At 33.3% G+C, this 220,000-nt stretch overlaps 11 protein-coding genes and 2 long non-coding RNA genes across 13 annotated transcripts in view; 6 read left to right on the top strand and 7 right to left on the bottom strand.

The window, feature by feature from the left end:
• Window positions 1-10,182, bottom strand: part of LOC133181666 (cAMP-dependent protein kinase type II regulatory subunit-like) — a 29,493-nt gene extending 19,311 nt beyond the window's left edge. The window contains exon 1 of the mRNA XM_061316222.1: window positions 10,104-10,182. The gene's annotated coding sequence lies outside the window, so the exon portion shown is untranslated. The remainder of the gene's footprint in view (window positions 1-10,103) is intronic.
• Window positions 10,183-20,730: 10,548 nt separating this feature from the next.
• LOC133181494 (uncharacterized) lies at window positions 20,731-25,200 on the top strand. Its single transcript, XM_061315985.1, has 6 exons — window positions 20,731-20,874; window positions 21,116-21,394; window positions 21,473-21,727; window positions 23,160-23,456; window positions 23,997-24,275; window positions 25,181-25,200. The coding sequence occupies exons 1-6, from the start codon at window positions 20,733-20,735 to the stop codon at window positions 25,198-25,200; spliced, it is 1,272 nt and encodes a 423-aa protein (XP_061171969.1). The 5' UTR covers window positions 20,731-20,732.
• Window positions 25,201-33,644: 8,444 nt separating this feature from the next.
• LOC133181668 (uncharacterized) lies at window positions 33,645-58,567 on the top strand. The gene is made up of 24 exons (XM_061316226.1): window positions 33,645-33,830; window positions 36,524-36,633; window positions 36,733-36,790; window positions 36,890-36,948; window positions 37,051-37,118; window positions 37,300-37,343; window positions 37,433-37,541; window positions 39,820-39,952; window positions 40,070-40,227; window positions 40,319-40,496; window positions 40,698-40,799; window positions 40,885-40,950; window positions 41,286-41,489; window positions 48,967-49,023; window positions 49,123-49,219; window positions 51,210-51,334; window positions 51,803-51,988; window positions 52,444-52,572; window positions 53,173-53,269; window positions 53,914-54,002; window positions 55,777-55,877; window positions 57,724-57,820; window positions 57,938-58,147; window positions 58,357-58,567. The coding sequence occupies exons 1-24, from the start codon at window positions 33,782-33,784 to the stop codon at window positions 58,489-58,491; spliced, it is 2,661 nt and encodes an 886-aa protein (XP_061172210.1). The 5' UTR covers window positions 33,645-33,781; the 3' UTR covers window positions 58,492-58,567.
• Window positions 58,568-63,917: 5,350 nt separating this feature from the next.
• LOC133181495 (protein PFC0760c-like) lies at window positions 63,918-68,909 on the bottom strand. The gene has a single exon (XM_061315986.1). The coding sequence runs from the start codon at window positions 68,907-68,909 to the stop codon at window positions 63,918-63,920; it is 4,992 nt and encodes a 1,663-aa protein (XP_061171970.1).
• A 10,526-nt stretch (window positions 68,910-79,435) lies between these two features.
• On the top strand, window positions 79,436-102,766 carry LOC133181669 (uncharacterized). Its single transcript, XM_061316227.1, has 3 exons — window positions 79,436-80,401; window positions 101,438-101,620; window positions 102,166-102,766. The coding sequence occupies exons 1-3, from the start codon at window positions 80,143-80,145 to the stop codon at window positions 102,627-102,629; spliced, it is 906 nt and encodes a 301-aa protein (XP_061172211.1). The 5' UTR covers window positions 79,436-80,142; the 3' UTR covers window positions 102,630-102,766.
• A 7,527-nt stretch (window positions 102,767-110,293) lies between these two features.
• LOC133181670 (ATP-binding cassette sub-family B member 10, mitochondrial-like) lies at window positions 110,294-116,634 on the bottom strand. The gene is made up of 12 exons (XM_061316228.1): window positions 116,194-116,634; window positions 115,387-115,584; window positions 114,938-115,140; window positions 113,827-113,961; window positions 113,507-113,653; window positions 112,796-112,931; window positions 112,550-112,645; window positions 111,961-112,167; window positions 111,540-111,800; window positions 111,354-111,397; window positions 111,209-111,243; window positions 110,294-110,627 (listed from the first exon to the last, which is right to left on the bottom strand). Exons 1-12 carry the CDS (start codon window positions 116,537-116,539, stop codon window positions 110,399-110,401), a joined length of 2,037 nt encoding a protein of 678 aa, XP_061172212.1. The 5' UTR covers window positions 116,540-116,634; the 3' UTR covers window positions 110,294-110,398.
• A 2,427-nt stretch (window positions 116,635-119,061) lies between these two features.
• On the top strand, window positions 119,062-158,047 carry LOC133183199 (kynurenine 3-monooxygenase-like). Its single transcript, XM_061318147.1, has 14 exons — window positions 119,062-119,100; window positions 119,991-120,060; window positions 123,671-123,861; window positions 123,978-124,026; window positions 124,282-124,369; window positions 124,454-124,619; window positions 124,890-125,083; window positions 125,195-125,252; window positions 125,528-125,617; window positions 154,814-154,871; window positions 156,052-156,134; window positions 156,771-156,872; window positions 157,194-157,253; window positions 157,801-158,047. The coding sequence occupies exons 1-14, from the start codon at window positions 119,062-119,064 to the stop codon at window positions 157,906-157,908; spliced, it is 1,356 nt and encodes a 451-aa protein (XP_061174131.1). The 3' UTR covers window positions 157,909-158,047.
• Window positions 132,493-135,744, bottom strand: LOC133183198 (uncharacterized). Its single transcript, XR_009720606.1, has 3 exons — window positions 135,618-135,744; window positions 135,420-135,522; window positions 132,493-133,255 (listed from the first exon to the last, which is right to left on the bottom strand). It is a non-coding gene; the product is annotated as an uncharacterized LOC133183198 (long non-coding RNA).
• An 8,264-nt stretch (window positions 158,048-166,311) lies between the features above and the next one.
• LOC133183201 (15-hydroxyprostaglandin dehydrogenase [NAD(+)]-like) lies at window positions 166,312-170,087 on the top strand. The gene is made up of 7 exons (XM_061318149.1): window positions 166,312-166,445; window positions 167,587-167,710; window positions 167,891-167,997; window positions 168,954-169,050; window positions 169,202-169,278; window positions 169,510-169,655; window positions 169,783-170,087. Exons 1-7 carry the CDS (start codon window positions 166,356-166,358, stop codon window positions 169,901-169,903), a joined length of 762 nt encoding a protein of 253 aa, XP_061174133.1. The 5' UTR covers window positions 166,312-166,355; the 3' UTR covers window positions 169,904-170,087.
• Window positions 170,088-170,748: 661 nt separating this feature from the next.
• On the top strand, window positions 170,749-176,657 carry LOC133183200 (glycoprotein 3-alpha-L-fucosyltransferase A-like). The gene is made up of 2 exons (XM_061318148.1): window positions 170,749-171,839; window positions 176,234-176,657. The coding sequence occupies exons 1-2, from the start codon at window positions 170,755-170,757 to the stop codon at window positions 176,571-176,573; spliced, it is 1,425 nt and encodes a 474-aa protein (XP_061174132.1). The 5' UTR covers window positions 170,749-170,754; the 3' UTR covers window positions 176,574-176,657.
• Window positions 176,658-176,698: 41 nt separating this feature from the next.
• On the bottom strand, window positions 176,699-181,265 carry LOC133183202 (uncharacterized). The gene is made up of 2 exons (XR_009720607.1): window positions 180,971-181,265; window positions 176,699-177,156 (listed from the first exon to the last, which is right to left on the bottom strand). It is a non-coding gene; the product is annotated as an uncharacterized LOC133183202 (long non-coding RNA).
• Window positions 181,266-184,952: 3,687 nt separating this feature from the next.
• LOC133183203 (uncharacterized) lies at window positions 184,953-194,375 on the bottom strand. Its single transcript, XM_061318150.1, has 12 exons — window positions 194,228-194,375; window positions 193,666-193,707; window positions 193,361-193,444; window positions 192,184-192,246; window positions 191,488-191,556; window positions 191,256-191,369; window positions 190,033-190,140; window positions 189,074-189,341; window positions 188,499-188,582; window positions 188,056-188,168; window positions 187,322-187,363; window positions 184,953-185,964 (listed from the first exon to the last, which is right to left on the bottom strand). The coding sequence occupies exons 1-12, from the start codon at window positions 194,349-194,351 to the stop codon at window positions 185,822-185,824; spliced, it is 1,254 nt and encodes a 417-aa protein (XP_061174134.1). The 5' UTR covers window positions 194,352-194,375; the 3' UTR covers window positions 184,953-185,821.
• Window positions 194,376-194,462: 87 nt separating this feature from the next.
• Window positions 194,463-216,532, bottom strand: LOC133181496 (uncharacterized). Its single transcript, XM_061315987.1, has 8 exons — window positions 216,457-216,532; window positions 208,212-208,298; window positions 204,919-205,044; window positions 196,654-196,710; window positions 196,245-196,532; window positions 195,406-195,452; window positions 195,146-195,289; window positions 194,463-194,619 (listed from the first exon to the last, which is right to left on the bottom strand). The coding sequence occupies exons 1-8, from the start codon at window positions 216,517-216,519 to the stop codon at window positions 194,463-194,465; spliced, it is 969 nt and encodes a 322-aa protein (XP_061171971.1). The 5' UTR covers window positions 216,520-216,532.
• Window positions 216,533-220,000: the final 3,468 nt, after the last annotated feature.

Raw genomic sequence — 220,000 nt, forward strand, 5'->3', positions numbered from 1 at the left:
TTGTATTGTATTCAAGGATTGTTTTTTTTTTCGTTACTGCGGATTTGATTGATCAAGTTTTAGTCCTTATTTGTATGCGATAATTTTTGAAGTCGGGGAAGTTTCATTCTAGAGCCATGGTTCCCTGCAGTTAGACCTGCTCTATTATTTCCCCCTTCATTTAGTCTTGCTTTTACAAGTACTACAATCATTTATTGGAGAATTTTTAATTAGACTTTACAGTAGTGCATTAATTGATTTTGAATGAATAATTCAAAAGGAAAGAATAGAATAACCATAGGCAATAAAGCCATTTTCTGAATTCCATTTTTATGTCTTCCTTAGTTTTAAAAGAAAGATTTTTACCTGTGCTCACACATTTTTGTGTATTCAAAAGCATCGACCCTGTTATTTTGACCCATATATAAAAAGTTGATATTATACCTATATCTTTACAAGTTAGATTTTTAAAATTCCTATTCAATAAATCGACTTTAGAACCCCTCTCCCCCGGGGGTTCTCATTCTAGAGCAAGACTTGACGTGGAACATGATTCTAGCAAGGGCAGATCCAGGACACACCTTTCTTGGGGAATGGATGAAGAAAAAGAAGACACTTCCCTAAGTTAATTTTATTCAGATTCATGGCTCTCCTTACCATTTTAAGAGGGATCTGTGTTTCCCATAGGGAGATTCAAAGATCAATTTAAGAACTCTGAAAGTTCCAGGGGGGTTTCCGGACCCCTCCCCTTAAACCCCATCTATATTCGCCGATGATCTGGAGTGAGCTTTCCCGAAAGGGGATAGTATCACTCTATAGAGAATCTTCCGGGGGAATTAGGAGTAAGGCTATAGAGTGAGCTGTCCGCGGTTTCGTGGTCTTACTAGTTCGATCTCTATTGAGAGGAGGAAGTATGGCTCTAGAATGGGACATTCCCCGTGGGGGAAGGCTCACCATCTACAACACCGGCAGCCCTGTCCCTCCCCTGGGCCTAATATCATAATATGGAAAAAAATATGATTGATTGTGTGTTGTTTTACGTCCCGTTTGGGAATTTTTCACTCATATAGAGATGTCACATATACCGGTGAAGGGCTTCAAATTAGACCTTTCTTCGGCACCCAGGGCCATTGAGGAGTGAGGGTTCTTTATCGTGCCAACGCCTACCGGGGCCTAGGTTTTTTAGTTCTCATCCGAAAGACCCGCAACTTTCACTGCAAAGTGCCGAGCGCTTGGCGAAAGAACAGTTGCTACCTACTTTTATCGACTTAGGTCAGTCGCGGCCATGATTCGAACACACGACCTTCCGATCACGGAGCGACTGATCTACCGTGACAGTTATCATAATTTGATAACTTATCTTCATAATCTGCGTATGACAATATACATTAAGGAACGCCCTGAGGGAATACAATTTTTCATGGGTAAGGAAATCTTTATATCTCCCTCACTATCATGCGATATCTTTTTTAAAAAGTACTATATATAAGTAAGCATATAAGTATATGATCAGTATAATAATTACTTATTTTGACTCAGTATTCAAATAAATATTTCTTTTAATCAAGTAATTATAATCTTGTACCATGCTTTTTTGTCTGATACAATGGAGATGATCACCATTAAGGTTTTCTTTACATTTTGTATTTTGCCACCATGACCAATTTGACCTTGGAATTCAGACAATTTGAGGAGACACTCGTTTTACAATTTAAACATTTCAACAAAGGACACGACCTATAAAAGTCCGCAATGTTACGGTGTTCTGTTTACTTATACAAAGTAAGGTTAATTAATCAATATGTTTGAATTCTCTCTTTGTATGCACTGGTAAATCAGGCGGTGTTTGTTTAGCTGCCATTTTAATTAAATAAAATAAGCGGAATTACTAAAACCAGTATTTTTTTTTCACTTTCCATGTTAGTATTTGCTGAAAGGCAAACTCTTCATTAACGTTCAGACGTCAGTTGCAGATGAAGTACACATGGTGTTTACAAATGATGTCTCAAACTATGAATTAAAAGAGTTGTGTCATACGCGTGGACGTATAGTTACAGTAACATAATGTCTGCGTTACAATTACATGTAACTTAAAAACGTGTAATACTTGTAAAGTATTTACATGTATACATGTAGAATTCATAATGGTTGACATCAAATTAGGACAACTCTGCAACTTGTTCACTGCATGGGCATTAACTCCTGAAAAGACTACTGTTGAAATTGACACATACATTTTACATTAATCTTCAACAAAAACGGGGTTGCTTCTTACAAAAACATACTTTGCATATACCAATTTGAAATCATAAGTGGATTTATGTCTTTATGATTGTCACATGAATCTCAGTGCCGATGTACATTTGAATGATTGTTTATTGGATAATACTATATACTACTATAAAATACTATATGTCTCTTTCATTATTTATTGCATTTAAAATTCATTTGCCAGATCCCATCTTAATGGCTACATCTTTGCTCTATAAAAATGTCATGGTAACATGCAAACAGCATACTGATTTGAGAGAAGGTTTCCGGGGTATCTCTATCATGCACATACTGTAATATGATCGTCGTCATTAATGATCAAATGTCGGGTCATTATTACGATTCCAAGTGGGGAAACACTTAGAAAACCCATTAAAGAGAGAATTCAAAATGAAACCATTACTCTCTATTCTATTCTTCCTTGTGGTCTGTTATATCATCTTACCTAGACTACCAGTATTTAGGTTTGTGACAGTTAAAATCTGTCAATTTAAAAAGAAACTGAAATAAAACAGAATTTTCTATAATAGAGCATGAGGCTCTAGCATTGAAATGAAAGAGGCACATGAAGGGAATAACCCGTGGTTACAGCAAGGATAGGACAGCGTATATTTACCCGGATCCGAAATAAAGAAGAAATACATGTAAACACACCGACCTTTCAGGAATTTAGAACACTTCAACGAATACTAGTAATTATTTTTATGACCAGTAGCAACATTACAAAGAAGAAAGAAAAATCCTGTATGGCTAAACGCCAGTATTGATTTCTTTCTTCTTTTTTTTTTTTTAAATGTTTTCTTTACCATTGGCTCTACAATTCATCCCAATTTACTTCCGGTGCAGCTGTCAAATTTCCCCCACTTCCTTTAAAGTAAAACAGATTTTGATGTACGCTCAAAAATGAAAAAAAAATTAATACATTGTGTATTAGGTCGACAAAAAAAATGTTTGGCATGATTATTTCCTTAAAATGTAAGGTCATCTATTAGAGTTGTTACTAAAAGAAATCTCCCAACAACCAACCTGCAGCTGATTAAAAGAACGCCTGATGCCTCATGTTTTTCACGGTAACATCCGAGTTTATATTTTATGCAGTATTTGTCTACGTTTACATCAGCTGTCCCTCTGGACGAAGGTTATTATCAAAGGGCATAAGACATAAAGACCGTTATTAAATGATAATGGATTTTATAACCACAAAGACGTCGATTCCCACTCTTGTCTGCGCTTATAACTCCCTCGGTAGCAATATCCAAATGTAAGAGAGAAAGTGTAGTCTTCAGCTTAATGAGGTCTCTACTTGTAACCTAGGCAATAGGCAATTATAAGATATTTAGAGCTCGCTTCAAGGAAGCCATTAGCATCGTTACCCATCCTGAAATTGGACGCTGGGGTGGTGGTTTTATATACATTTGTTATCAGAATGGTATTGTACGTAATTAAAATCTCTCTAGGACTGTAAGAAACGTTCAGTGATTTATTAAACTATAAAGCTCTCTTTTTCCATAAGTATGGTTGTCTACTGTCATACTTCAAAAAGGTTGAACAAATAAAGTAGGTAAAAGCATGAAGTAAATGATTTCCCCATGTTTTGGTATTTTTTAACCACGTGTTTTCTATCTGCTCACCGATTGGCTAGGGAACAGGCAGTCTACAACTCGTGTCACTTAGGATAATCGATAGTCCTAACACTAAAAACTTATGGCCTAAATAACATTTAACTTCTCAGTCAAATGGCCTTGACATTATACAACCATGTATTTCCATGTATTGTTAGCTTAATACTTCATTTGTATAAAAGCCTTTGATGGGTACTAAGAGACAGCTGACTTGATGGTAACACACTGGATAGTAACACACTTGATGTTATTTTACAGGATAACAATAACATTGATGGTATTCTTCTGAGCAATAAAAATCCTGAATATTACTTTTTTCTTAAGAGACTGATAAGCTTACCACTTCGCTACACCGCTCACGACAAAAAATCGACATTTAAATCAATTTTGTGAAATGACCCTTGACTAAATGGACTTCAAATATTTCTCGGAAAGATGGGTTTTTTGTTTCATTTGTTTGTTTGTTTGTTTTTTGTTTTGTTTTTTTTTTTTTGGACCGAAATATGAATAGTTTTACGCATACTTTGTGAGATAATCTTTCAAAAACACGGAGCAAAGACCCACTCGTGTGGAAAAATTGTTATATAGCATGAAAAAATTATCATTTTTACCCTCTTTGGTGTTATATGCTACATTTCAATCTTTGTGAGATTGCTGCAAATTTTGGAAATTTTACAAAAAGGATAAGTTAATGTTAAATGAAATATCAAAATATTTTTTTTCACAATTGAGATTTAATTTTTCACTTTCTTGTTTGTCACACAATAGGCATTTTACTTGCCTTGTTCACCCAACTTCTCTATGTTAGAGATGCTTTCAGAGAAAAAAATGCTTACATGTATATTCTATACAGAAATGTTCGTAGTTAAACGTCAATTAGTAAATTGTACTCTTTTTTACACGGAGACATTAAATGACAGTTAATAAGCTCAGCAAATTAATTTCTTTGGTGCTACATGACAAATGATTAAAAAAGAAATAAATCAAGACCATTTCTTGAGCTTTTCGCGTCAAACAGTTTCTCTGATTTTGTCCGTAATTACTTTCGGTCAGGCATAATCGCGTGCTGGGGATTTATGTTGACATGAAATCCTTCTGAAGCTACAGCGGAAGAGCTTGATCTGGACGAGAAGAAAATGTATGGACAACTTAAACCTGATCCTTCTCAATGTCAAACTTCTATCTAATTATACTGACTTAAGTAAACCAATTTATTGGGATTTCAACAAATCTTCAGTTTTTTTCCTTCATATTAATTCTGGTGTGATAAACGTCAATCTTGTACATGGTCCATTGTTTCTTGGCAGTTAGCAGTATATTGTTTTTCCATGGAGCATACATAGTTTGTAGTAGAATGATTAAGAAGTGGTATATTAGAACTCTGTTAAATGAAATCTTGTTGGTTTTAGCTACTCACTAGTCAAGCCAATGCGTATATAAGAATTTCAAATTATGCCCCTGGGTTAAAGTGGGACCACCTTAGGGTGCCACAATACTACAAGTGGTACCAACGGTTCACATTCATCCTTTTCTAAAATCGAAATTGACACATCAAATAATTCATTGCGTGATATTGCCTGATATCAAACTCTTTAATTACTTACATGCACACCCATAAAATATTCCAAATTCATTTCATTTTTTTCAATCCTTTCAACATCTTGGACAAAAATTAAAGACCAAGAAAACCCTCTATTCACCTCCTTTTTTGAAGCTTTAATTACTTGTTTCCAACGTGTCTACATGCACAAACGTTAAGTTATTGAAAATTTAAAAAAAAAATATTTTTCAAGTGCTTTTCCTATTTGTTCTTACACTTATTTAAGAGTAACATATCAAGAGAAAATCGATTTGGATTTTGTTTTCTTAAATTTCCTAGTTTTTGTTGTTTACTGATAGTTGCAAAAAAAAAATTACTGGCGACAGGATAGAATCCAAACCCTTTGTTTTGTATACCCAATGATAAACTTTGACAGGAGGATGGAAATTGCGTCCAGTTTAATCCGACAGAGGAAGACTGATTACGTTTTGTTCTCGATAATTGTTTGAGAATGAGAGTCATGTATTGATTTCCTCCAACAATCACAGTGTTTTATTCTTTTTGGGCAGAAAAAAGTAACTGTGAAGATCTGACAATGAAGATTTCCCAAGCGAGACTCCGCTGTCTCTCTGTCATAAGTGGTTTTATTCGGATTACCATTAGCGTGCTTAAAAGAATCACAGATTCACAAAATGCTTTTGCGCAAATAAACATATAAACTTACGTTTCGCTTATTTCTAGACAAGATCAGTTTGTGATATAGGAAGCGTTTCGTGCTCCGAGTATAAACAAATTAAAAGCTTACATCCAAGATATAAAAACAAACACTGGTAGAAAACTGAGCATTCATCACACAAAACCGAAATTGTTTATGGCTATACGAACGATTGTGCACGGCATCATATACCTCTCTCATTAATATAAGTAAATACATAAACAAACTAGAGGTACTGTGAGCAATGAGCTTGAAAAATGATAACTCCACTCCCACATGAATTAAAAGGCAAAATCCAAGTTTTGCTTTGGGAAACCCAAAATATTTTCCAATCAGAATATAACGTAGAAGTGTAATGAAGATTCTGTGAAAGTCTCATTTAATTTTATTCAGAGGTATAGAAGGAGTTGCGAGTAAGAATTAAATGAGTACCCCCAATATTATAGAAAAAATTGCAGTGTCCATGTTTTGCTATGTGAAACCCCATGACGAGAATTGTTTAACTGTGCCTTCGTTACTGAATGGTCACTGAAAAGTCTGGAAAGGTGGCTGAAAGGCAGAGCTCTACCATTCAGTCACGTTTAGTTAACTGAATGGCATAGATTCTTCCTGTGTTTGTTTTCTATTCATACCTTAGAAATAACAAGTTAGATATACACAAGGACATTACATGTACTCTCTTTCTCGATCGGCGAAAGACTTTTTATTATACCCCCGTATCTAAGATTCGGCGGGTATATAGTTTTTGCCATGTCCGCCCGTCTGTCTGTTTGTCTGCATGTTTGTCCGCAAAAACTTTAACCTTGCCCATAACTTTTGATTGGTTGGAGCTATGGCTTTCATATTTCACAAGTGTATTCCTTGTGACAAGACCTTTCTTTGGGTACCACCATATTTGACCTTTTGACCTTGACCTTGGAGTTTGACTTAGTTTTACAAAATTTTACCCAACTTTAACTTTGGACATAACTTTTGAACGGTTGGAGCTAGGGCTTTCATACTTCACATGTGTAATCCTTGTGACAAGACCTTCCTTTGGATACCAACAACTTTGACCCTTTGACCTTGACCTTGGAGTTTGACCTATTTTTGAAAAACTTTAACCTTGGCCATAACTTTTGAACAATTGGTGCTAGGGCTTTCATACTTCACATATGTAATCCTTGTGACAAGTCCTTCCTTTGGATACCAACAACTTTGACCCTTTGACCTTGGAGTTTGACCTACTTTTGGAAAACTTTAACCTTGGCCATAACTTGTGAACCGTTGGAGCTAGGGCTTTCATTCTTTACATGTGTAATCCTTGTGACAAGACCTTCCTTTGGATACCAACAACTTTGACCCTTTGACCTTGACCTTGGAGTTTGACCTACTTGTGGAAAACATAAACCTTGGTCATAACGTTTAAACGATTGGTGCTTCAGCTTTCATATTTCACCAGTATATTTCTTGTGAGAAGGCCTTTCCTTAGGCACCATTATTTTTTACCTTTTGACCTTGACCTTGATGTTTGACTTACTTTTGAAAAACTTTAACCTTTTCCATATCTATTCAATGGTTGCTGCCAGGGCTCTCATATTTCACAGGTATATTCCTCGAGACAAGACCTTACTTTGGGTACCAACATATTTGATTTGCATTTGAGAAAGTTGCCATACGGGGGCATCAGTGTTTCACAAACACATCTTGTTTACTCAGTCTTAAACGAAAGTAGTTCAAGCTGCCTTCAACTTATCTTGAACCGCTTAACTAGCAGCTACCATATAGATTTTTGACTATGGATACAAATATCGAACTAACGGTACTGTGAGAACAGAGCTCACCAAATTATACCCCCGCTCCCATAGGAGTATAATGGCAAAGTCCATCTCCGATCAGAACATAAAATAGGAGGTGCGCAATGACACTATGAAATAAAGAATCTGCATGTAAAAGTTTCATTAAATTTTATTCAGTGGTGTAGGAGGAGTTGCAGATTAAAGACCCCAATATTTAAGAAAGAATAGCAGTGTCCATATTTTGCTCTTGGAAAATTCATATATAAACGTAACGTTTACGTTTTCGAAACGTAAAATACGATGTGCACAACGGCATTATGCAATAAAAAATCGTGAAAGTCTCATTGAATTTAATTCAGTGGTGTTGCGGATAAGGTATGGCTACCCCCAAGTGGTAAGAACAGAAGGATGTATAGACGGGTGGACGCCCCCATTATTTTTTATATCCCTCACTTTGCAAGTGGGGTATCAGAATAAAAAATTTTCGGTACAAAGGCAAAGTCAAGCGGAAATATTCATGGCCGTAGGAACCGGGGGGGGGGGGGCACGGGCGTGCCCCCCCCTCAATAATTTTGCCGATATATAGATTACTATAGAAAAGATAGATACTGTATGCTTGTGCCCCCTCAATAAAAACGTCTGATGACCTTTTTTTTTTTTTTTTTGGCAAGAAATATTTGGTAGTTGAAAGTGCCCCCTCAACTGAAAATATATGGTATGGCTGTGCCCCCCCCCCCCCCAAGTGAAATTGCTTCCTACGGGCCTGCATATACATGTTCATTTGAACAAATAGAGGGAAATATGTAGTGTAATACGTAGCGGTAACTAACCTCGCCATCTTTGATTGGGACAAAGCATCAAACATTTATGTTAGTTTTTTTTTTCTAAGCTAGCATATCGTCCAATATCATAGCTCTACATGTACGTAACTTTATAACAACAGGCACCTGAGTTATGGATAACCCCCCTCCCCCCTCCGGTACGATTCGAAGAATTTGTTTAATTGAAAAAGTCACCCGCGTGGCGCAGTGGTTAGTGCGTTTGCACCAGAGTTGCGGGGTAAGGCCGGAGATGATCCTTACGTCGCGGGTTCGAATCCCACTGCAGGACGTGGAGACCGGTCCTTCGGACAAGACCGTATAAACCGAGGTCCCGTGGCGTCTTAATATGAGTGAAAAATTCTCGAAAGGGACGTTAAATGAACAAAGAAACAAACAATTGGAAAATAACCAACAAAGTCAACAAATCGTCAACTTCCCTTACTTATGCAGCAATACACCCTTATCACTTGCATTGGGTGTATATCTCTCAGTTGATTCCATACGCAAGAATATGCTCTACGTATGAACAATTTCTAAAACGAGGAAGTTATTGACAAACAAGTTGATGAAACAAGAATATCAACAGTCTCGTTTAAGGTCATCATTTTGTAAGTTCTATGGTCGATATATTGACCTTGTCAGCAAATACAATCTATCCTAAATTCATATGCTGACTGACTTGTTCACATTAATTGTTAGGCCATTATTTACACATTGAATTGTCGGCGGATTTTTCCGTTATTATCCGATCATGACAAGGAGCACATGGCACCTGATCTCACCTCTATTTCTGGATGTCCGTGTTTGCTCTGCTCCCGATTTGTATTGTTTTAAAGGACTTTTAGCTTGAATACTGTTCGTGACCATATTTCATAACAATTTTTTTGGAGTTGCATGTGCCTTCGACCAACAAAACCGTTTTAAGGATAAATCAAGACGTTATTTTCTTGCTTCAAATTTATTCGCCATGTTGACACCGTTTCAGAGATCCTGGAGGTGATGTTTTTAGATTCCCTACAAACCTTATGTCGATGTAAGCTGCATTTGTAGTTAAGAAAACTATTTCATGCTATTTCAAGATCGAGAAAAATTATAATCTCTCCCATATAACGAATATTTCTTTAGTTTGTATAAAAACAGAAATTCGCAACAAAATAACATAGTAACAGTCATTAGGCATATTTCAAAAACAATGCCAAGCTGAATGACAATCAGAGGACACCGATGTGTCATGACTGCACTTTCTTAGGACAAACAGAGGTTCATGGTCTTCAAATATTACTCTTTCTTTTGTCTTTTTATTTACATACATAATTTGATAATAAAAAGGACTATTTTTTTAATCATTGAAAAACATATGTATAAATAAAATTTTACCATATAGTTTGCAAAGGCCTTCGATCACAGTTGAACAGTCTAGGGCTAGATGTGATATAGCCTCCGAAGATTCCGGTATCTGCTTGTCAACTATATGTCAATAAGATGATATCTGGGAAAAAAAATCTGTAAGAAGCATCGATTTTGTCTCGGACTTGTGGAGTTTTGTACGGACGCAGTTTTCCTTTAATTTCTATTTAAAATAGTGTAAATCCCTTACCTGCAACTGATCTTCGTTTTTTTTTCTCCCTGGGACACTGTAACAGCTGTTGTGGTGGGTTCGGATCTGTAAATCGATGTGTCTAGGATTAGGACCATATTACACCTTTTCCAATCCATGAACACGCTCATACGTTTCATTACAAGGTATGAACAATTGAGCGTAAACCTATTTGACCCATGTGTTGCGTTTATAAATGTAACCGTGTTTTTATACTTAATCATGTAACATACATTGCATGACTGTAATTGATTATTGAAAATGATTCAGAACTCGTTTTTTATGAACATCTTTCTGCCTGTTTTGTACTTATTTCGTTTGTGGTTTTTAAAAGGAAGGAACATTCTTAATACAAGAGCAAACCTTCCTGATGTGTATCACGCGGAAATAATACATGTATACATTTATAAGCTCCTCCTAGTCTTATTTTTAAGTCTGTCTAACCTTGTCAATGAACAAAAAATTATATTTGAATACAATCTACATTATCTGTTCAATACACTGTGTACATTTATTTAAATGCTATATATTTACTGCAGTGTATCAGTGATATGTTGCCTTTTTTTCATTTTTTTCTTTTCCTTTCTGAATTGACAAGTACATTCAAACTGATTTAAAACTGACACCTCTATTATCAATATAAATTACATTAATGTGATTTAAGTTTTACCAAATATAACTTGAGAAATACTAGAATTATTGTTACACAAATGCCATAAAATTAACAACAATGTTGTAATGGTTTTGCAATGTCAAGTGAATGAGACCTACACTTACCCCGTGTTTTCTTCCTCCCTGTAAGTTAGAAATGAGAGACACACTGGCAGAGCCCAAACGTTCGATATATTTAGTATCAAGTGTAAAATAAACGAAAGCGTTTTTACAAACAGAGTAATACTCTTCACGTCCGCAATCTAGCAATTCGTAACTCGATAGAAATTGCTGTCTAAATAGAAGTCGTTTACACAAATAAAATAAAAATCCATTCGCCAAATATGACAATGATCTTCCAAATCCAATATACTTGAAAGAGGGCACAATAACGTTTACATGCTATTTACACGGGGAATTTAATCTTGTTTGAAGTCATTTCAGTTCGGTTTCTCGCAATTTCGGCTAATGGATCATCTCGTCATACATATTTCATGTACGCGCATTCAGCGTTAGGTTTATTTTATTGTTGGTTGTTCTTCACATAATCATTTGTCGACATTTAAATCAATAAATGGCAATCTTAATGAAAGTCACATGGGGGTTCCTTTTCTTTCCAGCATAAAGAAAGTCAGAAGTTTTAATAATGTACTTACTCTTATCTGATGTAATAAAAGTTCACTAAGTTTACTCATATTTAATATACAGATATCCTGACCAAAACTTATATATAATCAACCTTTAAGATGATGTTCACACCACTGTAAAATAAACTTTGTAAGTTACTGACAGACTTCGTGCACCTGGGTACCAAGAATTGTTAAGAGTGTTCACCGCCAATAATGTTTTACAACGTAAAAAAAAATAATAATAATGTAGAATAAACATTTATTAAAAATTCATTCATTCTCGCGTTGTAATCAATGGGGGGGGGGGGTCCTGTCCACAAATACCATTGGTAGCTTGACATAGAATTTTTTCCCCTCCGATACGACGAAATAGAGAATGGTTACATTCTACTCTTCATGTTGTTTTCTTCATGGTCTACAAAATCAATGTAGCATCGGGGGTGGTAGTGTTTTTCTTCCTTAACTCAGGTGAAATCTTATCATTGGCAAAAAGCTTGTTTTGGGTAGTAGAATGTTGTTTTCATAATATATAATTTAATACAATATATGTTAAAGAAAATTATTAAAATTTACTTACATTTTGATACAGGAATTTGATAGCTGAGAATATTACAGATCAAAGATCACTTTCACTGAGAGGTGTAATTACAAAACTCTGAGAAAACTCAACACCGTACAAGGACGTTAATAGATCTACAATTACATGTTTGCTTAGCATATTAAACTTAGGTCATATCTTACCGCTGTTATTTACAATACATCAATATGGTTGCATTGTATTTACACATTTTGTTTGTTTTAAGATGGTCCTGGGTTTTCTAGAGAACTAAATGGAAGGAGTAAACTTAAAGCAGATCTTCTGTTCACGAGACACAAGTTGAACATAGAATCAACAAATGAACGACCTGTTTCTCTCAACATTGAAATCTACTCTTAATAATAACACCAGTGAGCTGACCTGTCTATGTCTGAATATTTTATTTTATCTTTCCTGCTCTTCGAGACCCCAATTTCCAGATGACATGAAATTTCTGTTAAAACCTTTTTTTTTTCTTTCACACTCTGATAAATGAAATCAAGGTTTATCTTTGACTAATGCAAAAGCGGAGATATATAGAAAAATCACAATGCTGTGATTTGCGATGCCTGAATTTACCCCCACCTCGACAAGGTTCAGTGGTCTCCCCTTACAAATATTGCTTTCATATCAATATGATGTCTGACTTGGGTTAGCGTAAATCAGTTATAAGGCTCAAATCAAGTAATGATTGTTTACTACTAACTAAAAACCGTCTTTTAATCTTGGGAAAACACAATGCTACTTACAGGCTTACTATATTGGATCGCGTTGGTGCTTTTTGAAAATGTTAATCACATTTTGGAAGTAAAAAAATGAGAACTTTCGGCAGTACCTGGTCGTGCTCTAGAAAGGAAAGGAAAATGCAGTTTCGGTGTTTTGTTTTTTTAATTTTTATTTTCGTAAAACAAATTGTTTGTTACTTTGTTGTTGGTGATGTTATTTACCCCTCTAAATGATTTGATTTGAAGCAGTTTTATGTCCTTAGTATCGAGAATTATTTTTACTTAGATAGAGAGTTCACTGTTAGTGAGATGTCAAGTTTAGACACATGCTATGGACTGAAGCCATACAAAGGTTTTGATTCTATGGTCTCACCCCTCAATTTCACTCTCTAATGTAAAGTGAACATTAAATGGTCCAAGTTTGTAACAAATGTAAAGCCTTAAAATTGACATTTTGACTGGATAATCTCTAGATGAACTGGGAGGCTAATTTCCGAATGAGAAAGATACGTTAGAAATTTTGAGCCGCCAATTTGTCTAAAAGAGTAGAGCCTGAACATCACATCGTGCTTAACCATCTTTGTGATCATTATGATCTTACTAAAGCATCAACTTTGAAACTGATATATCAATGCTGCAATTGAAATTCAATTCATACTGTGACAAAAACTATATGCGGTTGCCTGCATATTAAACCCGAAGCTCTGCTCTTAATAAAGAGGAACGAGTTCCTTAAATTAGTAAACTATGAACTACATTGAAGAAAAGGGGGATTGGTTAATTGATAAATTGTGATTTATTTTCCCACCTGTCAAATACCATTCTCTCTGTTCTTGAGGGGAAAAGATTCTAAGTTTATACATGTATATGAAATATATGGAGATAACGAACAGTAATCAAGCTCAAAAGTCCATTGAAACAATACAAATCAGGAGCAGAGTAAACACGAACCTCTGAAAGCATCAGAGGTGGTATCAGGTGCCATAGAGGAGTGAGTATCCCCTGCCGACCGGACACACCCATCATGTGCTCATTGTCATGATCGGGCAAACAGAAAAATCTGTAGACAATTCAGTGTGAAAATAATGACCTAACAATTAGCATGAAAAACGTCAATCAGCATATGTTTTAATGATAGATTGTATTTGCTGACAAGGTCATTGTATCGACCATAGAATTTGCCAAATGATAACTTTAAACAAGACTGTTGATATTCTTGTTTCTTCAACTTGTTTGTCAATAACTTGCCTCGTTGTAGAGATAGTTCTTACATGGAGCATACTCTTGCTTATAAAATCAACTGATCGATGAGAGACCTAAACCCCATATGCAGGTGATAAGGATGCACGTATATAACTACGTAAGTAAGGGAAGTTGACGCTAGAAAAGACGAAGTCATAACGTTTATCATAAAGTTTTCTTGTTAGATTATATATATATATATATATATATATATATATATATATATATATATATATATATATATATAAATACTTTTGAAAAAACAAATTTACCCCTACTCTGGCATCATCGCCTGTGGGGTTATATGCTCAATCCTCCATGGCACCGGATCCCACCTCTGATGTTTTTGGAGGTCCGTGTTTGCTCTGCTCCCGATTTGTGTGGTTTTAATGGACTTTGAGCTTGAATACTGTTCGTTATCTCCATATTTTATTTTTAACATATCTCCATCTTTTTTACATGATCGTTCATCTGAAGAAGTTTTGCAAGTTTTTTTTTTTATTTTTTTCATTACTTTTTTTTATTAGAAGACTTTTTTCTGGAGAAGTAGTGAAAAAATGTCTAATGTTTTACAGAGAAAGCTCAACAGAACCCTTCACCTCTAAACCCAATAAACTTACAAAATTTTCATTTTGTAAAACTTACAAAATTTTCGTTTTGTAATCAATCGTTTTTTCTCACATAGTTTCTTATAGAAGGCAAATTATTCTAGTTAATATCGAAATTCCGACTGAATAAGCAGTTTTTTCCATGTTTAAATTACTTCATAATGATTTATACAATAAGTACAAGAACAGTCTTATAAGTAAGCATTTTTAAAAATGTTCTCTAAAATTTTTGAAATAGAAAACTATTTACAATGTCTTTAAAACAACAAAGGTAACCAGAATAGGAGAAGGGAGAAAAGAAGAATAACTCCCACCCGGAAACTTGCTTTGGAAAAAAAATCATTCGATCTCGTAGACAAAGAACTTTGACTTTGGGACAATTACAAATGTAATAAAGGATAGGATATAGGTAAGGGTCATCAGCCCCTCCTTTGGGATGTCTTTAAGAACGATGTATTACTGATGGTCACCAAATTTTCGCGTCAACTTAATTGTGCGAGATAAATATTTGGTATTGAGAAACAGAACTCAGGTAAGTGCTGTATACATAAATCATACCAATAAAATGTACTGCATGATCCAGTTTCACGCTCATATTTCATAATTTGTATCGGTAAATAATGAAATGTTAAAATCAAATTTTGTCCAGAAAATAAGTGTCTTACCGTGATTCTTTTTACACTTCGAGTGAAAAAATCTCGAACGGGACATAAATTAACATACAATCAATCAATCTTTTTATCCTTCATGTGCTGCATACAGGGTTATGCCTCCCAACTGATTCAGTACGCAATAGCATGTTCTGAGTACGATTAATTTTTAAACCGAGGCAGGCTACTAAAAAATTGATGTTCAAGGATTTTCAAATATCTCGTTTAAATCAACATTTTGCAAATTCTATGGTCTTTTTAATGACCTTGTTTGCAGATACAAGATATTGTTGAGTACGTCGTATTATGACTGATATGTTTCCACCTATTCTTAGACCAATTTGACTATGGTTACCCGTTCACCTGATTAATACAGAGAGCGCAATGTTCACAGGGGATGCTTACTCCTTCTGACAGACTTTATCCCTCCTCTGGTGTTTCCAGGGGTCCCCTTTTAGCCCTGTTCAGGATTTGTATTCTGTAATGAATTTATGAAAAATACAATTGAGTCAAATGCTGACTGACGTTTTTCATACTAATTGTTAGGCCATTATTTATACCCTGAATTGTCGACGGATTTTTCCGTTATTTCACGATCATGACAAGGAGCACACGGCGGATGTGACCGGTCGGCAGGGGATGCTCACTCCTCCATGGCACCTGATCCCACCTCTGATGTTTTAGAGGTCCGTGTTTGCTCTGCTCCTATTTTGTATTGCTTAATGGACTTTTAAGCTTGAATACTGTTCGTTATTTCCATTTATTTCATTGACCACTGTTCGTTTATTATTAACACATTTTACATTTACACTTCTAGTGATTTTGATTAAAATGTATCATCAAGATAAGATATTAATTTTTCCCAGCAAAAATGGATCTCTAATCCATATTTTTATAGATAGGTTTTTAAGGCAATGTCGTATATTTCCTTATTTGAATATTTGAATATACTTATAAAACTAACTATTATAATAATAACATGGGTCAATTATCTAAATTCATTTATTTCCGACTATATGGGCCAATTACCTAATTTTATTTATTTACTAATTTTCCGTAAATAAGAGAGTAAAGTGAAAGTGAAATTTGATCTTATTTGAAAAATGTGAGCCTGTACAATTTATTTACTTTGATAGTTACATATGTATTGGAGAAAAAAGGAAGATGTAATACATTTATTAAATTCATGAATTCATTTTAAGTGAGAAACGTTGCATTATAAATTCAAGAATACATGAAGTTAGAATGGATCAAATAACAATAGAGAAGCTGATAACACAAATCAAATGGACATGTCTGTGATATAGTGGTAATCTAACCAAAGCAAATTACTCAAATAAAATCTGTCTGATGTATCACAATAAAAGCTGGGGATACTGTTTGTTCATGCATACTTGATAGTTGTATTTAACTGTCATTTTTAATCTATAACATATGATAATCAATGTTTACTTTCTCACACTTAAAAGTTAATTTTTGATTTGGTATATGATATAATATGGAATAAATTGTTTGATAAATCAATACGGAAACATGAATTTTCATCACTCTTCTAATCACTCCCAAAATTTAATCCCGGAAGTTGCTGTATTCATCAGTATAATAATAATTAATTCATTATAGAATATTGTTATATGCAGATAAGTGCTAAATTTTCTATTTTCCATACAATGGCCAAAACGTCTGTGAGCATAGGGATTACATCAGTGCTTTGTTTGCTTTGTGTCTTTGAAGGTGGGTTGTCATGATTATTATAACCCTTGTTTTAAGTGAAATTGAAAATCATGAGAAAATAGCTGGATTATCAATATGACGCTCTAATGTGTTTTTATGTCAAATTTTTAAAAATCAAAAGTGGACAATATTCATTCTTTGTACCCCAACATCTTAATTTCTTTGTAAAATTATCTTTTAAGTTTGTCGCTGGTTGACACTGTTTATGAAGATACGATTTTTTTCTGTTCAAATTGTTTCTATTATACATGTATTTGAAAAAAAAATGCAAAATTTCATGGTATGTTTTAATCCAAAATTCTCCATCAAGGACGATTTGAATTACAGCAATAGACAATTGAGTATATTGACACATACAGAAATTCCTCCTTTTCTGAATTTTAGTTGAAGTTCAAGGTAATAGTGTTTTATTGTTTAAAAAATGTGCTATGTATTTGTTTTGATTGCCTCCTGAAAAGGCATATATTCTGAATTCGTATTTTCCGATTAGAGAGAGAATTCTTAACAATAGCACTGGAACTTGTGTAACTATGTTGTTTTGTTCTTTTGAACAGTAACACAGTCTCTGAAGATTGAGGAGAAGTTTATAAATGGGAACATTGAAGTTTCATGGCAACAGCATGATAAGTCGTCTATACATGCTACATATGTTATGTTTACGGGAGATTCACGACGTATTCAACCTTGGATGGAAGTTAAAAATGCAACATTGTCAATCAAGGATGCTTTGAATTACAGCAGTATACAACTGAGTATATTGACAAGATACAGAAATTCCTCCTTTTCTGAATTCCAGTTAACGATCCCAGGTAAATTCCTTCTTGATTCTTTTTTATATTTGAGACAAAATAGTAAACAACTACAGTATGATTGTATGTTTGTTTGACTTCCCGTTCGAGAATTTTTCACTCATATGGAGACGTCACCATACCGGTGAAGGGCTTCAAATTTTGACCTTTACTCGGGACTTAGGACCATTGAGCAGTGCTTTAAGGTTCTTGCCAACGCCTACCGACTGAGCTATCGTGAGGTTACTGCAGTATTGACTTTGCATGATTATTCATCTCAAATGCTCATTCCACTGAACACGCAATGAAATGTTCATTACAATTGGTTGTAAATAAATTTGTTATCGAAATAGTTTGATACAATAATGCTAATTTCAGTTATAGTCGTGAAAATGAAATCAATCTGTTTTCTGAAAATAAGATAGAGTTTTATATCTGTTTTACTTCCATTAATTTTTTCTTGGCCATTTCCTGCTCTGGTTGGTACTTCAGCATCATAAGTAAATTATATTTTATTTCTAGAATAAAGATATTCCGGAGAGCAAACACTTCTAAGTCAATATTACACCAGGAACAAAAATGGCTTATACAAAATCTCTATTAATTAAGCTCATTGCGTAAAACCGTAAATGGGTACATTGTACACCCTGTTTGTCTTTTCTTTGGTATACTAGGTAGAACAACCATGAAGAAATAGACGAGAACTGTGTTTTTTTCTATCGGCGTGCGTCATTTGTCATTCGTATACTTTTTAATATTTTTAGCTTCTTCTTTTAAACCGCTGAACCAATTTCAACCAAATTTGGGATAGTGCGTCTTTGAGCAAAAGGGGGACAAAAATTATGAATTCCATGGACCCTGCCCCCCTGGGGCCTTAGAGATGGGGCCAAAGCCATCAAAATTTATGCAATTTTCAAAAATCTTCTTTACTTCTGGACATCAAGCAGTCAAACTACTGACTTGATAATAACAAGAGTCCTTTACCAAAATTGGGAAATTGATGGAGTTCTGGACTAAGGGTTGGGCTCTGTTGATCATGTAGTGAAAATTCATTAATTCTTTACAAATCTCCCCATTGTATATTAAGCAGTGCATACAATATAGTTATACATGTAATTAGCATGAGTGCCTCTGTCAAAATTGTGAAATTTGTGGCCTGAGGTTCAGGGTTTCTGGTGTTGAGGAGGTTTATTGATTATATAGTGAAAATGCATTCTTTAATAAATAAAGTATGATGGGCAAAGACGCCCCTTTCAAAATAATGAAATTCATGGCCCCTGAATCAGGGGCTCAAGTGTTAGAGTGTGATTTTTTCATTATATAGTGAACAAGGTAAATCTTTGGAAAGCTTCTTCTTTAGCCTTGCATGTTTTAATGAATAAGGATGCCTCTTCCTTAGTCATGTAATACACGGTCAGGGATATTGGTGTTATTACGGGACTCTATTGATCAGATAGTGAAAATGCAAAAATTATTTTAAAATTTTCTTATCTGCTGCTATGTATTTAGCAGACTAATTGCATATTATGTTGAACAAGGATGTTTTTCCAAAGTTATGAAATACATGATCCCTGGGTCAGGGCTTTTGGAATTAAGGCTTGATTATATGGTGAAAATGCATTATTTCTTTGAAAATATTCTTCTCTGTCCCTAAGTATTTAGCAATCATACAAAGTGCATGGTTATGAGGAGCAAGGGTGCCTATTCCAAAATTGTGAATTTCTTGGCGCCTGGATCAGGGATTCTGGTGTAAGGATGGGGCTGTATTGGATGTATAATGAAAATGCAAAAAAATTTGAAAAACTTTTTCTCTGCTCCTGGGTATTTAGCAGATAAACTAAGTGCATTATAGTTATGATGATCAAGGGTGTCTAATCCAAAATTGTGAAATTCATGGCCCCTGGATCAGGGGCTCTGGTGTTAGAGTGGGGCTCTTTTGATTATGAAGTGAATATGCATTAATGCTTTGAAAATCCCTGCTCATGAACATCGAAGAGGCACACAGAGTACAAAGTTGTAATGAGTAAAGGTATTTTTTCCAGATTTGTGAAATTCTTGACCACTCCCTCAAGTTTTCTGATGCAGGGTAGGGCTCTATTGATTTGTAATCCACTGAGAGAAGTTATTCCACTTTGCTATTCACCTATGAAAATTAATCACTGTAAATAATATAATTGAAAGGTCATTTGAATAAAGAATTATACAAAAATTTTTATCGTATAATACAAAAAGTACATTCATACTTTTTAATGGTCAGGAAGAATTGTAAATAATAGATAAATTAAAATGAGACAAAAAATACTTTATCTTAGTACATTAAATGTTCTTCAAAGACCAAGAGAGGCCAATGTGAGTGGGAATGAGAGATTTTCTTGATCCCTGATCATCCTGTTTCTCTTGTTCTTAAGCAACATATCTTCCTCTATCAGGTTATTTTGTTTTATTTATTTATTTTACATTTCTATGATTTCTTTACAGTATTGCATTATACTCAGGTAACTGTTAAGGGCCTTGGGCCTCTTTCTATTTTAAAATGATCATACTGGGTTCCTTGTTCTAATTTTTACTTTATGATACATGTATGAAAAAACATACATCCATTCGTATGTTTAACATTGAACCCATCTTCTTAAAATTTCCAAAATTTCAGTGAGAAAAGAGTTCTTTCAGGAAGGAGAAACAGGGACGATATCTTGGAATATTGCCGCATTCCCAAAGACTGGAGTGTATGCTATTTTTCATTCAGAAGTACAAATCATTGAATTGAACGTTCACCAGGAAAGTAGTGTTAAACCGGAAAAATACATGTATCTAAGTAAACCAATAAATTCAACAAACATCATATTTCAAATAAGAAATGTCACCTCTGATGATGCAGGTATCTACACAGGCGGTACGTCCAGTTCTATAGCCGAAAAGGGAAATAAGATCCATGCTATTGTCTATGGTACTTAAACCTTACTTAGCCAAAGTTATCTTTGAGATTTATCAATCAATTAATGCAATCTAGATCACTTTGGATTTATAAGTTGTTTAAATTGTGCGAGTTTCGTGCAATCTAATTTGAATCCAATTTGTTCAATTTAAAGCTTTGTTCCCCTAAAGTTATATTCAATCAAATTACTGTATCACGAAATTTGAGAAAAAAAAAACTTTATTTAGATGTTTGCATGGAAACCTTTTATCAGGTAAACCTAGAAAACCAACTATTACTGGACAAAGTGCTGTAAATTTGGGCGACTATGTAACATTGAAATGTTCCAGCAACTCAACTTCCACACCAGAGTACTACAAGCTCTTTCCCGCCATTACTTATGAGTGGTATAAGAACAGCAATTACATCAAATCAGGAAAAATATTAAGGCTAATCGTAGACGAAAACTTGTTCTTGGATGTCATCACTTGTAAAGCTAAGGAGAAACTCTATTCGGATCCAAGTGATACAATCCATATTGCGAAACCAAAATGTAAGTTTGAATAATTTTTTTCAGTTCAACAGATTATTAAAATTCGTGGTATTCATTTTTCTTTTGTAAATTGTATAGGCTCAGAAAAGAACAAAATAAATTCAAACTTCATAAATGGAACTGTCGTGTTCACATGGCCAAAGCAGACTGTGCGTGTAGAGGAGTTGATATTTGTGACTCTGAGTGGAGATCGTATGTTCCCGTGGAATCATGTTCAAGATCAGAAATATGTACTGAGAGATGGATTAAGACATTCCTCTGTTGAAGTTGATGTTAAACTTGTGTTTCAAATCAGTGGGTATGAAATTTGCCGTGGTTTGTTTAGTAACAGACGTAAGTATAAACTACAATGAAAGAAAAATAAGTTAAACTTATTGATCTTGTCGTGGAGTTAACTTTTAAAATGAAAACAACACAGAACAGTTCATGGTCCTTACACAGTTCATAACCAAGGCTGACTTTAACCAGAATATTATTCCATTTGGGGCATCTTTAAAAGTAACATACAAAATCTAGTTCCACAAATACATATCCCTTGACAGGATAGAACTTTTGCAACAGGAAAAGGTCATTTTTGATTTATTCATTTGATTCATTCATTCTTATGTCGATACGATATATCCTTGTGAACTTGAGATAAAAGATACCACAGAGTCTGACACATCTGTTTCATATTTGGATATTTTACTTGAAAAAGACGTTAATGGTAATCTAACAACCAAGCTTTATGATAAACGTGATGACTTTAACTTTTCAATCGTCAACTTCCCTTACTTATGCAGCAATATACCTTCATCACCTGCATACGGGGTATATATCTCTCAGTTGATTCGATACGCAAGAGCATGCTCTACGTATGTACAATTTCTAAAACGAGGTAAATTATTGACAAATAAGTTGATGAAACAAGAATATCAGCTGTCTCGTTTAAAGTCATCATTTCGTAAGTTCTATGGTCGATACAATGGCCTTGTCAGCAAATACAATTTATCATTGAGTCAAATGCTGACTGACGTTTTTCACACTAATTGTTAGGCCATTATTTACACACTGAATCGTCGACGGATTTTCCCGTTATTTCCCGATCATGACAAGGAGCACACGGCGGGTGTGACCGGTCGGCAGGGGATGCTCACTCCTCCATGGCACCTGATCCCACCTCTGATCTTTGGAGGTCCGTGTTTGTTCTGTATTTTGTATTGATTATGGACTTTTGAGCTTGAATACTGTTCGTTATCTCCATATATTTCATTGATATTCAAAATAGTTCTCTAAATAAAGCCACCTTTGTAATATTGGTATATTGTTTCCAACCGTATAGATGTATATGTAGTTGAGTGAAGAGAAAATGTGACTAATTTATGACCACGTACATAATAAACTTATTGTACGAGTTTTACAAATCCTTGCAGTGCACGTACACAAGAAGAGTAGTGTAGACCCAGAAAAATATAATGAATCTAAGTAAACCAATAAATTCAACACTGTTTTTCAAATTAGAAATATCACTCCCGAAGGGTAAGATTGCCCCATAAACGTTGTTATATATATTATTCAGTCTTAACCTTGATTACTTTGATTTTGCATGTTTGAAGAGTAAAATGATGGTTTCAATAATTATAATTAAAACTAAGTTTATAATAATCCATCAATGTTTTACAATATCATTGTAACCCTTAATTTTTTATGGAATATTTCTGTTTCTATTTATTACCAAAACGGTATCGACATTGTTAAGCATTGCTGTTCATGAACTTTTTTCCAGCCGATATACTGATTTCCGAAGAAGGACAAAATGCAACCCTTCGTTGGACAATTTCCCAGTTTCCTGCGTCTGGATTATACTCAGTTTTTCATGATGGTCGTTCGCTTATAAAAATAACTGATTTAGGGGCAACCAGCATTCAGAGCTCTAAATACATCTACAAAAGCAGCCCAGTAAATTCTCCCGATATCAAATTCAATATTAATAGCTTGGCTGTCACAGACGCCGGATATTATGCTGGTGGGATAAGTAGTTCCAACGCTCAAAGCACAAAAGGAATTCTGCTGGTTGTTGCAGGTAATTAATTAAGAATCGATGTATAAATTCTATTTTATATTTCTCTCTAGTTTATCGGCGTCAAAGGTGGAAGTCTTTGGACAAGGTCCTATTTCCAGTGAACTAGAGGTCGTATCTGCACAAATTTTGCATGTGTGAATTGCATCTAGGAATGAGTTATTGCAATCTTGCAATCGACCTACAATTTGCAAATGAATAAGAAGGTTTAAAAAATTCAATAGTTTTATTTCTTTTTACTTCAATTATCTCACCCAGACTCTATTTAGTAAAGTACGCAAGCCTCGACATTTTTTAGATGATCAACGAAAGGCCCATCCTCACAATGCAGGGGTTCTAAGTCCACGACCAAGAGTGGACTCGGGGCCCCATTACCAGAGGATGCAAGAGGCCTATCAGTACATCATTAACTAAAGCATATCTAAAAATATATGTTCAAGAACATTTATTTCGGATGAGACTTTCGATTTTACTTTAAAATTTCTAAGTTTCTTACAAATATATCTGGCGAATTATAGAATAATGACGTATGTATTTTTTTAGGTAAACCGTCCACACCAATGATAAAAGCAGAACACGATGCTGAATATGGCAAAACAATCACTCTGACGTGTCTCTCTTCCTCTTCCTCGGCTCCAGAATACTACAGAGACCTGCTTAGTTGGTCTTATACTTGGTACAGAAATGGATCACTGATGCGACATGGATCAACATACACGTTTACTATCAATTTAGTCAACATGTACGATGAAATTTCTTGTCGTGCTAAAGAAATTATCGAATCTAATAGCAGCAACACCTACAAAATCAGGCTTAAAAACTGTAAGTCACCTGTAAATAGCATAAAGTTGAACATTAAGATAAAGAGTCTGACACCTCTGATTCATATTTGGATATTTTACTAGAAAAAATACGTTAATGATAACACAACAACAAAACTTTATGAGAAACGTGATGACTTTAACCTTTCTATCGTCAGCTTCCTTTTCTTTTGTAGCAATATACCCTTATCATCTGCATATGGGATTTATGTCTCCCAGTTGATTCGATACGCAAGAGCATGCTCTACAAAGGAACAATTTCTAAACCGAGGAAAGCTATTGACAAACAAGTTGATTGTCCATTGTCTCATTTAAAGTGTCATTTGGCAAGTTCTTTGGTCGATACAATGACCTTATCAGCAAATACAATAATCTAATGCTGACTAGCGTTTTTCATACTAATTGTTGGGCCATTATTTACACACTGAATTGTCTACGGATTTTTTCTCGATCATTGCAAGGCGCACACGGTGAGTGTGACCGGTCGACAGGGGGTACTTACTCCTCCATGACACTTGATCCTACCTCTGAAGTTTTTAGAGGTCCACGTTTGCTCTGCTCCCGATTCGTATTGTTCAGTTGACTTTTAGCTTAATTACAGTTTGTTATCTCCATATATCATAATGCAAAACGGGAGGATCATTGGCGTTTTATTTTGTAAGCTAATATCCCCTGCTTTCAATATTCCAATATTACATGCTTTCAATATTCCTTTATTACATGCTTTCGATATTCCAATTCAATCAAAGATAATTACCATTTTTTTTCGATTTTTTTTACTGTCAGGTATTTGCCATACTGGCAAGTGATCTAATAGAGAGAAGTTATTATAGTTCTTTCAGTTCATTTACTTATGAATATTCAGTGTCATTCTTATGAGTATTCAGTGTCATATGCTTTTTACAGTTTTCTATCGATCTGAGTAGGTAAATCAAAAGGATCATATTTTCCCGATGATAAGATCATACTTAGAATACCGAACAATATTTAAGACTTTTTAGGGATCTTGTATTATTTACTTTGAACCCATAATAAGATTAACATCAGTTGTAGCTGCTTTTCTTTGACACTTCATAGATATCAATTTCGTTCTCTAGTTAAGTTCTTTGTATACTGGGTTTTAATTTCATTCTTCAAATGATACTTCACACTCATATGACTGGATACTAAATTGTATACAAGTTCAACGTGCATGAGAATCTACTCAATTTTAACAGAAATCCTAAGCTTGTCCTTTCTAAAATTGTTCTTGATAGTTTTTTTTTATTTTTCGATAATTGTCTTCATGTTTTAGAAGAAGTGACTTTCACACAATCATGTTTATTTCATCCCGTTTGAGAAATTACTAATGAACTTTGAAATACCTGGTATTATAATCGTCCTGTTTCCGATATTCTTGTTGTCTTGAGTGTCTTTCCTATTTGTATGTGTGATAGGAAGGCAGTATCTTACTGTACTATTGCTAAAATACAAAATGCAGGGGTTTGTAATATTAACAGAGGAAATGGGATTTTTTTCAGCTAGCTCTGCGTTACCAAATATCATATTGATCTCGAGGATAAATGCTAGAACACTTAAAGTATCCTGGAAGTCGGAGTATGATGGTGGGTCTGCCCAGTATTTTCTCATATACCGGCACAACAACTCACTTTGGGAGGTTGTGGCAAATATTAGCAACTCAAATTCAACAGTTCACTCCGCGGAAGTTCTGGCGGGTGATGATGGTGAGCATGATGTGGCTATAATAGCCTGTAATAAGATGGGCTGCTCCATGCCAGCTAAATTTGAAAGAGGTTTGTAAGTGTGTGTTTTAATTCTATCATTCATAATATAAATGTGTTTTCCTATAAACTTGCAGGTTAATTTTTTTTAATGTGCATAGTGTAATTGAACTAGATGTGGGAATGCGAATTTCTGTATTCCAGGATATGGAATTCAGGTTTTGAAACCTCTAATAAAGTCAAACTTCCTCGCTTACCTCAGTCAAAAGTTGAAGTAGATTTTCCTGATCAAAATTCGTTTGTCGACTGTTTGTCTCTTGTGGGGATGTGTTTGTTGTGTGCTCGTGTTTTGTTTTTATAAATGTTTTCTACTTTTACTATCAAAATTTAACCAATAGCATAAAGCTACATATAATGGGGATTCAAGTTTGATCAAACGATGAGCCATCATCTCTTCTAGCAGTGTTTATTAGAAAAAGATAAAAATTGCGTTGAATCATTTAAAAATTAGTGTTCGACCCGGATATGCTATTATGTAATATGAAATTCAAGGTCTAGTGGACCACATTAGAGCTATTACAGGCATCAGATTTGAACACAGAACGTATAGGAAGAAATATTCAATTTTTTTCAGACCAACAGGGCATTGTTTTGACGAAATTAATTTGCAAGCAAGCTAATGTATTATGTAGGATTTAAATTTGTTCAAAACAATTCTCTGGATTTTCATCTGATGATCACAGTTAATTATATTCAATAGCAGGTGTCCCCGGGGTAAGGATTTCAATTTGATCAATTTCTAGTCCGCAAAGTTAGAGTGTGACCACCTCAAGGAGTCAAAGAAACATATAATTAGGTACAAATATAAAAAATAAATATTCTTCTAAATAACAATAAAAACCCAGTCAAATTAAGATACCGGCTAACATTTGCATTTGTTTAAAGGTGAAGATTAAGATATTCTGCAATAAATTTGAGGTCATTACTGGGTTTTATGAGAAATGAATTCCTCTTCTACATAGTAGCAATGACACAATCAGTTTAACTTATACACAAATATTCCAATTCGGTATAGATTTATTAAAAACCGTCATCCGGATAGAGCCACAATAAATAAGATTTACACCGGTATCTTAAAGATAGGTACATGTATACACAACTGTGTGTATATCTGCATCCTCGCAAGCCAGAGGTCCTAAGTCAACACGTTGTCGTTGGTCCAACGGCAACGTGTTGACTCAGGACCCCTGGCTTGCGAGGATGGTATATCTGATTTTTCCTCATATTGTGATGATTTCAACTTGAACAATATCACAGCTCTTCAGGATGCGGTCGCAATGGGTGTAATAATTTTATGTTATTGGAATAGTAAAAGCTTTCTCAAAAACATCAAAGCTACAATACAAATAATATCAAGGCTATAATCTTGATATCAATCATCATTATACTGCTTAGAGGTTTAAACCTGTTGTAAACAATCATGTTATGCATAAGGTCACATATAGGGGACTTGTTCATGTATTATTAAGAAGAGAAGTGTAACTAAATGAACATTGTGTACCATTACCTTCTTTAATTTAAGGAAGCTTTGCGTTTTTTTTTTAACTCAGTATCAAAGAAATCTTTGGATGACACCAATAAAGGAATGATCGGTGTCGCCATTGGAACAGTAACCGTCATCATAATAGCTCTACTGGTCGTAGTTGGAGTACTGCATACAAAATATGGTAGGAGTTTTTGAATTTTTTTAAAAAATCATTTCAAAAAAAATGTGTTACTGTTCATGCAAAATATTGTGTTGATGAAGAAGTGCCAACGTTGCCAGTTCACATATTTCCCCTCTTTTGATAAAAGGCGCCATAACACGTTTTACCCTGAATCCTTAATTTTGATAATATCCCGTCAGTTTTTTAACCCCCCATTCAAAAGTGGGGGTATATAGTAATGTCCGCCCTTTCGTCGGTAACACTTTGGAGTACCCATCTCTTATCCGCAACACCTACTATACCACTGAATGAATTTAATGGGACTTTCACTGAATCTTTATTACATAGTGCCATTATGCACATCCTAATTTACTTTTTGATCGGAAAATATTTCGAGTTTTCCACAGCAAAGTATGGACACTGGCACTGCCATTATTTCTATATTACCCATTTTTTTATCCGCAACTCCTCTTTTTCGATACGCAAGAGCATGCTTCACTTACGTACAATTCCTAAAACGAAGCAAGCTATTGACAAACAAGTTGATGAAACAAAAATATCAACAGTCTCGTTTAAAGTTATCATTTCGCAAGATTTATGGTCGATACAATGACCTTGTCAACAAATACAATCTATCATTAAGTCGAATGCTGACTGACGTTTTTCATACTAATTGTTAGGCCATTATTCAAACACTGAATTGTCTACGGGTTTTCTGTTTGCTCGATCATGACAATGAACACACGGCGGGTGTGACCGGTCGACAGGGGATGATTACTCCTCCATAACACCTGATCCCAACTCTGAAGTTTTTATAGATCCGTGTTTGCTCTGCTCCCGATTTGTATTGTTTCAATGGACTTTCGAGCTTGATTACTTTTCGTTATTTCAATATTTCACTACTATACCACTGAATAAAATTTAATGATTCTTTCACAGAATCTTTATTACATAGAACCATGTATTGTGCACCTCCTACTTTATATTTTGACCGGACAGATATTTGGGCTTTCCCATGTCATTACACTCGTATGGGAGCTTGGTATCATTTTGTGAGTTCACTGCTCACAGTAATTCTATTTTTTTTAACCTAGATTGATCGAAGAAATAACATCTATATGTATATGTAGGTACATCAGCATAAATATTTTCAGAGATTTGAGATTTCGGCAAAACGCATTCTGTCCCTAAACCTTTTCTATAAATGTTTTGTTATAAACCTTTTACATAACTGATGAACATCAACAAATGCAAATTAAGTATAGCTTGTTAACTGCCTTACATGAGGATTAATGAACACAGATCAGGCCCGTAGCAACGGTTTCAAAAGTGGGGGAGGCAACTTCCGAAAAAAAATCTGACAAGCAAAAAAAGAAATGAAAAGAAAAAAGGTAATTTTCTGTCCAAATCCTGGAATTTCCCAGTGCTCGACTTTACGACATCAAAAAGTGTGTGTGTGTGGGGGGGGGGGGGGGGGGCAGCACCTAAAGGAAAAGGAATATATTCGGTAATGACCAATATTTTCCCCCCAAGTCAAACTTTGACGGAGAAATATATAATTATGCTCTAAAATAGGGGGATATCTGCAGACTTGAAGGCATTGAATATTTTCATCAGCCATGACGCCATATGTTAGATATGACGTCAGGAAAATGACGTAATTCCGAAATTTCCATAATTTACGGTTTATAAAGCGTAAACTTACGAAAGCCTATCAGGATCAAACTACGGTAAAAAAATTTAAAAGGTGTTATAACGCGAAAAAAGGCGTTATAACGCGGAAAAAGGCGTAATAACACAAATAAAGGCGTAATTACGCCTTTCCAAAAGACGTTTTAATGCGAAAAAAGGCGTTATTACGCCTTTCCGAAAGGCGTTATTACGATTTTCAAAAGTAGAGCGTTGACTTCTCTTAATATGCATGCAAAATGCAAACAACTGTCTGCGAGATGTGCAGGAATATAGAAAATACTATAATTTATAATATAATTTATAATATTAAAACTATAACCTAAATATGGCATAAATAAAGATGGCTTTGGTTCAATCTTTCATATATTTACTATTTTAAAATAACGCCTTTCCATTTTTGTTTGGATATGACTCCTTTTCAAACAGGCCGGTAGTACGAATGTGAGGTGGGGGGGGGGGCTCCCCCACCCCACTTTTTGGGAGAATAGTCTTGCTATAGTTTAAATATAAAAACATTTATTGATTGCTTGGTCCCTTAACATTGTGTTGCAGTATGGTTAAACTCGGGCAAGTCATTGCATTTAAAAAAAGTTTTACCGAAAAATTAGAAAAAGTTTCAGGTCAAGTTTAGGCAGTTTATTTTTTTCGGGGGGGGGGGGGGGAGGGGGGGTCTTGTTTTTTTGTTTCCTTGTCAATTTTATGGGACCCCCCCCCCCCCACTTTAAAAGCAAGGGCCTGTCAAAGACATAATAATGGCTCTTCAAAAGGCATAATAACGCCTTTTTAAAGGCGTATTAATGCCTTTTATAAAGGCGTAATAACGCCTTTTAGAAAGGCGTAATAACGCCTTTTAGAAAAGCGTAATAACGCCTTTTGGAAAGGCGTAATAACGCCTTTTGAAAAGGCGTATTAATGCCTTTTAGAAAGGCGTAATAACACCTTTTGGAAAGGCGTAATAACGCCTTTTTAAAAGACGTAATAACGCCTTTTGGAAAGGCGTAATAACGCCTTTTAGAAAGGCGTAATAACCCTTTTGGAAAGGCGTAATAACGCCTTTTTTCGCGTCATAACGCCTTTTGGAAAGGCGTAATTACGCCTTTTTCCGCTTTATAACGCCTTTTCAAAAGGCATTATTACGCCTTTTTTCGCGTTATAACGCCTTTTGAAAAGGCTTTATAACGCCTTTTAAATTTTTTTTTCCGTAGTTTGATCTTAATAGGCTTCCGTATAAACTGTCCCAACCCAGGTTATTCCAGTATAACTTTCTGAAAAATATCACAAAATTCAAATAGTGTGTGACGTCATAGAAACAGAAATTACTTCGAAACTATAATACGTTTTGTTAACTTTGATTCCTTATACTTTATATACAATTCAGCACGTTTCAAGAAATTTTCTAAATATGACTTTTGTGGGGGGCAAAATGTGCATATATCGCATACATCTCTTTACTATAGCAAAATACTATACTCAGAAAAAAGTTGGGGGGGGGGGGGGTCCCTGCGTTCTACGGGCCTGCAGATTAAAATAATTTAGACTTCAATCAAAAATATTATTAATTCCAGTTAAGTGTGTCGTTTTGCATTACGTCACAACCTATGATGACAGCTGCGCTCAAGGTAAATGTTAGACGCCTCCTAACCGCAAGCTTTATAACTGGAAGTTTCTTCTTATCCCTGATTGGTAGCTGGTGCAACAGACTATTTCCGTGTCAATATTGATAAAATGAGTTGACCAATCACGCAGCGGGGGCGTGAATTGTTTACGCTGGGTGCATCTGTCGAAAAAGATTGTGACGTAATGCGAAACGGCACACTTAACTGGAATTAATAATAAATCGAAACTCATCAAAAGCATTTTTCTTAAATATGGGCCTACGCAATGTATATTTGTATATCTATCTGACGTAGTGTTTTTCCTTCTCTAATTATAGGTATTTTGGAACGATGCAATAGATACATGTAAGAGCAGCTGCTGAAGGTTCTGTAGAAGATGTAAATTTAATGTTGGAGGATAACCCGCGGTATTCAATTTGCTGGTTAAAGACGAATGACGACAGAAGACATTAGCAAAATTTGTGAAGTTAAATTACTAATTTGTAATATATACTGGATCTTGTATATGCTTAATTAATAAGACTTTATCATTAACATTTTCGGGTACATTTTATACCTCAACAACTTGATGGACAAGTATACATGTACTATGTTTAAATGCATGACTAGTAAACATTGTAATGTAATTTTGCTGATTTGAATTGACTTGTGTTTCTCCCTATTTTAGTTCCCCGCTTTCACTGGAAAAACGGGATATCAATTTGGGTTTGTCCGGCTGTCTGTCTGTCTGTCATTCTGTCTGTGTGATACACTTTCGTTTCTGTTTTTAGTAATGAAATTTTATAGCCTGCCTATTGATTTTGAGGTCAAAAGTCAAAGGTCGAGGTCAGAAATTCTATATTGCATACATAGTTTTCAGAGGATATTTTTCTGCCCCCGTAATTGAAGATTAGGGACACACAGTTTTTGCCCTGTCCGTCTGTCTAGCTGTCTAATTGTCCGCGAAAAAAATTTAACCTTGTCCATAATTTTTGATTGTTTGGAGCTATAGCTTTCATATATCACATGTGTATTCCTTGTGACAAGACCTTTTTTAACCTTGGAGTTTGACTCATTTTTTCAAAATTTTACCAAATTTTATCATTGGCCATAACTTTTGAACGGTAGGTGCTAGGGCTTTCTTACTTCACAGGAGTACATGTATTCCTTTTGATAAGACCTTTCCTTTAGTATAAATATTTTTTTACCTGTTGACCTTGACCTTTGAGTTTGACCCATTTTGAAAAACTTTAACCATGGTTGTAACTTTTGATTGGTTGGTGATAGGACTTTAAATTCATATTTATTCATAGCGGTGTTTTTCCTCTGACAATGCCTTTGGGTACATTTTTTTTTACCTCTTGCATTGATCTTGACATTGGAATTCAGTGTTTCACAAACACATTATCTTGTTTTTATAGTTTTCTGTAAGTCTTTTGCGCCATGACTTTCTTTAACTCAAGAAAGACCCCCCCCCCCCTAAACTTTAAGGCCACAAGCTGAAAGGTCAAGGTCTTTTTATCTTTCTCCTTCTGCATTTTTTCAGGTTTTCCGTTAAGCGGGCGACACAAATTCCCTGAATTAGCTTGTATTGGTTCAATGTGTAAACAATAAATTCATTTACATGTACATATATACTTTAGCCTGAGATTAACTTTATTACCTTTATGTACATAGGTAATAAAGTTAGTCTCAGGCTAAAGTATTGTTAAAGATATGAAAAAATGCAACAAAACTTAACTAATATTCCTTATTATAATGTGGTTAAATGAGTTCCGTCACCTTGTCGAATTATATTTCATGGCGAAATGAAATTTCATTTGAGAATTTGTTTCTAGAACATTTGTCTTTCTGAAGAATTTCCCTCTTATATGACAAATAAATATCTTTGCTTGTATGAATTCAGCATGATTAGTGAGTAAAATATTATTATTTTAATTATTAATTTAATGTTATTATTTCTCACAAAGTATATTTGTACCCAACACATATTTAATTAATAATAAACAATAATAAGCCAATGATTTATTTTCATGTCAAGAGGTTCTCTGCTAGACAAAACAAGGAAATTAGACTGCATAAAAGTTAACAATATAATACATATATATTTCTCTCAGTTTACAATGTGATTGCCACCAAAGAAGTTAAGCCAGAAATGTACGTCGTTTTAGAATTATTTTTAAATAGCTGTTCAAACTTTTACTATATTTAAATATATATGCTACACATATGTCTGACAAGCATTTTTTTTTTACTGAAAAATACCCCCCCCCCCTTTCAGCTGAGTAATGAGTTCTTGTCGAAGACAACCATTGTCAAAGTATACAGGCCCTCAACAGAGTTTTTGAAAGAAGGTCCGGCAACCAAAAATGGGGGAACATTGTACATGCATGTGTCGATGTGAAAATTCAGTCCTCCCCCCCTCCTTCTATATTTGAAAATCCTGGGTCCACCTATGTTGTGTACTTTTTTTAAGTCATTGCTGCTTCCGGGATTTAATTAAATTTTCTTTTTTACAGTCACAAGTGAATCTTTCATACTGTTCCTGCCAACAAAGGCCTGCTTTTTATTACTACAAAGGGTTCTTTCTTTTAGTGTGACTTCCGCTTTGAATGTCAACACCTAAATCACATGACAGCAGTGTATTTTTAGAACATGTAGCATGACGACTTTATCAAATATTAGACGCTGTTTTTATTGCTATCAAGGCATGTGATGGTACATATCAGTTTATTTGCATTGATAACGTGAAGGTTCCATCGGATTGTCAATTGTTCTGACAAAAGCTGAAAAATGGACACCAGGCGTGTTTTACTTCTGGCAATATTTCTACAGTTTGCAGGTATATAGTGTTTCGTAGCGACTTAATAAGTTATATAATATAGATCATACTGTGTATCTTACTTCATCTACTGGTTTTGAAAAGATGGGATTAACTTTTTTAAAAAAAAAAAAAAAAAAAGAAGCTTATATAGATGTTATACAATGTACATGTTTCACTTTCTTTACTGAAACCCAGAAGATTATAACATGATCTACACTGTACAATATGTAATTTAAAATTTTATACAACTGGTATTTAAATAATGTACAAATATATAGCCTACTAGATCCCCCGTGTAGTTAAATATTCTAGTTTGTTCACAAAGGATTTAAATGTGACCTTACATGTATATATATGTGACCACTTTGTTGGTCGCAAAATATTTTTATTGTTCGTGTTTGAAATTAAAGTGAGTTTAAAGATATGACATTTCAAATCTTGAAGAGCATCTTTAATTCCATAATACTTACTATAATTAACTGAGATGTTTAAAAAAAAAAAAGCAAAGAAAAACTTTTAGTCCAACCCACCCGGAAAAAAATATTTTTCTCTGGAACTATTGAAATACGTTTAACGTCTGAAAACCTATCTATTTTTGTAATTTTAACAAATTACTTCAATTTTTCACCCTCTCCTGGCAGTAGAACAAGTAAAAGACTTTGAAAGTATAGAAACTTGTATGTAGGGTGATATATTGTGTAATTTATTGTGTCACAGAATATTAATATTCCTAACACAAATGCCCAGGATCAGACAAATAACAAGAAAATGAAGGAGCAATTGCATAACATAAAATTAATGGACCCTAACCCCCTGCCCCGAGATAATTATGAATTTTGGAGAATTCACCTCTTCTGGGAGGTTCTAATCTTCCAAAAGATTTTTCAGGTAAGTTGTCTTTCCCCCCTTATAATGCCCCCCCCCCTTTCAAAATCGATGCTACGAGGCTGAAATTTATTTTTTCTTTTTTTACATCGCACCTAAAATAGATTAAGAAATTCCAATTTAATACAACTGTTTATGTTTATTTAAACCTCACTTCTCTCGCTGCGTTTGGCTAGGACTTCAGTAAATGTAAACAAGATGACATGCTTTACTTGATGAGTTTGTATCGTTTATTCCTTGAATCATATAATAAAACGATTATTACTATTTTTACTCAATGATGTAGCAACCTTCGAAGTAAAATATTCACCGAGGCTAAATCATCGTATTTACCTCAATAACAGCAATAATTATATAATGTTACATATTATATCGATAATTTCCCTATATCTCGTGTGTACAATGCTGTCGTAAATAATGGGGAAACAGTACAAATAATTTAATCGGTCAATTTTTTTAAAAATTTACTACACAATATTAAAAAAAAATCTTTTCAATGAATTAACCTACCAGTGTGGTCGGCTGCTAGATCAAAAAGGAGGAAATTTTGTTGCAGTTCTTGATATACATATGATGTACATGTATATATGTATATGGATCGAATAAGTTTATATGAATTATATACATGTTGTCTGATGAGAAAAAAGTAATTCTGAATTACGATACTTTTCAGTTTATGGTCTATCTCCAAGAATCAAAATATTGGTAACTCATTGACGGGTACAGTTTAACTGTCTTATCTTTATACTAGGAAAATTATTTTAGAAAAAAAACCCAAACTCTTACCAAAATGTGGTTGTCTTTTAGTGCTCACCGTGTCCGTCTCTTCGTCCGTCACAGTGGCGGATCCAGGAATCTTGAGAAGAAGGGGAGACCAGTTTGGGGTCGGGGGCCCAGTGCCACACACACACACACACACACACACAAAATGATTTATTAAAACTTACGTATATTTTTGACACAAGGGGGGGGGGGGGGAGCTCTTAATCCGCCAGTGCGTCAACACTAATTTGACATCATAACTTGAGTGCCTTTTAACAACAGACCTATGTAAACTTGGATTATTATTATAGGAATTTTTGTTGGTATGGGTGTTAATTTTGTCTACAGACTGTATGTTTACTGTGTAAGTGAGACTAAAGACTGGTAGTCTTCTATAAAGAGCAAAAGCCAATTAAGATTAAAGAGTTAATGCTATTGATACACACGGATGACTGTGATGCAATATATTGGCACAATTTAATTTTGAAATTACTACAGTTCACGAATCTTTATCACGTAATATAACAGATGGCTTTTAAATAACTGAGAAAGACTTCATTGATATTAACAGAACACAATTTGCATCTTTCAAGCAAAAACCTGTTCAAAATATTATGATCCGCCACCTGGAGAAAAAGATTAAACACTATATATAGAATGTATCTACTTCTAAAATATAATTCATTTTAGTTAGGCAAAACCATTGTAATGAAGAAAAAAGACTAATCATTTTATCACAATTCGCCAGGTTCTTAAGTTTGAACATCTGACATTCACAGAAACATTCTGACTTGTTTCGATAATAAAAATGAAATGTTATTTCCTAATTTACAAATGTGTTGTTGAAATTAAAATTACATTGTTAATCAAAGTCTTTTTCATATTTGTTTAATGTTGCCTTTTTTTCTGAAAAATGAGATAAACAAATTACATAGAAAACATCTACCCACTCCTTTCCCCCTATTTTACCCGTAGCAGCCCGAGACGTGAACCTCAGCCCGAGGGCATATTGCACAAAAATAATTGCAGTAACCAGTACATACTAGTATTTGTTTTCTTTTCAGTGGCTGACTATAAACAATATCGTGAATTTATCCTAAGCCAGGCAAACAACGAAACTTTGAATAAACTCTTTGCTGAACACGTCAAAAAATTCCAAGTGGCCAAAAACCAGGTTTGTATCATTTTATAAATCCTATGAAAACAGATGCATATCTACTTTATTAGTACATTTTCTGTGAAAATATTTAATTTCTACATTTTGTTTTTTAAGCTTAAGTTACCAGAATTTCCTTGTTCAAAATACAGTCTGAAAAGGGGAGCCGCATCAGGTACTTATGTATAATAGATATACAATATTTCTTGAAATAATTTCGACATTTACTTGACCTTTTATTTTACATTAACTGAAGTGTAATTTTTTTTTTCAGTACATAATTTGGCTCCAGAAGACATTAAAGTTGTCGCTGGATTAGGCGATTCTATAACGGTTTGTCGATATTGCATTCTTTACAGTGTTACAATACGTAGTTTTAACAAATGATTTCCTGAACCTTGGTTTTAGTAACATACTTATCTTTTTCTCTCTTAGGCTGGTACAGGAATTCAAGCCCAAACAATCGTTGGACTACTTATAGAGTACAGAGGGCTCTCATGGAGGTAAAAACAACTTTCCAGGACCAGTATATACTACTTCGGGGCGCCCCTTTCCTCTCTTAGTTGCTCCCTTTTCCCAGTGCATGCTTTACTTTAAATTCTTTTTATAGAATACCATTTGCTATAATAAACATTGATATATATTTTTATATTGTAACCTTTGAGAGTGTTTTTACAAATTCAGTATCGGTGGAGACAAGGAGGTGGAAGATTACGTCACATTGGCAAGTGAGTAGCGGCGATGGGACATGTTTTTAATACAAATGGTAACTCTCCTTTGATAAATCTGTAGTTATATGATATTTTATCACATTTAGACATCCTGAAAAAGTACAATCCTGACATCAAAGGATTTTCCGTTGGACGAGGGGATGTAGACAGCGGGAACGCCCACCTTAACGTAGCTAATCCGGGGGACCAGGCAAGGTGGGCAAAAACTCTGTTGATTATCATAAACACTGCTTTTTTTATTTCCAGCATTATGCTCAAAATATCCGACACGTTTTTATACCCCCCGCAAACGAAGTTTAGGGGGGGTATATTGGAATCAGCTTGTCCGTCTGTCTGTCCGTCTGTTTGTCTGTCTGTAGACGAGATTTTGTCCGGACCATTTCTTGGAAACTGTTGCAAGGATTTGTCTGAAAATTTGTACACTTATTCTTCGCCATATGAAGGTGTGCACCTGGTATTTTCATCATGATTGGATAATTTTTTTGCATTTTACAGGTGTTTTGTTTCATTTTTATTATGTGGTTTTGTCCGGATCTGTTCCTAGAGACTATTGCATAGATTTGTATGAAAATTTTTACACTTATTATTTACCATATGAAGATGTGCACCTGGTATTTTCAACATTATTTGATAATTTTTCTGCATTTTATAGTTTTTTTTCCTTCATTTTTATTGACTTGGTCATTTCGGGTTCATGTCTAAGGTTTGAGACATAGAATCTACAACATCTGTACAAAAATGTGAACTACAGCTTAAAACTCTCATTAGAACTAAAAAAACAGTTCTTACATTACACAGCAGATAGTGTAAATCCATTTGTCCCTTGGGAGTAATGAGTGGACATGCATCCAGTTAAAGATTAATTAATGAGTTCAGAGTGGGAAGCTGTTAGGGCATCTCTGATCAAGCACTTCTTATCTATATCTCCTGGGAATTGGGCAGAAAGAAATAAAGATCTCTGTTGTCTAAGTCTCTTAATTGTAATTTATGTCTGTCAAAATACATAGTTACTGGAACCAGCCTTTTATTTTTAAAATGAGTTTGATATAAAGGTATTAAGATCAATTTAATTTTGTATAATTAATTATGGTATTTTTTTTCAACAATCAATTTGCAGAGTGTCATGTCTCACAAAAATACAGATAGTTGCAAACTATTTTTTCAATGTAATAAAAAACACTGTAATTACTAGTATTGATGTTTTATTAGGCTGCACCTTAGTTTCATTCATTAAAAAAAATATAATGAGTAATTAAATTTTCACTCTAAATGTTTAAGCAAATTGTGAACACCTTTCACATCTAGAAAACATTACTGATTTGGTACCTTCTGTGAAAAACCCAGCGGGGGGTATTTGTCCCATTTGGACAGTTCTAGTTATTTTCATTTCCGTTGTTTATTTTTTAACATCTGCTGTCCTCTGCTTTCCATGGAGAGGTAGAGGTAATTTTTTACTATTCGACAATACAGGCACATGCATTTCTTTACATCATTTGGTAACAAATTTTCAATCAAGCCCAGGATTCCGGTACTTACGTACATACCACAGGCACTTGTTTCGGTAATAAATTTTTAACCCATAGTATAATAATAACATTATTATACTATGGGTTAAAAATTTATTACCAAAACAAGTGCCTGTGGTACATACGATCGAAATTGGCTTTCGAGATATATCGGGGTTTCATTTATTTAATCTTAAAAATGATTTCAATACATAAAGTCTCTAGTTTAATTGTTTAATTTAACTCCTGGAAAATATTATTTTATAAATGCCGGATATGATAAGTGAATATACAGAAAAAGAAAAAAAAATAGAGGTACTGTGAGCACTGAGCTCACAAAATGATACCCCCGTCTCCCATATGAGTATAATGGCAAAGTCCATGTTTTGCTATAGGAGACCCGAAATAAGTGTCCGATCAAAAAGAAAAATGGGGGTGCACAATGGCACTAACAAAGATTCTGTGAAAATAATAAATTTTATTCAGTGGACTGGTATAAGAGAAGTTGCGGATAAGAGATGCGTACCCCTCAATAATATGGAAAGATTGAGATTGATCGTGTCTATGTTTTGCTACTGGAAACCTGAAATATGTGTCCGATCAAAAGTAAAATAGGCGGTGCACAATGGTACTATGTAACATTGATTCTGTGAAAGCTAGTCTCATTAAATTTTATTCAGTGGTATAAGAGGAGTTGTGGATAAGACATGTGTACCCCAAAGCGTAACGGACGGAACGGATATCCCCATATACACCCCGCTTTTAAAGGGGGGGGGGGGGGTACATGTATAATAATAATAATACATGTAATAGATTTTCAAAAATGCCGGAAATGAAATGCAGCTATCATAAATATATCGATGACTATAGTGTTTATATTCTTTGTGAATAAGCAGTTGCCAGTAGGCCAGCTCATAGAAAAAATACACTTGTCTTAGCGTCTGATTTTTCGTCATTACTGTTTGTAGAGATATACCAGCACAGGCCAATTTGTTGATAGAGCGAATGAAGAAGGAGCCTGGCGTGGATTTTGAGAATGACTGGAAGGTTATCACTTTGTTTGTCGGCGGAAATGACCTTTGTGACTATTGTGATGACAAGGTCAGAAAAATGAAAATTTTAATAATTATGTAATCAAATGTGAATTTAAAGACTTTGGCTCGTAATTACACGTAAAAAATTATATCTATATATTTGATTTTGATCTTTTGATTTTAGGAGACGTTTAGTACGGCCAACTACATCGCGCATATAACAGAAGCTTTAGATACCCTACACAAGAACGTGCCTAGAGCCTTCGTCAACGTTGTAGAGACTCTAAACATCGCGGACATCAACGTTCTTAATGAAGGCCTCATCTGCGATACAATTCATTTGTAAGATTTTATATTCTGTGGCATTTTTACCATAACTAATATAAATTATGTAGATGGAACTTTAAAGAATGTTGTTTTTCTCATTTAATAGCTTTCTATGCCGATGTGGCACCTTCCCGTCTGAAAAAGAGAGAGAGGAAATGCGAGCAGCGGTACTGGCGTACCAGAAAAGTGTTCGTGATCTCGTCGAATCCGGGAGATACGACACAAAGGACGACTTTACCGTCGTTGTTCAGCCTTTCTTTGAAGAAACAGGCATCCCAAGACTGGTACCTTGATACATTTTAAATTTTAATGCATATTCACTTTGTGTATTATTGTAGGTTGACATGTTGAAAAAAAATATGCCTCTTAATTTTTGTATCACTTCTTTCAAGGATGTGTGTAAGAACACGCCAAAGTTATCGTTAAGTTTGTCACAATTTTCACATAATAATGTAATCTCATCACGAAATTAATTTTTAAATTAGGCCAATTCCAACGAGGCTGATCTAAGTTATTTCGCCCCTGATTGTTTCCATCTTAGTGAGAAGGGACACAAGGCTGCAGCCGAGGCACTTTGGAACAACATGGTAGGACGACCTTCCTCCTTTAATATTTTGTTTTTTTCCTGTTCTTTAATATTATTTGATATTATTTGATCATCCGTAATTTCAGATCGAACCCGTGGGACAAAAGAGGTTGAAATGGACGCCGGAAGAGCCAATCGAATGCCCCACTGCCGTATGTTACTATATATAGAGAACATAACACTGCATAACCTTATCAAATTGATTTGTGAATATATATATATATATATATATATATATATATATATATATATATATATATATATATATATATATATAAAATCAAAGAATGCAAAACCTTTTTTTCAATTTAACTTTAACATTTTATTTCAATCATGAAGCTAGAATTGATAATTTAGTAAATCAAATTAATTTACATTTTTTCAGACTTAATTAATAATTAAATGATCAATCCATGCAAGGTTTTTAATTTAATTACAACGTATATTCAAATTTTTTATTATCTTTCTTTTTTGCTTATTTTGGCAGGACAATCCATTTTTCTACACTGGTAAAAATAGCCTAGTTCAGTCTAATTCAGAGTTCAATTCTGAGACTCCCGATGGCGCAGATTCCGGAAAGACAAGCTCTTCTACCTCCTCAACTGGTGCTATTATAGGGGCATGTTTAGCAGTAGTGGGTGTTATCTGTGTCGCCATCTTTATAATGAGACGCAGAAACAAAAGCAAGGGTGTTCCACTTCTTGAAGGTCATGATTTTACCTCATATACGAAGATTTAACATTCACCAGTCCTATTTATTTACATATTGTAAATATTTACAGTCAAAAGTGCTCAATGATATTATAAGGATCAATTTATATATGTATTTATGATTTCGTGGTCACGAATTCCGTACACAGCTCTTTACGTCATCATCTGACGACACTTTTCTGTACACCTGTTATTTTTTATGGTCACTAATGTTCTAAGCGTTTCTGTGATATATAAAGGCTATTTATGCCGTTGATTTTGCACATTATTGAGGGGTTTTATTTTCACCTTCATAAGTTGCAATTTGATTTTTATATAAGATAAAATAATTTAAATGAGGTGGACCTTTTCACTTGTACTTTTTGCACACGGAGATTATTTTTTGTTTTGTTTTTTTTTTAATCCTTCTAACGAATTGTTATAAATATACGTATAGATGATCAAATGCTATACTTGGAACTTACGGGATTAATATTTATCTATTTTATATTATATGACATGCACAGATTTGTAATTAGACTATTAAGAAGCTTTTGAGAGGACTTTCTTTAATCCTTTGTGTTCATGTTTCGTTTTCATGTTCATATACCAGTGCGCGTGCAATGTAAACATTACAGGTCCCATGTGGCATTATATGGTAGCATTATACTTCACATTCCCTATCCAGGAGACATACAAGTTAAATGTGCAAGCTGATTATTTAGTCAATCTGATTAAAATCAGATGCTTTGATCCGCTCACATAGATCGCTACAGCGAACTATGTGAGCGGATCAAAGGATCTGATTTTAATCAGGTTGAAAATTTAGTCAGTATTCTCTGACTTTGTTGATGATACTTCTATCAATTGTAATGTTAACGAACATTTCAGGTGATTTATTTTGTTGATACATTAAACAGTTACATTCAAATATTGACTTTCGTGTTGTGATCAGATGTACTGAGTTTTTCATAAGTAATTATGATTAAAGAATATAAATTCATAGTCGATAACCTATGGTTCTATTTATTATATTTTCTTTGATTTTCCCTTTGCCTCTAGTGCTGTCTTGTAATGTTCAGAGTCATAGGCTGTAACATCATAGTTGAGCGATTGAGACGTCATAAAAACATGGATTTCAACAAATATATTTGGAGAAACTTTTCAGGATTGTTATTTTACTCTATTTTCCAACAGTTCAGGGAGTATTTTTTGCAACATTCTTCGTGAAGGGAAGGAAAATCTCGAATTTTGCCACACTTGATATTCTTTCACACTGTGACAAAATACTATTTTGATATTCTTTCACACTCTTCCTCGCAATGCCAGGGGTCCCGAGTTAACACGTTCCCATGGCAACGTGTTGACTTATGACCCCTGGCAGTGATGAGACTACATCTTTCAAAAAAATAATTCAGTGCTTAAATTTACATTTATACAATGTAACCACTGTCTTGTCTGCAAATGTGATTTCTATATCAAGACCCCTGTAACGGGTAATTCATAATTAATGGAAAAGCCACTCCAACAGCTACTGTTATTACTTAACCTACTATATAAATTGTAGTTAATAGGCATTTTGAACTGTTTCTTGATTCATTTTAATGTTTTTGCATATCATGAAACAGTCAAAGTGTTTGGTAACAGTATACACTTATTTCACGACTATAAGGAGAACGGTCAAACTATTGTCCCGAGATAATGGGGACAATAGCATTCCCCATTACCTCGGAACAATAGTTGAATTTTAATTTTTGCTTATGTTGTTGCACTTGCACGGTGTCCAACGTCTGTGACGTCGAAATAATCATAAGGTATTTTTTTACCCCCTCGTCCGTGTTATAGTGTTTTCAATGCCAGAGCCATACTCCCTGTCGAGGTCTCATCTAGGGTTTGGTACATGTACAAACAAACTTTGGCGGAAGTTTGTGCCAGAGCTTTCCGTACGCTGTATAAGAAAAGTGCATGTGGAATGTAAGTATACACTTCTTATTTTTTTTTCACTGAAAGTGGGGGATATTCATTTGGGTCTGTCCGTCCGTCTGTCATGTAACACTTTTGTTTCCGGACGATGTCTCAAAGAGCCTCTGACCTTTTGCAATGAAAATTTATACAGCAACTTCCTATTGCCTGTAAAAGAACTATATTGATTTTGAAGTCAAAAGGTCAAGGTCAGAAATTCATACAAAAAATGGTTTCCAGAAGATAACTTTATGTCTCTTTCAGCTTTTTTCAGTTTAGTTATATCATAACTCTCAGTGTCTTAAGAAAGATCCTTTAAGGATTTTGTGGTTAGAAGGTCAAAAGTCAAGGTCAGAAATTCATACATTGCAAAATAATGGTTTCCATGCAGATGAAGTGTCTCTCAGCTGTTTCAACGAAATGTTACATCATAACTCTTAGTGACTATATGAAGACCATTATCGATTTTTAGGTCAAAAGATCAAAGGTTAAAATCAGAAATCCATACCTTGCAAAAAATGGTTTCCAGATGTTCAATCTTATATTGAAATCTTATGTTGAAATCTTGTATTATAAGTCCCAATGACTTAAAGAGGTTTCTTTTGATATTTAGGTCAAAAGTTCAAGGTGAAAAATTCATATCTTGCATAAATTGGTTTCCTGGTGATAACTCTATTTCTCTTTGAGGTTTTGCAATAAAATTTTATAGCTTTTGTTAATATGACCTTAAAAAAAATACTTCTATTAATTTTGAGGTCAAAGACCAAGGTCAAAAATTGATATCTTGCATCCATAGTTTTCAGATGATAACTTAGTACTATCCCTGTTCTCTCTATTTGCAATGAAACATAAGGTCTTGATCTCTCTAACTTAATGCTTAAGGAGGTTGGATCCTGTCATCAAAAGTAATGAGAATTTTTTATCAAGTATATTTTAAGAATCTACACACATAGCTTAATTAAAAATCAAAACAAAAAATGGGGGGGGGGGGGGTCAATGCGCTTCTTTTGATGCTACAGAGCATTTAGTTTGACCTTTTTGCACTGTAAATACTTCTTACACATAAATCAATTTTTAAAGTTTTTCCTCAAATAATTTTTATTCAAATAAATTATGGGAACAAACACAGTCTTATTTTATCTTGAATAGACACATTGAAGTTTGTCACAACAAAAAAAATTCAAATTACTTCGCATGTTCAATTATTTGACCTTTTTGCACTCAAAAATATCATTTCTCTGACATTAAAATTTTCAACAAGCAATAAAATCATTTGAAAGTAATGACATTTTACTGAATTTAAGAAGAATGGTTAAAAGTATCTTATATCGCAGGCAAGTTAAGGCTTCCCGACGAATATCACAGTGCATTCTGTGCCTTCACATCTCTGAACTACCAAAATATGACGTCATAATGGAAAATGACGTCAAGTCACTGCAAACTTGAGGTGTTATGACGGGGAGAGTGTCATGAACTTAAAACTTTATTTCAAACTGCATGTAAAATACTAGATAGCTATTGCAAAATTCAGGGGTCGTTAAAGGTTTTTTAAGTCTTATATGTCCGAATATTTTAAAAATACACCGCTTACCTACCCTTGATTGAAATTCAGCATGTTCAAAATGCTTATGAAAAATAAACTTTTGAAATGTACTCTGTTTTATACCCGTGGTTGGAGGTAGAATTTATTTTGTGTGTATAAAAGAGTCTGGCGCAGGTGATTAATGAGGGTTAATCTGAGAAATTCTGTGGAAATATGTAGGAAGAGGTTGTTCTCTAACTGAATCTTGCTTGGGAAAAATGTGTGTTGGCTTTGTTTTAATACAGATTACGATATTGTGTGGAAAATACCCTCATATTTGTAGGTAAGTTGAATTTTTCATGAAATATTTTGTATCTAAGTAATACTGTGACTTTTCCCAAGCACATTTCGGATACACAAGGATACGATGAGTTTATTTATATAACAAAATGTTAATAATTTTTGTGTAAATCAGCTGCGCCGAAGCGATTTATATGGAACACTTCAAATAATTATAAATGACCGTCACGTGATCAACAAAGTCATGTGATATCATAACAAATATGTTAATATATAGCCGAGGAAACCTCTATATAAATTGGGAGTACTTAAGTTCAATACTTATAAATTAAAACTAAAACCGACCTCGCAATGACGTATTATTTTTTGAGCGCATTTTAAAGCTTCGGGAAGCCTTAACATAGCTGCGATATTCAGAAAAGGAAATTAAAAGTAGGGGTCTGTGATGTTAATTTTTATATATTTCTAAAATAGTGCTAATTTTAAGCTTAAGTCAGGGCTATTTTTTTCTTGATTTTCGAAATATATTTCCTATATTTATCAAACATGATGATAGAATTCATAATAGTTTATTTAATATATAATTTAGGACCAGCATAAAACAGTTCACGGCACAGAATAACTTTGTGTGCAGGCTGCATGGAGAAATAGGAATCCAAACTTAACATACTTTAAATACTTCGAAAGAGAAAAAAATGATCATTTTCGAAAGAGAAAAAAATGATCATTTTCTTCTAAAAATCCATCCGCCACAAAATATAGTTCCTCACTTAATGCTTTTGGCATGGAATTCAAACATGGAGTTTTAACTGAATATCGTTTAATTGGTATTGTAAAATCCAAATTTGTTGTAAGAACTGAAACATTATGCAGATTTTTTGAAATATAGGTTAAGACAAAAATCTACTCAAACGCTCAGGAGCGGACCTCGTTAATAGACCCCTATTGACTTTAACGTCTAAAGCTGAAGGTCGACCTTTTTTGTCTTTCTCTATCAGCATTTTTTCACGTCTTCCACCCTTTTCTTTTTTTCACAAATTCTCAAAAATAGCTTGTTTTATTTATTCATTCATTTTAACTTTTGGACAATAATATTTTACAAATTAAGGTTTATATATTGAGTTTATGTTATTTATTTCCAATAGACAGTACCTGTCATATATCCCAAGTAATAAAAGACAATGAAGTATTAAGTGTACAGAAATCAATGTTGTTTACTTACACTGGGGAAAATACATGTTTGCATAGAGTGTATTTAATTATTTAATCTTACTCTAAAATGATTTTTAAAACAATCTATAATAAATTGTATCATTACTCATTAATCATCATTTACTCTCCATTTATTCGTCTTACATCTTAAAGGACAGCTTCAATGCATTGACACCCACCCAACAAATTCTATATATGTACGTATCAGGAATCTAGACATAACATCCAATTAAATGGAAAAGACGAGTGCTGAATAAAATGAACAATAAGCTAATTCAGAGAATTTATGTCCCCCATTTTAGGAAAAAAGGCAGAAGAACTGAAAAAAATATGCAGATGGAGAAAGAAACAAAGGTCCACCTTGATCTTTCATTTTTTGAGAGGAACAGATAGACCATGTTAATTTACCTATATGTCGTATATCTGTTAATCGAAAAATTGTTATCATTTTTTATGTTTATTTCATCGATTCTAAATTTTACAAACAATGAATGGAAAATGACACCATGGCAGTTTGCAACTTGTTCGGATTATATAGTGTGCCCCGAAATTATTATGAGAATTTTGAGAATATTTTGTAATACTGTCCTTTCTGACATATTTTATTTCTTAAAAAAAGTCGTCATGTTGCAGATTTTATTTAAGAAATAAAATATGTCAGAAAGGACAATACCTTTATCGAAAGCATTGGATTAATAGTTAATATAAGTTCCCATGCACTACTTTCTTATGATACATGCAATATTTATGGATAACATCTCATTTATTTTATACACTTCCTGTTTGTGTTGTTGTTCAAAATCACTGCTTTTGAAAACATAGCGTCTATATAAGATATGTATAACTAAGGGATTGTTAAACTTGGTGATACATGTACTTCTGAATCATTGAGTATTTCACTATCTACTTTGTAATGTGTGGTACAAAATATACTGAAAACAGAAGAGTAATTCAGTTAATAAGGAAAAGAGATGGTATGCCAAGTAAACTAACATTTAATGATCATAGAAGGCTGAGATATTTGCTAAATAAGAGCAACAGTAAGTGTACAAAAATGGGGTTACTTTTCTGACCCTAACTACAAGCTCTTTCCCTCTGTTGAACAGTTGTTGAATTCCTTTCCATTTTCAATATCTTGTCACATGTGAAAAAAAGTAGACAGTGGGATACTCAGTGTTTCAGACGTATCACCACTTTGGCAATTCTTTGATAATATAGATCAACATTTAATAGCTAGGTTTTCTGTTTTCAACAGCACTCATTTTGAACATTAGCAACCGACAGAAAGTATACAAAGTGAACGGTAAATTATTCATAAAAACCGCACATAACATAAGAAAATACCAATTATTGTCCTTTGATGAAAAAAAAAATTCCAACTATAATCATTCTATTTAAAAAATATTTCGTAAAAACTATCACTAATTTCGAAAACACATAGTACATTTGATATGTGATCGGGATCGACATTAAAATTTACATACATCCGGTTTCAGAGAATGGTGAGTTGCAATTTTGATTATTTTCATAGTTTCAGGAACCAAAAAGTAGGTCTTATCTTTGTTTTCATGTAAAAAATAACCATTTTTGTTAAGTAGAATTTTTGATATTTTCTATAACGATATACTTTAAGAAAGAAAACAATGGAAAGCAAGAAAACGATTTGTGGAAAGGGGGGGGGGGTTACAAAAGAAGCAAGATCAGAAAGCGATGTTTTATGAATTCATATTACAATAAAATGTATTTTTTTCCCCAAGTTTGTTTATCATTATGTGTTTTTTATTACAATTTTTTTAGTCGCAAAGAATTTGTTTCATTCCTGATTCTAGTTAGAATAATCTGTGTCTCTGTACAGGCCCTCGCCACAGTTGGAATCAGGGACCTATATATTAGTATATAGGTCCCTGTTAGTATATAGGTCCCTGGTTGGAATATTCGTATATAGATGGTCCATTCATTTTGCTGATGGCCCATTAAATATTTTAACAATATTGCCATAGTCACATTGACCTTCTCTTGGGCTTCTCAATCATATCACTGCTACTATGAAACAGACTTTTACTTTTAGCATAAAATAGGAGAATATTGTTGACGTGTTATTTTTGAATTTCAAAGATATATTCTCAATTGAATTAATGAAAATTTGGATGTCTTTGAAATTTGATCATTTTATGATTTGGATAATATGAGTGATTACATTAAAAGACCATATAAACAGTCCCCCCTTCTTCCCCAAATTCTGATTCTTGTGAGTCAGTCACTTGAGGAAAATTCATTGATCCTTTATTTACATTGCAAAGTGCATTTTTAAACAGTTATACATTTTTTTTGTTGCACTGTATCTCGTGCAATGATTTGAAAGAATATATCGTGAAAAATTTGAAACAGAGAGAAGTAGTCAAAGATGTGTCAGATTCTGTTACAATCAAAGAAAAGATAGAATTGAACAATATCACCTGCATAATATTTGATTAAATTACAGGGAAATCAGCAAGCAGGAGGTGGAGCAGGGGGTCAGGGTGAGAAAAAGGATGACAAGGTATGTGATGTAGATTAAAAGGTGTAGATATAACTAGTATCTAAAGATGAATAAATACAATTTTTTTATAATTGAACATAATGAATTGAATTTACTTAGGAAAGGAAAAAGAAGTATGAGCCGCCAGTCCCAACGAGAGTTGGCAAAAAGAAGAAGAAGATGAAGGGGCCTGACACAGCCAGTAAACTACCACAAGGTATGATGAGTAAACATAAAAAACTGATACAGCCAGTAAACTACCACAAGGTATGATGAGTAAACATAAAAAACTGACACAGCCAGTAAACTACCACAAGGTATGATGAGTAAACATAAAAAACTGACACAGCCAGTAAACTACCACAAGGTATGATGGGTAAAAATAAAAAACTGAACACAGCCAGTAAACTACCACAAGGTATGATGAGTAAACATGAAAAACTGAGACAGCCAGTAAACTACCACAAGGTATGATGGGTAAACATAAAAAAAATGACAAAGCCAGTAAACTACCACAAGGTATGATGAGTAAACATGAAAAACTGACACAGTCAGTAAACTACCTCAAGGTATGATGAGTAAACGTAAAAAACTGACACAGCCAGTAAACTACCACAAGGTATGATGGGTAAACATAAAAAACTGAGACAGCCAGTAAACTACCACAAGGTATGATGAGTAAATGTAAAAAACTGACACAGCCAGTAAACTACCACAAGGTATGATGAGTAAACATAAAAAACTGACACAGCCAGTAAACTACCACAAGGTATGATGAGTAAACATAAAAAACTGACACAGCCAGTAAACTACCACAAGGTATGATGAGTAAACATAAAAAAACTGACACAGCCAGTAAACTACCACAAGGTATGATGGGTAAACATAAAAAACTGACACAGCCAGTAAACTACCACAAGGTATGATGGATAAACATAAAAAATGGTTCAATATTAACTTTAATTTAATTACCATAAGCAAACTAGTTAGTGTCAAAAAAGGAATAATAGCAAAATTGACAATTCACTAGCAAATTTCAGGAATTATTCAATAAAGGTAAATTTAAGCTCAGGTCCAATGTAAGAACTACTTCAATCAGTACTGTTTTTTTTTTTTTCAGTACTTTAGGATGGGGGCTGACCCTCAGAATTGAGTATTTCAGTGTCAAATAGACTAATGGGCTTTTGAGAAATCCTAATCAAATTGTCAAATATAATTGTCGCTGTCTTTATATTACTTAAATAATTTTTAATAACAACTCAAAAAAAATATTTATGGTTTGAATTATGTAGTAAATATTTAATAACATCAAGCACAATAGTGATATGAATTATCTAATTTTGAAGGAAGCTAAAGTGACTGACCAAGAAAACCAGCTTAAACTTCATTGAGAAACATGCAATAAACTGATTTTGATCACACAGTAAGGATTTCTTTGGGAAAACTTCTTCTGCAATTTGGGAAAATAAAGACAAATTTCCAATTGGGACTGTGGCTGGATTCTGTCCCCAAAATGGCCCTAAATATCTGTAATTCAAATGTTTTATGCAGAAGATTATAAGATAGAAACTCAAACTTGAACTTACCAATAAAATGTGTGAGCATATATTGTATTGCACACACTAAAATAAATTTATGGTCACATTTAGCAAGTATTTCCACTTAATTTTGAACAATGGAAACCCAAAATATTTGACTATGGATTCAAATTACATGTTAAAAAATGGATATAGCATAACACTGAAAGAAATTCGTTTGAAATAATGCCTATCTATGCACTAGTCAATTGTATAAATATATTTGAATTTAGAAATGAATGAAAATAATATGTTAGAGAAAGATTTGATCATTGTGGATATAGCGTTCTTTTCACACTATATACATTTAATTTTGTTAATACAAATATATTTACAACATGTAAATCAGCATCAAAATCAAGGACACAAAACCTTTTATTTATTAAAAGAGAAAATTGTAGATAGAATGTAAATGTAATACATATCATAAGCAGTCTTTTTTATGGTCAATGCGAATGAAAATCTGGAATGAAGGCGTAATAGCTCTTAATTAAAGAGGCCCTCAATTCAGGTAGCATTGCTGTCTATTTTGACACATAATGATAATTGTTCTTTATGAAACAAACATACAGTATTAATTTTTATATATGCATTAAAGAGACCCTCAGTGTATTACTATTATATCCACAGTGACACCCCATACACGATGCAGACTTAAACTTCTGAAGTTGGAAAGGATCAAAGATTACCTTTTAATGGAGGAAGAGTTCATAAGGAACCAGGAAAGACTCAAACCGCAGGAAGAAAAACATGAGGTGACACAAAATAGCAAGAAGTAACAACTATTAATTATTGGACAATATAATCATATTTTTCCTTTGTCATTGATGTCAAGTTAGTGTCTTGAAAGATGTAAACTAATCTTTATGGATCTAATTTTACTGAGGCCATCATAATTTTTTTTTTTTGTTCATGTACTCCGACCCACATTTTTGAAGTTGGGTAGGTAGGTAGGTTTGTGTTTTTTTAAAAATATTTTCTAACATTTTGACAATATCTATTTCTGTATACAAAATCTTTTAATCTGAAAAGTATCTTAGAAAATTGATAGACCTTAACTTTTAAATCAATACAAATAATCTATTTAAGTAAAAAAAAGAATTTGAAGTACTGAAAAAAATGATTGGGTAGGGGCAATTTTAATGGGTCGGTCGGAGTACATCAAACAAATCATTTTTTTATTGTTGGCCTGAGTAGTAGACAGTTTTAATGTTATTCAACAGGAAGAGAGAACAAAGGTAGATGAACTCCGAGGATCTCCAATGTCTGTGGGTACACTCGAAGAAATCATAGATGATAACCATGCCATTGTCTCTACTTCTGTTGGAAGTGAACATTATGTCAGTATCCTGTCATTTGTAGACAAAGACCAACTAGAACCAGGCTGTTCAGTGCTCCTAAACCACAAGGTATATCTTGTAATACTGATTTATACAAAATATTAACATTTGATATGCTGATGTTTGGTTTGGTGTCAGAAAATTTGAATAGAGTGAATATCTGTCTAAGGTTGACACATGAAAATCTGCCTGGTATAGAAATTTGAAAAGCTGAAAATTACATTATGAGTATTCTTTCACTTTATGTATAGCAGCTGGAACACATATTTATGGAAATTTAAAGAAGTGTTTAAGATTTAAAAGACTTATTATTGCAGTTCATTTTGCAGTTTTCTTATTTTGCAAAGTTTTTTTTTTATTCAATGCAAACCCTTCCACATTAACAATATCCAATGTTTGGTTTTAGTTAAGCAATAAGTAAGTCTTATTGTCTAATTTTTTATCTGAAATATTTAACCGTGTCAGAATGTGTATACATTTATTTGTACATGTATCTATAAATCTATAACTCCACATTTCTGTAGGTACATGCAGTGGTGGGGGTATTAGGAGATGACACAGATCCCATGGTGACAGTAATGAAGCTGGAGAAAGCACCCCAGGAGACTTATGCAGATATTGGAGGACTAGACCAGCAGATTCAAGAAATCAAGGTGGGAACAAAACAAAATTCCTTTATCTTCAAATTTCCATTTAGTGTTTTTTTCAATTTCTAAAATGATGCTTATTGAGAAAAAAAAAAAAACAAATGATTGTCTTTTGTTGTAAACTACATGTATATCACTAACAGTTGAACACTGCTGTAGACTGTATATTAATCTTGATGTGATATTTTAATGTTGTTCTGATTAATTTTTGTATCAACTGCCCTGAAAAATCAATTATTTGTTCAGTCAATTCAGAGATTAATCTTGAAATGATTTGTAAATGCCTGTATATTATAATTTTTTTGTTTTGCTTCAGTCATGTCCTTTACTTCGCTATCAGTAAATATTGCTTTCATATTTTCATAAGTCTCTTTTGATTGGTCTTTCCGTAATGCAAATCTTCATTCCATTGAATTTTCATACTGAAACATTAATTTACAATAAAGGTAAATCTTGATGCTTTACTATTTAAGGAACAAGGAAAAATTTATTAAATTAGGTTTGTGAAAAACACTAATGCTCTAAAAAATTGATTTTGTTATTGATTAATCATAATGAAAATTACTCAATTCATGACACTAATTTCTTTTGTTTTAATTGGTATAGGAATCAGTGGAACTGCCTCTCACACATCCAGAATATTATGAGGAAATGGGCATCAAACCTCCAAAGGGAGTCATTTTATATGGACCCCCGGGAACAGGCAAGATATAAATATTATTTAAAGTAATGTTGACTGCTGGAATGTGAATGAAGCCTTTTTGATTAAAATTAGGGAAATCAAACTTTCTTCTCAGACATACCTGTAAATTGATAACAGAAAGTTATCTTTTTATGCAAGGATTAAAATAAGACCTTTTTCCATGCTTATGTGTAAAATGATTTTATTATAAAAATGAGATGTTCATACAAAGAATGATTAGGCTAAGTAAAATTTAAATTATGGTTCTCAGGCCAATTTTCTTAAAAACAGGTGAGGACGGAAGGCTTTTTTTTCTTCTTTTTATCAACAATAAATTATATGTGGGAGCAATTTATTAGTCTGGAATTTTTCTATGAAATTAACAATGAAAATCCTTCCTTCATAATTATACTGAAGTCATTCTGTAGATATATTTAACATCTCAAAAAATTACCAATTATATCATTTTTCCTGGACAAAGTATCCTGTGAATGTCCACATTTATACGAAGTGGCTATCAGAAATGAAAATCAAGTGCAAAACTACAAAAAAAAATTTCCTGGATTGGTCTCAGCATTACCAACGCTTTATTTTATTGACAATAAGAAAAAAATTGCAATGAGTGGGCCTGAGAACTTTATTTACCTTTTTTCTTTCTTTTTTAGGAAAAACTTTATTGGCCAAAGCAGTGGCTAATCAGACATCTGCGACATTTTTACGAGTTGTTGGGTCAGAATTAATTCAGAAATATTTGGTGAGTTAATTTTCATTTGAAAGATTCCACAAGAATGTTTTCAACCCAGAGAAGAAAATAGCATACAAACAATATTTTATGTACTACAATTTTTAGCTCACCTGAGCTTGTCTGATCACCCGTTGTCCGTCGTCTGTCCGTCTGTAAACTTTTCACATTTTCAACTTCTTCTCAAGAACCACTGGGCCAATTTTAACCAAACTTGGTACAAAGCATCCTTGGGTGAAGGGGAGTTTAAATTGTTAAAATGAAGGGCCAAGTCCTTTTCAAAGGGGAGATAATCAAGAAAATACAAAAATTGGGTGGGGTCATTAAAAAATCTTCTTCTCAAGAACCACTGGGCCAGAAAAGCTGAAACTTATGTGGAAGCATCCTGGGGTAGTGTAGATTCTAAATTGTTCAAATCGTGACCCCCGGGGGTAGGGCGGGGCCACAATAGGGAATCCAAGTTTTACATTGAAATATGTAGTAAAAATCTTTAAAAATCTTCTTCTCAGGAACCACTAGGCCAGAAAGGCTGAAACTTATGTGGAAGCATCCTGGGGTAGTGTAGATTCTAAATTGTTCAAATCGTGACCCCCGGGGGTAGGGCGGGGCCACAATAGGGAATCCAAGTTTTACATTGAAATATGTAGTAAAAATCTTTAAAAATCTTCTTCTCAAGAACCAGTAGGCCAGAAAGGCTGAAACTTATGTGGAAGCATCCTGGGGTAGTGTAGATTCTAAATTGTTCAAATCATGACCCCGGGGGGTAGGGCGGGGTCACAATAGGGAATCCAAGTTTTACATTGAAATATATACTAAAAATTTTTAAAAATCTTCTCAAGAACCACTGGACCAGAATAGCAGAAATTATGTGGAAGCATCCTGGGGTAGTGTAGATTCTAAATTGTTCAAATCATGACCCCCGCGGGGTAGGGCGGGACCACAATAGGGAATCCAAGTTTTACATTGAAATATGTAGTAAAAATCTTTAAAAATCTTCTTCTCAAGAACCACTGGGCCAGAAAGGCTGAAACTTATGTGGAAGCATCCTGGGGTAGTGTAGATTCTAAATTGTTCAAATCATGACCCCGGGGGGTAGGGCGGGGTCACAATAGGGAATCCAAGTTTTACATTGAAATATATACTAAAAATTTTTAAAAATCTTCTCAAGAACCACTGGACCAGAATAGCAGAAATTATGTGGAAGCATCCTGGGGTAATGTAGATTCTAAATTGTTCAAATCATGACCCCCGCGGGGTAGGGCGGGCCACACAATAGGGATTCCAAGTTTTACATTGAAATATGTAGTAAAAATTTTTTAAAAACTTCTTCTCAAGAACCACTGGGCCAGAAAGGCTGAAACTTATGTGGAAGCAATCTGGGTAGTGTAGATTCAAAATTGTTCAAATCATAACCCCCGGGGGTAGGGCGGGGCCACAATAGGGAATCCAAGTTTTACATTGAAATATGCAGAAAAAATCTTTAAAAATCTTCTTCTCAAGAACCAGTAGGCCAGAAAAGCTGAAACTTATGTGGAAGCATCCTGGGGTAGTGTAGATTCTAATTGTTTAAATCATGACTCCCGAGGGTAGGGTGGGGCCACAATAAGTACTACAAGGGTGGGGGGGATCAGGTGAAAAACAGCAAGGCCAAAGTTACTCAGGTGAGCGTTGTGGCCCATGGGCCTCTTGTTATCAGTGAGCATCCCTCTGCTGAACATGAGGAGGACTGTAATTTACAATTATTATGGTTTGCATCTAATTTTGTTCTTGTGCTTTCTTGATTTAGGGTGATGGTCCAAAATTAGTCAGAGAATTGTTCCGAGTGGCAGAGGAACATGCCCCTTCTATTGTCTTTATTGATGAAATAGATGCTGTTGGAACAAAACGGTACATTGTTTTTAAATATTTACAATTGTGTGATATTATGATGTGAAAAGTTTTATCTCGAGAATAAATATCATCAATTTATCAGCAGTCATAGGTGCTACAGAATACAACAAATCTATAAAAAGAAAATTGCAAGAGATAATCTCTTCGTATTCACATAAAGTTATGATAAATTTGTAAGTGCGTCATAATTACTCGAAACCTTTCTTTAGTGTCAGGCTATGCAGATTTATAATCTAGATTCATAGATTTTGTGTCATTAAGTACATGAGAACTTTCATCTGGCTTTGTGAAATAATTGTCACTTGTTTTTTTTTCTGTTTGAACCATTTTTCAAAAAATTTATATGCAAAGGTTTCTCTTTGATGCTTAAATTTATAAAAATAAAATTGAAGCATTATTTATCAATGAATCAGGTATAAAATAAATCATAGCTAAATACTGAATTAAAAAAAATTAGTACTACACATACATGTACAAGAATAATATATGGTAGAACCTATGTCAAATAGTCTTTGTCATAGGATTTTCAACCAATTAGCACTAGCTTGTTAAGATAATGAATATACTGCAGAATGTGCTACTTGGATTGATAAAAATACACTGCAAATAGACACTTTCAGCCATCTTTACTGGTACATGGTCACAAGAACAAGACAGAAAATAACAAAATATAATTTTTCAAATATCATCATTAACTGACTTTACGAAATAAACAATAGTCAGCAATTTTACTCCAGAATAAATTCTTCTTTTTTTTTTTTTTATAATTGACATAAAAGATTGAGCCCACATACCAACATAGGCAAATGCACTAAAATTGGTAAAGGATTTTGAGTCTATCTAGATCCTGTACATGTATTTGAAATATTTTTCAAAAGTGTCTATCTTAATTATGATGAAGAACACACCTAAATAAATATGAAAAGTGATTAATATATTTACCTTTCCTTGCAAACTAATGAAAGAAAAAGTTTGTTTTTTAAATTATTATTAAATGTACTACACTTGTTTACCTTTTTACTTTTGAAACACAAAATTCAATGATTATATGACTATTATAGGGTTACTTTCAGATTTACTACATGAACATTAATGAAATAATGTGAATTTTTATGTAAAAAATCCATGATTTTAATAGGAAAATATTTTAATATACAAACCATCAAAGATACTTGTATGTATAAATAATTAGGAAATGATTTTAGTATATGAGATAGAAAATAAATACATATCATTTCATAATGGATAGTACTGCAAACACAATCTGAAACTAATCTAAGTCTCTGATGGCAGATAATTAAGATATTGCACTATTTGATTGGTAGCTGAAGATTTCTTGGCAATTTTGCATTCCTTCAATACAGTTGTATTGAGTTCACATTATTGTGGCTTCGTTAGTATTTGCTCAGACCTAGTGAACAACTTATCTATGACGTTATATGACAGGTTCTACATTAATGGGAAAATAATGACACAAAATCTTGACATGCTCTTTCCACATACCAGATAAGACAATTCAAAATCCCCGGTAATGATAATCTCAGTGATTCCATAGGGAATCGTGAGAGATACAATTTAAAATTTGATTGGATGTAAATTTTAGATTTTATTTATAAAGATACAAATTTGCTTGAGATGAGGGAAGGATATCATCAAAGTAACATTTTTAGTATGTTTTATCACAAGATACGTAATTAAAACATTGATGTTTTTCGAAAAGGGGGGGGGGTAACTCCTCTAGTTCCTTGTAATTTTGATCTGAAGGTACTTGTTTGAAGCCTATGTACATGTGTATATGATTAATGGGGACTGGAAACTGAGTTGAGTGATGATTAATTTGTAGATATGACTCAAATTCTGGAGGTGAAAGAGAAATACAGAGAACTATGTTGGAACTTCTGAATCAGCTTGATGGATTTGATTCCAGAGGAGATGTAAAGGTGCGTTGTCACTTCTTACGGAGATCTGAATATTATAGAATATAAATCACCCATAATGGCATTGCAGTTGATGTTTTTAATTTTACTGAAGGGTATATATTATATTGCAAATTTTAGGTGGTCATGGCAACCAATAGAATTGAAACTCTTGACCCTGCTCTGATCCGTCCAGGAAGAATTGACCGCAAGATAGAATTCCCACTTCCTGATGAGAAGACCAAAAGAAGAATCTTTACCATCCATACAAACAGAATGACTTTAGCAGAAGATGTCAACATCGATGATTATGTCATGGCAAAAGATGATCTCTCAGGTGCAGATATCAAGGTATTAATTCCATGTACCTTTGCTTGTGCTCAAAGTTCATCAAAAGATATTTGGTATTCCCTTTGATTATTTATGAAATAATGATGATAAGCAAAAAATCACATGAAAATATTTACTGTGGGCAGCAGGACAGGAAAGTTTGTGTGAGTGACTTGTTTGCTATTTTGTTCACTCTATCATTTGATTCCTGCAAAATGTTCTTATTGTAGGCCATATGCACAGAGGCAGGACTTCTGGCTCTTAGAGAGCGAAGAATGAAGGTCACAAATGACGATTTTAAATCAGCTAAAGAAAATGTGTTATACAGGAAGAATGAAGGAACACCTGAGGGATTATACCTGTGAAAAAATAAACTGTTCCACAGATTGATTGAAAAGAATAATCTGTTATGTTATCAATAAATTGTGTCAAGTATTGTAATGTCAGAGTTCCCATTTCATGAAAAAAAAATCCCAAATGGCATAAAGTAGAAGTTGTTTTTAAAAATTTTAAAGAGAACATAACCTGTGACCAAAAATTTTCAAGTAGTGTAATGTAGGTAGAATTGTTGTGTATTTCAGTAAGTGTATGCAGTCATTTTTCTACCGGGTATTCATTTTTCACTTCTTTTTATGCCAATAAAAGGGTTTGCTACATACTCATTTTGCAGAGAGAAGGTATTGTTACTTGGATCAGCATTTTAGCCTTTAGGAAAAATAGTGATATTATACATTTATTGCATGATCGTGAGGGAAATATGAAAATTTATTCAGCCAAGAAAAATCATATTCCCCGAAGGCTTCGCCCAAGGGGAATATGATATTTCTTGGCTGAATAAATCTTCATATTTCCCTCACGATTATGCAATAAATTGTTTATTATACCGGAACAAGCAAAAAATTCAAAAATAAACACAAACTTTCAAATTCAGCACCACTTTTAAATTCACTGTCAGTTTAAACGTAGTGTTACTGAAATCCATCAGCAATTTTGTGACGTCAACCAGACTATTGTGACGTCTACTACTCTTGGGAGTTTTTGTTCAACAAACGATAACTATTGCGGGAAAATGCACTATAGGTCTCCGAAGAGATTGAATATGATGAAAAGCATGACGACGAAAGGGAAATATGAAGTTTTATGGCAGTGTCACGTGATTATCTAGAACCAATCAGATAACGCATTGTATAGAATAATTATAACGAGGTATAATAATAGTTAAGAAATGGAAAGCAAATTAGTGTCTCAATTCCAGAAAAGTCATTTTATATTAATGACGCATTCATATTTTGAAGCATGTCAATATAACACTGGACAAACAGGGGTGCTTGCATGTATATGGAGTGCCTTCCTCTGTAAACAGGTTTTCTGCAAGAGATTTTTTCTTTGTCGGTTGCGCTATATTTACAATAAGTTAAATATTAGTCTCCATGCAACACAAGTTTCTATTTCCAATAGAAAAAGTCTTAATTTCATAATCTACCTATTCTTTGTTGGTCAAAGGTCCACCATTTTCTTAAGTTTCATTGAAAGTAGTCTTTGAATTTGACACAGAACAAAAAAAAGGAAAGGAAGAAGATGTGGATAATTTGTGGTTTAATCTGCAGAAATCGTGGGTAGGAATCACAGGCACTTGTTTCGGTAATAAATTTTTAACCCATAGTATAATAATAACACAAGGTATCTAACTCAGAATGATACGGAGTACCCCCCTCCCCCAGAATCGCACTCATTTACACTTTCAGAGGAAATGCACTGACAGACTGTTTATACCTATGTTTTCTACGATAATTTATCTACACAACCGTATATGGCATGCTTGTCTTTATTTTCTTTAGTCTCCGTAAACAGCGTCAAAACTCTGCTCGCCGTGTGGAAAAGTCGAATTCAACCATGAAATGGTATGTGCTAATCCCGCACAGAGAACAAAATTAAAAAATGAGTGGCTTTAAAAAATTCAATTCCAGTGTTTAAATATTGCATGAGTAAATAGAACTTGTTTACGTCTGATTTTCCCTGAAAAAATTACGATGTTTATCCGATGTAATTTTAGAAACAGATTTTTAGCCAATCAAAATCTCTGTGCGGGATCAGCACATACAATTTCATGGTTGAATTCGACTTTTCCACTCGAGGAGCAGAGTTTTGACGCTGTTTACGGAGACTTAAGAAAATAAAGACAAGCATGCCATATATGGTTGTGTAGATAAATTATCGTAGAAAACATAGGTATAAACAGTTTGTCAGTGCATTTCCTCTGAAAGTGTAAATGAGTGCGATTCTGGGGGAGGGGGGTACTCAGTGTCATTCGGAGTTAGATACCTTGTGTTATTATTATACTATGGGTTAAAAATTTATTACCGAAACAAGTGCCTGTGTGTTATTATTATACTATGGGTTAAAAATTTATTACCGAAACAAGTGCCTGTGGTAGGAATGAAGTTTGAATACTGAAAAAAACTTTTTGTTCGCAAGAACTTTATTTTGCCGTTATTACGGAGACAATGTGATTCTCGTGAACAAGTTTATAAGTACAGCTTAAATAAATTCGTTATAATTGTGTGTTACTTATGTACATATCTCGCGAAAATAAAGTCCCGTGAAAATCTGGTGATTTACATTACATGTACATGTCCAAATGTCCAGTCAAGCCACAGCAGGACAGACTTCACAAAACTCGTGCACATGGGAAAATGTTACTCTACAATGAAATTACTTTCGCAAAGAATTGTAATATTTAAGCCTACTTATCTTACCAGTTACAATATAAAAGTATAATTTTACATAATAAGTAGACAGTTATGACATAGTGGATCGATTGTATGTTGTTTAACGTCCCGTTCGAGAATTTTTCACTCATATAGAGACGTCACCATATAACCGGTAAAGGGCTTCAAATTTAGACCTTTACTTGACAGTCGAGGCCATTGAGCAGTGAGGGTTCTTTATCATGCCAACGCCTACTGTGACACAGAGCCTCGGTTTTTAAAGTCTCATCCGAAAGACCCGCAACTTTCATTTCAAAGTGCCTTGCGTTTGGCGAAGGAACAGTTGCTACCTATTTTTTTTATCGACTTAGGTTAGTCACGGCCGTGATTCGAACACACGACCTTCCGATCACGGATCAAGCGCTCTACCGACTGAGCTACCGTAAAGGCTATAACATAATGGAACATACTAGTTAAGTGCAAACTTGTTGAATTTTAATGATAGGGAATCTTGAAGTGCAACACAAATTTAACTTTATCTTAAGGTTTAATAAATTAAATCAAACTGCTTTAATGGTAACCCAGCAACCAATTAAGCCTTATGATAAACGTGATGACTTCCAACTTTTCAATCGTCAACTTCCCTTACTTAAGTAGCAATATACCCTTATTACCTGCATATGGGGTTTATGTGTCTCAGTTGACTTGATACGCAACAATTTCTAAATCGAGGCAAGCTATTGACAAACAAGTTGACACAAAAATATAAGTCTCGTTTAATCATTTCGCAAGTTCAATGATCGATATAATGACATTGTCGGCAAATATAATCTATCATTAAGTCAAATGCTGACTGACGTTTTTCATACTACTTGTTAGGTCATTATTCACACACTGACTTGCCTAGGGATTTTTCCGTTTTCCTGATCACGACAAGAAGCGGGTGTGACCGGTCAGCAGAGGATGTCCATACCTCCATGCACCTGATCCTACCTCCGATATTTTTAGAGGTCCGTGTTTGCTCTGCTCCTGATTTGTATTGTTCGAAGAGACGTGCTGTTCGTTATCTCCATATTTCATTGTACCTAACAAAACTGCTGCGAATAAGCTTAGAAATGTAAAGAGAATTTTGAAGAACGGAACGTTTACAGAGCTTATAGCAATTCACTCTATTCGCTGAATCTCAGTCATTGCCACATAAATATGTATTTTTATTCCAAAAACTCTAGAATAACAAGCAAAGAAAGACGCTACAGTTTTGGATAAGTCCTGGGGAGTGTTATCTATCAGTGCCTTTTGAGAACCACGTACTGAAGAAAAATATGCTGAGGTATTCTGGTCACGGGTTCAGAGACTTCATACATTTGTAAAGGTTGACAGGGAATACATTGATAAATAATAATAAATATAAATAATTAAGCTGCTTTTCTTGTTTTTCTTATTTTTTTGATGACCTTTCGCATTACATATTCAATAGATCCTGTTCGTTATTTCCACATATTTCATTTAACGACCCTCGCAACCACTTCACCATCTGCGTAATACGCTTATATTTGATTAAAACCACTGACCTAAGAAGCATTACATTTGCATTTGTGAAGAGGGTGGGGAGTTAATATTTTATGGTGTTCTCTCCAATTTTAGTTCAACTGAGCTGGAAGCTCTCGTGAGCTTTTATGTTTACCCATTTTTCGATTTCCGGCGGTCCATAAACTTTTCACTTGTTTGACTCTTCTCTAGAATCACTGGGCCAGTTTGAAAGTTTGTACAAAGCATTCTTGGGCAAAGGGGATTCTAAATTTTCCAAGACCAAGGTCAAAGGGTAAAAATAAATGGAGTCTAAGGGAAAGTCTTGTCACAAGAAATACACCTGCGAAATATGAAAGCCCTAGCCCTAGCTATTCTAAAGTTATGGCCAAGGTTAAGGTTTTTCAAAAGTAGGTGAAGCTCAAAGAATAAAAGGTCAAAATAAATGGCACCCAAGGGAAGGTCATCACACAATGAATGAACCTGTGAAATATGAAAGCCCTAGCCTTCCAAAGTTATGGGCAAGGTTAATTTTTTTTCAAAAGTAAGTCGAACTCAAAGGTCAAGGTCTAAGGGTCAAAATTGTTGGTACCTAAGGGTAGCTCTAATCACAAGAAGTAAATATATGAAGAATGAAAACCTGAGCACCAATCATTGAAAAGTTATGGCCAAGGTTATAATGTTTGGTAAAATTTTGCAAATTGGGTCAAATTCTAAGGTCAAGAAATCAAATAAGTTGGTATTCAAAAAAAGGAACTTTACAAGGAATACATATGTCTAAAATGAAAGCAATAGCTCCAACCAATCAAAAGTTATGGACAAGATTAAAGTTTTTGCGGGCAAACAGACAGACGGATAGAGCAAAATTTCTTCGATTACGAGGGCATAAAGCGTGTCGGAAAATGTAGAAGTTTGTACCAAATGAGGTACCTAGCCATATCTAATGGCATATTAAGCAAGTCAAAACACAGAATGATGATAAAAAAAATTCTTCGTTCACAGGAACCCAGTGTATCATTTAACTGCTAAAATAACATTTGAGGCATCAATAAAATTTTAGTTCTTCAAGTACACCAAGATTGCTGCCAAATTATATCAAAGTGTCCATATTATTTATTTTAAATTGTGCAAAGAAGTTAAGATTCACTTGGACAGAGAAGTGTAAACATTAGCGATAAAATCCTCCAATATTATTGAAGCTTGAGAAATTCGGTGTTCCTTGTTTTTTTTTTAAATATCGACCATTTACCTTCAGTACTGAAATATAAAAAATCTAGAGACAAATTGAAACTTTCGAACGTATTTATTATAAATAAAGTGGCGCAGCCACATTTATATTAATAAAAAAAATTAAATAAATAAACTCTTTTTACAATAAATATCAACATGAAAGACATTTACAAATTATCCACATTGTTAAATTTCAGACAGTGTGTACACAATGGTAGGATATGGAATTCTTACAAAACATGGGACTTTGTAACAAAACACACACACAAAACTATGATTGAAAAGTCAATACTGAACTGAGAGTGGATGATAAAACATCTTCACCTCTAGTAGCTACTCCTAGTGACAAGTGGATGAACAACCACCGTGTCATCATCTATATTTTTCACATAGTCAACGACTTCATTGTGGTATGGATCATAGTCATTTTTATTGTTTCTATTATGAACCCTGCCTTGATTCACTTTAATGGATCCATTAGTACCATCTCTCTGGCTTTTTGTCAAGAAATGGGATAATCTTGATAAATCTTTTCTAATTCGGGATTCATCGTTATTAACTTTGCCAAAATAATTTCTCTTATTTCCAAAACTTATTTGCATTCTTCTGGTGCCATATCCGTTTCTTACATATTTGGGTCGTAAGTTGGATGAGTGGCTGTCATACAAATACTTTCTTCGGCCTTGTAAGTATTTCGACAATGACGATACATAGCGCTTAGGATGAAGACTGTCATAGTGAAAACTACGTATTTTGTTATATGATGAAGGAAAGAGATGAGAGGGCCTGTGGATGAAGCGTATTGACCCATAAGGTTCGTAGAGTTTGTAACTTAAGAACGGCCCTTGACCATACAACGACCCCCTTTTTCTTGGTTTTTCATACAAATTTTTCTTTAAAGTTGGTAACTTCATACGGAGATCTGAAGAATCTTTACGATGATGCATATATTTAGAATGATACTTTCTGTCTTTGGAACCATACTTTGTCTTTAACCACTGCTGCTGTAAATTAAAGAGTATTTTAAGAAGACAACTCACTCTTCCATCTTTGCTATATTTCATTGGAGTGTTGTGCTTCATTATTGAGTTGTAATCGTTATGTTCACCACTCTTTGACTTGTCGACGTCGAATAGAAACATTTCACTGATCATCCCTACAGCATTCTCAAGATCATCATCATTTCTTATTTCACCACTTTTTTCATTACTGATGTCGTCTTTATTACTGTTATCTTCCTCTTTTCTCTTATCCTTACAGTCTGATTTGTTGTTTGTGTTTTTGTCTGTTTGGTCTTTGGCTTCGTTCTCGTAGATAATTTTGTTGTCCTCCTTATGTGTATCTTCGTCATTTTTATTATCCTCACCAGAGTCTGTCATTAAAACCTCCGAAGAAAGCTCTTTGGAATTCTTATGAACAATATTATCTGTAACCTTTTCATATTCTTCTTTTGGTTCCTCTTCACTGTTTTCATAGCTATAACTTTCCTTTTCATGAATCATGATTTTATCTTTTGATTCTTCATCACTGCCGCTTTCCTTTTTCTTCCCTTCTTCGTTATTCTCTTCCTTTGATTCTTCATCAATGGTTTTACTGTTATAGGGTTTCTTTGAAAACTCATCTTCTGGTTCTTCAGTACTACCTTCCTTACTTTCAATTATGTTGTGCTGGTTTTCAAAATCTTCCTTATTTTCATAGCTATCATCTGTAGTCTCTTCTGTATTTTGTTTTGATTGCTCATCAATTTTACCATCACTACCATCCTCTTCCATTTCTAGGTTATTTTTTCTTACTTGTTCATGACTTCCCTCACTGCTTGATTCATCCTCAGAACTTTTGTATTTCACTTCCTTTTCATGACTTTCTCCATCACTACTTACTAATTCAAAGCTTTTACTAATATTTGGTGAATATTCCGTATTTTCAGTACTTTGATCTTTGTTTTCCTTCGGTTTTGACATTTCATTTTCGTCTTCATAATTTTCATTTACCTGTTCATCGTCATCATCGGAAATTTGATGACTATTTTGTCCATTCCATCTATCATGATTTTGGAAGTATTCATCAGAGTCACTATCTTCTATGTTGTTTTGAAGACCATCTCTTTTCTTGTTATCATTCTCGAAACTTTCACTGCTGCCACTAGATGTTGTGTCAGAGGTTGAAGACAAGCTTTTGTTCTCAGAAGACTGTTCTTTGCCCCCTGCCTTTTCACCTTCATTCTTTTTATAATTTTGTTCTTCCGATGACTTAAAATTCAAAATCTCCTCCGACACACTTTTTGTTATTGAACTTGTGTATTCTTCTGAACTTTTATAGTCTAACAAGTGTTCGTGTTTGTTTTGTCCCGATGTTTCTTCATTACTTTTTGAATCATCTTGATCGACTGCCTCTTCTTCACTATTATTGTTTGGTTCATCTTGAAATCCGTTCTTTAGCCTTTCTCTCTCTGTAAAATCAATTTTAACACTTGAAGATCCATATGAGTTACAATATTCTCCTTCACAAGAGGTTGAGCTATCCTCTGAACTGTCACCATTTTTACTTTCGTTGCTTGAAGAGCCTTCATCATTCTCTTTTGAGATACTTTTATCCCCTGAAGACATATCGCCTTTCACTTTTGTAAAACCTTTTATAAACTTATTTTCAGTCGATTCACTATCTTCTTCAAATGCAATATTATCTTTCTGATGTTGAATGTGACTAGAGTCTTTTGACTCGCTATCAGAATAAATTTGATTTGAAATGCTTTCTCCGCTGCTTTTCTCCTTAGTTTCTTCCCTTTCATTCAAATTGCCATCATCTTTCTCATGAATTTCACCAAATTCATCATTATCGTTACTTTCCTCATTGGAAACACTAGAACTGTGGTCCTGCAGTTCAAATTCGTTTGAGTCGCTACCAATATAATGTTGGTTTACAATGCTCTCTTCGGTGGACTTGTTATTGTCTTCATCAGTTTCTTCACTTCCACTGAAATTATTATCATTTCTTTCATAGTTTCCCCCGAGGTCGTAATTCTGGTAACTTTTCTCTTTTGAAATACTCTCGCTCTTATGTTGAATATCTCCGGAGTCTTTTGAGTTAGTGTAAATATTTTGCGAGATTGCCATGCTCTCTTCGCTTGAATCGCCATTGTCTTTCATTTTTTCTCCACTTTCATTTGAATCGCTATCGATGATCTGGTAATTCTCACCAATTTCTCCACTCTGGTTTTTTCCTTCTTTATGAATAACAGTACTGTCCTTCTGATGTTGAATGTCTTCATAATGACTACCAATGAAATGCTGGTTTGTAATGCTTTCTTCGCTGGAATCGCTACTGTCTGACTGAATTTCTCCACCATCTATGTTGTTGTCATTTTTTAGATAATGTTCACCAAGTTCATCTTTACTTTTACTATGTTTGCTTTCTTTGGATGCTTCATCAACGCGAGATTCACTTGATTTGCTACTTTTACCTTGAAGGATACTACCAGAATCTCTGTCGAAAAATATATTTTGTAAACTATTGTATGGGTTAATGTTTTCAGATTTTTCAGTACTGCTCACATCTTCCGCAGATTCACTTCGTGAATTGTCAAAACTTTTATGAGATTTATCACTTTCTTGTGTATCTACTGAATCATTGCCTCCGTTTTCAGTTGGATTTATTCCATCTGTAATAAAGTAATTTTCACCACTAACGTCATGCTGATATGTTAATTCGCCTCCTTCATTATATGACATGTTGCTTTCCACTGGAGCATTAAAAATGCCCCTAGGTTTCTTTTCATCTGGAACATTATTATTGTCATTTATACTAAATTGATGAATACTATTTTCCTCATGACTTGTAGATTTTTCGTTAGAGCGTCCATTCTCTCTTTCCAGATGTTCATCAGTATGACTTCCATATGATTTGGTTCTTTCTTCACTGGAATTTTCATCTAACTTTTTCACATCTACATTTTGTACCTCTTCCTCTCGACTGAGATCCATGGATGAAACATGTGGAATATCATACAGGGAATTCTGAGAATTGTATTTATCTCTGTCAGTAGAAGGCTTTTTCCTGCCTTTTTCATGATTATACTTATGATACGTGTCCATATCTTCTCTGCTTTCACTGATTTCACTTTCATCACTGCTTATTTTTACTTCTATTGACGGAAAAATCTTAAATGTTTCCTTTCCTGCAGTAAACGTATTATCTGAATTTGTTGCTTTGCTAATTTTTAATTCATTATTCTGTGTAGTGCTTATGGGAATCAAGGTAGAAGTTGGATAAAGTTCAACTTCGAAGTTAAGTTGCTCATTTTCGTAATCCCTAAGATGATCATCGTAATCATTGAAGAGATCATATATGATTTTCACGGCCTCTTCAGCGTTTGATTGATCTGAATTTAAAAGGTTATTTTCATAGTAATCTTGTACGTCATTAGACGGATAGGAATTTAAATGGGATAAATCTGATTTCGCATCGAATTTGTAATCATAAGAAAAGTCTTCCTCGCTACTCTTTGAAGCATCACTTTCTAAAAGATTATCTTTTTTGAGAGGTGATATATTGTCTCTTTTGTCTTCAGTTGTATAAATCGAACTTTCATTATTTTTAGTATGATGATTTTGTGTAATATCCTTATCTTGTCCTTTTTTGCTTAAAAATGTGACAGGTGCCGGTAATTCCTCACTAAGAGCATTGTATATTACTGGTTTCAGATTCAGTGTTTCTTGCAATGGTTCGCCATGAAAATAAGGTTGTTGAAATATTGAATACGGCGTCGTTGATGATTGTGTATAATAAATTTGTTTTGATTCTTTGAAATGTTCATCACTTATCTCGTCTTTCTGGTCCGGATATTTCTCTAAATTTGGCAAATGAGACAGAAAATTATTATAGTTAAGAAACATAGGTTGTGATTGGCTCTTCTCTGCATTGAAATTTTCTTGCACAGTTGGCGTTGCATAATTTGAATCAAGTTCTGTCGATGCGAAACCGGAAATACTTGAACCATGGCTTAAATTATCAATGGTTGACAAAAAGTTGTTGTTCTGTTTTGAAAGTTGTGGGTTTGTAGGTATCACAGGATTTTGCATATGCTTCTTTTCCATGTAGACTACCTTCTCAGGGGCTTTGGAATCGACACCAGGAAAAACTGTATCTAACAACTGTTTAACATCATCACTCACTTGGTTTTTTAAGATGTGTAGCTCTTGTTCTGTTTGCTTATCGTACTGAGGTGTGTTTTCCTCGCTAGACAAATCTTCTCTGCTGTTGTCAACTTTTACCTCTGAAATCTCCTGACTTTCAGAGCCACTTTCCTTGCTGTTATCCATGCTTCGGTGATTTATAGAGAAAGCTTTTGCTCTTTTGTGTTGGTGTTCAGTTTCTTTGGTGTCTTTCCTTACTTGTTTCATGGCATTCATGAAAATTAATTGTCTTTTTTCTACAGGGAGACGCTGAAGAAGATTTCCAAGTAATCGAATCTTTATAATCGTGTAAAGATTCTTCTTGGCAACTTCTTGAGCTGAAGGTAATCTCTCTCTTTCTTCTTTCCTATAAGCTGATATATTTTCTGATTGATTTGAGAAACTGATTGTGTTTTTATCACTTTCATTTTTCACAGATTCATTTTGAATTTCAAATACATTAAAAGTACTTAATTTTGTAGTTTCAAATTCAGTCGCTGTATTGTTTAAATCGTTTGATTGTTCTGCGGCGGAATTTGTAGATATTTTAGCAGGTTCTTGCGTTCTTGCGATGACAAAACAAACTCTTGTCAGTAATATCACAAAGGACACTGTTTCCTAAAAACAAAAAAACAGAAAAATCCTGAAAATTTCTAAGTGAAAAAGGCAAATATTGTAAACATAAATGTATGCAGTCTAATCTAATCCACTCCGTGTTAAAGTGAATCATGTATCTCAATTTTATAAAAATGATATCTTATATCACAGATAAATCATTTATCTTCTTTCTTCTAAAATTATTTGAATTACTTAGAACAGTTTGTATTTGCGTCGAGCATTATATTAAGCAAGAGTTTATGAATGATAAAATTAGCTACTTTTTGTTTTGAGGATGTCAATTAGATAACGATAATGTTCAATTTTAGTTCATTCAAAGGGTTGATAATGAATTTCCCGACAAAGAATTTGTGAAAAGGAACACTTACCTTCATGACTTTTTCCTCTTATAACTCACAGCAAGTAAATTTTTTAATGTTCATTTAACAAGTCTTTTATGCATTATCTTTCTTAAAATTCTCAGCTCTTTATATATATCTGGTTACACTTAATGAAGTGTGGAATTTAATTAAGTAAGATGTGTGAAAATAGACTTCGATTTGCATTTTTAAATATTTACAACAACAATTGACGATTGACAATGAGTGAATGATTGACAATCGTCGGTTTGGACAGGTAGTCGGCGGAGCAGACGAGGAACCTGAGATTTTAGAAATGTTTCCCAGGTACTAGCACTGTCTGATCAATGTTGTTATTGTGACGTCATTTTAACGATTCAATATCCGCATGTCAGCAAATTTTGACAGATTGAACCTAATAAGATAAAATTTAAGGTATGATAAACATGTTTTGCAATAAAATAAACAAATTTTTAAAAAATTTAAAAAAAAAATAACAAAAAAAAAACCACATTTTAAGAAATAAAAACAAAACCTAAAATACCCAATATTAAAATATTCATAATATTTTTAAACATATAATAATTAGGTTGTCCGATTGTTGCAATTGTTACATTTAAAAAATAAATCTTAATTCATTTTGAATATGCGCTATTTTCATTTACGATGTAAGAAAGGTGCGTTCAAAAAGTTCACATTTGGATTATGGATGAATTGATCTTTGAAGCAAATGAAACGTTCTGGAACTTAAAGGCATTTATATATTTATTCTTCTGTGTATGTAGATGATCTAAAGACAAGAGGAAAATAAAAAAATTAACTTATTGCATCGAGGAAGTTATTAAATGCAGCAAGCTTTGTAATGCAGTGTTTGCGAATACGATATGGTCGTTGGGGGTCTCTCTTGCAAAATGATAAATAGGTAAGGTGGGATATTTTTTAGTTTATCATTTAATCTATTAATAATTGTTGAATTGGTAGAGAAATCAGAAAAACTGCATGCATTTTTTTTTTATTATACGTGTATTATCTATTTTATTCGTGTCTAAAAGTATTCTTAAAAATTGATGTTTTAACTGATCATGTATGATTTTACATCTTTAAATGGCTTTACATTTTTATGCGAACAGGTTAATAACAAACAGTTATCTTGAACATTTAAAACTGACTCTGATATTTTTTGCTACATTATGGCTGCTTATATTTAGAAAAACTGAATAAATCAGCCATGGTGTCATAAGAACTTCGTCTATATTTTTTTTTATAATTGATTTTTTTTGTAAATTGAATTGACTTCCTATAATATACCACAAAGCATTACACTTACGTTCATTAACACGAGAATCATTTCGGTGATTGACACGTTTTTTTTCAATTTGTTATAGACTGTTATAGACTGCAACATACATGTATGTATCCGTCAATATCTTAAAACAATTTGTAGGGCCATGAGAAAGTTTATATGGTGTCTTAATTCTATAATCAGTCTCTTAGATGTGTTCATGTTTTTTTTTTTTTTTTTAAATACATTTTGTAATCTTTATATACTAGCAGTTTTATATAATATAGATTCTATACTGTGACTTGCATTCTCAACAGAAGTCTAAGGTCCTACATAAAATAACACAGAGACAAGGAATTTTTTAAATGGACACGTCGGCATCATTAATCAGTGTACATGTAGACATCATTAATTAGGGTACATGTAGACATCATTAATTGGTGTACATGTAGACATCATTAATTGGTGTACATATAGGCTCATTTTCGTTCATGTTTTACTTAATAATTATTAAGAAAGATTTCATCTTATGTCATCAACATCCCTCTAATCATATATAAATATTCCGTCAATAAATATAAGAAATATAAAAAAAAAAAAATACAAAAATGATGGACATTTTAAATCAATATTCCCAGAAAAAATAAATGTTCATCATATGTATTTAAAAAAGGCATCAAATTTTATTAATATCCAAAATGACAGCTCAAATTGCTTCTAATTGACAAATCTTTAATTTTTCAATAAATAGGCACCTACCAAAAGATGTAACCTTCCAGTAACCTTTCAATAAAATTCTTATTTTAGATTTAAGTATCGACTTGAAAAGCGATCTCCCTCCAGTCTATGATTAAATGCAAAAATAGGTTGAATAACATGAATATAAATCAGGTGTAGTCAGCGATGATCATAGGAAGCTCTGAAAATGATTTAGATTCACTTTTTTTTTTAGAAAGACATAAAAACATGTCTTATCTACTTTGTGACGTTTAAGACGTTACCACAAAAACGTCCATAAATACGATACATATCTCATGGTCTGCTTTTGCCTCACAATGCATCAATACATAACTACGATTTTCAACATTATTTAATACGTTTACAATATTCGTAGGGAAACACGATAAAAATATACCATTATTTTACAACATCTTGGTCGAGGAAGTAGAACAATATAAAAAGTTGATTTATACAAATGAATACATCATGCATTTCAAAATTCTTTAAATGTTTTATTCAGACATTTTTTTTTTTGAAAACAATAGAACTATTGTTTTTCTAAAAAGAAATATCTCTTTAGAATCTCTTTCCTCATGTATATTCATTTAACTTAATTTTAAGTTAATATTTCAAAAATCATTTCTTTTTTTATTTTTTTTCTCTATTCAAAAGCTATTATATTCGCCAGTCTGAAATAATTTCAAGTTTGGGAGCTGCTTAATGTGCATGACTTCTCAATTGCTTATTAAGACTTTGATTTCGGTAAGTTTAAGATCGACTCGCCATTATCAAAAGTTGTGATTATCAATCAGACTTTCATATGCTAGAACTAAAATCAATAAATGGCGATTTATTTGTAGAATTATTAAGTATCGAATGCTGACTGCCCATTATTGATAACTCTACAGAAACTTCCCCAGATATCGTTTGATATCACACACATTCAGTGCAGATTTCTGTGATCAGTTTACTTCACAGTATTTTCTCAAAACTTGTCAATTTCACGATTTAGGCTCTAATACTGATTCATGTTTTTTAAATACTTTGAATATTGTCGACGTAGAGTTTTTGACTGATTAGAAACTTTAAGTTGATTCTGTACAACGTTGAAATTTTAAGGAATATGATCGATAAATTGATTGTTAAAAACAAAATATCGTTTATGAATAGTATGTTTCTCGCTGGTACAGTTCTGTATAGTGTGTACCAGAAATTTCTATTTGTTATCACCAAGAACAGCTTGGTAGGACAATTATTATTTTTCGTAGACATTTAAATATTTCTCTCGGGAATCTTAGAAGGCAACACTATGGTAACGACTCTTCCTGGTCAGATAATGATATGATTTCAAATTTTCACAATATGATTTCAATCCACAGGGAGTTTATGACTTTCAACATCGGTGCAGTCATCAACGTACTAGCCATCATGAGAGAATAATCTAATAACTTTATTTCACCAATTACTCGTAGGGAATTTATAAGTATATCTGAAAAAGCATTTTTCATTGTCTTTCCTTCACTTTTGAAAAATAATTTCTTTATCTGATATTGAAAATTATATTAAAAATACATATAATACAATCATTAAAATTAATTAATTATAACTATGTTATCGATCAATGGCGTGGTTATGTATTTCTGAGTATCATTTATCTTCAAATGAATTGTACACAGAAAACATAAATATACAAAAAATAATATGGGATACTCAAATCCTGGAATACATGGATGATGATTAAAGTTCCCGAGGGCAACACAGAGAAATAATGATTATTCTGACATTCAACAAAACACCTTTTATTCTATTTCATTCTTTTCTTTAACAATTAAATATAAACTGTAATGTTAGGGTACTGAATTTCACATTTTAGTTTTAACATTATATACTTTATGAAAATTTATACATTACACATATTTCCTTACTAAAAAACGATTTTTGGTGTTTATTTATGAAACTTTAATGATGCAACAAAATTAATTCATATATGTCAATTTGTTCATAACACATTTAATTATATTGTTAAAATTTTGAATTTAAACCAGAAATTGACGCTCCACTCAATATTTAACAAAGAATAACTGAATATGAATTTGCAAATGGAACTCTAGAAAAGTGTAATTGGAACCGGGTTGAAAGAAATTGGACACTCAGAATAGACAATCGATTTTCAATATCAAACAATACAAATACAGTCAAAACTAAGTGACATATTGATTTGTCATCAGCTAAGCTTCAGATTTCGAAACGTTATAATCATTATCAATTTGACTAACAAAGAAGATAAAGCTAGACAAACTATGAGACTAATTTGTCACAGTTCATCTTGTTTCCAAGGTTATTTTAAAAGTCACAGAGCGCCAAAATAGGTTAACTAAAACCAGGAGCATTTGAATACTTTTCAACACTTGATACAACCATTTCTTAAGATGAAGTAAAGAAAAGGTATTTTTACATAATACACAACTTTTTTTTAATAAAAATGTAACTAGGAAATTTTCATAGGGGTATCTTGTGATTGGTCATAAAAAATACTTTGTTAAAGACCATTTTGGTTCTACACACCACACACTTAAGCAGAGTAAATATTCTGAGGTTGCTATTAAAGAGGATGCTTGAGTTCCCTTATTGATACATGTAATATCTATGTGGTCTTAGGAGACAACAATCTGTTGAAATTCATAGCCACAAGATCGATCCTTTATTAAATGAGCTAGATTTTTTAATCTTCTGAAACAGAGTTTGTTAAAAATTATAAAACCTGAGATTAAAAAAACTCTTGTGGCCTTCAATTAGACGTCTTATCATTAACAATAGGTATTTTCATTTATATATTGACTGAATATATCAAATTAAACTCGAAATGAAAGGCATCACAGAGTCTGTCATATCTATTTTATATTTGGATGTTTTACTAACTAAAGAAGTTAATGGGAAACTGACAACTTATCAAAATAAAAAAAAAACGGGATGGCTTAATCTTTTCCATCTCAGCTTTTCCCATTTATATCGATATATTCCATTATTACCTTCATAAGATGTTAATGTCTCTTAACTAAATCGGAACGCAAGAGCATGTTCTGAAAGCAATAGTTTTTTTTAAAACCGAGGCAGGCTACTAGCAAATAAGTTGATGTTACAAAGCTTTCAACATAATAAAGTCAGCATTTCAGAAATTTTATAATGACCTTGTCTGCAAATACAACCTATCTGAAATGTATCATACCCATTGTTACTCTTGGTTTTTAAAAGTAATCAATTTTGACTACGGATTGATATATTAACCTGATCAATACAAAGGGCTCATGCAGGTGTGACCGGTCTACAGGGGATGTTTACTCCTTCTAGACATCTGATTCCAGATCTAGTGTTACCGGGAGTCCGTGTTTTTGCCCTGTTCATGTTGTTTTATTATTTATGAGATTGATTACTGTTCGTTATATTCACTTTTCTTCATTATGTAAGTAATGAAACATAATACTTATGCATATGTATCTGAAAGCCGTACACAGAGTACTCAGAAGTTGAAGATCTGCCCCTGAAAATTTAATTTTTGTTTGTTATATTGCACAACATTGTTTTTTGACAATTTTTTTTTTTCATTTTAAGTAATTGTTATGCTTTAAATAACCAGATTAAATTTCTGGTTGATACCCCCCCCCCCGATTTAATCTCTGTCTATTGAATCACAAAACTCATTTTCTGACTTCATAAGCATATTGGAATTGGTACTTGAGTGTGCTTCAAATTTTAAGAAAATTGCATATAAGAAATTGAGAAAATAAAATATAACAATCTGAAATTCATAGTAAAAATACTTTGATTAAATATAGAAAAAAAACTTTGATATTTTAGTAAAGTTAACTATAGTAAACTATAGTATTTTTATTAGGGTTGGTACACAAGGCTTCTTGCTTTGGTGGTGTCATAATCCTAATATCTTGTAAAAAAAAAATATATGGAATCTAGAAATTTGAAATAACTATAACGTAACAATTGAAAAAAAATAGTTTAAAAAAATCATTGATGATAGTTTTGGACTGTAACGCGTCAGATGACGATGAGAGGTAACAGTTATAAATAAACATCGAAATTATAATAAAATTTAGAAAACGTTTTTTAATCAGTTGTCGTCATTTGAAAACAATCACTTCTTGTGAAACAATCGTATTCTATAACTGCATTCCAGTAATAGAATGATACGTATTTCGACAGGTAAATATTTCACCGGAATCGTTGCAGTATGTGGTTTTCCTGTACAATCGACACCGGATGTAAAAATATGGAGTTTTAAACGTGTACAGACTACAGATTGACTAATTATAAGAATTATGTTATTCACTGACATCATTTAACATCTTAAATATTTTCTAATAATCAATAATTTCATTGATATGCATACATAATGTCATAAAATGCCTTTTGTTAAATAACTAAAGAAATCCATTGTCAACGATTGCTTTATTTAGATTTATTAAAGCAGATTCATTTTCATGAAAGGTTGGTAAAAAATACCCCGGATATTTGAGTTTCCTTTTATGTTTCAGAGAAGATTTGGAAAAAGTGCTTTCAAATGGCATATTTCATTATTACAAAGCACGTTAGATGAAGGTACAATAGGTACACTTGTTTCGTGTCTGAGGCTGCGATTAGGGTATTGCCTGTACTTTCCTTTAAGCTCGACATCTTGATTACCTCTTTTTTTCTTCACTGATTTTCCAGACAGGCAACTTAAGGTTGGGTTTATCAAAAAATTCACTCATGTCCCAAACATTTTATCAAAATCACTTGAATTTTCTATCTTTTAAATAAAAATTACAAAAATTCTAGTAAAATAACTGTTTGGTAACATTTTCCACTGCGGAAAAAAACTCAGACGCTCTGTTATTTCCGCTCTCCTGGCCTTTCCCATTTTGATCGATCCAACGGATGATAATAATAGCAAGTGTTATTTACATACACCTATCCTTAATATTTAAAAATTTCGAGTGTTCTGACATCTTAGTATCTATAATACATTTAAATACATAAATAGATGCAGCAACACCATATTTAATAATCAAGTGATCTACACTTAACACTTGCTTGAACGAGTTTATAATTCACTAATTATTTACTTATCTCGATCAGGACAAGTAAGAAAAATATTTATTGCTCACACTTTAAAACATCCTTTAACCCTTATTAGAAGACTGACAAAACTGCATGTTGTTTGTATGTGTAATTGAGTTGGAATAAATGTGTTTATTTCAAACATCTTTGATGATCATTCCATTTTTTTTAAATTAACACCAGCGTCCAGATTCCTGGTTTTGATCACTCAGCTGCTAAAATTGTATTCAAGTGTATGGCATTATAAATAATACAACCAGAGGGGAAAACGTTGCCAATTTTTTCTTAAGTTTTATTGTTACTCAGATATTTTAACCTATGTCTATGCTTTCTCATATGGAAAGTACAGACCTTCTTTAAAGTACATTGCAGGGGCTATCGCATATTGACAGATCTTCTACCTGATTCAGATGCATTCAGAGCCACAAATATTCCTGCTCAGTTATTGCGATCTAACAACATGTGGTAAGAAACCCCAATTTACTTAAATTTAATGTATGTATTAAAATTTATTAAATTAGTTCTCTTTCAATGGATTTCAGATGCAATTTGAAAGATTTACATGTTAAATATTTTAATATACAAACAAGAAAAGGATTTTTACTCTGTTTCAATTGAGCAATGAATTCGACGACAAAGAGTTGAAAAATCATCGTGTTGATTCCAATCTATTAAAAGCTGATAGATGTTGCTTTATCCAGCTGAAAATAGCTGTCTAGAATACGTACCTTAAAGAATTGGCAATGAAACCATTATGCCCAGTAATGGTTTACATGTAATCAAAAGGTGAGATTTGTAAGTGCAAATACACACAATTAAAGCTATCAGTGACAATTTCATATATCTGTGAATGATTGAACTTGTTTGAGAAGCAATAAAACAGAATTAAGATAAACAGAACATTTTCTGCATTTAGTGCTTTTCGTGTTTATTGTATAAAAGAACATAAAAGGTGAAGATAACGAACAGTGATCTCAAAAATCTACAAAAACAAAACAAATCTGTGAACAGGGCATAAAACACATGGGATCATATGTCTATTGGAGGAGTTAGCATCCCCTATTGAACGTCACACCCGCCGTGAGCCCTATATCAGGTAGACGGAACATATTGTAGTCAAATTTAGTATTTTAAAAAAAGGGTTTAATAATTGGTATATAACACGTCAGCCAAAATACGACCAAATGATAGGTTATGTGTGTTAACAAGGTTATTATAACGACCTAGAATTAACGAAATGCTGACTTTAGATGAGATTGTTAAAATCCTTGAAACATCAACTTATCTGCCAGTAGCTTGCCTCGGTTTAAAAATTGATCGTACTCTTGAGTATTGAATAAGATGGGAGACGTGAACACCATATGCAGGTGATAGCGGAATATTACTACATAAATAAGAAGAGTTGATAATTGAAAAGCTGTAGTAATCTCGTTTGTCATACAATTTAGTTATTATTTGGCCCTTATCGTCTATAACCAGTAAAATATCAAAGCATGAAACATACGTGGCAGACTCTGTGGGGTCCCTTATTTCAAGTTTACTTGGATATATCGAGTCGACATATGAATAGAAGTAACTTTTGTGAATTGATAAAACATTGTCGATATATCTGAATGTCGAGTTCAAGGCCACAGCAAGTGTTTTCTTCTTCTTGTATAGAAGTTTTTGAATAAAACCTGCTTTATAGGAGTATAAAAACAAGTCTGCTGATAAAGGAGCACAATAAGTGCCAATCGAAATTCCAACAGTTCCAACCGGTCTACGAAGACTACATAAACGTTGGCAATGAGAAACTCCAACATCCTTTTATATACAACTTCTAAGTACCTTTGTGTAGAATCAGAGTGATTTTAACAAAGTAATTTTGTAGATAATAACAAATCGCAAGATACGAAAGTTTTTGACTTCCATTTTTATTGAAGAAGCAGTTGTCTATAATATCAAAAAGCCTAGTTTTTAATTTATCATGAGAAATGGTTGTATAAAGTGTAGAAAATTCGTACGTTTTAATGTTATTAACATATTAGAAATATATAATATTTTAAATTTTCAAAAAGTTCTTTGGAGTTTTGAGAATCCACATCTGATGTACACCACTTCTAGAATATGCTGTAGCACAGTACATCTGAAATTTCTCGTTTACAACGGTTAATGCTTTTGTTAGGAGTAAAGATAGGGGCTTGGTAGATCATTTGCTGGACATGGCAATGTATCTTTGTAAGGATTTGTATGAAGGACAGATGATACAAACAATTTTTTTCTTTGGAGGAGACTTAATATCATGTCAAAGTCTTAGAAAAGTGGATAATTTTTTGAATTTTTTCTCCTTAGACTTGGAAAATTAAATACCTTCCGTATTTCCCCACTCTGAGAAAATTGGTTTTTTTTTTATTTAAATGAAAGTAAAAAAAATCAAACTTTACTAATCTTTTAATTAAGTTGGAGTTGTCATAAGTAGCTGATAATATTTTGAATGTGTTTTCTAGGTATCATAATTAATATAATTTTATTTTTGTTTTACAACTAATGGTTAGAAAAATTACATAATTACGATTGTTGTGAGATGATATCATCCGCGTTATACAAAACAATCGACTGCTTAATAATTCAGGCCTGTATCTTATCGTTTTCCTTAGCAACAGCGTTACCATTGTGTTTCTATCCTTTCAGGTACGGCTGTTCATCAGATACGGGGGCTTCATCTTTTGTCTTTGAGGAATTGGACAACGCTGGCCTCTTCCTTTTCTTCTGTTGTTATCGGAATGACATGTGTAAATACACAGTTTATACGCGATCGAAGCAGCATTGATCGGAGTGTATATAAAGCAGCAATCTGCCACTTATAAAAAAAAAATATCTGTGCTGCTGTGCCCGACAGAACACATTAGCCTTGTCGTGTAAAGAATTAATTCATTGAAGAAGGGAAGAGAAGAAGAGCCAAAAAGCAGCATTAATTTGTGACAAGCGTAGAAAGTTAGCAACACAGAAGGAATGGACAGTGCTTCAAATGAACAAACACATCAAAGGAAACCGCTGCTTAATCTCTCTCTGATAGATTTTATACCATTAGGATTTCCACACAAATTGACGGAATTTGTCACATATAGGAAAAAGAGAGTTCGTACCTTGATAAATCAATATACTTTTGTGAAGGGAGTTGAAAATTGACAGGTATCTAATCTTCAGATCAATGTATGGTCACGGTAACAACAATGTCCATAATTTCAGACTCACAGTGACCATTTAACGATGTTGGGGAGGCACTTGGAGTAATTTTCTCACTTTTTTCACTGCCATTCTCATTTGCAAGATGCAGGCAATATACGCCGGAGGGTCCACTCCTACCCCCTCCCCGCGTGTCCACAGAAAACAATTTGGGTACGGTAGACCTGTTATGCCAGGATATTCTTTTCCACACAAACAATCTTCTCCTTTGCATCATAAGAGTACGTCTAAAGATTCTGAGGACTCTTCGTCTAAGGAGACTAACTTCCGGGACTCTATACCGGCTATGTGTACGGCAGTGGCCTTTGTGTGCTTTATATGTAACATCATCATGCCAGGATTAGGTAAGATGTTCTTAACAATTTTCTTAGAAATCGTTTCCTTTAGCCCTATTGGAAAAGTCGAGCATGGTATTATTGTAATACAAATACCTCAGGATTATGTTTCAAAAATATATAGTTACAAAAACAATCGATTTTTTCTATATTTTTTAAAATTAAATACCCCTTTTATGATCAGAATTGATTGCGTTTTTTATTGTGTTTCTTACCTGCATTAAATTGGCAAAAACTTTGATGGCATTATTTACCAAATATAAACATGTTTTAAAGTACCCATGACATTAAAGTGCTTTTTGGTTCTATCCAATTAATTTATAATTAATAGCACGGAATTTGTCAGTATTGTATAAACCAATTCTGTGCACTTTTATCAAATCGGCTTTTTATTAAAACAATAGAATTTATGGATTTAGGTTGTACATGACATTTGAAGTGTATTTATAGCTCAAATAAGACGGAAATGGCATGCTTATAAATCTAAATTATTTAAACTAAAAGTATTTTTACTAGACATGTGCCAATCACGTGACATCCCTTATAATATAATCTGTCTGCTTAGCTGACACCGTTACTTATTTTTATAGCTATATCTCTTCATATTTAACAAATTGATTAAGTACGACCAGACGACAAGTTCCAGCACTTGGGAATTAAAAGAGCAATCACCTTGACTTCCCATTGTGTGTGATTAACTACTGGAAATGATGTAGTAGGAATGGATAATCGACCTCGCTGTGCATTATTAATGGTAACTGCCGATTTCTTAAGACGCTGTATGACCTATTTAGCCGTTATGTATATCGTTACATTCTGAGGATGCTGAGTGGTTCAGAGGTCTTTATGGGATTCATCGAGTAATTTAAACAGTAATTAATTTTCCTCGGTAAACATTACCCAAGGCAGTCAATTTCTCCCACAGAATTTGTATACAGAAAAGCCAGTTCAATTCTTAAAACAAGGAGTAGAAACTAGAAACTAAAAATTAGAAAAGGAATTGATGAATTAAAGTGCTGTAATTATATAAAACCTGGAATTCAACTAAGTCACACCATTTTTTAAATTTAGAAAATTACCTCTTACATGCATGTGTATACATGTAGCTGTTATGTTTTATGAATTTTTTTTACCAGTCAATATAAAACTGCTTTATTTCAATGCTTTCAAAACAATAAAGATCGAACACATTGTGGTATTTTTCCTGCTCATCCTCATTTTATCTATCACAAGGATGGTTGCATTTGAACACTATATCCCATTCTGCCTAGTTCTATTATCAATAAATGTACGACATTTAATTTATGCTGTTTATTTTATTTGCTTCTTATTTGGTCTTCTCTAGAAAGTTCAGCTATGCAACGATTATTCTTATACACCTATATTCTTGTAAACTTTTGAATTTATAATTAACTCACTCTTGCTTCATATACCATTGTTTGAAATTGAACTTTATCTGGTCTATGAAAATTGTTGCAGTAGATATTAGCTTCATTTACTTGAGTGAAAGGTTTTGTAAGGTATATAATTTGTACATGGTAATTAATTTTGCGTCCACTTGGAGCACTCTCTTGGCTATTTCCAATGGCTATTTCCATTCTTATGTCGATACGATATATCCTTGTGAGCTTGAGATAAAAGATACCACAGAGTCTGACACATCTGTTTCATATTTGGATATTTTACTTGAAAAAGACGTTAATGGTAATCTAACAACCAAGCTTTATGATAAACGTGATGACTTTAACTTTTCAATCGTCACTTCCCTTACTTATGCAGCAATATACCTTCATCACCTGCATACGGGGTATATATCTCTCAGTTGATTCGATACGCAAGAGCATGCTCTACGTATGTACAATTTCTAAAACGAGGTAAATTATTGACAAACAAGTTGATGAAACAAGATTATCAGCTGTCTCGTTTAAAGTCATCATTTCGTAAGTTCTATGGTCGATACAATGACCTTGTCAGCAAATACAATTTATCATTGAGTCAAATGCTGACTGACGTTTTTCATACAAATTGTTAGGCCATTATTTACACACTGAATTGTCGACGGATTTTTCCGTTATTTCCCGATCATGACAAGGCTGGTGTGACCGGTCGGCAGGGGATGCTCACTCCTCCATGGCACCTGATCCCATCTCTGATGTTTGGAGGTCCGTGTTTGCTCTGCTCCTATTTTGTATTGTTTGATGGACTTTTGAGCCTGAATACTGTTCGTTATCTTCATATATTTCATTGCTAAAAGGATTTGTTCAACATTTCTCATTTTGAAGAAAAATCAAACAATTATTCACTTATATAGTTATTGATATATAACGACAATACATTGCAGTTAAACTGAATGGTTTCGACATTTTTTAAGATACCCACTCCGCCATTAATTTTCTCACCCATAGTAGAAAATGACAACTGGGAACTAAAATTGATTTCTGTTTGTAAGCTGAGTATGTAACATCTGCTATTGATGTTCCAATGTTTAATCTACCGATAGTTTCATTATAAGTTACCAATACATACCAGACTAACGCATTTAGATATCGTTTTCTGAAGGTATTCACATTTGCTTAATGGAAATAGGCATTTTTTTAATGTTGACTTTAAGAGAATACATTGTTGATTTATATAAGTATTTATTGAAACTCTTTTCTATGACAACCCCGACTCTCTCTACTAATACATGTTTGTTAGAATATTGTGAATTATTCTTTTTTTTTTTTTTGTAATACAGATCAGTGTATCTAATTTTAACTTGCAATGAGGAATGGGTCTGGTATCTATAAATGTAATAACAAATAGCGCTCACTTTCTTCAGCAAAGTTTATGCTGATTGTCTTGGAAACTAAATATCCCAACAAGAGATGATCAGGTTATTTTTGTCTCACTTCATCTGTCACTTCTTGTTTTATAATCATTTAATCAGGAGAAGGGTATGAAGAATTATCAAAAGTACACTACAGTGGTGTAATATTTCAAGCAGTCTACTCTATCTGCAAACCAAAAAATCATACAGTATTTCAGATATTTAAATGCTATCATCATGATGAATTAGAAACGGGTGGAGGGTTAGCGCAACACATATGAAATAATGAGAATTTAAAATAGTAAATTGGCCTTTATCATAAATATGCAATATTAAATATGATAGTAGGGTGCTTAACATATTGCATCCTCAGAAATACGTCAAAAACAAGGCGTCTGAAAATGGAAATTATAATAAATCTAAATACTTTATATAAGGTAATTCTGTCAGTACGACGTGCTATTCTTCCTTCTAAACTTTGTGCAAAATACAAATACCTACAGGTGTAACGAAAATGGTCAGAAGGTAAACTGACATTTGTTACATGAAAACCCAAATTCTATCTTACTGCAAGTAGATAAATCAGTATACTTATATTGTTAATACATGTATTTAAAAAGAAAACTATCTTAAGGAAGGAAATATAAGCTCTTAAGACAACAACGGCAGTATGAAGAGTCTCATGAATATTTCTTCGAAATGTTGATAGAAATGGCCATAATTTAAGGTAAATTATTCCATATACTCGTATATATACATCCGAAGAGAGTTTTTGAAAAAGATTATTCTATGTTTTGGTAAAGGAAGATTATGATTATAGTTCAATTCCTAACGAAAGGAATAGGGGTGAGTACAATAAAAAGCCAAATTCAGGGCTCATGTAAAACTTTTATACAACACAACAAGCTTACATAAGGCAACTCTAACTTTTAGACATATAATCATTCTACCTCGTCAAATAAAAGTATCTTCTCTGTCAAGGGGTTCGAATCAAAATAAAGGTCATCCTATCCTCAAGTTCTAAATATCAAGAGTTAGGTAATTGAAAATGCTCACAAAAATGTCTCTGAATTTTCAAAGTAATGTGTTTCTAACACTTCAAAGAACCTTGAATCATATTCAGATGCATGAACTGAAAACTGTTTCACGAAAATATTTCAATTTCAAACTTAATTTTAAGACGTTTTTAATTAAATCTATCCTTCCTGGCCGAGGAGTGGATATCCTTAATATTTGAAAATGTTAGATTCTTTTAATGTTACTTTTATGCACATTATTCCAAACAGCAGCGCCAAAGTTCACTGAGGACAGAAGAAGAGCTTGCTGGTTCTTTATTGAAAAAAAACTAATCTTTATGGAATGTTGATAACTTTTAAGATTTACAAACTGAATCTGTATGTCAATTATACTAAAGACTTTGATCCTTCTGAACACCTTAAAGATTTCCGACTAAAACCCGTTCGATTTTTTTTTCTTAAAAAATCTATTTAGAACTGGATGTCTTTGCTTGCTACTGTTGTGTAAATGTTGCATGTTTAGAAAGATTTGATTTAAGGGGGCCGACTGGGGTTTTATTGTGTGAAAACTACTATAGAAAAACTCTTTAATTTTATTCCATATGTACCTTACATTGACTCCAGCATACATGCCAAGTTTAGTAAAAATCTACCGTCTGGTTATTTTTTAGGGACCATCTCAAAATACAGGTACATTTACTATAGGATAATATAGAAAAATACAATTTTTTCGCACTTCGGAGCAAATTATACAGATGGTACTATAGACTTTTTGCTCAAATCCTATTATTTGATGAATAATACTATATTATAGATTTTATGCAAGAAACACAAAATTCTACCGTCTGGTTTCCAGAGGGGATATCTCAAAATGTCAAAATTCATGATATTTTCCTGTTTTTTATTGAGTACTACAAAACATGAAAGATACCACAGATTTATATAAAAAAAAAAATAATAAAAGTGATTATGAGATTCTCAATTTTCTATGCTTAAAATTTCAAGAGCATTTATTTTATACTTTTTATTTCATGGCAGAATTAATGACCCCTCTTAAGGTCAAGATCTAGTAAATGAGTTTAGACTGTCTTTTTGATGCGAGATCCATTATGACGTCATAATCAATTTAAACTTACTTTTCCCCGTATTTTACGGCTGAAATAGAATTTTGTAGAAAATGAAGCATTTTCATGGAATTCAATTTGAAATCATGTCAAAAGTAACCCCGATACCTACATTCAATTTAATATCATTTTAAAGTAGAGGTCAAGAAGATACGAAAAATCATTTTCCCAAAGACTGTGGGCAATACTGATACATTTCCTTCTTCTGAGATGTAAAAAACTCTGAATTTATACCTGTCTTTCTTCAGTTTTCATTGAAAATGACATTAAAATATGTTTTTTCGTTCAGTTTACCTAAAAATTATGTCCCGATACACCTCATTTTAACAATCTATATTTGTAAAGGATCATTAAAAGAACTCGTTTCTAAAATTTGAGATATCTTAGGCACCTTTCATTTACTAGATCTTGACCTTAAAGAACTTTGGTTATTCATAATGTCAAAAACACACCGTTACGACGTCTATGTACCCATCATTTGAAAAATCGTTTTAAAAATCAGTTATTTAAAAACGTAAATAGATTTTTTAACCTGAGATTTCCTAATTTTGTTAATTCTTATAAATCATGTAAAAATGGTTACTTTAAAAGAGTAAATTAGCTTTATTTTACTATGCTGCGCGAGGTATTACGCAATGAAAACCCCAGTCGGCCCCCCTTAAAAACATATTTTTTTTTATTTCAAATAAATAAAATTTTTAAAGATTTTTTTCTCAGTTTTATATGCATTGATATCAGATACTAGTAAATGGAAAGTTGCCGGAGGTATGTAGTTATTTGAATGATAAACGCATAAAAGAAGATAATTTATATATACAACTATAGTAGCGGGTTTAAAACGAATCCTTTGGTATCATTGATTTGATGGATAAGAAATATTGATATCCTCTGTGAATGGCCTCTGAACTATGCGAATATGAAGTGCTGGGGTGCGTCTATGAACTGCAGCTGTCATATATCTACATGTTCTTTGGCCATTTCCTTTAGTAATTCAAAAATTGTCTCTTATTTCACCTGGTCGAATAAATAGTGATGTTGGTTATTTTAAGAAGCTTAGAAAAGCGTACAATATGATGAAGCTTATTACCACTGTCATTTGAGATTTTTGTAAATCCGGCAAAAAAATCAAGAATAGATTTAATAAAAAAAATTCTGAAGCGTACAGAAAAACGCTTAGTTTGATTAGTAATCTCTGTTGAGCAGAGTATTAAATTGTTCTTTGATCATAAATCAAGCAAAGAATAGAGACTGCAACCTTTTTCCGCATAAGGGATCAATCCAATGTAAATACGCTCGAATTTTCAAAACATTACCTTTTTTTCTCAAATCTTTTACAGACTATATTTCTGCAATGCTGCTTTAATTGCTTTGCTATATCGGGCAATTAGAGTATTATTCTACATTAAATTAATGCTAATCTAAGAACGACTTGTAAAACACATTAATAATAAGCTATAGATGGTGAGTAGAAATCCAACTGGTGACAAAAAAGGACTGCACTATGCTAATCGCTTTAAAAAGGCTAGAGGTTACATTATTCATTTGATAAATTACCTTAAGATTTTACCGACTTTTGGTCCAAAATATAATTGAACATAAAATATCTAGGTTTCATGTAGAACATTCATTCATTAATGGGAAGGGGGTCAGTCGAGGTCTGTGGATTTAAAAAAGTGTGTGTGTGTGTGGGGGGGGGGGGGGGTTGTATTTCTTTATAAAATATTAAAAAAAATCCATAATTATTATTATCTTGTCATTTCTAAACCGTTTCCAAATTATCTTAAAAATAAATAAGCAATACTCCAAAAATTGCTACATTGGCAATTCAGGTTATTTTCAATAGTATTATATAAGAAACACTAGTTACTTATGATAAATTTTCGGGAAATTTTTTTATATTATTGAAGAACATGTCATCTGATCTTAAGGTGATAATGCGTAATTCAAACTATAAATTGAAAAATAACAAGAATCAGAATTCTGTAGGCCAACAACATTAGGACCCAGATTCTAGAATATTCTAAACTGAATTTTCTGTCTTGCCTTCTTCACGTTTTCAGACACATGGTGGACACCTCCTCCGTATTTTTCTATCGATTGTATTTATAGAGAAAAAACAGAATACATGACATTGAATAGCAATGATGATAAAAACTTCATTTCCATTTGTATAAATGAATGACTTTGTAAAAATATACAGTGTATCTTGTTTCTTGTTCCTTAATGCTCAGATTTGTTCTGGGATGGGGTTGAGGATGTAATTGGCAAGGATAAAAATCACTCTAGTTATAAGTCAATGCATTACTTGGCATTACTGAGATAATATAAATTAATAGAAAGCAATAGGAATTTCTTAATTGAACAAGTTATATTTCATTGTAACACTGGGAAACTATACCTACTGTATGAAATATGAAGATAACGAACATATCTCGAAAGTCCAATGAAACTATACAAATTTGGAGCAGAGCAAACACGGACCTCAAAATTTAGAGGTAGGATCAGGTAACATGGAGAAGTGAGCATCCCCTACCGACCGGTCACACCCACAGTATGCTCCTTGTCATGATCGGGAAAATAAATATTTCACTTATACTGTGAAAGGTTCAAGCAGGAGTACGACAGAAAATTTCAGCAAGTCACATTAAAGTGAAAGTACTTATCTTAACTTGCACTAGGTAGTCAGGACCGTATTTAGTTCTAATTTAGCTAAAACAATCTAAACTTTCCTCCTCGAGTTTGAGGGTTAACCTTTTCAGGTTAACACTCGTACTGATGCATTTTAATTGGTGAAATAACTAGATCAGGTGTAATCAGATTAGTAACCGTTTAGATCATGTTTCTGGTTGATGCTTTGTTCAAAGTTCAAGAAATGACACCTCTCTATTCCGCATCATAGATCTAAAATTGAGACTTAAAACCAGCTGTTAAGTGTCATCATCCATTTGCAAATTCTATGCTCGATGGTTTCAATTTTCCAATTTTTAAACTTTTTTTCTCGCATTTGTCAGGGCTTCCATTTACGGGTATTATTCACGGCTTAATAAGTTTAAGTAGCAAGGCATATTTTCACTGAAGGAAGTGATGGAATATATATGTAGTTAGATCAAAGCAATGTCTTGTGTTGGGTTTTATGACAAAATTAAAGTTCTTTTATATAGACAGAGTATTACAAATTAAATTCAGATTCATTTTTTATGGAAAATTCAGAAGGGAAACGAAATGGTATACAATAACTACGAAGGACTTATGCCTATTATTTTGTTCCAACTATATTTTTTACGAAAATCCATACCAGTATATATACCAATATATATAATGAAATATGAAGATAACGAATACCCTATTAATCGAGCTTAAAACCCCTGGAAAAATCAAAGAGGGATAAGGTGCCATTGAGGAGTTAAGATCCAATTTCAACAGGCCACACCCGCCCTCAGCCGTAGAAAATTAAGAATGAAAAATAACAGTTGGTAATAAATGCGTCAAAATTCGACGAAATGACAGATTGTAATTGCAAAAAAGTCAGTTTATCGACTATATATTTGCCAAAGGTTGATTAAAGGAAATTGTCGATACTCATGTAACAAAAACTTATTGCCATTGCCTTCCTTGGTTTTGAATTTTTTCGAACCCAAAGCATGCTTCTTGCATATGAATTCACCTGGGAGACATATAGACCCATATGCAGGTAATAAAGGTATTTTGTTACATCAATAAGTAAAGTAGACAGTAGAAAAGTTGAAGTCATTACTTTTCTCATAAAGTTAAGTTGTTCGTTTGACATCAATGTCTTTCTTTAGTAAAACATCGAAATATGAAACACATGTCTTTTTATTTCGAGTTCATTGGAAATATCAAATCAACGTACATGTATGAATAAAAATGAATATTATTAATTGATTTATTTAAATTTTGAATTGAAAGCCACATAAGAGTTTTCTCCATTGCAAGTTTTTTTTTTTAAATTCTGCTTCACATGCGTACAAGAAATGGTTCCATGACCATAAACTGAGAATAAACTTCAGTTAAAATTTCAAATCAATATATATTTTTAAATAAATATGACAATGAAACGAAATTTTCAACTGGACTATGAACTTGTGTATTATATAAACCTGCAAATTTTCATGCGTGTTAGTTAATTTAACTGAAGATATTTAAAATCAAAATTTTGATTTAAGTCTGTTCTTAGTTTATGATCTCCAGGCCTGGTCTGCTAATGAAGGGACAAGATTAGTACTCATGGAAACTCTAACATTTTGTTGGAGGACCTTGTCTCCAAAGACTTCAGATATTTTCAATAAGGAACTTGAGCATATTCTTAATATCAAACTGACATTTTGTGTAGAATCAAAATGACATAGAAAACATTGTTGAACATCTAGTACTCTTTCACTGTATAAATGACATAGAAAACATTGTTGAACATCTAGTACTCTTTCACTGTATAAATGACATAGAAAACATTGTTGAACATCTAGTACTCTTTCACTGTATAAATGACATAGAAAACATTGTTGAACATCTAGTACTCTTTCACTGTATAAATGCAATTTATTTATACTCCCCATACACCCAAATTTTACCTTAATTCACTATTGTCCCTCCAAAAGTATATTTCACTTCCATGGCATAAGATTCACCTTTGAGATATTGTGGACAGGGTTTTGGCAGATGTCAATTGTAAACATCTGCCAACAGTCAATCTGCGAGATTGTTGATGGGGTCATTTTGGTAGAACAATTTACTTAGTGTACAGAAATATTTACCAAAGTTCTTTTGAATGATCAATGGCACATTAGAATATTAATATACTAATACAGAACTGTTGAAGGGAGGAGGAGGAAACAGAGGACAGAAAGAAGGAGGCGAGAGGGGAAAAGTAAGGAGGTAGAAGGTATCCCCATATATTCCGAAGACGATTTTAGAAAAGAGTACATGCCAATTAAGAATGAGTAACCTCAACATTCTAACTGAAAATTATTATTCGCCGTCTCGATGAGGTAGTGGTATAAGTTTGTTAGTGTATTGTTACAACAATCAGTGCTACAAATTGTAGAAATATAGCAATTAACAAGAAAAAACGATGGTAATGTATTAATTGACTAATAAGCTTTTATTATGTGTGTATGTGTATGAGATGAAAACCAACATAAAGGCACATGATATTTCGTTTACCTAAGCAGTGAAGCCTATGCAAGAATTAATATCTGTTCCAATATATGTTGCCTTTTTACACACCAAATAATAGACACTTGTTACTCATTCTTACTTTGTACGTCATAGTTACTCTAACCCCATTGATACATACTAATATAAAGGTATGCATATTTCACAGAAATTTTAATTCATAAGGCAAATAGAGTAACACGGGTTTCTATCTCGGAACTAAGATTTAATTTGAGTTGTTCTTTTCATTATTTAACAAAAGAAAAATACAATAATAAACTATAGTCAACTTAAGTTTAATATAGTTTCAAAGTTTTTTTTACTGCGGTGGATAATAGTTTTTATTACATTTTCGATCAATTTTTAACAATTGCTGACTGACCTTTTTCATACTATTTGTTAGGCCATTATTTACACACTGAATTGTCGACGGATTTTTCCGCTATTTCCCGATCATGACAAGGAGCACACGGCGGGTGTGACCGGTCGGCAGGGGATGCTTACTCCTCCATGGCACCTGATCCCACATCTGATGTCTTAGAGGTCCGTGTTTGCTCTGCTCTTATTTTGTAATGTTTAATGGACTTTTGAGCTCGAATACTGTTCGTTATCTCCACATATTTCATTATTAGAATCCCGCATTCATGAAACAATTTGTTAATAATATTTACCATGAGTTGACTAAAAGTGTTTCGGTGGTATTTACAAACCTGTCTTTTAAAATTAAGGTACGTATTAGTAAGCATGGTAAGTCCCGCCTCATGAGCAGACGAGGGGTCCACCTCTGCAGCTTGTGAACATATCAATCAATTTCACTACATATTATTTAATTTGAGTTTTGTTCTAATAAACATTTTATCTATGTTTCTATGTTTACTATACGGAATCATAGGAGTTGTATTAAATATGTCTGCATATTTCATTCTGTGAAAATAATTCAGACGTCCTTTCTAAATGCCTTTTATTCAGGGGTTAAACTTCGTGACTTTGACATTGTGTATGGCATTTTTATCAAATTTAGATATGGTTTGGTTCAATTAAATATTTTTACATACTCTTTCCAAGTAGTTTTGAAATCATGATGCAGCTTCCTGAGACGTGCAGCGTATTTTGTTTTAATAAGGCCCTTGAAGATTGATTCTTTGTTTAAATCCCATTTAGAATTGTTGGGCTGAAAACATTTATGTTTTGAACATTTGCCAGGTGAAAGTCTCCAAATTTACATTTAATATATTACATTTAAATTTAGTACTCGACACTTTTGGCCATTGAGCAGTAAGGGATATTTTTCGTGCTAGCATCTACTGCGACACAAGACCTACGTTTCTACGCTCTCATTCGAAGGACCGGTCTCAACGTCCCGCATTGGGATTTGAAACTGTGACTTAGAACTAGCTCCTTACTTGGGGACTCCAAAACGAAATGTTCTAGAACCATTGCACAATTCGAGGCCCTTGAAAAAGTACATTGCATGTGTAAGCACTGGTTTGAAAAATGATACTCGGATATATCCGGTCTTTGAGTATAGATCTGAGAATCTTGTTTTTATTTATTAAAAATTCGATTTTAAAAAATTTACTCTGCATGACGTGATATATTTCACTAGTTCAACTGAATATAGTCGTTAATTAATTTAACTTAAATTTTGCTTGTAAATGGCATTTGTATGATATTCTGTTTACAAATCGATTTCTTTTGTACTTTTTCTTATTTATAAAGGTATAAGTCCATTAAATTTCAGAATGTGTTTTCAAAGCTGCTTTCAGGAAAAAAAAAAACATTCACCTACCTACCTTCCCAACTTGAGATTTTAGGGTCGGATTATGGGAAACAATGATATTTTTAATGATGGCCTAGTGAAATACTGTAATTTATTTCTTGAAGAGAAGGGATATTCTTTCATAGTGTGCAAAGATACCAAAATGATATATTGTCAAAGTGTGAAAGGAAATCAAAGTAAGTAAAAATGATGTGTGGCCTGTCATAACATAAAGATAGTAACTAAACGATCTTGATAAAGACTAAAACTGTAAATTTCCCCCAAAATATATAGCTAAAAATCCAAGTTACAATGGATTAAATTGCTAAGCTATGACGTCAAAACCGCGCAACTTTGACGTCACAGCCTATAACACTATTTTAAGAAAAGACAGAGGCAAAGAGAAATCATATCAACAGTCTTGTTTAAACTCATCATTTTGTAAGTTCTATGGTCGATACAATGACCTTGTCAGCAAATACAATTTATCATTGAGTCATGTGCTGACTGACGTTTTCATACTGATTGTTACACACTGAATTGTTGACAGATTTTCTGTTATTTCCCGATCATGACAAGGAGCACTCGACGGGTGTGACCGGTCGGCAGGGGGATGCTCTCTCCTCCTTGGCACCTGATCCCACCTCTGATGTATTTGGAGGTCCGTGTTTGCTCTGCTCCCGATTTGTATTGTTTTAATGGACTTTGAGCTTGAATACTGTTCGTTATCTCCAAATTTCATGAAAGAAAATGTAATAAACAGAAAATGCAATGTTTTGTAGTTGGATATAGAATTTATTTCACTTGTGAGACAGGAGTTTTTTTTCACTCGTACTTCGCATTCGTGAAATATCAGAAAAAATCTTGTCCCACGTTAAATTAATTCCATATACAATAACAAAACATCGAATATCCTCTATTTACTTGGTTAAAGTATTTTTTCAATGAATTTCAAACTATTATATATCATTTTTTCCAAGTCTCGGAACTGAGATTTAATTTGAGTTGTTCCTATTAATTTTTAACAAAACAAAAATACTATAATAAACTATAGTCAAATTTAATGTCTCGTCAAAGTGTGAACTACATATAGCGAATCATAGTTTTTAATATAGTTCAATCATTTTACAATGAATTTCAAACTGTCACATATCATTTTGTCCAAGCCATTCATGCAATTTTTTTTAATATAAAATGAAATAGAAGTTGTATATTTAAATGTTATTTCCAAATGTTACCTCATTGGTATAAAATTTAAAGGATATCAAAGCCCTAAATCTCAAAAAAAAAGTTCTAGAATAGAGTTTCATAGTAAATATAAGTAATAAACTATGTTTTATAGTAAACTTTAGTTAACTATAGTAAATATTTGCTTTGGGGAAAACTTGTCTTAAATAATTTACGTCATCGTGATGAATATTTTCTTACATTTGATGAATAAGGATATAATGCACATTTCAATAGGACAATAAATTAGAAGAGCAGAATATTGCAGCGGTTTCTAGTACCCGCTTCCAAACAGTTTAATTATTGAAGAGGATGCGAGAGAACGCAGAAGTATGCTAAATCGATACCTTTTTTCCTAGAAGTAAAAGTATTCCAAACATTAATTCCCCTTCCTGATTTATTGCACATTAAGCCCTGTTTATTTCGTGACAAGTGTACATACTATTTGTTTGATACAAAATCCAATATGTCAACTTCATTATTTGAATGACTTAGGAATTTTATGTTTCTGTATCTAAATGACTTTTTTTTCTTGGAGAAGAGTTTATTAATCTTCTTCTAGTCTTGGATTGTGTAAGGTCTCTTCTTAGTTAAATCTTACAAAAGATTATTTTACTGTTAAAAAACGAAATTTTTCATTTTGTTAAAAAAAATATTCTTTCTATAAATTTAATTTTGGAATTTCATAAATCCGTTTTTTCAATTAAAATGAGAATGTGTTTCCATGAAGTTAACTTTTCAAACCTATACTGAAAGGAAAAAGAAACACAGGGTAAACTTTTGAAGTGAATTAATGCTATTTTTTTCGAAAAAATTTTTTTTCAAGTATTGTTATCTAACATTTAAACTCATCTTCACTCAAGTTACCAAAATTTCATTTTAATGACTTATAGTTCATGAGTTACTGAAATCCATATGAGGGTACTCCCTAAAATGAAAATAAAAATTGTCATTATCTCCCTCACGCATCTGTCACAGCCTTGATTCTCCATTCCATGGAGTTCATCAGTGCATTTATCTTTCTCATAGGGATATTATACAACCCTTTCGTCAGGACAGTCCTCAGTTGGTCGGCAGTAGCTTGGGCATTCCGAATTCCGAAGCCTTCAAACACTACCGTCCTGTTAGTCCCACAGGTTTTTGATTGGAGAAAAAGATAAAATTTACGGAGGCCAGTTGATTTGGTAAATGTGAATGTTTGCGAGAAAGTCTTGACAAACTATGGCTACGGTTTCCTGGGGATGAACATGCTGAAAATTTAGGCATACGATGCACACTTGCGCGATTGAGATTAATACCGACGTAAAGTTGACGAGCTTACGGACCAAAATAAAGCAAGCTGTTTCTTTCAGTTTAGGGTGAATGTAATGATAATGATTGCATACTGCATTAATATTGGTTTCAATGGTAATGCCGTGGCGATTATACAGATGGCAGGATAAAAAGTCTCATCTTGATTTGGCGTTGTTACGCGTCGTCACAGTCATGGTTGATTGGAAACCATTCCAGTTCCTCTCTGACAACGGATAAAAATGTTTTATGGTGGAAAATTTAAAACAAACTGCACAACAACATGTTGTTGCCTTTTTAGGTAATTCAATTACTAGACCGAATGTAGCTTCCGTCAGCCATACCATGATTGCGAGAAAGTCATATTGACTGTTAATATGGAAAAAACGATATGTATACCTCAAGTGCATCAAGTGCATGGCACTACAAAATGCGTTATCAAACCTGTCGTCATCAAAACGTGTTTTTGCACGTGCTTTTACTACTTCCCTAAGTGACGTCATACATTTCACGGCTGAGTAATTTCGAACACTGATTTAAGTGCACAATAACCAAGATAAAACTGACCAGTTTTCATAATTTTCGGTCACACAGTCAAAAATATTTCGCACATAGTGTCACCCTGCGTTTCTTTTTCCTTTCAGTATATCAACGGATTAGGCACTGTATGCAGACTTCTTAGTTATTTTTCCTCACTTTGTCAGACTTGAAATACAAACGTCCTTTCATTATACGACATTATAAGTTTGTAAGCACCTTGTTTTTTTATTACTGCATGTTAACCATGAACAAGTATTTGATCACCTACGTTGCAATATCCTTAGAAGCCCCGAGCATAGAAAATATGGATTTCTTTATCTCCACAAACTATAGTTAAATTTTATGCTATAAAGATCACAAATTCAAAGATTTAATTCATTTGTATAAAAAAAATTATATTGCCAAAAATTAATACCTAAAGGAAAAAAGTAGTGATTTTCTGTTGAGAACCTTACCATTGGTGACGTAAAATATGTCAATACATGTTCATAAAAGCAGGAGAGGCACCGATTACTGAAAGTGTTGCCACAACTGAAGCTTTGTTGTTATGAAATTAAGAACAATATTGTCTCTGGTACATAAATAAATCACAATCATGCTCTGGGTGAAGTAAGGGCAATTAACATACCAAAGAACAGACATTCCGCCTGCTGTTTTATCCGAAACAATCATCAGATATATGTCTGTACGGTTCTGACCCCTATATTATAAATAAAAAATACCAGGCTTCTACTCCTTAGTATAGTGATTATAGATAGATAAATTTATCAGACAGGGGAAAAACATAACAAACAAGTATGCATTGTATTGGACACACGATAATTGGTAATAAAAAGAACAGATTGTATATTGATTTTTGATCGGAAAGCCAAGCCTAATGAATGATTTGGATAATTAGCTAACTCTTAGGAATAATTTCTATTTTTGCAATGTTGATCAATTCATTTTTGAGTTAAAAAAAGTCAAATTCATTTTCATTCATGTTCATTTTAAAAGACAGGGAGTTTAAAAGTTAATGAGTGTAATCAAATCGATCACATCTCTAAATGATACATTTTCAGGTCTCCAAAGAAGAATAAAAATATGCCATAATTTCAGGTTATTAAAAATACGGTTACTGAAGCAGAATGCTTCAGCAAGTCAGATGAAAGGACTGAATAATCATTGTTTGTATTATATCTCTCTATAGAACAGATATTTTATGGCACTTCAAATTCAAAAAAAAGACTGAATAATCATTGTTAGTATTATATCTCTCTCTAGAACAGATATTTTATGGCACTTCAAATTCACAATAAAAGAACTGACTATAGTTTTACGGTTGATAGACAAGGTTTATCAATTGAAAACTATAGTTTACGAAATATATACTATAGTTAACGAATTGCTAGCTACATTGTATACATGTAGATTTAATCTGTAAAATGAAATATGGAGATAATGAACAGCATTCAAGTTCAACAGTACATTCAAACAAAACAAAATCAGGAGCAGAGCAAACAAGGACCTCTAAACCATCAGATGGGATTAGATGCCATGGAGGAGTGAGCATCTCCTGCCGACCGGTCACCTGCCGTGTGCTCCTTGTCATGATCGGGAAAACGGAAAAACCCATAGACAATAAATTATTCAATGAGTAAATAATGGCCTAACAATTAGTATGACAAATAGTCAGCATTTGACTTATGATAGATTGTATTTGCTGACAAGGTCATTGTATAGACAATAGAACTTACGAAATGATGACTATAAACTAGACTGTTGATATTCTTGTTTCATCAACTTGTTTGTCAAAAGCTTGCCTCGTTTTAGAAATTGTTAGTGCGTAGAGCATGCTCTTGTGTATCGAATCAACTGAGAGACATAAATCCCATATGCAGGTGATAACCTATATTGCTACATAAGGAAAATAAGTTATTTTAACAGTGGTAAACATATTTCATGAACTAAAACACGTTTATTTGCATTCCAGTTAACGTTAATGATAAGGTTTTTAAAATAAATATAAATTTTCATTCGTAAATTATAATCAACATTCGTAATCATTATAGTTGAGATGATAATTAGGGGTTCATTAATGTGAAATTTGTTTTTATATAAACAATGTGTTACATTTTTCAATTATAGTTTGTTTGTTTTTTTTTTTTGTTTTTTTTTTTTGTCGAAATTCAGTCAACAGTAAAACTATATTATTTTATCATATAATTTATATTTTACATTGTAATTTTAATTTAGTTAACAGTACACGCATAAACTACATATACCGGTATATTTATCTGCCGTAAACCATAATTTACGGTCGTAGACTATAGTTTAAATGATCATTGCAAAGTCAAAATTGACAATCATTTGTTATCATACTGCAATTAGGATTCATCGTATCTTACGATTTACGGAATGAAGGCATTCTTTGCAATAGTCTAGAACGTAGGGGCACGAAATATAGTTTTGCAGAAATATGCACAATTTCGATACAAAATCAGATGATTGATTGATTGATTGTATGTTGTTTTACGTCCCATTCGAGAATTTTTCACTCATATAGAGACGTCACCATATACCTGTGAAGGGCTTCAAATTTTGACCTTTACTCGGCATTCAGGGCCATTGAGCAGTGAGGGATCTTTATCGTGCCAACGCCTGCCGTGACATGGGGCCTCGGTCTTTAAGGTTTCATCCGGAGAACCCGCAACTTTCACTTCAAAGTGCCGAGCGCTTGGCTAAGGAACAGTTGCTACCCATTTTTTTATCGACTCAGGTCAGTCGCAGCCGAGACTCGAACTCACGACCTTCGATTACGGAGAGAGCGCTCTACCGACTGAGCTACCGTGAACGGTTACAAAATCAGAGAGTACGTCTTTAATGAAAAAAAAAACATGTTCATCTTCTTTTGTAAATGTTATACCTGACATAGATGTAACCAAAAGTTTAAAATCGTAAATTATAATTTACAGTCGTTGAATATTGTTTACAGTTATTCAAAAATTAATGCACTTTTCTTTTTCACTGTCAAGTACACGTATAATTAAAACTTGCAAAACATATCAAGAAGTGTTTAAACTAGAGAGGAAAGTCTTCAACTAATACTGTGTGCCTTGTAAACTTTATAGTTTATAATTGATAAACCTAGTTTATCACCTGTGATTTTGTGGCGTGTAATTTTTTTAAATGTTATTTTTCAATATCTTCAGTTTGCCTGTTGCTAACGCCTCGTGATAATTTGCAAAGATTTGACTTATTTTCTGAACCAGACTTGTGCAATAAATGCAACTGAAATATAATTAGAAAGTTTTTAATAGCTTTTGGAGACACCTGTAGTAAAAATTAGACGTACTGTAAGCACTGCACTCACAAAATGAAACCCCTGCTCCCATATGAGTATAAAGGCAGAGTAGATTTTTTGCTGTAAGTAGGAGGTGTACATTGGCACAATATTGTAAAGATTCTGTGAAAGTCTCATTAAATTTTATTCATGAGTATTGAAGAAGTTGCAGATAAGAAATATGTACCCCCAATATTACAGTGTCTACGTTTTGTATGGGAAAACCAAATATTTGTCCGATTTAAACGAAAAATAGTAGGTGAACAATGGCAATATGTAATAAACATTTTGTGATAGTCTTATTAGAATTTATTCAGTGATATAGTAGGAGTTGCGTATAAGAGATGGGTTCCCTCAATTTTTTTAGAAAGAATGGCAGTGTCCATTTTTGCTGTGAGAAACTCTAAACATCTATTCGATTAAAATTTGAAATAAGAGGTGCGCAATGGCACTATGTAATAAAGATTCTGTGAAAGTCTCATTAAAGTTTATTCAGTTTTATAGAAGTTGCGGATAGAGATGGGCACACCCAAGTGTTTAAGACGGACAGAAGGACGTAAGGATCGTACGAATGTTCTGATGGATACCCCCATCACTATATACATGTAACCTGTAATTTTTCAAGCAGGGGTTTAATAACAGGAAATACAAGAAAACACAGTTTGACTTATGCATGCGTCAATCGTATCGTAATGTCAATAGAATAAAGAATCTGTCATTCTGGGGCTTCTTTGTCTTCTCTTTCACATAGACGGATCAATAACGTAAACAGAATTCTCTTTGCTGTCTGTAAGATTTTTGAAATATCCTCAACGACTCTTATTAACTTCGTTGTAATCGATTTAAAAGTTAATTTGTGTCTGAGATGTCGACACAAAACAACAGCATTAAGGACATTTTGCAAGAGAGATTCGCGTGCGATTGTATTTAGCAATGTCTTCCTTGAAATTTAATCAAATATTCTTCTACTTGGAAATTGATCGTACTGTACAAACATTTGAAACAAAAATATACACTGGGGACATTGGGCGTGTTTGTTCAATCAATGAGTGTAAACGAAAACAGCCTCTTTTTGCGCAAGGTGTCACTTTCAATTTACATTTAGTTTATCAATACCGTCCATTATATTGTGCATATTTTAAAAGCAAACAATTAAGTACCTAGGTTAAGCTGACTTTCCCTGACCCAAAGTTCTAGCCCTCCTTTAAAATTTGATAGTAATTATTGAAATCTTTTATTTAACTGGTTGGGTTCATTAATGCTGTGTTATCTGGACCTAAAGTGAAATTTCGAAAATTCTGTTGAAGGATTCTTTCTTCTTCTATCGTCTCTAAAATCTTTGCAAAAGCACCCATTGTCCTTGGTTAAAAGGTGTGTTCAAATCTCGTAGAGGAAGAAATTGTTACCACGTGTAAATGAAGTTTTTCCGTAGGAAAGTAGGTGAAATTGCTAGAAAATTAGCATGGTAACTGGTGTCAGGTAAATTAACCCACGCAGATCTTAGGGAGAACACTTAAAACATCTGGATTACGTTACATGTAACAAGGAATTGTATGTCTTCCATTCATAACTATCAGAAATATAGTGAGCTCCAAACAGACTTACTGTCTTAAATAACTTTATCGTATCCTATCTGGATATACTTTGTAATTATGTTTTTTTTATTCACAGTTTCTAAGTGTGTAAGAAAGAGAGAGATAGAGGGTTACGTAAACGATTCTTCCAATGTTCCCAAGTTTCGTCCACTGGGTTATTATTCTTATAAGTTATATACGTGTTTGTGTCTTTGAATATACATTAGTATAAAATAAATATGGAGATAACGAATAGTATTCAAGCTCAACATCCATTAAAACAATACAAATTGGGAGAAGAGCAAACAGGGACCTCCAAAAACATCAGAGTTGGGGTCAGGTGCCATGGAGGTGTGAGCATCCCCCCGCCGACAGGTCACACCCGCCGTATGCTCCTTGTCATGATCGGGAAAAAAATCGGGAAAATCTGTCTACAGTTCAGTGTGTAAAAAATTGCCAAACAATTAGTATGACATTTGACTAACTGATAGGTTGTATTTGCTGGCAAGGTCATTTTATCTTCCTCAAACAATAATTGTCAAAATTGTTCAATATAACTTGTATTAGTAATGCACATTTTCAAAGAAAGTAATCAATAGTTACAGTCTCATTTCCACAAAATGAACGACCATTCATGTATTTATCTACTTTTTTTTAATTCTATGTAAAAAAGAATTTATTGCTAGTATATTATGGTTAATTCGACACTGAAACCACTGAAGTAATGTATTTTTGGCAAATTTTAATGAGAAAGAAAAAAAATGGTCTCCCTTTCAGAATCATTGGAAAGCCGCTTCCAGCTGGCTTTAACTAGAGACTTAAAGGGCATTACTTTTCAAAGTTTCATTAAGATTTCTGGATTTATTAAGCATTAAGTATAGACCCCAATTTTTGTGTTATATGTGGTATTTAAACTTAAGACAGAGAAGCAATATTTTTATTTATATATTACTTAAATCTTGAAAATTTCAACGCTGAAAAATTAAAATAGCTTTTGGTGTTTTGATAGAACAGAAAAATTATGAAAAGTATATTTGAATTCTAGGTAGAATATCTAACAAAATTTCCCTTGATATCCTGCTATGATAAGAACTAAGAAAACGTTAACCAACTAAGTACTGACTTTAAACTGTTGGTGGACTGAATTTAAGTCTGATTTTACGAGTACTTTTCTGTTGTTGGACTGAATTAATTGAATCTTTGATTTTACAGGTACTTTTCTTTCTGGTCTCAGTGTCCTTTGTGGTTCCAGAATGAGGCTGAAGGACAACACGAAATCCAAGGTGGTGCTGGTCAACTGTTGGGTGGCCTTTCTTCAACTCTTTACTACAATCTTTCTTCTCTTGGGTTGGATATGGAGTATTGTCTGGGGGACATTATTCCTCTCCTACACAGGTATAGTTCACCATAGTGATCATTTAATTATTCACATGTTACACGACTGTCTGTATGTGGTTCCAGTTACACTCATATTAGAAAAGCGTTTATTTACTATTGGTGTGAAATGAAATCCCACCATATGATACATCAACGATGTGTTTTAATGTATCTATGAAAACGCACCCTTAAAATATCAAAAATTAAAATGAAATGTGTACATGGCAAATGATAAATAAATAAAATGAACATTTTTCTATTCAAACAAAAGGGTGCTGTAGGTGAATATTGATAAGATGCTTGTAAAATTAGATTTTTTTTCTTGGATTTTTATTGATTCGTGTTTAATGGAAAACTTGTAAACATGTACATTTTATGATTTTTTTTCCCCATAGATTAAGTTATATTAAGTTTCTTTATTCTACTTGATAAATCTAGTTCTGCAGCTATAAATGCTGGCGATGCTTAACGAATCGACATTGACCTACTTCCCGCATGTTGTTGTATATTACCTGTCATTGTCCATTACTAAATGGTGTACATATTTCTTTATCTTTCTGTAGATGAATTCTATAAGATCAAAGAAAAGGAGAAAGAAAAGAGTGACCCAGAAAAATTACAAGAGGAGCGTGTCAAACTCCCAGCTTCACCTGCAAAGCCACGTAACAACCCACAAACAAACTCATCACCCAAGCCTTCAACGAATGCGCAAGCTCAGAGAATCCCGGTGCAACAGATTCAACGTCAAATTCCCTCGACGTCATCATCTAGTGATCATCAAATCATAACTTTACAAGAACTTCCTAACATAAATAGTGAGGAGACAGTGGCTTCGGATCAACCTATAATGAATGCTAGAACTCGCCATCAAAAAATTCTTCGACGGCAAATGTCGGATCATGATTTATCTCCCTTTAATTTAACCCAAGAGCAGTTAGAGGACATTATAATCCACGCAGCCCCTGTTACCAGGGGTAATAGGATGACTATAGATGAAGCAAATGAAGTTAGTCAGGAGAAAGGATAAAAATACTGGGCTGTGGATCTTACCTTATTATGGTGCAATAACTTGAACTTTTCATGGAATGAATCGTACACATATATTTCTATTTACTGTAAATAATACGAAACAAATTATATATTAAATGCAAAACTTGTTTTGAATGCAAATTATTAAAGATTTTTTTTATGCCGCAACGGTTTCAACATTGCAGAAAAAACGAATAACCAAAGTTAGTGGTTTATGCATTTTTTTCTGCAGTGATAGCAACCATAGACAACAAGAGGCCCATGGGCCACAATGCTCACCTGAGTCAATATGGTCCTGCTGTTCTTCACCAGCAGAGTTTTTCTACTATATATTCCTATGTCCGTTCGAGAATTTTTCACTCATATTGAGATGTCACCATATACCGGTGAAGGACTTCAAATTTAGACCTTTACTCGACACTCAGGGCCATTGAGCAGTGAGGGTTCTTTAACATGCCAATGCCCACCGTGACACGGGGCCTCGGTTTTTAAGGTCTCATCCGAAGGACCCACAACTTTCACTTCAAAGTGCCGAGCGCTTGGCGAAGGAACAGTTGTTACCTATTTTTTATCGACTTAAGACAGTTGCGGCCTTGATTCGAACACACGACCTTCCGATCACGGAGCGAGCGCTCTACCGACTGAGCTACCGTGACGGCTATTCCTATGTAAGAATTTAAGAAAATTTTTAAAATATGTCACCAAATCTTCAGTAATTCTTAATTATCTCCCTTTGAAATAATAATGGCCTTTCATTTGAAGAAGATGAAAATGTGACAAGTTTTGGATAGCTACACAAATGGACGGACAGCTACACAGAAGGACGGACGATGAACAAAATATAATCAGTGAAGCTCATGAGCTTTTAGCTCAGGTGAGCTAAAAAAGGATATTTCATTATTTATATTTATTTCATTTATTTACATAAAGTCGATGAAAGAATGTATAAATATCGTATTATCGATCAGACCTGAATGGAAGAACCACGAAACATTTTACCATTAACATAAAATCATGTCAGTTTTTTTAATATACTAGTGTAATGCACATGTATCTAAAAATACACATGTCTAAACAATGATAATTTTCTTAAGAAAGTACTTTTTAACGAACCACACCCAAATGCATGTTACGTCTATACATGTGCTTTTTTCATCTTGCATCTCTAACACCAGAAAAAAATGGACCAAAGGTATTCATAAAACTTGCTTAGGATGCCATTAACCATATTGATACATCTCCATACAATTCACCATTTTTTTAGATTTCAAAGAAAAAAAAATAGAGACATATGAAAGTTATACTGGGTATGAATTATTCTTTATAATTACGTCACGATGTGTAATTGTTTTTCCTATCGGAGAACTTTACTTAAAATGGTGCAAACATTGATTAAATCGTGTTGGTATAATGATCATGCATAACTTAAACAAAATAAATAGTACATACAGTAAATCACACTTATAGTAGTAAAGTACCAGGGACGTACAATTTTGATTCGGAATGGTTTTACACGTAATTTGTTAAATCCTATGAGTTTATACGTTCTGAACTGAAGCGAATGAAAAACACTTCGATGTAAGCATAAATTCATTATAGGATTTTCGCCATGTAACCATGTTTTACTGTAGAATAAAAAAAATTGTACAATCATAAAAGGTTTTTAAAATCCTATTTCAAATCTTCAAAGATTCCGTCTACTTTAGGGAAAATGCTACCAGACAAAGCCTTGTAATTTTGAGTTTTCTGACAATCAAATTGAGACATAAATCTTATGTGCAACATCTTTATCAAAAGAATCTTTAAGTATTCGAAAATCTCGTGTATAAGGTATAAACTAGACTGTTAAATTCTCCTTTGTCAAGATCTTTCTTTTTCCATTGTTAGTCCTTCTTAATATCTTAATATTTGAAGTGTACTTAGTAATTTATAACCTTGACATTTCAAAAAGAAATGGCCAACATGTTCCTTGTGAATTTCCTCTTCGAATTCCAGTTTTCCTTTGATAAGAAATAATCTACACAAATAAGCAGCCAACTGAATTCGAATGCATGTAAAACTTGTGATGAATAACTTAAAGAGTACCTTAGAAACAATACAATGGCGCCATCCTTTTAAATTCGTGATTTATGTGTCATTTTAAAGTTGTCGTATGAAAGAATTACAAATGAGGCGATTATCCTCTTGTTACAATGTAGTTGCCACTCCCACTAGGCACATTGACATTACATAATTCCTTTTTAACCATTCTTCACAAAGACTATTACAGACAAGATAATGCAGTATGAATGAATTCTCAGCATCAGTACCTGATGATCAATTATCTTACGTAATAATTTATGATGATTTTATAAGAATGAAAATCAATTACATCAATCAGAATAAACCGGTCAAAAATGGACAAAGAAAACCTTCCATTGGTAATGTCAAACTCTGTAAAGGTCACCTAGGCGACATTGTCAGTTTTTGTTGAAGTCACAAAGAAGACATAATCAGCTTCTTTAAAGTCACCAAGGAGACATAGACAACCTCTGTAGACGTTACCATGGAGATGTAGTCAGCCTCTGTAGACGTCACAAAGGAGACATAGTCAGCCTCTGTATAAGTCACCAAGGAGACATAGTCAGCCTCTGTAGAAGTCGCAAAGAAGACATAGTCATTCTCTGTAGAAGTTACCAAGGAGACATAGTCAGCCTCTGTAGAAGTGGTCATCGTCAATCTCTACTGAGGACACGGAGGAGACATAGTCAACCTCTGCTGAGGTCGTCAAGGAGACAGTCAGTCTCTAAAGAGGTCACCATGGAAACATAGCCAGCCTCTATGGAGGTCACCAGGGAAACAAACTAAGCCTCTTTAGAGGTGGCCACCACGGACACATGGTCATCCTCTGTAGAGATCAATAGGGAGAAATAATCAGTCCATTAGAGGTGGTTATCAAGAAGACATATTCGGCCTCTGTAGAGGTCGCAAAGGAGACAAAGTTAGCCTCTTTAGAGGTGGTCACCAAGGAGACGTAGTCAGTCTCTGTAGAGGTCACCAAGGAGATAAAGTTAGCCTATGTGAAGGTGATCAAAGAGACATTTCAGTCTCTGTAGGAGTCACCATGGAGACACAGTCGTCTCTTTAGAGGTTACCCAGGAGACATAGTCAACATTTGTAGGTCATCAAGGAGACAGCATGGTCTTTGTTATTGTAAGGCAAATGCCCACCACATTGATTAAAGAATTTAAACATAATTTTCACACATGAAAAGTACTGAAATTGTTTGTAGCATACACCTTATCAATGATAATTCTAGATCTAAACTGTAAATAAATACATCAATAAAAAGTTGCATCAATTTCTTAAATCATGCAATTACAAACAGTTATACATGTATATCTCACAGGTGCTTGAGGACAGGAACCCCCCCCCCCCCGATACAGACCCCCGGGCTTGTTCGACTTTTTTCTCATAAATTATATATGGCTGAAACATCTGTGATATAATCTCTATATCGTCAATTCGGAAAATTGACTTAAACAAACATTTTATAAAAAATTACTTTCCTACCCTATACATAAAAAACAAGTTGTTTTTTATATATAGGGTAGGAAAGTAATTTTTTATAAAATGTTTGTTTAAGTCAATTTTCCGAATTGACGATATAGAGATTATATCACAGATGTGTCAGCCATTTATAATTTATGAGAAAAAAGTCGTACAAGCCCGGGGGTCTGCATCGGAGGGGGGGGGGGGTCCTGTCCTCAAGCACCTGTGGTATATCTGTAAATTTATATATACTTGCACATGTATCACAGTTTCAGTTCGTTACAAGACTATAAGTCTTAGCCAATGCCATTTACACATAGATCTCTTACCGAGTGGGTGAACGAAGAGGATGGATTAGATGACTGGCGGGGCCTAGAGATAAGATTTTTATATAAGTTGTATAAAAGTATGTAATTCTATGCCACCTGGCACTTATAATTTGATACTTTCACTACGTGGTTGCGCTTAAAGCGATGTATAGATACAAATATGGTGATTTGCACCTAGAATTAATCTAATTTCATGGTTTTTTCTCTCTGGTCAGAAGAGACGAATCATTTTATTGCCAATAAAAACAGCAGTACAGCGGTATTTAAACTACATGGGGATTCCACTGCGCTTGGTGCGAAAACAAAATACAAACATAGGTAATCAGAGATTACATAGCTGTCTTCAACGAATGTTGTCTAAGTAAGGCAAAGTCCAATACTACTTGGAAATGGACTTACCCAAAAGACTTTCAACTAGTCACTCATCCAGAAAATGTAAGTCAAATCCAGCATCTGAAGCAAGTTTGAGAGTGTTCATACCGTGATGCATCAACCATGCAAGTTCAGATCAGATAGATGGTTCAGATAGCCCTTATAGTTTCTTGCAATTGGTAATGGACCTGCTCCAAAAACTTTAACCAGGTCACTTATCTAGAAAATGTAGGTCAGTTCCAGCATCCGAAGCAAGTCCAGTAGTGTGCATCCTTAGATGTATCATTCATGCAAGTTTGGTCCTTATAGGGCAAACAGTTACTTGGATATGATACTTGCTCCAAAAACTTTAACCTGGTCACTCATCCAGAAAATGTACGTTAGATCCCACATCCGAAGCAAGCCTGGTAGTGTGCATCTTTAGATGTATCATCCATGACAGTTTGGTCAACATAGGGCTTATAATTACTTGGAAATGAGACCTGCTACAAAAACTTTAATCTAGCTGCTCCAAAACATTATCCTGGTCATTCTTCAGATGAAAATGCAGCATTGACTGGTACAATGAAACATACTACATGCAGAAGCATCCTCCAAGCATCTCTGATTAATATAGGAAATAGAAGTACATGAAAAGAAATCTTCTCCAAAAACTAACCTCGGACGCCGACACCAACGCCGAGGGTATTACGTAAGCCCCCCCCCCCCCCAACTTCATTGAGATGAGCTAAAAATGTCTTCTATGAAGTAAGCACGTGTTTGAATGAATGGTTCATCATCGTTTCTGTCACATTTTGAAACTGTCATCAGGGAGCTTTATTGGTTCAGCACACCTGATAAACAAAGTTGTGGCCAGCAAAGCCGGTGTAAAGACGAATAATGACCCCGTAGAAAAGATGACTGGGGGGTCATCGAAAAATAACCCCCTAGCCGTAGAAAAATGTAATTTTTTGTAGAAAAAGAACCCTAGGGGTCAGTTTTCTTCATAAAAAACTGACCCCTGTTGAAAAATGACCCCCATCCAAACAGAATGATACAAAGTTAAAAAGAGATCTAGATGATCGATGCGCCAAGGTTTGAGTCTCAACGGGTAATTCTCTTGCGTTTTCTGATTAACTTTAAAATTTGAATAGGTGATATCAACTTTTCGAAAAGGTGATATCTCTTATTCGAAAAGGTGATACATCACCTTTTCGAATTGATGATATCACCAATGGGAATGAATAGGGGATATCACCTATTAGAATTGTAGATATAATCTTTTTGAGTTAAATAAGTGATATCACCTATTCGAAAAGGTGAAATCTCCCGTTTGAAAAAAAAATTATATTTTTAGAAACCATGGCAACACTGCTCGGAAAAAATTAAAACCATAAATCGATATATATATATATATATATATATATATATATATATATATATATATATATATATATATATATATATATATATATATAATGTGTGTATATATATATATATATATATATATATATATATATATATATATATATATATATATATATATATATACTTAAATAAATGAAAACAGAATGCTACAGTCCAAATTAAATAAAATCTTTACTGTTAGCGCTTTCAGCCATGTTGGCTCTTCAGACAGTTATGAAAAGTTCAAAACGTTGCCAATAACGTTGCTAATGACGTCGTAAAAATCTTAGGTATTATGACGTCACAATGAAGTTTGTGGTAGCGGCTACATGAAAAACTGTACCAAGAATTTAACTTATCAACGTATATATATATATTATATATATATATATATATATATATATATATATATATATATATATATATATATATATATATATATATATATATATATATATATATATATACAAGATTACAAGATTTATTAGTCCAATTTGGGCCCCCGGAGGAGCAAAAAAGATTTACAAACATGAAACAAAGAAGGAGGAAGATCCAAATGATAGAACAAACATGATCTTAAATATAATGAGCAGTGCTTAATTGTATAATCATTGATAAATGCATCAACAAGAGATGTATACGAGTATGCATATTGTAATATAATAATAAAATATAGTCAAGTAGCTGGACAGATACATATATATGCATATCAAAGAACAGAAGAGATGATATATTGCCATTCCTACATGTATATACATCCCCAAATATATTTAAATTTTTCAGTTAAGGTAGATTATCAAGGAATCTAGCAAGAGATCTTAGGATCTCAGGGTCTTCATTAGTCATGAGCCAAAGAAATTGATTATCATATGATAGGGACTGAATATATATATATATATATATATATATATATATATATATATATATATATATATATATATATATATATATATATATATATATATATATATATATATATATATATATATATATACACGTATATATATATATATATATATATATATATATATATATATATATATATATATATATATATATTAGTGTAGTCTACTTGTGTGACAAATTATACTGAAATCAGGCCAAAATTGTGAGAGAAGTAGCATTTTGAAAGTATTTCAAAGAAATTTCTATTTTTTAGAAAACCATGGCAACACTGCTCAAAAGAAATCAAAAACAAGAGCAAAGAAATATATACATAAGTGTAGTCTACTTTGTGCCAAGTTGTATTGAAATCAGAACAAAACTGTAGGAGGAGTAGTATTTCAAAATATTTCACAGGGTCATATTTTAAATAATGTTTGCTTGCCCTCTCCCGGCACAGGGTAAAAAAATTGGTCGGTAGGTAGGTGGGAAAATCTTTTTTCCTCAGAAAATTTCAACATACATGTTGACGAATGGGAAATTTCAGGAATGAAACGAAAAAAAAAATATTGCAATTCCTAGAGGTTGAAAAAAGATTTGAGTTGGGCCATTTCGAGCCAGTCATTCGGGAGAGGGCAAACAAACAAATTTTTAAAGTTGGCCTAGAAATATCTGCAAAGAATCAACTTTAAAACGTTCAGTTAGTAAGATCTTGGAAAGAGAAAGGCATTTCACGGTTGCTGGTCTTGTGAAAGCATAGTTAAGCGGTAAAAAAGAAAACACTGACAATCAAAATTATGCTACTGGAATATTATTGTTAACAAAATGAATTTCAATTGATAGAGATACGTTTTAAATGTGCAGATATTGGACCAGACTGTGTGAAATGTATAGGGAGAATATTTTGAGAACCTCACGACGCTATATTTTTGACGTTATAATGTTGTTTAGTTTGCTCCGGGGTTATCAAACATGTTGATTTTAAAATATTTACATATTTCTTGAAAGTAATATAACGAGGATTGACATTGTCCACGAACTTTTCGAACAACCCTTGTATATTCAAAGTTGTCAACCATATCACTTAACAAAAGAATATTTTACTTCTTTGCACCATTAAATAGACAATTCAAATATAACAAACACTTTTTTGTCGTTGTTTTGAAACAATTATCTTTTATTTAAAAAAGAAATAAAATAAACTACATATATATAAATGCTTTTTTATAAATAAATAAGGTCTAAATATGGACTTGAAAGCATTCCTTCATTGAGAAATAGTCTGTCTCTCTACCAGTTTACGAAATATTCCATTAGGAATTTTTATCAGTTCTTGGTACGGACCAATCTCAGCCACAGCCCCAAGATCTAGAACTGCAATTTGATTGGCTGATCTAATTGTTGAGAGGCGATGAGCAATGGTAATAACTGTCCTATCTACCATCAGCTTCTCTAAAGCGTCCTGCACTAAAAACTCACTCTCGGCATCTAAAGCACTGAAAAAGAGTCAGGGAAAAATTGAACAAGATGTGTTTGTGAAACACTATGCCCCCAATGGTAACACAATTCTGTAGTGGGACTTAGACTACAGTGCAATAGTTATGGCCAATGTTAAAGTTTTTCAAATGTAGGTCAAAGGTCACAGTTGAGGTCACATGATCAAAAATTTCTGTACCAAAGGAAAGGTCTTGTCATAATGAACACTCATGTCAAATATTATTAAAAGCCTTACCCTTGACAGCGCAATAGTTATGGGCTAGGTTAAAGTTGACAACAGACAGACAAACAGACAGACAGAAAAAAACAATATACCCCCGGGATCTTTCGATCCTGGGGCATAAAAATTCAGGTATCTCAATGACCATGGTTATGTTGAAGTGATCTGGAAGTCCCAATTGCTTATTCCCTAAGTATTTAACCCTGGATATCTCGAACCCTCGGATATCTTGTGAATATTTTCTTGGTCCAATCAGGTTTGAGATAATGAGGTTTGACTGTAATTTCATTGCATACTTAATAATTTCAGAATATGCACATCTATTTATTATTTCTGAAATGGGTATACAAGCAGTCTTACCTTGTAGCTTCATCTAGTAAGAGAATCTTTGGGTCCTAATAAAGGAACATGTGAATTTAAAATCAATTTTAATAAAGTAAACTTTGGGCAAATAAATATAATAGATATGATCAAAACAATGTTTCAATCTTACATAATGATTTACCTTAAGAATTGCCCTTGCTATAGCTATTCTTTGCCTCTGGCCACCTGAATGAGAAGTAATGACTAGTGTCTTTTCATTCATAATTTATTAAAAAAGAACAATAATGCATTTTAAATGCATTTGTTCAGTTAATGTTTATAAAAAGTATTTACTCCACAAAATTTACTTAAAAACGTGTAAAATCACCTGAAAGCATAAGCCCCCTTTCTCCAACAATAGTTTCAAATCCATTGGGAAAAGACTTGATGAAATTGAGAGCATTTGCCTTCCTTGCAGCCCCCTCAATTTCTGCTGGGCTTACAGAGTTCATGTCTGCTGCTCCGTACATTATGTTCTCAGCAATGGTGCTAGAGAAGAGAACTGGTTCCTGGCTTACGGTGCCAATCTGGTTTCTAAGCCAGTGTGGATCCAGTGTCTTTATGTCATGGCCATCCAAAAACACACTCCCTGAAAGTCATAGCAATATGCATATTTCACTTTTGTGAAAATTTATATATTATAATACATTAAAAGTCTTACACAAATATAAAGATAAACAAAAGTCCAAGGTGATAGATATGCATTTAACATTAGACCAAAACAAATGTACTCCACAATTTAAGATTACCCTCTTGTGGATCATAGAACCGTAACAGCAGAGACCCTAGTGTGGATTTTCCTGACCCACTGGACCCAACTACAGCTGTAATTTGTCCTGGCGGGACAGTCAGACTTAGATCGTTAAAAATGAAAGACTCCGGGCGGGACGGGTAACTGAACACAATGTTACTAAACTCAATGCTACCAGCAGTGTGTGCTGAGGGAACTAATCCTCCTGAAATACATGTATTATATAGCAATTATCTTATACTTATAGATAATCTTCAATTTGATAAATGTTTGTTGTAAATATAAAAACAAATAATTTGATTCAATATTTAATATGTCAATAAAAATTATTTTGATATTGAATTTTAAGAAATACAAATCAAATGAACACGGCATAAAACAGCTAATTATGGAAATGAACACAGTGAAATAATTTATGTACAAATCAAAATATAATTCTTCACATCAGGTTAATTCAGTGGACATTTAAAATTTCATTAACTTGCATCATGAACACAGATTTTTTTTAATATAGTAGATACAATTACACTTAACACTTAAAAAGTACATTAACCACATGAATATATATTAATACACCAAATACTTACCAGTTATTGGGATTTCTGGGACTCTATCAGTCAATTCCCAAATCCTGGAGGAGGCACCAATTCCTTTCATAAGCTCACTGTAAAAGGATGTCATACCTACAATAAAGGAAACAAAATACTTCAAATAAGATTATTTATTTGCATACATGTACATGTATATTGAATATTTCAACATTTATGTCCTTTTAACACAATTCACGGCACACTTTTTGAAATACTTTCAGTATTCTTTGTAATTCATCTTACCACTTAAAGATACTGTAGCATACGCAGCATAGAGAAGAAAGGAAGATAACTCTCCCACAGTAATCATGGAGGATTGCATCATAATACCCCCACTGTAGAGTACGGAGAGGATGATTAGGTTACCAGTAAACCCAGTCTGTAAAGAGAACCAGTAAAAGCTTTTACAAGGTGTATAAGCTCTATCTCAAATGCTTAGACACGTTGTAATGTGGAAAAACTCTTGATTATTGATCTTTAAATTTCCAAACCTCTGGTAAACTTAATTTGGATATTTTTGACAATGCATGGAAATGAATACCAATCTACATAAGTCTAAATAAAATTCTTTATTCTGTAACCATAAATTTCTCCCTTTACCTCTTTATGTTTTAGATACTAGTTTTCCCCAACTCGAGTTTCTAACTTACAATGTATGTGTTTCACATTTTCAGTAGCGTGGTGATCTTCTAGAAGACTTGGTCCTTGTCAATAAAGGATCATATACTGTATGTGTACACAAACTGGCGTATTCAAAATTTAGCGCAATCACTAGGTATGGAGTTGTTGGCAAAATCATGAATTAGCACTATACATGTCCGTGCCATAAATTGTATTTATAAATGATTTCTTAGCAGTATTCATGAATTAGTGCATCGTTGCCTGTGCCAAAGCCGCTAAAATATGAAGCCCACTTTTTTTAAGTACACATACAGTACTACCTGTATTACTTACCAGTCCCCAGAACAGACCTAAAGCAGCAGCCTCTTTCTGCATGAGTTGTAAGACATGCTCTATTTTGGAATTGTAATTTTCTATCTCTTTATTTTCTTGAGCGAATGCTCGGACCGTTCTGATGTTACTGATTCTCTCCTCTGCAACCTACGTAAGAGTTTGTCTGATTAAGATTCAATGGAGTGTTTGTTTCTTCTGTTGGATAAAGTTCATGGTAAATTGTTCTATGCAGAGCAATAAGCATAGCATATACAGCTGATTAGAAGACATATTTACTGTCATCAAATATGACGTGTTACATAGAGGAATATCAAACATACCTGGGTTGCATTAGCAAGAGAGTCCTGGACATTTTTGGTGATTTTCTTTTGATAGGACCCATAATATCTGGATACCAGCATGAGAGGAGGAACAACACAGATCACTATACCAGTCAGTTTGGGAGACACATACAGCTAATTCAAAAAGATGCAAAAAGAATTTTATTTGACATATATACAATAGTACTTACAGGTACATATTATTTATCAGTATCAGAACACAGTGTGTACCATATTAATTCTTATCCAAGTAAGATTTATAAGCTTCCTGGAAATTTGTCTCTATATAATCAATACCCACCCATTTCCACATAGTACACAAATATTTTTACAGCATAAGCATACTATGTCGTAATAGTGCTTCCATTATGTCAGCACCCACACTAGGGATAAAACACATGACCCCTAGAATGTCAGTCATAATTGCTTTCAATTGTTCCATAGAAACCTTTAGTTTACACAATGTATTTCTAATACATGTATATATAAATGGAATTTCAAACATCTGACATAAAACAAGAAATATGAAAACAAATATAATTCCAAAAATAGTGTCATTGTTGACAAGAATATTAAAGAAAAAAAAATTTCATACTTATAAGTCACATATTGTCACATTAACTGGTTACACAGAGTCATGAAAACACTTTATCAAAAGCACTTGATTAAAGAATGTATTTGAAAATTATCAATAAAATTTGACATCTGCAAACATGCTTGGGGTGGGGGTAGGGGATCTAATTAAATTCCTATTTTCATACAACAGTCAGCATAATAATTACAAAAGAGTTGTGTTGTGCATGTACTAACTAGTAGTCAGGGTTCGACACATAGTGCACTTCCCTCCAATTCATGCACCATGTGGCAAGCCTGGACTACTATTACTATTTTAGGCATAGTACATGCAAAACGCAACTTTAATTATATAAAATATTTGATATGTTGAAAAAAAGGTCTTTTTAACCATTCTAATTAAAATCTAACTTCTTATGTCTACTCTGTAAAATTTGTATAATAATTAGGTCAACAGATTGGATCTGTGAAGTCTCCTTTAAGAAGAAATTACTTTTGAAAGATATGATAGAAAACTGGAAATAATTCTACACTTTACCATCATGCCCACACCACCCGCTGCCTGTGCCACTGCCCGCAAGCCATCCGAAACATTCATGGTAATAGATCTGCCCACCAGCGAAGTGTCTGTAGAGAGTCGGTTGATTAGCTCCCCTGTCCGGTTCTTGTCAAAGAATCCTACCTCCTGTCTCACAATAGACAGGAAAAGTTTTTCTCTAAGATTTTTAACAATTATATTGCCTGAAAGCAATAAAAATCAGCATATCTATATATAATTTGAAGTTGTGCAGTACATAGATAAAAATAACTTTTAATGAACATATTAAATCTGTTATAGAAATCTGAGAAATTCAGAACTTTTTAGCAAAAATATATATGCATTGTTATTAGATAATGTATGTTAAGTATGTATTTTAAATGGAAATAATAAAAAAAATCCCTTTTCTGTATGATTTATTTAAAAACTTCATTTCTTCTTTAATTTACCTGAATTATTCATGATGTATATTCTTCCCATGTTAGCAATAGCACCAATGATAAAGACACAGATCAGGATCTGACATATATTTGTTAATGTGGCAGTCATATTCTCACTGTCTGAGTAAATAGTGTCTATGACTTTACCAATACAAAATGGAATGGACATTGAAATACCACTGGATATGATCAGCAATCCCACAGCACCTACAAATGCATATTCTACAGTAACTTTTACTCACATGTGAGAAATATTTGCATGTTTCGCATCCTTTGTTAACTTGGGATTATTTCTTGCAGCAAACCAATTATATACTTGTGCATTTATGCTAAGTGTTTCCTTAGTTGCAAAAAGTAGTGGTCATGGATTGATTTCAAACTGATGAATTGTAAATAAAAGATCTGGAATAATATTTGGTTAAAGGATCTTCTCCCAAATCTTTCACCATTCATAAGCAATAATAGTCAATTGTGAACAAATCTGATGAAACATTTCTAGTTATTTCAATACACAAATGTAAACTGATGTATTTTTAGTTAACAAAGCACTGAAAGAAATTAATTCATGGCATTACTCTTATAACATGTATAAATTTTTTAAAAATCAAGAATTCAAAATATGTCTGATAGAACGTTCTATCATTAAAATGATATTGTCCTACAGACCCGGTCTGTTGAGGGCTTGTCCCGAGACACAGATTATTCTAACTAAAAATATTTATACTTTGAATTTGAGTTGAGTTAATTTCTGTGGAGCTCAGACCTACTAATTTTTAATTATCAACTCTATATTAATGTATCAAAATAGAAACTTACCTGCTAGCTTCCATTTTTCTGATTTTGCTAATGAAAGAAGTCTGTAAATTTCTTCTGAGGTTGGGACTTTCTTTTTTACATGATTCTTGTCCAAGGTCGTAGAACTTGACTTTCGTCGTGATACAAAGCTTTTGATTTTATTAAAGAGACTATTTCTGGTCGACTCCCCAGTTGATACATTTTGAGATCTGAGAATATTTGATTTGGATACCAACGAGTTACGGAACGTCCTATAGAATGTGTTACGAAATCGTCTGGGTACGACATATGGACTAGAAATTAGACACAATCTAAAAGACTGTGAATTAAGATGTGTAGTCCACTTGAAACAGAGTCTGTGTGACATCCTTTCCGGTTACCCTTTATTACAAACTAGGCGTGAAGTCCCAGAGAATCACCTTCACACCCAAATGGCACAACTTACGAAATGTTTTGCCATGGGCGCCGCCATGTTGAAATCTTGTTAAGTTATACGTTTCCTATTTCGCCTAAAGGAAACGGTCTCTTTTTGTTCTGGGATTGTTGATCAATCTATCTTATATTAAAATCTATTTAGTAATGAATGACAAACTGCTATGCGATAGTAATAGTTTTGTTTACATACACCTCTGCTATTTATGACAAAGTGTAATGGGAAAAAATCATTCAGTGCGAATAGTTGGGACCGTTAATATCGGCTGGAATTGGTGGCTTTCCCCCCCCCCCCCTTTCCATTTTTTTTCTTTTTTTTTGAATCTGGGGTCAACATACTCTTTACCTATTTTTGTATCCTAATATGCACTATATGATATCGATAATGTAGCCCTGTTGTCTCAATAAACTGTTTTTAAATATATCGTTTTTTGACCGATACATCAGTAAAAAAATCTTTTAATTTTTTTTTTATTTGTAAATAGGGCTTCCCCTCTCGCACGCGCTTTTTATCTAGAGACAATGCTATAGTAGTGGCCCTTCACTTCAATGGAAGAAGAAAAAGTATAACGATTATCTTCAGACTGTGACGACAATTTCGTCTGATAATCCTGAGACAACCACAGTTTCTTCTCCCATATTTAGGAACAATAGAATATGATAACATGTCCTCCTCCGTGTCAACTAACCATCATAGTAACTTCTCTGATTAGAAATTCTATGTGATTGATCTGCTGTGAAGATTAATTAGCATTTTTACAATATAACTTCGGAATTATTTATCTATTTAATTTTGTTTTTGATGAAAACTAAGGAAGTTATAGCCATTTCAAGTGTCAGCCAATTAAACTACAGCACACGTCCTGCGCGTGTTTTCAAGAATTTCCTATGTAACATTTTGTAGATACATGTACTTATAATATATACCTGTATTTTAAATTTCAAAGTATTTTGACCGTCACGGTAGTTCAGCCGGTAGAGCGCTCGCTCCGTGATCAGAAGGTCGTGTTCGAATCACGAACCGCGACTGACTTAAGTCGATAAAAAATAGGTAGCAACTGTTCTTTCGCCAAGCACTCGGCACATTGAAGTGAAAGCTGCGGGTCCTTCGGACGAGACCTTAAAAACCGAGGTCCCATGTCACGGTAGGCGTTGGCACGATAAAGAACCCTCACTGCTTAATGACCCTGAGTGCCGAGTAAAGGTCAAAATTTGAAGCCCTTCATCGGTATATGGTGACGTCTCTATATGAGTGAAAAGTTCTCGAACGGGACGTACAACAACATACAATCAATCACAATCAATTTGCTGGTGGGAATGGGAGAATAAGGCTACATGTACATGTATATCACCAGCAAAGTCCTGGTCTTCTACTGTTGTGAGTGTATACCCATCTGATACAATATATAAACTTTTTCACGTTAGTCTGTAAGTTGTAAGTATCTCTTGCATTCTGGGCTTTAAGTATAACTTTATGAAGCGCTCATCAATAGTTTTTATGTCAACTTCAGATGCAGAGTTGGAAACACCAGCATCGAGTTTGACATTAAAACAGGAGTCCGTCAAGGCTGTCTAGTGTCATCAACATACACTATTCATCATAGCGATTGACTGGGTCATGAAGAATACAATTTCCTTTGCAGAGCAGGCACTTTGTATTTATAATATTTACATTTCCAATGTCTTTGTTCGAGATAAAATTTCAAATAGTAAAAATACTTTATTTCTACATATATTCTACTGGTTCATCGATATAGGCGTGGTGAAAAAAAATCACGTGCGGGGCGGGATAAATAGAGACAGAAGCGGGGCTTGTAGCACGTGAATTTGCAGAATTAAGAGCATGTAAATATAAAGAATAACTGTCAGATTTTTTGGTTTCATGACGATGATCAATCGATTGGCTTGCGTGATAATTTTATGCATAAACGCCATCGGCGTTTATGCAAATTATCACGCAAGCCAATCGATTGATCACATCATGAAACCAAAAAATTAGACAGTTATTCCTTAACTATAGTTATATTACAGTAACATAACTATAGTATAAATACAAAGTGCCTGCTCTGCAAAGGAAATTTACAGGACAGTTTACATGTTATACAGCAATATCCCAGTCTACATAGGGTGATGTAAGACGGCCATACTTGGTCTGTCCATAACATTGTGTGTGCAAGGTGATTTTCCAAATTCATTATTAAAAATAAATTTGTCGTAAATTGTGTACATGTGAGTATTAATGAAAAAGATTTTGTTTTTGTAAATAAAGAGCCAATTTCTCTTGATTATGTCGCTATTATGTTAAGTGGTTCTTGGAAAATTTTACAAAGTGTACAATTCCCCATTCAGTGAACTGCATTATTACTTAAGTAGTATAATACAGTCGAGAATTGTGTTCTTTTTGTCAATTGTCATCGCTAGTCTTATGCTGCCGAGTTCTGTCAGAGAAGATAAGCAATGCACGACAAACACGTAGTCATAGTCGGTGCTGGTTTGGTGAGTAATGTGTGAAACATTAACTGAAATAATTATCTAAACAGCAAAATTGCATTGAAAAATTTGTAATATCAGAAGCCAAGAGAAATGGATACTGAGATGTTGAAATTATGTTCGAGTCATTTAACTGAATTCAGAATGTAGCACATGTTCTTGCTTTCTATGACATAAAGCTGTGAAATGATTTTGTATTAATAGTTACTCAAGATTGAGATGTTTAATTTGGATTCAGGCTGTGATTTTTAAAACCCCTCACAAGGTTGAATTCAAACATTTTTATTTGTTGTGATTTCAAAGTCTTCCTTGTCAGCCATGATTAGATGTAGAGATGTAGCATGGCCAGGAAATACAAAGAAGAAAAGGACACTTAGTCTTTACTGCCGTCATAACGAGTTCAAAATGGACTTGGAACTTAACTAACTTAAAGTATAATTTTTCTCATTCACCTATTAGAAATATATTTATTCATTTGAATGTCCCTATCTTAGGTAAACCAAGAGATAATTATAAATCGAAGACTTCAAGAAAGAAAATATAAGAAACTATCACCAGAGACAGTTGGGTTCTATTCAGGTCACCATCTCCATTACTCCAACACTAATGTCGGTACTATGGTCAGTCACAGTGACCGACCTTTCAGGAAAACAACAAGACAAGCATGCAACAAAAAACAGCTTCAGTTTTATTCAGATCAACGAGTTGGTGCTGGTCTTTACTAATATTAACTAAAAACCCTTTTCACCCATTCTTCCCCCTACGGTTCAGTTTGTTGGAGGACACAGAAGGTTTATATACATTAGGAGCACTGGGGGTCAGGTCATTCCATACATTCATGCTAATTATAATAATTACTTACTATAAATATTACAAATTCAACTTTATTTTTTCAGGTTGGTGCGTTTAATGCCATTTTATTAGCAAAACGAAATTTTAAAGTGAGCGTGTACGAGAAAAGGCAAGGTGAGATTTCTAAACAAACTTTTTCATTTAATTGAAAATCTCTGCATCATAACCCCATGAGCAATAAGGTGATTTAGTTAGCATTTGTCCATACAATGTAAATCCAATTCTTTGATTAAACAAAATGTTTATATACAATAATAGAAAATCATGTGATTAAAATTCACATTAACCACCGCATTGTAGTAGACAACAAAAGAATTACTCAGTATAAGAAAACCTCACTATTGCTATAATGTGGCATTAGTGGATGACTATGTATCTTATGGTATTTTTGTATAATATATGTGTATTTATAATGTTATTATATTTACAATTGTTATACCATTTGTGGCTGATGTGGTTATCATTTTTGTTATATCATTTGTGGCTGACGTGTTATTTTGTGTTATATCATTAATTTTGTGAATGACGTGGTTATTACCGGTATTTGTGTTACATCATTTGTGGCCGACGTGTTATTTTGTGTTATATCATTTGTGGCTGACGTAGTGAACATGACTGGATGATAAATTTGATGTCAAGTCATCCACTTACGCTTTATGCTACATTGTATTAGTTGTGGATTTTATAACATAAGTAATTTCTATACCACATGTCTTTGTCGCCAAGGAAAATTCATTAGAATCAACTTCAGAATATATAAATCCATCGATCCATCAACCTTCAATTATCTCTAATATCCTACTTTACTTTTTTGAAGTATTTAACGCATACTATTGTATCACGATGTCATTTATTCTTCATCTTTATTCTTCGCAAAATCTAGGAATGTCCAAATCATTCTGATGTTTCAATCGACTCTTTGGAAACTAAGTCGAGTTGTACTCGATTAATTGTTGCAACATTATATATACTTAACTTCGCTCCTTATTGACTGCAAGGCTCCTTTCGTTAAGATTGTGCAACCTTGCATTGAATGTATAAGTCGATGGAAGATATCTTTAATATATTGGTTCTGAAATGCGTTTTGCATTTTTACCATGAAATGTATGGAGATAACGAACAAACTCAAAAGCTCAAAAGTCCATTAAACAATACAAATTTTGGAACAGAGCAAACACGGACCTCTAAAAGATCAGAGGTGGGATCAGGTGCCATGGAGAAGTGAGCATCCCCTGCAGACCGGTCACACCCGCCGTGTGCTCCTTGTCATGATCTGGAAATAATGGAAAAATCCGTCGACAATTCAGTGTGCAAATAATGGCCTAATACTTTGTATGAAAAACGTCAGTCAGCATTTGACTTAGAGATAAATTGTATTTGCTGACAAGGTCATTGTATCGACCATAGAACTTACAAAATGACGACTTTAAACGAGACTGATGATATTCTTGTTTCATCAACTTGTTTGTCAATAACTTTCATCGTTTTAGAAATTGTTCACCATGCATCGGCCATTATTTTTTTTATAATTGTCTGTATCGCTGATTGGGGAGTATTATAACATTTCTTTTATTAAATACAATGGTGGCCAGCTGACCCCAGAGATTATCCCAGGTCATCCTTACTCTCAATATCATCTTGCACTATAAGAAAGAGAATTTGCCAGTTCTGTATTTTTTTTTTTGAAAACAGTTCACTAAGTTTAAGTTAGTTTAGTTTTTATGCCGTATATAAATAAATATTTTTAATTAATCGAGTAATGTGTTTTAGTTAATAATTGGTAAATCGAGTACTCGTTGACAACCATTGTAAAATCTAACTCAAAATGAAAGACACCAAAGAGTCTGCCATATCTTGTTTCAAATACTGACTATAGCCGATAAGGGCAAACTTTGCTAAACTGTTTGACAAACGAGATGACTTCAGCTTTTCCATCGTCAACTTTCCTCATTCATGTAGTAATATTACACAAGCACATGCATATGGTGTTAACTAGTATGTCTCCCAACTTATTCGATGCTCGAGAGCATGCTTTAAGAACGGTCAATTTTTAAATCGAGGTAGGCTACTTACATATTAGTTGGTGTTGCAAGGATTTCAACAGCCTCGTATAAAGTCAGCATTTCGTAAATTCCACGGTCGTTATAATGACCTTATAAGCAAATACAACCTATCATTGGGTCGTATTTTGACCAACATATTACATACGAATTGTTAGGTCTTTGTTTTTATACTAAATTTGACTAAAGATTACTCCGACTACCTTTATCTATATATACGGCTCATGGCAGGTATGACCGGTCGACAGGGGATACTTACTCTCAGCACCTTATCCTACCTCTGGAATTTTAAGGGCTCCGTGTTTTATGCCGTTTCACAGCTTTGTATTGTTTGTAGGTTTGTTTGTAGGTTTTTTATTTTAGATCGATCCTTGTTCTTTATCTTCAACAATTTCCTATCTTACGTTTACTTGTATAAATAAGAAACTCTTCAGGATATAATCAATGTTAATAGTGTATTGTGTATTGTTACCACCTTACCATATTGTTCCCCTTCTTGATTACTTCCTCTCTGAGGATGTATAGATTTAAAAAAAAAAGGTCAAAGTCATCATTTCATGAATGTCATTTTTGTGTTTGGATAGATAAACTGAAGAAGTGTATTATAAAATTCTCGCTGACCTGAACACTATAAATTGTTCATAAAATACACAAATTTTCTTTCCGTTTACCATTCAAGATTCTCAAAGTATACAATTATTCCCTGTTCTGTTGATATCATTACACAACAACTGCAATTGATAATCTATGTCGTGCTGTGTAATATCTTCAGTATAAGTGTTGTTATGTCTATTTTAAGAATAACGTCTTAATAATGAGCCACTTTATTTCAAATTCTATCCTAATGCTTGTTGGAAATAAATATTTGTTTCACATGATTTTATTCACTAAATCTCAAAAAAAAAGAGAAAGAAAACAATATTACGTTCAGGATGAAATTCTGTGTGAGATATTATGTATGAATCTTTTTTATATAATAAAATCTCAGTTCGATTCATCGCGGCGCTCGCTTCGTGATCGGGAGGCCGGGCTCGATTCTCGTTCGCCGCGCTGCGTCAAACTAGACGTAAACATAGATATTGACTAATCATTCGCCATGTGCTCGGCACTAGAAGTGAAAGTCACGGGTCTTTTGGATGAGACCTTAAAAACCGAGGTCCCGTGTCACGGTAGGCGTTGGCACGATAAAGAACCCTCACTGCTCAATGGCCATAAGTCCCAAGTATAGGTCTAAATTTGAAGCCCTTCACCGGCATACGGTGACCTCTCTATATGAGTGAAAAATTCTCGAATGGGACGTTAAACAACATACAATCAATCAATCGATTTCTCGTATTAATATTTCATGTATATTATGTCATATTTTCCATAGTGATGTAGCTTTGAAGGATTTAAGTTTTTCAAAGACCTGTCAGTAACGTCATTTATTACATTTTCGGCAAGCCTTTAGAGTAAAACCCACCTTTATCACGTTCGAATTCGATAAAAAGACTAGTTCGGAAAATAAATTTTTGACTTTCTTGAACTTCAAACAACAGAAAATAGACCTTGAGTATAATTATATGTACTCAAGATCAATGAAGAACATTAGCTACGGTATAACACAGTAAGGTCAGCAAATTTATGAAGCAACATTGATGATTTGACTTAGCTTTTTGAAACAGACATAAGAAGGGTACCGCCAATCAAGGGCCAGAGGACAGCAAATTTGGCCCTGTCCTGTCGTGGAATGGAGGCACTCCGCCATGTAGGGTTGGAGAGGGAGATAACCCCATACCAGGTACCTATGTTTTCTAGGATGGTTCACAAAGAAGATGGAACGTTGCACCCCCTCAATTATGGCAGGAAAGATCAGGTCAGTTAACAAAGAAATAACTCGCTGATAACATAGTGTTGTGATCAGCATTTGAGATATTTGTCTCATGCATATTACGTTAATTCATACTGACTGAATCAATTCTATTCTTTTAGTTCATTTTGTCGACACAAAGAAATAAACTGAACGAGATTCTTCTTAATGGTAAGGAAATAAGAAATTACTAGTATTGGAATAAATACGAATATATTTGAAACTTTTATATATAAATCCAACGAATAGCAATAATAGCTGAACAATTTTGAATTCATTGAGTGGCATGGAATACGAAATCATATTAACTATATAGCTAATTACGTATTTAAATTTTTTAGTAGTATAATTGTGAAATTTAAAAAAGATTGAATCTTAATCATAAAATGCATTCTTTTTTGTCGCCATCATTTATGGATGATGCAGCTGCAGAGAACCTCCCAAATGTCACGTGCTATTTTGAACACACCCTGAAAAATTGCAATTTACAGCAAGGAGACCTAGAATTCTTACAGTAGGTTTGACTTGGCATGTTTGTCGGAATGTCAATGCAATCAAATTTATAAAAATTAATTATAAAAAATTAACTTTCTTTTAGCAATGAAAAGAAGGTACATGTACATGCAGACTTGGTTTTGGGAAATGACGGGGCACATTCTACAATACGAAGGCAAATGATGGAATTCACTATGATGGATATACAGCAATTCTATGTTCCGTATGGATATATTGAATTAGAGGTGGCCAAAACTAAAGATAATAATGTGAGTTACGGTTTGGTCCATCAGTATAAAGGATACCAAAAAGTTTCTATAAAAATAAAGTTTATTTATCCTAATTTTCCTTTAATATTTCTCCACAATATCCGTGTGTTAATATAACGTCAATACATACTGCAGTTTCTATAAATCTCGATTCTTGTAAATGTTACTCAATTCTTGTAAATGTTACTTGTAAATGTTACTCGATTCTTGTAAATGTTACTCTACTGATTCGATTAAGATACAGTTAATTATTATAATTTATTTTATCAGTTTGCTATGGACCCTAAATACCTTCATTTGTGGCCACGTGAAGAGTTTCTGATGTTGTGCACAGCAAACTGGGATAGAACATTTAACATTCTGTTATTTATGACATTTGATGCTTTTGCAAATCTTCAGACAGAAACTGACGCAGTCCAGTTGTTCAATCAGCACTTTCCCGATGTTCTTCCTTTTGTTGGGGAGTAAGAGATTTTCAAATAAGTCTTTCTTAATTAATTACTGTAAAAATTGAAAAGTTAAATCATGCACAACAAACACTTGTTAATCCTTTATAATTTCTTTATTTGTTACAGAGAAAACCTGAGGAAGTCTTTTCCTTTTTGGAGGCCTTGTCCAATGATTACAATTAAGGTGCCTACTAAAGGTTATTAATATCAATCAAAAATAACTGTAAAATACAGAAAATATAAGAAATAATATCAAATCAACACCAAGTATTTTTAAATCCGTAACATTTAGAAAAGAATGTAATCAAAACGTTTAAACTTAAGTGTAAGTTGTTAAAAAAATCAATTTCAAAATTCTAAATATCAAAATGAAATGGACAGTCTTTCATTAATAACAGTTCAACAATGTATCAATTTGGTTATTTCTTTGTATATCTTCTCAATCGATAACTAATCCAGTGTTTACCCTATCATGTGGGGGACAAAGCCTTAATAATGGGAGATGCTTCCCACGCCATGCTTCCTTTCCTTGCCCAAGGAGTGAACTCGGTATGTCTTAACTTGAGCTTTATAAAAATAAAGTATGAATTTAAGATGTAGACTATATAATAATGTTGAGAAAAGAAGACTGATATGATGCAAACTAGAAATTCAGATCGACTTAAAACTTCATTTGTTTAAAACATGTAGCATTTATCTTTCACTTTTTTCTGATGTAAACTGTTTAAAAATTACTGGTAGGACTTGCTCTCAACAAGAGGTCCTTGGGCCACAACGATTAAATAGGTCACAATGGTCAAATTTTAAATCATCCATATTCCTGAGATTGCTTACAAATACATATGAATAATTATGTCCCATTAGTTCTCGAGAATCTTTTTTCTATTTATTCCTATTCCAAATAATTATACCCCTCCCCCTTCCCTGGAAGAATTGAGTCAGATCTGCTGAGTATGCTTGCATATTAATATGAGTAATCATAAACCTGGTAATCCTGAAGGGAAGTTTTCAAAGATTTTATTTCTATATTTCCATGTAAAATTTTGCTCCCCTATTGTGGCCCACTCTATTCACTGGGCCATCATTTGAACAAATATGAATTTGCACTAAAGTTAATCTGTACAAAATCATGCTTGCATGTTAAAATGGCAAATCATGGCTCACTTGCTCACTTGTTCTTGAGAAGAAGAGTTTGAAAGTTTCTTATATATATATATATATATATATATATATATATATATATATATATATATATATATATATATATATATATATATATATATATAATCCTGATTTCTGGATTAGGGGACCAATGCCATGAAATCTGGCTTAAGTAGACAAAATTTATCTTTTTCCCCTATGCTTTGAAATAAAAACCAAATGCATTTTTGTTGGTACTTGGGCTTATTGATTACCATTCTAATGCTAAATTTTACAGAAAACTTGTAGGTAAAAATATACAAAAAAATTGGTCTCCCTAATATTTTGTAACCCTTTCACGTGAGTTAAGGTGACCAGTGTATATTTTCGTAAGTACTAAATCTGGCTTAGGTGGACATTTTTTTTTCTTACAGTTGTAAGGTTATAGTGAACTAAAATTTAACAGAGAATAGTTAAATGATTCAATTTAAGAATGATGTACGGTGGAAGCACAAAAAAAAAAAAATGAAATCTTGCAAGACACGATAAACAGGAACGCCAGTTGCAACATGTACAGCTTCTTGCTGAAGTTTATCAGGCCTTTCAGAGCAGCTGCGGAGATGCTGTTCCATGCTTCTAATGCATATTCCAAAAGTGGTATCGGTATTACATGTATAAATGTAATACTAGAATACATTTAAGCTAGGAAGTCAGGATACGTAACCCTTTTAATTTACGAAAAAGTGCAATTTCTTTGGAAGCCTTTTGTTAATACTGTCAGTGTGGTTTGTCCACTCCCCAGGGTTTGAGAATGTAAGTCTAAGATGATAGTGACCAAGAGAAGGATCGATTTGCTGATTATTCAACACTAAGTGCAATTATATATTTTATCCTCATTGCTGCAAAATATTAATAATTTTAGCTTGGTAATTGGGATTAAATTTCACAAGTCGCTTTTAGCCATTCTTCATTTATAAGTCGTGATTGCTCAGGCTTTCTAAGTTCTGCACGTTTTGAAAGGTGTTTGACGCGAATATGCATCATATGCCAATATTCTAGAGGTACCCAATAGACCACCTGGTAGGTATTGTATATCAACAACGAAAAGTTGAAGTCCAATAATAGAGCCCTGGGGAACTCCAACTTCCGTCTTTCTCACTAAATATACTGAAAATTTATTTTTGATCTGTTGCGATGGATTGAAAAGATTATAAGCCAACAAGGTAAGAACTTCACCCGCAAATCTATGTTGTCTCTTGTTCTTTTAAATAAACCGCATCGAATGTCTTGCTGTTATCATAAAATGCAAAACAAGTTAATTCGAATTCTTTATTGTTTAACACAAACCATTTATTATGATAAATTTCTTTTAACTGAGTGACTGTTTAATGATTTCTTAAAAATCCGCACAGGCGCGTAGCTGCCTATACGCAAATACGCAAGTGCATACACATAATTGCAAAAAAAAAAAAAAAAAAAAATAATAATAATAAATATAATGAATGAATGAATAAATAAAATCTATGGGAGAGAGAGAGTTATTCGAAGAAAAAATCTCAGTACCATCCAACAAACATTCGGATTTCGAATTGTTTTGTGTCATACTGCTGAAGAGTGCTTTGGATTTTATATAATCATGACTATATAATAAAATTTGAAGTCCTTTATTAAATCATTGCCAAATTTAAATAAAGCATTCATGAACTTGTATTCGTTCTTTGATACATTGATAATTTTTGATATTTTTTTTAAAAGATCTTTGAGAAATAAAATTTCAGACACATCCTTGAATGTCATGATCTACTACATGTAGTATATGATTTAAAATACGATGTTTTTTGTTCATAATTAACATTAAGTATACAAGTTTTTGAACGATAGAAAAGAGTATGATACCAAATATCGATTAGATATTTAGCCTAAACTACATGTACACTAAGTTTCCGTAGAAGTATTAATTTTGCGTTAAAACAATAAATATTATGTCTTCTATTTCAAAACAAAAGATAAATGACATAATTTTTATTTTGCAAGAAAATGAATGATATACATGTATTTGGTAAAACTCAGAAACTTCTGGGCCCTCACCAGCAGGCATGTAGTATCGTGGGGGGAAGGGGGGGGGGAGGAGGAGGGTTCCCTGCCTACACTTTTCCAAACCTAACTTTTGACTATTGAAAACGTTCACTGAAAGGGTGGTTGCCCCCTTCCACTTTTTGTTGTAGCATAGTTAAAACATGCTAATTTGTTAATATTTTTAATATAGTTTCGATTTGTGAAAACTGGAAATAAACCCCAACCCACCCCCGTCGTCCTCTTCGTATACTTCACTTTTATTTGGCTACGCTCCTGCCATAATGTAGTTTGTATAACAATTCACAAATGTATTTGAACCTTACTCTTTCAAGATTTTTCCTATGCAGCATAATAAGGATACCGGTATGTAATTAACTTAATGAATTTGTTTTAAAGACAGAAATCACATGAGTATGTTTCCAAACACCAGGGAATTGTCCGATACGCAAAAATGTTTCAAATAAATTTTTTAGCAAAACTGCAATTTTATTTCTAGTTATGGCTGAATATGTCGAGAAAAGGCTTTTTGGGATCTAAAATTTTAATTTCAATAGTTTGATACACACAAATAACACTTTAAAATCGTGGAGCGATGACCTACAGAAGCAAATATAGTAGAAAAACGTGTGTAAATAAAATTTTGTAACAAATTCAAGGTAAATTTTAGTAAAACAACACACAATATCTAGAAAAATTTTCATTTTCCTGCTGAATCTAATTCAAAAGCGCTATTGGTCTTTATAATTTTGAAATGGATAATATATAATAATGGGTATTTTTATAGGTACACAATTATTTAAAAGTTGCAAATAGTAGTTTCACATGCGCTCGTTTACTTACAGGCGTAAACTTTTCATGTATGGATGGAGAATTTACTCTTATTTTTGCGATGGGTGCACGTGCACTCTCAAACTGTTTTTTCAATTTTTGTAGTATTATCACGGACAGAGACATTTGTAAATACATCAGTATGATCATGAAATTTGCTTTTTCGAAGTACTTTGTAAATATACTTGTTAGGACTTTCCAGTTTTTTCAATGAAATCAATTGATGCTGTATTTTTTAGACAATTGCAATATTTTCTATTCTTATCTAAATTTTGTTATGCGTTCAGATGACTGAAAATACATAAGGAGTAAATTTACTCGTATGTAAAATTTTATTTGAATCTAGTCTGACTAGATGTAAATGTTGCACTAGGAGTAAAAATACTCGCGTACAAAACTTGCTTATCCCCCCCCCCCGTTTGCATTCGCTAAAATACATCAAGGTGCAAATTTTGCATGTATGTAAAATTTGCTCCCTGTCTGTAAATATACGCATGTGAAGGGGGTTTATAAATTTGGACATGAGTAAAATTCATGTAAAAAGAACACGTTTCTGTTTCCGGTTGCCTTCTACTTCTCAGCTCTTTAAAATCAAACAAATGTGAATTATCACCAGATAGAACTCCACGTGTTCATTATCATGGAAAGGGCGTGTCCCTGTTTTGTAGTGGAATCCCGTCAGTTCTTTGGCATGTTTTTTTTTTAAATGATACGCGTTCTATTTCCTTTTTTTTTGTGTGTGTGTTTTTCACATAAATTAATAATTTTAATTATATTCATTTTACAAACAAATTACCATACAATTGCAAGTAATTATAATAAGTTTTAATTTTTTGTGTACATTTCATTTAACATTCGGTCTCTAATGCCGCAATTCATTGTCAATGTTAATACGTCATTAAAAAAATAGTGGATGTTGCTTTTATATTTTTGTCATTGGGATGGGGGTGTTATGTAAGGGAGAAGTCAAATTCTATAGACTGAAAAACAGAACAGGTACCCTTTCAACTCACGGAAAAACCTGCTCGTAAAGGTATGATTGTTGTATTATTCACCTACTTACATTATTTGTTTCTTGCAAGAATCGTATTCTGGACTCTATTTAAAAAAAATGTTTGTGTAAATGTATACATACGAGTCATTTTATATATTTATATGTAATTGAAAATAATGTCGGATAAATAACTTTTTCAGCAACCCCTTGGCCACTTTCTCGCAGGCGATTTTCCATGATGTCTACAAGTTTTTAGTTTAAATCACTGAAAATTTCCTTGGCTGGCGAAGAATGTAGCTTGATAATAATGAATAGTACTAAGTTTATTTTGTCTCCTACATCTCAAAGAACACAATTCTCCCAAGGAACGTATATTTAGTGAGTTGAACAAAAAAAAAAAATAATACAAAGCTGATAGCTTTCGTATGTATTTAAAAAAAGACACTTATTACTACATGTAGTACATGTATGTAACATGGCTGATCTATAGGATGCAGTTACAGTAAGGAAATGGGGCGCAACTGAACAAAAATCAAGTCTACAAACTTTATTTATGAGGGGTATAACCGTAGTTTTGATACTTTTGATCTAATTATATTGTGTAGTATATAACGGCAAAATTAAAAGGAAGGGGGGGGGGGGGGGACTGGTCTCCATGTCTCCCCCAGTTCTTACGAGCCTGATATGCAATTATTTTTCGACGACTTGAACTGAGAGACCGTTCGGTAGCGATCAAGCGGTGGAAGGTGTCGAAGTAGTCCAGCCCGCCCCCTATTTTTATTAAATTACAAGTATGTAATATAGTTAGCAAAGATGTGCAATGATTAATTCCCCTATTTTTATTAAATTACAAGTATGTTATATAGTTAGCAAAGATGTGCAATGATTAATTCAATTAACTTCTATAATTTCTTTTTCTACCTTTGAAGTAATATGAAATATGATGCTTTGGGGAAAGAATAATCCACATATCGTATAAGGTAAACAAAAAAAAATGTTCAACAGACAGACCCAACATCCACGTTCCAATGTCGTAACGGTCATCCTGAATTTTACAATGTAAGGCCCTTGGCCCACAACGCTCACCTTGAGTCACTTGGCCCTGCTGTTTCCCCCATATAGATGTATTCTTAAGTAAAGTTTGCTAAATTTCATCTTTCCTGATGTAGTGATTCTGGAGATTTTTTTTTATATATAAATGTATATTTCAATGTAAAACTTTGACCCCCTATTGTAGCCTTATCCTACCCCAGGGAAATGATTTAAACAACTTGACATCTACACTACCTTAGCAAGCTTTCACGTAAGTTTCAGCTTTTCTGGTCCAGTGGTTCTTGAGATTATTTACCCTGTTTGACCCCACCCTGTTTCTGCCTTTTCTTGATTATTCCTCTTTGGAGGTATAAGGCTTGGCTCTTCGTTTTAAAAATTTAAAATTCCCTTTACCCAGGGATGCTTTGTAGCTACTTTGGTTAAAAATGGCCTAGCGGATCCTGAGAAGTCGAATGTGAAAAGTTTACAGACAAGTGGATAGTCAGATGGGCAGACACTGGACAAAGCTCACTTGAACTCATAAAATTTTTTTAAAAAGAAAAATGCCACTGTCATCACAAAATCTGGGGCACAAATTTTGATTTTACTCTACAACTTTGCAATTTCTAAGGTCAACTTCAGACCATATGGTCAGCTGTATAATGTACATGTATATAATTACAAAATTCTCTTGGTCCTTTCCAACATACATCAATCTATATTAGTTGATAAACCATTTGAAATTTGCATTCACATGTTGATTAAAATAGACTATTAGATGTCTCTAGCAGGCGCGTAGAATGGGGGGGGGGATGCTGGATACGCACCCCCCCCCTTTTTTTGATGTTGTAAGGCACTGGCAAATTCCAGGATTTGGACAGTAAATCACCTTTTCTTTTTTGCTTGTCAGTTAATTTCGGGAAATCCCCCCCCCCCACTTTTGGTCAGTTTGGGTTTTTTTCTTTTGAAACTGTTGCTACAGGCCTGCTCTAGATAACTCATGAAAACAAAGAGTCAAATAATAGTTTTTAACCTTTATTCCTTTGATCTAAAATTGACAGGTTAACGAAATAAAAATATAGTACATGTACCAAAATTGAAAAATATTAAAGATTTTTTTTTCTTGCCTTTTGCCACCACAGTACTTTTAAGGTCATATGCAATGTACATGCACTTTACAGTGAACCTTCCAACTGATAATTTTCAGAGAAAATATAATTTAAAATCATGATACCATTAGATGTTCTTTGACAAAAAATCAGCATACATTACAGGTACATGTATCAGGAGTTTTGAAAAAAATATTAAATGACGAAAACCCTTGCATTTTTTAAAAGAAAAAATCCCCCCCCCCCCCAAAAAAAGTTTTATGTGGTACTTCCTCAAAATTTGATTCAGATAAGGTGTGCAAGCATTACCAGGTATCATAAAATTGCACAAAGATCTTTCAATTACTGGATTTCTTAAATTATAGAGATAATCAGGAAGTCTGTGAGCCAATGCTCACTAGTAATACCCCCGCTCTGATGTGAATATTCACTCATGAATCCCACAATATGGCATGCCTATTCATAGAGTGTTAAAATTTCAAGCATCTTTGATGATTAGTTGTTGAGAAAACTGCAACGAAAAATTGTTACGGACAGACACACAGACAGACACACAAGGGTAAAACAGTATACCCCCTCTCCTTCAGAGTCGGGGGTATAATTATAACAAGTGTCACTTACTACTGCAAATGATCAATAAAAGATCTCTCATTACAAATTTTACCTGTTATTAATCTACAAAAACTTTCTTGATAAATATCCTTGGTAAATAATAATTTTTATATAATTTAACATCTACATCCCTACTGATAAAAATGCTTCCAGATATTGAAAGTTGCTATTCAAATTTATAATAAAGTTGTTGAATAAAATCCACATATGCCTGGTACTTGACAACAGATAGCTTGAAATGGACAAAGTCTTTTTCACATCCTCTGTTTCTCAAATGCTTTTCCAAATTAAATAAATAACTTTTACTTTATAATTTTTATAGAGTACTGTAACTGAATGTCTTGAATTTAAACACTCTTTTTTGAAGTGTTTCTCTCAAAGGTTGGCAGCCTTGATCTGTAAAAAAGAAAAAAGAAAAGAAAAATCTCTATTAATCTCTAAAAATTAGAACAAACATAATTGAAAAATTTACTTTGCTATAAAATAATTACAAAATAACTTACGCACATGTATAAAAAACAAATCCCCCTAAATGACACATTTCTTAACCGACATAAAATCTTAAATGAATGGAATCTTTGATAATGATGTTCAACACACTCAGTTGTCGAAGCTAAATTAAGCATCTAAGTTAAAAAAAACATAGGTAATCAAAGATTACAAAGCTCACCTCGACGAATGTTATCTATAAGTAAGGCAAATTTCACATCATATTTTTTTCTAGTTAGGGTACATCCCAAGATCAATATCCATGCAAGTTTGGTTTAATTATAGACCTGCTCAAAAAACTTTTGACCTGTTTAGTAATCAAGAAGATTTTGGTCAGTTCCAACATCCAAAGCAAGTCTGGAAGTTTTCATCCTTAGATGCACCATCTATGCAAGTTTAATCATAATAGGCCAAATATTATATAGCTACTCCAAAAAAATTACCCTGGTCACTCATCTGGAAAATGTACGCCAGATTCAGAATCCAAAGCAGGTCTGGAATTGTCCATCCCTAAATACATCATCCATGCTAATTTGGTTAAAATATGGCTAAAATTCACTCATGTTGAAAATCTAGGTCAGATCCAGCATCCAAAGCAGGTTGGTTAGTGTACATCCCTAGATGCATCATCCATGAAAGTTTGGTCCAGGTAGGGCTTATAGTTACTTGGGAACAGGACTACTCCTAAATCTAAACCTGGTCTCACATGTGGAAAATCTAGGTCAGATCCAGCATCCGAAGCAAGTGTGGTAGTGTCCATCCCTAGATGCATCATCCATGCAAGTTTGGTCCAGGTAGGGCTTATAGTTACTTGGGAATGGACCTGCTCTTAAAACTTTAACCTGGTCACTCATCCGGAAAATACAGGTCAGATGCAGCATCCGAAGCAAGTGTGGTAGTGTCCATCCCAAGATGCATCATCCATGCAAGTTTGGTCCAAGTAGAGCTTATAGTTACTTGGGAATGGACCTGCTTCAAAAACTTTAACCTGGTCACTCATCCGGAAAATACAGGTCAGATCCAGCATCCGAAGCAAGTGCGGTAGTGTCCATCCCTAGATGCATCATCCATGCAAGTTTGGTCCAGGTAGGGCTTATAGTTACTTGGGAATGGACCTGCTCCTTAAACTTTAACCTGGTCACTCATCCGGAAAATACAGGTCAGATCCAGCATCCAAAGCAAGTGCGGTAGTGTCCATCCCTAGATGCATCATCCATGCAAGTTTGGTCAAGGTAGGGCTTATGGTTAATTGGGAATGGACCTGCTCCTAAAACTTTAACCTGGTCACTCATCTGGAAAATCTAGGTCAGATCCAGCATCCGAAGCAAGTGTGGTAGTGTCCATCCCTAGATGCATCATCCATGCAAGTTTGATTCAGGTAGGGCTTATAGTTATTGGGAATGGACCTGCTCCTAAAACTTTAACCTGGTCACTCATCTGGAAAATCTAGGTCAGATCCAGCATCCGAAGCAAGTTTGGTAGTGTCCATCCCTAGATGCATCGTCCATGCAAGTTTGGTCCAGGTAGGGCTTATAGTTACTTGGGAATGGGACTTGCTCCTAAAACTTTAACCGGGACGCCGACGCTAACGCCGACGCCGGGGTATAGCATAAGCTCATCTCGACTTCGTCGACGTGAGCTAAAAAATAAAGGCTTAAATAGTACATGCAGGATCATATGATCCTGTCCACAAGTTTCGATGAACTAATTAAAGTAGATGTTTACATTCAGTTGAAGTTACCCCAACATATGTACACATTTTTTTAAATCAAGAACACAGTCAATGTCAGCTATTTAACATAGAGAAATAAAATTGTTTATCTAGATGCACCCTCTTTCTTCTCTTATGCAGATTTTCCTTATATATATGCATACAAGTTATTAATCCTAAAACACTTTTTGACCCGAGAACAGCTGCAAGATAATTTTCAATAGGTTGCTTCCCCTTATGTGCATGTGCTCCTTTTCATGAAGTTTCTTTACTTAAATTTCTCAAGATTTTTCAGATTAATTTTTTGGTTAACAAATAGTACTGTGTCATACAAAACTCACAACTCCTCTCATATTTTACCTTATCTTCCTTTTGTTAACAAAATCCACTTTTCCAACATCTCTCTCTACAGTGAGTCTATCATTTAGTCATTAACTTGTCTTGCTCCAATACAAAAGTTTTCCTACACAACAGGTATATAAAAAAATAACAATCATCAATGTAAGTTGATATGATAATATTAAATGTACATAATTTATTGAAAAAAATGATTCTAACCTGGACAACTTTTAGCTTGGTTGGTTTTGTTATCATCTCTGTTGGCATAATGTAATCTGAACTTTCTAATTTACTCTTCTATCAAGTGGCTATAGTTGCTTGACACATACATATTTTTTATCCATTTCCTGAAAAAATAAAATTCTAATTTACTATGTGTATTAAAATGTTATTCCTTTTAAAAAGAAACTTACACTAGTGATTCAGGGGACCTAGGTTCAAATCCTGGTTTGGTCCATCCCATATTTATTTGGTGCCATTGATCACCCCTTGACTTGCAGGTAAAAGGCTTGCCAGGGGTAAGAAGAACTTGAGTTGTGTCTTCAAGGGCAAATACAATTTAAGGAGGGAGGAACATGGCGATCACGCAGGCTTGATCACCATTGCCAGATCACTCAGTTAATAAACATGCTAAAGCACCTGATTAGTGATTCAGAGGGCTGGGTTCAAATCCTGTTCTTGCTTATTGCATTTTCCTATTACACACCTAATGTCAATGGCAGAGAAATTCAAGAACTTTCCTGTCATTTATAAACAAATATTTTGGTGACTACTTGTTGAGTTCAGCTATATGGTACATGTTAAATTTAACTTTTTACCTCAAAAGCTAAGAACATACAAATTACAGTTTTCTAAGAGACTGTAGGCAATCTGGATACATTTCCTTTGTCCGACATGGAAATAAACTCCCATATTCATGACAGGTTTTCTTAATTTTTCATTGAAAATAACAGCCTAAAATATGATTTTTTTAATCTTGTTTACCTGAGAGTTATGCTCCAATACACCTTATTTGACCAAGTTATAGTCATTAAAGGAATCTATTTCTCAAATTAAAGAAATTGTAGGCTCCTTTCATTTACTAATTCTTGACTTTAATTAAGAAAAAACTGCAACAAATATGTTTCAAAAATTGACAGAAAAAGCGACATCGGCCATACGTATGGAACAGCGTCCAATCATAAAATTATGTATTATCTAAAATATGGTTGAAACGATGTCAGAGACAAACTAATTATTCAAACATCTAAAAATTATTAGAATATATTTAGGTCATTGAGTTGAAATTGGTATATAATATATGATTTTTCAAAGGAGAGTACAATTTCAAAGACAGTACAAAAAATGGAAAACTACTGTTACTGTTATTTGATGAAAATAGCATAGCTCTATTCATGACATGATTGTATGATAGTGTTGTACTTTGCATGCACTATGCCTATATACACTACGGTCAACGCGGATCCCGTATTTTCCCGCGCCCCCGCGATGGTGTTTTAATCCTTTCCGCGATACACCGTCGCGGTTTTATCATCGCGGTGATCGCGGGGACACGAGATTACCGTGACGGTGTGCTCTACCGTATTTTACTCAATGTGAAGTCGATAATCCTTAATGTCAAAGTAAGGATATTAAATTGTGAATATATAAGATCGTTTTTTTAAAAATGTGACTTAAACTTGTTAAAGTCATAGATGGCATATTTTTGACAAGTTCTGGTTTACTAAAATTAAAAAGGTCTTTCTATTTGTTTTATTACCTTATATAAAGATAGGACTTTTCTGTAAATTACACAATTTAAATCAATCGCGTTTTATAGATATTAGAAATTTAAAACAATAACTGATTTATTTTATACCGACTCCACATTTAAATATCAGACACAGTTTAAAGTCAATTTTACTATAGAAGCATGGGGTTATTCAAGTTCAAAATCGGCGAAAATTTTAATTTGAACGTAAATAACAAATATCATGTTCATCTACACTCAATCACGTATTTTTATTTTTTAAGTCAGATACGCCATATATAGCTTTAAAATTCTAGAAATAATTTATAAAATCTTTTTTTTTTCAGTCTAAAGGGTGATATTTGAATGATACTTGGCATTTATTCTATCAAAATATTATCATTGTTCTAGTTTCTAATGAGTAATAACCTGAATGATATTGTGGAGATCTATAACTCAACATAATTTTTTTTTATTGTAGTATATATCGATTCGATTTATGTTACGCCCTTTTTTCATCATAACAGTTTTTTCATTCAGTATTACGACAGTGGTTTTTTTTTCGAATTGAAAATTGCAATTTATATATAACTGGAAAAAAAAATTAAAACACATATTTTCACGCCAAAATACCTCTTCCAACATATATTCAAATATTATTTACATTAATCCCGAATATTTGAATTAACGATATTGATCACCACCTCATTTGTTAGACTTGTGGGCCTGAATGAAAAAATGGATAACAGCTCTGTTCATCATTCTAAATGAAGTCGACAATAGTCATTTTTATAAAGCTAAAAGAATTAAATGGTTGCGTTCTCAGCTGATAATTAAGCAGAGAAGTCATGAACTAAATAAGCTGAAACTGACCAAACACGTGTACATGTATTACACAATCACAGCGTGTGCAGTGGGGCGTAGCTAATCCTATCGGTCGCCCACAATAAGACTATGGGTTCTCGGAAAATTCACGGGATGATCAAGCCCTTTTACGATAACCGTGTTTTCAAGCCGTAAAAACTGCATGTATTACATGACCATATTTCAGTAGCCGGTCTTGACACCTTGATCACCCATCATACATGTACTGTAGGTTATATCAACTGATCAAACGCAATCCTGAAATCACAAAAATATCGTTATACCCTTATCATGCTTATAAAGAATTTTAAAAAAATAACAATAAATGTCTTCTTTTTTATAGGTCGGCGATTTTGAAAAACTTGGGACTGTTAGAGTAATTATTGAAACCAAAGAGAAAGGTTTCACAAAACAGAAACTTTAAAATCATTTAAGGGAGTGGGTGTTAAATTACACACTGTAATTTTGGGTAGAGAAACATGAGGATTAGTTTGTGTGTGTGTGTGTGGGGGGGGGGGGTTAAGAATAAAAATATAAAATAAACGGCGAGGGACATTTCAGGAAACTTGTCTGTATGTATATGTTTACACTACACTGTATATATTTATTTAATCAACACACTTGATGAATGCCCAAAATATACATAGCATATCTTTATAAAATAATCAATAAATATGAACAGTACGTCTCATTAACCCCCCCCCCCCCCCCCCGCTTTTGACCTTATACGAAGCAGATTCCTATTCAATATGAATGCAAAATTTTGCATGTCCAGGTATACAATACAGGTAAATCACAACTTTAAGAGATCTAATCTATTGTTGTGGAGACGTATGTGTATATCTATTACATAACACTTCCTGTCTGTGTCAGTGCCAAGGTTCTGACTGTGCGTACTACAAACTCGAACCTAGCCCGGGGACACATAGAACCTTCTATTCCAATTGTATTTTATCAGTGTAAAGTAAATTAAATTTCAAAATCGAATGTTGCATATTTGCGTATTTGCACATGCTGTAACATCCTCTGAGCTATTAATAACGTTTTTTGCCTGTAATTGAAGGTAAATAAATTAAAAAAAAAAAACAACGTAAATTCAGGAAGGGGTATCACATGCATGAAGATGAGTGATGCCCAGAGCATGGGAAGTCAGTCACTAGGTTAACCGTCATTAGAAAACAATCAACGAATGAAAAACTAACTTTGAATCAGTTTTCAACTTTTGAATTATCAGTTGATTATGGACCGAAAATTAATCCAATTTTTAAATCAAAATAGGGTGAAGCTTGCTATTTACGAATAAACATGTATCTAAAGTTAAAGTTTGAATGATAATATCTATAGACAGGATATATATATTTTTTTAAATCATATTTTACGCCCGAATCATATTTTGTTTGTAATACCTGGATAAATACCATACAAAGCACACTAGATTGGAAGTCATGAAAAAGAGTCTAGTATTATAAAACATGTTGTACGTTCATGCGTACTTCCTCAAGTTTAAAATTTTCAAGGAAACTTGAATTATTAATAAGGAATACAGAAAAAAATATCTATTCCTTTGAAGATTTTATTCTGAGCGCCTTTTTTTTTAAATATTGCGACTATTTTACTTATTTAAAATGGTTAAATGACGGAAAAGTTGTTTTCAATTGACAATTAAATCATTGAGTTATCGGATGATCAATAACTGTGATCTACAAAATTAATGCATATGTATAATTACGAATAAGTTAAGAACAATAAATGAACACACTATATATATCTAGTTGTTTCCATATCATGCATTCTTTTTTTCCTTTTCTTTTCTTTCTTTTTTTTCATTTTTGAAAGAGGTGTGAAATATCAAGTAAAAAGATAAATTAATCAAATATAAAAAGGGAGACCTAAATAACTGCTAAGACTAGTTTTATCCTTTTAATTTTTTTTTTACTTCTATTCATTCTTCTTCTGTTGTGTTTTTTCCGTCGGGGGAGGTAACTCGCGTTCATGAAGAGAATAATTTTTTACCTGAGACGGATAACACAAACCGCGATGGTGTGGATTAGTTGAGGACCCGTACCGCGAGAACACGCGGTTTTACCTGAGTTACCTGTGTTAAACCGCGATCAATTTCACACCGCGAGGACTCGCGGTAAATACGGAAACCGCGTTGACTGTAGTGTAGTAGTCAGGCATAGTGCATGCAAGGTACAACACTACTGTTATTATTATGCTGACTGTTGTATAAAAATGACAATATTATCTCCATTTCCAATGTTTCATCACCTCTTACATTCATATTAGTACACCCCTATTATGATGTCACGTTGTGCTACATGTACATCATAATCTTTTTTCTTTAATTTTGAATGTTCCATGTACAGATACATGTAGTTTCAGAGAATTTTAGTTGAGTGAAGGGGAAAAAATTGCAAGAAACTATTTTAGAAAATTATTTTATTTTTTTTAAGTGTAAAATATTTGAAACTAAGTTTATATAAATTATAATACAGTGCTTTAGATAATGGCGTCTGTGGTGTAATCGGTAGCGAGTCAGACTGACGATTTCGGGTTTGTGAGTTCGATCCACGGCGTGGGCGCTGTTGGATTTTTTTTCAGAAAAAGAAGCCATGCACTAGCTATTTTGGCATAGTATGCTTACGATATATAATTCCTTAGAACACTATGCGAAAATAGTTGGGTATTGATTACACAGAGACAAACTGACAGGAAGCATAATATGTAATAAATAAAACGCAACATCAGACTTGGCTCTGCAGCTATATACAGGAAGTGTGCATACTGATGACACTCTTAAATTATCATTTATTGAATTTTAAAAAATTACTCCATTATGGTCTATATGTAAATATCACACACACACTAGCAGTGTGGCTAAACCAAGAAAAAATTGTGTGTGCACCACAAATACTTGATAATCAAAGGTAATAAGAGATAACAGAGCTCACCTCAACGAATGTTGTCTTTAAGAAAGGCAAAGTCCCACACTAAACTAATAATCTAGTAGTCTGCATCCCTAGATGTAACATTTATGCAATTTTAGTCTTAGGGCTTGCAGTTACTTGGGAATGGGCTTACCTAAAAAATTTAAACTAGTCACTCATCCAGAAAATGTAAGTCAAATCCACCATCTGAAGCAAGTTTGAGAGTGTTTATCCCATGATGCATCATCATGCAAGTTTGGTTCAGATAGCCCTTATAATTTCTTGGTAATGGACCTGCTAAAAATCTTTAAACCTGGTCACTTATCTGGAAAATGTACGTCAGATCCAGCATCTGAAGCAAGTCCAGTAGTGTGCATCCTTAGATACATCATCCATGCAAGTTTGGTTAATACCAGGCTTATAGTTACTATGAAATGAAATCTGCTCCAAAAACTTTTAACCTGGGATGCGGACGCCTGCACTGATGGTATTACATAAACTCCCCACCTTCATTGAGGTGAGCTAAAAATTCAAAATCCATATTCTTGACGTTATCATGAAACTAACTTAATGTCATACTGGGCTGTGCAGCTTGTATATACAATCTATTCACACCTATAATTTTTGTAAAATAGTGTATACTGTTTAATTTTTATATATTTACTAAATCATGGTCTATATCAAAATTATGTTGTATACACTTGGCAGTGTGGTCAATATCAAGAAAATTATGGCATTTGTCTAAAAACTTTCTGGACAACCCTCATACAAGTACTCTTTTAACTCAAAAATCTTTATTAAGGTCATGAAATACTGAATTTTCATCTAGAATGTCACATTGATCTGCAAAACTCAAAGGAAAAAATTTGGTGGAACAATTTGTTGAATGAAAATTTATCAAACAAAAATCTAGCATAAACCCATTATTAAGGTGACCAGAGATATATGTATGATCCTTGAAATTTAAAATCTTTATTAAGGTGACCAGGTATTCAGGGTTGTCCATAAGAACTGAAATAGAAAGAGGACATTTTAAAAGTGGAAGGTTATCTTGGATTCCTCTGCTAGTGAGGGTTGAGGGGGCAATGCCAGAATAACTGGGGGATTATGTCAATACAAGCGGCGAATTTACCTGGCCCCTGAATCTTGAGCACAACCGTGGGTATTCTGCATTTAAGCAACATGTTTCCTCACTATTCCTTAACATTGAAAAATAAAACATCCTTATAAATAAAAAATCTAGCTTACATGCATTAACCCATCATTAAGGGGACCAGAGATATATGCATGATTCTTGAACTTTAAAATCTTTATTAAGGTGACCAGGTATTCAGGGTTGTCCATAAGAACTGAAATAGGAAGTGGACATTTTAAAAGTAGAAGGGTGTCTTGGATTCCTCCTCTAGTGGGGTTTGAGGAAGAAATGCCAGAATGACAGTGGGATTAAGTCATTACAGACAGGGAATTTCCCTGGCCCCCGCATCTTGAGCACAACCTTGGATATTCTACATTTAAGCATGTAAAACATTAATCAATTACATTTAAGCAACGTTTCCTCACATTTTCTTAAAACTGATGAATAAATTAATCCTATAAATCAAAAATCTAGCTTACATGCATGAAACTATCATTAAAGCTGACATGAATTCTTAAAAGCGCAACATTTGCATCAATGTACGACTTGTTTCATACCAACTAGCCATATTCTGCCATATTTCTTTCAGATACCTTGTCTTATTGTAACAATGTATACCCCAATGCCCTCGTTACACTTGAGTTTTTGGTTTGGCTATCGACGCGTGCACATCTCCGATAGTAAAGTATCTTGGAACACATGAATTGATGAAAACATTTCAAGACCATAGCAGATAAAAACAGTCATAAAGATATTTATAAGTATCGTTTTGAATAATATAAATGCAAGTTTGGAAGAAAAAAACATAGTTGTGCATGTTCTTTAAAAGCATGCCAATATACAGATATATAGCATAATTGACTTGGAATAATTCACAGTAAAACTTGTACAAACAATCTGCAATTATCTATTGTAAGAATGGAACAAACAACCAGCGTATTTGATATGCATGTCCATATGCAAATATAATGATGCATACCGAGAGAACGTGTCGAACGCTGTAAACTTATTCATACCTCCAAAATAGACCACTGTACTCGTTCGAAGATGTGCACATGCCGAGTGATTTACATCTTGTATTTCATTGAAATATGCAACACAGAAAAGTAATAAACTCTATAAATAGTCAACAGTAAACACGTTGTCATGTCATCATATAGCCTACCACTTTACCTGAAAAATCTTTGACAAGCTAAAAAAATGCTCTGGAAAAATGGTAGGAGGCAACCCCAATCCACGCGTTCTACAGGCCTGTCTTTTATGGTTAATTTTGTAACTAAAGGATTTTTTTAAAGAATGGCTGGCTCTCCCCACTCTCATCCAACGATACTGTATTGTATACTCAAATATTTTTCTTCCAAAAATGATAGTATGAATGGAATCTGTCCTCCCCCTGACTACGGATATTTTTCAATCCCTGTTTTCCTTCTTCATTTTTTCCATAAGTATTTTGGTATTTTTCTGCATCCCTCTCAATTTTTAAATGCCTAAAGTTTTTTTTAGTTTTTTTTTTTGGCTTATCAATCATTTTACTGCCCCCCGCTCCCCATCATATATACACATTTTGAGAAATGGTGCTACGTGCCTGTTTTATATGTATGTATAGGAAGCCTTTCCAGGTTGAAAATTTTCCCTAGATAATATAAAATTTGATACCTATACAATTTCTTGTATTTTAAGAGAATCTGTAAGGATTACTTGAAACCCTAACTGCAAAATTGTGGATAAATATTTTTTTGCATTTTCATACAAGTATACACACACACACTCTCTCTCTCTCTCTCGTGAAAGCATACGTAAGAGCAATAAAGCGTACAAAATCTGATGAACTACAAGCAAGTTAAAATCATTGGAAATGCTTTACAAGGGCAGATCAAGGAATTTTTCCGGAGGTGGGTGGATCAAACCTGCTGAAAAAAAATGTCTCATTTTTTGACAAGCCAAAAAATAAATAAACAAAAATAAAACAAAAAACAAACAACACACCTAAACACCCAAAAGGGGAACTAAACAATTGTGAAAACTATATTTCACGGAAATGGAAACTGTGCACCATTCTCACGAACTTTCCAGAAGGAACGAAGTCATTTTTTTGTTATTTTATACCTATCATAAAAATTTTTAGACAAGAAGAAAACAATAAACAATATTAAAATTTAAAAAAAAAAAAAACTTTGGGGGGAGGGGGCACTCTCAGAGGCACATTACTTTCATATAATTATATACTAAAAGTGTAATACATGTACTTACTCAGCTTCAATTTAAACAAAAACATGTACTGTAGATTATTTTATATACACATAATTATGTCTGTTCTTGTTGGTAATTGTATCAATCATGCTTGTCATTTGTGATGCCTGAAAGGGCCCCGATTTGAAAATAATCTATGTACAGAAACAAATTGTTCAGTGTGTGTAAATTTATGATATATTAGTTTTAGTTTTATATCTAAAACAGTTGAAGCCAGTTCATTGTACGTATTTAAATATCTTTGATCAAGGAAAATCCGAATTTTTTCCAACGTTTGTTTAAAATATATTGAAGAATGTATTATACATATTCCACCCCCATCCCCCTCCTTTCATTTTCTTTAAAAGATGTAAGATCCGTAACAAGAATGTATGTAATGAATTGACGCTTAGAGCAAAGTGATTTTTATTCCCTGTGACTTTAAAATATATTGTAAACTTAATGGATATAAAGAATTACACTTATAATGAAGCAAAATTCTCCATCCCTGGCACTTCGTTATAAGCATGTTTTACTGTAATTCTTACAAAATTTTGTGATAAAATATCAGGAAAAAGATGACTTTTGGTCACAAAACTCACCTGAATGGGATTGCATGCATAATTTTATTTTAAATTTCTTCAACACTAAATATTCTAATGGTTAAATTTCATCAAACAAACAGCCCTAGGAATCAACACTTTAAATTACCTCAATTAAACACCAAATCATCCTTCCATTCTCATAGTTGCACAACACTTCTTCTTCATGTAAGTCCTTTCTTGTCAGCATGTATATGCAACTGTTTTCTTTTACCAAAACTTTTAATTCGATCCATTGATTGATTTGTTTCATTTTCATTGTTGACATCTGTAGGGAAATAAAAGTTTCATAATTACATGTATTTTAATCAAACTCAAAAGTACCTCTCTTAACAGATTATTAATCACTCTAAACTCTAAATGTTTTCTTTCACATGAAAATAAGTCATAACAAACACATTTTTAAAATATTTTAATCTGTAATCTACTGTAGTAGAAAAGGAATGTATAAAGAAAATAAAAGGTTGGAATCAAACTAAGGACACCTGTTTCACAAGTCAATTGTTCTAACCACTGAACTATCAAGGCTGATTCATATAGTCTAAACTACTATTTTGTTCACTCCTTCAACAGTCTTTGATCTCAAAGACACGTAACAAGTTCACCTATCTGGAATTAATCACAAGCCCCCACCCCCACCCCCCATCTGATCACACCTTTGTTCGAATTAAAGGAAGCTTTAAACACTGCTCACTGAAGAGTTCTACATTTAGTATAGGTATCTCTCAATACCTCAAAGTATGCAGGACTGCAATCATGTGTTGTGGGTTTGTGTTCAGTAAAGTGTGCAGAGTTATGCCTAGGTCACATTTAAGCCGATGGTCAGGCAAATCAAATTTTTGTCGTATCGTCGGCTTAAAAACATGATCAGCCGACAGTAGTATCGAGCGACGTGGAGCAGTCACATTAATTCCTAAGAACACTGATAATTTTCAAATATTAGATAATTCTAAGTTGGCCATCAGTCGCCCAATCATCGTTCACTAAGCCACAAGTTGATTTTCACCATCAGCCAACATTTACAAAAACCCAATTCCAATAATGTTGACCCATCGACGACCGACTTTAAGAACTGTCTACCAATGTTCGGATGATGATTGAAGGTTGGTCGACAGACTATTGCACGACTGCTTCAATTCAAGGAATCGGCCACCAACGCAGAGAAAATTATAACATGGCCCAACAGACACAAAATTGGTAGGCTGACAAAAAAAGAGGTCAAAATCGGGCAAGACAATGGCAGATGAACAGATGACTGTTGCCTGAAGAAGGTATTTTTGCCTCAAAAACTGTCGCCCGTTGATCTTTTTTGGAAAGTGACTGGGGTTTTTGAAAACATGTAAACATTAAAACATAGACACTTCGAGGTATTGAGAGTAAATAACAACAAATTATGCATATCAAGTCTGCATTTTGACTTACAGGGATCATGGATTTCTGAATCAGGAGACTGAGAGTTCAAGAGATCAAACGTAAATTTGCTTAGTTATATAAGTAAAAATATCTTTGTAGTCACCTTTTTATCACCTGAAAAATTGGAATTTCCCTGTTAATTAACTACCATTTTGCTTTCTTCTTTGTTTCGTTCAAAATTCATTTAATTTTCCCTTTTTTCTCACCATTTTTGCAATGAGGTCAGTCATATTTGTTAAAGGATTTTGTCTCTAATACAAGGAGTAACTCTATATCTGTATCTACATAACCACAATTCAGATCATAATAGAATTTGGCATACATATTACATTTAAATCTTTACATTTTGCTGCATGTTTATGACATCATGGTATGAAAATGAAGTCAATATATTGATGACTTGTGTCAAAACCAGAAGTCTCTGATGAGACTGTAGCTCTTCTGGTTTGTACTTAAACAATTTTTTTTTAAAATAAATAATTTTTAATTAGACAATTTCAATATATTTATGTGTGTGTTAATTAATTTAACATGTTATAATGAATATTGGACCATAATCTGTCGTTGTAAGCTGGCAACACAGAGAAGAGTAATTTGAAATGCAAGTCATGTACACTAAACAAAAGTAGGCTCCTGAATAAGTCCCGTGCATCTCGTTATATCCGGAGTCCACTGTACTGGGTTTCTGGTCTTTGTTATCAACTAAATTCTTGTTTTGTAATACAGAGGAATATGAATAGCAAGTTTAGTTATTACAGATCCATTGGACCAACCATATTTTCATTAATTTTGGGGATAAATGACTATTGGGAAAATTAACACATTCAATTGGGAAGAAAGGTACCTCTTTTGAATTAGGAATGGGGCCCTTGAATGGCCCTAATTATAGACAATCGAGAGCCCTAAGGCATCCAGGTGTGGTTCCCCGACAGCTTGGCGAAACAAATTGAATAACTATCCTACTTTTCCCCCCCTTGGGATCCCTAATTCTAAATGTTATATGCAAAGCCAGCTGTTATAATACTGCTAATTTCTTTTCCAAAACTGGTTGTTTTACCATTACTTTCATCACCATGTCTCAAAGAAAAATCCAAAAAATTTCAAGAGTGAGAAAAATAAAAATTCTTTCCGATGGTCATGAACATACACCTGCCTACCAATACATAGCTATAAACATGTGGTAAGCACTTTTTATGGCTGTAATGTATTACCAAACATTTTCTAATGTAGTAGGTTATCATTACAGAAAAAAGTTAAAATCTGCAGTTTTTAACACACTGAAATTGGATTCCACGTAAAAATACTAATTACAGTTTGTGTACACAATGTGGCATGATTATCTCATGCAGAAAGACAATGGGATTAGTTAGATACGCTTCATTGCATATGATACCTGTGAAATTGATTTGAAACTGCACTTCTTTGTCAACTTATTTAGTACATACTTGTCTTGTTTAAGGTAGTTCTATACTCAGCCCTAAATGGGCTCAATATTGAAAAATCTGCTTTTATAAGATAGACATATATCCCAGCAATGGAAAAGCATAAGAAAAATTATATGTCAACATGTTTATTTTTCTGCTATGGCCTCTCAGACTATATACCCCGAAATGTAGAATACTGAAAATGTACCTATCCACGATTTTGTCTATATATCAGAAATAAAATCTAAACAGTCAACTTAAATACACAGAATAGAATAGAAAAATTTTAAGGAACCATATTTAATCATTGTTTTGCGTGAATTATTTTAAATATGTGCACTTTGTTAGGCTAACGTATCAAAATTTAGTACGAGAAAATATGCTTCACAGGTCAGTCTCCGTCTTTTTAAAATATTTTTATGGACTCAATCTTCAAAAATTTGCTTTCTTTTTACTAAATAACATCTAAGAAAAAGAATAAGCTAAAAAAAATTATATGTTGACACATTATTTCATGATATGGGCTCTGAACTAAAGGTACCCCAATGAAATTTCTCTTCCAAAAAAAAGATATTGCCACATTTTACTATAATACAGTTAAAGTTTGAGTGTACATTTGTATTTACAAAGTTGTACATATTTAAAACAATAATAATACACACCAATATCTATTGTCCCTAAAATTTATCTTGTTTTACAAAACACTTGTCAGTGAATTAGAGACAATGAATCAGAACGTGATTGATGATCTGGTTAAAGAAGTAAGTGTGCTGCAAGTGAATCAACTATTTTCTTATACTAGTATTCTAAAGATAATTTTGATTTTTGTGATTAAATGTGATGGGTTTGCAGGGGGGGGGGGGGGGGGTATGCGTCTTATGTAATAAGTATTATTCAAGATAAATTTGCAATGTTTGAAATAATAAAACTTGTCACTGTCAAATCATAGCAACTCCTTTTCTTGCGAACTATCAGTGTTACGGTAGCTTCAACTTGTCCGCTGACAATAGTCTGTCTGTCGCATTGATTTGATATTTGTAGCATACTCGTCCATGTTATCGGCATATTCTCTTCTACAGAAAAGTCATTTATATTATATCTTTATTACCTTATCGTCTTTCTGTCAACCGACCAAAAGTATTTTCCAGCCTTCCCTTTTTTTTTTTTAATTAATTTCTCCTTAAACAGAAACTGTATAAGCAATGTTTGTAAGTTTGTTGACGCGACCAACTCAGAACAAAATTGTTACCGGATATTTAAAACGCCAAGTAAAAGTCAAACCAATATAGTTAAAAAATCACACCTCGGAAATAAGAAGTGTGGTTCCAGTTTTACTATTCGTTAGTGACGTAGTGCGAGTATTGGTCTACTTTAATGACATTGTTACATAATTTAGCTAATAAAAAAGAAATATCACCTCTTTACTTGACTACTGACGACATATTTATTATTTATTTGGTACATTATCAGGTCTGGACGATTTCCAAATATGGAAGTCAAGAACGATAACTGAAAGTTGCCATAAATATACATCATATACATGTAAATATTTTTCTGCCCAATCAGAACACAGCATTTTTACACATCCCAAAACATATTTCAAAGGGGTTAAAGTTAAAACTGAATATGTATCCAATAATCCACCATCTGAGCTCACCCAACGGCGATACTGTTAACATACAGGGGTTTTTCTAGGTCTTTAAATCAAGAGCCTGGGCTTTTCTATTTGGAAAAAATAGCAAAATTTGGTCGTAATTAGCAGCAGGGACCTATATACTGTTAGTAAATAGGTCCCTGTTAGCAGATTAGAGAAAATATCATATTTAACATTTTTTTCTAAATGAAATTTAGTTTTTCTTCATTTGCAAAGTATTCATTGACTTATTTTACATTCAGTTAATCAGTTTATGGAGCATGCCTTTTAAATTTTTTTTAGCATCATTCCTGTTACATGTATTCATGTTGAGGGCTAGACAAATAGCATTGCCCGACACCCGGGACAACCAATTTCGTTTGGCGGGCAAGTTATTTGATAACTGGTACCTGCCTGTGGACAAGTGTTTTTCCAGTTAACAAAAAATCCTATACTCAAGTGTTGTTTTTTTTTTACCGCTGTTAAAATATAATGAATCATAGCAGAACATCTGTTTTCGATGCAGTTGACCGCTACATCGAACACTCAGTAGGAACTCCTCTAGAATTGCCCATTCATGTTTTGATAAAATATGCATGAGAAGTAGAACACGGCAGGTATCAATGTCATGTCAAAAAAGTTGAAGAGGGTTTTGGACCTTTCTTTTGTCAAAATGTAGAATTCATGCCGTGAATACACGATACAAACAAATGTGGCTGTTATTAAATTGGAGGTGTTGACTGGCGAACACACACAGTCATGAAGTTGAACCCTTAATTGACATTCAGGAGTGTTTTTCATAACACAATAATGTAGGTACCGGTGTATTATTTTCATTTAAAAAATTCAGAGAAATGTATAAGTACATGTTTATGTATATACATTGACATGTACATGTATTTAAAATTTTAAGTTTAATAATCATTGCACAGCGCAGACGCGAGGAAGTCTCCCTAGAATTAGAAATTTCCCCTTAATTTCTCCATGGGAGATTTGTGATTTTGGGTCAAGGTTGGTCCTAAATGTTAATGATAATATTTTATTTTTGTGTTATTTAAGGAAAAGGTGGGACAAGCATATTTTTGGTAGGACAAGTAATTTTACGATGGTAACCTGTCCGAGGGCAAGTACTGACAAATTCTATTTGTCTACCCCTGATGTTACTGAGTTCGACGGACATTATTTTAACCATACTTGTTTGTTTCGATTGTCTTGTGTGAGTTCTTACGTCCACTGTTCTTGGCAACTTAGCCAATCTTCCCGTTTCTGACCACTCCATATTGACTTCGGTACAAATTATGAGAGCAATGAATTCCTAGTAACTTACCCAAATCTTTGCATTTAGGCGCCATATTGAGGACATAAAGAATTTCGAACCCGATCTAAATTCAACGGATTTCTCTAAAATCCATATCTTCTAAGTAATTTTTAATAAAATTTTAAACTCCTTCAAATTTTCATTAATCATATAAATCACATTTTCCCCATTATTTTAAGTACAACTGGAAGTACATGTTTCTCATTTATTCCTTGTAAATAAAATTTCACATCAAATATTTATCTTTCAAATTGTTTAACTTTGTGTTGCTGGAATTCAGTTGAACCTGACTATCCTAAGAGCAGACTATTATCCCCTCTTAGGGTAGCAGTACAGTAGAATAGAGGGCCATAGGAACAGAGAAGTGGTAATGGTGGGGAATGTTGGACGCAAGCCCCCCCCCCCCCCCCTTGAAGAAACACTCAAAAATATTTTTGAAACAGAGTAAATCATTATTCATTTGTTTAAAGTAACACTGCCAGATTTTCTTTATTTTATATGTGAAAAATGACTTCAAGGATGCACCAGAACCCACCAAAATGTATATTCATTTATTAATGATTTTAATTTAAGGATTGCACAGGATTGAGTCCTGGAAAAATCGTGTGGGTGGCATATGCCCCCCCCCCCCCCCCAAAAGGTATAAGTAACACAGGCATTTGATTCGATAAAAAAAATTAACCCATAGTATAATAATATTGCGTTATTACTATACTATGGGTTAAAAAATTTATTACTGAAACAAGTGCCTGTGATAAGTAATTAGTAAGTAAAAATACTAATAAAAGTACTTCATAACATACTAATTGGTACAGTTTCCCCCAAAGAGGCAAATTAAGTAAGAAGTAAGTACAAGTAAACCCAATTTTATTAATACACCAATTAGCACAGTTATCATACATGTAAGTACATGCATCATACAACAAAAATATGTATGTATACTTATCCTGAAGCTTTTTTGACATTTAAATCTTCTATTTAGAATTTTATTGATTTTTTTTTTTAAATTGGGCAGTTGTGGTACACTACCCCCATTTTATATCCTTTTTCTTTTGCTAATAAATACATTTTATCATTTCATATAAAGACTTCAAAATTATCTTTGGTAGACCCAGGATTTTTTTTAAAGGGGGTTCAACAGGCTAATAATGGGGTCTGAGCCAGTGAGGGCAACCTTGTGGCCCAGTGGGTAAAGGACAAAAGCCCCTTTAAGCTCCCAGGATTTGGGTCCTTTTTAAATCATTTTTGTGAGTTGTGTTATGTATATTTTATGTATAATAAAAGCAATTTCTAGCAAAAAAAAAAAATAATGATTATTTCACCTTTACTTAATTTTGGCACACATGAGGGGGAAGGGGTATATAGAAACTGTTTTAAGAACAGTTTTTTACGGTAATAGAAATTTCATATTCTCCAGGATTTTGGTTTCAAAATACGAATAATAGATTTACCTCCTAAAATTATGTTTCTGGGGAACATAACAAATTTTATTTTAATGCTTTTTAGGCAGTGAAAAGGAATTATACACTTAAAGACCTTGAAGACTCAGATTCATATTTGAGTTGTTATTTATATAATTATGATATTTGCTGATAAAACAGATTATGACATAATATTAAAAAATCATTTATACCTAAAAATTATCAAATGTAGTACCTCAGAAAATTACATGTATTAATAGTCAAATTATTGTTACTACAAAATAACATATCTTAACTTATAATATCTAAAATTATAGACAGAAACTGTTTACATCATTGAAAACTGCAGAATAGAGTAAAAACCTCTGCAATACCTTAAATTCTTGAACATGTAATTGTAGAAGTAGTCTTTGACAATATATGACATTGTAAGTCTTGTTCAAATCTTAAACCAAATTTTACTCATTGTTCAAAAATTGAAGAGTGTCATAAAAGGAAGGAGGTGGCTTGTGTTGCATTAATTTTTGTAGAATCGTTTGTTATTGTATCTCAAAACACAAGTCCCAGATTCTCGTACACAAGAAACAACCCCCCCCCCCCCCCCCGCGCTTACTATCAGCTTCTTTAAATAATGCGTCAATCATATCCATGTTTCAAATGTCAAACCATGAGCATCCACAAACTTAATAATTAATTAAAATAAATATTTGATGATTTTAAAAAAGATGTATCATTATGAATGAAAAGAAATTAAAAATGTGTACATGTATTCAGAATTTCCTCGACGTTCGCAGTTAGTCAATATTGACGCTATGCAAGCGCGTCGTATAAAAAAGGGGAAAATAATATACAAAAGACGTATAAAACATAAAAAAAACAGCTGCAAATGATAGTAAGTAACAGATTTATACTTACGAAAAAGGATCCAAAGCACTTCGAGGCGTCTGCCATCGTCTTCTTTTCTGGTTCTCCAGGTCGACCGGAAACCAGGCAACTTATTGCCAGACAAACATGAGTCATTTGTAGACCATGAATTTTCGAAATTTTAAATACTGAACTCACGAATGAATGAAAGGTAAGAAAATATAGGAAATGAGTAAACTAAATGGGATATTAATTAAAACTATTCATATATAGCTGATTTTGTTTAATATTGCACTTTTTCTCTGGGCGACTTAATAGATATATATATTCCTATGAAAATATATGCCGGGTTATAAATAATTTAATTATTTCTCGCTATGCGAATAAAAAATGCAGAAATTATAATTGCATTGAAAAATATAATTACGAAAGAGTCTTATTTCAGGACATCAGTCATCTTACCACAAAGAACACTGCCTTAATGATCAGTTAAAATATTAGGGAGACCGGAAAAAGTCTGCTTAATCCATCGGGGTCCTAGACCGATATATAAATGCTTAACTGGGTTCCCTAACCAAGAAGTCCGGATTATATATATATATATATTCCCATGAAAAAAACTAAGATCCCTTATTGGGACACAATCATACCCCCGGGGGCTATTATTTAAATATCATCGGTACTATCCATGAATACTTGCATGAAATGAGAAGATAAGGAATAGTGATCATTCTCAAGAGTCCGTTTCAACAATACGAAATTAGCAGAGCCAACACAGGCATTTGAAAAAAGATGTGAGATCAGGTGCCATGGAGAAGTAGGCAGCCCCTGTTGACCGGTCACACCCACCGTGTGCTTTTTATCATGATTGGGTATATGGGAATTAGCAGAGCCAACACAGGCATTTGAAAACAGACGTAAGATCAGGTGCCATGAAGATGTAAGCATCCGTTGTCAACGGGTCACACCCACCGTGGGCTTTTATTATGATTGGGTATACGGAAGGTTCCGTACACATTTCAGTGTGAAAATAATGGCCTTACCTCTTGTGCGAAAGGCGTCAGTAAACATTCGACTGACCGACTGTATTTGCAAAAAGGTCATTGTAACCATAGAATTTGCAAATTGTTGACTTTAAACAAGATTTGTCATTAGCCTGGCTGTTTCAGAAATTGTTCGAATCAAGCCATCACGTTTGTCATCAACTTTACTCGTCAGTTTGCTTTCAATGTTTTTTTCCCTAGTAAAACATCCAAATATGAAACAGATGTGTCAGACTCTGTGATGTCTTTAATTTCAAGTTCAATTTGATATAACCAATCAACGTGAGAAGGGAAACTGAATTTTGTTAATTGATGAAACGTCATCGAAATATCTAGGTCACAGTAAGAGGTAACTTCTTCTTTCCTTGTATAAGTTTTTGAATAAATTTTGTTTCATATGAATACAAAAGTAGGTGTGCTTGTAACAAGGCACAAATTACCCCTGGGGCTTTCCAACAGATTGTTGGAATATCAATATTATAAATCATGACCCTGCTATTCTTCAGAAGAATTCAATTTATTTCCTTTTATTTTCCTAGATAAAACTTTTGATCCGTTATTGTAGTTCCATTCTACCCCTGGGTCCATGATTGAAACAACCTTGATTATGCACAGACATTGGGTTCATGTTATCATTATTTTTCACTGTTGTAGTTGAGAAGAATGAAAAATACTTGAACATAAAGTCGAAAATGTAAAAATTTTAACCGACAAAAACACGACAGACAGACGGACAACGGAATTCTTTGATCAGAATAGGTCACTTGAACCTTTTGCTCAGGTGAGCTAATAAAATCATTATTATTGCAGGGTTTTGAGGACTGCATGATTCTCAACGATATTTTAGATCAACACAGTGATGACTTTGGTAATTTACTTAGTATTTCTTTTGGGTTACCTGTGTCATATAGTGTCATATAGTAAACCTTCCCCCTTGTAAAATATCCCCCTCCCCCCGGACGATCCTTATCAATATATTATAGGGATGTGAACGAGTACCCAGTTAATGCGTTTTTCCGGAAAATTGTTAAAAATCCATGCATTTTAGTACATAAGAAACAAACTTCAGTATACCCAATCCTTTCACAACTGCATCAGCTTAGGGAGACTGATGGCCATGGTCCCCAAATTGATACCATTTTGGCCATAATTTCATTCTTAAATACGGCGAACAAAGGTACATTATTTTTACTTTTTTTCTTTTCTTTTCTTTTTTTTTTTTTTGACTCAAAATTTTGTTCATTCAAGATGTTAATTTTGATTGTCGTCAATTGAAGATGTAAAATTTATTGAGTTCCGAATTATGGGTAATTACCCGGAATTGCGAAGGAACGTTTACTATATACATGTCGCAAAATATCCAGGGAGATGATTTCCTATGCATGGGGGAATGTTTGCTATATAGTGTACTTTCCCCAAGGGAAAATTTGTTATTATTATTATTTAATTTATTGTTTATTCCGGAAATAAACATTGCTCTTTAGTAATTATTTCGAGGGGGATCTTTACTATATATATGTAGTAAACATTCCGGGGAAGGTTTGCTATGCGGAAGGTTTACGATGCGACACCGGCAAAAGATGGTATCAACAATCTAACACTGTTCCTTTGTTGAATTTATATGTTTAATGCTTTTTCATCAGACGGCAGTTATTAAAGTTGAAGAAACGAAGGCTTTTTTTTCTGCCAAGAGAATCGTTGTCATATCATAACATCTCGAAAGGTTTTTTAGAAATTTTAATCATTTTGTTTTTCAATTACATAATTTTGGTGGTTATTAACTCAATAAAATGTTGTATGAATTCAGTATTTCATTTACTTCCTTTTTTTCCCTATAATTATTTACCGAAAAAGGAGGGCCGATAACAATATTTTCTACAAAATAATTGAACAAGAACGTTTGTGAATACAAAATGGCATTGCAAGTCTGTTTCATCCTAATGTCTTTACTAAATATGGGACCCTTTGAGATGGTCACATCTGCATTGTAGTTTTGATTTAATATGTCTGAATATCCTCCTCATTTACTGATGTGGTATATTAAACAGCGACTGCTCTACCAGAGTACACCAAAAGAAGACATAAGGACGCCCACGCTGTGTGTGACCTGACTATGTATAACTTCTTAGAGGTCAGATTCACAGTTTTTATATTCTTTCAGAATAAATAAATAAATAAATAAATATATATATAATATATATATATATATATATATATATATATATATATATATATATATATATATATATATATATATATATATATATATATATTATAAAAGTGCCACTGTTTAAGGACAGACGATACGTTCCTCAATAATATATAATTTTTTCTAAGAATTTGTCATTGAAGTATTGCTACTTCAACATGTTTACTTGCAAAAAATTGAGGTACCTTACCAGGCATTTGTGCAAGATACCAGAGGATGTTGTTTCCTATAAAATTCTTTTGGAAAAAAACTTGATTTGCCAATATCACATTTTTTTAGTGTTTCAATTTTTTAAAGACAATTTGAAACAAGTTTAGAAATCAGAAGGTAATTAAAATTTGGAATAGTTTCCATACAATACGAAGATATGCTAAACAGATATTTGAGGAATGTATCGTCTGACCTTAAGAGGTATATAAACATTTCTATTAACAAATATTTATTCCAGCAAAACTATATAATATACATTTTTTTTAAAATCATCAATCATATCGTGTGTTAAATAAGAACGCTCTGCAGAAGCCTTTGTTTCTCCCATATACGTATTTTATATTTCAGATGAGAAGTCTGGTGAACAAAAGAAGCTTCCTTATAAGAAAAAAACTCGACAATTTTATGCATGGAATTCTACCGAATACATGGACCCCATTATATTCAATGGTTTGTAAAGCTTTAAATGCTGTTTATGTATCTATTTATGATTTGCAGGAAATAATATCTAGGATTTATTTTTATTCTCCATTCTCCAGGGGTTATTTTTATCTTTTCATATTTGGTGTGGCAGAAACAGAAAACGATGATAGATCCTAATCGACACAAGTGTCAAACTAAATTTTCCTTGTACTCATATAGTGTTTTAAAATTTAAGTTACGCTCTATGAGATGAGACTAGTTTCAAATTGCAGGATGGTCAACATGATAGTAAACAATCGTTAAGAAATAAAAATGCTTGAAAGGTTAACAAACGTGTTTATTTTGCAGGTCGCTTTCACAAATACCGGGTATCACGTATGTTATGAGAGGAAAAAGCAACAAGACTGGGTACTGTTTCCAGTCTGAGAGTACTTTACATTTGCTAACATATCATTATATAGCTTTAATTCCTAATTATCTCAGCGCCTTTAGCCTTGGAAAATTAATTTTAAAAATCCGTAATGTATTTTTTATTCACATTATCATGCCTCTCTCTCTCTCTCTCTCTCTGAGTAGTATATTGCTTCACGTCTGTCTGTCTTTTTGTTAACCAAAGGTTTGTAACCAACACATTGAAATAACATTGGCTTCAAAATCAGCATACTTGTTAGAGTATCATGAGTATGACTGGTATAAACAGATGAATGATTCTGGTAAGGATGGTAGACAGGTTTTCCATTTTTTCTCAATAACTTTTATTTGCAGTAAGCAAGTCGTTAACATTATTTTCATTTTGATTGTTTTATTCCATTGTTGTGTACACTCATATATACTGCTACAATATGGATAAAGATTTATCGCTCCAAATTAGCTTATTTGGCAAATATATATCAATGCAACCTTTACCCCCCTCCCCCTTTTGAAGTCTTAAAACGTTACTTTTCGTTTATTACAGATTCTAAGTTGTATCTTGTTTTTCTGCACGGCACTGCTTCTTGGACTTTTTATTTTGATGGCATACCATTTTTTTGTGGCAGTGAACAGTGCTAGCTGTGGAAATTGATTGGCTGTTTCTAGCATTCAATGGAGACATGTTTCGGAAAGGAGAGTTATAAAGAGCATCAGATGGACCCTGCCTTTCTTTATCTTGTTTGAATCATACCAGTGAGGTCGTATTTGTATAAAATTGTTTTAACTTTCAATGTGTTGATATTAGCACAAGGAAAAAAATGAAATTGCTACAAAGATTTGTGAGAGATGAGATCGTAGATATCATTGCCCGGCTTATTAAACAATTAATTCTTCCTCTACACATTTTTCGTTAAATATATTTTACCATAAAAATAGCACTGATCATTAGAAGATGTGATTTGAATATAATGACTCTTACAAATGTAAGGTTTTAAATATCTGGTAGTCATTTACTAGTACAATAAAGCTCAAAAATTTTTAAATAAGATATTTGGTGGGGTGATTTTTTCAGCTAAACAAGTATGGTAAAAGGTCAATGACATTAAAATCAATTGGGAGAAAATGTTCTTAACTTGGTAACTTATTCTTTTCTTACATCAAGGCAAAATCTTTTCTAAGTAATAAAAAAGTGTGGATTTTTCTATTTTCATTCCTTTACATATACCCTTCATCTATATGTCCTATACATTTGTACTCATACATTAATAATAAATTTTGCAAATAAACGCCGAAACGCCTGCTCCATAGTTCTTACTTACTACTATGATATTACATAAGGTATGAGATGATGTCCTTAAACTTAATTTAGATTTCACTGGAATAGTAATTATCGTAAATTTAATTAAAAGTCCACGTTCGTTTTCGTAAACGGCCGTTAAATAAAGAGAGAGAGAGAGAGAGAGTAATGTGGTGGTTTTGGTTGGCGGATCTATATTACTTGCAAATTCAATAAAACTGACAAGCACTTAATTATTTTTTTAAATCAGTAACATCAAGACGTTCGATTTTTCTACACTTTATACAACCATTACTGATCATAAATTAAAATCTAGGTTTTTAATGTATTAGACAAATCCTTCTTCAATAAAAATGGAACTCGGAAATATTCTTATGTGATTGGTCACCAACAAATTTACTTTGTGAAATATCACTCTGATTCTACACAAAAGTACTCTGAAGTTGATATTAAAAAGATGCTTGAGTTCCTCATTGACAACATTTATGTAGTCTTCGAAGACCAGGTATTCCAACAAACTGTTGGAATTCTGATGGGAAATAATTGTACTTCTTTAGTAGCCCACCTGTTTTTATATTCCTATGAAGCAGAATTTATTTTTTTAAAAATTCTACATGAAAAGAAGAAAACACTTGTTGTGGCCTTCAATTCGACATTCAGATATATCGACGACGTTTTATCACTTCCATCCATATGTCGACTCGATATATCCCAGTGAACTTGAAATAAAGACACCACAGAGTCCGCCACATCTGATTCTTACTTGGAAATTATATTACATAAATATATACAATAAGGGCTGGTCTTATTCGATACTCAAGAGTATGTTCTGCATGAGTACGATTACTTTTTAAACCGAGGCAGGCTAATGACAGATAAGTTGATGTTACAGGATTTCAAAATCTAGTTTAAAGTCAGAACTTCGTTAATTCTCTTGTTGTTTTAATGACCTTACTCACAAATATCTATACTTATAAATTAATAAATTTTGCAAATAAACTCCGAAACGGGTGCACCAGAGTTCTTACTTACTCCTCTAACAATACACTAGATACAAGATGATGTCCGTAAACTATATTTAGATTTCACTCGCATAGTTAGTATCGTACATTAAATTAAAAGTCTACCCTCATTTTCTATAAACAGCCATGAAATAGCAAAAACATGAGTATTGTGGCGTTTCCGGTTGGCGGATCTAAGTTACTGGCAATTTTTAAAGACACTGACCCAAGCAATCGTTTATTTATTTCATAAAACGTCATCACTGAATTATTCAATCAAAACTTGATTTAAGTGATATAAAAGAAATAAGTTGTGATACCGATTAAAAAGGGAAATGTGCAAATTATTTTCGTCATTCACCGATCTTAATATTGACAGAAGCTTCTAGAACGTCATACAGCATTGAGTACGATGTTTAAAAAGAACGAGGCTATTATGCTACATTAACATAAAAAAAGCTTTTGTGTGAATGGTCATTGAAATAATGGTAAATCATTGATAACACTCTAAGTTTTGAATAAATTTATATATTGAAAGACTATTACATATATGTAGTAGATTAATAAATTTATCGGTAAAATCCTCACTGAAAGCATCGTGGCAACGAACCCGAAGTACAATTTATACTTCGTAATAAACTTGCTTACATGAAAAGAGAAAATTAATGAGTAAGGTATTGTTCAAATATAATCAAAGCTGTAAAATTTTGTGCTTTAATTACATTTCAGTTATTTTTCTGAATACAGTCCTTTGTATCAAATACTCGGCCTATTCATAGGGCGTTAAAAGCTAATTTTTACACAGGTACTTAAGTCTTGGTTTATAAATACGTATGTACCTTTTTGTTACATGTATGTAAAAAAAGAGTAAAGCACATTTTTTACATATCGATAAGGTACATACATATTTATAAAGCAAGACCAAAGTACCAGTGAATTTTTACACCCCCCCCCCCCCTCCCAAATCAATTTATCAGTAAAATGTGCATATTCGCTGCTTTTATCCTTGAGGGAAATGAAATAAGAGCATCTGAAGTTCAATATCCATAACATAGTGTAACAGGTTTCACAATAAACGCCAATTAATGAAATTGTTATTTTTTTCAAATTTTCACAAATTCGGGAGGGGGTTGGGGGTTGGAAAGGTACATGTACTTCATGCAGGATTTTGAACAAACTGCTACTGCTATAAGCCTGTAGGCTGTCAGTAGAAACTACAATATATTTTCTGTCGATAGTAGTATAAATTCAATTCCCCGCGCTTGCGCGGGATTTCATCTAGTAACCTATAATGGGTCATGTTTTATCTGACGTGTTTCATACCAAGTGTTATTAGGTCTTTTTTTACACTAAATTTGATCATGGAATGTTTCTTCTACCTGATCCATTCATAGGGCTCACGGTCAACAGGGGACGCTTACTCCTCCTAGATTAAAGATCCTAATTCTGGAATTTCTGGGGGTCCATGTTTTATGTCTTGTTCACAAATTTGTATTGTTTGGGCCATCTTTAAAAAATTGTTTGGTTGCCCTCTCCCGACCCACTGGCTAAAAATGGCCCGACTCAAAACTTTTTTCTAACCTCCAGTAAGCAATTTTTTTTATGCATTATGGTTTTATGATTGATTGATTCTTTGTTGTTTAACGTCCCTCTCGAGAATTTTTCACTCATATGGAGACGCCACCAATTGCCGGTGGAGGGCTACAAATTTTTGACCTATGCTCGGTACTTACGGCCATTGAGCAGTGAGGGATCTTTTTCGTGCCAGCTCCTACAGCGACACGGGACCTCGGTTTATACGGTCTCATCCGAAGGACCGGTCTCCACGTCCCACAGTGGGATTCGAACCCGCGACGTAAGGATCAACTCCTTACTCCGCGACTCTAGAGTAGACGCTCTAACCACTGCATTATGGAAAATATATTTTGAAAATTCAGCATTGATGTTGAAATTTTCTACGAAAAAAAATTTCCACCTAGCTACCGACCCAACTTTTTCATCCTGGGTCGGGAGTGGGCAAGCAAACATTATTTTAAAGGTGGCCTTGTAGATTATTTTGTAATCGATCACTGTTTGTTATGATCCTTTTTCGTTGATAAAACGTCATTTGTGAACTTTTCGATCAAAACCTGATTTATGTGATATAGAAGAAATAAGTTGTGATTACTGATTGAAAAAAAGAAAAAAGAAACAAAATGTGCAAGTTATTTTCGTCAAATAGACTAGAACATCATATGGCATCGAACCCGATGTTTAAAAGAAAAATGAGACGATTAATTGTTACATACTACATGAATAATTTTTTTTTTAAAAATACTTCGAAGTGAATGGACATGAAAATAATAGTTATGCAATTTATAACACTATAGTTAGTGAATATATTTATGTATCGAAAGACAAATCAGTAGGTTGTGGTAAGCTTTTAAAATTTGTCCTTTAATGAATACTTTTCATTGCTCCCTCCCCACCCCCACCCCCAGAATACAATATTTACCGTTTGTATTTAGTATTAGGCTTATACATACGGAGTGAAAAGCATTTTTTTTAATTAAAGGAATGCTTATAAATTGTGCTTCTTTTACCCTTCACAGAAAAGAGAACAGACCACCCAAAGATCGATATGTATAGATACTCGTATGTATGTATGTATGTATGTATGTATGTATAAACAATATGTTGGCAGGGGATGCTCACTCCTCCATGGTACCTGATCCCACCTCTGACGATGAGGTCCGTGTTTGCTCTGCTCCCGATTTGTATTGTTTTAATGGACTTTGAGCTTGAATACTGTTCGTTATCTCCATATTTCATATACAACAGGTATCTGAAATAAATTTTCTGATTAAAAAAAGTAAAGAGAAAATCTCAATTAATGAAATTGGTATTTCAAGTTCTTACGAAAACCAAAGAAATGAAACAAAACAAAAACAGATGGGTGAGCGATATATATCTACTTCTGCATCTGCAGTAATTGTCGGATTTGAACTAGAGGTTTTCTTCCTGATATAAGACTCTCAGTAGAAAATATCAGATCACAGAGGTAAAATTCAGTGCTCAGCGCTTGTGCGGGATTTCATATAGTTTACTATAAGTATAGCCCTTTGAGATGGTCACCATGTCAATGATGTCTAATTATAACAATATCTTGTTTAAAAAATCAGCTGTAGGTAAATGTAATCAAAAACGCATAAAATATACATGTCTTATTTTCTTCCATTTAATATACATTTGACTAGGTTCGAGGGCAACATGCATGTTGTCGGACCCAAGAACCAAACTGTTTGCCTGAGGCTGTTATTTAATTTACTCCTGATGTATTTTAAGCCATGTGAATTTGAGTGTGCAAATTTTGAATTTGTCCATAAAACATTAAATAATTACCTTAGAAATGGCATCATGTCCCAAAATAAAAAAAGCAGGAATTCCTGCCTTGTCAACATTTGAGTGACAATTAAACAAGAAAGGGCGAGAAGATGTACTGCTTGGACGGATGAGGGAAATCGTGTTCTTCTCAGTACATGGGAAGACTATGGTGTTGAGGAACGGGCAGAAAACCTCAAAACAAGTAATATACGTGTTTTACTGAATGACTGCTTATAAAATGGACGGAATAGGTTTTAGGATACAAAAGAATACAAGATCAGTGAAAGTCTTTATGCTGACACTTTAGCGCAGCTACAGATAAAAAAAAGTAACATTAAAATGAGTGGAAAGGGGAAACAGGCAATTTCTTTGAACAGCTAGATGCCATTTTAGAAGCAAAACAGGAAATAAATTGTACTTGAAAAGGCAAAATTGAAGTTAGATGAAGGCCAAAAACGCGGGGAACGTGAACATCAGTTCATTGTTTTGAAAATGATTATGAGTACGATCGGACAGTAGATCCTCCTACATCATATCCACCGCAGTATCCAGGACTGAAGGCTTATGCTCCAATACCTATTGCACCAACAGATCAAGCGTGATTGAAGATATCAATAATAATTCTGAATCCCCGTATTATAACCTCTAGAGGTAATCAGTTTGTTTAATAAGAACAGGGTTTTATATTTTTCGCTGCATGTAATGTAGTTGCTTATTTGATAAGTTTAATCACTTTAAGATATAACTTCTTTTAGTTTGAATTTTGAAAATAGCTTCTTTTGCAATATTGCAATTGACTAGCAACAATGTGTTTAAACCACTTCATTAAATGTTCGTGTTAAAAGTGATACCGGATCATACAGAATTGCGCCCCGTTATTAGCAAACCTATTTTTGTATTCATTTGAAGCAGAATTTGTTCAAAATTTTATACGTGAACAGAGGAAAACACTTGCTGTGGCCTTCAACACGACATTTAGATATATCGACGACGTATTGTCAATTAACAATGGTTATTTCCATTCTTATGTCGATACGATATACGTGTATCCCAGTGAGCCTAAAATAAAAATAATACAGAGTCTGATACATCTGTTTCATATTTGGTTATTTTACTAGAAGAAGACGTTAATGGTAATCTAACAACAAAGCTTCATGATAAACGTGATGATATTAACTTTCCAATCGTCAACTTCCCTTACTTATGTAGCAATATACCTTCATCACCTACATACGGCGTTAATGTCTCTCAGTTGATTCGATAAGCAAGAGTATGCTCTACGTATGACCATTTTCGAAAACGAGATAGGTTATTGACAAACAAGTTGATGAAATATCGTCAGTCTCGTTTAAAGTCATCATTTCGTAAGTACTACGATCGATACAATGACATTGTCAGCAAATACAATCTATCATTAAGTCAAATGACGTTTTTCATACTAATTGGTAAGCCATTATTTACACACTGAATTTCGGCGGATTTTTCCGTTATTTCCCGATTATGACAAAGAGCACACGGCGGGTGTGACCGTTCGGCAGAGGATACTCACTCCTCCATGGCACCTTATCCCACCTCTGATATTTTAGAGGTTCTTGTTTGCTCTGCTCCTGATTTGTATTGTTTAATGGACCTTTGAGCTTGAATACTGTTCTTTATTGCCATATATTTCATGCTTAGTATGAAGTAAATAACTTTGATATGCTTTGATTAAAATGGTAGCATACATATAAAATTATATATTTTGTCTATTATTTAATAATTATGGTAACTTAGTTTTTTAAATTATGAAAATAAATACGAACTTCCAAAGCTTTAGTTAATGTAGTGACTATTAAAGTCTAACAATTATGGAAATAGTATTGCATTAAAACACATCATTCTCAAAGCATAGAACAAAATTACTTCATTTGCTTTTGCACATAAATGGAATTCTATAGCTCCCTCATAATCTGGTCCTTCTCCGTTGTAACAAAAAATACACATGCGAAATAGGAAAGCCCTAGCTCCAACGATTATAAAGTTATGGCCAAGGTTAAAGTTTTCCAAAAGTAGTTCAAACTCCCAGGTCAAGGTCAAAGGATCAAAGTTGTTGGTATCCAAAGGAAGATATTGTCACAAGAATTATACATTTGAAGTATGAATGTCCTGGCACTAACCGTTCAAAAGTTATGGCTAAGGTGAAAGTTTTCAAAAAGTAGGACATACTCCTAGGTCAAGGTCAAAGGGTCAAAGTTCTTGGAATCCAAGGAAAGGTCTTGTCACTAGGGTTACATAATATGAAGTATGAAAACCCTAGCTCCAACCGTTCAAAAGTTATGGCCAAGGTCAAAGTTTTTCAAAAGTAAGTCAAACTTCAAGGTCAAGGTCAAAAGGTCAAAGCTGTTGGTATCCAATGGAAGGTCTTCTCACAAGGATGATACATGTGAAGTATGAAAGCCCTATCACCAATTGTTCAAAAGTTATGGCCAAGGTTAAAGTCGGTTTAAGTTTTGCAAAGCTGGGTCAAACATTAAGGTCAAGGTCAAAAAGGTCAAATATGATGGTACCCAAAGAAAGGTCTTGTCACAAGGAATACAGAGGTGAAATATGAAAGTCATAGCCAACCAGTCAAAAGTTATGGGCAATGTTAAAGTTTTTGCGGACAGACAGACGGACGGACTGGGCAAAAACTATATACCCTCGAATCTTCGATTACGGGGGCATACAAAAATATCTCATCATCTCATCGTAAAGTTTGAAATCCTCCTGCACCCGCACACACACACAATGGGAGTTTCGAGTTTGGACAATTTTTTGTTTTTCTTTGCTTATCATTGCCCTCTTTGGAAATTTCTGGAACAGCCAAGTGCTGCTTTTTACACAGGGATATTTGATAAGGTATACCTGGTTGAAAGTGTTAGGTCAAATTTTAAAAGTGATATGCATTGTTTTCCTGCTTTTTTTCTAGCCTCATTACCCTAACCCTAAATCTAGTCCTATCCCTAAATCTAGACCTAACCCTAAATCTAACCCTAACCCTAGCCCATAGTCTAACCTTAACCCTAATACTAACTCTCTAATCCTACGTATTTATTTATGGGATACTGTGGGATATACCGCCGAAATATGGCTGAAATAGTTATACTGCCGACTCAGCGTTAAACAACAATCAGGAATCCCCATTTTCCCCTTAAAGTTGTAGTTTGACTGCAAAAGTTTTCCTCGTCGGCTGTAGTTTCTTTAAAAAATTTCAGCAGAGCCTATATGGCAATAATATTTGGCTTGCAACTAGACTAAGCTGCTTGACGGGGCTTGTTAACGTTTCGCTCAGATCGAAGCGCTATGTCGGGTCAACATACACACAACCTTAGTCAATATTATGAATATAAGATATTTATTTTTAAATGCCTCGCCCCTTTATAATCTTGAACGACCACCTGATCCCGATCAAAATTTAGGATGTTTACAGGTAAAGTAGCACTAATTACAGGTGCGGCTCAGGGTCTGGGAAAATCGTTTGCTTCAGCACTGTTACAGAAACAGTGCAAGGTAAGAGTATTTTAAGTAAGCTGCAAAGTTTACTCTATAATTAACAATTTTTTTTCTAAAACATCTTCTTGAGATATATTTACCACCAATTGGAATGGGTCGGACTAATAAGGCATATGGACAATGAGCTGTAGCATATGCAGAGGCATCGTCCCCCGGTGCCCTCTGTATTCAAGCCACACTATATACATGTATTAGCATACTGCTATTATTGTCAATTTCTTTATCTTCCTTCAGTTTTCTTCCTACTCAATATTTTTGATCCAGTTTCAGACTATTGTGATTATGTTTTCTAAATCTTGCATTTTCATGAGTATCCTACTCGTGGTATTGTACATCTTTCATCTGTACCCTCATAATAGATATGATTTAAATTCTTTCTTATTACAATATACTTTAATACTATTTATATGTAATCATTCTGAAATAATTGTATATGCCCCCTGAGGGCCCTTGATTGGTGAATAAACATTCATGATATAGAAAATATATGATTCTCTGCCAGGATTTCAATTGCAGTTTTAAGATTTAGGTTAATATGCAATTATAATTTACATCCTTCAAATTGCAAAGTTTAAAAAGACTTTTTATGACATTTTATGCGATAAAATTGGAAAGAGAAATTGTAAGAATCCGTGCGTTCTTGCACGTGTATTCATTAGGTAAATCCATGTAATTAAGAACACGACATTAGATGTCCTTCAATATGGTAGAATGTAAGGATGCAACTTAAGGATGTATTCTGCTGAGATAACTTGCATTTAACTTTTAAATGTTGACAATGACATGTAAATAAATTAGATGTATTCATTATTTGAAACAAAATGAAAAATTAAAGAAAAAACTTTTTGAGATATAAGGCACTGAAAATATGGCGGGAAACCAGACTTCTTGGGATTTTTCATAGACAATGAATGAAAAATTTCTTTCTCTGAAACATATGATCTGGAATTAAACTTTCTTGTTATTTTTGAGAAGACTGTTAAAACAACAAAAATTAAGTCGAAATGTGAATAGGTAATGGGGTTTGTGGGTACAAACACTGCAATTATTTTGTTAGATAAAACCAAAGGGGTTCCATAAAAAATGACTGACACCTCAGCATAATCAACACATTCAATATATCCTTAATATGAAATAGGTTTGTGTTGCTGACATCAATGAAGAAAAATTGCAAGCAACTGTCAGAGAATTCCAGGATATCTATGGAGAAAATTACGTAGTGTCTGCCAAGTGTGACGTCACGAAGGAACTTGATTTTGAAGGTATATAGATATCCAACAATAAATTTTAATATATATATATATATATATATATATATATATATATATATATATATATATATATATATATATATATATATATATATATATATATATATATATATAATGAGTATCTGTACTATAAAGAGATGTAAACAATTATTTAGATTCTTTGTCATTTAGAAACTTTCAAGCGAGCGAAAGCAGTCTTTAATCAGATAGACATTGTGGTGAACAATGCCGGAGTGGTTGATGAGCGGAACTGGGAGAGATGCTTAGATATCAACCTGGTAAAGAAAACTTTAAATATGTATAGGTTAATGTCAGAGTATATATTCCTTAATTTAAGTAATGAAACCGAGACCCCGAAAGGACCGAAGTACACAACTTTTAAGAAATATACAGACATGAGGATATTGACCTACTTAAAATTCACTGCTTTAAATTTTCGTTTTAATTATTTTTGTCTATATATGATACAGACTGTTAGAAAGGTTTTAATTAGATAAATATACATGAATAATTTGTTATATATTTCGATGTCGGTCGGTCTTGGTAGCTTGGTGTGGAGAGTACCGTACCGTCTTACGTGGTAAGGGTACCGAATTCGGCATCCAGCTTTGCCACACTTTTTTTTCTTATCAAAATATAACATTAAACTTTCCATGGTTTCAATGACGACGGCATCCTTAATGATCTTACATAAAACACTTGGGCTTGTGTGTGCCCAGATATTTTTGTTTACTTTATACTGGGTGTGTTCGATTTGCTTACACTGCAAACATCACTGAACATGTATTCCTACCTCCTCTCTGCAATGTATGTCTGTACATTTAAGAGGCCAAAGTTATTGACAATGATATAAGTTTTGCTTTTTTTTTGTATTTTTATTCTGACTCTCCTTGATTATACATGTAGTTTTAATACCACATACATTTTACACCAGTGTTCTTTAAAATTTAGATTAATTTATAGATCTGTAGCTTGCTAGTCTGAAAAATATTTGGATCTATGACTGGGCGTCTATCCCAAATATTTTTTTTTTAAAATCAGTGAGCTACACATCTACAGCTAATTAAAAAAAAACAACAATCAAATATACTGAGCAACATGCTTGAAATTTCAAAACTAATTTTGAGTATTAATAAACTACCAATATACTTGTTTCAGATCAGCAAATTTTGAATACTTCTAATTTGTATTTGAAGTAAATTCTTTAATTTCAATAATTTGTGCACTTGTTCAGGCTGGGGTCATCAGAGGAACTCTTCTTGGCCTTAGATATATGAGGAAAGATCTAGGCGGTACTGGGGGCACGATAGTCAATGTTTCGTCGATGGCAGGTAGATCGAACTGAAGAAAATAATTATTAGTACTCTGTGAAGGTATATTACTGATGAAATTATGATTACTTAATAGCATGTAGATTCAGGCTATATTTATCATTGGTGTGTAGGACTTAACGGAAGTGACGTTTTTCTCTGTTGATTGTAGGTATTTACCCAGCAGAGTTCTCCCCCGTCTATTGTGCCAGTAAACATGGTGTGGTTGGATACACAAGAAGCTGGGCGGTATGATGGATGCCCCTATCCACTTTTTTTTTTAGAATATCTAAATTTACTAGATTCTAATCAAAATGATATCATTTCCCATATGTAAATTTTAAAATACGATTAGAGGATATTACCTACTAGTACCTTGTAGAATAAGGGGAAAAAAGGCAAAATTATTCTTCAAACCTTATTTTTAGTTTTACTGATTATGACACCATATAAACACAATATTCATTCTTTTTACATAAGATTCATCCAGAAGTTGAAAAGAATGGTGTTCGCCTTCTCTGTCTATGTCCCTCATTTGCTAAAACGGACATCCTGGATTACCAGCCCGAGTCGTCGAAGGACCTGGAACTGGTTCAGAAGTCCATGAAGACTATTGGTATGATGAGGTAAGATTACGTATTATTATTTAAGGATATTTCACATACACGTACATCAGTACAGATGTAACTTTTTCTGATACTGAGATTGTACAAGGAATTTTTACAATATACATGACACTTTGTTCTTTTTTAGGGTGGAAGAAGTATCGGATGCTTTCATAAAACTTTTAGAAGATTCAGACAATAACGGAAGTGTCATGTCAGTTACAAAGCAGGGCACAAGGTACTGGAAAATGCCAGCTCCGAAATTTTAAATTCACATACATATGTACTGTAAATGGCGTAGTGAATATTGTATTTCGAGCACAGTGTACTTTCAAATGTCCAATAAATGATTACTAATTTTTTAATAGTGTGTAATCTAAATTGTAAAATAAATAATCATCTTTTCATTTATGTTAATGGCATGGTATCAAAATACTTACAAAATAGTATATATAGTGGTCAAATTTCTAAACGTGTAAATTTGCGTTATATACATGTAATGAATAACTTTGATAATAATATGTAAAAAAGATATGTTGAATAAAAGTTTATAAGAAAAGATAATCTGTTTGACAGTTTTTAATTTTTTTTTCTTTCAGTATGAACTAAGAATTCACAAAACTGAAAAATGGAATTTATCATTGTTTATACCCTAAAACTAGAGCTGCATGCATGTTGTCACTTCATTGTGATTATGATGAAACAAATAAATATAAAATGTTATCCATGTATGTACAAAAAGCCACAATCTGAATATCAATCTATTAATAAAATATTTATTTACAGATTGTTTCTTTGTTTTATCGACAACAATTTGGGAGAATCAATATTGTTTTAACTTTAAATATCAAAAATAATTACCCGACTTTGCATCAAAGTAAATACACGATTTGGAGAGTAGACAACTGTAAATATTTATATATTTAAAAAGCTTATCTTCTCAGTGTTGAATGCTGTGTCATAAAATACATCAAAATAGACACATCCTTACCGGAGGCACATTGCTGTGTTAATCAGGTAGATTTTTGCCCCGAGGCCCCGGGTTTAAAACGACCAGGAAGTGATGATGGACCAGAAGAACACTTCTCTCGATCTTAATTTCATAATAAACAAACCAGCTATGGGCTGTGTATCAAAGAGGAATATCATCTTGATTGCACTGTTCATCACAGTTTGTAAAGTGGTTTTGTTGTATAAAGCTTTGGTTTATCTGGAGAACTCGAATTATAAAGGTGATGAAGTTTCTGTGCAATCATCAAGAGATTCTATTGGATTCGGAGAATTCCGGAATGGTAAATTCATCATAACAGAGATAAATTCGGTTGCATCTTTAGATCATGTTGAAAAAAGCAGAAAGATTGTCACAGATCACGTGATTTATTTTAGAAATGAAATGTACAACAGCCGAAATTTTACAAGGGAAAAAAGAATGTTACGACAGAGTACTTTGAATTTTTCACCAAAAATAATTAAAACATCTACAATCGAAAAACTTTTACCAAATATTGATGATCCTGTCAATGATAGGATTTTTGAGCAGATGAGTCATATTCCCATTCAATATTCAAACAGAAGTGCCTTTAAAACAATCTACATGTTTGGGGGTAAAAGGGGATGGGGTCATCCCGAGGGTCAAAGTTCATTTCTAATGGAAGAGTGTTTAGTAAATCGATGTCACTTTACGTATGACAAGAAAATGGCGAGTTCGGCTGATGCCGTAGTGTTCGGAAATCCGAATCAAATTCGTACTCGTCCCCCTTTTCGTAAGGCCTCCCCAAATCAGATATGGATTGTGTCTGCCATAGAGTCTCCTCCAAATACAGGACGCCTTCAGAACTATCATGGACTTGTCAATTGGACCATGACATATCGAACGGATTCCGTCATCGTTACTCCTTATTTCAAATATAAAGTTTTTCCAGAAAAAGTTTCTTTGACAAGAAAAAATTACGCTGAAGGTAAACAGAAGAAGGTAGTGTGGTTTGTCAGTAATTGTAATAGAGAGAGTAGCGGCCGAATGAAGTACGCCAGGGAAGTACAGAAGTATATATCTGTAGACATATATGGTCGTTGTGGTGAGTTGAAGTGTCCTAAAAGTAAACCATGGTGTACAACAATGGTGAAGACGGATTATAAATTCTACTTGGCATTTGAAAATACGAAATGCAAAGACTACATGACTGAGAAAATTATGACTGCTTATACGTAAGTTAAATTTATTTTCTAAATATGTCCTGAATTATTTTATCCATTTTAAGTATCTTTAGCAGAGGCATTAATAATGTTATTTATTTCTCTGGTATTTAGAAAGTCAAAAGGAAAGTCTAAAGTGTTTGCAATTCATCATTTACTTAACAATATGCGAATTTTCAAGCATCCAGTACTTAATTTATTATTTTAGTTTTGGTGTTGCTCATATAACAGTGACGTTAGCTAACACATAAGTTAACCTAGCTGTAGAACATTAGATAATTTTTGAAATAACTAAACGGAGAGCTTGAATTAATGGTTCGACAAATCGGGTCAAAAAACCGAGGATTTTTAGTGTTAATAAATTGAGTAAGATTTAAACTAGACTTAAAATGATGAGTTTGAGATTTATCCGACATTTTTTATGTTTTATCAAGCCTTTTCAGAATTCCTATTTATCCCAAGTACACACGGAATAGAATTCTTAGTGATTTTTCAAAACTTTCTTGATATCGGCTCGGTTAAAATAACATATAAAACATTTATTTCTATATGTAGATATATCGGTTTGCAAGATAAAAAACCCTTTTTTATTTGATGTAGCGTATATTTTAGGCCTCAGCAACAAGGAAGTAATCCTTTAGCAAAAATTTCAACTTTATTTTTTCCTGATTTTAATTCTTCACTCATTTCACATTTGCACAAAATACATGATATATGGACATAATCAGTTCCCTCCATTTAGTGTTCTTTTCTCAAAATTGATTAGTCTTATAATGCAATTGTTCATTCAAATGTTTTATTTCTTTTTCTTAATCCGTTTATATACCTAGGAATATCTCGATCTTTTTGGTAAAAAAAAAAAGCGGTAAAATACCTTCCGAAGGCGCACAATAAACGCAAAACACAATAAAGTCTGATATGATACCGCATGACAGAACATGATAGAATTGTCAACAATAACGTGTGTAGGTACTTTATTTACAAACAAAGCACTGGATGTGCATGGAGTCTTATCATGGTTCTCACTCTGTATGCAATATTCGCGTACATCAAATTACCAATGAAATATTAGACAAATTTCCAGGAAAAAGAAAAGTAACGTACTAGTATCATGTTCGCTATAACGACGATGGATTTATCTTTCATGGAAATGAGAAATAGATCCATTATCTTTTGGCTAAGACCAATGCTCATCACTCATTACTTAATTAGATTCACATATGAATGTCCCAGAAAAGTTTACATTTCCTAGATAATGACTACGGTATACGAACATGAATCGAATCCTTGATTTTTAAACCTACATTAAACCCACCAATTAAAGCTTTCCAATATTTGGATCTTAGTAGTGCTCATATTCCTTCAGTTTTTAAATGATTTAAATGAATTTCAATTGAATCTCATAAGGAGGGGTTATAGTAAAAATGAAAAAAAAATTCAAAATATACAAGAAATCCTTGATAATTTCTAAAGGGACACAGCTTTTACAGTGAAAAAAAAAATTACTAATTTGTAAACGCAATAAGAATCTATAGGTGATATCCTCACCTCCTCGCTAATTAAACCTGTACAAAAGATGTGAAAATAGGCTCCTTCATTATACTGATGACGGCGGATTTGCAGCTAATCAACAAACTATTTTTTTTAAAAATCATAAACCTCGTATCCCACCGCCGAAACATTAAATTTTTAGTGTCGAGTCAAGTGATTTTAAGTTCGTGGCTGATGGGAACCATTTTCTTTGAAACGATTTTTAGAAAGTATAAAATGACATCCCCCTTTCAGAAATTTCTGGATCCGGGTGTATCTGCTAAGAACAACGGATGTCAATTTACTCGGGCAGATTAGTCGAATAGTCGGACGTTTAAGTCGAACGATAGTCGAGTACTCGTTGAATTTTTTTTCGTGTATTTTTTACAGACTGCTTATACAATATTTAATCTACGCTATCATCATTATACAACGTATTATCCATTTACGCAGTGACAATGTATGTATCTTATGTATTTGATTTCAAACATATTAATTACTGCACATTTTTTCATCTAAATACACGATACCAAACGCTTGTATTTGTCATTTCTTTTCATGACATATACATGTACCTGTTTTAATCCATCACCTGAGGCCATTTGCAGCTACATGCAAGTCAGTGACCCGTGACTGGTAAACAGTTAAAGCGTATCTCTTACATAAACAAGATGTGTTTGTGAAACACCGATGCCCCCGTATGGGAACGTATAGCAAAGGTTAAACTTTCTTAAATGCAAATCAATTATGTTGGTACCCAAAGTAAGGTCTTGTCTCGAGAAATATACCTGTGAAATATGAAAGCCCTAGCAGCTATCATTGAATAGATATGGAAAAAGTTAAAGTTTTGCAAAAGTAAGTCAAACATCAAGGTCAAGGTCAAATGGTCAAAATTAATGGTGCCCAAGAAAAGGCCTTCTAACAAGAAATACACATGAGAAATATGAAAACTGTAGCACCAATCGTTCAAAAGTCATGGCCAAGGTTAAAGTTTTTCAAAAGTACGTCAAACCCCAAGGTCAAGGTCAATGGATTTTAATTGTTGGTATCCAAAAGAAGGATTTCTCACAGTAAGTAAAAAGTAGGTCAATCTCCAAAGTCAAAGGGTCAAAGTTGTTGGTATCCAAAGGAAGGTCTTGTCACAAGTATTACATATGTGAAGTATGAAAGCCATAGCACCAGTTGTTCAAAAGTTATGGCCAAGGTTAAAGTTCCGTAAAAATTTGCAAAACTGGATCAAACTCCAAGGTCAAAGTCAAATATGATGGTACCCAAAGAAAGGTCTTGTCATAAGAATACACATGTGAAGTATGAAAGCCCTAGCACCAATTGTTCAAAAGTTACGACAAAGGTTAAAGTTGGGTAAAATTTTGCAAAACTGGGTTAATATCCAAAAAAGAACACAAATTATTTCTGTATAACCTGGTTTGGTATGGGGACACCCCCCCCCCCCCCTGACAACCAGCTGAATCATCTGTATCCATACAATCCTCTCATTTCCAGTCCTCGGGATTCATGGAAAATTCCAGATTTAATAAATGTAAATTTAACTTCAAATAATAATTCGATCTTACCACGTGTAAACAAACAACAAGGCTGCTAGGCCTATGTATCAGTTTTTACCTCCCCTCGCTTCCCATCACTTCCGTTACTACGGTTGTATTATTGAGCGGCAAATTTGAACTAATAAAAAGCAATGAAATTTTACACCCATAGTTATTTAATGATTTTAAAATTAAATTATAAGGAATGACTCTAATTCTTGGCTAAATTATTCGAGTATAACCTGGTTTGGGTCAGTTTACGTTGTTTTATAATCCGCTTCGCGGATTGTAAAGCGTAAACTGACCCAAACCAGGTCATACTCGAATAATTTGGCCAAGAATTAGAGTCATTCCTAAAATAAATAGGTTCACTATTTTTTTTCTTTCAAAACTACTTCTAGCATTTCCTATTTTCAGGCTTCATTATCAGATATTTTGAGATTAATTCTGTTCCGTTCATTTCTGAGAATTCCCTTCTATAATGATTTGTACAGCTTATATAATGTGATCATTTCTATTGTACTTTCCACTCACTCATTATTTTATAATATGTGCACATTTGTGAACAATTTTTGATATCCTGATGAGTTGCACAACAGTAAAGAATTGAATTGTAAAGGTTGTAAAAAAAAAAATTCAGATTTCATGTACAGGAAGGGAACTACCAAAGTTATAGGACCTTGTGTCCAATCCTCTTCATATATTGTCAATAAAATATGTTCAAAACAACTGAAAAAGAGATATTATGTCATAAACTTAGTTTTCCTTGACAAAAATATTTTTCAAAGTTTCGTTGCATAATAGAAACATGTCGGAAACGTTTTGCAGCGTTTCGATCTATCCAAATCAGAAAACGTTTACTGTTTACAGAAGAATATTGTAGTGGGATATTTCTTTAGAAGGTTTAGTCTGAAAAAAATATATTTCGTTCATTTCCAATGTATGTTAATAGTTGGTTTTATTAGAATCATTTAAAAAGTATTCTACAATATATATTAAAATATTAATTAGAGAATTTTTTTAATTGTTAACTTTATTTTTAATTTAATAACGTGAGCATTCTTAGTCACCTTTTGTTAAATTGTAAATGGTTTATTGCAAAATGATTTTAAGTTCTTATTATTTTTCTAAAAACCTTATCAAACCACAATTTGTCATTTGGGCGAATTGTTACAAACTTCAGATTTTGGGGGAATAAAATGATAGAAACCTATTCGTGAAATTTCCACACGAAAGGTGCCGAAACCAAATCTGGAGCAATAAAAGAAATAAGCTATGTAATTTATCCCCTACAATATATGTTATTCTTCACATGTTTATATCTTTATACAGAAATGACGTCATTCCCGTAGTTCTCGGTGCTGCTCCCTCGGAATACAAAAGTGCACTGCCAGCTCATTCCTACATTGATGTGGAGGACTTTGAAACACCTAAAGATTTAGCTGAATATCTTCTAAAACTTGATAAAAATGATGACTTGTACAATGAGTATTTTCGATGGAAATCTTATGGTGATTTCGTGGCATCCAAACCCTGGTGTCGTGTGTGTTCTTTGTTACACGAACAAGCACTTCCCTCTATTTGGTACGATGATATAGACGCATGGTGGCGCTCGGATGGTTCATGTGTAAATAAGAATATATCATGGTGGAGCAATGTACTTGACAAATAGACATTTTTTTTATTTATTCGTTTTTTATATGTAATCTGAGATTTGATGTCAGTGTCTATTTTTTAATTAAGAAGTGCCAAAGATTATTTATTTTTCTTATTTTTCACCAATAAATACAACAAGAAGACCATATTTCAATTTTATAGATTAATTGCAGTTAAGAACGTTGTGTTATATTTGACATGAATTTGCGTAGGAAGAATGTACAAGCGAATATTAAAAGGAAAGTGAAATTTGCATAACCTTTTTTTAAACACATTTTTATACTTCGCTACTGCACATTGTGCAGCACCCAGAGTTTGTTAATCTAGATCGTGCACAACAAAGGCAATAATATCCCCGCCCTCTGATTCTTCTCTGGTAATAATCTGATCTTTTGTTTGTGTACACGTCACCATTGTCTTCCTCGTATTTACAAATCTCGCAGTATTCTCGTTTGTGCGTGAACAGACACAGCATACAGGGGTTCTGGGCGTACGACGGAGCATAGCTTGGTGAGTCGTCAAAGTATACAGCGTATGTCATGGACACTAGAACCACAAATATCAGAATCTGTAAGCTCCTCCACATAGTCAGCAGAAATCTGGAAAGTAACACAATTTGGACATAATTTTAGATGTAAATCTCGGTCATATTGATTGTGTATATAAAGGGATACTCCCGGGAAATTTTCCCTTCCAAGCTGTCAGAAACTTTAATGCGAATTGATTGTTGAGCAAATTGTTAACAGTAGCTAGCACCTTCAGTATCGTTTGGCCAATGAATTTGTCGTGTGATTGCACCTCGCATCTCTGTCTTCATTCCGCCTGTAATTAGCCACTTTGTTGAAATTTCATCCCCAAGTCTATGATTTTTAAGTATCGAACATTTGATGTCAAAGCAGTTACTGTGATACATGCAATTTTGGAGGTTAAATTTCCAAGGGCTGTTATTTTACAAAATAGCTTTTTAAAATGTTCTACTGAAGCAGAGAACAGTTACTATTTGATTAATTTTTCATTTGTTTTGAACGTAATAATGATTACAATCTTGTAACTTCAAGCATAATTTTAAAAGCACTTTATATCCTAATACCGAGTATCCAAAATCTATAAGAACAGGTAAAAGCTTGTAATTAAACCGGGGCAACTTCAACGAGAAGAATTATTCAAAATATTCCTTTCAAATAAAAAAGCGCCACGAAGTAACCTAGTGTTATAAAGGGACATTTCCTGCACAAACGATTAAAATACTATACAATGTGTAACTCGGTAAAATTTAACACCCCATTTGTGTTCTTTTCCTTGCCACGGGGCCTGGAATTAAAGAAACAGGAATCTCCTCTGCTTTAGGGCACTTGTCCTTGAATTCGACAATGTTTGTTGTTCATATGTAGCAGGGTTTTAAAGAGGTTTCATATATATATATAGAGAGAGAGAGAGTAAAACATTAAGCCCTTTCTGTGGGGAATGATATGTTGTTCATGCTGATACTGGCATGATAACAAGCATACAATCTGTAAACATGAAACATGCCATGCCACCCAAAGTCAGATCATCCTTTATCTAATGTATCCAAGATGTAATTTATCCTATATCTAATGTATCCTAACTCTAATGTATCCTATATCTAAAGTGTCCTCTAGCCACTGATAAATTATTCCTTTATTACCCTCACCTTTCGTTTTCATGATAAATTGAGCAGCTGTCCCGCTACAAAAGTTTTAAAATTCATGTCTTCCGGGTCCAAGGATAAGGACCTAGGGGGAGACAATTTAATTTTCAATAAAAACTTCCTACAAAAAGGTTTGATCTAGATAAAAAAAAAATTAAGACGGTGATCTATCCTTGTCAGTTTTAATCTCAATCCTTATGGGGCGGTGATCTAACTGCCCTGTCTTTATTCTTATGATTTTTTCCCCATTTTTAAATGAACTACCAAATATGTACTGCTTAAAACCCATTTTCAAAATGATAGAGCTGCATACGCAAGAAAACTGGCAACCGCATTGAACGAGGAAGATTTTTCAATACCATTGGAAATTCCCTTCGCGTAATAATTTGAATAGACACTGTCGATTATTAATACAGAAAATGAATCGGGTACTTCAAATATATAGGATAGGTCAGTCGTCCAGAGTCTCCATTAATAATTGACAATTGAGATCAGACAAGAGTAGCCTGAGGAGACAGTGGCTAATTAAGAACCCTAATCGCTATATCCCTCTAAGTGCACTGCAATTCTTCACAACGTTATTGAGGACATGGCAATACAATATATATATACACTTCGATCTTTGGTTCGTCCAGGGGATTCAATTAGTTTCCATTCATACTTGTCTGACTGTTCATGTTTCTACTGTCTGATTGTAATAAAAATTAAATGCTCTTACTGACGGCAAGAGAGGTTTAAATTACATACACTTCATTTTGGTCACGTGTTACATGTAAATGCTTAAGATGAGGGGGGGGGGGGGGTTACATATTCATTTACTTCATCACATGAATCACGAAGCAAAGTGCAACTGAATATGCTACTCGGAGCTTTTCAGAGTTCCTTAGAAGGAGGACATTTTAATATTTAGAGCGCTAGAACTTGGTTGATGGTATTTATCCTCTTTAGTTCAAATTAACATTTAAATGTGAACGATTCTAATGGTTTTTAGACTATTATAGGTAAAAATCGCCTATTCAACAGTAAAACGTTAAGTTTCACAGGCTTTCCACAGTATTAGTTCTAATTTTGTTTGTATACCAAGTAGGCCTACATCATTAAAATCTTCAGTAATTTCGCTTTAACTTAACCTAGGTTGTGGTAAACAAAAATAAATTTTCCGATTATAAAATAAAGTAAATAGCTCTATATTTACATGCTTGAAATCCTGCTTTATTTGCATCGTTTGTGTAGTATACAAGTTATGGGAAGGTACAAATAACTTTATTTGATGTTGGCGTTCGATACCGTATCACCTTAATGGAACCGACCCTCTGATATAAGAGAAATATCTTTTCATGTAAAAAAAAAAAATAATCCTAATACTATTCATATCTAATACCAGAGTTTGATAATGAAAACTTTTGATTAGTCAATGCAATCAAATCCGACATTATGATAGAATCACTGACTTCTATTCCTTTTGCCTATATTTTTTCAAATTGTTTTATTATCTTTGACATAAAACTTTTTTTGCATACAATTTTAAAACCCTTACAAATTGAATAAGTGTTATATTTCTTTTCATGAACCATTTTATAAATGCTTTAATGCATCATGTAACCATATAAAGAATTTTTATTAGTATTACTTATCTATGGAAAAGAAGTATTTTTTAGAAAGATAACTCTTATTAATGGATATATATTCTTTTTTTTCTTTTCTTTTTTTTTTTTACAAGTACCTATTACATTGTGATATGTTGACGTAGGAAGTAAGGCTTTATTAAGTTTTCTAATATAAATTTAATGGGTATGACTCTAAATATTATTTTCAAATACACCTCATATTTTCTTGTTGTGATTATAAATTATCACTCTTCCTATTCTCTGTGTTAAAATAAGCTCTCAAGACTAATTAAAATTGCTCTCTCTTTTTGCTTTGAAGAAAAAGTATCATATAAAGCTGTATATTTTAAAAATCATTTCAACGTAGGTTACCTGCCACATTTCTCTAGGAAAATGTACAAAGACAATGAAGCATTAGTAAGCAGAAATAACTGTTTTCTTCTTCCCTTGGGAAAATACAGGTACATGTATATGAATAACGTTTGAACAAGTTTATCTTGGTGTAATAAATGTTAAGGTTGGTTAAATCTCTTTCAAATTGTGTCAGTTACTGTAGAATTTTACATCAAAGGGCAAATCACTCTAACTGAATAAAATAGAACTCTTCAGTGAGCAGTGTCTAGACCTTCCTTAAGTTTAGCCAAAGTTACAGTTTAATCAGGTTATTTTGCTGGCATTAAAGGTTACGACAAGCCACGAACTTGTAGACAAGATATATAAATTTTGATACTGTATTTACTATCACATTGAGTTATTTCACGATGGGCATCTTACCCCGATTGATTCAAAGTCTCATCATTGGCGATTCTTTATCGATTTGTATGATTGTTACAAATTCACAAAACTCAAACACATAGTTGATTTGATGAAAAAAATGCTTAGGAATATATTCACTTGTATTCCATCTGAACTATTTTGTCTTCAGAATTAGTTCAAAATGTCTGATCTGGGAAACATTAAAAAGAGAACATTTTCTCTGTTTAAATTATATTTTGGAATAACTCTGACAATTTTGAATTTATTAATTAAATTTATCAAGTAAATTCAAACCTTATAATAAGAGGAAGGTATATTATTTCAACGTGATAGTTAAAAAAAAAGGTAAAATTCTTATTTAAACAAAAAAAGTCAGCTTACCGGCTTCAAAGTGTATCCTCTCAAGTATATTCCTTGTTAAGGTTTTGTCACAATGAATCATTGGAGTATTATTATACTGTCATCGACCAATCAGAATGTCCGATCATCTCCATCGGCCGCTGAGGTGACCCATCAGACGACACGCATATTCAACGACTGTCAGTGAGGTCAGAAATTACGAATATCGGCGCGAGTACATAATGTGAACAGCCATTAGGGACTGTCCCTCGTGCTACTTTGGGGGGAAAACATCGATAGATTAATCACAACAGAAACCAGACACTTGGTGCAAGGATTGAATACCCAGCAATCCATTAGTGGCCATACTAACTGAACAGTATTGAGGGGGTGGTATCATTATCAATGTGGCAATTACTTCTATTTCAAATTCAATACATTTGATGTATAAACTGTTTTTCAAAGGTTTGAATTGACTCTTAAAAATATATCTGTAGAAACAGCGTGCGAAATGGGGAAATTCGAGAAAGACCAGTGAAAATTGTACAATTCACATTCCGATTTTGAGATGATGGGCTGATAGAACAGTTGACGTAATGCATTTCCTAGGATAAATGCACTTTAAATGAATACTTGATGTTAAGGAAGCTCTAAACACTACTCACTGAAGAGTTCTAATTCCACGGTAGTTTAATGCAGCTAGAGTGACCTGACTTTTACGTAAAATGTTAAACGGAAATTTATCTACAATAAATGACACAATTTGGAACAGATTAAAGTATTCTTAGCATTATATATGACCAACCAAATTTAAAAGTAATGAAAAAACATTTTTTTTTTCTTTCTTAATATAAGTAAATAACAGTGATTTTTGTTCACCAGTACTTCATTGTCTTTGAACATTTTAACTGCAGAAATATGGCATGTACATGTGTTAAAAATGAACCAGATAAACTCTGCAAGTACATATTTATATGATACAATTTTCTCAAATTAAAAAAACAAAAACATTTTTTCTTTGTTGTTTACAGCTTCCTTAATTGATTCAAAAGTTCAGATGACAAAGAATAATTCCATCAAGTTACTTGCATTTATTCTGTTATTGACTTCTGTTTAAACTTCACAGAGAATGTACAATGATAGGAGAGTGTTGGTTTGACATCATGGATATTCTTAACAAGGTTTAAAATTTTTATAACAATTTAAGAGTACCTGTAAAAGGAATAGACATCCTTGCTTGTCATAACCATGCTCTTCATTTGTTTGAATAATACCCAGGGGCAGAGAAGATCTTCAAAGAATTATTGCATTATCACTATATAATCCATAGAGCCCCGCCCTAACACCAGAACCCCTGACCCAGATGCAATGAAATTCACAATTTCTGCAGAGACATCCTTGCTCATCATAACTATGTACTTAGTTAGTTTGTTTAATACCAAGGCGCAGAGAAGATTTTGAAAGAAATATTGCACTTTCACTATATGATTTATATACTTGTAGCCCCGTCCTAGCACCGGAACCCATGACTGAGGTCATGAATTTCACAATTTTGGTAGAGGGCTCAATGCTTTTTACAATCATGCCAATAGTTTGACTGCTTGATGTCCAGGAGTAAAGAAGATGTTTTAAGATTGCACTGATTAATTTTATTGGTTTTAGCCCCCTCCCTTAGGCCCCCCGGGGGGGGGGGGCAGGAACCATGAAATTCATAATTTTTGTTCCCATCACCCATAGATGCTATATGCCAAAATTGGTTGAAATTGGTTCAGCGGTTTCAGAGAAGAGGCTGAAAATGCACGACGACGGACAAAAACAGATAGCAATTAGTCACCAGAGTGACTCAGATGACCTAAAAAGCTACAGGACTTCTTTAATATTTCCAAAACTTATCAGGTCTGTAAACATTCTTATTATTAAAGAAAAAATCGTAAAAATAACAAAATTAATGTCTCATATTTGTTAGAAATTTCCTGATTATATGCAACATCCATACAGATTTCGAAATCTCTAAATTAATTATATATCTCATTTGTTGATGATGGCATGGGGACGGAACAAAGAATTGAAGGGTAAGAGCTAATTATTCACCTCTCTAGCAATAATAATTCTATACACCCTGCCTCGTACATTGAACGTCCACATCGGTTGGAAACTCTGAAGGTATATGCTGTGCTCGGTGTCCACGCTGTGGTTCTTGACCGTTTGAAGTAGTGGTATTTAACCGAATTGTTTAAAGTTAATTCTTGATCTTTTTATCCATTTTTGTGTCCTTGCATTAAGGATCGGCATTACAGAGCCATCTATCCACTTATATGCTTAGATCTGTTATAAACTATCTTTTTCCAAGATCCATTTTTTCTTGTTAATTTGAGCATTACTGACCGCAGTGCTCCAAGTACGATATGTATATACATGTATGCCTGTTAATATTGTATATGAAAGAAAAATCAGAAGGCTATCGGGCCTTATTTTATCTACTACCTATATCATTGCAGGTTCCTTGGAAGCAATTTAAAACGGGACGGGGGCACAAACTACCAGAAATTCTTGACAGAAAAAACATCAAATAAAAATACAACAAACAAACAAATATTTGCATGTATAATTTTGTAAGTCATAATTCGTTTTTGATGGACTTTGTTTTCTATTGAAATAGTAAATACTGGCAAATTTATGCCCCCTTCCCCTCCGTAGATGTCCATAAGAGCTGCAATTTTTAAATTTTGGATTAAGTATGCTTACTTCAAAACACAGCTAATATCTATTTTTAAATTCATTGTATTTTTCTAATTTTCTATTCTCAAGCTGTTGTAAATTCAAAAGGTCTTGAATCTAACTACATACTAGGGTACTGAACATAGCAGATTATCACCAGAACCGTAGAAGGAAATAAACCTTAATGGACGTAAACTTCAGACATTATACCAGCATGCAAAGGGTAAATAGATCTCAATTAGCTTCTGCCAAAGAAAACATGTCCAAGTCAGTATCCTTTTCGTGCTGACAAATTCTATCACGCCATGTCCAAATGCATAACCTAACCGGGGATGGTTATTTGGGCAATAATAGTAATTATCTGTCTTGATTTTCTAAGTAAGAATCTAGAAAATGTTCGATATTGTCACATGGTGCACTTGAAAATATTTGCATGAAAATTCATTATGGAACAAGCGTCAGAATGCACCAAAGAGACTCGATTAACTGGTTAGTTATGACGTATTCTGTCTAAACATTAGATAAAGTTTCAGAATATGAGAATCTCAATGGGCAGTCTTTATTTTAGCTTAATTGTTATGACAGGAAAGTTTTTCACATTCAACGTTTTATCATAGCAAAACAATAATAAATATTCAGTCACTGAGGGTTTATCGTTTGTTTATTGGATTAAATGGGGGCATATTTGTCGTGTGCAAAAACCTCTTGTGTATCAAAAAACAGCAATACCTCCGATACTTTAAAATTGTTTAATCATAAAAATAGACATGCTGTATCTTTGGTATTGAACGATGCAAAATAAAAACATTGACTTATAATTTTTCTGCCTTCTGTCGCAGATATACTTGTTTCCGGAGACCAGAAAGTTCATCTGCAAAATTGTAGTGTTCGTCTTCCCAGAGTATGCTCCAAGGCAATATACAGTATATATTATATACATGTTTACATAAAAGTCCTTAAAAATACGCACATTTGATTAAAATGTATGCTCATTTAATGATATGACAAATAATAATTTCTACAGCTGCTAGTTTTGCATACAATATGACAACACTCTTCAAAGTTTTACAATAGAATTACCGTTATTTAACATAAAACATATGTATTATGCAAGGAAGAACTTCATAATACTAATTTTGGAGAACATTTATTTCAGCCATTCACAAAGTAAGCAGCTAATCTAATTTGTAATTAAACGAATAAATTAAAACGTCCTTCTTGTATATATATATATATATATATATATATATATATATATATATATATATATATATATATATATATATATATATGTCGGGGGGGGGGGTGAAGGGGGGGGGTGTATCCATGCAACCATGGATGAGAAATCTCCTTCATAACAATTCTGTAAATGTAATTGTAGAAATACAGACACTAATACTCCATTATTTAAAATCAACTGTAATGCTTACTTAACAAAACAATCAAAGAGGTATAACGGTTAATATATGTCGTATCACAGTCTTAAACTATATACTGGGAATCTGATTATCTACTGATAAATGATGAGGTAAGGTTACATAAACATGAACTTTTCTCACATGTACCTGCAAGCTAACACATAAACACACGCACATACCAACATATAAAACATGAAGTATATAAACATTTTAAAAGTACTCTCTACATATAAAACAAAATTTAAATCGCAAGAAGAATAATTCAAAAATATGTTGTCAAAAATATGTTAATATATATACAATATATATTTTTATATTTAAGTACTTGAGCATTTACAACAAACAGTAACAAAACACTTAACAGAGGTTTAAACTGATCAATAAAACAACCGATTCAAGGCCGGCGGAATGGGGGAAGGGGGTTGCGTTGAGTGCGATCGCACCATCCTCAGAAAAAAAAATTTGAAAATATAATTTTGAAAAAAAAAAAAACATTGATCTGTTTAAAGTAAGGCTGCTGGATTTTGTTACCTTATATTTTGAAAAAAAAACTCTAGAATGTTCAAGAACCCACCAAAATGGTACCCATCTAAAAAAAATCCGATTTAGGGGATAAGTACCCCTCCAAACCCTTCCCTGGACCCGTTCCAGAAACCTAGTGACTGTCCTAGAATTGTTATAAACATGGCGTAGTTTATTACTAGTGGGTGGAATAGAAACTGTTTATATTCAATATCAATCAAGCCTATCACAGCTTTTATTCCTGCAGTTCCTCATACATTTGCTCCTCTTCCTCGGTCATTGGCTTTATTTCCGGGACTTTAGGAGCGCCCTGTGGGCCCACTGGGCGGCCGATCTGTTCCTCTAGTTTTCGAATGAATGAAGACTTTCGCGGTATTCCTTAAACAAAGTTATAAAATATTGTAAAGAATCTCTAGAGTATACAATAAACATTTTTTCTGTTATAAAGCTTTTCAAGTATTTTTGTTCCATGATAATGAGATCAGAACTATTGTATATGCATTTAGAAATATTAAATAGTAAGAAATGAAGAAATATGGTAACTTTGCGTATTTCGACCGAGAACAAAAAAGTAATATTTTCATTCTTTACTTGAAGCCATGGAGATCATTAAAAAGCACAAAATCTGTCATATTTTGTTTTGTGACTAAATATAGAATTACGTTGCATTTAATCATAAATTAGAAATCGATATGTAGCATCCAATTAGATCTAAACAGCATCATATCTGAACATTCGAGGTTTTTGACACTTAAGAAATATGTCTTCAATTTACATGTATGTATATAATTTTCTTCAGATAGTACCTAAATCAAACACCAAACAGTCAAATATACACAAAATTGCAAACCATATCACTAGCGTTTTAAAAAAATAATATGGTGCAAATATTCACAATCAAACAAAATTACATTTCAATCATACTAAAAACTAAATCTGAATATTATAAGTTATGTGAGTGTACAGTGACGTCATTGTACTTTGTTCTAGTTTTTTTTGTAAATGTGCTTTTCTTTAAGGATTTTCCATATCTAGAAAAAAGGATGAGCTTCTTAAAAGTCAGTGTGAGATATACTAGTACATATTAATTTAATAAAATTACTGGTTAATACGTCATAACGTGTCATAATTAAAAGAAAAGGATATACAATTTTTCGTACATATTGTATTAAATAGTTTGAATCTATGTGCAATCTAGTTTAGAAATCATCAAGCTGCTGCAAATTCTCAAACCACCGTATGACTACTTCTTAACTACCTTTCTCCACAATGCTCGTGTTTACATATTCTGGAAAGTTCAAAGTGACACCTGACATGAAACTTTGATATCCGAATAAGTATAGAAGCTTTAAGCAAAAATGTAAGTAAAATATTCGTTCTCTACACGCCCAGCTTAATCAGTGAAATTTTATCAAAATTTTCTTTTTTAAAAATGTGAGTTTTGCTTTATAATTACAAGACATAAGCATTTTTTAAAAGAGGGATAGCAACATGGTTATTAATGTGATATACTTGTATTTTCTGGAGATAATACAAACTTTTAATTCGTACGTTTTGTGGAATTAAACACGCGTTTGACTGTTAGCACACCCAAGGATGGATATTTTTATACACATTTATGACATACCCCGAAAATGACCAGGGACAATTGCTGGCTCACTTAAAGAACGATTTTCTGAAAGCATAATGTATAAAGAATCAGCCACACATTACTATATAGAAACAGCTTCCTTACCAACGGAAATTGCGTCATGATAGTTTTCCTCCTCGTCTTCATCTGAAGTATCAAATGTGTCACTCAAATTACTATATTCCAGTGATGTAATGTGCAAGACAGGAGCACTATGCCGTGAAGGTGGCATTTTACGATTGTTAGAAATGCGACGACGATATTCACTGTTAGTATTTCTGATTTCTTGACTTGCATGAACTGAAGAATGTGATATAGAGAAAGACGAAGAAGAAAGGCGTTTGTTGTCTATGAAAAGAGATACAGAATAACAAATATGGTGTAAAATATGAGATATAAAATAATGCACATGTAACCTAACATTTTTGGTCTGTGAAAAACTGTTTAAGTTATAGCATAAATAATAATCCTAGATTTGTATGAATTTCGTTTGTATATAGCATTCATTGCGTTTTCTTTTATTGGCTTATGATTCCATGAATCTGAACTCTTCACATAAATTTATTACTTCATTTGAAGAAAAGAAATTCTAGTGAAAAGCTAGTCCGAAATATCTGACGTTTTCCAGGTGTTTTTCACGATTTTGATATTTTGACTTGCCAGACACGCCAAGTAACAAAATCGGAAAAAAAAAAAAAAAAAAAAAAAAAAAAATGGAAAACGTCAGATATTTCGGACTAGTGAAAAGCAAATCAAATTTTGACTCAAAATCTATAATATTTAAAATAATTTGTAAATTTCCCTACATTATTCAGAACGTCCGCCTGCATCCCACCTACCTTTGCGTGCTTGATACCCTGTGGGTTTCTGCGCAGTAGGAGGCGGGGTTTTCTTTTCAAACCTCTGACGAATGTCCTTGACCGACTGCGCATCCTCATATTCTTTTGTTGCTCTATAAACAGACCAAAAAAAACCTCGTGGGTATCATCAGTACACGTGATTATAACATACATGTATATATTATATTTATGAGAGAAACAGATAATAGGAATTAAAAGAAACATATGGAGATAACGAACAGTATTCAAGCTCAAAAGTCAAAAGAAATGATTTTAAAATATTAAGCAATTAATCTTTAACAGCATAGTATCGAATTGATAAAAATAAGCAATTTAATTTATATAAATTATATATAAAACCCCTAAGTTAGATTGGAAAATAGCAAGCTGTTAAAAGTAAAGCTAAGATTTTAGAAGTAAGTTAGTTGAAATGATTCACTCACGAATAAGCCTTTTTCTGGACATCTTTAACAGGACGGAGACCCAGCTGTTGAGGTGTTGGGGTGAGATTGGAGGAACTGGAGATACTGTATAAAGACAGGCACACATTCATGTTATTGCACCGAGTGAGATTAAAATAGGGTTTCACCCATGGAGGGACTTATACGATTTGATATACATTTTTAAAACATTTGTTGGCTGCTCATATTTTCTCCCAAAATGTTCTCTCTTTCCATTGTGCAAGTCAAATTAAAGATATTTTTTCTTCAAACACATCATTTTATCTACATAGGTTATGATTTATATGTGCTTTATACTGAATAACTAAGGTTTGATTTTTCTAAAGTTATAAACAGCAAAACTGATAACTTTCTAAACATTCATTCTGATAATCAATAAAGCAAAGGATGGGTCTGTTTCAGTAAAATTATCTACAGGGAGTTATTTCACATTTTATTGTTAAATTTAGTGTATTTTAAAACGTGGATTTTAAAAATTACTTTTTAGAGAAAGTGTTTGTGCATTTTGTAAACAAAATAAATTTTTCAAGTCCTAGATAATTTTAAAACAAACTTACCTGGAAGAACTTGCCTCAGACTTTGATTTGACTTTCACTGGTCTAAGCCCCATCTGTGCTGGTGTGGGGGTGTCGGTCTCCACACAACTGCGGGGTTCTTCATTAGGGGTTGGTGGTAGGGAGGGTAGAGACCGTTTGTCTGACTTCAGAATTGAGACTGGTGTCTGTTGGACAGGACTTGTGACAGATGGTGCCGGTACTGGGACTGACGGGGGTGGAGGTGGGGCGCAAGGAATCAGTGATTTGGGTGGAGGGATGTTTCTGATAGCTGAATTAAAATACATTATATATCACTTCGATACTCTTCAGCAGGTACAAAACAAAGGAAGATTCTATTTTTATCTTTGCTATGGTTGGTATAGATAAAAAGTGAAATTTAACTCCAATTTACTTTTCCTAATTAAAAAAGACAAAGAAGAATGCTTTACAGAAGAATCTCAGTATATTCGGATTTAAAAAAAAAATCATTTTATTTTGGATGAACTATAGCAATTCCAATTTTTGTTCTATGTTTAATGTCAGTATGTGCCTTAGTTTTTGACACCCCACATCCGAAAAAAACAAACAAAATAAGGAGTCCTAAAATTGATTCTTTTGGCCAAAACCTTTGAATTCTGTCAATTTCTTTCTATAATTGTCTAAAATCAGTCATTATAGGTATTTTTAACAATTCCTTTATTTTGCTAAGGAATAGATCTCTCTATGAGAAAAAATAGATTAATGAAATCAAATCCCTGCAATGGTGCCATTTTTCTGAGTATAAAGTCTGTTTTAATTGTGTGTGGGTTTTTTTTTTTGGTTGTTGTTTGTTTGTTTGTTTTTGTTGTTTTTGTTTTTGTTTTTGTTTTTTTGTTTTTTGAAAAGATAGGTAAGTTTTTGAAAGATGGGTGGACTCTAAACTAAAAAAAAAAAAACTTGGAATGGCCTGATTTAGATGTAACAGATATATTTTTTGGTACCTGGCTGGTGGAGATCCTCATCTATCTGTGTTGAAATGACCTTCAGTGTGTGTTTTATATCTGGGACAGACATGGACCTCTTGTGAAGTGGCTCCTTGCCTTTCAGATCTGAAGTTATCAATTATACTAACGTGTCAATCATTATAATCCTAATTCATTTACACTTTAAGACCATGTCCTTAAATGGAATTCTTGCTGCCATCTAACTGATTTGAAAATTAAAAACCATCTTGATTAATATTATATGACAGTGCCCACTTTTGTATGATACCTATCTATTAAAAAATGTATTTAAAAATATAATTTATGACATTTATTTCATGTGTAAGGTTGTCCGTTTACTTGAATTTTAATGGCTTAATTCTGAAATACCGACAACGCACGTGACTTGTGACATAAACATTGTAGGTAGTATATAAAATAAATAAAGAAAATAAGAAGATTTTTCATAAAATATGCTTATCTTCAATTACTAAGCTAGAAATATAAATATGAATTATAACTGTTCATGGCTAGTTTATGGGGTCTTTGGGATGATAAGGCAAATGAAGCGAAAGGTATCTAAATTTTGCATTTCAAACGTCTTATATTCAAGTGTTCTATTCAATGTATCACCACTTGCTGAAGAGACTTTTCTTCTTTTCATGTTTATTCTGCGAACTTAATCATCTGAATATCAGTGATTTTTTTTCATTCAAATTTTTATCTACACGTAGCTTAGTACATGTAGTTTAATCCGTCTGCCATTTTCTATGTTAAATGATCGTTATTTAATTCAGGATGAAGTATACCTGATGGTTATGTTGGTGAAAGCCACCAAGTGCTAGGAATATGTACATTGTAAGTGAAATGAATTAATGTATTCTGTGCATAAACTTCACGATAGTCACTAAGAAGTTTGTATACAAAGTAGGGTGCTTAGTTATTTTGAGAAATGTGTATGAGATAATAGTTCATCTTTAAGAATATAATATTCATAAATGTTGACTTTCTAGGAGAAATTTCAGGTGAACTTTACCCCTTGTGACGTTGTTGGAGAAGGAACTAAATGAGCAAGGACTGGGCGGTGGTGTGTGGAGTTCATCTGGGGCGGAGATCAAAGCGAAAATGTTTATTTTTGGATGAACATTAAATATTAAAAAAAAATCATCAGTCCAAAATAAAAAAAAATATTAAAATGCTCATTTGAAAACATTACCTTCTTTTTCATTTTTAATATTTACCTTTAAATTCGTTCTCATTGTAGTATGCCTGTGTATCAGGGATATGAGGGGTAGGGGGTGGTATTGGAGATTGGGCGCGTGGTTTCTGGAGTGATTTTCCCTGCACGTTGCTGTCTGTTTAAAAATAAGTTAATTGTATTTTTTTTTTTTTTTATAAAATGATGTGGTAGATGAAAACCATGACAGAATATTTAACATTATCAAAGCACATCTTTTTATGAAAATAGATAACCTTGCGCGTTGTAGTAGACGGATTCTCGATGAGGCGCAGGCGGATCAAACTCGGGTGGAGAGGGGGTTCCTGTAAGAGAGTGTTGTATAAGTACATATGTAATTTAGAAAAATCATGTTAGAAAATCAAAAGTTAATTCGATCATTCTCGAAAGACATTTTTCGTTCTTGTGATTTTGTTCTGTCGATTTTAATTTACTGATAGTATATGCTATATTGAAAATTCTAACAGCATACTTTTACATAAAAAATTTCATATAATATATGGAAATAAAATGAAATTAAAGTACATGTACACACAAAATGAGTAATTTATGCAATTATTTGTAATGAATTGTTAATCTGCACCTAAATTATCTGATACTTTTTCAGTTAATAAAAATAATTATACATTGTACACAACAGAAAATTGAAAACAGAAAAAGCTAATATTCAAGAACAAGAAGTTACAAATATTTTTACAAGGTAATAGTTTAAATCAGTAGATAAAATTACTCTCTCTCTCTCTCTCAAGATTATACTTTTTTGTACACAAACATAAAGGATAAAGAATATACTTTTTGTACGTATTAAAATGAGTATTGTATATACTGTGGTCTATTTAAATTTATGTGTAACAGAAAACAGTATACATAAACTACTTGAAAAATTGCAAATCATGAGGCATGCAGCAAGCTTCATATCACAATAAACTCACGGGGTGCCTGTCTATTAGATTTTTGTGTAAATGAACTCCTTGTCGTGCCAAAATGCTGAACAGCTAATTACAGATCAAAATAAAAAAGGAAACGAAAAATCAGTAATAATATACATATAAAAGTAAATATAAGTATATTTGAAAAAAACAGGAAAGTAAAAATCAGGAATTATATACATGCAAAAAATAACTATATAAAAAATCCTATGATGTTAAAATGTAAAACAGCGTGAAAACTTCGAAAACAATTAAGATTGAAATTTGAGTTATCGTGTATGTATATCAATGTCTCATAATTCGATTAATTATTAAAAACAAGCAATCTATATAAATATTATACATGAATTTATCAGTCAATTATCATTGTACAATCATTAATCAAACAATTTAGTAAAAAGTACCAAAATACCATGTTTTAGTCTCCTAATGAAAGGAGTGAGATAGGTTTGTGTAAAAGTAACCGAGAAATGAGGATATAACATCAATAATATATCTAAGTATTTAAAATGCGAGGTTCTTCTGCTTTATGCATGACTGAGATCATTTATAATATCTAAGCTTTATAAAAGAATGATTTAAGACACTACAGGAGCAGCTTATGGCATTTTAAAAGACTAAAATTTCTTGATTCAGTTCTTGTGTATAAATTAGCTCTAGGTGTTTACAAAATGTGTCTTTTTGTTATGTATGAGATGAAAGTCAACTGGGAGCACGTAGTCCATCATCATAACAGCTACAGTCAAACTAGTTATCCCGCGATAGATAGGGCCGAGAAAAACATAACCGGGGACTCAGATATAGAGGTTAAAATACATATTGAAATAGTGGTTGGGACTTTCGACTCACTTCATATACAAAGTATTCTAGATAGCCGTGTTCGAAATACCAGTTGAAAGTAAGTTAAACACGTATTCTTCTTTCTATTGTCCCTGCCCCTTTCGATTCTCTCTCGAACTGATGTAAATTGAATTATAACCATACCTATCGACATTATACAATCTTATATGAAGGTATAAATCCAAGATCTTACCGGCAAGGTAACTCTTGACAAACGTAAATATCTCATAATATCACAAAGATATATACACCTTTACTTTGAGAATTTGGACTGACTTGGGAAGGGGGGGGGGTTCGGGTTTAAGTAGAATGTATTTTCAAATACATTCCTCAAACTCACTTCTTCTTTCATATTTAGCCTTCTCCTTTTTCAGGATCCCGGGGTTGAATGTTTTGGATGGACGTAGCACCGGTTCCTCATAATCTAATGATAAAACAGTATTAATAGTGTTAAACCTAAAGCCATGATAAAGCCAGAAGCAAAAATATCAAATTAATGTATTTAATCAAATGAGATTAATTGCCAATGAGAGAATTAAAGTGGTGTATAAAATATAAATCCAAAGCCAAACATAAAAAAAAATTCAATGGTAAAAGTGTTTTTGAGGAACTAATTTTAACACATGGCTTGTTGGTTTAATTTACCTGGTAAAGGTTCTGGGAGCTCTCTGGCTGTACTTGGAAGTTCTGAAAAATAATACCATTCCCAAAAAAACATTCCAAGAAGTGCTATAATACAAGCAAATTTACACGACAGAAGTGCTTATTTATACGTATCTGCAGGCTTCCCTATACTTGACCATTATATGGTTTGAGAAAAAATTAAATTAACAAGTAGGTGTGCTAATAAAATGCAAACAACCGTTTTTTGTTAATCTTAATTTCAATTTAGATATTCACATTACAGTTATTGTATTTAGAAAATATGACTGGACTGGTTTTCAGACAATGTATATAATAACTTTCTCCATAAAAGAATAGGTCTAATTAAAAAATGATAGTTGGTGAAAGGTTTTATAAGTTTAGCAGAGAAGAAAAACATATACTAGTATTGCATGGTGAGCACTATTTTTTTTCTCGTAATTATTTCAATGACAAAGAAAGATATTTTTTCTAATAGGATAAAATTGTTAATGTTGTGATAGATAATAAGGAGGTAACACATAATTTCAATGACGCCTCTACCACAGTCGGACGGAAATCCTACCTCTTTCTATCTTCTTCAGATGGTAGGGATTTGCGTCATCCACGGTCAGTCCAAGGTCAGACAGGTCGTTCGTTTTCATTGGGAGTGTGTTGTCATATCCCGCTATAAATCGGAACGTATTCATCACGCCTGTGAGATTCTTCTGTGGCTCGTGCTTAATTATAAAATATTATAAAAAAAAATTTCTGATATGACATCTTTTTCTCCTTCTCAATCATTATATCGTATTTGTATTTTACTTATATGATATACGTTTTTCTTTGCAGTAAGATTCAGTTTCGTGAAATAAAACTACAGATAGGTAGTACGTTGGCAAACTCACATCATTTTCTACTTTGATTCTATAGCCTCTGTCAATTCGCTCCACCTCAAAATGTTCTATTCTCACCTCACTAGAAAGAAACAGATCTTAGATATACCATATTGTCTAATTGAGTAAAAAATGGGGTTACAAGACAGTGAGTGTGAAAGAATATTGATGCATTCACCACAATAATGAATTCTTTTTCTATCGAATTCGTAATATTATTTATTGTTTGTCTGAACATCATTCACGATTGTAATTGTAAATTTGCAAAAATTCTAAGTATGTTTTATTATCTGTTGGAAACTCTTCTTCTTCTTTTTTTGGATTTGGGAAAAAAGATCAAAACAAAAATAAATATACTATATACAAGCAGTTTCTATGTACAGAGCTAAGGATAATACATTCTGACATAAATTAAACATGTCCAGTGTGAATATATATATATATATGCAATAATATTGCCACATACTCTCTTTCCAGAGTTGTCTTCCTCTGCGGGAACGACAACTTTGAAAGAAAACGGATGACAAAGAATATACTAAGAATATTTGAAAAAAAAACAAGTGGTCGAATGAATTGAGTCTTATTAACGGGCTCAAGGCTTTATTTACCCGTCTATTTTTCCTATTTTACTGATGACATAACTTCCGCTGGTTTTCTGTGATGAACTTTCCCTCATCATAGTATTACCAAATCGACCAGCGTTAACCAGTACTTTCTCTGCAAAGTTCCTACTGCAGTTTGTGAAAAACCAACTACAAATATAAATTGTTAAGTTGAAGTTACTTTTTGGGGGAGGAGGCATATAGTTTCCAAAAGATGATGCATGCACCCCTCCATGATTCGTGTTTCCGATTACTAGTAAACATACCTTGGTGCTTCGTCATCCATTCTTGGATCATTTGTGAACTTATGTCTCTGTAAAGAAAAACAAATTTTGCTAAATACTTTTTATCACAACAAAATGTATTTATTCGGGCGCGGATCCAGGATATTTTTCCGGGTGGGTGGGGGGGGGGGGTCACCCCAGTCAAAAAAAATCCTACCTAGAAATTTCTTAACCCCCTCCCCCCCCCAAAAAAAAAAAACAAACAAAAAAAAAACAAAAACGAAAAAAACCTAAATTCCCCTATTACGAAAGCCTATTAGGATCAAACTACGCCTTTTAGAAAGGCGTAATAACGCCTTTTGGAAAGGCGTAATAACGCCTTTTTTCTCGTTATAACGCCTTTTGGAAAGGCGTAATTACGCCTTTATTTGCGTTATTACGCCTTTTTCCGCGTTATAACGCCTTTTCAAAAGGCGTTATTACGCCTTTTTTCGCGTTATAACTCCTTTTGAAAAGGCGTTATAACGCCTTTTAATTTTTTTTTTTACCGTAGTTTGATCCTTATAGGCTTTCGTACCCTATCAAACGTATTAAACCCAGGAAATTTCTTGAAAAGCAAAAAAAAAAAAAAAACACAAAACAAAACAAACAAACAAATAAAATAAAAACAACAAGGTAAAATCCATTTCCCGAAGGTGAAAAAAAAACCTATTTCGTGGTAGGATCCTTGTTTTCTAGGAGGGTCCAAAGTCATTTTTTTATTTGCTTCAGTATATACTTTTAATAACTCTGCAAATTCCGGGGGGGGGGGGGGGGTTCCGGACCTCCTACCCCCATCTAGATCCGCGCATGTTATTTCATATACTTCGTCTAACTCTAACCATTGTAGGCCCTCCACCGCCCCCGCTGATTGTATCTCTGGAGCCGGAAGACGAGGAATGCTGAGACCTGTAGGATCTGGGGTACCTGCTGGCGTTGTCAATACCACTGTCTTCTGATCGAGACATCGAGATCCTTTTCTGAAGTGCTTGGTGACTGGATCCGCCACCTACAGAAGGAGATCCACCCCCACCTATTCTGTTAGCTTCTTCGTGGAGGAAGGCGCTTATGCTAGCCTCGATATCCTCAATCTGGCCTTCCATTAAATCCAGGTCTTTGGGAACAGTACCCTGGATCCAGATTAAAGGCAGTTTAGTTTATGCAAAAATAACAATTCTAAAGCATAACCAAATATCTTACGAAAAACTTCCCTTTTTTGCTTTAGAACTTAATCGTTTTGTACCGACAAACCTTAGACAGACCGATGATATAGGCCCTCCACATTTCTCTTTCCACTTTCTTTCTTGTCTGTAAATATGAGGTTATACTAGTATTAACATGTCATCTACAAAGAGGGTGTTGCAGTTCTTTTGTTATTTTCCCTAAAGTTGTAGCAGTTTAAAAGAAAAAAATTAAGCAACAGAAAACGGAATTAATTTTTTTCAGATACAACGGTATATACAGCACAGTGTAGAACAATATTTAGAAACTGCATATCGACTTCCAATTTGCCATTAAATGATGTGTAAATTAGTCACATAGCAAAATAAGTCAAGTTTTCTGTTTTTCAAATAGGGAATCCCCATTGTTCTGAAAAATTGCCTCCTTGAAACAGAATGAATTTGATATCCGCATAAAGAGAAAGGATTTTTCTTCAAAACTGCCATTTCCGATTTTTGTTTCAAAGAGGCATATTTTTGAAAATCACAAAAATCGAATAAAAATTATTATCCATCCGAAATGCAAAATGTGCTCATAAAATAGCAAATAATATTCAGGCCCGTAGGAAGCAATTTCAGTTTGGGGGGGCACAGCCATACATTTTTCAGTTGACAGTTGAGGGGGCACTACCAAAAATTTCCTGACAAGCAAAAAAAAAAAAAAAAAAAAAAAAAAAAGGTCATCAGACGTTTTTATTGCATATACTACCTATGTTTACTATAGTAATCTATATATCGGCAAAATTATTGGGGGGCACGGCCCCCCCCCCCCATGCCTCCCCGGTTCCTACGGCCATGATTTTTACTGTCGGAGTTGGTCTAGTGGTAAAGCGTGTGGACTCTATGTAATGATTCTTTTACCTGAGAATGGGTTCGAATTCTGGAATGGCTGGTATATACGTGTATATACACTGTACAATTTTTTTTCTTATATAATGGACTCTGTGCAATGATTCTTTTACCTGAGAATGGGTTCGAATTCTGGAATGGCTGGTATATACGTGTATATACACTGTACATATTTTTTTCTTATATAATGGACTCTATCCAATGATTCTTTTACCTGAGAATGGGTTCGAATTCTGGAATGGCTGGTATATACGTGTATATACACTGTACATATTTTTTTCTTATATAATGGAAGTACAATGTAACAGCTTTCTTGAGAGAGAAAGGGAGAGGGAGAGAATGTCAGAAAGTTAATGGGTAATATTTTAAATGCATGCAGAATTAAATTGTTTTCCTTGATATTGTGATCTAAAACTAATAAAACATATATTTAAGGACATACGCAAGGTAGTTTGAACTTTATCGTCCTTTTCCCTGGAGTTGAAGAGTTCCAATACATAAAGGAACTTTGTGCAACATTTTATTGTCTATATATGCTGTTGTACACTTCTTCAAAAACAAGTTTGGATAAACAAAACTTCTAGAATATATGTTTAGTAATTTTTGTGTATTTTTCTTTTAATTATACAAGAATTTTCATCAATTAATATCTTTTCAAAATCCCTGGTAATGCCTGCTGATTTTTTGTCTACGAATATCTGATGGCACTATAATCTTAAATAAAGAATATCTTGAAAAATTATCAATAGGTAAGGTACGTTGCGTATGTCCTTAATGTTATTATTTAGTGGCGAAGTCTTAAAAAATAAAGTACTATCATTTTAAATAATATATTTTTTTTCATACGCATTTCGTTTCATTATTGTTCTGTTAATTAGTGGCTCAGATTTGACTTGAAACGACTAAATTGAGTTGCTTGGATATTGCATCAACAGCGTGATTATTGGACACATTTCTATATATTGAAAAATATTAACGCATGCTGTCTCCAGTACACTGTAAAAAATAAGTGTTTTAAAAATAAACACCAAATTGCCACAGATAATAAACACTTTAACACGTTTAAAATTTAAACACTTCGTGAAGTGTTTAAGAAATAAACACGTTAAAATGTTTAAATTCTAAACACATGAGGTTTAATATTTAAATACTTCTTTCTCATTCTGTTTAAATACTAAACACTTCAAAAACACAAAACGTTTAAAGATTAAACACTGAATAAACACAAGGAGTTTAATAAATAAACACCGTACGTGTTTAAAATTTAAACATTTCATGTTTTATTAATAAACACGTTCAACCTAAACACTTAAACACTTAAACATGTTTATTCGATGCAACAGATAATAATCACTTAAACATGTTTATACGCCATTTTTTAAACACTTCAACGTGTTTAATTTACAAAATAAATAAACACTTAAACGTGTTTATAAGTTTTCAACATTTTTATTTGAAACAAACATAAAACAGTACAAAACACACTGTTCTTGATGACCAACATGTACATAAAGCTTAATTAATAAATGATTTAATGTTGAATAGAGATTCAAACTTTATAAACAATTATAACATTTATCAACACATTTGCTAACACACACTTGTAGATACATAATTCAATTCAAGTTGAAAGATAGAATTATTTAAAAAAAAAAAAAAAAAAAAAAAAAAAAAGCATGAACATGTAAAACCTGCATGTGAACTAAAATTCAATAAAATTGGTGGCCGGGGGGGGGGGGGGGGGGAGGGGGGTGAAATAGGAAAATCGCTTAATAAAATGAAATATTTTTTTTCAGGAATAAAATTTTGAAACTTTATTTTTAAAAAGGGACAGGGCGTCCATTACATCTTTTTTAATAAAACAAACAAATTCATAATAAAATATAATGCACAAAGACTGAAAATGTTATTTATTGCCTGGGTACGGGATATATACATTGTGTATGTATTGCAGTTAATAAATCCAGTTGTTGTACCTGTATAATTTTACTTTCACTAATATTCAGAGTTTTAACCATATGAAGAAAATTTCCAGTTTTTACCTGTAAACGACTAATTCATTAAATATTCTTGCAACTTCACAAGAGCTACCGGGGTATCACTCACTAAATTTCATATTCTAACCGAGTTAAACAGTCTCCTCTGCTTGTGTGTAAAATTCAGGTTCTTCTGCCACGAATGATGATCTCCAGTTTTCCATTCTCCAAAATTTTATTCAACCTTAGTATTTCTAATTCCTTCTTCTTATAAGAAATATCCTGAAAAATAGATAGATAAAAAATATTCACTATGCAAATTCAGAAAATTATCTGTAAAAGAATACATTGAGATAAAAAAAATAATTTTTTATCCTTCATGCCAATTTTAATTATATAATACATACTGAGAAACAAGTTTGAAATAAAAATCTGCAATACAAATAAATCATATATTAAGCATACAAACAGTGTATACACTAAAAAATTAAATATTAATGTACCTGCAGGAGCAGCCCAACAGCAACAATTAAGAGAAGGGAGGGGGGGGGGGGGGGCTACCCAAGGCATTTTCTATCAGGTAAACAACACTCCCCAAAAATGTTAAGTCTCCTTAAAGAATACATGCGCGGGCAGGGGATGAAAAGTGTTGTTGTTAACGCTTATGTGTTAAGTTATGTTTGGTCAGCAAATAATCATAATAATGCGTGATAGGGAGCATAAATTTTATCAAGGGCAGGTAATTGGATTACATTTACTTAAATTTCATGTTACTGGGAGATCCAAAACTAGTGTAGGCTAGGAAACAATGATGTTTGTGTGTGTGTGAGGGTGTGTATGTGTGTAAGGGGGATGACCCTTCTTCTTTGAAATGCCCTTTAAACTCACCTCTCAAGGTTAAGTGTGATCTTCGTTTAAAATCACTTTCCTTTATCAAGTAATGTATTCTTCTCAGGATTCACAATAAGAGATGAACGTCCCTGCAAATTAATTAGATATCGCAATATACTTAAAGACTACAAATATTTTATGCCGATCGCTGCACATGGCCGCATTTGCACTCAGACGATAGGCCTAACAATCCTGCATTTCATAAATAAAAAGCAGTATAAATCTCTAATGTATTAAGCATTCAATTTTTTTTTTCAGATTTTATATAAAGAAATGTATAAATACCTCATGTTTTCTTGTTAGATATGGTGTTTTTGCCAGTATATGAGTGATTCTACATCTTCTGCGTTCAAATGGCATGTTATGACATAATCAATTGCGTCATTTTCTATCATAACGCATTAAACACAGGTGTTTAATTTGCATTTTCTATATATATACCATGTGTTTAATTTATAAATATATGATGGTTAAGAAATGAACACTCGTGCTAAACACCGGTGATTAAAATATTGGTAAAATTATAAAAGTCACCATAATATATGTTTCTCTTTCCCCTTTAGCAGTTTATGAAATTTATGAATTTTTGGCACAAAATTACCATAAATTAATGTTAATTGTAATTGCTTTTGGTATGATCTAAACTCAACGTATTGCCTGGTTATTCGTATTTTTTCTGTGTCGAAAAATATCTACTAGTATGTACGGAATTACTTCGTAAATTAAAGAAATTGTACAAATGGCAAATGCACACAGCAATACTTAGAAGCAACACCTAATTTAATTTTTTGATTTGATGCATATGAACATTGCGTGTTTAAGATGGATGATTAAACACCATACTTATTGAACACCAATTTAAATAGTCGTGTTTATATGTTAAACGCTAATGTTTTGTATTTAAACCCACCATGTTTAATTGTAAAACACGACTGTTTAAAAATTAAACACAAGTTAAACATCATTTTTTACAGTGTACATCTTTCAAAATGATGTGCGAGGTGCACTTGCCATTAATTGTGCTTTTTATCGTTCTAACTTTTTTCGTGCAATATGGCGACAGCGACCATGGATGTGAAAAAAGTTTACTCACAGGTCGCCAGTCTATGTTAGGAAAAAGCTATGCATGAAATAAACGTAAAATGTGAAATGTTTTGTTATAACAAGTGGACATACCCGTCGTTTAAATAAAGTCATCTACGTAGCATTATCTATATTTAGAGATAACGATTCATGCGTCGTGGGTATTTGAATGTCCTTCTCGATTTAGGGAATAATCACGAGTTTCTGCAACACCCTCTTTGAATTAAATTAATTTTCAAAATAAGTTCAACATAAAATTAATGGTTTAAAAGATTTACTAACTGCAAACTTAAAATATTTCTGCAATGATTGATTGATTGATTGTCTTGGTTTTCATGCTGAGTGGGCGATACCACGATTTTTATATTTTATTTTTACAAGTAACAGATTTCACCCAGCCAAACACGGATGTTCAAAATCTTTTTATCTACCATCTTTTTGCATCGCAACAACGGACCCAGGGGCCACCACGCTCACCTGGGTTACTAGTACTCTAGCCCTGCTGTTCTACAGAAGATTTTAAAATTTCTATATTCCCGTAAAAATTGGTACCCCATATTATGGTCCCACATTCACTCTATGGTGTCTCTGAATCCACACACCATCGGGATGCTTCAATATCAATATGACTAACATGGCCTTACATTGATAGAGAAGAAAATTCTTTTCCTGTATACATGCATTATGTGATATTTGATTTCGATTTTGGCAAACTCTAACTCGGGTCTATAATTTAAAAAATGAATTAACACAACATGGGAATATCAGCAAATTAATGACGAAATTTTGATACCATATTTTGCCTCCCCTCCCTCCCCCCCCCCCCGGGGGGGGGATGCGTTGAACAGTTTTAGAATATACACTACCTCATAAAGCTTTCACATTAGTTTCATATTTTCTGGTTATGTTCTTTAAAAGATTTTTCCCCTACATTGTATATATATTTCAATGTAAAGCTTTGATCCTTTATTTTAGCTCCACCTCACCCCCAGGGTCCATGTTTTAAAAAAAATTACAATCTCCATTATTTATGGAAGCTTTCACATAAGTTTATTCTTTTCTAGACCAGTGGGTTTCTAGAGAAGTTTTTTCTTATGTATTTCAATGTAAAACTTTGATCCCTTATTTTGGCCCCACCCTACCCCCGGGTGTCATGATTTGAACAATTTAGAATCTACACTTTCTCAGGAAGCTTTCTTATAAGTTTCATCATTTCTAGTCCAGTGGTTCTTGAGAAGATTTTTTAAAGATTTTTTCTTATATATTTCAATGTAAAACTTTTTTTCTCTTATTGTGGCACCACCCTAATCCCCGAGGGGTAATGATTTGAACAATTTAGAATTTACAATTCCTCAGATAGCATCCACATAAGTTTCATCTTTTCTGGCCCAGTGGTTCTTATGAATAGTTTTTAATGCCCCACCCTATTATTGCCTTTTCTTGTTTTTCTTCCCTTCGAAGCAGGCTTGGCCCTTTACTTGAATAATTTAGAATCCCCTTTATCCAAGATTGCTTTGTGTCAACTTTGGATAAAATTGATCTAGTGGTTCTTGAGAAAAAGTCGAAAATGTAAAAAGTTAACAGACGGACGGATAGAGAGACGGACACCGGACAACTGGTGATCAGAAAAGCTCACTTGAGCTTTCAGCTCAGGTGAGCTAATAAAAAATGAAGCGAGGTCTCTGAGTTACGTAGCTGGTGCATTAAGAAGTCCATTTTCAAATGAGTAAGCATCCGGCTCGCCTTTTCAAAGAAAATGTAAATTTTAAAATACCCAGAATGATAAACTATACCGCTGGGGAAAGTAATGTTCCCTTTTATTGGCGTCGCTTTAAAAAATAAGACTTTACTCATCTTTTGGGGATATTCCTTACAGAAAGGCAACGGTTAACATTTCTGCACGAATGATATCAATTTAGGAGTTGACAAAAAGACTGTAATTTTATATTATTCCATAGTCATATTTCATTCGAGTTGGAAGAAGTTAAGATTAATCCCGAACTTCAATAGCATATTAACTTCCTGAATTATAATTTTCTTTTTTACAAAGAATTAACTCTTCGATCTGTGAATATTCACCAAGAATCTAGTTACTTAATTATTAATTTGGTTAGTTATGTGTAATTTTGTTATGTTTTGACATGTTAGCCTACACTGTAGACATGTTGTCCTACACTGTAGACATAATAACCTACAATGTAGACATAATAACCTACACTGTAGACATATTAACCTACACTGTAGACATAATAATCTACACTGTAGACATAATAACCTACACTGTAGACATAATAACCTACACTGTAGACATAATAACCTACACTGTAGACATGTTAGCCTACACTGTTGACATAATAACCTACACTGTAGACATATAGTAACCTACACTGTAGACATGTTACCCTACACTGTAAACATAATAACCGACACTGTAGACATAATAACCTACACTGTAGACATAATAACCTACACTGTATACATGTACATATTAACCTACACTATAGACATATTAGCGTACACTGTAGACACAATAATTTAAACTTTACAATAAAAACCTACACTTTAAACATATACTGTTACACTGAAGACATATTAGCCTACACAGAGGACAAAATAATCTAAACTGTAGAATAATATAAACCTACACAGTAAACATATTAACCAACATTGTAGACATATTGACCCTGTAGACATACAATGAAACATGTCTAATCCAGATATTGTGTATTCCAAAATTTCGCCCAATTTCAAATTCCTTTCAATAATTTCGAATGTTTAAAATGTTGATTAATCCGGAATGTTGTATTATTCGGCTAATTTCTTTGGAACCAGTGGTGGCTGGATTAGACAATTCAAACTGTATTGACCTACACTGTAGACATATTAAACTTCCCTGTAGACATATTAACCTAAACTGTAGACATATATTCTCTTCAGGCTACAGAGAAAGAGAAAGTCCTGCTTTTTTAAAGTTTGACCTTCTTTATAACATAGCCTTAGGGCTACTTCTAAAAAGTTGTACAAATAATAAAGCATATAGAGAAAAAGGATTCAAGATTCATGGCAACTATACATTTCATTCTGAAAATACAATTGTTACTTTGTTGAAAAGACGATGGTATTCACAGAAAAAGAAAAAAAATAAAGTTACAAAGAAATGCAATGTAATATTGAAATTCATGAACAAGCACGGAACTCGAGGTTTACGATTTTTCTCAAACTTCCTGGTGTGGTTCTTGAAATCACTCTCTCTCTCTCTCTCTCTCTCTCTCTCTCTCTCTCTCTCTCTTACATACAGTGTAAAACACTCTTTTTCTTCAGTAAATTTTTAAGGGATTTAAGTAATACAAACACTCTGAAAGTACGGTAAAAATGTCACCTTTCAGTTACTGGTGGTAGTGTGTATCTTGAAACTGAAAGATTTTTTTTTCGAATACTTTAACTAGTGTGAGAAACATATTACCTGTCACGTTTGTACATACTATCAGAACACTCACCTTAAATCTGTTAGCTCTTTTACTTCTGTCCAGTCCCAGTGTGTATAGCTCAAACTTGTAGCCATCTCTCTCACTTTCTCCATATTTATATTCCGTATTGTTGTCAATGTTTAAACTACCCAGTATCTGTACAAAATACACTCACTGAATTTCTTTCAGGAAAAAAATCAAATGTTATATACTGAAAATTAGCTTTTTTATTCATGTATACTTTTATTATACATGTATACGGACTAGTCAGTTTGAATGTCATCCGCCACTATTAATTTTGGCGACTTGGAAACATTCTACAAAGTGTACGTAAATGCACATTTTCATAAATGGTTCGATGCGACAAGAAATCGCGTGTAAAATAATAGAAAAAGAAGGCGAAAAACTGGAAGGGGGGTATGCAGATGGAGAAATAAAAAGTTAATCTTGATCTTTCAGCTTTTGGACTTAGGAAGTCAATAGGAGGTCTTTTTTTAGGTTAAAGAAATTCATGACCTTAAGTTTCATTGCAAAAGCTTACAGAGAACTAAAGTTATCATCTGAAAACTATTTATGTAATAATTTTGACCTTGGTCTTTGTTCTTTAACATTGAATTGTCTGCTGATTTTTTCGTTTGCTCGATCATCACAATGAGCACACAGCAGGTATGACGAGTCGATAGGGAATGCGTACTCCTCCATGGCACCTGATCCCACCTCTGATGTTTTAGAGATATATGCTTGCCATGCTCCCGATTTGTATTGTTTCAATGGACTTTTGAGCTTAATTACTGTTCGTTATCTTCATATTTCATTCTTTTGACCTCAAAATCATCAGGAGTCTTGTTTACGTTATATTGAATAAAGGTATTTTCATTACAAAACCTCAAAGAGAACTAGAGTTCAAGGAAACCATTTTATGCAAGATATGCAATTTTTCACTTCGACCTTTTGACCTAAGAATCAAATTAGTGTCTTCTTGGGAGATATAAGGTTTCACTAAAAAGGCTCAAGGAAAACTAAAGTTATTATCTGGAAAGCATTTTTTGCATTGTATGAATTTTTTAACTTTTCTCCTCAAAATCAATGGGGGTCTTTTTAAGGTTATATGGATTCTGACGTAAAATTTCATTAAAGTCCAAAGTCATCTGGAAACGAAAGTGTTACACAGAGACAGAATGTATGAATTTAATACCTTGACATTTGACCTCAAAATCTATATGAGTCTTAATTCTTTAGGCCATAGGAAGTGATTTTAAATTGTTTTTTAAAAGAACTCAAAGAAAACTGAAGGTATCATCTGGAAAATGACATTTGCAATGTATGGATTTCTGACCTTGACCTTCGACTTCTAAATCAATAAAGGTTTTCTTTAGGCCAAAAAGAGCTGTGATATAAAATTTCATTGCAAAATCTCAAATTTGAGCAATCAATGTCAAAATACATGTAGTAGAGGATCTGGCTCAAATCAGCAAGTCCAGAAAATCTTTTAAAATCTTTTTTTAAAAAGTTTGTTTAAGAGTATGAATATCAAAATCATCATTTTTGAATCAATGCTAAGAAAATAAAATTGTTATTCGAAAATCTTATAAATTACATTATTGTCTTGAAGAAGGGATCATTCATTTTTTAATTTTATCGGAAATGCAAATAGGTGATATCACTCGTTCGAATAAGTGTTATCACCAAATGAAAACAAATAGGTGATATCTCAAATTAGAATAGGTGATATCACCTATTCAAATAGGTGATTTCACATATTTAATTCGAATAGGTAATATCACGTATTCGAATAGATGAAATCACCTATTTATTTCAAATAGGTGATATCATCAATTCGAAAAGGTGATATCATCTATTCGAATAATACTTTATGTAAAATCTCAAGAAATCGCGACAACCTCACACAGATTGAAATTATTCATACATTTATTCATCATAATTTATACATACACCAAAAAGAGCAAACATGATCAACTCTTCATACTAAAACACATTCAGTATGAGTTTTTTTGAAAGATTATACTGAAAGTATGCGTAAAAGTATACATTCGTCGGTTTAAAAAAACATGGAGCAAAGACCCACTATATCTTTAAAATACGCTTTTACGACATAACATTCATATCTTTTATTTGAAGTCCCTTTAATCAAGGGTAGTATTACAAACTTGATTTACATGCAGATATTAGTGGTATAGCGTAGTGATTAGCGTGTAAGTCTCGAAGGGGATTATTGATACACAGGAATTTTATTGTTTGGTTCGAACCCCAAGACCACTTTTTAAAGAAAAAAATCATTAGCTAGTACAATTTAGAATGTTTTTACCGACAGAATTTTCCGCAGAAAAGTTTTGTTTGTCAATTTCAAACCTTTCAATGTAACGAACTAAATACTAAATTCAAAAATGAATGCGACTTTTATACATTTGAAGGTATAGGCATTTTGCACGCCTTGTTCGCCCATCTCCTTGCAATAAATACTAAAACGGCGCTTTATATTATTATACTGGCAGCGGACTGGTACTATGTACATGTCACGACGCGTGGCTCAATAAACTATCGATATCTGTAAGTTGTTTTACTGAGCACTTGTCAACACACATGGCTACTAATTTTTGTAATAATAATGCAATATCTACTAGCGACACCTGGCTACTAATTTTTGTAATAATAATGCAATATCTACTAGCGACACCTGGCTACTAATTTTTGTAATAATGATTCAATATCTACTAGCGACACCTGGCTAATGTTTGTATGTGGGAAACAATTTCTTATTGACAATAGATATTACTAAAATAAAACATATGGGAACATATTTAAAGAAAACGTGTATTTTAACAGAAGGTCACTGAATAGCACTATGTATCAAATATATTAACCTATTGCTAATTCAAAAACGTTTTGATATGATCATCGATAAGAATCGTGCATTTGTTCGTAATAAAATTATTTAATTGACTATAACGTGCAAAAAAGACATAAATGTCTACATAACTGGAAATCACATACAAGTGTTTCAATTTATACTTTTATTTACATTTGAATATATATTATTATTTCGTAAAAAAGCCTCCATTATAAAAATATCGAACGTCAATGAATTGGATTTAAAGAGACTTTTAAATTATTTTTTCCAGTACTTTGTATTCAAATAAAAGTTCGAAGGAAGTATTGAATGTTTATAAAAAATGACAAAGCGATAGGTATGACATTTACGTAATGTCACTTTAATAATAACTACGACAACAATAAAAAAAAACAATACTTGATCATTGATTGATATCTATCCAATGAATGACTTCCACGTCATAAACACTCACCGTGTCCTCGTCCCTCTTATCTCTGTCTTTGAAAATATGGATAGTTCTGTCCTTCAAGACACACCATAATCTCTCGTACCCCCGGCCCTTCAATAAAAACAGATTCTTTCACCAATTTACAAAATGCTGAACTTTTCAAGATTATTCAATTTTTTTTTTAATGAATGTGATCGAAAAAAAGCTTAGTTTATATATATATATATATATATATATATATATATATATATATATATATATATATATATATATATATATATATATATATATATATATATATATATATATATATATACAACCCAAATCCTGCAATAAGGGCAAAAACCAGTCTCATACCCCCTACCTTGTAATAAAGACAGAATACGTCATATATTTCTCAATTTCTCATACCCACGACCCCGAATTAAAGAGAAAACATGTTGTACAACCGTGGTATGAGGAAGTTTTGAACGCTTTTATGAAAAGCTGATTAGATATCTTTAGGGTTATCTGTCTTTATCTAGTATAAATCTTTTAAAATATATTTGAGTAATATCGATTGAGGTTGTTTGCAAGACACATTAAATAATTATCAAATGCAGACCTACTTTCGTACATGTAATATATTTATTTTATGTGAGGATTTTATGAGCTATGAGAAGGGCTATTGCATTTCCATCAATCTCTGTCCTATATTTTATTAAGAAAAACACAATAAACTAAAAGTGGATCTCCAAAGATAATTTTTAGAAAACATTTTCGATGATGTTCAAAGAACTTTTCATTTAGTTAGAAGTATGAGAAATTTGCAATATGACATTTTTTAGATCTATTGAAATAGAAAAAGTTAGAGATTTTATACACAATATGTACAATATACAAATATATATACAGAAATTATATACAAATATACATAAAGTATATTTTAATGTTAGACGAAATATCAAGGAAAATTTTGATATAATTGAAATTTAATTTTTCATCTTCATGTTTGTCACACTATAGGCTTATCGCTCGTCATGTTCACCCATCTCCTTTATACAGCAAGTAACCTAAGAGTGACTTTGAAGCACTCCCTCTTCAGTCAACTTGGACCCTTCCTAAGTTGATAGGTCAAATTAAAAATATGATGAAAGCGAAAGATAATAGACAATATAGCCCCACCCTACCCCTCCATTTTCTTTTTCACTTGTATTTTTAGTGGGTATGGACCACCCCTACCCCCACCCCCGGGAAAAATTCCTGAATCAGCCCATGACGTACAACCTGTGTATATAACAATTCGAATTATGTACATGTACACACAACTGGTACCATTGGGTGGGGGTTTAATTTTAGTTTTCGGGGCGCAATACCACAATTATAATTTTCTTATATCAAAATGTCGTTTTCAAATAAATATTATGTATGCATACCTCCCTTTACCAAGTGTTTGATTTGTGTCGCAAACCGTATCTCTGATTACCCATTGAAATACTAGTAATTTATTGCTACTGATAACGTGTGATTTTTTTTAACTGAAAATAGGTTTACGGTTTCTGAAATAACATTGATAAGCAGTGACACATGCATTGGACAATCAGAAAAAACTTATAGCTTGTCGTCCCTTGGCTCGAAGAATTGGCAAAATTTCAAAATTATGACTCAATAAATTCTTCCGGGTCTTAGATTCCATTCTTGCATGTATATAAAATTAAATGTTGGTATTTCGTCACTTATCAGTCTTTTGTTATCAGTAGTCTCGGGCAAAATTTAATAATTGCGCATTGACCTTATTTTATTGATGAAGATAACAAACAGTCATTGATCTCAAAAAAGAAGAAAATAAACGATACAAATCTATGAACAAGGCATAAAACACAGACCCCTGGAAATTCCAGAGGTGGGATCAGGTGCCTAGGAAAAGTAAGCATCCCCTGTTGACCGTTCACATGTATTGATAAGGTAGACGGAACATTTCGTAGTCATATTCAGTATAAAAACAAAGGCCTAAAAATTGGTATGAAACACGTCTTCCAAAATACGATCCAATGTTAGGTTATATTTGGTAACAAGGTCATTATACCGACCACAGAAATAACGAAATGTCGACTTTAAACGAGGTTTTTGAAATTCCTGTAACATCAATTAATTTGTCAGTAGCCTACCTCGGTTTAAAAATTGAACGTACTCTGAACATGCTTATGTATCGAATAAGTTGGGAGATGTAAACACCATATACAGGTGATGGCTGGATATTACTTCATAAATAAGGAAAGTTGACGATGGAAAAGCTGAAGTCATCTCATTTGTCAAACAATTTATAGTTGGTTATTGGCCCTTATCGTCTATAGTCAGTAAAACATCCAAATATGAAACAGATGTGGCAGACTCTGCGGTGTCTTTTATTTCAAGTTCACTGGGATATATCGAGTCGACTTATGAATGGAAGTAACTATTGTTAATTGATAATACGTCGTCGATATATCAAAATGTCGAGTTGAAGGCCGAGGCAAGTGTTTTCTTCTTCTTTGTAGTTTTTGAATAAATTCTGATTCATAAGAATATAAATCAGGTCGGCTAATAAAGGAGCACAATTAGTGCCAATTGAAATTCCAACAGTTTTTGGAAGACCGGTCTCCGAAGACTATATAAATGTTTTCAATGAGGAACTTTAGCATTCTTTTAATATCAACTTGGAGTAGTTTTGTGTAGAATAAGAGTGATTCTTAACATAGTAATTTTGTTGATGACCAATCACAAAATACGAAAATTTCCGAGTTCCATGTGTCTATATCAAATAGCCTAGTTTTTAATTTTTCGTGAGTAATGGTTGTAAAGTGAAGAAAAGTCGTACGTTTTGATGTTACGGACGTTTGAAAAATTTGGCGATTTTAAATTTTCTAAAAGTACTTTGGAGTTTGAGAATCCACATCTGATTTACACCACTTCTAGAACATGTTGTAGCACTGTTTGTCTGAAGTTGCTTCTTTAGAGTAGTTAATATTTTTGTAAGGAGTAAAGATAGGGGCTTGGTAGAGAATATATTGATGTTACAGCTATTTTTAAAATAATTTACGATACGTTGGTCGTATTACTACATGGTCCAGTGGATAGGCATCTCGCCCCAAAAGACAAAGGACCATGCACGGTTCACAACCAACCACGGGAACAATTATTTTACCCAAAAATTTTTTTTTCCAAATAGGCATACATGTATAAAATACATTTAAACAAATTCACCATATCACATACAGTTATAAAAATGAGCCTTACAAACAAAGACGATATTGTTACAAGCATTGTCTGCTGGAACCATAGCATATTGTTTATGTAGTCTTTCTAATTCTTTTATCGCCTCCGCTCAGAGAATCAGAGGAATTTCTGAAAATGATTAAATCATTTCTAACAAGTTTGACATGTAAGTCATTAACCAGGGAGCTCTAGGTTGTTATACATATTTAACTAATGATTATCATTTCTAACAAGTTTGACATGTAAGTCATTAACCAGGGAGCTCTAGGTTGTTATACATATTTAACTAATGATTATCATTTCTAACAAGTTTGACATGTACATGTAAGTCATTAACCAGGGAGCTCTAGGTTGTTATACATATTTAACTAATGATTATCATTTCTAACAAGTTTGACATGTAAGTCATTAACCAGGGAGCTCTAGGTTGTTATACATATTTAACTAATGATTATCATTTCTAACAAGTTTGACATGTAAGTCATTAACCAGGGAGCTCTAGGTTGTCTGATCATGCTGAATACAGATTTTGAATAAAGATTGAAAGTCTGGGTGAGATTGATAACGGGGGATTGAGAGATTACGTCTGTTGAGTAATAGCAAGGAAGGGGGGGGGGATATGCCTTGAGATTTATCTCAGGTCAGTACGTAGACTACATCACACTTTGCTTGAATTAGAAATAGTACCGGCATATTCTGAACAAGTCGGCAAAATCAAGAGTTTGGAGACAGACAGCTAGAATGAACGATCTTCAGGCGCGTAGCTGCCTATACGCAAATACGCAAGCGCGTACACATCAATTTCCGTTAAAAAAAAAATCTATGGCAGAGAGAGAGAGAGAGGGGGGGGGGGGTCGAAGTAATCTCAGGACCATCCAACAGATATTCTTGTTTCAAATTATTTTGTGTCATATTGTTTCGATTTGAATTTTATATCATCATGACTGTATAATAAAATTTGAAATCCTTTATTAACTCATTACCAAATCCAAATAAACCATTCATTAATTTGTAATTGTTCTTTAATACATTGATTTTTTTTTTTCAAATACATCGTTGAATGTTATGATATGCTAGTATTTGATTTAAAATAAAATGCGATATTTCTTGTTAATAATTTATTAACATTTAGTATACGTGTTTTGGTACCAATATATCGGTTAAATATTTAGCCTAAACTACATATGTACAACAAGTTTCCATGGAAATATCAACTTTGTGTTGAGGCAATAAATATTACTTTGTCTTTTATTTTCTAAACAAAATTTAAATGGCGTGAATTTTATTTTTCAAGAAAATGAATAATCGGGAGCTTCTGTGTCCTCACAGGCAGGCACGTAATATCGGGGGGGGGGGGGTGTCCCCCACTTATTTCAAAACCTAACCTTTTATTTTTTGTTGTAGAATAGTTAAATCATGGTAATTTGGTAATGTTTTTATAAAATTTTGATTTGTAAAATTGGAACACCCCTCCCTCCCCCCCCCCCTTGCTGTTCTCTGCGTACACTTCATTTCCATTCTGGCTAGGCGCCTGATCTTCATGAATGAAAACTATGCTTATAAATACACTGTATCTATGATATTCTCACAAACATCAATCGCATCATCTCGGGCCTTTCCGTCAAAGGTCGGAAAAACAACCTCGAGGTTTGTTTTTCCGCTTGTCGGAAAGGCCCGAGAAGTTGCGATTGCACAAACATATGACAGCATAGATGTCAGTGGGTTTTTTTTAACTACAAATCCTAAATTATCAACTACACTTAAATTCAAAAGACTCATGATTCATATGAAAAAATATCTGCAGATCTCGATCGCTAAGCAGCCCTGTAAAACTGAAATTCAAATCCATGACCGTCGGAAGAGAGAGGGTTGGGGTGGGGTGGGGGTGGGGGGCAGTTGGATGCAATTACACGCACACACTCGCAGATAGGATTTTTGAAACAAAATAAAATACATTTTTCATCTGTTTAAAGTAACACTTCTTAAGTTTATTAACATCTGAAAAATTAATAACCCCCAGAATGCACCAAACCAATTAAAATGGTACCTATTTCTAAATATCGAAATTCTAGCTTATGATAGGGGATACCCCTCCCTAACCCTCTCCCAGAAACCTGGTAAAGGCTCTGAAATGAGCGTAATTGTTTTTAGCTTACCTGAGCCGAAGACTCAAGTGAGCTTTTCTGATCAAAGAGTGTCCAGCGTCCGTCTTTCGTCTGTAAACTTTTCACATTTTCGTCTTCTTCTCCAGAACCACTAGGCCATGGCAATTTCAACCAAACTTGCCACAAAGCATCCTTGGGTGAAGGGAATTGAACTTTGTTCACAGGAAGTGCCACACCCTCTTTCAAGGGGAGATAATTAAGAATTCATGAAAATTTGGTGGCATCCTTTAAAAATCTTCTTCTCAAGAACCACTGGGCAAGAAAAGATGATACTTATGTGAAAGCTTCCTTACATACTCCAAATTCAAGTTTGTTCATATCATAACCTCCTGGGGTAGGGTGGGGCCACAAGTGGGGGTCGAATATATATCTATAAAAATCGTTCTTCTCAATAATATCTAAGCCATTATTCGACATATTTATATAGAAGCATCCTAAGGTAGTGTAGATTCAAATTTGTTCAAATTATGACCCCTGGGGGTTAGGTGCAGACACAACAGGGAGCCCAAAGTTTTACATAGGAATATATAGGAAATATCTTTTATAAATGTTCTTCTCAAGAACAGCTAAGCCATTATTAGTCATATTAATACAAAAGTATTCACAGGTAGTGTAGATTCAAGTTTGTTCAAATCATGACCCCTTGGGGTTGGCGGGCCACATCAGTGGGTCAAAATTTTACATAGGAATATTTAGGTGTAATGGTCAAAGGGCATTTGCGTAAAACGCATTGAAGACTTCAAATAATGGAATGACCTGACAATCCTTGGAATGGACCAGCCAAAGGGTACATAAGGCAAAGCTTTGGGAAAATCAGGCATTCAGAAGATAGCTGAAAAGGGTGGCAGTTGAATCAGCAAGAAAGAAGTTAAAGGCTAAGAGCAAAATAAAAGTTAAAAGCACCATTGGAAAGAATCCTAAGGAATTGGTGTTAAGTCCTGGGTGTAGTAAATCCGAAGAAGATCGAGACACGCGGTTCTTATCTAACAAAAGCTAGGAACTTAGGGGAGAAACACGGTGCAAAGAGTATCTTACCCAGTACCAGTCTCTAGATAAGAGAACAATTTTAGTACTGTGTGATTTGTAAGAACCTGATCATACACCTAACATACGAAATATCTTTAAAAATTTTCTTCTCAAATACAACTTAAACCATTATTGGTCATATTCATACAGAAGCAACCATAGGTATTGTAGAATCAAGTTTGTTCAACTTTTGACAACAGAGGGTCAAAGTTTTACATAAGAATATATAGGAATCATCTTGAAAAATCTTCTGTTCAAGAACAGTTTTAGCCATGATTAGTCATATTTTTATAGAAGCATCTTCAGGTAATGTAGATTCAAATTTGTTCAAATTTAGGGTGGGCCACAATGAGCGATCAGAGTTTTACATCGGAATACATAGGGGGGATCTTTAAAATTCTTCTGCTCAATAACAGCAAAGCCATGATTAGTAATATTGATTTGGAAGCATCCTGAGGTAGTTTAAATTTAAGTTTGCCCCCCTCCCCCTAAATTTTTCAATTCTGAACTGCTTTTTCCTAGCCAATGTGTTTAGAGGTCTCTTGTTTCAATTTTACATTTAAATTCTGACATGGCTGAACTTTACATATAATTATCAAACTTTAAAGTCACGAGTGTTCATTGTCTCATTATTTTAAATACACTGAAGTGGATCTTGCATACAACAAGATACAATTATGTGAAAACAAGAAGACACTTTCTTGATACCCTCGGAATGTAGAGTGACCGAGAAGTTATCTGACCCTTTGGATTTCAGAAAAACGTAGTGGTAAAAAACGCACTATAAGAAAATACTCTATCGTATATATTTAATCTTATTCATTCAAATTTCATATCACGATAAATAATTCACCGTAATGCTTCTTTCCCTTCATGAACAAACGCTTTTCACTATATACAGAAAATTAATCCGTATATCCCATTTGGTAAATAAGATTTTTTGCATTTCAATAACAAAGCACTACGTTCACTAGAAGTGGACACAATATGTCCGACGTTTAGTTCGGGTTGGATAAACACAAGATTAGCAGTAGGACATCTAGTTTAAAGTCCATTATTTTTCTGATATAAAATGACCCCTTAACTCTTGATCGTGGTGTCGTGTGTGAATTTCACCAAAAAATAATTATCACCCTACTGAGATGGGTCTGCGCCTTGGTGGCGAGTTGTGGAGGCAGGCGGAAAAATTAGCAGGTTTTCTACTCCACCCGGCTACATGAGACTTGGTACAATTTAGATAATAGATCCTTCTGGTACGAAACTAATATCAGAGGCCTAACAGAGGCACACTACTGTAATAACTGATCCATATTCATCACAACATATTTTAATTTCGATAAAAAAAAATCTGTCTTACAGACAGTAAATTCGATAAGAATACAGAACCCTAAGCTGATTGGATTCGTTGCTTTTTCTATATAGAATAGCCTTCCCTGTAGATGTACAAGAATCGATTGCAACGAAGTCCAACCAAATTCTTTTACAAAACTTATCTAGAGATAACTAGATTGCAGACATTGATTCTATCATTCATGCACAACAGTTATAAGTTATTACATAAGCGTTAAACAAGGAGTATAGCTGGAATCTCGTCATATAACTAATTATGCGCTTATATGAATATTAAGGGAAACGTCTTTTGCGTTGACATTTGTATACGCTACGAATTTTATGTGCATTTGAAATGATTGAACTGTTTTAGGGTTTACTGCGTTAAATCAGCTGTACAAACTGCTGATATAATTTATCAAAATCAACACGGACTGATTTTCACCATTTATCATTCAATGATAAACACTTTCTTCTCAAAGTCAGTAGGCCTACATTAAAAAAATTAAAATTACCTGTTTTCCTTTGTGTTCTAAGTATCCTTCACAAAATCGCCAGCTGCCATCAACACTGGACATTGTATTGGTATGAGAAATGCACAAATTTTACATCATCTGGTAAAAAAAATTAAAACTCGCTGATTCAGTCGTCACTCTTATGAACTTCACGTTACCTGTCGACTGAAACACCACTAAATTCCCCAATACACTAAAATTAGAAAGAGGAAGTTTAAATGTTTAAATGTAAATCTTGAGTCTACAGGTAGAAATGCTTCTATTCAAATATATATTTCTGTAGAAGTGCCATTGACTTGTCCCTAATGTGTTTCCAAATACATGTAGATCTAGTTTATTGGAAAAACGTGCGTCCTTTTTCGCCAAAAAATTAAACCTGTTCAGAGAGTATTCATTTATATTTCAATTTGCCTTTCACCAAGGGTGAGAAATTTTAAAATACGGGTTAAGATCCTTTACACATGTATATGTTTTTTTTTATTTGAAAGAAGAAAAGGTAAATGGACAAAATTAATGGCTTTCATGGGCGAAGAGGAGGGGGGGGGGGCCTGCCTCAATCCTTCTAATCCTTAGTTGTTAATACTTAAATAATTAAGTATCGCAATTTAATGTCATCTTGGGATAGATTATTTCCTATACAACTTGGTTACCTTTTAACCCCCCCCCCCCGCACTATAGATAGGAGTTTTGAGCTTTTTCAAAAAGAAAGGTATCAGATATACATAATGGATTTATCTTAAATTTTTCGGTATTTTGCAAGTGGATGTCTCGTACTAAACTATCACGATGGATAGAGTAGAATTGCCTTTTCATCCTAACTGAGAGCAGACTAAATACAAAATTTTAAATAAGTATAACTTTTGAATTTTGAAAATTAAAACACAATTTCCATCATGTATTTTAATTGAATATTATCCAAACTAGCAACTGTTTAAAAAAGCAAAATATTCAAAATCTAAATTTAAAGTTCTGTTCTCATTTTATGGTTTCGAGAACTGATATACCCCGAATTGCATTTTATTCTTCAGTCCTTTGACGAAACATGAATTTTCAATGCAAACATTTGAATTGCTTGACTGTTTTGTACATGGTCCCAATCCACAGTTTTTGTGTCCATTCTATTTCCACCAAAAAATTAAAAAAAAAAAAAATAGGATGGGTGCTTGCGACAGTGTGTTTTGTATATACAATTTAAATAAAACGTTTTGTCATAAACAATAACGGTAAATATGGTTTATTGAGAGAAAAAGACAGACAGAGATTTGAAACACCTCAAGCAAAAAACTTCTTTTCTGTTGGATTTTAATAAACGCAGTTTTATAAGGAAAGTTCATGGGCAGAGTGGAATGTTTTTGCAGTTACGTGTACTTTGGTGTATCCGAACGAGCTATCATTTCATCTACCTTGTCAATGAATACGTTTAGTGCAAGACGAAACTACGTATGTATCTACCACACCAATCAAACATACGACGTCCAGGGGCCACAGCGCTCTCCCGGGATTTGAAAAATCCTTTTTAATTTCCATGAAAAAAAGACCTGTTTCTGCGATCCCACACAAATTTAAAACGGTCATGCATGACTTAACCATGATGACCTCACCACATGGGGATGTGAGTAAAATGGCCTTACTGTTCTGTGGCATATTTTTTTCTGTATATAAGCCGCAGACACTTCTTTCTGTAATAATGCTAAACTCATAGTATAATAAAAGCAAAGGTATCTAAGTACTAATTACATGGAGTTCCCCAACCCTCCCCAAAATCGCAATCATTTATGCTTTCAGAGAAAACGCACTGGCGAACTGTTTATTAGTTTATTAGTACTGTGTGTTATTATTACACTAAGTGTTAAAAAATTATTACAGAAACAAGTGCCTGTTTGTCATGTTTCATTGAAATCGAAGGAAACCGTCTTCAGATTAGCGTTTTAACAAAATTTAACAAGAGGCCCATGGGCCACATCGCTCACCTGAGCACATTGGCTAGGGAAAAAAAGCAAAAATCAGTTCAGCATTGAAAAGTTTATGGGGTGGGGTGGGGGGATGAATTTTAAACTACCTAATGATGCTTTCATATCAATATAACAAATGGCCTTGCTGTTCTTGAGCAGCAGATTTTTTTCCCATATATTCATTTGTAAAACTTTGATCCCCCTTTGTGGCCCTACCCTACCCCCGGGGTCATGATTTGAACAAACTTGAATCTACACTACCTGAGGATGCTTCCATGTAAATATGACCAATTATGGCTTTACTGTTCTTAAGAGGAAGAATTTTAAAGATATTTTCCTATATATTTCTATGTAAAACTTTGATCCCCCATTGTGGCCCCACCCTACCCCGAGGGGGTCATGATTTGAACAAACTTGAATCTACACTACCTGAGGATGCTTCCATGTAAATATGACCAATTATGGCTTGACTGTTCTTAAGAGGAAGAATTTTAAATATATTTTCCTATATATTTCTATGTAAAACTTTGATCCCCCATTTTGGCCCCACCCTACCCCTAGGTGTCATGATTTGAACAGACATGAATCTACACTACCTGAGGATGCTACCATATAAATATGACCAATCATGGCTTTGCTGTTCTTAAGAAGAAGATTTTTTAAGATATTTTCCTATAGATATATTTCTTTGAAAAACTTTGATCCCCCATTGTGGCCCCACCCTTCCCCCAGGGTCATGATTTGAACAAACTTGAATCTTCACTACCTGAGGATGCTTCCATATAAATATGACCAATCATGACTTTGCTGTTCGTAAGAAGATTTTTAAAGATATTTTCCTATATATATTTCTATGTAAAACTTTGATCCCCCATTGTGGCCCCACCCTACCCCAGGGGGTCATGATTTGAACAAACTTGCATCTGCACTACCTGAGGATACTTCCATATAAATATGACCAATCATGGCTTTGCTGTTCTTAAGAAGATTTTTAAAGATATTTTCCTGTATATATTTCTATGTAAAACTTTGATCCCCCATTTTGGCCCCACCCTAACCCCAGGGATCATGATTTGAACAAACTTGAATCTACACTACCTGAGGATGCTTCCATATAAATATGACCAATCATGGCTTTGCTGTTCTTAAGAAGAAGATTTTTAAAGATATTTCCCTATATATTTCTATGTAAAACTTTGATCCCCCATTGTGGCCCCACCCTACCCCCGGGGTCATGATTTGAACAAACTTGAATCTTCACTACCTGAGGATGCTTCCATATAAATATGACCAATCATGACTTTGCTGTTCGTAAGAAGATTTTTAAAGATATTTTCCTATATATATTTCTATGTAAAACTTTGATCCCCCATTGTGGCCCCACCCTACCCCAGGGGGTCATGATTTGAACAAACTTGCATCTGCACTACCTGAGGATACTTCCATATAAATATGACCAATCATGGCTTTGCTGTTCTTAAGAAGATTTTTAAAGATATTTTCCTGTATATATTTCTATGTAAAACTTTGATCCCCCATTGTGGCCCCACCCTAACCCCAGGGATCATGATTTGAACAAACTTGAATCTACA

The sequence above is a fragment of the Saccostrea echinata genome, unplaced genomic scaffold (assembly GCF_033153115.1).
Source record: "Saccostrea echinata isolate AGI-Se365-2 ecotype Australia unplaced genomic scaffold, CSIRO_AGI_Sech_v1 ptg000009l, whole genome shotgun sequence".
In the NCBI taxonomy this organism is placed as follows: domain Eukaryota; kingdom Metazoa; phylum Mollusca; class Bivalvia; order Ostreida; family Ostreidae; genus Saccostrea; species Saccostrea echinata.

Coding starts and splice junctions, on each gene's coding strand:
- LOC133183203 (XM_061318150.1), bottom strand. CDS start 194,351: ATGAATACGTTCCGATTTATAGCGGGATATGACAACACACTCCCAATG. Junction 192,247..193,360: donor GGCTAAATATGAAAGAAGAA/GTGAGTTTGAGG, acceptor ATCTGTAATTAG/CTGTTCAGCATTTTGGCACG. Junction 188,169..188,498: donor GTCCAGAAAAAGGCTTATTC/GTGAGTGAATCA, acceptor GTCTGTTTATAG/AGCAACAAAAGAATATGAGG.
- LOC133181669 (XM_061316227.1), top strand. CDS start 80,143: ATGCAGGCAATATACGCCGGAGGGTCCACTCCTACCCCCTCCCCGCGT. Junction 80,402..101,437: donor CATCATCATGCCAGGATTAG/GTAAGATGTTCT, acceptor TTGATTTTACAG/GTACTTTTCTTTCTGGTCTC. Junction 101,621..102,165: donor ATTATTCCTCTCCTACACAG/GTATAGTTCACC, acceptor ATCTTTCTGTAG/ATGAATTCTATAAGATCAAA.
- LOC133181496 (XM_061315987.1), bottom strand. CDS start 216,519: ATGTCCAGTGTTGATGGCAGCTGGCGATTTTGTGAAGGATACTTAGAA. Junction 196,533..196,653: donor ATATCATCGGTCTGTCTAAG/GTTTGTCGGTAC, acceptor ATCTGGATCCAG/GGTACTGTTCCCAAAGACCT. Junction 195,453..196,244: donor GCGGTGGAGGGCCTACAATG/GTTAGAGTTAGA, acceptor TTTTCTTTACAG/AGACATAAGTTCACAAATGA.
- LOC133181668 (XM_061316226.1), top strand. CDS start 33,782: ATGGACACCAGGCGTGTTTTACTTCTGGCAATATTTCTACAGTTTGCA. Junction 49,220..51,209: donor AGCCAGTAAACTACCACAAG/GTATGATGAGTA, acceptor TTATATCCACAG/TGACACCCCATACACGATGC. Junction 51,989..52,443: donor CAGTGCTCCTAAACCACAAG/GTATATCTTGTA, acceptor ACATTTCTGTAG/GTACATGCAGTGGTGGGGGT.
- LOC133181670 (XM_061316228.1), bottom strand. CDS start 116,539: ATGTCACACAGACTCTGTTTCAAGTGGACTACACATCTTAATTCACAG. Junction 113,654..113,826: donor CTCTTGCTAATGCAACCCAG/GTATGTTTGATA, acceptor ACTCTTACGTAG/GTTGCAGAGGAGAGAATCAG. Junction 112,932..113,506: donor TAGGTCTGTTCTGGGGACTG/GTAAGTAATACA, acceptor TTCTCTTTACAG/ACTGGGTTTACTGGTAACCT.
- LOC133181495 (XM_061315986.1), bottom strand. CDS start 68,909: ATGGATAACAGCAAGGAAAGTGGCTCTGAAAGTCAGGAGATTTCAGAG.
- LOC133183199 (XM_061318147.1), top strand. CDS start 119,062: ATGCACGACAAACACGTAGTCATAGTCGGTGCTGGTTTG. Junction 123,862..123,977: donor ATTATGGCAGGAAAGATCAG/GTCAGTTAACAA, acceptor CTATTCTTTTAG/TTCATTTTGTCGACACAAAG. Junction 124,370..124,453: donor GGAGACCTAGAATTCTTACA/GTAGGTTTGACT, acceptor ACTTTCTTTTAG/CAATGAAAAGAAGGTACATG.
- LOC133183201 (XM_061318149.1), top strand. CDS start 166,356: ATGTTTACAGGTAAAGTAGCACTAATTACAGGTGCGGCTCAGGGTCTG. Junction 166,446..167,586: donor TGTTACAGAAACAGTGCAAG/GTAAGAGTATTT, acceptor AATATGAAATAG/GTTTGTGTTGCTGACATCAA. Junction 167,711..167,890: donor GAAGGAACTTGATTTTGAAG/GTATATAGATAT, acceptor TTTGTCATTTAG/AAACTTTCAAGCGAGCGAAA.
- LOC133183200 (XM_061318148.1), top strand. CDS start 170,755: ATGGGCTGTGTATCAAAGAGGAATATCATCTTGATTGCACTGTTCATC. Junction 171,840..176,233: donor AAAATTATGACTGCTTATAC/GTAAGTTAAATT, acceptor ATCTTTATACAG/AAATGACGTCATTCCCGTAG.
- LOC133181494 (XM_061315985.1), top strand. CDS start 20,733: ATGTATCTAAGTAAACCAATAAATTCAACAAACATCATATTTCAAATA. Junction 21,395..21,472: donor CCATATTGCGAAACCAAAAT/GTAAGTTTGAAT, acceptor TAAATTGTATAG/GCTCAGAAAAGAACAAAATA. Junction 24,276..25,180: donor CAAAATCAGGCTTAAAAACT/GTAAGTCACCTG, acceptor TGCTTTTTACAG/TTTTCTATCGATCTGAGTAG.